Raw genomic sequence first — 288,358 nt, 5'->3', positions numbered from 1 at the left:
AAGCAGCTGGTCTCAAGACTTGTTTGATGAGAAAAGCCAGAAGCAAGATGGGGGTGTTCACTCTTCCCTAAGCTACGCTATCACTGGTGCTTATATATGCTTTTCTGCTGGAGAAAACCAGTCTGGCCCAAGGGCTCGCAGCCGCTTCCCACAGGGTCAGTCTGCTCCAGCTGCTCCGGACAGGCACTACCCGCTGCGGGACCACCCGGCGTGTCCAGAGAGCCTGACCTGCCGCGTTCCTTCCCAGAGCTACAGAGCGGCACAGCCAGCAGAATTAAATTCCTTCATTATTTTTATGCAACTATGCCAAACAGGTATTTGTTAGGAAACATTTCCCTTCTTGCCCTGAGCAGAGCGCTCTGTGGCGTTGCCCGGGCACAGGGCGCGCAGGGTGGCACCGTGGTCATCCAGCCTCTCCCCTGGATGGAACGCTCCAAGGAGTCTCCTGATTCTAGTCTGGATTAAGTCTGTCAAACAGAAAAGATTGTAGATTTACCCCGGTTGTAAATTACCCCGAGGGATGAAATCTGAAGCAGGTGTGAGCCCTTGGACAGACCTGAGGGTGTCCGAGTTACAGGCGGTAAGGGTCAGAGCCCCTCGAAGGGTGAAAAGCAAACAGGAGGCGACGCCGGGAGGTGACTGGGCACCCGAGGGCTGTAGGCTGAGGCGTGCGCTCGCTGACAGCACCGCCTGTAGCTGCTTTCAGCCGCTTTTGTCATGTTTCACACTGTATCTTTTGCCCAAGTATATTTTTCTTTTGGGAAAAGCTTTTTATACCTCTTCTAGCATACTTGGGGTATGTGTTTTATTAGTCCTGTCTCCAGCTGATTTAGTCAATCCCTTCCCCTGACTGCTCTCACTTCTGCTGGTCCACTCAGATGCTTCATCTCCCGTACAGTGGCTCTAAAATATTTGAATTTTTTTGAGTGTGCCCTGGAAACCTTGCTAAATCGGATCAGGCATTCAGTTCTACCCCGAAACTGGAAATATTCAACAACTTCCAGTGGGGTTTTTCTGCTATCGGGAATGTAGAAATACAGAACCCTGTGAAAATGACTGAAAACCCTTCCTTATGGAAAGCTGGTAGAGATTTGCTGCACATTCAGATTGTATCTGAAGCAAAGATTAACATGTAGATGAGGTTTTATTACTCTTCATCCCTCCTGCTCTTCCTTGTTTCCCTGTAATGGATTTTGATTTATTTGATGACGGGATCAGACTTCTCTCCTCCGTATCATCAGGAACCTCCACATGTTTTCCACTAAGGAAGGGGAGGGGATGGTAAGATTTGCATTATGTTTATTTGTGATCTTCCTTCCACTACAACTGAGATTTGAGAATCCCTGGTAAGAAGAACCTTTCTTTTTTTCTAGATACAGGTCTATAAACCAGTGAGAATATATAAATATGTATATATGTACAGATAAGAATTATATAATACGTTATGTAAGTAGCTGGAGGTAAAGCAAATTATTTTCTGTGTAAGAATATAAATGTGTGAGGCAAATTTTCCCAGCAGAGAAAGTTTCTGCTGTGTATTTTTGTCATTGTGTCATTCTTGTCAGAGAAACACTGCCAAGAATTTTAATGTACCCTGAATTCATTAGTGGTTAGTAATGAATCTATGATTCTACAAAATGCCTGCAAACCCATAATCTCTGTATACATTTGTCTATTTTAATGGTCTTTCTATAGATATCCCAGGTCAAATACATATTCATCACACATCTGCCCGTGCTTGCTGGCAAACTAAGCTAATAATACATGCACTAGTCTGTGCTGTACCAAGGCTTAGATGTGTGCAACTTGGTACATGTGTTTCCCGTTAAAAAGGGAGAAACACGCTTACAGTAGATGTCTTTCTGTTTAGCTTACTTCTTTTTTATTCTGCATGTATTTCATTATTATTAACAACCTTTTAGCAATGTTACCATAGAAATGGAGAATGCCAATTCCCAGAATCATGCCAAAACTCATTTTCTCTCCTGCCTCCTTACTTGCTGCATTACAAACAATGGCTGCTAGGTATCTGTGAGTAATTCAGAGCATCTACTTTATTTGGCCAGTTCGTTTCTGTGTGCAGTATCCTTGATTTGAGCAATACATTTCACACTTTTTTTTTTTTTTAATGACTCTTGTGAAAATATGCTGAATTTTAAAGACAAAAGCATCAATGAATTTCCGGGGGGGGGGGGGGGGGAATCCACAAAGGTAAAGAAAAGGAAGGACGGGGGCCTAAACTTATCTTCACACACTGAGTGTTTCTTTTCTCTTTGCAGGCCATTTCACACTCATCCGTAAGCTCTGTTCCTCCAAACAGTACACACGTGTCTGAATGGGGCTCAGTGATCCTTCGGCACAAGGCGTGTGCTGAAACGCTTCTTAATGTTTCTCCTGAGATCTCAGACTGTCAGTGGAACTTAAGGTGCTGCAGCCGTATCAGTTACAGCCATCCAGAACCTAGCTGAGCCATTTTACTGTAACATTACAATTAATTTTGAAATACTAATTAACCGAGGAAAAAGATTCTAGAACCATCTAATAACTACATGCGCAATTCAGTGCTTAGTTAGAAAATGAACTCTCCTAAAATAACATCTCAGTGTTCCATAATTAATATAGTTAGAGCACTCCACGATGAATCTTAAGAGTTTGGAAATAATAATTTCAAAATATTCCTACTGTAACAATTGAATCCAGTTAAAAATCCGCATGTTCTTTCTGCTCCATGCATCATCATCAGCTACTGCAAACTGCAAATGCCCTAAAATCAGAACTTACCAGGCAATTTTGTTAACATAGCAGAAGGTGGAAAAGAACACAATTTAGACTTTCACAGCAATATTGACTCTTGTGCTGACAGCCCTGCTTATGCTTTATGGCTCTGTGTAATGGGGAAGAGACAAACAAATCAAAGATGCACAGCAGACAGAGGTACGTGTGTTTGTACAGCCATCCTCTTGGTTGTTCTCCAGCCAACACGTAGGTGATGGCCGTGACAGAGGGAAGAGGAAGGGAGGAAGGAATGGTTACCCAAGTGCAGGATTCGGAATCTGTCCTCTAGCCCCGTGAGTAAGGGGATTGATTTCATAACGTCCATAGCACTTGGTGATTCCCCTGGTCTGTGTTTACTGATTTGCTTTTCTATTTTCTCTCCTGTGCCTGTTTCCTTAAAGACTGTTTAACTCGGAGGTGGTATCTCTTGTCTTTTGGCCTCGCTTGTTCCTTTTGTTTCCCTCTCTGGCCCGTGCCGTAAGCCGCAGCAGCTCCTAGGAGTTAAACGTCAGCACTGTATAGGTGGTAAATAACTGGTTCAGCTCCTACAATGAACTTCACAAGTGACAAGTTTCTCCAAGAGATAACTAAATCCTGCATTTTCACATAAACAGAATGTAAAACTCAATTTGTAACAGCACCATCTGGAGACACAGTGATGTTACAGCCTCTAAGTCTGCACCCACACGTTTGAGCACAGAACTGGCTACTTCAGCATCCAGCCTCGGATCTGTAGTGGCGAGCCGTGGTTAGGTCCAGATAACCGCACAGAGGCTGCGTATGCAAAACTATCCTTAATGTCTCTAATCACTTCTACCTCGGAACTCCACGCGCCCCTCTCAGCGTATTAACCTTTTTTTAAAAAAACTATCCATCCTACTAGAAGTTATGGCAGTGACAGTTAATCTTCAGACATTATGACTTGGAGTTTTTGCATCCTTTCAGTTTTTCAATCCTTGCAGTCTGTGGGAGTCTGTCTGTGCAAGTAAACTAGGACTGATGACTTCAATCCGCCCTGGTGCCAGTACTGCCCTTCTCCCACTGCAGACAGGAACATTTCACGTTTGTACAGCTACTGAGCCAGGGATCTGCACGGTAACCAGCCTTCAGCTGCCCCGAGCAGGTACTTACAGCTTTTATCATCAGGATTTTTCCGCTGTGGTTTGTCTCTCCACTTGAAAAAGTTTCGATAAAGAATGACTTTTAAACAAAATCCCACTGTTCAGTACATGTATTATTAATAAATCTTCATCTCTATTCAGGCTGTCTCTTCATTTGTCCTCCTTCAAAATAAAAAATGGGCAACTCAACCCCAAGTTTCAAATCCAAGCGATACTACTGGTGTTTGCAAAACTCCAGTAAGACTGTTTTAATGTATATCACTAATATTTTTAATGCCCCAGCTATGGTTGCACCATTCACAAAATGTTTAGAAAACGCCCATCGTGTCAATCACCGGGGATGTGTGATGTACACCGCAGATGTGAGGGCCTGTACAGCGCTGTGTATAAAATTCTTCCCTGAGGGAGCAGCGTGCCGTGGTAAGAGCGCTGTGCCGTGGGAGCCTGGCTGCACGTGGTGGGGCTTTAACCAGAATCTGCTTCCCCTGGCAGGTTCTGTCACATCCGAGAAAGATAACGGCAGAGCGGTGGGAGATTTACCTCTCCTTGCCGTGTTTGTCCGTGCAGTGATAGCTCTGTCCAGTGCGTGTCTTTGAACTCGGTTTCTAAGAAGCACGGTGTGGGCTGAAGATCTCTGTGTCACTGACTCTTTCTGATTAATCTCACTCCCCCGAGCCCTGTCTGTGTCTCACCGCCAGACACCTGCTCTCTGCTGCAGGCAGCCCCCTCTCCAGGTTTTTCACTCCTCTGCAATTTGTGGCGAGTAGCCCTGGCTCTCCTTTTCCCCTCCTGAACAGTTACTCTTGGTTTTCTCTCCTGCATATCTGCAGAGCAACACACTCCCATCCTCAGCGGCCTCCCCGCAGCAAGGGTTCCATCCCGCAGGATGAACCCGGCGGGTCGTGCCGAGAAGCCGTCCGCGCACCCCGGGCCGGCAGGGGTGCAGCCTGGGGCTCTAGACGGGGGCAGTAAGTTCTGGTGCACCTGGGGAGGGGGAACGGGGAAAACTGCTCTGTCTGCAGGAACGGACCACGAGGATATGGACACCTCGGGCTTTTATTTTTTTCCACAATAATGCCAGTTTTCAATCTCTATCTTTAGTGCTGTCTGTGAAGTGTTATCCTCTTGAAAGAGTGTGCATTTACTGGAATAATCAGACTTTCTCTTCCCCTCTGTCAGCTATTAATAGTTATAAATTTTAATTGCATATGTAAATAAAAACACTGTGTACTCATTAGTTTAAATATGTTTTTCATTAGGCAAATGAACTGCTCGTGTATATGGTGCAAAGCTAAAAGGAGAATGTTAATAGCACTGAGCAGTTTGGGAGGTATATTGACTTAATTTTTTAAAATAATTTTTAGGATTAAAAATAACCCATGTTTTAGTGGATTATTATGGGCAAATTCTGCAGTACAGGCATCTTGGGTTTGGAACTGGAAAAACCAAAATTGAGTGACAGAAGCATGGGTATGGTGTCAAGGCCGATGCATTTAAAACTTCTACTAAAACAGAGACAGCACATAAACTGGTATTACTATTTATAGCAGAGGCTATTTTGGAGATGGTAACTGCAAAGTGGGGAGCATTTTTCAGTTTCTATTTAGAAAAATCCTGACATGTCTCACATTTTGATAACTTGAAACATATTGGCCCCAAGTTACATCACTGCTTCATCATTAATTTTCAGACTCTTGGAACCCAACACTCCAAACACACTTTCTGCTATTTTTAGGGGCTGTGCAATTATAGTCAAGAGATCTAATTTTTCAGTTCACTAACCCGTACTTTCAAGCTTGGAGTATATTTCTCTACCTATTGGGTCATAATTTGTTTCCTGTCTATAAACAAAATACCCAGAATTTTATAATCAATTTACTTGTAAACTGTCTTTACCATTCCCTTTCACTGTTCTGCTCACTGGGAAATGATAAAAATCTTATCGCAGAGACAGTAATTCAGCATAATTTTATACAAAAGCCTGGCCTCTTAACACTTCAGTCAGTGAAAAGATGCTCTGTGGGTGTGACTTTCTGAAGTTGTTATGTCTCAGAACAGAATAACAATTTCTCTTTTGGCATTGGAAAAGATCACGTTGCTTGTGTGGTTATCCACTGAGGTCACTCATTTGTCATTATAGAGTCGGTACGGATGGTAATAGCCAAACACGTTTCCTGATTAATATGAGAATACAAAAATCTTTTCCTCCAAAACTTATACAAATACTCTTTCTTCTCAATTGCTTTACTAAGAGAGCCAAGATAAAAACCATTTTTATTTTATAAAGATAGGCTTGACTATCCTTGTCTCATCTGTGCTTCCTCCGTTCAAATTCTATCAAATTTTTATATCTGAGCACAGTAAAATATTTATATGCGAGATAGTGTGAAAAAAAGGCAAAGGCTGGCTAGAGGGCAGTCTCTTGGAATCAACACAGAGCCAAAGCCTCAGTAGGCAGTCAAAAAAAGGTAATATGTCAGTCTTCTAGATTCTTCATTTGCCAGACTTAATTGTAGCTACCAGGACCCGCTGCCAAGAGAACAAACGCAGACGGATTCCATTCTCTATGAAGAGCTACTGCACTTGACGTGGCTGGGAACAGATTCATGGGTTTTAAGACCAAAATAGACAACTATGATATCAAATCGGACTTCCTACATAAGAGAGGCCAGAGGTTTTCAGCTGCCAGTGCCCCAACCAATGAATTCTGGCTGAGTTGAAGCAAAGTTTTGAGGCCGATACTCGATTTGGTCTTGGTTGAAAGAGTGCCAAAGAATCCCTTTTTCATCTCCTTGCAGCAAATGGTTAACTGCTCTCACATTTAAAAAGCAGGGCTCTGTGTCTGATTTTTCCCTTGTCTGGAGCAATCTTCCAGTCGTTGCATCAAGTTTGACTTCAGCCTGCCAGCGGGCAATCTGGGGAGAGCAGGGGTCATGGGACTGGGGGAGAAAAGATACAGGCTGTGTCAAACATGACGGTTTCCTTTGGGCTCTTTGTTTCTAAGAGATTAAAGGAGGCTGTGATTTAATTCATGATGATATCACATAATATATAATAGGTCATGATCTTACTTTCGCCCTAGATGACCTCAAAATTCTGTTTTTTCCAGTCTGCTGTATTAAAGACAATAGGCAGCGTAATGTGTAAGCAGCATCCACTGGGTGTCCATGCTTACATGCAGCGAGAGCAACCTACCAGAACGCTGCGTCTGGATTCCAGCCCCTAATGAAGCCAGGGACTCATTTTCAAAGAATTTAAGCATTACAGCCCCACGTGCCCATTGTTTACAGGCTAGAGTGAATTAGTAAGTAGGTCCTGACCTTCATTATTGCTCTAAACGTTGTCTTTACTGCTCAGAACGGAAGTTCTTGTCCATCCGTAATCCAGGCAGTGTCTCTCCAAAGTGGTGGGTATTCACAGGTTAGCTTTTGTAAATGATTGCACCGAGCTCCAGACTGACTCCTTTGATTCTCATCCATCATCAGATCCTCTTCAGTGATTTCCCATGGGGTTCCCCTCCCTCTTGCCACCGAGTTTCTCTAGGCAGCAGCAGATGTACCTCAAAGACGCATTAAATCTTGTGCCGAGATATCTGTGCACACTGACACAACTCGCTGTAGTATCTGACAACTCCTCCTTCAGGTTCCTCGAGAAGCTTATGGCAGAGGTGAGACACTGGAGGCTATATGACACTTTAATCCGTAGTAAGATCTCAAGTATTTAAATTGTAGCTACATCTAGATTGAGCGTTTTTAATGGTAAACTGTAACGTTGCACAGATCGATGAGGAAATAAAATTTCTGTATAACTCATCTAAAACTACTTTATCACATTTTATCACTCAGACTTCTTACCTGAAACCTGGCTCAGTGGGAAATGGAACATGTCAGGGGGCCAATGGACACTATCAAGCTCCCTTGGTTTTCCTTGAGTGTCTGTGCTTTCGTGGCAGCCACTTCCAGTTCTGTTGTTACTCACAGTGGAAGTACTGATTGAGTTCCAGCATGGTTCTGATTTGTTGGTATCTTGAATACTCCCGGGACCTCTGAATTTGGATGAGATACGAAGCTCCTCACAGTGGAAAATTCATCCGCTAGTAGCAGTGAGGATCTGGATGGCTCCTTCTTTGTCCAGTCTGGATTACTTTATGCAAACTGTGAATCCTTTTAACCCAAAATGTTATCAAATTGTCCATTTTGCACAGTGCACGACATCACGGGAATGTGACTTTGAAGAACAGTCAGCTTTCCGAATTCAAATTTACAGTGAGACAACTGTAGAGCTAGAAGCGTAGCGGTAAACTGTAGGAGACACTAAGGATACGGACAGGAGGAGTGAGGGGGGTCTGTGAGCCATGTATTTGCCCCTTAAGATAACGACCAGTTATAAAAGAGCCACTGTCACACTGTAGCACATTAGAGAACGGAATTTTACCTCACTTCCACCGGTGGCCACACAACCTCCCTGCACGGCAATGCCATGGAGGCCCATGAGGTGGCTCTTAGGTGCAAAATGTAAACTCTGCACGAATTTTTTAAATGAATTGCCTTTCAGCAAAACCAGCAGCGACTCTCTGCTTTCGATTTGATCTTTTCCAAGATTCCCACTTACAATAACAGTGTCTCACAAGTGTGCTGATGTGGAAAAGATTTTTGCTTCTGTTGTTCCAGGATAAATCAAACAATTTCAGGATAATTTGCTAGGCTCCATTTTCTCTTCATGTAAGCGATTGTCTGTCATGCACCTGTTAGTATAAATTTCGAGTTATGAAGGGTCATTCACCAATAATACAGAGAGTTGTAGGAGGTAGGACGGGAAAAGAGAGTAAATTTCTGTCTTCAAACTGTTTCCTTAATGCAGTCCAAGACAAGCAACTAAAGATAGGGTGTGATTTAGGATCTGTTTTGTCTTATATAGTTAAAACAGTATCTTGCCACTATATTTGTTCTACTGACTTCCATCATTTTTGTCTTACTCTGTATCTATATTTCAATACCCCACAGCAGCAGCAGTTGCAGCTCACATCCCAAAATACTCAATCAATTCTCTGTGAAGTATCTATTTACCATCTATAGGAAACTAAGGAGTATGAAAATTACAATAGGGAACTAACTTGAAGTTGGTAGCGTTCACTGCAGAGGCTAACCATAAAAAAAACCCAACAACAAACAAAACCACCACCAAACCAAGCCAAACCCAACAGAAAGTCCATCACAGATCAGTTTTATCAGTTTTCACTCTCTTCCTTGTGCTTCTCCCCTGCTCATAACAGACAGAGGGGTTCACCACGCAAAACAGCGTGGAAGACAGGATTCCCCAGAGAGAGGAGCAACATCCTTTTGGGATGAATATCCTTAATGTTTTGGGAGCTACCGTTGCCTTGGAGGAAGGCTCTCCATGTGACCATAAAACCGCCCTTCCCGGTGAGCCCGGTGACCTATCTAGCCCAATACATATATCTGTGTATATAGTTGCTAGGGGTGTGAATATAAATCTATGCCTTTGAAAATATGAACAAGAAATTACCACACTTGTGCAAGATGCATAGTGATCCGATGTCAGTTTTATGAACTCAGTCTCGAGGTGATTTGAACCCCATCTGGAGTGAGCTCAGCAGAGCTGTGTAAGCAGAGCATATGGATAAAGGCATGCGGGTCATTATCACGAATTCTTGAAGAAATGCTGTACGATGTGCCTGACTGGTGAGCTCTGACAAACCACTGAAGTGCTTTGCTGTGCCCTTGTGCTGAGGCCTTGGTAAGCCCAAGCTGTGCACTGGCTCTGCCAGCCTCCGCCAGGGCTGCTGAGTGCAGTCACACCCGCTACAACACCGTGTAAATAACCCCACAGCGGCTGGAGGGCTCCACTTCATTGTTTCATGAGCCTCTCATTGCATGTAGATATTTTCACTTAGGAGGTAAAGGAGCTCCCTAAAGGACCCGAGGATTGTATTCCCAAAAAAAGTCAATTGTGAAATCAACCAGCAAAAGAAAAATATCACAGCTGTGGAGAGTAGAAGTGAGACAGAGCCGGTACAGAGTAAGTATCAAATGGAGAAGGACTTGACTCCTTTATATCTGGCTCTGGTCATTAACTTCCGAGCACATGGTAATGTACCTCAGTTGGTGATGCCTTTGGTGATGAGGGTAAATCATGGACACGCACACGTATACAGCACGTTATCATCATTTCAGTGTGTTGAAGTGCAAGCTCTGGCGTAAGGCAACGGATCTCGGTTTGCAGAACGGCTGTTCAAATACTAAAATTCTTGGGTGCTCAAAGGAAGATTTCAAGTAACCTTGAAGATGTCCAGTTTTAGGTACTGAACCAAATATTTACCATACCGGCCAGGGAACGCGATGTAAAAACCATCTCCAAGCAAATTACTTGCTGTGAAAACAAACTTTCTTTGCATCATGGCCCTGTTAGTGCCTCGATTTCTCACATGCTCAGACTTGGACTCAGCAAAGCTCTTAAGCACCTGGTAATGCCTGTTCCTAGTCATCAATTTTTAATATTTGATGATGATTTGGTTTCTGTGAGACCCATCATTAATGTTAAAAATGTTCTTAAACACTTGATTACCGAGGCTCTGCTCCAAAACCCATAGACCTTGGTGGGAAGAGTTCCAGGTTGCTTTGAAGGATCCTGAACGACAGATAGCATGCTTAAATGATAGCCAGGCATTTTTATTTTAAGAAGTTATAGTTTGCATCCCAGTACTTCCAAAAAATGCCTTGCAATTTAGGAAGGCATTTAAGCATATTTTAAAATCCATTTGGAATCTATGATCATGGACCATACGTCTGAACTGAAGCGTTTTGTGTAGGGAGGGACACACAGCCCAGGTCTGATAAGGGTCATTCTGAGTCTGTGCCTAAAGCATTTCATGGACCACAAATGCTTCTGTTCCCTCTAGAATAATTCATTTTCTAAATAGGTCGCCAGATGAAATAAAAGAGAAACTTGCTAGCGAGCCTGGTGTATATTAGCCATTCATAATTAAACTTAAGAGCAGAAAAGTCTTTGCAGTGCAGATGCTGGGCATCCATTGACAGACACAGAGCGTGAAGACTCCTGCAATAACGTCTTGGCTCATTTTGAGGGCAGAGGCATGCTGGAATTACATCGTGCATATGTATGTAGAATAAAAACTCTCTACTTTCAGAACTGTTCACCTAGTTGCTGTTATAAGCCTATCACATTAAATAGTCAAGATCTACTTCCACGGACATTAAATTTAACAGCAAATCTTGGGGGAAAAAACTGCCTCTCTGCACGCTTTCTGGAAGTGGCTCGCTTGCATTTTGTTAAACTTCTAACATCGACTTTCCTAAACTTTGGTGAAATATTTCAGGACTTGTCCTTGAACCTACAGCATAAGAAATCAGCATGAGATTTTATCCTAACCAATGGTATTTTACGACATAATCTACATGAAATTACTTAAGGTCTCTAGATAGCTTCTGCTGTTCAAAATCCTCTGAAATCTGACAAACAGAAGCTTTTAACAGCGACTTTCACTAATTAATGCACAACAAACCTGTCTTCAATCCCTCTTTATTAAACAGAGCAAATAATCTGTGTTGCGTGGTTTTATTGACTGTCGTAGCTGTTCAGTAGGGATCTCCAGAGAATTGTTGCCATGGAAAAAGATACCATTTCCTTTCCTAAGTTTCTCAACAGGAGCATTCTGTTGAAAAACCTTTATAATGGATTTTGTTTCCTTGAGCAGCTGTATGCTCAGTTCTTACCAAAACCCAGAAGTCAGAGTTTTAGAAGTGCAACACCAGCTTAAGGAAACGACCCTAGCGTTGTTCATTGTGGTTAGTTTGACCAGACTTTTCTTTCTTTCTTCTAAATCACTAGAGAACATAAAACAAATAAAGTGGCTGTAATGGCATCTACTGACGCATAATTAAATTATTTTTTTTAAGTATTTATTGAAAGAATATTATTAATTTGTAAATTATCAGCAAAGGATGCAGCCAAAGTTAGAGCTTGGATCCAACACTAAAGGTAACTGAATTCCACTGGGGTGAAGGTGGGGGATCCAGATGGAAATGCAGATAAGCCAACCAAAGGTAAAATCTAAAAAGCTTGCTAAGTCCAAGCATGTTGAGACGAGGGGAACTGTGCTTTGCCCTTACTAAAAGAATGAAATTCCTCAATGAATATGGACCAGATGAAAATTGGTCAATAAAAATAGATGAAGTATCTTAGGAGCAAGAAAAGTTTAAGAAATTTTAATGGGTAAAAGGTTTTACTATGAGATTTCTAAAGTGGGGTGGGTCTGCATTTTTATTTTTTTTTTTAAAGTCTAGTATTAGTATAAGGAGGAAGTGATTAGTGTATTGAAGGGTACAGAGTGCAATGTATGATTTTTCTTTATCTAGTAAATTGTTTAGCCTCCTTTTTCTTTTCTTTCCCAGAACCTTCGGAGGTTTATAAAAATGCTCATTACTGTTTGCATAGTACAGGGTTGGGGGTTTTTTAGTGTATGAATTGCTGTTTCTGACTTCTTAACAATTTCCTTTCCAGTAACGCTACCTGAAGTTCTTGTGGCAGTGTCCAGTTGAGAATTTGTTGCCTCAGAACTGGTCAGGGCAGCAGTGACAGGGCTCAGGACTCGGCCTGCCTTGGCGTCTTTCAAGTTCCAGTTTCCAAGGAGGTCTTGGGCTTTGCAGGAGGAGGTCTCTGTTTATACAAACAGGGTGTTTATGAACATATGCCTTTGGAAGCGAGCTTCTCTGTCCCTGTTACTGGGACAGAAGATACAGAGAGGTAAACATATGCTTGTCTCATCGTACAGTACGAAATGAAGTTAGGCAGAAGGCTTTGGGGCATTTGCTTAGTTTCGCTGGACTGTTTGTCTTTCCCTACTCATTTCTCTGTAAAGTGACACCCAGCCTCTTCTTAAGAGTTCATCAAATTTAGTGGAGAAGTAATATCTTCTATTAGATCAATTCATACAGGTGGAAAAACAAACAGGATTTTGGGCTCAGGCTGCCTTGCTGACCTCTTCCGCTTTCCTCGTGTCCTCGGACTGTGCCGCTGTTACAAAAACATAACAGGCTACAGGAAGAAATTTCTTTTTATCAGACACTTTCTGCCCATACGTGAGCTACATTATCAAATCAGAAGATAAAACCGGGCTTCATGGAATAGGTGAACTACTACACAGACTCAAAGAGGAGATTTCTTTTTGTTGTTTTTTTTTCCAATAGCAGACATGCAGACCAGCCTTGCCAACCCAGCAGCAATCCACAGGGTTACATGTGTAGAGAAAACCTGAGCTCTTACATTTAGTGAAAATCAGTAAAGCTGTAGCTCAGAAATGCCAGTGAAAATGTCATAACATAAAAGATTCATTATTTATAATAAGTATGGACATTATTTGAGTGAAAATAGTAAATCATATTATTAAATACCAAGATAACACGCTGAGAATAATTTTTAAAAAGCAAAGTCGCTCTCAACTATCTGCTAATACGATATGTAATGTCCTTGTAAAGAAATCAGCATATTTCTATATTATTTTCTTCAACATTTAGGGAACAGAACTCGAAATTTATTGAATAACTGCTTTTAATACAAATGTGCTTAAGGTAGGTGTAACAGTGGATCTGAGTCTCTGACGAAAAGTGTAATTATGTGGATTTAAGATGTGACAATTATAAGCACTGTGATATTCCAGTACATCTTTCATTGCCTTGTGCCTAGTTTTTATACTGGATGTGAACTTATTTCAGTGGTCAGTGCAGAGTAGAGGACAAACCCAAAACAAATATTTAATGTGAGTCCGTAAAACAAAACAATTATGTCTTTCTCATCAGAAAGATCAAGAACTTTACAATGGACCTCAGGATGCTTATAGACTCTGCCTTTCCGTTAATGTGATCCAAACACTGGACCCCACAAATTACACCTGACATCACAAAAAAAGACCATTAAAATCATCATGAAATATCAGCCACTTTTATATGTAATATTAAACGTAACCAGCGTCGGGGTGTGTTTTGGATAATGAGAATTAGCAGCCCAGTCTAGAAATCATGACAAAGCTTTGTTAGATATCATTTGGGGATTTGAGAACTGCAGAAGTAAGGGGAGGGGGGGGAAGGAAAAAAAATTGTTGTTTGACAGCAAATCATATATTGACTGAATCTGTCATGTCTAATAAGTCTAAATGCTTTCCTTGTAAAATGTAAATGTAGTATCAAAAATACCAAAGGAAAATACCTGTGCATTTGTCTAAAATCGACTATTTTAATTGAAGATACAAGCTAGTTTTTAACTGAGCGTTTTGCCTTTCAGCACCAGGCTCCAGCCTTAGGACACCTGGACTCCAACAGCTGGTTTCCTTTGTAACTGCCTCCAGTTACCACTTCTGAAAGCACACTCTTTTTTTCTGCTCACTACAGAAAAACCACAGCACTTTCTGCAAGAAATCAAAGGTACAGCTTTTTCTCCTTAGGTTCAGGGTGTAATTCATGGAGTTTTAAGATGTCTTCTCTCCAGGCAGAAGCAATGAATGTACAAAATTGTTTCATTTCCAGACACACACCTAAGGTTTACAATCCTTCTCTCTCTTTCTCTTCTGCGTCTCTACCGCTCACGTCACCCAAGAAACAAAGATGTATGCCAGGCAGACGTTATAACTATCTTTGCCAACATCTGTTACAGGCCATTTTCAACGCTATTGCTACTTCCTTTCTCGTTCTGTATGTATGAGCTGGTATTAATATCTCCGAGGAAAGTAAATGCATGAATCGATGTGTCTGAATTAAACAGGGCTGAACGACTGAAGCATGGGTATGAAAGAGCACAGGTTGTGTTTGTACATGCGGGTACCGTGCTGAGCATCACGGGTGCGTGGGACACGGGGTGGAGGCCATGTCCAGCTTGGCAGAGAAAGGCAGAGTGGAGAGAGGAAGATCTGGGGAGCCCCTCCATGCCGGGCACCACAGCCTTCCTTCAGGAGAGGGTGAGGAGGAGAGGAGAGGAGAGGAGAGGAGAGGAGAGGAGAGGAGAGGAGAGGAGAGGAGAGGAGAGGAGAGGAGAGGAGAGGAGAGGAGAGGAGAGGAGAGGAGAGGAGAGGAGAGGAGAGGAGAGGAGAGGAGAGGAGAGGAGAGGAGAGGAGAGGACTGCCAAAGTGCCACACAGCCCATCCCAGCCAGAGGCCACACCAGCAAAGCAGAAGGGAGGAGACAGAGGGTAGAGCATCGGAAGCCAGGGACAACAGGCCTGAAGGCTGTGAGGTTGGTGCCCAGGGTAAGGAGCTGTTCCCAAAGGAGGTTATCTTCGGAAAATGCAGTGTCCATCCTGGGAAGAGCACTGGGGCGAAGGGGTAAATACTTTCAGGAGCCATTTCTGAAAACTGCTGCTGCATAGACACTGTGTATGTTGCATCTGCCTTCCTAGCTGTTGGGGTCTGTCCTGCGAGCAGCCTTTGCTGTGGAGGTGACGCTTGGTGTAGTGCTGCCGGGAGCGGGGCCAGTTCCCTGCCGGCTGTCGTGTGGTCAGCTTGCTCAGAGCAGCCTCCAGCCCGGCATCTGGCTGTGCGTGCCTGCACCTGCTGAGGGACAGTGCTTCCCCTTCCAGCCTCGCCAGCCCAGTTCATCCCCTGACCAGTAAAGCAGCTCGCTGCTAGCCAGTGAGCAAGAGCCACAGGGCAGCATCGACTCTGCCCCCAGCCCCGGTGGCTCTCCCCGCTCTGCTCATCCATCTTCCCCAACAGGCAGGTCAGACCTTTCAGTCAGCCACCTCCAGCTGCCCCGTCCTAACAGGCACAGGCCGTCAGGAGAGTTTTAGTGAAGGAGAAGGAGGAGATAGAAACCAGTAGCTGGTTCGTAAGGGACAAGGGTGGTTTGCCTGGAACGTGTGCAGGGGATAAATAACTTCTGTACCGCCCAGATGTGCGCCTGGCTCTGTAGAGCATAGTGGTGGCTGCAAACTCTGTCCATTCCTCCATTCCAAGTGACTGTCCTGTCCTGCGCCGCGTGTGAGCAGTGGATGGCCCAGGAGCCGAGTCTACTTCACGTTATATAATGTTATATAATGTTCTGAAGACTGGCGTCACTGCTATTTTGCTTTCTGTGCTAGCAATAGGCATTTTTGCAAGAGAAAAATATGTACAGGAAGCTCTCCAAGGTCAACATAACAGTGTAAATAGCCAGATGCTATTTCCCTGTGAATTACAAGGTTGAGCAGCCAAACATCTCTTAGCCATGTAAATTATGAAAATTCTGAGAACTGAAGTGCAGACAAGAAATCTACGGCTGCTGAATCATTTTCTCTGTTTCCAAAATGACCATGTTTTTGTTCCAGATTTGATTTGCATTGAATGACTGTGTTTCTTCCTGTCAGACATAGGAACGGAGCTAACATCTTTGCTTTAGGATATTGTTCTTTTATTATCAAAAAAGGCGTTCAGCAGACTTGCAGAGATTCTTTTCAAGATGGAGAAAATAATCCAAAATCAGTATTGAGCTATTTCTCTTAAGCTATCTGCAGTTAAAGTGATTATTAAACCCCAGGACAGGTTTAAGGGTAATCCAGATGAATATTGTTTTCATCTAAGCAATAGTGAAGTCATCTGCTTTTTCCCTATTGCCTCAGGACCAACTTTAGAAAAGGCACATCATCAAGTGAAATTGGAATTATTTTGCTCCAATTCATTTAAAGTTCAATTTTTATCAGTTACTGCTTGTAGTTTTCTGATGTAAGAAAGACTATTTGCTTTCTGAGTAGTGCCACTGAGAGGTGGGGGCTTTTTTCCCATTTTCACTTGGGAAGTTAGAAATGCACTGTCTTTATAGCAAAAGAAACCTCACAAGATGAAAATGCATTCCTTTTTCTAGTAAATAGATAAGGTCCATGCACAGAACAAGTGGGATTGATTTGGAAGTCAGGTGACCAAAATACTGTGAATGCAGAACAGACACGGGAATAGCAGCACGTGCTAATGCTACGGACTTCAGTCTTGTCCGAGCAAGATGGATAAATGCTTGTCTTTTGTGGCTACTTCTGGTCCTTACTGGCTGTTGAGTGCAGTGGTCCGGGTGCTAGCTCCAATCCCAGGAGACCTGAGAGGCTGAAAGCAAACTGGCCACTGCTGCAACACAGGAGTGGGACTCTGCACACACTGGTTCCTTAAACTGGTTCTCAAAGCTGCTGGCTGCTCCTTGGAGGCACGGTGCTGCCCTGCAGAGCCTCCCCGCGAGGTGTGAGGTAACAGTCTCCCCTGAAGGTGTGTGGTAACAGCCTCCCCGCGAGGTGTGCGGTAACCACTGACTGTAGGAGCAGCACGGGAGGGAACTGGGAGGCTGGGACCGTGTCGCAGATGGAGCCATGCACCTCACTCCTGGGAGAGAAGTAGCAATATGCTTATTGATATAAACCAGCAAGTTAAGAAAGTTTGATAGTGAACGTGACAGTGGTTTAACAGGATCCAATGGCAAGGTTCACGCGATATTTACTGCGCAGGGGACAGGCTCAGGCAGAACTGTCAGGGAGACCCAACCCGTGGAGCCACGAGGTTCAGAAAGGATCCCCTCGCTTTCTGAACGCTCAGAGAAGTGTGGGTGCAGCTGGATCCACCCCTAGTCCCAGACTGGGTCAGTGGTCTAAAGGATTATAAATGTGGAATCAGTCCTTTGTGTCCCTTAGCTAAGTGATGAGGTAGATTTCACAGTCTGAGCTGGCTGTTAATCACTTACCGAGGAGCTCTTGCGGCGAGGACTCTCTCAGCCTGGAGGAGTAAGCTTGAGCGGTGCCCTGCTCGGGGGGACCCTGGTGTGCCCCCGCTGCTCCGCTGGAGAGCTCAGCGCGTCCGGGGCTCTCCACAGGTTTATGGGGTAAGATAACTGTGGGCATATTTACATACCAACTACAGATGGTAGTTTCTTCAAATTTGGCCGTTGAGCCGCACCATGGTCAGGTGGGCACATTCTCAGTTTAGCCCTCGGTTACTGTGTTGGCGTCTGTCTCCCCTGGATCCACCTTGAGTCAGATGCAGCCCCCGCTGGTGGTTGTCACTGGAATAGGGTTACGGGAAATACAGGTCAGCTTGGGGGGGTGAGCACACCCACAGGCAGCTACCCTGAGGATCCTGCAGGGTCAAATTAAGTTTTGGAGCTATTAAAGCTACTGGAGCACCTCAGCTGCTGCTCTTTGCCTTGGCAAGAACAAGAAAGCACGTTACAGTGAGGGGTTGTTCTTTGCTCGTTATGAGGCCCTGAAGTACTCCGTGGTAACCGGGCCATGCCCAGGAGAGGTAACTTAGAAAATCCAGGCACCTACAGCTATGAGCGACTCTGAGAAAACAATCCCCAGAAATAATTAAAAGATAAGCAGAGAACTGAGCATGAGTGGAGCGCAGCGGTTAGGACCAGCACTCGGGCTGTACACACAGGGTGACGGAACGCATGGCACGTTCCCCTACACTCTGCCCTCAGCAGAAGTCTCGGAAGGAAACAAAACAGCAGTATGGTCCTTGCAGAGATTTTCGGTCCAAGGACAATCCCCGTGCACCAGGTTGGATGCAGCTTCCACGGCTCGGATTTGGGCATTTGAGGGTTAAAGTTAATTGGTAGCAAAACCACCAGGAATGGGGGCTTGGGCATAATTTCAGCTTTAAGAATATGGCGATTATTTTTATTTACATCAGAAGCACTATCATTTCAGGAGCTCAGCTTCACCAAAGATAAAGTCAAATGACAGCACACAAAGTCATGGAGGAAAATATAGGGCGCAGCATTTCAGGAAGCGATTTAGAATATGAGGACTGATCATCTCACCACAAAGTGAGTGGAAAATGCACTTAAATTAGAATAATTAGGGCTAATATGCCCTTTGCATTGGCATGAATAATTATTTAATCCACAGGTCAGAATCAGCATCTTTGTGTTCCTCTGATATTTTTATATTTAATAGAGTGTAAGAGGATAATGGCAGAAGCAAACAGCACTGCATCCGGAGGAGGTTTGTGGTCCATATAAACTTGATCATTTAAGGCAATTCTACTCCGTTCACTGTTTCTTCACCTTGATCAGCCTATCTGTTTTCTTAGTGGAACCAGCATTCTTTTTTTTTTCCTGCTTTTTCTGTTAATAATCTTTCTCACTCTTACATGCCTTCTCTCAATGATGCTGTCAGCAAGGTGATGCCTAGTCCCAATTAGAAATTCAATCAATATTCGCATAATGAGGGTTCTAGCAAAACCATGTCATTTAGTTCAAAGTCATGGATATATTACTGTAGCTATTCAGGATTCAAGTAATTTAGGGCACCTCAGCAAAAAAAGATAAAATAAAGCTGAAAGGCTCTAGAGGTAGTTAATTGTTACTATGGCAACTTCCTAAATAAGCTTTAGATTCAAGTCATTATTCAGTTTATTTGGAGGCAGAACAGAATCATTAAAGATGAAACTTAGTTAAAGTTCAGAACAGTTCTGGGATCTTATAGTTTCCTGCTGGTCCTTATAGAGTTACTTGAAGTTTGTCCATTGCAGCTTTGAACTCTGTCCAAGAGCAAGATGCAACCTTCAGAGATTAAAAAATGGCAGCATGTTACATAGCAACGATCTAATTTTAATAACTTTGGCAATGACATTTTTACATTTTTATATCCCAGGGGAATTCTTTTAAATGTGTTGTGGGGGAAAGACATGGTCCTCGGTGAAAAATTCTCTCACCTGTCCATAAAACGAAGTGATTACGATCTGATTTTCAAAAACGGGCTCTTGACTCTGGGTGCACCTTTGTCATCTCTCGGTACAGGCTGCAGTCCCCTCAAACCTTCTGGGAAGTCAGCTCCTGTCAAATGCTGGCCCCCAACATCATGTCCCTGACGACCCTCACCGCAGAGTGCCGTCCAGCTGCCCGGGGCTCTCCCATGACACCCCCATGTGCGGAAGAGTGGGGGGACCTTTTAGCCTGATCCCTAGCCAGTACTGTGACAAATCAATAATTAGGAGCCAGGAGAAAGGTCGCCATATCCAAATCTTGCCATGCTGATCATGTCCATTCGTGTCCCTAACGTGAACTTGAGTGAATGTATTCCGCCCCTGTGGAGCTGCGTTACTGGGTGGATTTGAGGAGCCTTGCGGGCAGCCGTGGATGGAGCAGAGGAGACAAGGCAGCTGACGACCTCTCGGCCACTACACCTTAATCCGCTGAAGATCCACACCGGCCTAAACTTTTTGCGTGTTCTCAGCAGCTATAGATCCCTCCCTTAACTACTCCATAGCACATGATAAGTCAGCGGAGGCCATGAAATAAAATTGGGTCTCCGTAGGAGACACTCCATGGCTTCTCACAGATGTAACTGCCTGGCTCAGACCAGCCTTCCCTCTTCTGTAGGCTGGAATCTCTGAAGTCGCCGAGTCAGAACTACAAAGCTGTTAGGGAGTGATGCCTTCACTGGGAAGACACTTAGAAGATACCCCCGAAGGTGAACATATAAGCAGTATAGACTGAAGTACCGAGGTCTTCTCAAAAAAAAAAAAAGCAGGCCGGGTTAGCTGGCTGAGAGCTCCTAGGGGTGAAGGGCAGCTGGTACAGAGGGATCTCTAAAACACCCTCGAGTACCCTCAGGTGCAGGCCGGGGCAATTGCAGTAGGTAGGTGTCCCTCAGAACGGGTTAGGAGAGGACCAGAGGAGCAACAGACTGTTTTGTGTGTCCAGGAGTCAGTACGACGTTGTCATAAAATACCCCCGTACCCCCCGCACCTGCAAGCCTCTTCTGTCAGGAGCTGACGTTCCTGGAGCTGGGTGTCACCTGCCCAGGCACGTCTCCGTGTCTGACACCCTCGGATGAACTCCTCAGACTGACTTTCTCCAGAGTCAGCGTAGCCAGAGAGGCACCGCCGGGGCACAGTTCCTTCAGACCTCAGTATTAAACTGTAAAGGAGACCAGGGAATCACCCTGTTTCTCTTCCCAGATCTTGAATTATGAAACAGAGAAGTCTTAAAATACCGAGTCTTTTCATTCTTTTGCTAAATTAAAGGGTTCCATTAAATTTTTTTTGAAATGCCTTTGTCTTGAAATAGAGTTGAACATCAAAACTTCATGATATAGAACAGATATAATGGAAGTAAAGTGGTTCAGACTGGTTCCAGGATGCTTCAGCAGATGTAATTCTGTTGGTCTTTCTCGCTTTTTTGGTCCTCGGAGAATACTTCCAGGCTGTGCCTTTTTTTTTTTTTGCTTTTTTTTTTGCTTTTTTTTCTGATTTAGAACAGTGAAAATGCTCTTTCAAATTTCACATGATGAAAAAGAAATGTGCATCCAGCTGCAGCAGAAACTGTTTTTCTCTCCCATCTGAAAAGGCTGTACAATGTGCAGGACATCTGCATTGCCTATTACACCATTCCTTTTCTATGGAAATCCGGTTTCCAGTTATAGTTCAGGAAACTATAGCAGGGACTAACTTTGCTTAATTTGTAAGAAGGGGGGAAAAAAAACTGCTGAGGAAAAAACAAAGGAGAACATGGTGTGATTCCAAACAGTGCTGTTAAATCAGCCTGAGCATTATTTATTGTATTTTATTTTCTTCACTGTTAGACAACCAGAGCACCAGGCCGTTTGCTGTGTTGCAAGGGTGGTATTTTCAAGGTTAGCACAAAAGTGATCAAACACTCAATGGTGGTATGAATATTCATATCAAGACACATTATGAGAAAGTAGATAGAGGCAAATATGCAATTTAAATATAGACTATAGCAGGAAGTGGGACATGAAACAGTAATTAGTGGAAATTACATGTTATTTACATAGGTAAATACACTGCAGGGGTGATACATGTGATCTTTTTCATTAGCATTTTTTTGTTTGTGATTTAACCCTGATTTTAAAAGTCTGGGTTTTTAAAGCATAATAACGGGACGAAAGAACGCTTTCTTTGCACTAGGAAATCTGCGCTGCTCGCAGGATTCCCAGTTTGGGCTGTGAGCTGGGATCACAGCAGGCCTGTGCTGCAGGAACCAGGGGGCCAGTTCTCCCAAAGACAGGCTTTAAACCCAGCCTTGCTTACGCAACTCGCTCCTGTCGGCTGCTGGAAGCCGGCGGGCGCTGACAGCGAGTGCCTGAGCTCCTGTTGCCCAGGCCACGTGGAAATTGTACCACACTGCTGAATTTTGTGTGGAAAGCGCAGCCAGAAGGGACAAAAGCATTGTTTGCCCTTGGTCAGGGAACATGCGAATCTAGGTTAAGTTTCCTACTCTTCCTTTCAGAAACAGGGATGTGGCTCCAGCCTAGTTAGATCAGTGCTAGCGTGCGTCAGGAGCCTCCACAGGCATCGCGCCCAAGGCAGCAATACTAATTTTGTGTTCTGCTCTGAACCGCCTCATCTTGCTGGATTCCCTCCCCACATCTGCTCTTTTTTCACTTATCGTTTGTGTGTGCCCTTTTCCTTTAGCCAGGAGGAAGGTGACAGAAAAGGCTCGACTAATGCATCTCCTTCCCTCTCCAGCCAGCAGCATTCTCTCCTCACCGTGACCAGCTGCCACGGACATGGAGTTTGTTGCTACTTTGGGATTCCCAGAGAAAATGGGCAGTAGGGAATTAATGAGGGGAAGAGAGATGGAAACAAGATGTCACACTCGCAAAGGCTCATTTATTCCTTCGCCTTCTGTGTTGCTTTTGGTTGGGTACCTCTATTGTGCTTGAGTCTGCAAGCAAGAAAACCAACTCTGGAGTAGGTAACGTTTGTGTATGGGCGAATACACGCACGGAGAGGTAGGGCTGCCACGCCAGGGCCCTGCGAATGTTCTTGTGGCTCTGGATGAGTCTCTGCTGAACAGGCAGACATCAATCAGGTGAGGAAGGGTCTGCCTCCTGCTCCTTGGCATAGGCTGGTCTTTGCTCTTTCTGCTTTGCTGTCTTCCTATTCTTTGCTTTTCTTTCCCTCGGATTTTACACCTTTTCACGTCAGTATTTTTCATTTGAATATCTGAGCTCTAAGTAACTCCATCTCAGCAAACACTGTTGAGTCTGTTGTTTTGCTTTTCTGATCCTGCATGGCTTTAGCTCATGGGCTTTCTCACACCTTAACAGCATTTTTCTATGAAACTCTATCACGGTGACAATTGTGTTGTGCAAAACCCGGCTGGCGCTGGTAGACAGCTAAGTCCTCAGCCACAGGGCACGGAAGGTTTTATCTTCCAACTCAATTCACATTAGGTGCCCCAGTGACAGAAAGAATTGCAGCATAAAGCTCAAAGAAAAATTTGCAAGACAAGTGCGTGACACTGCAGTGCAGTAACATTTTCAGGAAATTTCTGTGTGTAGGCTCCTGAGCTGGCACGTAGCAAACGCCCAGAATCTGGACTGCAGGTCCTGTGCTCCTTAATCCAGATAAACGAAGGTGTTTGATAGGGACTGGGTGGTTTCCCCATGGGCAAGTGTCTCAAACTTGGTGTTCTGGGCCAACTCCAAGCTGGTCAGTCCCACTCTATTTTTAAAGTTCACTTGACATTACAAAATATGGGTTACTATCTGTTCTTTTAAAAATCCAATTAAGACTTCAGTTTAGAAATCAGGCTAATGCAACCTTTGTCCTTTTGTTATCTTTCATTTCCCATTTACTTTTCATCAGGAGACAAGTGCTTGTGGATATAAAGAAAAACCCTGAGAACTCTTCCAATCTTTTATGCATGCTTCAGTCTGCAAAGGTTCCGTGTGTGAGAGTGTGTATCTGTCCTCTGCAGAGTAGCTGCGTGTATCTAAGGATTTGCCACTTCTCCTTGTGGAGGTGGCAGCACATTGGTCCTTATTCTGTATAGAAAGTTTATTACTTTTTGTGAAGTACCTTGAGACTTTGTGAAATAAAAGAGTGTGCTGAGATAAAGATTATTTATTATTCATCACTCCAAATACATTTGTTCATACATTTTAAAGCCGGGAACAGTGTGTGATAAGAGACAGCTGCATAGCTAGGACTCTTACTGCAAGCATGCAAATTATTTTTCAGATCTGAAAAGAAGTGGTGGGCCCAAGTGTCTTTTTTTTCCCCAGCCATATCAGATGGGCTAATGAAAGCTATTACTTCTCCCCATAAAACATAATGTGGCGAGATCCCCAAAATGAACTAAATCTGTTGATAACAACCACACTGTAGATAACAGCACAAGCACACGAAAAAAGATGTAAAAATATAATAAAAATCACCTAGTCTCTGATTTGGATCTTCTGAAGGAGGAAGATGTCCTGCAGAGCCACTATTGAGTATCCCTTATCCCTGTGTGCCCAACTCCTCCAACAAAAATTGCTGAAGGCAGCAAGAGGCAAGTCAGCTGAAGAAACAAAAGCAAAACCAGTCCTCTTGCAGAAACTAGACATTTTGTAAAACCAAATGGAGCAGAGAGAAGAGTGGATGTCCAACGTCCACGACAAGACAATCTCTCCGTGTGTCAGACGGATAAAATAACAACAGACTTCTCTGTGGAAATCTGATTGAAACTCACTCATACCAGGGTTCTGGGTTTTCTCAGAGAATGGAAATTTAGACTGTAGTAACTTTCCTCCACCTGTTCAACCACGTTCCAGTTCTCCATTTTTGCTCATGATAGAGACAGGGAGGATTGAACATCTCCCATTGCTTTTGGATCCAGTTTGGAATTGCTGAATATTTCATAGGAAGCAATTTTTAGGGGGATAATGCCTCTAACTTGGGCTGAATTCGTATGAGCACCTGTGGCATTCAGACCCAGGGAAGGCGGAGTGCCACACAGCAAGCTGTATTTATTGCAGTCACTGCTGCAGACGTTGAAACGTAAGTATTGTAGTCCACCTTATTGTCTGGCAGATAAGAGGAGCCTCTGGGGAAGGGAAAGGCTAGTTTCTTTTTCTCCTGCTTACAGATTAGTAGTCAGTTCTGTTTAGATGAATCCCAAAGGATTATTTTCCTCCCTTTTGCACCATTCAGGATGAGGGAGCATTACAATGGTTGACCAGAAAGGCTTATTTTTATATTAAGGATAACGACAGATTTCAACAGCGGTTTGTCTCTGAAACCTGCAGGTGACTTTTTGAATCACAGACGCAAACAAGACAGAAAAGATCTTGTTCCGTCCCTTGCTGTGCTCAGCAGCATACAGTAGGTTGGTGGAGCCCATTTCCAGGGAATGACTCTTGGGTAGAAACAAACCCTCGGGTGTCATGTGCAGAAGACACTGCTGAATTTCGGGTTCTTCTGAACTGAGGAGCAGACACAGTCATGTACGTTGTGTGTGAGTGTGAAATGTTCCTCAGGTAACAGCATTATACCCTTTCAGAGTCAAATGTGCAGAGATCCAACCATCTGCCTCGCTCCACTGAAAATCAGCAATTTGTAAATGCCCTTGGCCGCCACCTTCATCTTCAAGCATCGGCCTTCTCTGACTCAATTCTCTCACCCTGCCTCCTCCTCTGTGCTAAACCCTAAGATATCTCTACAGAACAGTTCATAGGGAGAGGGTCTAATCCCAGGTGAGAAAATTAAGTACTACTGTAATTCATTATTTCTTGTCTCATTTTCTTTCATTTAAGACATTCCATTCTCTTTGTTTTCTGATTTTTAGCTCTCGGGAGTGACCAGCTATTTTTTAAGGTTTAACTACTTTGTTTCCAGCTTAGATTCCCTAAATGTATGGGTTTCCACTCCGCAAGACATCCTCACACAGTTGACATTCTTGCATAAAATCTTAAAACCTTTGGTTTGGGGAACAGATTTCACCATTTCTTTGCACGCTGCCCAAGCGAGGGGCAGTGACTGGCTGTGACTTCCAAATTCTGTTTCAGATTTGGAAACAATTAATTCATGCCTCACACTCAAGAACACAAAAAAACACCCCAATGTGATGAACTTCTGCATACAGAAAAACAATGTCTCTAGGTATTTTTGTTCATGATTTGATTTATATAAATGACATTTTGCCTGTAAATATACAGCCAGCCATCTCACTGCCTGCCAAGAGGCATTTGAGCTAAACACAGTGACGATCTTCTTAATCTAAAATGTCATGTACTCGTGTGCACCTACCACAAAGGTTATCACACACATCAGAAAGTAAACAAATTATTTGGTAAATAATTAGCCTCACCAAATTTGTGCTGCCTTCTTCCTGGTTAAAATAACTTCTGTCACAGAATATGACTCTCAGGTCTGGGTGCCTGACAAGACGATATGAAAATACTAATTGTCTTCCATTCACCCCAAGAAGAGTTGAGTCCCAGTTCCAGAGGGATTGAACAGATGTGCTCTGAAAATGCCAGTACCTGGGCTAAAGTCTTCCAGGCAGTCCTGCCTGTAAAGCTTCCCTGGAGTTTTATGACTAACCAGGGGCCTCACTCTCTGTCTGGCAACAGAGCTGGGGCAGGGTCTGGAGCACAGGTCTGCTGGGGAGCGGCTGGGGGAACTGGGGGGGTTCAGTCTGGAGCAGAGGAGGCTGAGGGGAGACCTCATCGCCCTCTGCAACTCCCTGCCAGGAGGGGGCAGAGAGGGGGGACGAGTCTCTGGAGCCAAGGCCCCAGCGCCAGGCCCCGAGGGAATGGCCTCAAGCTGCCCAGGGCAGGGTCAGGCTGGCTCTGAGGAAGGATTTCTGTGCAGAAGGGGCTGTTGGGCGTTGGAATGGGCTGCCCAGGGCAGGGGGGGAGTCCCCGGGATCCCTGGGGGGGTTGAAGAGTCGGGCTGAGCCAGCGCTGAGGGATCTGGGGGAGTTGGGAACGGTCAGGGGGAGGGTCATGGTTGAACTGGAGGAGCTGCAAGGGCTCCGATGATTCTGTGATTCTTGACTCTGGACTTCCACTCGGAGCCCTGCATAGGCAGATCATTTATAACAGATCGCTCTGGCTGAACGTCTCCTGAGATCTGTATTTCTTCAGGGAAGCACGAATGGCAAACATTACAGAGCATCTCTTTTCTCCTTCTGGAGCTCAAAAGGCTATCAGGCTTCTGTTCTGCAACTGGAAGATCTTATCTGCTACTTCATTCCGTATTTACAGAGTCTCTCTGATGTGTCCACTGTCGGCTCTACAACCACTGCCCATCCCAAGCCCCAGGCTGTTTCCCCAGTACTGAGGTTGCAGCAGTAGTACCTGAGGCACTCCTGAGGATACTCACTGATACCTACTGATTTGGCAAGTTACAGGTAGGGCTGGGAACAAGAGGAATCTGAAGGAGAAATTTGAGTCATGAGCCTCATCCTCCTTTAGCAGAAGGCTGCAGTCACTACCTCTGTTGCTGGGCAAACGTCTCCCCTGTTCTGCTATGGGTTATATAGATGCAGGCAATTCCCCAGATTTCAGTTAGCTTTTTCACTTTTTTTCCCCCTATATTCTTTTTAAGTAAGCAAAGGTTGAGTTATCGATCCCTCCTCTAGCAAAGCCACCCTCGGGCTGTGTTTTGTCACGGGTGTAGTTAAGGTGCTGTGGTGCAGTAGCTGTCCTGCCACAGCTCGGGACCCGCCCTGTTTCCCACCCGCGACTGTTGAATGGGAAGTCCAGGTGAGGCTTGCATCATTTTAGTGTCTCTAATGTCAGATACGTGGTGTATAAATTTTGTTCTGCCGTGTGAAAGATAAAGCAAAAAATTGCAGCTTTCCAATGACGTGCCCAAATTTTCAGTTGAGAGATCTCAGACAAGATTTCTTTTTCCTTTACACATGCTGTACACTTAATGAGGCAAAGAAAAAGAGAACTGCAGTTTGTCTGAGGAATCTTATTTTATTTTTCCCTTTAAAACCTAGCAGAAGAAGAGGACTAAAATGCGGGTCTTATTGCTTTTTTTCACTTTCCTGCATGTTGAACCTTTTATTAAAATAAATCATAAAAGAAGATATAAAAGAAACATAAAAAGGAAATGTTCTTTCATTTTCAATCACAACAAAATTGATGGTATGTTTCACTGCAAGCGCTAAATTCCTCCTACGTCAGACTGAAGGAAATTTTTCCAAAACCAAATGGCGCACATCTCTACCGTAAATTAAGAGAGTCTATAGAGGGTGCTATTGTTCAAACCGTGTTGCTTTATTTTTCCATGGAGGTGGCTAAGCATCATTCTTCTGCTGTCCTTTAGTCCTGCCTGTGAGCTGAGTACCAACAACAGTACTTTATTTTCCCTCAGATATTTTTCACTGCGGTAAGCTCCCGGTGCTATGAGGGGCAGCCTGAGTAGCAACTAAATGGAAAGAGTCTCAAGATTTGAGCATACAGGAACATGAACTAGTCTAATTGCTGAAAAGGCTGGAGGCTTGCTCCTGAGCATGGATCCAAACCTCCCAGGAGTACAAGGACTACATACATGTCCAGCAAAGTGCCCAGGAGGGTCTGCGTGTCCTGCATGGGAAGGGAGGGTGCACAGGTAGAGGCAAAGAGGGGTGGCAACTCTCAGCTCTTTTAGCCTGAAGGGTTGCCCCCACCTCTAACCCGCTCTGTGACGGATGCTGATGGGTGTCAGGTCTCACAGGCAGTGGACCTTCCCAGTAGCAACAAAGAGTCCTCTGATACTTTGATGAAAACCATCTTCCTTCTTGCCCCGGGAATGTCAGCAAAGAGACATTTGGGAATGAGGAAAGAACAGCTGCGGGGAGGGAGGGGGGGGGCACAGCTGTTTGGGTTTGGAAGGGCACGGAGGTATGGTCTGTAACAGAAGCCAAGTGTTCAAGCACAGGAAGAACCACTGGTCCTTTAACCAAAGTCCTGTTTTAAATCTGCATTTTACTCCCTTCCAACCCTTAATTCCTTTTGTTCCTGTTCTACCATCCCTGCAAAACTCAGTTTTATCTACAGAATTAAGAACTCTGGAACTGGCCCGGCTCTGTGGCTGTGCCTGGAGGTCAGAGTCGGTCTCCAGGCCTGAAACAGCAGGAGTGTGCAAAGCTTCTGCAGATACGTTAATGCTGCCCTTTTCAAGGCTTGCAGAAGTAGTGCTTCTTGTGCAAGAGCCAGCATCTCAGGAAGAGCTCACTCTGAGCCACGTCGCCGCTTGTACTTGTTACCCGGTGCATGGTAACCTCTGGCTTAAAACCAAGCTCATGGCACTTAACTGTAGAAGTGATGATGGGCTAAATTGCTTCCTGAGTGGCACCCACAAATAAATATTAAAGTTGATCAAACAAAACCCAAGACTCTGAAGTAACAGCAAAAACGGCAATTAGTTTAAATTTCTCATTGAAAACATAATTTTTTGGAAGCTGAAAATAGTTCAGTTACAGTACTTTGCTGAAAGCGAGAAGAGACTATGTAAGCTCTTTGCCAGGATCCGCCAAGGGAAAAGAAGATAAACCAGTTGAGATCACGGGACCAGCATTGTGCCCATTTTCACCCACCCCCCCCACCTCTGGCTTCGCCCTGGAGCCCCACACCCTCAGGACAGTGATAGCGCTTCGCCTCCTGACTGACACGGCCCGTGGAAGCGCTGGTGAGAGGCCATGTGCAGTCCAGGCCCAAACCCCCCCGAGGGGGACCCGCTCTTCAGCTTCAGCTTCATCCACAGTACCGGCCCTACCACAAGGGCTGAGAACAGGGACCAAAACTGCACTTGCAGACCAGTTTGACCGCCACCACTAGCAGTCTCTTTCTGTAGAACATGTGTTAAATGAGACTGGGGAGCCTCAACAAGCATGGCAAAAGCACAGAATGCTCCCCCATCTGTACAGGCAGCGTCTCCAGAGGTGACAGCACACTATAAACCATCATCTTTTAAGCTCCCATCCGCAGCGAGAACTAGAATTAACTTTTTCATGGATGTTATTGAGATCATTCATGTGAATTTGACATTCTTGTGCTAAAATTGACCTTTGGTTTGATGCATTTTCAAGTGTGCCGTGTGCTTGTGAGGCTGGGCCCCGGACTGGATTTTAAGCGCACGTCCTTTAAATTGCTACCTGGCACCGGGGCTCCTGAGCTAGTGCTTTCCAGTTCTTTTCTTGGATTTGTAGCTTTCCCCCGGTTATCCAGGGGACATTCAGATTACAGCCTGACATTAGGCTGCCTTCTCTTTCAAGGATCTCTATACAGCTGTTCACGTGTCCCTAAGGGAATACAGACACAACCCCACTGCCTGCCAATGCTTTCCAGCACCCGAGACCTTGGGAGTATTTCATCCCCCCAAACAAAATTGGAATTAAACTTTGCAATATTCAGTTATATTGCATCAATACATTTTCACAAGTGAAACATTCTCAGAATCACCTAGTAAGTCAAGCTACCTTTTATTTTAACATCATAGTTAGTGGTTTTCACATAATGTTTAGGTGTGAAATCATTACCGTGAATAATTCAACTGTGCTTTTTTATCTTTTTTTTTTTTTTTTCTATTCACACTCTCCATTAACAAAGAAAACCTGGTGAGTGGAATGCTGCAAGAACACAAAATTCATGCGTTAATAAAATAAAATATATATGCTGAAGTGTTTCTAGGAGGGATTTATTACTGCTGAAGTGCAGTATAATTACAGCATTTGTTGACTCTAACTTTGTTATTATACTGTCTTTGTCCCTTTTGATAAAAAGTGCTTGCAGCGAATGTGTTTCTTGTACAAAGCAAATCTGTGGAACTCCATCAGAAAATAGCACTGCTGACATTATTATGATAGAGCAAAGAAAATAATATGAAATTAATTTTCTAAGAAGTTAGGGAGGATCAAAATTATCACTTCATCCATTTAACTTATCAATTTGCTTTATTCTTCCACCAGATTCCTGCCTGGTTCCCTGCTCTTGGTTCACGCCCTGCACCCACTCTCTGGCCAGTGATTTAACATTTTTTACATCTTTCTCATTCATTGTGTGGCCTCGGTGCTTTATTTGCTGCGCCACTCTGACTCTCTGTAGATGGAAGATTTACTAATGCTCTCAGAGGCTTCTGTTTATGTTTTTTTTTACTATGGAATCTGAGCACTTAACATAAACTGATGCCTTATCTTCACAACACCTCTGCGAGATATTCTTCTTCCCGTTTTACACAGGAGGAACTGAAGAATAGGATGAATATGCAATACTAAAAGATGCAGAGGTAGGTTTGTTTTATATCAATTTCGAAGACATAAATTAGTTGTTAGCCATTTATACTAATGCATTTGCTTGCTGAACAGTTCTGATTAGCATCTTTTCAAGTAGCCCTTCTGCAAACCAGACCCAGATATCCCTTACACAAAGCATGAAATGCACTTTAATAAGCACCTCTGAAAAGTATTGGTTTTCATTAGTTGCCCAACGATACATGACAGGTTTTTTGACAGAGTTAAAATGCACTTCTCCAGAGCAGCCTCTATTCTTTCAAACTGTGAGACTGTCTTCTCTTTTCTTCAGCCCCTTGTCTCACTTTAAACACTACCATTTTGTGCAACAAATGCAGCATTAATGCTAGAGATGCCACCCCGACCACAATCCACAGCTGACATGAACCGAGCAGAAAGCACAGGACACAGGCCAGAAACCGAGGTGCTATTAGTCAAGTTTTCTGGTAGAAACAGCTCTCCAGTCCCGTGGGGGTGTCAGCCCCGCGCAGCGGGGGGAAATTCAGTACTGAGGAGCCAAATGGACGTCAGCGGGGCAGCTCTGCGCCGGAGAGCTCTGCTCAGGGGCAATCCTTGGGGAGCTTTGCGCTGGCCCGGGGAAGCGCTGGTCAGTCCTGAGCTGACTCGGGGAAGTGCTGGTCAGTCCTGTGCTGACTCGGGGAAGTGCTGGTCAGTCCTGCGCTGACTCGGGGAAGTGCTGGTCAGTCCTGTGCTGACTCGGGGAAGTGCTGGTCAGTCCTGCGCTGACTCGGGGAAGTGCTGGTCAGTCCTGCGCTGACTCGGGGAAGCACCAGCTCTGTGCTGGCCTGGAGAAGCAGCAGGGCTTTGAGTAGAAACAGGCCTTGGGAGAGAGGTAAGAAACTGCCCGGCTGTGCTAAGGTGGATGGGACTGTTTGTGGGAGAGAGGGTGATGGCTGTCCAGTTGCTGACTTGCTTATTATGAAGTAAGAGCTTGAATAAAAGTATGTGTTATTGTATCGGTATGTATTAATGTAAGAAGAAAAAAAGAATTTACAGGAAATAAACAGCCCCTGCCCTGCAGAAAGGAAGAAGAACATTGTGACATGTGAATTATTTTGGCCACTACAATTTAGTACAACTTATTAAGTTTAATACACGATCCCACAACAGGTCACAACTTTTGAAGCCCATTTGCCACACTACAGATGTATTTCCCAGTGCAGACGTAGTTTCCCAATTAAGCAGTTTTTAGATCCTTGTGTTACAGATCAACCTATGAGCTTTTTCCCCAGAATCTTTCTGGTAAATGACAGAATTTTTCTCAATGGATGTAAATCTTATGGGAAATATGATGCTAAGATGTGGCAGAGCCATAAGCTACTTGCTTCAGCAAACGAAGGGCGTTAACTGTTGTTTCATGATTGTGCTGGGAAGTAATGTCTGGTGAACCTTTAACAGCTTCTTGTCAGAGAAAGAGGTGTCTTCTTTTCAAGGCTTTTCGAAGTAGAGAGACCTTAAAAATGTACTTCTCTTTATCAGCTCACAGTGCTCACGCAAACAGAACCGAGACAAGGAAGAACAGAAAGGTCAAACTTGCATAAACACACTGTTGCCCATGTTAACTGCCGGGGGAAAGCGCAACATGCATCTGAGCTGAATGCATTATGCAGGGGAGACAGCAGATGCTGTTCTGGCAAAGTCAGATGGCTCTTTCATGCAAGCTCCCATGTGATAAAGCTTAGAAGTACTATTTCCTTTTAGTAATGTAAGAAGCATAAACTAAAATGGATTATTATGAATTTGACGTGATGTTTTTAACAACAAAGGCAGAAGGAGCTTTACATTTTCCTTGTTTTAAAGTTTGGAGGCATGAAACATATTTTTTTCTGCTTCTGTCAGCAAAAAGCCAACTTTCCCAGCGCTATCATTCTAATAAAGCACTACTTTCCAGGAATTGCACTTGCTGCTACAGACAGGACTCCACCAGAAACGGACCTCCTTATCTTGAATTTCATATGCAGCCAGTAGCTAATCTGACACTAAATTATTTTGGGAAGAAAATTCAAAGTCATCCCATTCCCTTTGAAAAGCCATTTGAAACGTTAGGGGGACAGATGCAGAAATGTAATTTAAAACTCCCATTTGCCCTCAAGTGATTGGATTCATTTCAATAAATCCAATGTTTCTAGGCATGGAAGCTCTCCTCCTCTCTTACCAAAAGCCCTGGACACTTTGGCCTTCTCTTTCATTCTGCTGCTTCCTGTACCAGTGCTCCCTCATTCCGCTCATGTAATTCACTCGGATTTGCTTCTACCTTCAAGCAAACGCCTCTTCAGTTACTCAGATCAAGCCTCTGTCCCCGCGGGAGAACAGCCTGGCTTTCCGTGGAGGCAGCGCAGCAGCAGGCGCAGCCCGGGCACTAGCTCTGTTCGAAGGGGCCGTTTGTGTCTGTAACGCAAAGCAGACACGATTTTAGAACCTGATCTCTTTGACATCAAAGGCTGCAGAAGATTAGAAATGCTTAATTTGCAGTTCATTAAAAATTTTATTGCTCCCTGTAAAAGAATTGGTTTTCTCAACTCATTTGCCTTGCTTCTCTCTTGAGTGTACATTTCCATTTGTGCCTTAGTGGATTCTGATAGTTCTATGAACGGTGTCTCTCTCTTTTTTTTTTTTTCCCTCCCCCCCAATTAGGTCCTCTGGGACTATTTTATTGAAGTCTTTTTGGCATTTACAATATGTAGATGATATCATTAATCTGATTAAAGTGTAGGTACAAGTCGACAATATGAAATGTAAAAAAAACAGTGCAAGGTACAATTGCTAATATGATTATTTTCATTATAAATACAATTACATTTTCAGTTGTTGCTTGCTTAACCTTTTTAATTTCTTCCCATCTCTGAGACAAATAAGCTTTTCATTAGCTCCAATCTGCTGTTGCAAGAGGCAGTTCTCTGCTTCTTTAGGAGGTATTAAGATATTGATGACTGAGGTGAACAGAATTATTAGCAGAGGGATACAAGTCTTTTATCTCTCCGTGACTGGTCTGAACTCAAGTAAGGACAGCTCACCGAGGAGAACTGTTAATTTTTCTAGGGAATGAGCAATTGGGGTCTCAGTTTACTTGCTAGTGGGCAACGGCGTTACTGAAAAATCATGACAATCCATAGGCTTGTGGGTAACGTCAGGAAAAAGAGCCATGAAATACCATTTTGTCTCTAGAAGTGTCCCAGGAACGACGTTAAAGACCCACTCTATCCTGCCTCACTGGCAGGCTACCACCAATGACATTTTATGCCTACGCTAGAGCAGCTCGTGCATCTGGGCATGACGGGCAGAGAAATAAGTGGATGCAAAGCAAAAATGGTAAAAATAATGAAGCGATTCAGGACAGGAATTCAGGGTAAAGAGGTTTAATTTTGATGGGAAAGAGAACAAGCTCCTGGAGTTTTTCATAGGCTAATTCTAGTGTGATACAGTTCTCTAGGGGAGTTACTGTGTTTGGAATTGAAATTGGGCTGTAATTGAACCCACTTCTTTTCTTGTCCACTCTAAGGCAATGATCGTGGAGAGACTGTGAGCTGGTGGAGTCTGAATAGAAGGAAAGTGATGGCTTTGAAGCCCACTAGTCCACAAGAGTTCCCACACCTACCCTACAGCTGGGACTAATGAGTAGAGGATGCTTTTTCTCTTGGTTTTCATGTTGTTTCCCAGACAGCCCTGACTTGAACTAATGCAAGCAGATACTTCCAAACCTAAACCTATATCCCTCAGGGTAGTAATTCAAAGTTGAACTTGTTGATGTAAACTAAGAAAGATTTAATTCAAAAGGCTTGTATCTGTACAATGAATCATAGGTATCTAACCCTGGGATTTCCTGATCTCTCGGTGAGAGGAGTGGGTCAGGAAACTAGAATTCTGTTCTTGCTAATGTTGTCTCAGTACAGTCTGTGTTGTGGGGTCATTTTCTTCCTGTGTATTTGGTTTGCTCATCTATCAAATGAATCTATAATAATAATTTAGATTTTCAGATGTACTTTTTTTTTTTTTTTTTTTTTTTAACATACCAGGTTCTACAAAATCCTTTAAAGTTTCCACATATTTGTGTTTGTGTGTGCATGCTTCCTTGTCTTGCTCTGGTAAAGAGTCTTCTAACTGCATGAGGCTGCAGCTAGTGAAATGCAGGGAAGGGGCTACATCATTTGAAATTAGGGTGAATTGAGCATTGTGCATGAAGCAAGCATTTCCTCACGGATTTGATCTCAATGTAAAGGAATAAAAAATATTTGTGCAGGACTTCTGACGGGAAGCAAGTGAATGAAAAATCAGAACCACTCTTAATCTGTATGACACTTTAAAGAAGCACACAGGAACCAGTTCTGTCTTTCAGCCACGATTAAGGGTTGCAAAGGTACCCTTAAATCTCCCTGAAGAACACCCAGTATGCAGCTGCCATTCAGAAACTCAGCCCTACAAGCTACCTGGTTGAAAGGCTGAGGCACAATACAGCGTTAGAGAAGCAGTGTGGAAGAACACAGCAAACAAGATCTGCAGGTGATGGCTAACGGGGTTTTTTTGCTAAATGAGCAGCGAAACCCCACTGTTGGAAAAGATGACCATACAGAATAGCAGATTAATGTACAGTTCTGAACCGTGAGTCCTGATCCAGGTTCAGTACTTAGCGTGTATGCTGGATAAAACCTCTGAGCCTGACTTTTCCAAAGATTATGAAAGATTGCATTAATTCCTCTAATGCCTAGGAAGCAACTCTCCCACTGATCCCAAAATAGTTGGCAGGATCTAAAGTTGAATCCTGATAAAACTAGAGTTAGGCCACGATTGGGAGTTTTAATCCCTTTTCTGGCACACAGGACAGTCCCTGGCCTCTGCTACTGCATGGGCTCCTTTGCATGCTGCCAGTGTTGTGCCCCTTGATTCCCTCCTCCTGAGCAAAAGGAGCATCTGCCGACATTCACACGCTTTCTGAGCCTGGCAGCTCCTTTAGCTGGTCCCAAGTACTACACAAAGTGCGTGGAGTGGCCACGGATATAATGCATCCAGAGTGAATTACCAGTCACTGGTAAACATCACTTCAGTTCTGTAACTTGAGAGGTGAAACGTGTCTAATTAGGAAGAAAAACACAAAACAGAAGGAAGAATGAAGAGATAACAATAATGAGGCAAGGAAGAAAAAAAGAAGCAGGTGTTTAGCGACTCCCACAAAGAATAGAAACATATGAAAGCAACTATTCAGGAACAGACAAACTCTAATTGAGTTTTTTTTTCAGTGCCACTACGCTATTGTAAACAGCTGAAGGGAAGGCTTTCTGAAAGAAACAAGCATGGATTACAAGAAAAGAGGAAGAAATATTCATGAAGCATTTAATAATAAAAATGATCAACAGGCTTCCTAATGCAACGCCTTATCCTAAATATTAGAAATGCTTTGAAGTCTGATGGCTGTTCTCTCTCTTCTTCCTCTCCAAAAATGTGGTTGTCTAAAGATAGCACGTTATTCAACAGAAGCATACTTCAAAAATCTTCAAATGTTGCCATAGAGAGTTTGTTTTCTTTCAAGTTACGTCAATTAGTTTTGCTCTTGTAATTCTACTAAAAGGGGTCTATAGGTCCAAAATCAGGTATTAGAAGATTTTGTTGTGGTACACAACGTGTCGTCCCTCAAACACGGAGGAGCAAGGAACAGAATTTATGTGAGATGACACTGGATATCAATCATCCTCTAGGAATACCAGGGAATTACAAGAAAGTAATCTCTGACTAATGGTTGCACCAGTGAAACATCTGCTGAACAATCTCATGTAATACACTGATCCATTCAGATGTCAGGCTGGTGGTTACTCCTTATTAGTCAAAGCTGCAGGAGCTGGATGTCTCTGTTTTGAGAATGTTGACCTAAACACAAGCTCAGTACACTGCAGTTTAAACACAAAGCTGCTGGAAGAACACACTGTTTCTAAATAAAGAAATTTTAAGAACTTTCAGCACAAACACTGATAAACTCCAGCTTTAGGAATTTTTTTTTACACTGTTTAGGGATATTTCAAAAACTCTTGAAACAACAGCCCTTTTTCTAGCTGAGAAATGTATATGAAATAATAAGTGTACCATGGAAAAGGCTGTCACCCCAGGCATTCCAGTCTAATTCCCTGGGTGCTTTCCTAAACCGTGGTCAGTCAAACCAGTAGAGTAGCAAACGCTTTGGCTAGGAGCACTCTTAGTGCTCACCAAAGTTCATAAGGCTGGTGCTTCTGTAAGGCCCCCGCGTGCTGGGATGCTGTAAGGGTCGGTCAGATCAGCCCCGTATCAACGTTGTCATCAGGGACGTGGACAGGAGGGTGCCTGACACCGGCCTCTTTGGAACACAGCTGCTGATCCCGGGAGTGGAACGTGGTGCCCGGGCTCCTGAGCGCAGCCGGAGCCCTTAGACAGAACCACAGAGCTGCTCTCAAAACAGAGGGATCACAACTGTTGCTGTGACATCGATGGAGAAATCATGAACTTTAGATGAACTTTGCTTCATTGTAATACCAAAACACACCTCCTGGTTGAAGGCTACCCGCCTCCAAGACTGACCATGCCTTGGACACTCCCCCCCCGCCCCTTCTGTGCTTGCTTGCGAAGGGCAGAGATATGATAGTTGAATTCTGAGACGGGCGGAGATCGCTGAGGCAGAGGAGGAGCAAGGTGTGTTACTAAGCATAAAAGATGACTTCTTGGCAACAAAAATTTGAAGCTTTCCCACCAAGAATCATGACGACCGACACCAGAGCGCTGTCTGGACCCGGGACTGTTAGAACGTCTTGAAGTCAGCGGCGGTAGCTATAACCTCTCTTTCTCTTCTTTCTAAACTTTAATTTTCCCCTTTCTTTCACCCATCTCTAACTGTCATGTGTCACTTCATAAGCAACACAATAAAGTTTCACCGTTTGATAGATGCAGTCCCCTTTGGTGTCGGTCGCTTTAATTTTGCACTTTCGAGATCGTAGTAAACGAACCATCAAGAATCCACCAAGCGGACCGTGACAGATGTGAGACTGGGATGTCTTTTGATCTGCACAGTGCTGGCTCCATGGCTCTTGCTGCATGCTTAGCACATCTATCACTTGCTCTCTGCACATGCAATCTGTAGGAGTAAAGAACGAGTCCAAAATCCAAGTACAGGTTACTACCTATTCATCCTTTTGTGGTAACAGGGGAGAATGAGGCTGGAGGGCCTCTCTCCTTTACTCTGAGGGGGGAGGCCTGGCTGGCTGTGCTGCTCTGCAGGCTGGACATCCCCAAAACTTTCAGAAACAGCAGGGCCCCAGAGATGGGCCTGATGTTTTTTGTATGTAGAGAGATGTCTTCTGGACAATTAAAAAATGGCATTTGAATCCAGCAGATGCATGCAATTAAAACGACTTAATTTAAAAGATAAATGTGTGGAAATGATAGTATAACAGAAGTGGGGCTACTAACTTTTTTTTTCATAAATGTTTCCCTCTTTAGGAAAATCTTTTCTACCTTACTCTGTCTCAGTAATGTTTAGTTTTGTGCTGTACTTGTATATCTGCCTAATTATGGCAGAAGGCTCAATCACACAGTTTATTTGCACTGTCTTTATACTGTATTAATCTCAGGCCTCCAGGTTTCTTCTGATGTACTCATGGGAGATCAGGAAGAATGTTTTTGATTTTGATATACTGTTTGGCTTTGGGGTATTATTTCTACTAACCTCTGCAGCATTGGGGTTTGGCTTCAGCTACAGGTAGGATTTTGGCAAGGTACACACAGTAATCTGCACTTGATGTATTGTGTTTTGCACATAAAATCTGAATTCTGTGGAGAACATGTGTTAGTAAGCTGACAGAAAGAGCAAAGAGCATGAAATTCAGATGTGTTTGGTTGGTGTTTTGCTAATCCACTTAGCATAAAGCCACGCACAGATATGGAGCCAGACGGGAATTTTCTCTGTATCACATCATGAGCAGGTATTAAGGTTTGTTTTCTGCCCTCTTCTACAGAGTGAATCATGGTCTTACAGCAGGCTCACCTGTGAGCTTTATTTAGGAAAGCCACTGCTCTTATAGGGATGTTATTAGCCCCACAACTCTATTAGTACTGCTCCACCTGTGTGAAATTGCAGCATGTTTGAGTAGGCCCTGTGAATGGGCACGAGGAAGCGCTGTGTCTCCTCAGCTGTGAGATGGTGCCTGGACCTGTCTACAAGAGACAGCGCTGGCATTTTTAATGAATAGTTTTGGAGCCAGGACCACACCGGTCAGGAAGGCCCTTTTAATTCTGTGCTTCTGAGCCAGCGCAGTTCGAGTACCGCTGAGTCTGCCCAGCAAACGGAACAGGCAGGCAAAAGCCTCTGTTATTAGCATTGGCAGAGATTTAAGTGTAACCCAGGCACCAGGCAGCTCTATGCTATCACACCCTGATGGCTAAGCGCGTGTAGAGCAGCAGAAGTTAAGAGCCTGTACAATTTTACATATGGAAACTTGAGCATCGACAAGGTCAGATGAGGGGTTTGTGGCAGCGAGGCCTAAACGCTGGGAAAAGGCCATAAAGGGGAACTCCTCTCGCACACAGCCCTAAGACTTGTCCTAATAACTACAAAATGCCATACGTTTCCATGGTGATTTCTACTTCAAGAGAAATAGCAGAGGAAGAAAGAACAAAAAGGCGAGGCAAGGCAGGGCCATGGTGTTGGCACCTTTGCTTCCGAGCGCGGCCCCGTGAAAGGAGAGCAGGCCCGCGGGCGGCAGGCTCTGGACTGGGCTGTTTCCCGCGTTACTACATAAAGCTGAATGGGTGAAGGCTCTTAACTTTTATGGTCAGATGCTTATTTGTAACAATTTCTGCTGGTTTTCAAGCCCTACTTAATCTCTGGGCTAGGCTTGGCAGTGAGACCCTCTTTGACTCCAGAGTGTTTATTGGAGCGGCTCGGGTTCCTCTCTTTTACAGGTGGTATTTTTGCTATTGTTCCGCCAGTCAGCCTTCTGCGTGCACTTTCTCTTTTGTCAGACTGCCCGCCCTGCCTTCAAACGCATCCGCAGGCCCTGCGGTTCACCTTGCTCGCACCCCCGAGAGCCGCCTCGCGCAGTGCCGTGCCGCCGCAGAACGGGGCTGTGCTGCGAGCGCACACTGAAACGCTGACAAAGCCCGAAGAGCCGAATTTCAGATCGCGCTGGAAGCGTAAACGTGTTTCGCTTGAAACCCGCTGTCTCTTCGGCGTTGCTGCCGCTCACGGGCGGAGGAATCCGAGCGGCCCGGCAGGCCCCGGGGAGCTTCCCGGTAGTTCCCGCGTGGGGCCGTGAGGCGGGCGGGGCTCGGTGGGCCTCTGCCTCAATGCCGCCGAGCAGCGGCTTAATCAGAGGCAGCAGGATGAACTTCTGGATCCATAACCCTGGCTTCATGGTGACTGGGAGTTTATAATGCCTTGGTAATGTTTGAGGTGTCGCCGAGGAATTGTCCTACGTGTACGGGCCGAATTAAACCACTTTGCTGTGGATTTTTTTTTCCTGTGGGCTATCTTGGCCGGGCCTTGGGTAAGAACTGCGCAGCAGGTTTGTTTACGGGTGCTCCCTGTAGCTGCCAGGCCGGGGCTCTGGTACAGCCCCTCGGCCTGCCCGCTTTGCTCCCCGGGCGGTGGTAACCGGGGCGTTCAGCCTTCTCTCTGTTTTGGGCTGTCGGGTGCCTTTGGTGGGCGTTGTGCAGACTGGCCATGGGGAAGAGTCTGGCTGACCATGTTGAGCAGGACCCGGTTGAGGGGGGGTGAAGGAAGAGCTGGGGCCTTGGGTACCCCCCAGGTGGTCCCTTGTCATCCTCTGTTTACTCGGTGTAATTCTCTCTGCAGTACCAACAGTCGTTTTGGATACTCAGTCTAACGAGTCTTCCATAACACATAATTTCATTGTAAGTGTTGCCTTGCATAAATTCCAGATAGGAACTTTTTTGTTTTGTCAAGTGGTGGAAGGGATTTTTCTTTGTTTTTCTTGGTTTATTCTATAAGCTTTTATCCTAATGTGTGGCTACTTCAAAAAAGTCTTCAAATTTTGAATATGAAAGTAACATCTGGTTTGTTTTCAATACTGTTTTGAGCAGCAAATGCAAATAGTGTTTTGTATTTTAACAAAGCACTCTTGGATTGTCATTCTGATAAAAGTTTTCTGCATCCCAATTATCCTCATGTCAGGGATTTGTGGGACCTTGCTTCAGCTGAAAAAGAAACTTGCTAAACATTTCAGTGCAAAACTTATCCCTCAGGATGACTTTCCCTTTTCCTAGCACTAGCTAATATGCTATTTGCAGTTTCTTCTACTTACCATGTTTTAAAGTCTCCAGATAATTTGTAAAAATCTCTTCATAGGTCTCCAGTGCAGATTGTATCAGGCATGGATTATTACTGATGACCAGACACCCAGCACTTTGCACAGACACAAGACTGCTCCGAGTAAAAACTGTATGGAAAGGACATGCTGACCTAGGAGTATTAGAAGTACCTTTAGCATTCCATAGGGGTGCATATTTGACTTGGAGAAGGTTCTTTTGAGGCCTACATAACAAATAATTGTACCAACATTTCTTCTTGGCTTTGCTGCTTGGATTTAATTTGTATGTCTGTAGTGGTTTGGTGTCAACTTTTTTTCTTGTAAGTCTCTGCTCTTTGTTGCATTTGCTCAATGACTAAAAATAAACAATGAAGTCTTTTCCCAGCTGTTCCATATCACTGATAAACCCGGTTCAGTGTCAGTCAGAAAATGATGAATATAGCATTATGGAAACTGATTTTTTTTACTGTCCCTTTATTGTAACTTTTTGACAAATAATAATAAGGTATTGCTAGGGTTGTGTTCCTTTATTTCTAGCCTTCATATTAAGCTGTAGCATCTCATCTAAAAATACCTGCTGAACTCAGTGAGCATGACTTAGAAACTGGTACCGAGAAATTAGTTCTAGAACATTAGTTTTGTGGGAAGAGCTGCTGTTTTCTGAAGCAGATATAGAACTTCCCAGAAGAGATTTACTTACTGTGTTGCTTTTTTCCAGAGTTTTTAACAAAAACCTAAAATACCTTAACATATAGGATAAGGTCTCTTTCACAAATAAGAGAAAATAAAATACGAAATACTTGAGTTTTGAGTGGGAAAACTGAAAAGCAAAACAGAATAGAGTATGACAGCAAGGCCAAAGAGAGCGCTTGCTTTAAAAGTTGAGAGGATATTTGCAGTTTGGTTGAAAGTGTTAATTGTTAAATTCATTTCTAAGGACTTTTCTTGAAATTTGACATTGGATTTTTTTTTTTTTCATTGGTTTTGTTTCATCAGTATCTGACTGTTGTGCAGATTACCTGACAGGAAAAAAAACCAATCAACCAGCCTTCACTGTAAAATTTTCATCTGTGTACTTAGATGTGTATATGAAATGTTTCCTTTGTCCATTGTAAAGACAAAGGATTTTGTTATTCAATGATCCAGTAATTTACTCCTCCCCCTTCGCAATCATTTCCATTTTGAATCCTCAGGAGAAGGATGGTAAAATAAGGTGAAGAGGGCAATGGTGCTGCCACAAATCAGACTTACTAAACCCAATTGTTTTTCTGGTGTGTCATAGCGTTGCAGTATTGCTTTAGCAAGCTTCAGAGAAGGAAATGTGATGACAGTAAGTGTTGGAGTACTCGTGGGTGGTGTTATAGATACACTTCCATCAACTTACTGTTTCTTTTTAATGATCACCTACTTGGCATTCTCTCATTTCTCTTCCCTGAATGAATTATTCTCCAAAAGAACTCAGAAAGAACTGTGAAAAGCATTTCTACTGAAAAACATTGAAGGGACGTACTCATGGGGTGCAGCTGGCACAGAAGCAGGGTGGAGCATCAATTTGATGGTTGTAGAAGTTCAGAGGGAGAATGAAATTCGCAGCCAGGTGTGTAATCTGAAATTTGGGGTTGTTTTTTTGTTACTAGACTTAATATTGTTCTATGTAATTCATGGCCGTAAGTTGAATTTTTTGCTGGAGAAGGATCATCTTTAACATCACACACCAAATTGAATAACCTGGAATTGGCAGATGATATCAAAACAGATGCTGTGCTCTTACTGAAAGCAAACAAGTTGTGTTGCTGACCTCTGGGATAATTGTATAGCTATTTTGAAGGACAAACAGAATTTTGGGTATGGAGTGGAATGACAGGTGTCACTGAGGTTTTCTTTCATTTAACACAAAATATAACGTTACCACCCACACAGCGGTCTCTGGAAACTTGATCTCCAAAGGTTCTAGATTGATACAGGTTTCGGGTGCTCAGAGTAAGCTGATGAGGTTTGAGATGTATACTTGGGAAGTTGTGGAAGAACTGACAGTGTTTGGTTTTCACCCAGTCTAAGTTATCTCGTATCTAGGGTTGTTCTGTGCATCCTCGTTCTTGTCTCCAGAGCTGTTCTTCTAGTTTTCCTCCTTTTGTGCAGCAGCCTTCGGCAGGAGTGATCATTTTCTTTGTTTACCTCCCTACCTTCACAGGGTGTTTTCTTCTTTCTGGTGATAAATGGCTTACATTGAGAACAAGCTCTGTGCCCCTAAGACATCCTCCCCTGTTTGCTGTGGTATGCCGAACAGATCTTGCCAAGACAGCCAGTTGCCTTTTACATTTCAGTATGAGTCTCTCTGATGTGTTGCATACATCCCCCATGTCTTTCAATTACATTTACCTATACACATAACAAGATCTGAGATCTGCCTAAAGGTGCACCTTAGGGGTACAAAATTCCTTAACTGGTGGTTGCTTTTTAAAAACTAATATTTCTGTGCTAGGTTCTGCATACCAGTGATGAGCCAAACTTGTCTGTTTCAGTTTTCCTGTTGTCCCTTCAAATTTATTTGAATTTGTCCTCAGCTTCTTTCTGTTCCTGTGAACAATGAAGACTGAAGTTCCTAATCTTCTGTTATGGGAATGCTACAGAAGAGAAAATCAGGGCATCCGTGGTCACAGCTGGTGGTGGAGATAACTGGAGTTAGTGGTTGTGGAAGCCTGAATATGGGACAGGAGTATCAAGCTCAAAGTCACTGGACTCCTTTTTGGTGACTCGAGATTCACAAATAGTAGAGCCCAACTTTAAAGCATGCTTTATAACATCGGGTTCAGAGGAAAAAAAAAAAAAAAACAAAACAAACCAAAAAAACCCCAACCAAACAAAACAACAAACAAAACCAGAACATCCTACATTGTAAACCCTTGTCGTAGTTGGCCTGCCTGTGGAGCTCCATCTGGAAGTGAAGCAGGTGGGAAACCGGGAACCCTGAATCAAGAAGCTGCAGCAAGCTGATTATTTTTGCATGGTACAGACAGAAAAAAATATAGCTAACAGCAGCTGCTTGCCTCTTGTAAATAGAGGCAAAAGATGAGATTAAAACAGGCCATCAATTCTAGTATAGAAATACTGAAGCATCTGTCAAATATTTGACACTTACGAAAGCAAACTTTGTTCAGTCTGGCACTGCTTGAAGAGCATCTGGTAAAAAAAAAGAGCAGAACCTGGAAAAACTTCAAACAAAGTCTTGCTTCAGGAAGAGTATTGCTATGGTAACTAAGTTATGTTAGCCTCACTCAGATCAATGTTCCTCTTCCCATTAGACTAGTCAAAAAGCATCAAATTGTCCCACAGGTAATACAGATTCATGAGTTTAGTATTCGTAGTAGTGAAGATATTTTGATAGTCTTTTTTCAGATAGCTTACAAATCCTTATTTTCTTAGAAATTATGTGTCTAATACTAGAATGACTAAGGAGCGAAGCTGAAAATGAAATGCAGTGTGGTGGTTTCCATGAAACTTGTCAGTTTGGGAGTGAATATTGTAATGAATTCTTTGGAAATCTTGGTGGTGGTTTATTTGTTCGGTGTAAAAAGCCAAAACATAGCCCAAGGGTTTCATCATGATGTGAAAGCGTAAAATGCTGAGCTAATCAATCTGTTCATTTTCCGGTTTATTTTTCTTGCAGATTCTACCTCTTTTAGCATAGTTGTATTATAAATCTTATGTTGAAAGCTTTGTGTTGTATTGGCAGAAGATGAAAGCGTGAGTATACTGTCATATTCATGACTTGCTAAGGTTTAATCTTGCTTCTAAATAATGTTTCATGGGAGTATCATTTAACTTCACAGCTGCAGTTCTCCTGTCTTTAAAATGGAGATAAAATTTCTTTCTCACAAAGTTGTTCTGAGAATTAATTGCTTAATGTGGTATGTATACACTGCTTTGAAAATTATGGCATATAGGTGATGAACATTATTGCCAGGTAATTATTATTAATATACTGAGTTCTAATTAATGCAGCTATTGGGAGATGAAGAAGGTGGTGTCTGATTCTCCATTTTGATGTCAAGAATGCTACACAGTCGTAAACCTGCCATAATGTGGTGAAGAAGCAGCTCTGGGAATAGCTGCTGCTTTTATGGGATCCCTTTCATCACTATAACCTAATGGCAAAATGAGTACATTTTGGCATTTACTCTATTAAGGGGAGTTATAACTAACTACTGCCAGACAGGCAGGGTTTAGCATAAACAGAAATGAAGGGTCCTGCACACCTCTGGGCAGGTGATTAGCGATCCCAGGCAGCATCTTGAGTTGTCTTTTGTGATCACAGAGGTAAATAAATGATGCTGAGTTGTGTAGCCTTTTTATCACAAGCAAAAATGTTTAACACGTGTTAAACTAAGGGAATTTACTAAAAAGAAGTATCCTGGCAACTGTGTATATGAATGTGAACAGGGAATTGTTTTAGGGGAGGAAAAGCTCTGCCTGCTGATCCAATGTTAAGAGCTCGGTATCCAGGCTGGCAATGGAGGCTGTGATTTATGAAAGGGGATGTTACGAGACCGAATGTCTGTGAGATCTGAGGAGTTCTGTGCGCTCACTGTCTCAGAGTTACACCACAGGAATTGCGCAGTTAAACTATCTGCTGTGGAGTGGATGATTGTTTAGTAATGTCCAACAGTGCAATTTTGTCTGAGACTGTGAATTAACAGCTTCTTCACCTTCAGTAGTGCTGCAATTAAGAAATAATGATCCCCAGTAAATACAGCGTCTCTTATCTAGTATGTACCTACCCACACAACACCTACTGAAGAGAATTTGTTAGATCCATATCTGTTTTTTTGGGGGAATGTAAAAAATCCAGACCCCACAAGATGGAGGATTTGGGGGATTGGTGCATTAAGCCTTGTTATTCACATCCAAAGCCACCCTATAATTGGGATGGTTGTCAGGATGCTGAGAAGGGAGTGATCAACTGTGTATTTCAAGTTTGTGCTGTACAGGAATCTGCAACTAAATGGTTAATGTTAAGTAAAAATCTTAGAACTGAATGTGTGTGATGTCTTGCTGCTGCAGAAAAGGATTGTAAAATACTGTCCCATGTTTCAGGGTAGCTCTAATTCATCATCGATGATGCATCATTATTTTGATGGTAAATTTGTTGGCTTTAATTCCTAGAGCTGAAATATTTTGTGAGCTCAGTGAAGTAATGACTATTAATTTATTGCACTAATTTTGGAATGATGTCTTAAGTGATCATGCTAACCTAACAGAGTGATTTGATTTTTTGGTAGGTTTTTCTGTTAGCCAGGTTATTTTGAAGCATAAAGTTTAATAAAGGAGCTAATATAACATGTATATTATTATATTTAATAACTTGATACATGCTAGTTTTCCTTCAAATAGCTCTGTTCTTTCATCTTACAGCTGTTTATAAAGGTCTAACATTAAGAACAATATTTGCAAAATTGTTTTTTAGGATAAGATTTACATGACATTCATACAGTCTAGCTATTTTGGCTGATTTCCATCTAGATCATTATACAAGTCCCTTTTCTGAGCTCATTTGCAAAATTCTTTTTTAATGGAAGTATTTTAATTCAGTTTAATTTTCATTTTTATTCCATACTTTCTGCAGTATTTAGTTTCTCAGCAATTTATTCCTTGGTCATTGGCAGTAGTCAACTGTATATTAGTCTAGACCACAAGCTGAGAAATCTGGAATTTGTTGGATAGTGCTTATCAAATTTGTCATGTTTTAGGGACATTTTGCTCTCTTTCTGCATGACAGGTTCGAAAATGGTTTGGAGATTTTGATTTTGATTTAGTTTTTCTAGCTTCTGATATCCAGGTTTTAAATGGTTTATGGAATGGGCTGCATTTCTAGGTCCAGGTTGTGTAAGAATGACTCTAAAGCAATCCTTGGTTTTACTGAGATTTATCATAGGCTTTATGTCTCCTTTCCTCTTGGTCTCTCAGACTGTGATAACATTTGGAGCATAGGCATACCTCAAAGGGCAATGATTCAAAAACTCCCTCTTCGCATAGTTCAGTATGGTACAAATATTGATGAAGATCTGCATTTTCCCTTTTCTAAGGCTGACTGTGGGAAGATGCTAATTTATGTTGTAACATTAAGTATATTTTAAAGCTAGTACTGAGTTGAGAGCCAGGTTAAGTTGTCTCCAATCACTGCATCTGAAGAAGGCAGATGCAGAAAGATCTGACACAAAAAAAAAAAAAAAAAAAGTTGTTAACTTTTTGCTCTGTTTTGCAAAGCTGTATCAGGCCTAAAGCAGGTTTTAAAACAAATGTAACAGGCTAAGAGAAGAGTTCTTACTTTTGCTTTCAATCTAAGGAACCAGTTTGATAATGGATTTCAATTTAAAAAGTTTCAAGAATTCAGGGAGACAAAAAGGTATGATTCAGCTTTGTCATTTCTGAGCGTTTTCGTTACCTACCACTTACGATACTTGGCAAGGAATCTTGAAAGGAGAATTTGACTCTGAAGTTTACTGATGTTTGAAGGCTTATTTCATACTGGCGTTCTTGGCATAGGTCTCTGCTCTTTTACTCTTCCTGCATGTTTCCTTTCTACAGTTTTACGTCTTTTATTCATTACTACATGCAAAGAAATAAATAGTCTTCAAAGAAATAAATAATCTTTTCATATTTTGATTCTACAGTGTGTTGTTTAGGAAAGAATCAGAAATGCTTTGTAGATTGAATGAAAATTACAAATAATCTTATAGCAACGTGTAGAGGTCCCAGACAAGAGATGGCATTTTACTCTGGCAAGTTTTGTATAAATAGATAGGATCTGGTGCTTAGTTGCACTAACTGAGCAAGGGGTATGACTCTATGTGCAATGACGGGGGAACTTGTTAACGTGTGGGTTGGTGAACAAAGTCCTGGCCAGTAGAGGATGAATAGCAATAATCTAGGAGAACTTCCCTCCCTTTCTGTGCTGTTCCCTTAAATTGAATCATAGCCGAAACAAAAAGGAATAAGGAAAAAGTGGCTTGCGGCTACCAGAGACCTTCCCAAAGTCTTAGGAGTTGGAAGTGACACATTCTTTTCTGTGGAGAGGCGATGTGGTAATGTGTAATTAATTAGAGATTTATGATGAGCATCTCTCAAAAGAAACTTAGTATATTTTCTCATGGATAAGACGGCTTTGAAATATCTATATTTGTGTCACAAAAAGCAAACAAACAAGAAAAGTGCAGAGTGAGTAAATGGCTTGCTGAAGATCCTTTGCAACTAAAACTGTGGAGACAGTGGGAACAGAACCAAGACCTAGTTCCAGTTTGGAGGGTTTTGACCAGAAGAGAATTCCTCCCTTGCTGGTAACTTGTTCTAAAAATAGCTCAGAATAAGGGCACTGTGAAACTTTCACTTAAGAAAGGAATGTGGCATTTTAAGTTAAGCTTCTACATTTTCTTGTATTTTTGGCGCAAGTCGAGCAATCAGAACTTAATTATTGTTAGACAACAAGAAAGGCATTTGATCACACAGATAGAAAAATTTCCAATTCGTTTTTGGTTGTGTCAGTCATCTGCAAAGTTGACACCTGTAGTGGTGTTAAAGGAGCTGGCAGGAGGAGAGAGGACAGATTTATCATGAATATCATGCAGATTGTGGGACATAAATTTACTGATTCACTGGTTCTGTTTTTAGTGGCAAACAGCCCAATACCAAAAATGTACGAATAAGAATTTTCCCTCTAATTCACTGAAAAAATCAGCAGTCTGAGGACATGCTGATTTATACTGTGTGCTTCTCTTCGTGGTTACTGCCATCTGCCAGTATGGGCTCCTCTCTCTGTCATGTTAGTCCTGTAGAACATGTGTGTACTGCTGGACTCTGAAGCAGATCCAGATTCGGTAATTTTGTAAAACTGTACTGAAAATCAGGTATATAATCAAATCATAATTCTTTGTGCTTTTAGGATATGTTTAAACAAAAAATTCTTTCAATTTTTTGCTATAAAGTTTTAGGCCTCCTTCAAAGGGATATTTTAATTATCTAGCTGCAGAAGGAAACTATTAAAATTACTTACTAGTGGCTTCATACTCTTAAATATCTTGCTTTCATCCTAGATAGTTATACCAACGCTGCATTATTATACCACTTCAAACTGACAGAACAGTATCAATCTCCTGCACGGGCCTGCAATCCGGAAGGGCCTTATTACACAACGTGTGCTAATTCTGAGTGAACCACTCAGATAATGAACAGTTAGTTTGTTGGTGCCTGTTCTCACAAAGTACCTTCTGCAGGTTTCCCTGAACTCTGAATTAGGTTACAACATAATTTCTCAGGCTGAGAGGTAGTAATAGTAGATGTAAATTCTATTGCTCTGCTGATTATCAGTTAGCAGTGGTAAAAAATCAAAAGCTAGTTAAGGCCTTGAATTTTCTTAGTTTAGTATTCATTTGAAATTGGCAAATCCCTTTTTGACTGAAAAAAATGGAGCCATTTTTTCACAGTTATGTTTAGGACAGTGTCTTTTGTTTTAATTAGCATTATGCTTGGTATTTCCCCGTGGGTTTCTTTGACAAGATCTAGACTATGTAGGGTTTTGAAAGATAGGGATCTGACTGTGTTGCTCTAAACTCTGTTTGAGAAGGTACCATCTGTCTCTAAGGGACTAATTATGAGCTTTGCTCTGTACATAGCCTAATAGTGTCATGGAGAGAGGGGGACATCCGTCAGGTAGGCTAGTGAAATTCCTCTGTTGTAAGTGTGCACTCGAGTTCCTTTGACCTTTGGTGGAAGACTAAATTGTTCCTGCACATGCTGTTGCCTATACAGCTTTCTGCCTGTTTTCCGTGGCTGTCACCCGTTCTGTACGGCACAATGCTGACAGCATGTTTTATAGCAGGAGGGCTGCGCACTTGTACAAAATCCCACAAAACAGGGAGTTGTTTGACCGTTCACATTGCCTTTGCTATTTATTTTTCACCCTCATTTGCCAGAGTAGTTTAAGAAAGGTGCACTGCTTCAACCTGAAATGGAGGTTTAGTTAAGAAAGGATCTAAACAGAGAGGGTTGCTCTCCTCTCCATAGCCCTTCCTGAAGGAATCTCTCACAGCATGCCTCTTAAATTGTCATGCAACTATTTTTTTGGATGCAGACAGAGGCGGGGAAGAATCCTTCTGAATCTGCCAGTAGTGTTTTTTGAACCTTGGCCAAAGATGTTTAAGGATCAAGCGACTGTTTCTTTTTTGTCTTTTCTGCAGCAGGAAGCCAGGATTTTCATGTTGGGGAAAGTCAAGACTAAATGAACTGTGAAAACAGACGTTGCATCTCTTCTTTTATTACAGGAGAGCAATTAAATATTATGGAAATAAGAATTGTATATGAGAACCTGTGTAAGGGCAAAAGGTGAAACCAGACCTTAACTGTGCTGAGAGAAGAGAGCAGACATTCCTTTTCTTTGTCTTAAGGTTTGCTTTTAAATACTGTGGCATGTGCAAGAATCCTTTAGTGATGAAATAGGAGGTGAAATGCAGATACATGATTCTTGAGCAGCTGGGGCCATACCTTGCAAGATGTTAAATCTGCAGAAGCAAGAAAATGATCTCTACTGACAAAATCTAGAAACTGTGATACTGCACTGACTAAATGTGATTCAGCAGAAGGATCACCGTGAGGACCCTGTAAGGAGTCCAGAGTTTCTCACTATGTAGTTCAGGCCTAGCAGTGCTAGGTCATGGAGCATGGGTCACTTTTCACAGCTGGAATCCAGCCATGGATATAGCTAAATACTGGAGAAATATTTCGGAAGCTTTAAATGTTTTGGAGAACTCAAAACATGAAACCTAGATGCTGTAGAAGAACGGAGTTCTCTGAAGCATTAATACAGAATTTGGAATAAAGTGGGTCCTGAATAACTGGATTTGACTATTCTAAGTCTAGCACTGAAGACTTATGGAACTGCTGTGCAGAAACAACATGGAACATATTTTCCCCTCTGATGTCTTCCTACACCTGCATATTACTGGTTTAGCACAAGACTGTTGACCTCTTGCTGTGTGCACTTTTAGTTTGCCAGTAATATTGTGTGTTCATCAGATGAATATATTTCACTGAGTTCTTATGAAGTGAGCGAATGACAGAGTAGCATTTAGCAAGGTTTGTTTGCTGAGCATATTGCTCAGACCCTCTATAAATTGCAGTTTTGTATTGGAAGGGGGGAAGAGTTGTTGAAATGTCAGCCGCTCAGCATGAAACTCCTGGGGGATAGGATTTATAGTCCTGACCTGAATCCCTGCAAACTCTGAATTCTGGAATGCCAAAATGGTGTGTTGTCAGTGTAAAATAGCACTCTGCTATCAGTATGCCAGCAGCAATAAAGATGTACTGCGTGTCTCATGAATACTAAATTCCCATGCAAATTTCAGATAGAAGGTTTCGCATGCATCAGTCATGTTTGCTCTTCTTGTAGCTATCTCCTGGTTCCATATGTAAACATTCCAAAATAAGCTTCTAATGTAGACTGTATAAAAGAGATGAACGTTGGAGACAAAGCTCCCAGAGAAGTTAATGTTCAGTGCAAACTCCTTTATTGATTGATTCCAAATGACATCGCCTAAGGATTCAATAATTAAAGACCCACTTAGCTATTTTATTCTAAATTACTCTTGTATTGCTCTCTCTCCCCTGACCCTCAGTAAATTCCAAAGTCATTTAAAATGGCAGAACTGGTAATTGATACTAGTGGACTTACTGGTTACATCTGTGTAGTTAAATTAAATGTGCTTTGGACCATTCTCAGGCAGTGAGGTCAGCTGGTGTGGAAAAACCCCTTTCTGTATTACGAAACTGTTCTACCCTCCAGCACAAGGGACGGGTGGGCAACATTCAAGCTGTCGTGTTTTTTCTGGGAATGATCCTTGTTATCTGCTGTCTCCAGAACAAGGGAATTGTTTAGAGGAGTGGAATTTGCTGCATGCTAAAATTGTTTGAGACTTAAAAACGTAACAGTGTAAACAGGTACACTACAGTGCCCTTACAGAGCGGTCTCTCTTTCCTGGCACTGCTTAATTTGCTAGCGTAAATGCACCTTTGGGTAGGGTTCATTTCACCTTAACTATTTTTAAAGCTAGGAATCTAGTCTAAGACACTGGGCAACAGCTGATAGAAAAATCACAAGATAATTCTTCCCGTCCCGAATTACCCCCTGAATATATAAACATACATAAGCAGAACTGTGCCCAAGTAGGTGACATTAACCCTTTTAATTACCTACACTGCCTTGGAGGAGATATCTGTACAGGAGGACAAAATATTAGTTTGAAAAAGAAAAGTGAGAAGTAGGTGAGAGAACTGTGAGGTGTGGGTTTAGAAATAGTGGTGAAAATTTTATGTATGTGAGGTCAGTTAGAGAAAAGCACAAAGGTAAAACAAAGTAAGGAGCATAGCTGTGGAGTGTTGCAGAAGGAGTCTAACGGAAAGAAAAGTGAGGGTGTGACAGATCCTGGAGGAGAAACAGCAAAGGAAAAACAAAATAGGGGATTGCAGTGGTTTGAAAGGAAGGTCAGAGTAAATAGAAGTGGACAGACCAGAGTTTTAAACAAGCAGAAAATCTTGAGCAGTCCGAAAGGTAGTTTAGTAAAATTTAGCCGTTTAAAAGGGTGAATCCCTCCAATTTAAAAATCGTGTATTTGAAGGATTTTGAAAAAATTCTTACCTGAGTCTCCACTATGTAGCAAGTCCCTTGTAATTAAATTCTAGTCTGCTGGATTCATATTCTGACAGATATTAGAATCTTTGCTTCATTGTATAATTAGACAGTAAAATAGAAATGTTCCTTTCTAATAGATATATAAAGCAATAAGGATATTTTAAAATTCCTGTCAAATCGCTTCATGTAAATTACCTAATCAGATACCATAGCTACATAATGTAACGTTAAAACCAGCAGAATTACACCATTACAGAAATCAGCTAGCCCTGTTCCAGATTACAGGGTTTCATAATTACAATGTTTCTTCATCAACCCACTCCACTTCATGCTGTCACATATCTTCGGAATTGTTATACATATTTATCTCTGCATATGTTTCCATCCTCTTAAAAATGCATGTTTTTCAAATAATTTTTTCTAAAAATCCTCTTTTGGTGAATGCTGATGCTGGCATGCTGGATATATACTAGTTAGTGTAATGGCAAAATGGAGGCTCTCTAGAGTACTGTTTATTCCGGAAAAATTGAGGAACCTCCTAACCCATCACCACTATATCTGCATCTGTATATCCGCAACAGTGGGCGCTGATGAAGTTTGTCCTGAAAGACAGACCATGAAAACCTGAATATTGAGAGCTCCTTCATCTTAGAGATGCTCTGAGGCCTTGACCTAACCTTCGCTGAATGATGTAAAACTGCCGTGGTTACACAAGATTTTAAAAGAAGTTAAATGAAATGTGCTGCTCACCAGCAAGTTACTCTTTAAATACTTAGGAATTTGTTAAACAAAATGCTACCGTGCATTTAGATCTGATATGAATCACATCGGAATCAGTAAGAAATGTATAGGAATACCTTGTCCCTAGTGTCTCGTCTCTTCTTTTGCAAGAAATAAATGACACAGATGAAAGATCTTTGTGAACGGAATAGAAGGGATGAGCAAGGCAGTTGTCTGGTACCGACTGGAAGGCAGGTCACACTCAAGTGAGTTTCTCTCAAAGATGCAAACATAGCAGTGTTATAATCAGACAAAGCCAATTTTTATAAAAATATGTAGTTTTATTTGGGTTCAATCGATTTAGGGTGGGAAGCAATAGGCAACGCAGCGCTGGGTGCGCAGAGAGCCGCAACTCCGCCACACGCACCCCGAGCTCCAAAAAGCAGCGTTTTTTAAAATTGGCTTTGTCTGATTATAACAGTTTGACTCCCCTTAGGCTGGGGTTCTGAAAACCACTTTTAAAAACTCAGGTCTTTTGGGTATGTTCATGGAAGAAGACCACCACGTGATGGGGGTTCTGCAGGAGGCTGTGCCGCAGCAGTACCATGGAAGCAGGTGCTTGTGTCGGCTCTGTGTAGCCCCACAAAACTAGAAACGTGGCGGAATGTGGTGTGAAAACATCCAGATTGATTCTGTCTGCTACAATACTGGAGACACTGTAACCTGATTAGCATGAAGGATTGTATGTACGTCCTTTAGCCTGGAGAAAAGGAGGCTCAGGGGAGACCTGATCCTGAAAGGAGGTGGTAGCGAGGTGGGAGTTGGTCTCTTCTCACAGGTCACTGTCCTGGTTCAGCTAGGATAGGGTTACGTTTCCCCAGCAGAGAGAGAGGAGGAAGGGATCTCCAGCTGGGTTGTTCATACCATACTGACGTCAGGTCCGACACGGGAACTTTTTTTTTTACATTTTCTTTACTTTTTCCTTGGTAGTTTTGGTGGCGGGGAGCTGTTCCATGGCCATTTGCGGTATTTCTCTGTATATTGTTTGACTTGCTTACTGTTATTGCCGTTTATTGTTGTTACCATTGCTACTGTTGTTCAGATTGTTTATCACACTGTTGTGTTAAATTTCTTCTTATTTTAGCCCAGGGTTTGCGCCTCACTGCCAGCCCGACCGTCTGAGGGTCGTGGGGGGGACAGCGGCAAAGTCAACGTGCTCTCCGGCCCCGGTAGGGCCTAAACCGCCACAGTCACAGCACTAGCACAAGAGGGAATGGCCTCAAGTTGTGCCAGGGCAGGTTTAGATTGGATGTTAGGGAATATTTCTTCACCAAAAGGGTGGTCAAGCACTGGAACAGGCTGCCCGGGAGGTGGCGGAGTCACCATCCCTGGAGGTGTGTAGATGTGGTGCACAGGAACACGGTTTAGTGGTGGACTTTGAAGTGCTAGGTTTACAGCTGGACTCGATCTGAAAGGTCTTTTCCAACCTAAATAATTCTGTGACTGTAAGCCTTACCTCATGGCACAGTTTGAAAATATAACAACATAGGCAGGCAGTAGGTGAGCAAGTTTTGCTTGTGACACTTTTTCAGATTCAGTATATTTGAAAGTGTCTCTGATAGTGGACTGGACATTCGAGGAAGGCAAGTATAGCTTAATTTAACTTGCATAATAAGATATTTAAATATAACATGATGGGCTTGTTTCTTATGGAAAAATGTACCATAAAATGAGAAGGTCTTTTATATTTGCTTCTTTAATTCTGAAACAGTAAATTTGATCAAATTTCTGTGAGATTTAACATTTTTAGAGTCAGGTTAGAAGTAGAGAACAAGTTTTTACATCATTGCAGCTTCTTTATAAAATACAGTTAGTTTTTCTTTGTCGGCTTCACATCCTTTTTCTCAAATACATGTGTTATTTGAGAGAAATCAACTAAATTTGTCCTTGCTTTACAGTTTTCTCCCGTGTTCAGTTTCATTAAAATCTTTTTTTAATAATACAAGCCTCTTTCTAGATGTGACAAGATCAAGTGTTTGTCTTGAAGTTTTTCTGTATATTAAATGCACAACAGAACTGAACTAATCCTGTTAATGATTTTAATCGAGGCAAAGATTTTAAACATCCCGAATCCTCCTTCCCTGCGATACCAAAGATGCGTGATAATGCAAGTGAAATACAGAAAAAGGACGGATAATTTTAACATACAGCAATTTCAGTTTACTATTAGTCAGATTCATCTTAAATAAATAGCAAAAGCAAGAATGTGGGTTTTTTTATAGTGGCTGAGTTGGGTTGGTCTTTTTGCAAGTATATGAAGTGTTGTTAAGACATATGTTCATTGAAATGTCTGGTGCCTTTCGTCCGGGGCTGGCAGGCAGGCAGCTCAGCCAGCATCTGTCACTGTCACTTGTGTATGAAGGCCTAATACTGAGAGGCGGTTAAAAGCCAAGCTGCGGATTGTTTCTCTGTCGTACTACTGTTCTTTTTTCTTCTAGCTTTCTTCTGTGGAAGTGAAAGTCAGGGGGGCCTTTCAGAGTCCCAGACTGTCTGACCAGGTTCTTTTTAGGTATTCCATGCAAGGATGCTTTAATGATTAATTATCAGGTTTACTTGTTTGATATATTTGCTCTTCCATGGGATTTTGATTTAGCACAGTGATACAGCGACACACTGAAATCGTAACACAAACATACTGTCACAAGACCAGACCTTATTGCTCACTGCCATGATGCTGGGTGTCCACGGTCACTGGGAAGGAATATGTGCGTTGAAGCCAGCTCATTGCTGTCTTCAAAGTTTGTTTTATCAGTTGTCACATTTTTGGGACAACTGTATTGGAATTGGGACAAGTTGTATTGGAGCAAGCTATGTATACGCTTCCCTGTCCCCACTGATTACCTCAGGAAAGGCTGTTGGTACAACCTGGTGACCCCCTGGTAGAGCAGTACGCCTGAAAACGAAGGTTACCCCTGGCCTCCTCGTGGTGGGAAAATGTCAGCTTGCTTTATGGTAACCGATGGTCATACTTTACATTATTCCCTGAGCTCATTTTTTCTTGCCAGTCTCCTCTGAGCTGCCTTCTATCATGGGGATGTCCTGGTGTGTCACATGCCACCCTTTGGCTCGGCCCAACATTGAACGATTCCTGGGGTGTTGCACAGTGAGCCCCATACATGCATCGTACGAGTGACCAGCCCTCTGACAGGGCCAAGGCCTGCAGGCTCAATAATTTCAGAGTTACTGGGTAGACTTCAGAGCAGTGCTCGACCTTTCATTATTTATGCTGATCTTCACAGTATCTTGGTGATATACCTAAATATTTCTTTGGCCAGGATGGGAGTGTTTAATGTTTCTGATTTGATACTGCTAGTATTTTTCTGTAGTGCCTTGCCTTCACTGAAGGCTAATGTAATACTTGAAAGCTCTGGTTACATTTCAAAGATTTTGGCAATCCTAAAGATTGAAGGTGTCTGGGGGAAAAAAAAAAAAAAAAAAAAAAGTCTGGAAACCCTTACAGTTACATCACGGACCTTTGGGGTTAACGAAACATTAAAGGCACATTTGAAAGCTTTATTTCTGTATTGCTTTATCATTTCTCCACTCTTCTGATTTACACTCTTGCTGAACAGGAATTGTTTTCAGTAACAAAACTGATTTTCTGAATAATCAGGGCTGCTCTTTGGCTCCCTCCCGCTCTCAGCATACGTTTCCACTGTTCATTCATAACTTTGCTTCCCTCTTGCCTAAAAAATCTTTACAGCTGTCATGAATCAGTTAATAGCAGCTCAGAAGACAAAGTAGTACTGGCCAGGAAAGGAATTAAATCAAAGACCTACTTCATTTTCAGCTAATTGGTTCTGGGTTTCTGCTGTGTTTTCTTTTGATACTTTCAAGTTCATACCCAACCAAGAGTAGAGTCTGGACAAGAACCCAAAAGAGTACCCGGGAAGGCTGGCAGAGAAGCTGTGAGCCTGGTTCTCTGGTGTTGTGAACATTACACCCAGGCTGAAAGGACAGTTTAATAACTCAATAAATATGCTCTCTTCTATGGAAAATGTGAGGGAGGAAGGGGATGTCTGGCTTACACAGCACGTGAATCTGTTTATACAATGCAGTGCAAGTTTCCTTATCTGAAGGTGACCTGGGGGAGAATCTGTGAAGAAGGGAAGAAGGATCTGTGGCTTAGCCTGAGTAAGGCTGATCAGGAAAATTCTCGTAAAACATTTTCTTCATAGGAATATGGGAAAGAAAGGGCCACCTCAGTCACAGTCCGTTCTTTCGAAGTGACAAATCACTGTGCGGCTTCATTGAAACTTACTGGTTTGCTGAAATCGGAACATTTTGCAGAGGCCACTTTCATTTCGGCAAAGCTGAGGCAGGGCTCTGACAGATACCTGCTGGTTTTCTCGCAGGGTCTCCTGCCTCAGCCTTTGGCAAGCTGCCTGGCGGGTTGACAAGCAATAGAGCGCTGACAAACGAGGGGTTCTGGCACTGTGCTCATCCCTCCTTGGTAGGTGAAACTTGCAGGCTTTTTAAGACTTATGATTCCAAAGCAGCTTGGTAGGTGGACTGCTCCAGACTGAGGGCTTGCTTTTCTTTTTAAACTGTGGCGTAAGAGCTTGAATGCTGATCACAGATTACAGGGGTTTTTTTAATAATTTTCTCCTGCCTGTCTTCTTGCAAAGCTAAGTCAAAAGTTTATAACGTGAAGGTGAAACCTTTGATGTGGAAAGTTTGTTTCTTGGTTTCAGAGGAAAATAAATATATGCTATTTTTATTGAATTAAAATATTTACTTGACATTGCTGTTGCTTAATAGCAAAACCCACAGTTAAAATTGCAGTATCTTACTACAGTAATAAGACTGTCTTAATGCAATGGCTGCTGTATGTTTTTGTCAGTAACTGAAAATTAGATATTCTAAATCTTGTTATCACTTATGAATTGGGAAATTCATATGTGAAGGAGATAAATTGAAATGTAGAAGGTTTGTTCTTTGGCGCTTGTCCTGTCTGATAGTTTTTATTACCAGGCTGTCCTGTTTTGGCTGAACATGTCAAAGGGGGGAAAAAAAGTCACAAACTGTGAAGGCTTGACAAACTACTTGGTAATAAAATGTTAGCCCGGCTTCTGAAACCAAACTGTGACATCCTCAACTTGTCCGTGGTTATAGATGAATCTAGAAGTGGCGAAGTATTAATTGGGCTCTACTAATGGGGGTTGTATCACCTAGTCTGATGTATACTAACATTCCTGGTATTGAACGGAGTTAATTCAGAATTAGATGTTGCCCTTTTGCAGTAAGACTAAATCTCATTTTTGAAAACACAACCCCCTCCCGCCTCACCTTTCTCCCCGTTCGTGCGTAGTTGCATTATTGTTCTGTGGTCTCACATGGCTTTGCCATTGGCATTTCCAGTGCCTGAGGTCCCGTCTCCCAATAAAGACTGACAGAACAGACAGAACGTGGATTTTTTTTTTTTCTTCAGAGCTAGAAACTCCCTGTAACTCTTCTCTCCTTTCTTGAGGTTGCACTGGGCTTGCTCGCTTTTGTTTCACTGGGTGATGTTTTGATTGAAATGTCAATGTATTCTAAGCACCCTTTTTCTAAAAGGGATCTGATTCAGACCTCTCCATTTTATATATGACTGAAATATTTGCTTTAAGAGAATTAAATAAATTTGTGGTGCTAACTTGTAAATATGTCTTCAAACACTTTTCATCACATCTTGACCAGCTCTACCTGCTAGTTTGCTAAGCACATGATTTCTGTTCATTTCTTAATGCCAAGCAGCAAGTGGCTGTGAACATGGTTTTACAGCATCTCATGAAAAATGTTTCCTTTCAATATCACTCTGCATTTTTTATCCTATCCAGGATGCACATCATACAAACCCTTCTTGATCACTGTTCTAACATTTTTCTTTCCTTTCCCTTCCTAAAGATTCCCAAGCCTGGCTTCTTATCTTGCCCTGGAGCTCTACTGCAATTTCCCATAATATTCCAGCCATGTATCTTTCGGCTCAGTACAAACTGGCAGTGGTGCTGCAGTCAGCATGCATATATCTTCCCTTTCTGCTGCCTTGGGCTGCTCCTCCTTCCAGAATGTATTTCTGCGCCCTTTTCTGTCTATAGGAATTCATCCTTTCTGTAGATTTCCGTCTGGAAGTTAAATAGTTCTGTCGGCTCCCTGATTAGACCAGGTCTTGCAGACTGCAATTTACTTCATGTTTCTTCTTAGATTCACATACTTGAGTTCCTCCTTTCTTGTTTATTATGTCTTTTGCATTCTCAGAGAAAGAATGGAAGGATCCCTCTGCGATGTGTCTCTGTCTGCTAAATGATCATTTCTAACCACATCTTTTTCACTTGCTAGCCATGGCCTCATTATTTCTTTCTGGTTCAATAACAGTTATCCATCAGTGGCTTTTTCCCCGAGTAATGCAGGTCTCCTTTTCATCCTTTTAAACCCTTCTGTTGTATTTCAGATCCAATGTGTATGGTATCTGCTGTGAATAGCTAATACATGTCCTCTTCCTTTATTGAAATAAGTAAATAGAAAGTTTAAAACAAAAACAAAAAAACACCAAAAAGCTGCTTTAGCTACATTTCCCTTAACCTGCATTTGTGATTATTCTCCTTATTCTACCAGCCATTTTTCCATCTAACAAAAATGGTAGTTTTTATAAAAATATATTTAATTGCCAGTTCCTGCCTCCTAGAATGTTAGCAGCATTTCTGCAGTGTTGCTACAGAAAACAATTTAATTTCTGTGTGAGAAACAAAATTTTTACTGTGCTTTGTGCTATTAAAAAGGATTTGAAATGCAGCAAAGGTCAACAGAGAACTTAGGTTTAGCTTGATCAAATGCAGAAGCAAATCGGTAAAACCAGCATGTGTGGTCGGGAACAACAGCTAACGTATGTCGTATGCTAACTTTAGGGGTCCTGCAGGAATAGGACAACTGTAGACAAAATGTGGTAGGTATATCTTTTACTCTAGGAACAGGGTGGAAGATTTTCTGCAGACATGTCCCCGTAAGAGTTCTAATTAGAACAGATGCGTCAAAGCCTCAAGCAGCGTAGGTAAAGTTTGCTGCTTTTATCTGCCTGCCAGTCCCTAACCCGGCTGTGCTGCCCGCTGGGCCCCGGCTGGGCTTTCAGTCGGTACCACCACGGCCAAGAGATCAGCACAAGGACTAGAACCTAGCCCTGTGCTGTATTGTTCTTGGATTAGCTACTGCTCAGTAATCTTCATCATTTTCTCTGTCCCCTTTGGACCTAATTTCCCCCGATAATTGTTCATTATCATTCTCCTGAAGGCCATGGAATCTACACAGTCGTTGTTTGATTCAATTATTTGTTTCTCTGGACAGGCATTAGCATCTTTCTCTTCATTCAGTCTCACCTGGTGTTAGTGTTGCCCTTCCTGCATAAGCTCAGCCTAGGCTATATCCAGTATCATCTATTCTGATCCTAACGCGTGCGGATGGTTTCACGAGGGGCTGGGAGATGATGCTTTGTGACGGTAGAGCTAGTACAACAGTTTCTCTGTGCTCTCTTGGAGTTATTCCTCTGCAAAGAGAACGTGTACTTTTTCTGTACCATCTTTTTGAGCTCCTGCTTCCCACCCATTCAGAGACAGGGAGAAATCTTGCAACAAAAATAATTGCAAACATATCCCATCTCTGCAGCGCAGAGATCAGTGAGGTTGTGAAGCTCCGTTTGACACACAGCAGTAGGACATGTGCTGACGTATAGCTAAAAGTCCTAGTCTGAAGTAATTTTTTTTTAGCCAATGGAAGTGTATGTGCATTTAATAAAATGTATTTCAAATCATAATGTGAGTGCTGTTGTGCTTTGTGGCAATTGCAACAGGAATCCATTGGTTCCTTAAGTTGACTTTTGCTGAAATGTTAGATAGAAGCAAAACTGCATAATCCATATAACTGCACGATGCCCTCTCATATGCATTCAGGTCTGATTAAAATAATCTCTTCTGCCATCCTATTTGTGTATTTGTAAAGGTCAAATGTGTTATTAGGCTTGACTATTCAGCTGCCGGATATAGGGGACTTTTTACAGCATCTGTAGTGTGATATACACGGAAGCCTTTCTGCTTACAAAATGACACCTACTGGTCTCCAGGGTCACAGACACATTTTTTTCTTGTCTACTTCGTTGCAAGCCATGGTGCCAAATCAGAGATAAAGTGTGAACTTGACTAGCAAGATGTGGTGTTGCCTTGGTGATGCTCAATATTGAAATACTGTAAGTCTTCAGTCAGTTATCTTTTTTGATCTCTACACTCGTGTTGCATTCAGCACACTTACTGCAATAGTTATTTATGGGGAGGTATATATAATTCCCTTCATCTTTCCCCTCTCTTTGAACAAGTAGAACATGGTTCGCAGTACATTAAGCACAGTATATTTGAATGCTGTAGCAGTTTTCTCTGGGCCTGTTGTCCAGCTACAGATGACTAGTACCCTGCCAGAGTAGCACTGGGACGTGTAAACCTGTCAATATTCACTGAAATGCCAGAACACGGTGTGAGGTGTGTTTTAAGTAATTTTGACAAATATCCTTTATGTTCTGAAGAAGTCAGAAGGACACATTTTTGTCTTTGAGAAGTGTAGTGACACATTCTGTGTATTTCATGTGGAGTTACACATCTAGATGTAAAAGAACTGTATATACAGTGGCCTTCTGACACCATGTAAGGTATTAAAAATTTGACTCTAAGCTACATCCTGTTTTAATAAGGAAACTGGAGAAAATGGAAGCGTGCAGTCCTGCAAAATACCAAACATGTGAAGCCACAGAGGTTTTTGATTCAGGGCTAGGCCTGAGGTAGTCTGAATTTCATTGCCAGATCTAGAACAGAATCCCGATGTTATTTTAAACAAACACTTTTGTTATTGAGTGACAGAGCACTGTCTGCCTGTAAAGAGGCAAACATTACTGCAGTGCTGCCTGCAGTTTTGTACAGTCTCCTCTGGTATCTGTTCATGCTTGTCTTTAAATCAGAAGCCCCCTTGCGCTGCCGCTCTTTGTGCCTTTTCATACCTTCTGGAAGGTGTGGTGGGAGCTTCCCAGATTAGGTCAGGGTTGATTGTTTCTTTAGAAAGGGTATGAAACACTTAAGCAGACTGACTTTTCTACTGCAGGTGAACTTCTAAGGGACTCTTCAACAACAGGAATCCAAGGGGGCCTGTAGATATGTTCTCAGTGGCTCTCGCATAACCTGAACTCCTTAGCAGATACCGGCAGCTGGATAATCTGTGTGAAATGAGTTGGTGTTTTCATCCTATTTTCTCTGTCTTGCAGTCACCTTCTCCTTTTAATCAATAATGTTGAGGCTATTAGCAGTCTCTAGAAAGGCCAAGAATACAGCAGTATTGAAAGCTTGTGGATGAGGTGATAAAGGCTGAATGATGGATTACACAGGTATTCCTAGGCAGGCACTGGTTGGCTTTACCTTCAGAAACCTCCTATTTTGGTTATTCTATGAATGAATACACACACTGAGTTTTAGGGTTTTTATTAGTAAAAAAAAATAAAAATAAAAATGCTCAGAATTCTGATCTTGGTTCAGTCAAAGTAAAACAGAATAGTTACACCAAATTACTATGATCCAAAGGACAGATCAGACCTTTTCCATTTCTTATTACTCTATCTGCTTGTAGTCAGAATCCTGTGGCCCTCTGGGGAAAAGAGTTCAGGCAGTGTGCAATAAATTCAATTTGGCAGTCACTTCTCCCATTTCCACATCCAAAACTCATTAGAACTAAACAGAATTCTTCAGAATGAAATAAACTTTCCTATTTGGACAGTGATTTGGATCCATTCCTCTCTTTATAGAGCGCCTTTACATCCTTCAGGTGTTACATCTTGGTTCTTTAAAAATTAATGAAATGGGAAGACTGTTCCCATTCTTTTCCATTGCTCAGGACAGGGACTGTCTAGCCCCTTGACAAACTGTCCATCGTTGATCATCAACTTTATGGGATTTGATCTTAGTGCAGCAAGCCATGTAAACACATTAAATCATTAACCTTTGCTTCCTAAAAGTTTGTGGGTTGTATTCCTTCTGTGGTTTTGGAGAGAAATTGCCATGGTCCTTTGTTCTGAAGCTCCCTCTCTTCTCATTTTTTTTCCCCTTGGGTTTGTTTTGGTTTTGTTTTCATTCTGTTTTTCTTTGAGCACGTGATACAGAGAAATGACCACTTCCCTTGCAAATTATTTACTTATAGCATCACATGATGATTTCAGAATGTTGCTTAAGAATCCTGCTTGCCCAGACTGTTCTGTGGATTCAGTGTAGCCTAGCAGACAGTCCAGGGATTACCTGGTATGATGAGAAGGAAACAGCTAACCTTGAGTTACAGAGCAAAGAGACAACACGGACATCTTGGAGACACTCCGTTATCGTTGGGAGAGCAACTCTCTGGTGGCGACTGGCACTGGGAGTTGGGGCCCTGCCAGCTCGGCATTCCATTCAAAAGGGGGATATTCCACGAGGAGGCAGACTGGGGCCTTCCTCCAGAAGCCCACCGCCAAGAGGCAATGCGAGGCGCAAGGATAACAGAAACTGCCGACACCAGCCTCTTGAACTAACCCCACCCGACTGATGCATAGGCATCTTGGTATGTGTAACCCTATGAGTATGTGTGGTTTAGGGTAATAAATGTCTGGCTACTTGCTGAGACGGTGTGCAAGCTTTGTGGAGAAATCCCCTTGCACCCTGGCCGGAGTAAACATCCCCGCTGGAGAACTCTATCAGAGTGTGGAGTTTGTTTCCGCGCATCACATGGAGGGAGGACTTGAGCTGTCCTAAAGAACTGACCTTTCCCTCTGCTCTTCTGCTACTTGGGAGCAGGTGATCCACGCTAACGTCAGTCCCAGTTCTGAATATTTACAGAGAACAGTGCCTAATCTTTCTCATCTCATGCCTGTTCAGGGTGTTACTGTAGTCTCCTTTGCTTTTCCGTTATCCGTTTATTGTCTCTGCTTCAGTACAATTCCCTCTTGCTACTCAGCTTTTATTAGGAAATAAATTATGTCTTTTCTTGTTTTTGAAAGGAACTTAACTGTCTAATGTTCTAGCTTTTTACATATTTATATATAAGTGCTGTAAGCAATTTGCTGACAAAAGCGAGGGCTTTTGTTTGTTTTCTTGAAAACACAAGGTTGAAAGCAAAAAGGAGCTTGATCCATGTAAACTTCAGCCCTTCTATGGATACGAATAGCAGTCCATAGAATGGGTTATTTTGGTTTTGGATAATAATTTCTGTAAAAAGTTGGATATTGCATGAGGTGATATCTCAGAAGTAGGTATTTATGTGTATGTGTATATATATATATGCAGTAGGTATTTTTATAAAAAAGAAAAAGTATTAAAGAGCACAAAAATCCAGAGTTGGCATTATATATAATGAAAAAAAGTAGAAGAGAACAAATTCTAGGGATGAATCATAGCACCTGCATATGTGATGCGGCAGTTTAGGCCTGGGGATGCTTCTGCAACCACTGTTTGAAGTAGAAGCCTCCCTTCAGCTAGGAAAAAAAAAATGGGTCACTGTTTTGAAAACATCTGAAACTTTGATGCAATACCTAGACTGATTCTGTTCTCATTAGCATAGCTTTTGAGCCCTCAACTTAATTGGTCTCAATTACTGTCATACAGTATCAATCTAGTGGCAGTTTAAGCCTGAGTAGTATAAATTAGTGAGAATAGATTTGCAAACTTAATTTTTATTTAAAAAAAAAAAAAAAACACAACCCATAAAATACATGGAGAGGTTTGCTTTAAAAAATAAAATAAAAAAAAAAGACAACTCTCTATAGCCCAAATGTTGAACTGCTACTAATTGAAAGGACAGAACCGGCTCAGAAATGTACATGGGAACAAAAGGTGATGATTCAAATGGCAAGGTTATGACAAGCCTCTTTTACTGTTTTCTTACAGATACTCTCCTCAGATGAGGAGTGCCTGATGTTTAACAGCTGATCAAAGTGGGCGTGCGGTCTCTGAACGAGATCCCACTGCTTCTGCAGGAGCTGGCTTCCAGAAATTGCTTCTAGAAGAGCAGTGACTACTTCCAGAGGGAAAATGTCCTGTGAGACAGTGTGTGCCTTCCCTGAAAAACTAACTATAGCAGGAGCCTGAGAGGTATTTGTCAGACTACAGAAACATCGCCCTCTTCTGGGAACAGAAATGCAGAGTAAGTGAAGGATGTTTTTTTCAAAAATGCAAAGGAGGTGTTTTAAACTTTTTTTTTTTTTTTTTTTTTTTTTTTTTATATTTATGACTGTATTACTCTAAGGCTGTTAAGAGTTTTAATTTGCTGGTTACCCCACCTGCTGTTTCATTTTTAAAACTGTAGGTCTGATTAATCAAAAATGTGTTCTATAGTCAGATCACACAAGTTCTATAAAATTTGTATGCGTGAGTACACTGTAGAAGCTGTTCATGACTGAAATAATTTTTAAAGTTTGTGATATGTGTTTAAGTGTCTTATGAGAAAGCAATATGGCAAAACAGGAAAGTTGCACCTAAAGTCAAAACGTGATGCTGCTGTGAGGAACTTCCCTTCCGTGTGTACTGAACACAGGCACACACGGTGTGCACACACTGCATGCAAAGGCGGAATTCATGCGACAAGTTATTTTCATGAACACTCAAAGATGGAATATACCAAAAAGGTATGGCTGACAAAATGGCAAAAAATAATGGAAAACCTTGGCAAATTCCATCCCCTTTATCGTGTAGTTTGATGCAAGCAGTTTCATGCCTCTGAGGGAAGCTGTCACTGAGCCACTTGTTTTAAAGCACAAACATTGTCTGAGGAGGGTACTAATGGATCCTCACACTTCACCGAGCTGAACTCTGACCTCAAGAGGTTTATTGATCTTTCACTGGCTCCCAGTTTTGCTGAATATTTTTCTCACAACAGAAAGCATGATGAGAACTTCTCCTGCAGTTCTTTTTTTTTTTCATGAAGATCTTAGTTTGATATCTGAATAGTGAAACCTTCACTCTTTCATGTAGTCTAGGGATAATTTAATTCTTCAATCTATGCATCGTTTTTGCTGTGGAAATTATTCTTCCCTGGCTTATTGTCCTGGGTTGCAGTGTATTCTATTCCCATCCTCATCAGCTGTTGAAATCAGGGGGCAGTGTTTCCTTGCCCCCCCCCCCCAGACTACCTTTCCGCTAACGGCCCACCAATGCCACGCAGCGTGACTCGTTATCCCACTGTGAGATGCTCCAGCAGAGGGAGAAAACCAGCATTCCATCCTGGATATAACCGGAGATTCTGAACACCAGAGACCTCTCTTTTCCACTGGATTTCCAGAGGACAGGAGCTACTTAGCCACCACTGGACTTTTCTGAGGAAGAGCAGATCTGTTTTTCTATGGGATCACCGCTTCGGGGGGACTGCAGCCACCATTCCACCAGACTGCTACCACCACCCTGATCAGCAGGGTGTCAGGTTGTATCCTGACTCTGTCAGTTTAACCCAGTGTTATCTGCCTTTATAATCTTTTTTTCCCTTATTAAATTGTTATTCTGACTTGGTGTCTCCCACTAGGTTGTTTTCAAACTAGCACACTTATGTTTGTACATAACCTAGCACCAGAATGTTGCTGTGTATTTGGACTTTTGTTCTTTACTGCAGTCTTTTGTACCTTGTGCTGGAGCCCAGGCAGGTAAGCTCTGCTGCTCCTATTGGGTTTTTTCCTGCACTGGTGCCACCACGTCCAGCAGGTATAATGAGGTAAGAAATGGGAGCAGCTCCGCAAAGCAAGTTTGAAGACAGTACCGTCCAGCGTTGGGAGGGACAGAAGGTGACAGCAGTGAGGCTCACACTGAGGACAGTATGTGTTTGTGTTACTTTTGCAATAGGAACAAGTATTAGCAGTAATAATACAGGTGGGTACATGTTTCACTGTAATGGTTTCAGTGCGGCTGAACACTGTAAATCACAGCTTTCCCTAGTCCATTAGATTCAGGACAGAATGAAAACAGCTTATCTAACGCCTGGAGCAACTCAGAAATAGTTAATATTAATTAATGAGGTATGTATTATAGGAGGTCTGTTAAGATTAAATTTACAAAGCATCATTTGCAGTGAGATGAGCTACCTTTTAAAGACATAAAAGAGGGCTTCTCCCAACTACTTCTTGGACAGCACTTTCTCAGGACATAGCAGTTTTCACAGCAGTCTGATCCAAGGTTACACAGCTGGTGTTACAGCAGAGGTGACCTTGGGCAGAGGTGGTTAAACCCCTTGGAGAGCTCCCCTCTTGGTGCCCTCGGGTTGCTGACATATGCTGACAGCTGGATTGGTCCTCCCTGAGTGAGGACAGGAGGAGGCTAGAACCCTTACTGAGGAACCTCTTAAGACTAACCTTGTACTTTGTACTTATGTAGGGAAATTAGCTGGGTAGAAGTTGGACAACTGGAGGAGTGTTGGACAAGATTCCCCTCCCCAGCAGTTCTGGTCTTGTAACCACTCTCATTTATGGGCTGCTTAGCTCAAAGAAAGTGAGTGTCATTTTCTGAATATGTTTGATCTAGCTAGTTAAAGGCTAATACCAAGCTCCTGGAACGAGTCATCCAGCTCCAGATGGCTAACCACATGTTCTGACAGTAGTGCCATCAGAGGAAGATGCAGTGTGACAACGTATCTGGCCTCTGACCACGTTTCATATCCCAGTGCTATCTTTGGCAGCAACTGTGGCTGTCTGGAAGTTAACTTTAGGTATCAGAAGCTCAGTGCAGAGTATCAGCAACATCATTTAGCATTTTCAGAGGAGACTAAAATGGACAGTAAACTCCTTGTTGGATTTTGTTGTACCAGTGAGTTATGTGCGTCTCACACTGTCTGCCTTTCTCTCCTTTGTCCTCACGAGATGGCCAGTCACTCTAGAGAAGTCTTACCGAAAGAAAATTGAATAAGGACTATTTTGGACTTTGAAACTCAAATTCTTGGCTTCCTTTCTTATATCCTGTGAATGTGGTGATATAAGAGGAGGTTGGATCTGAAGCTTGCAATACGAAGTTACTGAATGAGGGACCCTGGAGGGATTTGATCTTTTAAATAACATTAAAAAAATATTTTAACTAATGTAAAGGTGTACCAGATTGTTTTCGGGGGAGCGTGTCATGATACAGGTGTCGTACCTGACCTCTGCAGAAAAAATGTGTTGCAGTTTAGCGTGGATCATGGTAGGTTCAACATCCTGTGCTGAAACCAAAGGAACTATTGTTCAACTTGGCACTGGTCATTTCCATCATCTGCAAAGATCGGCTGTGAGACCAAGAACGAGACATGTTTTTAAGACTTCTGTTCTAGTACCTCATGTGGTGTTTAAGGCTCTGAGCTTTGCCTGAGCAACTCTGTGCATCAGAAAATGCAAAAGGTTGCTTTCAGTTAAACTCTTTTCAGAAAGATCACAGAAAATCTTTGCTATTCGTGATGCTCGGTGATTTTTTTTTTTTCTTCTCCAGTTGCAGGGACCGTAGACATCAGTAAGGTTTTCCCTCCCGTAGACACAGCTATTGTCCTTTAAAGGATCTCAAAAATAAGCAAGGTTATTTTATCATTTAGCTAACTTGAGGTATAAAAACCTGTTTCTACTCATATCTTTCTAAAAAGGGTTTAACACAGAGGTATATAAAAAAGAATGTTATGCTGATTTTGTGCTTATCCACAGAGTAAGCATTAGAGCTCTCAGTCTAAAAATCCCAACTAGACTGTGGATGATTTTGGGGTAGTGTAATTTTGTCCCCCTGGCTAAACATAACCTCCTGTGTTTGAACTCTCAAGAAATACAACTGTAGATAAGAGAAAATAAAAAACTGGTCTGGGAAATATGTTTTGAAGGGGCAGCCTGATTGTTAAGGCTCTTGTGGAGAGGGGATGGGTTTTCCTATTGTTTTTTCTGACCCCAGCTCACTTGTTGATGCTAATGAGTAAAGGAAAAGGAATGGAGGGATGTGTTAGACTTTTTAATTTGGAATACAAGTGGATCTTCATGTCAGGAAGACAGGAGGCTACCCTTGCTGGGCAGTTGATCAACAGCACATCTGCTGAATGGGGGCTTGAACGAGAATAAGATTCAAATCAAATTGTGCCTTCCGATCTCTCCTCATCTGGCCCTCAGAAGTCCCTCCTCTATGTCTTGCCTGTTAACTTCAGGTATCAAGTATAGTTAAATTGTTATTTCTTCTACTTTGAATTCAAAGCTAGAAACTGAAAATGCAAACTTTTAATACAGGCTTCCCTGTCTGACCAACTACTGCTAGAGTCTCATCTATGTTCAAGGACTGCACCACCATTAGTGCAAAGAGACTTTGCAAAGTCAAAGGAAGCCCAGATTTGCACATCTTCCCAGTGTCAGAACATTTCCAGTGATTGTAAGTTGTGTGGTGGTTGGTAATTTTTGTTATAAGTTGCTGGGAATTTGCATTTTCTCTGTATCGAAGTGGTAAGGAAACGGGTGACTATTCAGCTATGTTTTCACCATGTTTAGTTCCCATAAAGTCTTCTGCCACTGCCACTTCGAGTAATGTGCATAGCAGCGCAAAAATTTTCCATTTATCAGATCTCTCACATAATGATACACAACAGTGTGATGGGACAGGACTAGGAACTTATTCAAAGTCAGTATCATAATTTCCAATTGTTCTGTGTAGCAAAGAGAGACAGTTATTTTCTTCCAAAAGGGTTCAGTATGCTGTTGCACTGTCTTGCTCCTAGCAGCTATGCCATGCACAGAGTTCCTATAGATAAAACTCCTTGCTTCCCTTAAAACAATTCCCATCCAAAACCAAGTTGTGCATATATTTAGGATCAGTTTTTTCATCTGAATTGTTTGTTACAGTGTCGCTGATGTGTTATCTGAAGTAGTTCAGAAATACTAATCACACTTTACAACTGGAAATTAGGCTGTTTCTGGCCTCAGTTCTATTAGCTGGGGTAGATCACTTGAGTAAAATAAGTATATTAAATTTTTTAAAGTACATTTTGGCTGGAAGTTGGATGTGGGGAGCATTATGCATATGTATTAAAATTATTTGTATGTGAAATCTTGAGAAATAGTAATAGCAGGTGTGTGAGGATTGCATCTATGTCATTAAAATACACATACAAAGGTTGTGCCTGTTTCATCAGCTCTGTGCTGGAAAAATATTAGTATTTAAAATTCATTGACACTCTCTGTGATTTAGGATTAGATAGAAGTTTTTAGGAACCTGGACTGGGTTCAGGTCCTGCAGTGCTAGGTGGGATACGCACTGGATTCTGCTTTGCCTCTTCTGCTCTACCTGCTCATCAGTGCATCTCTCAGTGTGGAAGATGCTACAGCCTTGGGGAGATACCTCATCTGGCCATCCAGAGCACTTCCCTCTGCTTGAGGAAGCTAAGAGAATTTGGAGAATCGGCTATAAGCCTCTAGGAAGCCACTTCAGGCTTTATCTTAACACTAGGTTATCCTGAACTTCTTAGTCCCTGAAACGAGTGACACTTTCCCAGGTTTCCTTAGGGGAGGCTGCATACTTTTAAAGGAACCTTGAAGTTTACAATTCTGTTTGGCATATGGGTGAACCATCAAGTCCCTGCCAGACAGGCTCTGCCTGGGGATTTCTGTGTGTATAGTCGTATCTCTAATAACATAGTAAAGTATGCAAAACCTCCTGTCTCAATTTATGCAGAGGGCATGTGTTGGTCAGTTTTAAAGCTTGCCAGAAACTTTTAGTGGGTTTAAAATTCATCAGAACTTCAAAGAGACCTAGGTCCTTATCAGATCAGGAAGGAGGGCGCTGGGTGGGATTCAGTATGTGCAGCATCTTCAGGTCATTCTGTGATTAAATTCCCCCCTGCCCCGCTTCCTGACAAGTCGAGGGAAGTAGTTTGTAACTGAAGCTGTAGTGGAATCATTTACCCAGTTTATCCCGAAGTGCGGAACGATGCCAGCTTGAAACCCACAGATGTTCCTAGCGAAACTCAACTGGCATTCCCTATAAACCTGTACTTGGTCCTTTTAGGAGCCTGAGAAACCTTTCTGCCCGACCTTCTTGTCTTGCTTTGGTAGGTGAAATTTTTTATTCCAACAACTGTTGATCAGCTGTCTTCACCGTAGAAATAAGTCCCAAGCTTTTCCTGGTGTAAAATGGGGCAGATTTATTTATTGCCGTGGCATTAAACAAATTTATGCCATTTGAGGATTTTACAGATTATTGCATCTAAAGGTGTATATTAGAGTCCTTAAACATTTCGTGAATGGAAAATGATGCTAAACGGTATCAGAATTAATTGTTACATTAAAAATAATGCTCAATTCTTCAAATGAATTGGCTTATTTGTAACCACTGAGAACTTTGTAATGCTAGGGGGCAAAAAAAAAAAAAAAAAAGAAGAGAGATTTTTGCTAAAACCAGAAGAAAATCTATCAAGAAAAAGAAGAATGCAATCCAAAATAAAATACTTACCGTCAGTAAATCTGTGTTTTTAAGGTTTCTTTGTTTCCAAGGGCAGAAAATTCTGAAACAGAATAAAAATGAATACAAACAATCAAAAATTACTCAAGGAAAAAATCTGAGTCTGTGCTTCAGAGAGAACAAAAAGATGATGTTTGAGAAAATATAATGGTAGTATTGATAGTGAGAATGTTAAAGGAGGTAGAAAGGTCCAGAGTTGCGCTGTGTATACAAAAAGAACGAAGGGAGGTTTCACAGATCCCTCAAAGATTAAGGAAAGTGTCATAGTGATTTAGAAAATCTCTTTCAAGCCAGATTGCAAAGAGTAAAAAAAAAAAGTTTAACACTTCTAACTCAAAATGGAACTAGTCCAGTTAACATAAGGAACTTGACTAGCCGCGCATCCCTGTGAAGTCAGGGTGATAAACAACGGGCATTTGGAGGAGTTGCTGCCTGACTGGCATGGCGTCTGCCAGCACAGTTTGATCTTTTAATAAAAGTTCAGCGGGGGACACCTAGTTAGTTTTGACTCATTGCCTCAAAGAACCGGTCTCCTGATTCAGTGATATTCGGTGATTAGAATGGCTGGTCACTGCTTACTTGTCACCGGAGCTGACTCGGTTCGTTATTATTAATTACCGTGATGTCACAAAGCCTGGTTGTGCCAGACACAGCACAAAGGAGAACAGAGGGAAATGGTGCCTGTCCTGGAAGTTTACAATTGTACAGTCAGAGGCGAGGAATGGGTGACTTTAGGATCGGTAGCTTACCATGCTGAAGTCCTTAACGAATCACATGGATAAGCCTGTTTCTCCTCATTAACCCCGGAGGGATTCTGTAGTGTCGAGCTCTGCCGCAGGATCCACGCTGCTCCGAGTGAGGTGAGGTCACCGTGATACCACAATAGGATGGCACGGCATGGCTCACTGGTGCTTAAATCTTTGACAGCTTTATATATATGTCATGTGTACATGTGTTTGAGGGAAGGCAGTTGCAGGCAACATGACAGAGAATGGTTGGAGGGAGAACAATGAAGATATTTAAAGTAATATTCTGAAAAATGGAAGGTTGTCAAGTGTAAAGTGTCTAGGCTTTCTCTGAATAATTCTGAGCACTGAAATGAACTTGAGGCAAGCTCTGTCAGACTTCCTTGCACCAACCTTTGATCTCTGTGGTGCTGTAGCATACATTTACATGCATTACAGTTTATACAGTATACAGTTTATACGCTTGGGAGCTTTTTTGGATGTTTTCCTGCAAAGGAAGGATCTTGGCAGAAGAGGTTCTGTGACACAGTAAAAAATACAGCAAAAATAAAAATTAAGGCTTGTATGTTCCTTAAGTCTATTAGGGAACGGGTGACATCTCCCTTACTGGCAGGAACAGACTTCCTTATGATCAGGACAAGAAGCCTTGCTCATCTTGGCAAGTACAGGTCCCTGTGTGGCCCGACCCTGCTGAGGCAGTGAAATAGGTGAAGCCAGAGCAGAGGAGAAGAGACCAGGTCTGATCAGGTCACCAGAGGTAGGAGGATTCAACAACAGGTCTTCAACACAAACAGCCTTGGGACAGCGCAGCTTCCTAAAGCAAGTTGGGCTAAAATGGTGAGCCCTAACCCGTAGCAATTAAAGTTGTATGACTTCAAGATAAAAATATAGATATTTTAATGTACAAGCTGGCTTGGCTACTGACATTCTGGTTTTATGTTTGCTTTGCTTCCACAGTTTCACTGACAGGCCTGTTCACTGGATGAGTGCGTAAAGCTTTCTTGATGCATATGCATTAACATATCAATTAAGAGATAGACCAGAAGTGTCCTTCTCAGTGAGTTAACTGATTAGCTGAAAACCAGCAGTTTAGGATCTGATTGAATTGGGATCTCAACAAACAACTGGTCATGCCAAGAACTATAGAGAATTCATGAAGCAGTTTGGTACAAGTGGAGAGGGTGCTTGTTTCTTCAGGATCTGCTGTTCCTTACTTTCCTCTTGGGGGTGCCAAGCCCAGATGTTGCTCTCTTAGATCTGCAGAGGTCTCAAAGTGATCGGTGGAGGCAGGACAACTGCATGTGGGTCTTGTTGACTAAATCGGGCTCAGGCCTCTGGAGTAAAAGGAAGGTGTGTGGGAGAAAAAGATTTGGTTTGAGGTAGTGGAGGGGGTTACGCTTTCCTTTACACAACTCTGCAGAAAAAGAGCAAGACTACAGACATAGATTAATTTGTTCCGTTCACTTTTAACATAAAAGTTTAATGGAGTAGGGAACAGTCTTGATAAGGCCTAGAATAGAGGGTTCGTCTAGGGAAGAAATCTTGGTTTGCATGGAAAACCAGCTTACAGTCTAAACAAATAAAGGAAGGCAAAAAGATTGTACAGCATGGTGTAGTTACGGTGCAGCAGAGTGTGACCTGAAGAGTAGTGCTGCATTAATGCAGCCTAAAGCATTTGCATTTGTAGTTCTAGAAACCTGAATGACAAAGGGCTCTTAGGGTAACTGGCATAAAAGCTTGTAGTAGCTTTCTTCTCATAACTCCATTAATCCTCTAGAATGATACACACTGATCACATTCCTGCTGGTAAAATATTAACTATATCTTTCAGTCTTGGCTGAAAATCTGAAGCTTTGTATGGTATAGTTAAGCCAAGTGTGAAAGCAGACAAAAAGAATGCAAATCAAAGGGTGAATATCTATGCCTGGAAGAAATACAATGGGATAGCAAGAGAAAAGCCAGTAAAAGGGGTTCCCTTAACCATTTTTGTGCAGTGGAACAAATATACAAGACTCCCGGTAGCTTTCCAGAAGGGGAGCTGTGTGTGTCCTGTGTAGCTCGGGAATCGGAGGGCGGATGGAGTTGCTCTCTTTAATGGAGCACGGTGGGTGCTGTGTTCCCAGGCAGGTGCATCCTGCCACCTCCTCTTCTGCTCACCTGCTGCCACCCGGGGGAGGATTTTGGTGGTGACCCAAAGTCATGTGTCAGTTACTCTTTGTTGCCTGAGCTTCAGAACTACCAGAGCAGTTACCCTGCACTACCAGGACTGTGGGAAGGAGCGGAGCGCTAGAAATACAGGCAAGAAATGAATTTCCCGTATCCTTATCTGTATTCAGCATGTTGTTTCACAGTGGACTTCTACTGAATGAGTTGTTGCCTTAGCAATACTGATGTAGAGAATGAAGAAAACCTTTTAAGGAAGCAGTTGGCAGCAGTCTGGATTACACCTTCCACATGGAGGGTAAGTAGGCTGATTGAAGCTGTCTGTCAAAGTGGGGCTGGAACAGTTAGTTTCAGCTGGCTGATTCCACTACAAGTCAGTGTCATATTTTAATGTGAATTAGTTTTTAAAGCTGAAAGCTGGGAGGAAATTGCTTCTCTTCTATTTTCTGTACTGTACCTAGAGATAAATAGAAGGCAGTATTAGTCAGTGGTGGAAAGAGAAGGGTGGTGGGCCACGTAACAATGCCTTGCGTATTTATAGTATCTCTTAAGCAAGAAGGTTTTAGAGTGTACTCTGTATTGTAAATATAGAAATGAGTGTTATGTATTATGTTATAATGGTTCTTCACAGACACAAAAGTTTGTATTGGGTTCTATAGCAGAATACAATGAATATATTTAACACACTCATTAGACCATAAGCTTAATTATTTCAAGCACCATTTGTTATCTTGTACAACTGTGTTCGGTGGAGGCTGTGAAGTTGGCTAGTGATGGGTGTATCTGCAGTGCACTGGAAGATGAAGGGGAAGACAGGGTTGCTGCAGTTGAGTTTTGGCCACAGAAGACCCACTTGCTGGTACCTGATAGCGATAGCTGTAGTGAGTAGTTCTTGCTTTATCTGTTAATTGTGACGTAAGTTGCACTAACAGGCAACAAGACTTGCAGTCTCTTCAGATACCAGATTAATATTGCTAGCAGCTAATTTGATGAGCTAAAGCCCCTCTTTGGGGTTTTAATAATCTATTGGTAGAAAAAAGTGCTTGATTCAGGGTACTTGGAAAGCTGTTCTCCAGGTTTAATTGTTTTGAGGAACTTCAGAAACATTGGCCAAGGAAAGCTGATATTGCATTGTGTAATCTTGCTCGTATGAGGCATAGTCACTCTAACTCTACTCATGATTCAAAGAACAGACAGAAATGGATTGGAATTCTATTGTCAGTTGTATTTCTTAAAGAACCACTCAATGGAAGAGGAAAAATTTGCTTGTGTGCTGGATGCCCACTGAGATTTTCGCTAGAACAGATGTACCGTGAGCTGATACCTAGTAAGAGGGTTGTTGGATCCAAACTGGAAGTAGACCGGAGTACTTTGTCTAAATCTAGACCTAACTAAAGTTTGCACATCTCTCCTGGTTTACTGCTTTACTTATAAGAGTAGTGGTATTTTTAGTAAGTGAAATAAACCATGAAAGAACCAGGGATGTGGAAAACAGTAAAAATATTTTCCTCTCAAGATTAAAACTTTTTCTTAATGAAGCTTTTGAGTTAATTCACACTTGTACTAGAACATTATAGAAAAACTCTTAATAGAAGATGAAACAGATGATATTCAGCATTCTCTTACTCAAAAGAGCATAGTCTAAAAATAAATTGTTCCTCTTGCCATGGAAGTTTCTAAAATTTTGTTTAGTTTTTGACTGTCAGGTGATACTTTTTGTGATATGCACATAAGGGTTTCAAGGAAAGCCTTTCTAATGTCTGCTTGAAGCTAATACAATGATACCTTGGTCTGTCTGGTGCCCAGCAACATTAACAGAAATGCAAATCGAAAGTATAGTAATCGAGTCCCCAATCTTTCGGTTAACCAATAATACAGATTTGGGGTCATTTATCGGTTTAACTAGACATAAGAATCCACGCAGTATGGAACAGGATCTGGCTTGTTTCACTCTTTTCCTAAGGATGTTGTCAGGCAGCATTGATGAAATCAGCAACGTCGTTTCAGAGTCGGAGCTTTCATATTTCTGCCCTAGCTATGGTAGGATTATATAACTTAAAGATATGCGACAAGCCTAATAGTGTTTAGTTGCTCCCCCCACTGCTACCGGCATTCTGGTCGGGGGAGGTGATCCCTCCCTTCCACTTGGCACTGTCAGCACGCAGTGCCGGGTCCAGTTCTGGGCTCCTCAGTACACGAGAGACATGGACATCCTGGAGGGAGCACAAGGAAGGGCCACAAAGATTATTAAGGGACTGGAGCATCTCTCCTGTGAGGAAGGGCTGAGAGACCTGGGATTGTTCAGCCTGGAGAAGAGAAGGTTTGGAGGGAATCTCATCAGTGTATATAAATGCCTGAAAGGGAGGTGCAAAGAGTAGAGCCAGACTCTTTCCAGTGGTGCCCAGTGACAGGACCAGAGGTAATGGGCACAGGCTGAAACACAGGAGGCTTTGTCTGAGCATCAGGAAACACTTCACTGTGAGGATGAGCAAGCACTGGCACAGGTTGTCCAGAGGGGTGGTGGAGTCTCCATGGTTGAAAATATTCAAAAGCCATTTGAACATGGTCCTGTGCAGCCAGCTTTAGGCGGCCCTGCTTGTGTGGGATGTTGGACCAGATGACCTCCAGAGGTCCCTTCCAACCTCAACCAGTCTGCGATTCTGTGATTTATATTCAGTTTCTCTGAGTCTCTGACTGTTTTGCCAGTTATCAGGCCGAGCCTAAAGGACACAGCCAGCATCAAGATGATCCAATAACCAGATTGTATTTGACACAAAAGGGTCAGCACATGGGTGAGCGCTGGGGGTACGGACAAGTCAGTCAGGTTATACATAATGGACATCAATCCCACTGCCCCCAACAACGACACCGCAGGACCAGCAGTGGGTGGGGTAAATGGTGACATGCATCTCCCAGAGAAGGGACGGGAGACAACCGGGTCAACAAGCCCAACACATCAGACCAAGGCAGCCACACACTGAATCTCCGCACAGCCCGCGTTTACAGAAGCCAGACCTGCCTGGAGCCCAGCCCAGGGAGGCGGGAGGCCCTTCCCCAGCAGGGAACTCTGCCCAGGGCGTCCCCCTCACACACAGACACTGCCCCTCCTGCCAGGGGTCCCGGCTGTTCTCCCTGCGTGGGACACCTGACCTTGGGTTACTGACTGCGGGACCCCTGGGGCTCCTTTACCCCGTGGCTCTGTCTGCCAGGCCGCCCACCCTGGGGGGGAGCCTAAAGGGAACCTCACCCCCCTTGGGAAGGGCTGGGGGAGTCACCCCGATGTCAGCCTGAATTGGGGGCCTGGGGTTGAAACCCCGGCATTTCACAGACATTTGTTGAATAAAACCCAGTTACAGCAATGGGTTTCCTGCGGGAGTTTCAAGACTGTAGAATTCTTACACAGCTTTTGATTTTCACACACATGATGTAATTATTCCTAATTTTCGACCACTACAGTTGGATAAAAGAGGCAGGAAATGCACAAAATACTTTGATTCTCAGGGCCAAGAAGGATAAGCTAACCAGCCAAATAAAAATACTTGTACTATCTGTCACGGAAGGCAGAATAATACAGAAGAAATTTATGTTAATGAAGTTTCAGGATAGGCATAAGAATTATTCAGACACCAAAGGACTTGATAATAGACCAACATAAACAGAAGCATCTGCCTTTCTGAAGTGCTGGCTGATTAAGAAAATTACTGCATGTGTTTAACTAAGCTTTTATACTAACCTTAGGTTAGTGGTGAGGATTAGAGGCTTTGTAATTTTTTTTGATGGAGAATTTTTAATTTCATCTTTGTAGAAAGGCGCTTAAACACTTTCATTTACATGTTGGACTCCAATGTGATTTGTAGAACTGGAAGCTGAATTGTGTAAGTAGCAGTAACTAATGGGGAGAAACGAAAGTACAAGAACTGTTGGAGGGCTTCTTTGCCTCCTGCTGATCCACCTGCATAGAAAAGATTCTCTGAGCACCTAATTCATTGGGGTTTAGTGTCACTTGGCATTACTGGAGCCGCCATTGCATTGTGCAGAGGCCAATTTTTTTGAAGACAGACTTTTTTTCTGTAGCTCCCACTGTTTTCTAGAGCAAATACAGGTGTTTGGCAACTCTCCTGAAAGTGAACGAAGTCACTAGATTCTTGTAAGCTTTACCACAAAAAGGCATAAGCTCATCTAGTTTTTAGAAGCAAGTACAACAATAAAAGTTTTGGGGAGCTGCTGTAGTATCACGTGGACTCTAAAAATTCTTTTTGTGGCTGAACTGAATAAAGTGCTACGAGGGTGTAAGAAATAGCCCCTATCCCAAAATCCAGTTGCTGAGACTGGCTTGTAGCAGATGTTTCTGAAGACGTTCTGCGGCGTGTGCTGCCTTGTTGCTGAGAAACCCGCAGTTTGCCCGTGTACCACTGGGCGTTTACTTGGAGGGAAACACGTTTGCTTCACAGGTACTGCAGCGTGGCACAGGAGAGAAAAGGGCCCCAGAGAACCCGCGCAGTGGGTGTGCCGTAGAGCGAACGGAAGGAATGTCCCATTTCTGTTCTGTTCTTAGGTACTCCGGCAACTAACAGAGCAGAAAAGGGCTGGTTGAGTGAATTCCAAATTTAAGCAAGCTACTCTCTTGCCATGGAGTTCCCTGATGGCAGGTAGAGGGAAGGAAACAAACCTGCAGAGAAACGGCTATTAATGCTTCCAGAAAGTAATATGTAGAAAAGACCTTTTGAGTAATGTGATCATCTCCCTTAACACCGTTCTAGCCAGGAAATAGAGAATATGGCCTATCTGTGGAGCTGGAGCTCTGCAACATAACCTTGCCTTTCAGGTGTGCCATGAGAACTGGTTTTGCATTCCTTCTGCCTGCACCTGGATGCTTCCCACAAAATAATAGAGTTTCTGTAACAAGAAAGCTTAGTCCTCAGAGATTTAACTGAGCAAGCCTCCTTGAGAAATTCCTTTACCTTTTTTTTTAAAGTTTACAAACTATGGATTTTCTTTCCTCTACATTATGTTGAATAAATACAGATCCATTAGGGAAAATCAATTTGTAAATTCCACAAAGTGCATTTTCAGTACTGAGTATAACCCTGACAGGAGAGAAGAATATTTGCAAGCAAAGTGATTGAAGCCCAATAGCAATTAGGCCGAACCGGAGATCATTCCAAGGCCAATGTTTAGGAGATGAAGAAAGTTACATTTCTTGAAGGCTGTTAGAAGTCTTAGCATTGCCTCTTGTTTGTCGTTCCTCTCTAACAATTGCTATTTTGCTTTGACAACAGTCTTTTCTGTAGATTATTTTAATAGGCAAAAAAATGTGATTTGGAAGAAGCTCCAACTCAGTCCCGTCACCTCCTTAACTGCTTAATGAACCAGCACTTCCCTCCTGACGTCTAATGAGTTCTACTACAATGAAGCTCAGCCACATCAGCAGATAGAGCAATTACTGATAATTTCATCAAAGAAAGTTTTCAGTTCATTTTGTCAATTTGGTGGGATGTCCGTAAAGTTGAGACACATTTTTATTTTACAGATGTATTACTCATTTCGGTTTTTGTTTTATGGATGTACCTTCATGGGTAGGAGATACACGTAAAACCACTGTGTTCATTTCAGGCCAGGGTTATTCTGTAGTCCCTGGCCTAAACAGGGGGCAATAGCCAACCTTACCCTTTCCAAAGGAGCAGCATGGAGGAAAATTCCTTTATTTCAAACAAATTACCAGTTCCTTTAAGGGACCAGGAATTTACTGAAATCCTGGAGGAGGTACAGCTTTTTTTGTTTAGGGAAACCCATTAAAAGAAGGAATGACTTTTGCCTGACCTTATGAGTTGTGCAGAACACCAGAGTTCCTGGGCCCTGCATCTGCCACGCAGACACGGACTGACTTTTATAGTCTATGCAATGAATTTTTCATATGTCTACATGGTTGCTTGAGGCCAGAATATTGCCTTAAATTTCTATAGCCTAAAATTCCATTTTCCATTTGGGCAAACAGATAACAGTTTGGCTCATAGGTGAACAGCTGTTGTTAATAACTCTCAAAGTGAGAAAGTCAGCAAAGTACACTCTCAGAAATAATATTTCAGAAATTACTTATATGAGAAAAAGAAAAGAGGATCAAATTCTGTCAGCGAGAATTAGTTCAAACACATCAGTGAATACTGCAATGCCTTTTTAAAGAGAACATAAAAAATAGGCAATTTGAAAAAAAAAAAAAAAGAAAATCGGTGAAAAGGGGTCCTTTTGTGTCTTCCCTGTCCTGTTTGTCATCTGTGTGTATGTATAGATCTGTATGTGTTTGGATATTTATCACGTTCATGTACATATGTCCATAGATATACCCTTCCCTTTAAAGGTATGAACTTGTTTGCTGTGAAAACTCATACAACCGAAGCCATGGACTGACTTTATAGGGGAAATATCTTCCACTAAAGGGTCATAATTTGTGGGGAGACACCACTACTTGAACACTAGTAGTGATGTTTTCAGGTGGAGCGTGTACGGTTGCGTCACAACAGTGATATGCGCAGGTACGGCGCTAATGCGTATAAATCGGAATGACTCTATTAGCAACTTCACATTATTAGCTCAGACTAGTCATGTAGAGACTTCACACCAGTTGAAGGATTGTCGTCTTAGTAAGCAAAAGTCACAGGTTTTATCAAGCCCTTTCTGGGTGGTAGAATTCATTTATAAGTTTAAAGATCAATCTTCCCCAAGCATAAGCACAGATATTGTCATAGCAGCCTTTTCGGGGGTACTTCACTGCTTCCTGTTGCAGCGATCTTTTAATTATGAAATGAAATTATTTTTAAAATTTTTTTGATTTTTTTTTTTGTTTGTTTGTTTGCTTGAAGTGGCATTAACAGCTGTCACAAGCTTAAAGATTTTCTAATAGCTTGAGGTCCAGTTGTGTTTTTCATTTTGTCTGTCTGGAACTCTGAAGGCATAGTGGTACCTACCACCCAGAGAATGTATGACACTGACTGGTATCTTACTCCCTGTAATAAAGGCAGAGTAGAACACGGAATCCCCGTTAACCATTCAGAAAGGAAGAAGCATACAAGATTCGGTGAAAAAAACAGTTTGGTTTGGATTGTTTTACAGATTTGTAGTATGTTGAGAAAAAAGTTTTTGCTACTAAGCTAGGTACCTCAATTTATATGAATATGGATGCTTTCTCTGTGCCATGTTCAACATCTGGTAGAAACTCTTCCTCTGTTTCAGTTAGAAGTTAACAACTGGGTTGGCAATGGGTCAAGAACTAGTTCTGAATGTCTTGGTAATCGATGAAGATGCTGCTGCTTGTGAAGCACTGTGGTTTTGTTCCCTGTTTGTGTTCTATGGCCCAATTTAAGTGAATGCAGGGCTTGGCTAATTGCTTACAGGATGAGATTCTAATTTTACTGTTTTCAGTGTACTGTAGTTTGGGATTGAATATACAGACATCATGTCCCTTGCAGTTATATGTGACTAGAGTAAAGCAGTTAGCATGTACATGCTAGTGTATATAAATATACATTCTAATATACTATATAAAAGTAGATATATACACATATATTTATATTTTCACATATATATAAAGAAAAAGTACAGTCTCAACACGGTCATCATCCCAAGTTTTGTATGTCTTCTCACCTTGATTTTATGACCTTGAACTAGGACTGGTCTTTAGTTTGCAGACTTGTGTCTTCACTTGTAAGCCGCAGGTTTTTTGAGGATCCAGAGGCATTGCTTCCTTTCTGGAGCTCTGACTGGCTGGAGACACATACCACTACTCAAGGAGAGTTACACCCTGAGCACTGTACAGTGTGTGCAATTACGAAGATTGCTTAGACACTAAAGCTATGGAATGTGTTCTCTCTCACACTCTAATGAATTTCTAATGACTATCCATACTCATACAAAGAGATAATTTCCTTACCAAGATAATCTTCTTTTATGTCCTCACATTTTCTTTACATGAGCCATTATAGCGCTTTTCATGTCTCAACATGCTTCCACCTTTTAAAAAGGCCCCTTTAATTTTCCTCTTCCTTTTTCTTAATCTTATGTGACATTCTGTACCTGAGCACTTTTGGCAATTCTTGAGCAAGCTTTCCCTGTCTGCAGAGAGTCTGTTTTGGCTCATCCTACTTCCACAGTGCAGCTGGGCATGCTAGATTGAATTTTTCTCCTTCATACTTGCCAGCTGCCAGACCATAATCTCTTTCTAAACCCAAGAATTATCAAACTCCTCAACTTTTTCTCTCATTACTGTAGCTGAGGCCCATATGGCAGATTTACATAGGAAGATAAAACAAAGCAATTCTGCAATTATCCTCAAAGCAAAGGCTTCTGTGTTGAATCAGACCATTCCACTGCACAGATTTTGGTGGAGCAGCCTCGTGTGTCCTTCTGACAAAGTGGTAGACTAAACTGGGTGCTGACTGATTTTTAATCTGGATTTCCACACTGGCTGGCTATGTGTCCTGGGGGTAGTAATTTCGCCTTAAGGCACCCAGAATAAGGACTGACTTTTCATGTCTTGCTGTATTTGCACGATGCTGCTACCGTAGGCCCCAAAGCATCAGAGGTCAGCTTCAGTCACTGACATTGCATGCAATAGCCAGAAACAGGTGTAGCTGCTTCCACGTCTTAGAGGACCTCGCAGAGGTTTTCAGCTCAGCTCTTGAGTTTTCATTCATTCTGTTTTGCAGTGAAAAGATTAAGGATGAGAGTGCCTTCAAGCTGGAGTTGTATAATGATTATACTCTGTCCCCTAGAAGGAGTTCATACCCTTGGTCTGAGGTGAGGCTGCAGCAAACCAACAAGTTCTTCCCCCTCTAAGAGATGAGAGTTGACAGACGCCGCTTTAAATGCATATGCTGTTATTACGCTAGGCTGAGTTAAAGTGGCAAAGGGGACAAGTATAGAATGGTTGAATTTAATCTGGATTTCTGGGGAAACATATTAATTATAAAACTGTATTACTTCATCACTTCTTCGGCAGTACCCAAATGTTGAGCATGGCTTCTGAAGCAGCAGGAAATCAGAAATACGAAGGTGTAACTGATTTAGCACCGTTGATGCTAGTCTGATGGCCAAAAGTGCTTTTCTTACTAGCTGTCTCCCTGAAGCACTCTGGCAAAAATATTTTAATACTGTGACCCGATCAATTAATATAATGGGTAAGATTTTTTAATGGATCCTCCTCAGCTTTACTGTAAATCTGAACTTGACGTGAATCATATAGATACTACCAGTGGAAAAGCCAGCAGAAAATATTTGTCTTAGTGGAGCATATCTTTTACCATTTATATCTAACATTTGTCAGCGTATAGATGAGAGGCAAAAAAAAGAGTGAACTAAAAGTGAAATATACTTACAACATATCACTTTTCTTCAAATGCTTTGTTTTCCCTCTTACTTTACTATGGCATATGTCTTTGCTCTTTTGATTACTGAATTATATCCAAATATTTTTCTTTCAGAATCAGCAATACAGGCTATTAATCCTTAAACAAGATTGCTTCCTAGTCCTTTATGTCCGATCGTATATTTGTTTGTTAGGGCAACCCCTATTAAGCAAGGTGTTGACCCTTGTGAATTTGTGTGGGCAGGAGGGGGAAGTGAATAGTGATTCTTGCTGTCCTCTCTCTGTTGTTTCTGCTTTGTGGTTCTACCTTGGAAGCTGCTCAGCGGGCCCTTCCCAAATACTCAGTTGCTCATATAAGGTAAATAACGGGAAATAGTGTAACTAAATGACCCAATAGTACCTGGTGTTGAAATTGTAAAGTGATTCATATGGTGGGGTTTATATTGGCAAGCTGCCGTCGTTTCAGCAGTCAGTTGGATCCCCAAATGACTCCGAACGGGTGTATGTGTCATATTAGTGACAGAGTGTAACTTCCTACCTGCTGTGAAATTGCTTTCTGAGCCATTGTTTCAATTGGGTAGACGTCCCTACGACCAGCCTGCAGTGGTACAGAGCACACGTTCAATACACTGTGCCTTATGCAGCGTCATCTCACAAAGCTACTGAGTTAAAACCAGGCTCTCTACTCTCCCCATCCCACCAGACATGAGTTAGAAACAGAACGGTATTGGGGTGTGTGTGTGTGTGGAAATACCCGTACTACTTCCAGTATTTTATCTATAGGTGAACTGAGAAGCTGAGAGAATGACTTGGGTCCTCTTGCATTTGCCAATGGTACAAAATACAGTGGTTCTTCAGAAGATTTTGGGAAGTCTTTGGATACTGTTTTAGGTTTCTAGTCTGTGGAGTATTGTGTATTAGAGGGAAAGTGCTTAAAGTCTATCTAGGCTTGGCGCAGAAATTTGCAGAGCCGTGACATTAACAGCAAAGTATCGGAAATGATGGTCCTGTGGGGTGAAGAGTTGCACTGTTTTATCCAGCCACAATTTCATGTCTTATGCTGATGTAGGGTGACTGTCCAAAGGGCGCTTTCACTCACATGGTTCCTGCAGCAATACAGCTAAAGAGATGAGGAAGAGGCCATTAACTCTACTGGGCTCAAGGACAAAGGGGAAAAAATACAGTATAAATGAGAATTGTTGAAAATGTCGCTGCAAAGGTGGATTTTTCAGAAAACCATGAGAAAAGTCTTTTTAGCCAATCATTCTCATGTCCCTATCTAAATGAGAAGAGCAAAACTAAATACCTTACTGCCTTTTTATGTGTGTGTATTCAGGGGACAGAGGCAATTCTGCCAGCATGAAATCTAGCTAAGGTGGAGAACAGGCCTTTTATGAGGTGCAACTGCAGTAGCGTCAAGTTAGAAACTTAAAATGATGGAGAAAGATACAAATTAATAGCAGGAAAGAGATTGAGCGAGCGGGTGTGGGACTTCTGTGGTAAGTTGTTCAAGAGGTAACGATGAGGCCAGCCTAGGGAACGTCGCGCTTCGACTTAAGCCACGGAAAGAGTCAGCCCTGGCTGCAGGCTGCAGGAGGAGCTGGCACCCAGAGCTCCGGCAGTTCCTGGTCCTCTGCGGTCTTCCCGGGTGCCTGAAGACTTCTTGCTTGTTGAGCCTTAGGCTGTGCTGATATCCAGAGCAGTAGCGTAGTTTTGCAGAACTTACCTTGCTTGTCCACTAGTTGCCTACCTGTTTGTTCACTTCAGAAAGGTTTTGACGCATGCAAATTACTGTCCTTTGGAGAAACAAGAGTTAGAAGCTCCTGCCCAGCTGGGGCCTACAGCCCCCCGTGCCCACGGGGTCGGAAAGCTCTGGCCTAGGGACGGTGTCATGGCACAAGTCCTCCAGCTGGACTAAGCATTCCCGTGCCAGCAGGATGCTTCGGGGCCGTCACCAGCTCCCGTAACACCCTGAAGAGCTGCTTGTGCTACGGAAAGAGCTGAATGTACGTTCCTATTTACTATCCAGTACCAGCCCCGAGTTCTTTGTGATTCTGCTGCTTTTTGCCTCACCTGCTCTGGTCTGGTGCATTTTCTTTGTTTAAGCCTCAGATAGTGATTTCTGGCCCTATTACTGGGTGAACGAAAATTATCAGAATTAATGAGACTGATTTGAAAAACCCAAACTGACATTTTCTCTCTTTTCGGCTACACTCTGGTCATACTACCATTTTTTTTCCTCTGATTCTATTTTTTTCCTATTTTCCAGTAAAAGGTGATATGTCTATAGTTTCAGCACTCTTAAGCTGGTTGTTCTAAGAAAAAACAGGTTATCATGACATTCTGTATAAAATTCCTCATACTGGCAGTGCCATAACCATAATTTTGGTGCTTGTGGGGTCTTTTTGCATGTGCACTTAAGAAAAAAATATTAAAAAACCCCAAAAGTCTGTATTATCAGTGTCACATTGCTTCACCTCAGTCCAAATTTAACCTTCAGTTTATGTGAAGCAGCAGACACTGTGTCCTTGTTTGTGAGTTATACAAGTTTTATGTGAGCTGTACCATGACCTTACTAGCTAATAAAAATATGTATTTAAAAATAGACAGAAAAGTCAGAAAGGAGAAGGAACTTCAGAGTGGCGATGCTGTTTGACATCACATGTCTTTTTCTCCCCCGGTTCTCCTTGTTCCCTACCCATCTGGTTGATATATAATCTCTCTGTTGCTAGTCTCTTTTGTACGAAAAGGCTCATTTGTACCTACAGCTAAGGAAGGGTTTTATTTTTCTTATGATCCTGTCTCAGGAGTCCTTGAGGCATCTCCATATCCCTGTATTTCTATTATTCTGTGAAATGTTGGGTATAATCATCTTGTCTAGGACCTCAGGAGGCAAGTGAGCTCTTAGGGCATGTGGGAAGCAGCAGTCACTGTGGCAGACTGTTCCGACTGCCCGGACACTGTGGAGCAACAAAGAAATGTAGGTGAGAACGGCTGGGCTGCCACCTCTCTCCTTCCAGCGGCCTTGGAACACCCGGTGGATGCAGCCCTGCAGGGCACTTGTATATCACATCTCCCTGGTTTTTAAGCAAGGTGTAAAATAGCTTCTTACTCGGTTTAGAGACTGCATGTAGAGAACTTAAATGCTGAAGAGGAAACGTGGCAAGTTTTACACATCTGGAGAGTTAGAGAGTAGGACAGCTATTCTCTCAGTTAGGATTTTGCAACTAATGACACGTTCTGTCAAAGAAAATTGCTCGTGCCTGTTGCTGTTGGAGCATGTATTGGGGAAGGTCATCTTTAAAGCAGCAGACATACTTTAATAAAAATCAAAGGAATCACAGTGACGTGGTCCTGAACTGGCGCAGGAGCAGACAGGACATAAATAATGCCTATATAGGGTGTGCTGGTGAATAGCTGCTGTGTGTGGGCACTGCTTATTGCTAGGATTATACCTAACTCTTAGCCCCTTATCTGGCTGAGTTGTGACAATAGCAAGCAGTAAGGTGTTTCTTTAATTTAAGGGCATTGAAACACTCTAATAAAGAACCTGGCATAAAAATATTACTGCAGCAGTCTAGATAAGGTTCAGTACAGTGCCTGAAAATGTGTCTTCTGTTGCTTAAACCCTGTATCAATCACAGTATTTGATCCATTATGGAGGCTGGATGGTTTTTTTGGGTGGATCTGTTTGTTGACTTTATGACTAATGGCCAGTGTTCATACAGAGTGATAAACCAGTCTGTTCCTTCACCACTCAGAAACCCTCCTGACAGCACCAAAATGGCATCAGTTGCCAAACAAGAACAGATATCACTCTAATAAGCTAAGGGAGAGCTCCATAATTCACATCCAAGGTCTTATTGTAGCTTGCCTTCTTCTCTAACAAGGTGCAGGAGCCTGGCTACTGCTTCTGAATATCAAGTACAGCAAAACAGGGAGAAACTCTGGTCATATTCTTGTGTTGGACAAAAGACGTCCTCTTCTCCCTCATACATTTGCAAGCGATGCCAGTGGCAACGCGGGGTTGCCTGGTTGGTGGCAAATGCTGTGCATCTGGTGTACCTATTTGTCAGGAAAGAAACCTCACCGTAACAAATTACTGTGCTTGAAATGTAATTCCAGCCTAAATTGCTTTATATTAGCTCCTGTGTCAGCAGGCTCATGGAGAAATCATCCTGACGTAAGTTAAAAAAACTCAACAACAACAAAACCAACCAAACAAAACCCAACCAAACAAAACCAGCCCCCCTAATCATCAAAAACCTCACCAAAGCAAAAAAAAACAACCACCAAACAACGAAACCAGGGCTCCAGGATGACTGCACTAAAATGCCTGTAGAGCCAAATTGAGACAGACTCCCCCATTGTAAGATCTAGAGAATGACTTAAAAATTTTGCGGAAGACATGGTGTATCCTGTAGCAGCAGTCTGGCCCTTCCGTTGTGAGGATACTGCTTGGGCTTACAGCATGGAAAGGCTAAAAGAAGGGCATAACAGATGTTCCTAGTAGAAAAATCCCTGCTTGCTAGTCTGCAATAAAAAAGTTTTGTCTAGTTTGTTTTGAAGAGTAATGTCTTTAGATTAAAAGGATATTTATTTTTTTTGTAGCCTTTATATTGAAGATGAAGTATCCCAACTACAGCTGTTCAGGTAAACTGGATACAGGGGCATGTACCCACAGTATAAAAGACTGCACAGTAGAGCAGCCAGCGTGCTCATAGGCATAAAAAATGTAAAAAGAAATACAGAAAATAAACGTATGGAGGTATCTAAAATAAATTATACGGGTGTTTTTCATAGTTCAGGAGTGTTTTTCTCTATCTAGTTTGATAGTGACGCGTTCTTGAATCTGGATTTATTTTTATACTTATTTGTATGTATTGTGTTATAACTATTTTTTTATTATAATACTAGTTATAATAATAATTATATATAATAGTTATAATAATAAATATATAATAAATAAATAAAATATATGATAGTTATAATAATAATTAATAATAGTTTTATTATAACTATTATTATTTTAAGCTGATTTTTTTTTTTTCTTGCCACATTGTAAATATACACGGAGCTGTAAATGCCACATGTATATCTGTTTGTTTGACTGTCACCCGATTTGGAGTGGAAGATACCTTGGGTCTCTTGTAAGCTCAGTTTCCAGTAAAGAATAAATCAGTATCGTACCTGGTTTACAGATTTAGTTTTCGTGTTTGGAGCTGTTTATCCACAAGAGTTTTGTGGGCCTTTTTTTCTTCCAATTGACTGAGTTTAATCTTCATTCACAGATCATGCCTCAATTTCCTGAGAAGTCTCCGAGCCTTTCTTTAGTATCTTCTGAGAAGACAGTTTATGCTCCTTTGGTCTGTTTTAGCTCATACCATAATTCTTCTAGTGAGATTTTTGTGTCTTTTTTTTTAGGAGCTTAGGGTTTTTCTATTTGTTCCATCTCATTTCACAGGAGTACCATCTTATAACCTACCGCCTAGGACGTGCCAATAGCAATGCCCATCCAAGTTGTAGAAGATCTCAAGACTTTGCAGGTCAGCAAGCCGTTGGGTTACCAAGCTATAAAATCACTAAAATCTGCCTGTTTGCAACAGCTTTTTCAGAGCAACTGTCAACAAATGATCAACGATAAATGCTGCTCTCTAGACAGACCATATTAAGGTCTCATAAGACCATCCACTGACTCCTGACATTATGATATTTATACTGCAATGCAATTAAGACATCCATTTAAGAACTTTGTCTGTTGTAAGATCTCAGTTGTTTCACTCATTCACAAGGGGGAATACAACAGCCTCTCCTCAAAGGACAGGAGGTGAGATTGTACTGCTGGTTTAACCTAGTTTATGGGACTACAACCGCTCAAGGCCACTGGTGGTGTTCTTAAACATTTTTATTTCCCTTTCAGGTTATATCTTTAAGCAAAGCTATTTTTCTGTGCTGGAATTCCTCCGGCAGGTCTCAGAATGCAGTGCCAGGATTACCCCATACATACTCGGCTGCCTTGTGCCTGGGTTACGCTGCTACACATTGCATTCTGCTTTCCAGTGACATTTGGATGTCTTTCACCTGGCTTCCTTTTTTTTTTTTTTTTATTTTTTCTTTTCATCCTTTTTCATCATCGTCCTCTTTCCAAGGACATCTGACCTTTTGCTTGGCTCAGCCACTCTGGTTTTACATATTAATTGCCCTGTGTGGAAGTATAAGCTGAATCCAGCTCATTGTCTGCCTCTAAAGAGAAAGGTGTGATATTTCTGTAAGTTTCCTCTACATTTTATTTCTCCTCTGTGTCAAATATGATTTATTGACTGGTCAAGAGGCTATTTAAAGCACACAGAATACACATAATAGATGTTTGCACCAGAGGTTATTCTCACTGCTGTTGAGGTCATGGGCACAACAACAGGAAAAAGCAGAGTGCGGTTATGACTCTGGGGCTTTTGTGCATTTGATTCAGTGTATGGGTTATAATGACCCAAAGGAGGTGAACAAAGTCTTGGAAGTTGAACCAAGGTCTCCCAACCAGCAGAATATTGATGTGCAGTTGGAGGCTGGGCACCAATCAAACCGTTCCCCACATCTTGTTAAATGTCATAGTCATTAGAACAAATATACAGGATTAAGAGCAATATAATGAGGTCGGTGCATTTGTCTGCACTCTGAATAGCTCAGTGTGTGCCCCCGTCCCACCTGTAGCACTCACGTTCTCTGCACAGAACATATACTGTGAACTGAAGGGAAAAAATAGAGAGAATTAAGGTTGACATAGACTGCCCATATACAAAGTTACTAATGACGATGAAAAAGGCAGAACACAAGACCTGGCTGTGGGTGTAAGGTCAGCATTATTTACTTGATCTCAAAAGCAAAGAGGATTGCCCAGAGCAGGTCCCTGAAATGGAATTGGTCCTGTAGAAAGTACTGTGAAATGGTAAGTTAGAAGCATAATCTAGTTGGAAGGGGAGGGTTTGACCAGCCTCACAGAGTATGAAGGCATGCCCTGGAGGGGTGCGTAGCACCAGTGAGGGAATGTGCATGCTTGCTTTCATTCAGGAAGGGCTGGAAGGGAAGGCTGCTGTGAAGTTCTTCTTTGGTCACTATTCTTTCAGTCGTCTTCCCAGTTAGGCAATGGGATGAGGAGGCAGGACAGGGACTGTATCTGTTACTGAGGGACAGGCCCATAAAAGTCAGATTATCTCAAAATGAAAAGAATTAGAGGAGTTGAGGTAACTTTGAAAACAAAACAAAGCAATGCAATGCAATATTTTTGAATCTTTTCAGCATTGTGGGTGACCGATAGAAAAGTGGTTTGAGTTTCATGGTCAGGGAAAGAATAATTGAATGTGGCTCGTTAAACCATTCTCATTTTTCCTTTCTATTAGCTAGCAAATAATCTAAATGGCATTTAGATATTGTAATACACTGACTGTTTTAAATCAATGGATTTAGTTTTGATATTGTTTTAAAAATTGACATAATTTTTTAGGAATTTTTGACACTTTTATTTATTGGACAAGGCTTGCTACATACTAAACTTTTTTTTTTTTTTTTTTTAAGCAGTGGGTAAAATGCTATATAGATTTGGCAAGCATTTCTTTCAGCTGGCATATGTTAAGCAGAGGATGCCAAGGTACAAGTAGCCAGATTATTCAATGCTACATGCTGGAGGCTACTGGAAACATTCACTCTGCCTTTCATACAGCCATCCACTCGCTCCAGTCACCACAAGACGCTTGAACCTTTTCTTGCAAAGCAGAGAAGGATGTATAAACAGAAAAGTAAAGCAAGATTGTGCCCAGAGTTTTACTTTTAGCATCAGCTTTTGAGATGTTCTTGAGCGTATGAAGCCAATGAACGACCATATTGTCACTCAGGCTGACTTCAAAACAAGGCTTTGAAACTTTCCTGAGGAGGGGTCGGTGGCAAAGGTTCATGTTCAAGGTGTTGGAGGAATCTGTTTCAACAGCTACAGGGTTTTTGGTCTCCTGAAACTCAGTGCTGAGTTAATACTTGAATTGTTATTGGAATTTAATTCTATGTAGATGTTTTCCATAACAGGCTGCTATGAATTCATTATAATTTCTGTCTTTATTTACTTAAATGACATGGCCCAGGATGAGAATTTCGATGACGACAAGACAATCAGTAAAGTAGACTCTGCAGGGATTTTTCTCCACCATAAAACTCCAGTGGTGGCAGACTGCCACCCCTCAGTGTTTTGGTCTACAGCACAGTCACTTGCAGGTGTACAAAGCAATTACCCGGGACGAGGTTTGGTATTTTAATGTATGCAAATTTGGGGGTTTCTGATTGTCCCTCAATGCAAAAAAAGCCAAACCCGGACTAAAGCAAACCAACCAACCAACCAGAAAAACACCCAACTTATTTGAGAAACAAGTAATTCAACAACTAGATTTTCAGGTGATACTGAAGGCCATATTTTCACAGTAACCTCCAGTTTAAATTTTTACTGCTTGCAGCAGATTTTAGCAGTTTATTTTCCTGCAGATGATTCAGAAATATTCAACAATATTTCAACAACCTTTTTTTTTTTTTTTAATGTGCTATTAATTTTTCTTTTAATTACTTGAAAGAAAATGCTCAGGTTCAATGATCTTGGTATCAAAATAAATTTTTAAAGTAGTTCTTGTAAATGCTTTGCCAATTTATTTCTGCTCAAACTCTGAGCCATTTCAAGATGCTGTTTTGGTGCTCTCTGTGATCTGGTGCTTTGTCTAGTAAGATCAAGACTAAGATTTTTTTTCCATCCCTTTAATAAGGATTGCCATCACATAATGAGTTTTGGTCACAGCTATTTGGAGATTAAAGACTCTCCATCCAGCTTCTCAGCACTGAGTGAAACAGTTTGCTTCTAGACTTGTTTTTCCTTTTCTTCCCAGACTTCAATTGGTACTACAGCTAAAGATGTGCAGCGCCTGCGCTGCCTTTACTCCCAAGCTTACATGTAGTTATGCTTTAAATAGATGTGATGTGTTTATAAGTTTTCACTCCTTTATTTTGTGCCAGCATACTCTTCTGTATGCCACAATAAAAATTAGGCTCCTTTGTTTGAGACAAAATGAAAAGTTAATATCTTCCTCGAGGCGTTTTTCAAATTTGAGTTGCCAAAACCTCTCCTCACTGAATCTCAGTTAACCTCTATTGAGCCTTTTATTAGATTTGTCTTTGTGCATTTAAGAGAGCTATTAAATTTGGAGTTCAGTGGATTCACTTAGGGGATGTGCTCAGTCACGTGTTGTGTCTTATTGTCACTGCAGCCTGGCAGCTTTCTTGTGGGATACGTTCATGACAAGACACAGAGCAGGGGGAAACAGTTTCTGGTAGTGGAAGTTGAGGAACGCTCTGTCTCAGAGCATATTGCAGTCCTACAGCTTCGTGACTTAGCTCTTACAATGGAATCCACCCTGACTGCTCAAGAAATTAAATACTAGATTCAGATGTGGATCATTATGCTGGCTTCTGACATTGATACTTGCATGAGTGGATTGAAGCAATCTAAATTTGTTTTGTTGTTTTGAGCTTTTGGGATTGGGGGGGGGGGGGGGGCGGGGGGGGGGGGATTGAGCTGGGCTTTTGCTGGTTTTTCGGTTCATTTTTAAGAGGTCTGAAGAGCAGTCCTTACAGGCACTGTATGCTACCTTGAGGTCCATAGTAGATGATAAAATGGACCGCTCAGACCTTGCCTGCCCAGAGGCATTCTGCCTTCCTGACCCCTTCTTCGATTTTTTCTTTTTTTGTCTGGGTTAACATTTTTCCTCTTGGCACATTATCACATTGAACAAATGTGCAGATTTAGCACAAAAAGCCTGAGATTACAGATGACAATCTTTCTGTGGGCAATCAAGAATGAGAAGTAAGACTATTGCGATAACTTATGTTTTCCAACTTTCCTCCCCCTGCACCTCTAGTATTTATTTTAGACTGACTCTTCTAGATCGTGGTAAGTGAATACTGATCTCATAATAAATTTAGGAAGCGTTGAATCTTAGGAATTAGGATTATATGACTAATTCAGGATTTAGTTCTTTCTTACATAGATTCTGGTCAGTCACAATCTCTTATCTCCCTAAGCTTTTCCCCAACTGATTCTGTGATTTAAAATAACGTTATTGAGGAATGAGGCCCACAGGTGCCTAATTAGACTGTATGCTAAAGGAGTGTTCCATTGATAATTAAATATTTCAGCTTAATGCAGTAGGAGCTACTTAAACAAGTTAAGCCACTGGGAAGTCACATGAGCAGCCTATTGCAGAGGAAAGAAATGCAAAGAAATCTTTCTTAATGACCATTAAAATTCTTCATGAATGTTATTTCTGATTTGTAGGAAAATCTTTAAATTTAAAAATCCTTGTTCTTCCATCAAACATATATTCCTGTTTGCTACATCAGTAATCCTTGAGGTCAACAGCAGCGTGCCCTTTTGTTCCGGTTACCAGTTTAAGGTTTGCTGATGATCTCTTTCTGTAAGTTCATTCTCATTATATGACAAAGGACACAAATATCCAAACACAATGGACTTGGTGTTACCCTGGAGATACGGTCACATACAGCTTCCTGGCCTTCTCTCTAGGGGGGGGAAAAAAAAGTGCCGCAAATAACTAATGCATAGTAAAGTGGCCATAGCCCAGTACAGACCCAAAGTGAAATAACGTGTAATTTCCTTAAGGTAGGGAAATGCCAACATAAATCACATAAAGAACCGTATGTCATGGTTTCTAGAAGTTGCAACTAAACCCCTGTTTTATAGTTGTTGCACCAGTGTAGCAGTGTGGGAATGAGTTTCAGTTCTCTGCCTTACGTTTTGGCCTCGCACCTCAGTGTTCAAATGGGATTTGTGCTCAGTGAGACACCAACATGCTGAAATCCATGGAATTGCAAAATTGTGTGTCTTGGACAAGGCCCTCAGAGGGCTCAGCACAGGTCCCGTTGGAGCAGGTTGCTCAGGGCCTTTGTCTAGTCAAGTTTTGACTACCTCTGGGGATTTTTGGGTAGGTAATTCAGGTTTCTCCTCCCTAAAGGGGAAGAATTTCTCTGAACAATTAAAGCTGCAGTGGGAAGAGCTCTATAATCAGTGCCCCGTACCAAGTCTGCTCAGGTGTAACCCCTTAGGAAAGGAGTTTTTCTTTAGAAACGAGGCCGCAGTTACTACACTGTATTATACTCCTAAGCATCCAAGGTTGAGCAGTGGGAAAGTTGTTCCTCCAGGTTGTGTTTCTGGTGGCCAGAGCAAAAGAGCGACTGTTGGCTGAGGAATGAGAAGTTCTGTCACCACCCTGCCTGGGGGTCACAGCGGGACTGGCCAGCGCTCTGCTGGGCCCCGGTCACCTTGAACCCGTGCATGGAAACTGCCCGCCTTGCTGCCCTGCTTGTGCCCAAAGGCGTCGCATTCAGACCTCACCAAGTTTACCTCTTACATTCCGGTCGCGCTGCTGGCAGCACACCTGAGCTGACAAAAAGCTGTCCTGTATTACAGCAGATTTAATCGACGGTACAGCAAACGTTTGACCTAAATTGACAAAATTTGTGGCTTTCTTTTTTCCCCTGGTTTTGTTGGTGCATGGATATATGATTCTAGCTTCTTAAAAGTTTGTCTCAGTCTGCCTCTGATTTTCACCTCTTGAACCTACATTGCTTTCTATTTGTGACATGAAAATTAGTTGCTATGGAAATGACTGCCGGAGGAACAGAGGATCTCTTAAACAGGGACGAGAAAAAGATTGCATATATAAGCAGTTGGGTTTAGCAGTGGGCAAGGAAGAAAAAACACCTAACATCTAAGGTGTAAGGAGCAGGGGGGGTGTTTTAAAGAAGTCGCCTCTATTTTTATTTGTATACCAGCATTGCCTTAAACCCTTGCTGATTTCCTCTGTAGGTGTGATGGTGTTTACCCCACACCCTCATTTGTATGGAACCTTTGTTAATATGTGTGGGGGCCGAGTGCCAGCTTTAGTGGGATGCCTGGCAGAATGACCTGCACCTGGTGAGCAAAGGCCCCTCTGAACCAGGCGTAAGAAGAAAGGTTCAGGGGGCTCCTTTGCGGGTCCAGTGATGCAGCCCGTGTTCCCCAGATGCTGTGCAACGACAGCGCCTGTCTGACAGCCTGGGGGCTACAGCCGGGAGGGCTGGTTCTTCTTAGCTGTATTTGTAATTGTTTCCTCATCCTAATGAGGATCTGACCTGAGATATTTTAAGGCTAATTCTTTTGATTTGGATAAGAACAGAATAAAATTGTGGTGGGATTGTCAGGCTTACACTGGGATGGCTTTCAGTCACAGCACTGACACAAAGATTCTCTTAGATCTGCTGGGAAAATCAAATGCCATTTTCAATATGAAGGATTACAGTCTTTCTATCTACATATCTATATCCATAGTGATGGGAAGCTGACAGTCTCTTCACGCATGATGTCAGGGAATATGCTCCAGAGGCTCAGCTATGACGTGATAGGTGATAAGGAAATATTCAGGGCAAACTATATTTTGCATATGGTAGGGGACAATATTTAGGTCTGTAATTCTTTTTCCTAGGTAATAGTACAAGTCTGAAAATTTTAAAAGGGTATTTATAGATGCCCTTTTTTTTGGTCACTATTCGGAAAAAAAAAAAAAGGGAAATTGGATTTGTGTGTTTGCACAGTGATCATGTTGAAAGGCGCAGTCTAATAATCAGGACATCTAGTTCTCTGCAAGGTATTCGAAAGGATCACATGCTGTCTGCTCTGGAAAGACTCCACATGCTTCTCTGCTTAAATATGCAATTAGAGTATCACAGAAATCACAATATTCATGGTGACTTCATTGGTTTTATATTATTTATGCTCCTCCTAACTTCCCTTTGTGAACTGTAAAGCCTGGGCTTCCCAGGGGTGTCTGCACCCAGCAGCCAGGCCTCCAGGGCTGGTTTTGCAATGCTGTCTGTAATGTCTGAATCCCTCCAGCCGCGGGGTTATACTTCAGCATAAGAAAACTGAACTCGTGAGCATCCAGAGTGTAAATGAGGTTTGTGTTGCTGCATCACGATTGCATTCCTTCCTGGATGGGTGATTTGGGTGATAATCCTGAATGGTGCCCCTCAGCTTTTGCTGGCATCAGCTGAGCAAACAGACAGATTTTGGTAGCAAAACACTGTCTGTGTGACAAGGCTGAGACAAACGTGCGGTACCCGGCAGGATAAAGTACTAAATGTCTCTCAGCACTCAGCTGACTAGGGTTTGTGGTTTAGTGGGGGGTGTTCAGTACCTTCCATTTTGGAAAAGGACAGAAAGAGTTCTAGGCCTAAACGAAAGGGGATTTTTAGGCCTAAAACGGTAGAACGAAATCTCAACAACCACAAAGTGGATCTCACTATGGATGCTGGAGGCTATTTATTTTTTTGTTAAAAAAAAAAAAAAAGTCATAGACAATGTGGTTATCACAACATATGTTGTATATTCCTAGCTGCCTCTTCTCTTGCATGGCAGTAACGCCGTATCCTAAACAAGAGATCATATTGCAAGACAGCCTTTCGTAGGGGAAGGATTTTTGCAAACTAAATCGAACATTTCTGACTGAGATGAGACTGTTTTGTTCTACTTTCTTTCATGCAGCACATAGTCTTCGTGCTTACCTTGTTCACAGCAAATATGTTCCCCTCTGTCTTCATTAGAGAGCACACAAAAACGTGGCCGTGCGCTGCGTTCTGCCTGGCTGGCCGGGTCAGCGGGCGCCTGCCCAGCAGAGCCCGGCTGGAAAGGGTTTGAGCCTGACCTTTTCTCATTGATACCTGGGCTCCCTGGCAAACAAGATCTCTGAGCACTGTGAGCTTTTGGCTTTTGTTTTTATCCTTAAATATATTTGATCTAAATTATTTGAGGTACTTTTCTGGGCTTGCTTAGGCTAAAAACCCATTATTTCTACCATTTAGATTCCTTCCTATTTCCAGGGTTTCCCCAGGCTGAAACAACTGTCATTTCCTTCTGAATATTGGCTACAGCGAACTGTGGCCTGCAGTACATTCAGCCCTACGGGTTAGATATTTCTGGCATTGAAAGGTCCATTTACAGCAGCTGGTTGTGGGTACTGTAGATTTATTTTGAGATTCGGGTGCCGGTGAAGGAGAAGCTTTTTCTTCTGAAGCATTTTTAAGGGTCATAAACCTTCTGCCTATGTATAAGAAGAATGGAAACGTATTTTCTGTGATTTTCTAGATGCCCAAACAAGTAAGATGCAATAATATTCAGCTAAAAAGTTATTCATGCCTCTTGCTGGGGGGTGATTCCTGCCGTCTTACTAGAGGTCTGCAATTGATTTGCACACTGCTGCTTTTCGGCATTACCCGTTGTATTTTGGGAAGTGATGGTAAAAGTAATTGCTGTCTTGCATGACAGGGTTTTGCCCAGTCTGACTCCAAAGTGAAACTAGAAGGAAGGTCAGAAGGAACCCTAGAGAAGAAACTTCAGGCAGATGAGATGGAGGACAGGCTGCCATTTCATGACCCTTGTGTGCTGGATCATGAAGCATTTGTGGCTAGTGTAGCTGGACATTTCCCATCAGCAGACTTCCACTGTATTCCTGTGTTAGGCAGTTGCATTCAGTGAGGCTTATTCTTTTCTGTCTCACAGTTAAGCTTTCAGTGTTTAGCATCCCTCATGCAAACTTTCCTAGCTGTCACCAGCTGGCTTGGCTGCCCCTATTTGTCTTTGCGCTGGCATACACGCGCAGCACTTGCTATCACAATAGCTGGAAGGCATTTTAAGAAGTTCCCCGCTGTTTTCTGCGTTCATAGAATCCCAGACTGGTTTGGGTTGGAAGGGACCTTAAAGACCATCCAGTCCCAAACCCCTGCCCTGGGCAGGGCCACCTTCCCCCAGCCCAGGTTGCCCAAAGCCCCGTCCAACCTGGCCTTGAGCCCTGCCAGGGAGGGGGCAGCCACAGCTGCTCTGGGCAGCCTGTGCCAGGGCCTCACCCCCTCACAGGGAGGAACTTCTTCCTCATATCTACTCTACATCTCCCCTCTCTCAGTTGAAAACCATTCCCCCCATCCTATCCCTACACCCCTGATCAAGAGGGTGAGCCACACCAACTCCCTTAGCCCCTCCTCAAAGGAGAGGGCTTTCTGTTTCTGAGCTGAACACGTGCCCGGTTATATGCTAACTCGAACCCAATCCCAGGCAGTAATGATGTTTGCTAGGCTGAAGAACCGGATTTGGGGATTAAACATATATTAGGATCATGGCCTGAATGAGAAGCAGCAATGTTACCAAACTAAAAAACACTCAGTCCCTTGCAAACATAAAGTAAACCTGACAGACATCATGAAAATCAAGGTTAACACATGAAATCTTTTCAAGGACGTATGTGTTGGAGTGAGTTTGCATAAAACTGCAGCTGTTTTGTCAAAATGACACAGGAAGTTATTTTGTATTTTGATGGTATTGAGCAAGCGTTTTATAAAATGCCTTCACATCCAAGTTTTAAAAATTTAAAGAGAAAAAAATCCAAAGCTGAAGAGCTCAACAGAAAGCAGTAAGAGCTTCCTTACCGCTTAAGCAGAACTTTCTCAGCTGCTGAAAGTCGCTCACTTAAACCAGTAAAGCCCATCTCCATTATCACATGGCAAATATATAAAGTAGAACTGTGCTAAAAGGTGTTTCACAGCCCACAAGAATGTGATATAACTCTGATACTGTGCATTTCAAAGAGAAGTGAAAATGTAGACTAAAATCCCAAGAATTTTAATTCAGAATTTGGAAATTAGTATCAACTTGCTATTAAGTATTCTGAAAGTCTAAAAAGCAGTGTGTTAATATGAAATGGTTTTGCAAATTAAAAAAATATAGAGAGCTGCTTGTTATAACACCTTATTTCATTTGCTTCGTAAATCGTTTATATTTCATAAGCCTGCATGAGTTTCAGTGAGATTCAGGAATTGGGCTACTATATCACAAAAGTGATGTGAAAGTATGATTTTAAAAAAAAATCCTGTAAAAAATGGAAAGAGCTCTGTTCTTGAACTTGTTAAAAAACATTTGTGTCTGAGTGTTTCAGTCCTGCAAACTGAACTACGTAGTTTCCCTGCTTGTGAAATCTAGGGGTGTCTTTCCTGCTTCTAAACACGGTGGGATCAGGATGTCAGTCCGGGAGGTTCATGGGGCTGAACCTGCACTCGCTTCCTCACTGTAACAAAACCGGACCGTTTAAATAATGAATAACGAACAATAAAAGTGTTAAGGCTGACAGAATATTCCATCCTTAGGATTTTACAAGGTATGAAAAGAGGATTGGAATTTAAACTACACGTTTATCACCATTTACTCTAACTGGAGAGAAAGGGAGAGGGAAGGGAGAGCCGGCGGCTCAGCCATCAGCAGGAGCGAAGGGTCAGCGCGGGTGCTCGGGGATAGGAGCTGTGGTTTGGTTTTCATCACGGTGCTGCCGCAGTTGCAGGAGATAATGACTCCTACCGAGTTCCTGTTGGGAAACGGCGCTACGAGCACAGCTGCAGGAAGGGGTTATACTTCCACCATCCCACTCCCCATACCTCACCCAGTAGAACTCCACTTTGCCTTTTGGGTAACACGATTACAAGCAAGCCAGCAAGCTGGTGCTTTGGTTTTTTGTTTTGTTTTGTTTTGTTGTTTTGTTTTTTTCTTTTGAGGAGAGGAAAAGCATTCTGATTGCTTCCCTCTGTTTTTATGTTGTATATCCCTGCTGTCTCAGCCATGATAGTAACTCTGACCCTCAATCCACTCACAGAAGAAATGCTTCTCTGGGCCAGTCTCTCCCTCACCCTGTGAGAAATCTGTCTGCAGGGGTGAGAAAGCAATTCATTCTCTGTTCCTGTTCTGACTGGTCAAAGCTCTTGACGAGATGTCAGTGCCTGCTGTGATAGCAGTTCTTAGCCTTTTTGTGATTTAAATATCTTACTTGGAAAAGAGCCCTAAGCTTGTTGAAGTAACTTCACACAGACTCTGAAAGAGCCTTGAGATTTTAAGACCAATCAGCAGACTGCACTGGCTTTGAAATATGGCCTTTTATTGTTACCTCTAAGCGCAAGCTGTGGTGTCCTTGCATCTCTGCCACTGTTGAGCTGTATTTTGGGTTTGCTTTAGTGCTGTCACGGGGCAGATAGAGCTTTACCTCTGCCTGTGACAGTCAACAATAAATGTCCTTGAAGTTCAATAGCATGATATAAAAGGCATGGTGTAGCTACCGCTTCCTACAAATTTTTATAAAAACAAACAAACAAAGAAAAGAGTATGCTGTAGGACAAGCTCTTTGCTGAGCAAGCTGCTGAAGAGCGGGAGACGACAGCAATACATTCTGTGCTATGCAGAAGAGGAGTTATTAGATGTCTGCCTTCATACCTGTAGTCTGTACATTGTACAGCCACCAAGATTCTTTCCCCTTCTTCCATTTTACCCCTGCCAGACTGCAATAGTGAAACCTAACATTTTGAAGTTTCATCAGATTTCGGTGGCTCCGGGGAGTTTCTTCCTTTCTGCAGCAGTGGATTGCGTGGGAATGAGAAATCTGTGGCCAAGTAGCTGCTCTGCCAGGCTAGGATGGCAGCTGTGCAGTCTCCCCCTCCCTCTCCCTCTCCCTCCCTCGGCAGGTTTATTCTCATTGGGAATATTCTATGAGCGGAGGAGCGACACAGTTCAAAACGAATATAGCTATTTATAGTTTTGACTTTTCAGCCATCCTAGAAAAGTCCAAGAAGGGAGTAGAGTCGGGAGAACGTGCTGCAAACACATACGGTGCTTTAAAGGATGACAGTGATTTCATGGACCGCTTACTGTACCGGATGCATCTCTTGACACAGGGTTCCCCCTCAGCTTCTCAAAGTATCTTAAGTTGAATATATAGCCTCTAATTCTTATGCTATATAAACATAATGTGTCTTTGGGATATGGCAGTCAGCAACATGCTTCCTATATTCTTGAAGTGTAGCAGTGTGGGCCTTAGGGAGGATGTTGCAACAGCCTCAGCTCCTGCTATTGCTCAGCTGGGTTCCACAGCGCTGCTCGGCTGGAGTGCGCTGTGAGTAGATGAATTAAGGAAATTAAAAGAATCATTTTGTTTCTTCTCCTAATAATAAGACCACGTGAAAATCTCCCTCAGGAAAAAAAAGATTATTTTTTTTCCAAATGCTTTCCTGAGCATAACCTTATGAAGGCAACTCATTTTACATTCTCCATCATTTAGGGAGTCATGTAGGGCCTATTGGTGGTGTCTATTAAACAGCAGCAGAAATATTTTTCTTTCCTTGGTTAGGCACCCCAATAAGTTAAATTCTACACGCAGAAATGTCTTTTAGTCTAAATATTTTTTTTTGTTCCCAGTCCAAATGCATTATGCAAATAATTCACTTCATAAAAACATAACAAATGTTTGTGTAGATTTTTTTTTTTTAAAAAAAGCCTCAAACATGATAGTGCAGGAAGCTAGTGTAATTTTAAGAGCTTAAGAAGCAGCAGCTACAGTATAATAGGATCTGGGGTTTATGCAGATAAAACCATTATGCCCATTACTGGAGCATAACAAAGTAGAAAGACCTCTGCACTTATGGGTAATATGACAAGTGCTTTATTTATGATAACTTAGAATTTTCTGTTAGCATTTTCTTGCAGTATCATGTGGTGTCCAAAAGGCAGGGTTTTATGTTGCTGAAAAGAGCTCTCAATATATTAATAAGATGCTGAACAAATTACTTGTGCAAAACAAATGTTCTTCTGAGATTTTGTTTTGTTGCCTTTTAGCTCTCCAGCAGCTCAATATAGTCTTGGCATGATGAAGGATTGCACTTCAATATACATGGTTAATATAACATAAACATGGAAGAATTACATCTTTGACTGTATGATTAAACTGATCTTTACAAGTACAGTGTCTCTGAAGTCAGAAGCCCCAGCCTTGCCGGGGGTCAGACTGTGGAGACCCTCATTCATTCTCCTACTGCACAAGGCAGTGGACTGTATGGGGTTGCTAAAGTCTGTACAGGTGCCCCAATAACCTGAACACCTCAGTCTTCAAGTGTATTTGTCGTCTTGTCACTCAGGTTTTGGAATTCTGTAGGTGGCATCCCAAGGCATAGGAAAGCTGAGTGATTTCCTAAGTCTGCAGAAGAGCAGATGCGATCCTTAGCCCCGGAAAGCTGAGGGAGTATCTTGATCATCCTTCATTTCTAGGAAGTCTTCTAAGCTTGGGTGTGCAGTGACACCAGTAGGCAAACCTACTTTCTCTTTGTTTCCCACTCTTGACAGGTAAGTCCCACTCACTACGACCAGTAGTGGCAGGAGGAAGAGAAATTGTGAAATACTCTAGGAAAATGGGAGCAGAGAATGTGTTCCTGCACGTTTCCAGGTTATTATGGTGTGCCCTAGAAAAAAAGGAAAGGTCCAGCTGTGCTTCTGTCAGTCACAGAGGGAACATCAGTTTACATATGTTTGAACTCATCACAGTCATTTCTATTATGAATCTAATTAATCTTGGCTTACTTCAAGCAGTACAAGTCGAAGCTTATTCTCCTCTTCTCTAACAGGTTAGTGCTGGGGTTGCTATGCCGGTCATTTGTGCTTAAATGGAGCTATTTGCAAAAGGAGACAAACCTGCTTTTCAGAAATGGAAGTGACTCTTGGGACCGAGATGCTATAGCACGAAGCACCTGTTGGGTGCGACTTGCCCATCTGGAATAACCTCATTAACATTACCCAGCAGTTAAGATTGCAATACAATTTGCTTTAGGTTTTGTGTGCAATACATAAAAATGTGATGCCAGCTCCTTGAAGGCATCGTGCAGCTGCCAGCTGACCTGTTGTCTTGTCCTTATTTGCCAGTGGGAGGAATTTATCAGCAATATCCTCCATAAACAGCTTGGAAAATCCAATTCTCTCATGATTTTATTTATTTATGCTGACCTAAATACTGGGCAACTGTAGAAATTTATGGACAAAGCACTTCAAGGGACATTGTCAGCAAACTACCATCCTTTATGTGTATGGTAGGACATCCAATAACCAATGGGTCTCATCAAGTAGTCTTCATGCAAATGTGTGAATGCCACTAAATGGCCCTTGTGAGCTCAATATAGTTTCCCTCAGTGAGAAATGCTGTAAGCAGAAGTGCTTAGATTTACCTTTACTACTGCAGTAAGCAGAAACCCAGATACTGTGTACAATTAAATGGAGGTAGCTTGGTTTGTGAGATGTGCCGATGATGCACGCAAGTGTTCAGGATGTATAAGGTGGGTTCTGCTGCTCCATTGTCCTGGCAGGGCGAGGCAAACGTGTTGGGCTTCATAGAACCGCTTATGAAAAAGAAAAAAAACACCCTGTTTATAATCAAATTTATACAAATTTATTTTTGGAACTATCAGCTTTTAAGACAAACTCAAAACAGGTCAAGGCTTTTGTACTTAGCAAATTCAATCCAGAATGCCCAAAGTCTGCTTAATATTTGAACAAAATTGGTTTTTCACATGTTTCAGTAACTCGGTTTAATACTTCATTGACTCACATCTCAAAAGATTTGCGTCCAAGTCTTGGCATTGAAAAAGCTTTCCTGCACAAACAATGAACCATGGGACAGGAAATTTGTGTTTTGTCACCTGTTCATGCAGATGGTGGCATGTGATTGCCACCCGGAGGCTGTTTGACCTTTGTGAATTAAATGGTGCTTCCCTAGATTAGTAAACCGGGTCATAAACAGCAATGTCAGCTAAAAGCTACGTCCACTATAGAGAGAATAATCCATCTTTTTCTCTCCTGCTTACTCAGCCATTCCTGTGGTGACGTTAAGTCCTGCTGCTGGCCATCTTGAATCTGGGATGTATCTAAGAGGGGATTTCTCCATTGCTGTATTTCTAGTCGCAGCACTAGACTTCGAAGAAATGATTTTAGCACTTGAGTGGGATTGAACCCAGGGAATGGTGAAAAGAGTCTTAAAAAATGAACGGAGGAAGAACTCTAGCATCTGGTCCGCTTTGATTACATAGACTTGTTTTTACGGAGTCACGAGTGCTACTTGTTCTGTAATTTATGAACATTAAGACCAGTTTGTTTGGAGTTCTGTGTTGCTTTAGTTTCTTTAAAACATCATCCAACCGCTATAATGATCATGTAGTCTGGGAAAAGATACGGCAGAATTGCCATGGCATATCAACATGAGGTTTTTCCTTAAAACCGCTCCACGGGTATGGGGGAGATGCTTTCTGTTACTAACAGATGGGCTAAAATGAGGACAGGGGAAGGATCACAGAGAGATGCCTGATAGTAAGTGGAGTTTTAAAAAGAATGGAATTACAGAATTGGTAAAATCATTTTGATCATTTAGATGGTAAAGCATTGTAGGCTTTAAGACTGTGGATTTAGTTGTTTAAATTAACATAGGCAGAACCAGAACAGACTTATTAGCTCACATGAGTGTCTCGGTGAATCATGTATCCTGTTACTCACAGTGACCCGTGCTGGATTCCGCCGCAAGGCTGCGGTGGGCCCGGAGTAACCTGCGAGCAGACACGCCTGTCCCGAAGGAGATGGAGGGCCTGGCTCCTTGCAGAACTGACTTCTCACTCTTATTAACACAGCTGTGCAGATATCTGTTGAGGGGACTGCAGGGAAGGGAAGAAGTTAACGATTCAGAAGTTTAAAATTTGGGAGGGAGAAGTAATTAAATACTATAAATCGGATATTGTTCTAGCCCGGGATTTCAGAGAATGAACATAAAAGAAAAATCTCTTTATTTTTTTAATTAGTCTTTTATCCACCAACAGACCGTTGTAAATATACAAAGACACCCTCTATTCCTACTTATTATGAAAATACAGTATTATTTTTCTAGGAAAAATCTAGTTTAAGCCAGAACGTTATGCCTCTTCACAATGAAATATACTTTTCTTTCAATAGGAAAGGGAATCATTAATATAGATCATTAATACAGATGTAGTTTTGTGATGAAACTTTTCAAAACTATAAGGAAAGTATCAATTAAATTCAAAGCAGCCTCTTGACATTATTTGTTGCTGAGATATTTTACACTTAACAAGTTGGGCCTGGCATACTGTACCTTGGTGTCCTGCTGAACGTGCTGATGCTGTTTGCTGAAACCGAAGGGTCAGCTCTGACAAAATATGAATTCTTTCTGTCACCTACAATATATGTTTGGTTGTGAGTGAGAGACCATGGCGTTGAAATCGGAGGGTTTGGTCTGACTGAATCTCCAATTTGGGGAATTTGGAGAGAGCAGAGCGGGCTGCTGGCTTACCACCCAAAATACTGTGCTGCAGAGGCTGTTCCGCTTCGTCACCCTTGAGTTGCTGCAGCTATTTTTTTTCCATTTCTCATAGAGTACAAAAATATGAATATATGTTTATAAGTTCACAGGTGACTTGAGAAATTTCTGTTACCATCCTATTCAGACAAGACAGTTACTCTGTTCTGGTGGCTTTTCCTGGAGTATCTGTTCCATGCTCTTCCTCTACGACTTGAACTCACCAGTGCCTGCCATCCCATAGAGAAGAACTATCTTTTAAATCAGCATTAGCACTTTCACCTGAGAGACCCTAGACCAAATGTGTCAGGAGGAGATTTTGAAGGACCTGAAGAGCTGTACTAGTTGGATGTGCTTCTTTTCTTTTATTGTATTTTGCTGCTTTTCTCCCTTTCCTGCCTTACCTGCCTGACACTGTCATAGCTGGTAAGCTGTTCCGCAGCTTACAAAGTATTTGCCGCAGTCTTGACTGCTGCTAATGCACCACAGGTATATAAAGGGATAGAATCCCACTGGAACGTAACTGAGATTCAGTTAAAAGACATAATTAAAGTTAAACATCCATGTATTTTAGACTACTCACTGTTTGTGGAGACATGAAGGCCGAACACCCAGGTTGAGTCTGTGGGCCATGACCACGTCGTTTGCTTTGGCATGGCGAGCTGACTTGGTCCAATGCTGCCGCCATTGTGTGACCCGTCAAACCCTTGAATGTTTCTTTGATTTATCTGTATATATTCAGGCATGATAGCACCATAAATAGGTACCTGATGGATGTATGATACTTCACAGTAAGATCTCTATACGCTGTGGCTATGGATGGAAGAGGGGAGGGCTTTTCCCGTAAGAGAAGAATCCTAGACTTTTTGCATCCCTGCCACCCTTGACAGATATAAGTGGTGCCCAGTGAGTAGGGAAAGAGATTCCCCACAGCAGCAAACACGGAGCTTTCTCCCTATGTGCCTTTGCTTTGTTACCATCAAGTGTAACGTGGTTTGCATTTCATAAAACACAGGGATTTTGGGGCGGATTTTGAAGGTGGTGGTGTTTCTGGCACGTGAGCTCTGCCTATCTCCTTTGCTGGCTGAAAAGGAGTCTTCCTATGAGAAAAAGAAGAGCCTAGGGGGGCAAATTATGCGTGAACTGACACATCTGTATATTCTGCTCTGCTTTCATTTGGTATACAATACTCACTTCACATACAGCCATCAAAACACATGAAAGCCAGGAAAAAAAAAACCCAAACCCAAACCACTGAGCGCTGTATTTTTTTTCTCTTCTTCTGTTAGCCTGTACTTATCTCCACAAAACTTAAAAGCTATGTAATTATGTAATTTGAGAAGAAAATAATTAATCACCTTCGTAATTCCTGCCACCAAAAATAGCGGTGCTTTTAAAATAACACCTTCACAAAACCATTTTGTCAAAATACAGGTTTCATTATCTTTTTCAACCTTAATTCAAAACCGGGGGGTTGTGTCTGAAAAGCATTGCAGATGAAGGGCTTTTTGCAAAGAAATATACTTAACACTTAAGACGTGATTACAGATGTGAAATACAGCTTCAAGCCTACCCCAAGATATTTTAAAGGGTTGTTTTTATAGCATGTTGCTCTGTCCCAATAAACAAAGTACTTTTTAAAATGTCTTCAGGAGAGCCATGAAAATCACATGAGCTTTTAGAATTTTCTGCGTCTGTGACTGTAATAATTTAAATAATGTTCAGGATGTTCTCTATTAGAACTGTGCATTAGCATTGAAATCGTACTAAACAGCAGCCAAAGCTACATCGTCTCCTCCGATAAAATTATTTTCCAAGGACAGACTCTGTTAACCCTACTCATGTCAGGGAAGTTCATTGTCCTTGAGAAAATTCTGAGAAGGTAGAGCAGATCGTAGGCTCTGAATTAATTTCTAACTCAAATTCTGCCCAAGTCTCAACACGTTTATTTCCTCTACACAGTTCTGGGTTTCTACATAAAAACATAAATGTTCAGACATGATCCCTCAAGTCTGGACTGGGACTGCGCTTCGACATGCAGCTACTCTATGTTACAGCAACATTTCCAGAGAACAAACCTGGGGGAGAACGAATGCTGATCCCAGTGTACAATTCTGATCCTTCATAAGCCTCCATATGTGAGTTTTCTGTAATCTTTGCATTCTTCTAAACCAGTTTTAATTCTAAAACTGCTTTTCTCATGCAGTGTGAAAATTGTATGGCTGAAATCAAATGACTTGGCTCCTGATAAATAAATTGAATAGCTTAGGAGACAGTATGCACCACTGATGCCACCTATGTTTCTAGATAGGCTTTTCAAGCTCTGAGTGAAACCTTTTAATAGACTGATTTCAATTAAAAAGGAGTATGCTTTATTCCTAGTTTTGATATGATTGGAACATCTGCAAGACTTCAGTATGACTGTGAAGGTTTGATAAGCAAAACATTCACAATTCATCAAGTGATGTGGATTGTTTTAGCTGGATTTCTTGGGGTTTTTCTTTAGCTTAGGAAGAAAAATAGCCTGCAAAAGTAATGGAGAGTGAAAGAGTTACCTTGGGATTCGTGGAAGATGAGGTGGCTGGGATTAGCTTGCTGGTATGTACATCTGAAACTTGAAAATTAAGGTTCCAGCTGACTAGTTGAGTTACATGTAGTTAAATATTGGTCAACCACTGCAGTGAAAACTTCACAGATTGAAACTCGTTCTTTACTGCCACTGAAGCTGTAGAGAAATTGTAAGATAGTGAAGTTGCAATTTGTACTTTAATTAATAAAAAAGTCTGAGATTCAAGATTTCCCATTACTTCCTTGATGAGATTCTCTTTGGTGAACAGGTGAGAGGTTTCCATCCTTTATTGATGGGGCTTTCCCCATCGGAACTCTCAAAAGCACAGCACCTGGGGACTACTTTGGGAAGGCAAGTGTTGGTTGCAAAAGATAAGGCTAATGAGGTCCTCACGTCCTGGAGTCACGCTGCAGAATTTTCAGATCAGAGTTCTCTCTCGGCAGTGAAGAGGACCGCTCCTGTATTCAGGTGCTGTTTAGAGGGAAACCTCCGGGAAAGGTATCTTCTAGGGAACTCCCCTGCATGTTGATGGCGTTGTTCTAGGCGGAGGTCTTAGTACCATCGTGGAATTGAGGACAGACCATAAGGTGCAGACAAATGTCGCTGTGAGGAATGCCATTCCTGGCACCAGTTAACACCGGAGAGCTTTGGCTTTGCACTGTAGAATTGTCTGATTTCTTTCTGTATCCCAATGATGTGTTTAGATTCTGTGGACGGATTGGGAAGCACTCTTTCCATGCAGTCACCTAATGGCAGAGGTTTTAACTGGGGGACAGTGACAGGCAGGAAGTTCAGTACCAGTATTCTCAAATCTCACAACAAAGGCAATAGTACATAAAGCTGAGCGTTGGAAAGTCTTTCTAAAGTCAAGGGGAACTTGTGGATCTTGAAATGCAGAAACAGCACTTTGCTCCTTGAAAAGTAAGTTTTCAGCTTTCGATCTTTGACATCAACTAAGAAGATTTAAGAGAAATCGTGTTACCACCTATTTTGAATAATATCAGTATTTGGTGCAAACAAATACTGGTAATTGTTTAAAGCATTTTCACTTCAACTGCTAACACAAATGTGTGTATTCTGCTGACTACCATCACTGCTGAGTTCCCCATACTGAACTGATTTTTTTTTTTTTTTTATATTGTTTTACTAGACCTGAAATTTATTGGCTTAATTTTTCCTTCCCAGGACCCTAAATGTTAATTTGGCAGGCACTCTATCCAAAGCACGCGTGTGAGAAGGGAGATGACCAGCAGCAGCATTCCATTGCTTGAGAGGCTCCTTGGCTACACCCAGAAATGTCTCATTTTTATGTCAGTAGAAACCCTGTGCATTAACTCTGTTCTCCCTGAGGCATTCCTATTTCCATCACGTTGCTCATGCAGTTTTGTAGAACAGTCTGTGTGTTGGCTGAGATTTCAGCAGTGGTGTCTCTGCTGCTGTAGGGACAAGGTTCTAGGAGCCTGTTGTTGCTGTATTCCGTCACCTGCTGATTGTGTTAGTTAGACTCATTAAGCTTAAGCAAAGATGAGAGTTAGTTCACCGAGAGAGCGGATTAATGTTAACTTGGCTCCTTTTCCAGTTGTGCGTAGCGTTGTCTGGCACACAGAGATCTGTGCAGAGCATACAGTGCCCTTACTGACAATGAATCGGATCTGCTCCATGCGGCGCTGGGAGGAAGATGTGTCAGACCTGTTCTGGACTGACGCTTTCTGGAGGAATGTTCCATTTGTAATCGGTGATCTGCATTCGCTACAGTCCTGATTCTTGATCCTTATTTATTGTACTTGCACACTGGTACTTCATTCCCAGTCTTTCTCAAATTCAAACCTCGGAAAAGATTCTTTAGCTCTTTTTCAGTTTAAATGCGCGGTTACACCTGTTCTTGCCTTGCCACTGGTATTTCTCGTGCCCCTTTCTGTATCACCTTTGTTTCATTTGTCTGTGCTTTCTGCCTGCAGTTACACAGCCCCGTGCTCCCAGTTCATGCAAACCACAGTGTTCTTTAAGCAACCTATAAAGCTCTTCTTAATCCATTAAACACTCAGCCTACAATGGCAATATCCCACACTGCTTTTTTTTGTCTTTCATGCTTTTATTTAAGATGTGCAGCGACACAGCAGGTGCTGCTCTTTCATTACCTCTTGCTTATAGGAAAAACATTGTGAATGCTTACAATACAGTAGCAAAGAACTTGGGTTCCTTTGCTGAAATAGTCAAAGATCTGGATCTTCTATCAGTATTAACATCAGCATTTTTCCAATGGGAATTGGATTTAAGTAGTATGTACAGCTGGTTTTTTATTTCCTCCAAGTTATATGTGGACACAAGGACTCTTACAATCTCTTGGATACAATATTTTAGTGCCATGAAATTCTTCAGCTGAGTTGAACTTCTGGGAGGAAAGCAACAGACAATTAATTCCTGACCCTAAGTAGCAGTGTGTCTGGGAAAACTAAAGACTAATTGAGCTAAGCCACCACTTGACTGTTTATTTTCATAACCCCATTGTTCATCTCACAATGGCTGTAGGCAATGTGATTAATATAAGCTGTGAGAGCAATCAAGCTGAAAGAAGATGGTAATGGACTACATGAGGATGTTCTTGTTCTCCGTCCACTTGTTTTGCTGTGGTTTTGAAAAGCTCTTCAGCTGAGCTGTGAAATGTCGTGAAATTACTTTGGTATCCAGCAGGTATATCAGGGTCAATCTGTTGACAGGCATATTGCCATTGCCGGTAGTGTTTAAAGCAGTAAAATACCTAAATAGGTTTTGCTTTTTTGTTTGGTTCTTTCCTCTGTATCATCCTGTATCATCTCCAGACCTAAACAATGGATAAATAAACGCTCACTTGCCATTTGCAGGTCAGGTCTCATTCTTCAGGCAGGGACACTCCTTCCCAGAAGACTCTTTCTCTCTTGCTTGTTATTTCAGCTCTGTCATGTATCAACCACGCCATTCAAGATCCATTACTGATCCATTTTCCCCCTTTTCAAAAGGCATAAAAGCCCTTTGTCGTTGGCCTTATTTCCTGTATCTCTTTAAAGCAATGTGATGCTTTTCTGTGTATGAACAAGGTGCGGCTGATTGAATGAGAAATTCTTTCATGTACTTGCCTGCATTAGACTTTTAAATTGCAGGGCAGAATTAAACTAGATCTTATAAGATATTTAAAGTCCAGTTCTGCTGGCAGCTGGCCTAGACAGACACAGTATTAGATTGCTTCAGCAAACCGGAAAAGCATGACCTTGACATCTTTGCTTCTGTTAGTTTGAAATAAAAGTGGTACCAGTCACCTGCAAGCAGAAAAAATACATTGAAAGCTACAAGAGATTAACACAGGGTGAATTCTGGAGCCTAGATGTGCTTGTTTTGGAGCAGGTAGACCTAAAAATCTCCATAGGAAAAGGCATTTTCTTTGCTTGAGTTTCCTATTTGTGAGCATTGTATACTGACCAATCCTGCTTACAGTGAGCTGGAAGATTTTTCACACATGTATTTTTTAATTATTTTCTACCTAAAAATAAGCCAAAGGCTGCATAAATATATTTAGTATTGCTGCTCAAAATACAAAATGAATGTACAGTAACAAAGCTAGGCTCACTCATGTTAAGATAAATAGCCCACACGGAGGAGAAGAAGAAATCTGTATCATTGTTAGCTTATTTCATTTACACATATACAGTGACTGGGGGGGTCTCTGTTAAATCAGCTCAAGCCATATAAATCCATGCCTCTAAAGCCCTTCCTTCCTTCTAAAGCCTTTTCCCATACAGCTGAAATAGTAAGCTCCTCCTGGTGCAGCGGATAAATGCGACCCCACACTTGGTCTTCACATTCTAATAATAGCCTGAAGTAGAATCCTAAATGATGTGTGCACTGTTTGTATGCATTGTAGTTATTTTTCTGGGTTTACGGTTTCTGTGACACATGGACGCATACACCCAAAAGCATTGACTGAGGGTTACTTTTCATAATTTTGTGTTCTAGGTGATCACTTTGCCTCAGAGGGGCCTGCAATGCTTATTAATTGCATACACCATCAGGAAAGCAATGTCAAAGAAGATGCTATGAATTTTAGAGCAGCCAATAAATTAATTTCTACTGTTTCCTCCTCACAAAACAGTTCGTATGAGAAAGATCCAAATCCTTCACCCTTTACTCATGAAACTGTAGCAAGGTCCAATATTGCAGAATATCGTTTAATGAGCCAGAAGCAGAGGACATTGGTACAGATTACTCAAATAAATCAAAAGGTCTTGGCATTGGTACCCTCCAGTGCAATTCCTCCTGTGGCATCGGAAACGGAGAGCCTTGTTTAAGTAAGGTCCCAGTGGAGAGTATGAAATCACAGAGATCTGAACACCATCGCTGCGGGTCTGGAGAGGAAAGGCAATCCAGCCTATTCCCTAAAGCACAAGCTGATGCTTGAGAGCTTTTCCTGCATTTTTTAAAATGATGTCAAACAACATAATCATGTATTTTATTTACATGGTACCATTCATCCCAAGACTTCTCTGAATAGAGGGTCAAAACCCTTGGCTAGAACAGCCTGCACGCTGCACAGACTGGCCAGTTTCTTGAAGCTGATCGGCATCGTTCCCCATCCTGATTTCTTGTAAGTTTGCCCAGCAGAGAGACAGCATCAGAATGCCCAGACTTTGCTAGTGCCCAGGCAGCACCACCAGTGTTTGGAGTTACTGCAGAAGGGCCAATCTAGAGCCACCTTCAGGTGGTTCTGCTTTGTCCCGTGGCCCTGCTTCTGTGCTTTCTTTCATTTCAACCAAAGATGAGATGAAGTTAAATGTTTTCTTTTCCGTGAAGTTAACATAGGCGTGTCACAGCCAAAGAAAATCATGAATGTGAAGAAATAGAATCGTTCTGAGACACAAAATATTATACATTTACTACCAACAGCAAGAAAAATACTGGCAAATACTGGCTGCTCATCAACATTGGAAATGTGATTGGAGCAGCATTGTTCCTGCCCAAAGAACAAAAAAGTGGGAAAAAATGAGTTTTCTAATTTCTTGATTATTTTTTTATGTTAAAAAGATGCTTACTTGTAGGCAGTTAGGGTTTTAAGATCAAGAGCTGGTGGTAAGAACTTAATGAGAACGTGCTGGAAAAGAGGAACCTGAACAAATGTTGATTTGCCTTACACTGCTTTGGGGGCTTCACCTATGGAATCTCCATCATAGCGTAAAATACAGGCTAGTTCCTTCCCTACATCTGCAGCTGGATAGTAGATTAAATATTTCACAGCTGAATGGAAGAAGTCATTAGGTCCACACTATGTTTCTGTTCCTCTATATGTGCCACCAAGTTCTCTGTAATTAGTGGCCCTTGTACTCCAATTATCACTAAGGAACTAAACACACACGCGCTCACCTCTGCTATTAACTAGACATGTCTACATGTGCGTCGCGTCAGAAAAGCAAGTGAAATATGCTCCTATGGCAACACTCCAACGGCTCATCCCTGTTAGCTGACTTCTCTATAAACTGGGGCTTTGGTTTTAGGTATAAAACAGGCAGAAACAACAGGCTATTCCGCATGCAGTGTTAACCCTGTAAAAGCTTTCCTTCCTTTTAGTTGTGCAAAGGTTGAAAGAGCTCCTGTTGACAGAGAGCAAAGCCTAGTCACGAAGGCCTTAAGACCCATCCTTTATCTCCGTTTCTGCTGCCTCCTTCTGTTTGCAGTGACCCTCACGGAGTCACGGTCTTTTCTGTAAGTGTGGGCTGGGTTTTTTGTTTGTGTGGTGATTTGTTTGGGGTTTTTTTTATGAAGAGCTTTTCTGTAACACACACACACACATTTTTGCTGCCTCGTCACCTTATGAGAATTTTTATGCTCTACTGGAAAATCTCTTCTCTTCGAAGTCAGTAATTGAACAGTTCTCTGGCCCCGTCTGTCCTAGTCTGTCATAGTAAGTAGTAACTCTACAGCAAAGGTGTTTGAATTCCTTTGTGCACACCACATAAGCGCTGCTGCTGGTGGGGCAGTGAGAAAGATGGACAGGCATACATTTACATTTATTATTTCCCATTTTTTTAGACTGTTTTGGAATTTCCTTGATGTTTCTTTTGGTAATCAGCGAGTGGTGGCTTCATCTTTTTCAGTCTATCTGTTTTCGGTGTTACTACAAAGTAATGCCGTATGAATTATTTTGCAAGGTATAAAAGCTATAGATAGACGTGTAAATGTAAGAGACTAAGTGATTTGGGTTAACCATCCCTAAATATAGCTGGTCTGCATGTCAGGGTTTCAGAGCAGCTCCCCTAAAGAACTATTTCATATCAGTGCAGCGTTACATAGGTTTCTACACTATTGCAAAAGATTCTTTGCTAAGAAGTTAACAGCTGGCAAGATAACGAACAGGAAAGTCCCAGAGAAAGCCTGACAGGTTTTTTTTCTTTCTTTCTTTTTTTTTTTTTTTTTTTAAAGAAATCATTTAATTCCAAAATTGCAAGGTTGTTTCTTGAAGAGATCGCAGGGAAAATCCAAAATACAAAGAGGAAAATTATAGATGGGAGACTATAGGCTGTGTCTCGATAGCCTCCGCAGCCTGTGGGTCCCGGTGCGTGAGCCACGAGGCAGAGCCTGCCCTTGTTCCGTGCAGCCTGCGCGGGGGGGTGTCCCCTGCCGCACCGCTGTTCTGCCCTGGGTATCCTCAGCAAAGATCTGATCCCAGGTGCAGGAGCTGGCTGAAATGCTTGCTGTGTGGAGATCAGAGAATCAGGACTGGCAAAAAAATGGAGATTGAGCCTACTTCTTTATAACCACATGAGGAGTCCCAGCCATCTGTTTCCCATCGTCACAGTTCTAGGGCTTCTCAACAATTTTCAGGCAGAAGGAAGAGATGTAATGAGGAGGAAAGGTGAATAGAGGCAAGCATGCAAGGAAAAGCAAACCAAAGGAAAGATTAAACCATCAGACAGGACTTGGAGGCAGAATGACCCGGAATCTCTGGAACAGGGAGCAGGAGAGGATGACATATGGGGAGTTTATTGCCAGTATTGAAGGTACTTCAGTATAACATGCTTAACCCAAAGGAGTATCAAAATGGTCCACCCCAATACAAATATTAAAACTGTGGAGGTAGGCATCTTCAGCCTTTCTCTGTTATGAGTGGAAAAACACCCCCACTAAACACCAAAAAAAATGAGGAAAGGAGGAGAGGGCTTGGGTAAACACAAATGATCAAAAAAAAAAAAAAAAAAAAGGAAATAGGGCCACTCTGAGCAGTATAAAAGTATAAAATAGAAAGAAGAATTTTCCATGAGATTATTCTGAGTATCTCTTGAAAAAGCAGTCAATAACACAACCAAACGATTTCCTATTTTTACTTTCTTATTTGCCAGATTAAATGGTGCAGTCGTAGCTTTCAAAGGCAATCTGTTTATGGATTAATATGTATTTTCTCCTTTGCAATGAAGACATTTATTTGGGAAGGACCTTCCAGGGAATCTTTCCTCTGGTGGGGGAAGGCCTAACAGAAATGGTAATTACAAGCTGCTAGATCAGGGTCCAAGTCTGTTGGCAATAGTTCTTTTTGTTCAGGCTGTTTCCATAAATAACTGGGTTTGGAATTCTGAGCTGATAAATGTTTAGACATTTTGTGAAAGGAGCTGCCTTCATTTTTGTGAAGAGAAACACTACATTGTCCTAGAGAAAAACTGAACAAATGGAGGTCGTCCCTACCTGCCTTAACAGCCTGATTTTCTTGCCAGAGTAGCAGTTTCTCTGCCGGTTAATGGAGGGAGAACTATTTGTTTACTCAGGGAACGCAGTTAGCATCGCCCATCTAGAAAAAGAGCATCTCGTTTCAGTAGTCAGTGCCTCTTCAAAACTCTCTTTTAAGAAGCTCTTGACATTTATATGGGGATGATGCTAACCTTTGTTGCTACTGTTGTTTTTTATGCTTATAGGAAACAATTCTGATAATAATGTTGTACAAAGTCACTTTTAGGAGAAAGAAAAATCCCAAGGTATTTACTTCCTCTGTGGTATTTCTGCCACTTGGCCTACAGACAGTAGTCTGTTGCATTCGCGTCTGACAAAGTGTGACACTTTTTAATCTGATTCCTCTATCAAAAGAAAATCTGCAGCTTTCAGCTCTTCTGTCCCCTTTTACACGACCTCTGGCTAGAAGTTTGTAGAAGCAACAGGAATCTCACCTTCACTGAAAATGTGTTACTGCCTACCATTTCTGTATGAGATGATCTCAGACTGAGGTTGAGAAAAAATTTATACAACACGCATTTCCTCACCTGGAAGTCCCGGGGAATAACACCAGTGTTGTTTTAGGAAGTTTAAACTTTCTCACTAAAGGAGAAAGTTTAAATGTCACCAAAAAGACCCCCAGTGGTTATGACAGACTTTGGAACAGGCCTTTAATTACGTCCCAAGAAAATTAGGCTCTTGAGTGCAGAATAAAATGAACTACATTAAGACTGAAAACTTGGTTGTCTGTCATATAGATTATGGTGTAACGATGACTGGGACATCAGTGTCTGGAGGAACAGTTTGATGTGTTTTTCCTACAATTGTAGCTGTTGTGCGACACCCGCAGCCACCACAGAGGCTGTTCCATAGGTCCAAACCCCAGGTAAAACCAGGACCTTCCCTCCCTGCCAGGGATAGCTAGCAGGGTCTGTTCATAAATTAACGAACCTCTTCTGCGTTCACTGCTAATATGTAAAATTGGATCAGACACAATTTAGTCAAAAAGCATCTCTCAGAAAGAGCTGGTTTTATTTTTTATTTTTTTTTAGAACTCCTCCTTCCTTAGGCTGGTGTATAGATGCACTGTTGCCTTTCGTAGCTGCAGAGTCTTTCTGTTTTCACTATCAGTTGACCCTCATCCCCTTTAAAATGTGGAATGCTTGACCCAACACTTGTAAACAGACGGGGAACTGGAACAGCGGATGGAGGCTCAGAGGTCTCAGTGTAACAGTCTGACCTGGCAGCTCTTTAGTTCAGAATGAATATGGACACGTGTACATAAAGTTTTTTTGCTGAACCCGGTATATATTACAGCAGCCTACCTCTGAAAACTGTGGCTTATCTGAAACTGGTACCAAGTTTTTGTCTGTCCCGTTGAGGATTTGTTTCTGAGGAGCCCAAGCTGAACACCCCTTGGCTCACCCTTCAAGGCGAGAATCAGCCTGGCCTTAGCACGGGTCTTCTCCTCCCTGCTGAAGCACTGAGGCAGGCCAGCCGTGTGTCTTCAGGGTCTGTCGTTCTGGCAAGGCTTTGCTTTCCTGCAGCATGGCAGTAAACATCCTGAAAACAAACCTTAGAATTGTGGCTCTGAGAATTCTCACTGCAAGGTTGTGATTTCCAAGGCTCTCTTTGCATTTCAGCTGAGGAAATGAAATGGTGAAAAACAACAATGAAAAATACTTGTCAGAACTCCACATACCTGCCGTGATATTCTGTTACATTTTATTTATTAAAATGCACTGTATACAGATGAATGTTTTACCTCACTATTTATTGCTTCATCTGTGATAAAATGGGACTTGCACGCGCTTTGATAAATGGATAAGGAAGGTGCCTGGTTTGATTTCTCTGCTGATTGTTAAATATTATGTGTTTTGTTGAAATGCTGCATTGTAACTTGCAGTGACATCTTTCAGGAAATCAAAATGTCCTACATCGTCTGTAGAAGCAGCGCTTTTTGGAGGACTAATTGTCCTTGTTCCTCGATAATGGAAAAACACGTGCCAACACAAAATTGTGATAAAGTTCTGGTCCTTTGTCATCCTGAGAAATGCTGCGTTTGGGAAAATCTGTGTGCAATTTATTAATTTAAAGAGAACTCTTCAGGGAAGAGAGTTTCCTAAACATAGGGTCAGTGTTTTGGGGGTATACGAAATGCAGTGATGTTATTGCAATGGGTTGCAAATACATCAGTCAGAGTTGCAGGGCTTAGTGTAGCCCATGAAATGCCATAGCTGGGGGCCGTGTCAAATAAATCCCCAGCAGTGAGTCTCTTCTGCTTTGCATGATGCTATTGATGCCAGAACTCCTCTGCGCAGTGCAAGAGAACCACAGTTCTGCTCTAAGTGTAACTTTTCTTGGAATGAGTTGGGGCAATAGTTTTGCTCTTCTAATATATAAATCATTATATCATTATATAGATATAGAAATCTAATATAAAAATTATTATAATTTGATATTAGTTTGAAACTTTCCATTTCTATTGGAAGCCTTGGGATCAGAGTAAGCTAGGGTGCATTTTAGTGACGTTCCTACTTCGCTCTGTTGTTCAAGATTCATCCAGTACGTTACTAAGCAGAGACAGCAGAAACATGTAACACTAGCTTTTTGGAAAAGAAGAAAAAAAGATCTTATCCAGGCAACGTGCAGTTGGCTACTTTACATGATAACGATTCGGATGTCAGCTGGTTTGAATTAGAGATGTAAGGAAATTCATTTAGAGTGCCTGTAGCTCTTTTTGGTTAGGAAATGCATGATTAATTGCATGGAAACTATTTTCCCATCACCTTGTGCTGAACTTAATTATGACACTACAGCCCTCAGGACAGAAAGGAACCCAAAAATACCAGTTGTGTATTCAGCAGTTGGTGCAGAAACCACATTTCACAGTGCCTAATATTAGAGAGGTACATGCAGAAAGACTGGAAACGAAAGCAGATGCACTGACAGGTAATGACAGCAAATGCAAGAAGAAGAAAGGTCACTAATGTTTCATTCTAACTCCAGCATGCTTTTGTGGAAACATCTGTAGAAAAGCAAGTGAGCTGCGAAGCAGCTGTGCTAGGCAGCCGGGGCTGGAAGGCAGCCATTAGTTCTGGGGAAAATGATGATGCTCAAGTGTCATGTCCTTTGTTAGGCCAGGTCCCAGCAGGCAGTCGGAATCACATGAGCTGATTTTAGTGCTTACAGCTTCCTCCCCCTCCTGCCTGTGTCCACTAACCAGGGGTTGCCAGTGCAGGAGGGGGCTGAGCCGGTGTGGGGGTTCTGCGTTACTGCGGGTCAGGGGCCCAGAGCTGCAGCTGAGCTCAAGCCAGCGCCGGGCTTCCTGGCCTGGGGGTCTTAAGGTTTTACTCAGGTGCTGTTGAGCTGGGACCTGGTGGGGAGGAAACTGCTGGTTTGGGGGAGTTTATTCCACTCTCAGCAAGTCTTTCCTTGTGTCCCAAGCACTCTGCTGCTCTCCCTCCGCAGTGGAGGCGAGTGCAGGTTGTTCTGGCTCTGCTCGTGGCTGCGTACCTTAGGCAGCTGGGGTTTTTGTTCAGGTTTATGTGTTGCCTTGGTCCAAGCAATTGTGAGGAGAGTGGGATTGCGTAGGTGTCGTGTAGGTGCAGGGTGTAAAATTTATTCAATTTGACCAGAAGTGGCAGGAGTAGCAACCGCTAGCAGAGACAAATGTAGATGAACGATTTAGGAAAGAAGCTGAAAGCCGGGTCTTTGGGCGGTATAAAACACGCTGCTGCGTTGAAATCTGACTGGCCCTGCCTGAGAGAGAAACCTGCAAAGAAGTTCTGAGGAAATGAGAGAAGGTAATGTTCTTATACATGCCACACTGTCTGCCATTATCTCTTAGAGGAATGGAAAGAATTGTGTAAAGCCAAATGCAGTTCAACTTTTTTTCCTCTCTATCGAGTTCTGAGGGTTTGTTTTGGAAACCGCTGACCAATTTTACACGTTAAGTAGCAATCCTAGTGGTAAAGGTAAGGTGCAAAGGATGAAGAATATGTGGATGTATGTACTCAGCATTAGATTCCCAGTCCATCAAAGCAGAGGCTTTAAAAAAGGGTTTGTACAACAGGAGTTAATTCAGCTGTAACTCAGATGGCATATAACAACTTCCTTTAAGACTAGTCAGTGTGATGGTGCTGAGTACTTTATCAAGTCATTAAGACTCCTATTCCTAATCAGTACTGTAATTTTAATTTTAAAATTATCATATGTAGGCAACTTTCAACATACTGCCCTAGTTAAACATTTGAAAACTATAATTTAGATTTTAAAATTGGAAGAGAGAGGCCATGAACTAAATCCATTATCCAATTCTAGACATGTTTGAATTTGGCAATTTTGTCCCAGGCCTTGGTGTTGAGTTTGTTAATACTGTGACGTACCCTTAAATGCCTTCCCTTACCCTAGACCGGATAGCAGATGTTTAGAAAAAGCACTAAGGAAAAATGCTGTAACTGTTTGAAACTGAAGTACTATCCCAGTCCACTTAATCTTGTGGTATCTGCCGGGAACTGAATACAGAGGAAGGTACATTTTACTTTTTAATTAGAGTCTGACATCACAGAATGCTTCTCCTACTCAGTGAAGCCTGAACTGCATTTGGATACACAAACCATATGTGAAAGATCATGTTTATTATCCAGAATATTCTAAAATGTGTGAAGCTGCTGTTCCTGTTTGTCTCTAAAGCTATGGATTGAAATTGTTGGAAGCATCTTTGAATTGCAGCAGCTATTTAAACATTTATATAACAGTATTGCAAAATGTATGTCTACAGAGGCAGCCTCTTTAGCTTGGAGATATAATTAAATGGGCAGATGAGTACATGAATTCTTCAAGTGCTCATTTATGAGTTCTTAAAGGACTTACTCCAAAAGTGATAAACCAGTGCGAGTATTGGATACTCTTTAAGTTAGACTCTGAAGGAAGAGGTGTGCGAGTGCAGTGATCTTGTGCATAATGGGGAGACGTTTTAATTGTAGACTTGAGAAAGCACTGAAGTGCACTGAAACTATTTCTGAAAGTGCTGTGAAAGGCAGCACACGCTGCTCTGTGTGCTGGAACTCACGAGGGAGCAGGGCCGTTCGCTGGGGTTGGTGTACGGGAGAGTCCCTGCCCCAGCGGTTCAGAAATAAGCCCGGGGTAGGTTGACATTTCCTGCATTCATGCAGCATGATAATAAATGATAGTGAGTGATAGCAGCTGTAACAGAAGTTCATACTTTCTTGTTTTTCTTGGTCATTTAATGAAGCATTTGAAAGTCTTGAAGCATTTAGTATCATGGCATCTGTTCAGTACTATCAACAGCAAAGACCACTGAATCTAGATAAAGATTAGCATTGAAATTGGTTCTGTGTGAAAATTAGCAACAACATTTTAGGTTCCTGATATTTCAAGAAAACTTGCTGCCTCAGTAATCAGGTGAATTTTATAGGCAAAAAATATTAGCAAAGGAGTTTACCTAATCTTTGAATGTTTGCTTGTTTTCCACAATAAGAAGGATTTTAGGCTTCTCAAAAGTTAAAATAGAATTTAACAGAGTTTCAGAGGCCGATCACATTTAGAAGCAGGAAAGTGGGTTATGTCTGGGCCTGTCTGAGCACACTGAGGTCTGTAAGAGGGCACGTTGACTGGAATGGAAGACAGCAGTGTGTGCCATGAGGGTCTGGGGTTTATTTTCACTTCCTCCCAAGTCTGGGATGGCAGTTTAGCAAGGGACAAGCTGCAGAGAGTGTCCCCAGAACACCTGACTGTAAGCGGAACCTGGGAGCTCAGCAGTGTGCTCTGACATGGTGTCAGGGAGCATGAATCCTGGGGTCGTGGTGGAATTCTTGCATCATCAGTAGCGTTCCTGTAATGGTTTCAGTCAATTATATTCCCAGTTCCACAATATTTCATTAAAAAATACAATTCTTGGCTAACGTTCTGCTCTGTATCTCACTGAAGATTCCAAGAGCTGCTGAAGGTAAATTCACAGGTATCATATTTCATACCTTTATTGTCCGGGAGGTTAAGTTCGGGTGTGTTGGGGCCCTACATTCAGTGGCATCTTTTAGTCTTCCTTAGATTGGCTGTTTGGAAAGCTAAATTTAAAATTTCTGTTCTTTCACATATTACAAGTACAAATAAGGAAACAAAAAGCTAGTGATGATCTGGAGTGTGATGATATCTGGGCTGTGCTGCGTAATCACTTCATGCACCACCACCAAGCAAACATTTGACTGCTTGACTTTGAGGCCAGATCACGTTTAATGATGTCAGCCATCCTGACATCACAAACTGTGCTGGGCAAAACTGATAGGATGTGCACAAGCTTCTAATTGTTATCAGGTCTGAAACCGAGACCCCGTATAAAGGAATTAATGTAATTCAGTGTTTGCTTGCTCCCTGTAAATGAAGGTCAGTGTTGAGATACTGCTGTGGACATTTTACATAATGATGGCTTTGGATTTTTGGTCTGTGCATATAACAACTTTAATATGTGCTGAACTGATGCAAAATTCAGATTGAGCAGTGTAAATATTCATTAGCTGCGATGAAGTTAAAGCTCTGTTTTGATTCATTCCTGAAGGGACAAATGTGCTGGAGTGCTGCTGCTACCAGCCCTTGGTGTCACTTGTGTTGCGTCCCCCAGACCTGACACTGTGCGTCCTGGCTTCAGGAGGAGGGTGGCTCTGCTTTCACGGACGTTACCTGTTGGGGGAGGCAGCGGAGAAAACAGTTTGACCTTGACCAGCTTGTTACGTACCCCTGAGACGCTGGAAAAGTCCTGGAGGATGCTGTGTCAGCCTGAGAAAGGAACTGGAGATAAGAAGAAAGAAGAAAAATACTGTGTTTGTCAGATACCTGAAGAGTGGGGGATTTTAAGAGAATTAGCCAATAAAGTAGTAGACAAACAGCCATGTAACCAGTAAGACTGATGTATGGATAAAAGAATGAAGTATATAAGAGATGGGGGAACAATTAAGATGGCTATTGTGATGCAAAAAAGTTGTCGAGTCCGCTTCTACCGCGACAGTTACGCCAGGAATTTAGCAGAAGGACAAAATGGTGCGTTTCAGCCCTCATTTTTGCTGACAGCATAAGTACACTTCAAGCAGATCACCTTAACAATTTATTAATTTGAGTTTGTAATCTCGTAACCACTGAACACTTTTTCCAGACAACACGAAGTACGTTTCTGATGAACTAAGTAGAGCAGGCCCTGCAACTAGCAGTTGTTTTTTTTCTATCTAGTTCCACACTGATCCCAACAGACAAACCAAAGAAGGATTTCAGAGAAATGTAAATCCTCAGTCTGAAGTCCTTCCATTGATCGGGAACCCTCTACACGCTTTGGGCAGCAGTTCCATTTGGCACTTGCATTACCTCCAGGGCAAAAAAGAAATCCTCTTAGTTGGCTGTTACTAGCACTATCCCGCCATTGCATCTTGTTATCCTTTTCTGTTTGCTAGCTCCTAAAGTCGGATACCTTCTCCACACGTAAGTAACTAGAAAAAGTGAAAATTCATCGTCCTGTAACTTTTGATAAGGAGAAAAGACAAAACTCTCATAAAAAATATTTTACAGCTGTGATGTGTTTTGTAAGGTTCAATTTTTTTATCTACTTTGCAGAGGTGTAAATACAGAAAACTGGGGCTGGTCCTTCAGTACTGATAGTATATCCTTTTTAACTGTATTCCTGTATTTCTGCATTGGAAATTTTGTTGGTGAAACTCGGAATGGACCACGTAGGCTTTGCTGCAGTCCTGGGCATCTGGCAGATCCTCTGTGCTGGAAGCTGCTGAGTGCAAAGAGGATGTAGTGGGCAAAAGGGATTGTTTGCAGGTCTGTCAGCCAGCAGGTCCATGTTTTCTTTAGTTAAACATTTATTTTGCTCTTGTTGAATATTTCTGTTTGAGAGTTTTGTGTCACGAGGCAATTTCTCTCAGTTTGGTGTTCTGGGCAGGAGCCCCTTCATGTTTAGGACTGCCTCTCGTTTATTATTAAATTGAGTGAAGAGTTTGCAATGGCCATGAAAGAAAATACAACATGCCGTGTAGAGAATTAGTCATCGCTTGGACTTTCATGTATAATACATTTGAAGAAGCTCTGAGTAATGGCATTTGATGCTGTGTAGTAGCCCGTGTTTTGTCTATTGACAATAAACACCTGGCAAGGACAAAGGATGCCAAAAGGTGCCCTTGTTCAGAGGCCTGCTCTGTAGCCAGGGTAGGATGCTCCTTGCCAACCCGTAAGGCCTCTTTGACCAGGAGAGTTGGACTGGGGTCTGTATCCAGTCATAGGTTTTCTCTGTAATGATGGGCAAGTCTCTGAATATCTGCATCTCTGTGGTGCGTTGGCCCTGGCTGGGCACTGGGTGCTCACCAAAGCTGCTTTGGGACTCCCCGCCTCAGCTGGACAGGGGAGAGAAAACATGGTGGAAGTCTCATGGGTCGGGATGAGGACAGGAAGAGATTGTTCACCAATTACTGTCACGGGCAAAATGCACTTGACTTGGGGAAGTTAGTTTATTACCAATCAAATCAGAGTAGGATAACGAGAAATAAAAACTAAATATTGATAAATCTTGAAACAGCTTCCCCCCACCCTTCCCTTCTTCCCGGGCTCAGCTTCACTCCTGATTTCTCTCCCTCCTCCCCCCAGCAGCACAGGGGGCAGGGGATGGGGGTTTCGGTCAGTTCATCACACGCTGTCTCTGCTGCTCCTTCCTCTCGGGGGGAGCACTCCTCACACTCTTCCTCTGCTCCAGCGTGGGGTCCCTCCCACAGGAGACAGTCTTCAATGAACTTCTACCCATACTGGACAGCATTTCTTTTTCATGCTTATTTTAATGTTTCGCTTTAATGTTCCACAATAGCGATGAGAAGAAAGAGAATCAGGAAACTGTACAGACTTTGTTACTACCTACCCAAAATGTCTAGGGAGAAGAAAGATCCTGCCTTGTAAGCATACAATGGTTGGGGAGGAGATAATTTCCTATTTTCCTTCTATTTCTTTCCATCTCACTGACTGATGTTTGAGGGTTTGCTGTTCTCTTTTGAAAGTTACCTGTTATAGTTCCTGCTGAAATAAAACTGCCTTTCAGTTTAAAACCTCTGTTCTTTTGGGGGATATTGCAGTTAGTACAGTCTCAGGCCAAGTGAAGTTCCTGTCATACCATCCTTTGGTTGACCCGTGGTAGATTAAGTGGGTATAGTTACTCTCTCTTTCCTTGGGCATCTGGACACTGTAGGAGTTATAAATGACAGGGCAGATATCCCTCAACGCAAAACAGAGATTTCCAGCCTCTCTGAGTGTCTAGGCTTGTATAAATGCGTACAACTCCCGTCCAACAACAGAACCGAACACATTTGTGGATCCCTGAGAAATACACTTGTATATGGCCCTCTGTCAAATGCACGTGTACAAAATCCTCCGTATACTGAAGCTCAAATCATGAGAAATGTGACTATCAGGTGAATCCTTGAAATCATGGCAGATGGCTGTATCTAGCTTGATATAATTTAATCTTATCAGTGATTTCTGAATTATCTCAAATGTCATCATCTATGGTAAATTACATACTGCACCTGTTCTGCAGGAACAAGTGAGATCAGGACTGAAATTGTATTAAGGACTCTCCCATCTGCCCAAACCAAAGGGTGCCTTTGATGGGGTGTCTTTTCTTCTGCACTTCCATTGTACCAAATGGAACTGGGTGCGGCGTGGAAACTTTTTTCAGGAGATGATGCAAGTTTTAAACACCTGGGCAATAATTATGATTTTTTTTTTCAGTGCCTCTTGGAAAGAAAGACCAGAGAGTATGAAGCTTCTTTTCACAGAAGTTTTTGGAGTTTCTTTTGTTTCATTTTGTTTCACATTAATTTGCAATATAGAGTACTGCATGGGATTTCCATTACTTTCAGTTAGAGGGGAATCTGTAGGTCCAAACAGACTGGTTCAAAACAGAAAACTAAAAATATATAATGCTTCTTCTGACTTAGTAATATTGTATAGGATATTGTACATAGATCAATGAAACATCTCAGCATGTGTCCCCATAGTCCTGTGGACCAAGTTGTTTGTGGTATTGGTGTGTTCCCAAGGCCTTCATGGTTGCAGTCACTGCTGGTGGCTGGCTGGCTGTCCAGGAAAGTGACAGTAAATAGGTTTTTCTCAATTTCCCCCTCTCTAGCCACTTGTGAAAACAGGCTGCTACAGAACAGCATAAGAAGGAGCTTACTTGTTCTGGTCTGCTTTCCGTGGTAACTGGTGAGCGCGCCTCGCAGCACTGTCCATCATCCCAACCGGGAAGGCTGACGGCAGGGACAGGGTCTGTGACCGCTTGTGTTACAGCTTGGGACGTTCGTCATTCTCTTCGTCCTTCAGGGCAGCAACGGAGTTGGCAAAACCACTGGAGCGAAGAGTAGGGAGTTACTCAAGGAGCCTGTACCTGTTCTAGGGCCGTGCTGTCCGCCTGGGCAGGTGGAAGAAAAGCAGCTGCAAGGCAGCTCTGCCGGCCCCTCAGCCGCTCCAGAAAGCTATCGCAGGCTGGCCACTCCGTTTTAGAAGGTCTGCTTCACTGATGCTCCTGTGATACCCTGCTGCGCTCGCTCACGGACGGTCTGTTCCCGCCTGGTGCATCCCTGTCGGTAGCTGAAGCCGGCAGTTCCTGACTGCTGCCCTCTTGCTCCCCGTACAACGCGGTACGTGTGCCTCCAAAGTGCTTGTTCCTGTTCCCCTGGAAATCACCCCGGTGTCTGAGGGTATCAGCAAACCACTGACACTCGGAGGAATGTTTTGGAAGTTTTTGAAAGGTCATGCATATCAGTAACGCTACAGCACAAATATTATATAATTCATGAGTAGGAGAGTCTGGGGGCTGTCAGGTTTTTAAAAATTAATAACTTTTCGAAAATACTGTTGTTTTTTCCTACATTCGTTTTTTTCCCTTTTTCAAGTGATACTCTCTGAATAGGATTGTATTCTTCCTCCTATTTATCCTGACAAGAATAGAAGAGCAGGCTGAAATCCTGACTCTTAACCTGAGAAGAATTGGAGCGATTTTAGGGTGTAGAAGAGAGCCTATCCCTTCTGCATACTAAGACAAAAGAGTGCATCCAGGCCCTTAATTTTGATGAAAAGAGGATGGAAAATTTGAATGCATTAGTAGTTTTTTACATTTTGGTTTGTTTTTTGTTTTTTTTTTTTTTAATTTTAGAAGTCTAAACTAATATGAAACTGTATTTATTTGGAGGTCATTTTTCATTTAATTATTATAGGTGGAAGGTAGGCTAAATTTTGAATTTCGTTGTAGTCTGAAACACCTTATTCTCTAAAGCTGTCCTAAAAAGCATGAATAATTCAGGCCTGGAGTTACACTGTTTTCTGCCATAGGTGTGTTGTCTGCTGAATCTCAGAAATACAAGAGATTTTATATTTTCAGATTCTTTAAAGGCACACTTTTTTTCCCAGTGCTGTCAAATATTGTCAGTAGATGTCCCCTATCCAATTAAGTGCTCATTTAATCAATCTTCAGGCAGTAGTTTTTCATTTGAAAGGACTTTCTGGAGGGAAAGGCTAAGTGCTCCTTTAAGGCTGTGCGAGAGCTTTCCTTAGCGCTGCTCAGAGTCTTCTCACAGCAAAGGGTTGCATCCAGATTCCTAAACCTCCTGATAAAAATCAAGCACTTCAGTCTGCATTACGTATTCTCCTTCAGGAAGAATTTTTGTCTGGAAGTGAAGGAATTGCTCTGAACTCTTCACTTGGCCTAGTTTTGGACCAATGAGTAGAATGACTGATACTTTCTGTTCAGAACTGAGTTACTTGACATCTTGCTTTGAACTACAGCTCGGGGATTTTTTTTTTTTTATGGCAACTTGCATGGTTTATTGCTCTGGTGACATAAGGAAGGTTTTCAATGCAGCGTTTTTCTCCTTAATACCCAAATTGAGATGCACTGCCCACCCTGAGCCGGCCTGGCCCCCAGGGCTGGCTCCTGGTCCCACGCGCCCCAGGAGGTGGCATCTACACAGAGGGGAGCAGGAGGGGTGTGTGTAACCGCTCTGGTAGGATGGCGACAGCCCTCACACTGCGCGTGGCACAACTGCTGGAGCGGCCACGTCGCCCACCGCGTTCCTGGCACAAGTAACAGGGGTTTCGTCTGCACATATGTGGCCCGGGGCCGGACGGTCGGCTGACACAGGTGCTGGGTTGGCACCAGGTCTCGAGGCCCCCAGAGTAAACAGGGACTTCAAAGTGGTGCTCCCAGTACAACACGGCTTTCATAAAGGCAATCATAAGCTTCTGGAATATGCAGTGCTATTAGTATTTAGGGATGTTTTCCCAACGATGTTACTTGGGCCAGCTCCAGGCTCCAGTGGAGCATGTCAGAAGGGTACGATGGCTTCTAGAAAAGGCCTAAGCAGAACGGATCAGTGTTGAATTCAGGTGCCAATGCTGGGTATGCACGGACTCCTCCTAGTCAGGAGAGAGACCTGTGGCAGCACTTTGAAATGTCCAGGTGTCTGCCTTAACTCGAGCACCGTGCTAGACTCATGAGCAGCTGAGAGTTGAGGCTAATGCATTCTGAGTCTAGAGTCAGAGATTCCTAATAAAATAGGAATTGCATATGCAAAATAATCACCTCTTACTAAACAGGTTTTTTTTTCAGTCTTCCATCATGTTTCTTCACAGGGAAAGAATAGAGGCACAGTATGCTATGTAGCATTAATCTTGTATCTCCTGTAAACAATGCAGTGCATTCTTAATGCCGTCAGAAAATGAATGCTAGCAGTAGTGTTTATCATGTCACTCTATAGGAATCATAAATTTTGCAATTTATATAGGTAATAAAGGATTTCAGAAGTGTTAAATCTCCAGGAAGGATGTTAATCCCTGTACTATTTGATGAGTCTCAGCTCTAATAGTCTAACACTCATAAACATCCCTATAGATTGAGGGTGAGTCAGTTAAGCTGGAATTGTCATATATGCATAATAGACGAGCAACAGGATTGTGGTAAGGAGAAAGGAGAGAACTGTGTGTCCTCAATTGCCTAGAAAATCAGAATAATTTTGAGACTTAACTTCCCTTTCCTTTTTTTTTTTCTCTCCTTGATTTTAATTACAGTAGATTTGCTGCCTGTGAAAAGTGTCTGCCTTGAAAATTAAATCCATGCACACACATGCGCACTGATCTTGTGTCACAAGAACAAGCAGTGGAAGCTCCCTCGTTGTTTCATCCCTGTGCCTCCTCTCTTGAAAGGAATGGTGCAGTTATCCCCGCTTTCCATTTCCCCAAACAGGCATATTTAATGATAGACAAGTCCTGTGCTGTGACCTCTTCATTGTTCAGCTTTTAAAGAGAGTGCAGATGTATTCTGGATGATTTTGTGGACAACATCAGCCTCTAATATTTGTCAGTCAGAAGAATGACATCAGACATTTTGGATTAGTGGTCAGGGAGCACTTTCTGAATGATCTTAAGGGAAAGATCCGGCACCATAAATCCTGTGTTATTATGTATGAAAGAGTTCTCCCTGTGGAGTTAATAATTCAGAGGTGGAATCACATGCTGTGTAATTGAAGCAAGATTAATAATTATTTAAAAGCAATGGTCTTGCATCTGGAAGACTGACTCATTTGTGCTTTCCAGCAGCTGTTATGGGTTTTTGCTTTTGAAAGATTAAATTAGCTTTACACTATCCTGTGTTTCCATTATGTTTTCTAACTCTGTGACAGATGTTAGCTTACAGCATCAACATATACAGGTAGGAAGAGAAATGTTGTTTTGTATTTCCTTCTGCACCCTGAGTCTGGTACCGTTTTGTGTTTTTTGTTAGCGTCGTGGATAATGAAATAAAGAGTGCACTTAATACATCTGCAAATGGTAATAAGCTCTAGGGAAAGGCCCCGAGCACTCTGAAAGCATGCAAGATAATCTTGGCCAACTGGTGGAATCACCTGAAGTAAACAGGATTGAAAAAGGCTGAAGGCAAACTGCAGTACTTCAGTAAGGGTCTGTCTGCCCAGACACAAGGCAGGGATGGGCCGGGCAGAGGCTCCTGGGCAAGGAGATGGTGATTCTAAACTCAGTGCAAGGCGCTGGCCCCGTCTTGTTACCGAATGCATTGACCCCAGGTGTCACCGTGGGACTTAAAATTTTAGTTGTGCCTTATTAAAAGCAAGTCTGAGATATGCAAAGAAATCCTTTGCACGTCACTCAGTCCTAAGAGCTTTTCTGCCCGTGTACTCTGTCTGGTTTTGAGAAACCCCACTTAGAAAGTTCTGGGCCCAGCAGAGGAGAGCAGCGAGGACAGCCCAGTGTAGGTGAGCTCTGAGGAAAATTGTTAATGAGTTGGATATAATTAGTTACTTGAAGAAAACACTGAGGGATGCCATAATAAGGATCTTCAAAGGCCCAAAAGGTTACCCCAGAAGGGCAAGGGCTTTCTGGCAATAAGACAGTCAGCAACTGAACTGAAAAAAACCTCTTTAATGTGCACAGTGTCTACGGAGGTCGGGGAATTTCCGTCACTGTTGGTTTTGAAGACTGAGTTGGCAAATTATGTGCTAAACAAACTTTAGTGCCAGATGACTGATTTCCGTCCCAGCCCAACATTTCCATTGCGGAATGGTGGAATAGTGTTCATGTGGGCAGCAGAGCACTTCTAGAGGCAAAAGCAGACGCTGCACTTTAAGGTGGTGACTGCCTGGATTTGATACGGCTAAAGGTTGTCAGCATTGTAATTTTATATACAGATTGGAAATAATAATATTTGAATATATGAAGATTGCAGCCATCTGCTTCAATAATAATTTCTCAAGATGGTATTTGCGAGTATTTGCAGTGTTTGGGTGTGTCTTGTGACTTGTGGTTTGGTGTTTGTGGCGCACAATATTTTGATTTTAATCATCACCAGAACTGTTTTTTCAAAATTTGGTTTTTTTAGTAGTATGTAATATTAGGCATCAGTTATCAGGATAACAGTATCTGTTATCAGGTTAACAGTTACTAACAAGATTTAATAATAATTGTAGAGAACCTGTCTATCTGACTGGAATTTTCAGGAGTTCAATTCACACTCAAGTACCAAAATAAATAATTTTCTTTGTTTCTGTAATAATCTTGATGATGACTTTGTCTCTAAATCTGGCTTTCGTGGTTTGACATGTCCAGATCTATTGTGAAGGGGTTTTAGAAGTCTCCCACGTAGTGCCTTGCTGCCATGCAGTGCCTCCGTCTGCCTGCGATCCAGAGCGACATCTGGACTCTGTGTCTTGGGGTACCCGGCTGGGTCTTCATTCTCTGCAGATCTGATCCCAAAAAAACTAACAGCTTATCTTCACAATATTTAACACCAGTTTCCTTGCGTTTCAGACCTGCACAAGGATTATTACGCTGCTAGATTTTTTTTGTTTTGTAAATCAAAAGGAAATATTAGATTATACGGTTTGACCCGTACTGTGTGCCTTGCGGTTCTGCCCAGCTAATCTTGTAATGAGCCGAGTAATTTCCTGGGCGGTTACTGTGCTCCCCTTCGGGTGTCAATACACGGACAATTCACCACTTCCTCTTTTGATTTGTTCCACTGGTTATTTGTTTTACTTTAGTCTGTGCTTAGGTTGTTCTGTAGGTACTGTAGAATTTTACTCAGGAAGAAATCAGAGAAATCTCACCGGGGTTACTCTGTGCCTACGGAAATGCCCTTCCATAGCATCCCGGGGAATTTTGCCATTAGCTTACTTAGTGTTTTTCCACTTAAATCTGCAGAAACTAGGCGCTAATTCTGTTGAATACTCCCCTCAATTTCGTATGATTTTATGTTATTTCTGCAAATTGTGTCTATGCACCAATTTCAAAGAGAATTTCTCTGTTCCAAATTGATGGTAGTTACGATAATGTAGGTAAAGTGGCTCCGTTAAGGTCAGATGTTTACGAATAAGCATATGGGCTTATGAGAACGAAATAAAAGTAATCTGTTTGCCCTCTCACAACTCTCCTTCAAAAAGCAATAACTTCAGGTTGGTTTGGAGGTTCTTAGCTCATATTTTTATCAGTGTATTAGCAGGTTCAAATTTCACGTCTTCCAAGTACAGTGTAAAAACAAAGGGGAAGTTATTACCTGATTCCTTTTCATGTGGGAATTTGTAATGATCGTCGTTCAATACCTGGCATACAAAGAGGTAATGGATATGTATATTAAAGCATGAGAGATAACTTAAGATAAATGTTAATTACATTATTGCTCAGCCACTTTGCATAGTAAAACTTCATTACAAAGTGAGTTCCTGTTAACCATGAGAGAAGCACCCAGTAACTGTGATTTACAAAGCCATCAAAACTGTGAAAATGCTCACTTTAATCAAAACTGTAATTATAAGGAAATTTGCTGCAGGAAAATTGACGCACAGAATACGGATCTGAATGTTGTCTATCAAAGTACAACAATTAAATTCTCTTTCCAAGCCTGAGAGATCCTCGTGGAAGAAAAAAAAAAAAAAAAAGTAAAATTCTGTCTTTTGATTACAGTGGTGAAAATAAACTTGCAGCTGTTACTGTGGTTTCCTCAAGATAACAGTAGCGAGTGTCTGTGAACGGACACACACGCGTGCAGTGTCTGGATTTAATCCACTCTGAGGTTGGAATTGCCAGTCAGTATGGCTACCTGTAACGAACTCTCTCACATTAAATAATTCTCTTGGCTTCAACGTAACGAAATTTCTAAGCTGAAGAGGTGTTTTACTTATTCCCAGGGCTTCTGTATCCCCCGCAGCTGCCATGTGGGTACTTGTAATATTTGATGCACTTGTCTTTCCAACAATTGCTCTACAGCCGCCTCTTCCCATCCTCTCAACAGATAAAGCTGAGTCGTCACCCTGTTGGGAGCAACCTGACAGAGCTGCCTGCTCAGTGGGAGAGGGTAGGCTGTACAAAGGGATCTGAAACCTATTGAGAAAACTGACGATTTAAAAAAAAAATTATCTTAAATTGGAAGATTGACTTTTCAGATTTTGCAGTTTCCTGCCCAAGTTTTCCTCACTGCCTTATACTGGTCAAGAGTAACTGTGCATGTCAGTGTTCAAGGGGAACAGCTGGAACGTGGCAGTACCCTGTGTAAGCCAATTAGTACCTTACAGTCAGTAGTACTCTGACGGTTTAAACTTGCTTGATTGCTTTAATCCTGGAGTGTTACAAGGGTGCCACTGAGACAGGAGCTGAATATTACGCTGCTTGACTTTGAATCTGAATAGTTTGGGATAGATTTTTTTGGGGGAAGAAACAGATGTTTGTAAATTTTTTGTGGTGTTTAGAAGCCTGAAAAATAATAGTGAGTTTGGAGAAGATGTGATTAATAATTCAGTTATTGCAGTGGAATTATAATGCATTTTTTCTCATGACTGCAACTTATGACGTTTGCTGTCTGATGAATAGGTGTGTATGTTGTCCCAAGGCAGCTGCACCAACGTGATGTCGAAAGTCACTGAAAATGAACTAAGGAACTCTGTGTGTACCTCTGTGTGGTGCAGTGCAGCATTGTTAGATGTGAAGAAGGTGCAAAAACCTCCTTTCTCATAAGGTGTAGTATCAGACATACAACCAGTTCAGACTGACAAGACCCGTCGTTGCTGAACTGGATTGCATTAATGCTGGCTTCAGATGTCTGACCTGCGCTGCACTGGTAACCTCCCGCGTCCTCCCCACGCTCACCCTGGTTAGTCCTGAGCAGGACACGGTCCTTCTGCCCAGCACGGAGCCCGTGCCGTGGAGAGGGGTGACGATACGGAGGAATGCTGCAGTAGTTTTTCTCCTTTATTTACTGTGATAATAGGGAAAGAATAGGCCACCTTCAGCAAGTCAGAAGTCAGACCCAGGATCAGGAGACTCGACCCAGAAGTGTCACCAATTTACACTGTCAATAGGAAGAAAGAATGATCCTATGAGGCAAAACTCATCGTCTTTGGAACCTTTGGAAGCTGCGTTCCCACGTTTGCTGATGCAGCTGAATCACAAGGGCATGTGGAAATGGCACAATGCGGAATAGTCACCATGTTAGCTTGAGGCCTAGTCTGATCTAATTAACCCTGCTCAGAGGCAAGGTTAATGAGCCTGGGTACAGTCCGGCACAGGAGTTTTTTTTCAACTCGCTCAGAGCTGCCCTAAGGCTCTACTGTGCAGCACAGTCATGCAAGTTATTAAAATACAAACATGTAAAGTGACTGCAGCAGTCTTGTGTGGTTTAATACAACGCTACCTCGTACTGAAATGGCACTCTCTCTTCTGGGCAGAGTAATCATTTCAGAGCTGTAGCTGCGAGGAGTGACCCACTAGAGGGTGGGAGCAAGGAACACCCGTAGGGCAGGTGATCCTTAAAGGCGAAAGGAAAGCTCGAGTGGAGACCTCGACTGTGGAGGTTGGAGAGAGATGATCTGTCTTGCTGCCCCACCACAGGCTACGCCGGATGCTGATTTCACTGCAAAACTTCTGTACAAGTTGCTAATGGTAACAAGTGTCTCCTTTCCTGTCCTAATCCCAGTTTCGGACAGAAACCCAGCCATCCTGTGACAGCGTCCTCCAACGGGAAGAGCACGAGCTCCGTGACACAAGGGGCTCCTTTTGGCCTTTTCTGTGCAATCACAGACACTTGTATCATACCAGGAATCTAGAAACATCTGCACATCACACATTTCTGGACACAATCCACAAATTCCCTAAAAACAGGCAGCCTGTACAGACCTGAAGTGCAAATCGTACCGCTATGATGTACTAGTCCATGGACTGTCTCCTGCCAGCAAACCTTTCCTTCCTTCCCTCTTTCCCCACCGTCCAGCATTCCAAAGCCCCAGATATTAAGGAACAGTGTTACTACTTTTATTTCTAATACAAATAGTTAATGGAGCAAAACGTATCAAATAACTTTCTTTTTTCCCTGTATAGGTGTATTTAATAAAAATCACAGTAATTATGCAGACAACCTATAATTTCTAAATGAAATAATAGTAATTCTCCTATAAGTAGATCAAAATGGGTAGTTTTTCTTCTAAAATGATTTGGGACTCATCTCAGATGGCTTATTCAAAAGGGATGCAATTTATTTCACATTAATTGGAATATACAAGTAATTAACACAGGTATGGGAAATTAACTGTTTCCTCACGGAATACTAAGCTGTGGTGTTTCAGACCAGCAAAAAAATAAATGTCTTAACAGTTTAGCCATAAATAATTTCCAGTATTAATTCATATGAATAATTTCCAGTAAAGAATTCATATGAATAATTTCTGTCTCTTTGTGTGTGTGATTGGGTTCCCTGTGTGTGGATTTCCCATGATCAGTTTTCTCTATTACTGCATTTACACTGGAATGGTAAATAATTCATGGCCTCCTTTCTTTTCCAAACAAATGCCCTAGTGCTGACCATTTTTTCATACAGCATTACTTATCTGCATCTCATGATGCCAATTTCATAACTCTGGTTGGGTGTTTTACATGTTTCCTAAAATGGGATTATTTTTTTTTTTCATTTAATTATGCAACTTGATCATTTGAATGAATAGCTGCACATATGAATTTCAGATTCACGTTTCATACATATTTGAACTAGTAAAATGCAGTTATTGAAAAGTTTGCAGAAAGTAAATATAAAAATGGATACTGATTAGTCCAAATATAATTTCTAGTCTCTATATTTGCTATCAATTTGTTCCACCACATGCTCACATCTGTGTCATGTACTTAGATTAAATGTTTTAGCAAAAGTTGTCACAAATTGCGTTTGCTACTGAAATGTCACTTCGACCTCTTTTGTCTTAGTTATATTGGAAACTGAGAGTAGTGCTAAGAGTCAATGAAATGTCATCTGGAAAGCTAAGTGATCTGGAGGTGCTTGACAGAGAGAATAGTATCATTATTCTCGTTTGCTAGATGGGGGAAACTGAGGCCACAAAAGATGAAAAGACTTGCCCAAAGTTATTCAGGACTCTGGGAGTGCAGTCAGAATTACAATAAAGGACTTTCAGGTTCCGTGTCCAGCCTTGCCATTATTGGATCCTGTGTTTAGCCTGTGGAAAACATGCTATAGTTCCATGTGACCCTTTAATCAAGAGAAACAAATTATCATTATTAAAGCAGTATTTTCCATTAGTGAAAACAATCTTTTAGATTTATTAATTTTAGTTCTATTTTCCCAAGGCTTTGCTGCTTTCAGCTGTTCTTTTTCACAAATTCAATGTACCCCCTAAATATAATTTTAATGTCTAGATGAAAATAAAAGAAACAGAGGCAGAAAACCCAAAGTCCAAGGCTGCTGAATCAACAGATGGGAAATCGGAAAATCCTGTCAAAATTTGCTTGCGCAATATTTCTGTATAAATTCTCTAAAGTAGACCAAATCCAATTGAAAAGCATAAGGCTAACCTCGCTGACAAAAGGCAAGGCTGTTCTTACAGTGGCGTTTCCTTCTTTACTATTTTCCCAAAATACCAACGCGTGCAAAAGGCTTCATAACAAAATTGCCTTTTTTAATGAATGTGAATACTTGCTCGGAATCCAGCAAGTTATCAATAATATCAAATAACACTGTCAACCAAATTCCTATCAACCTCAGGTTTCTGATAGATATGCAATATCTATATTCCTCCGTGTGTTTTCCTCTTTAATGTTCTTCAGGCAGAGCAGTCTGCTCTTCCCTGACATCGCTCTGCGTGGTCAATTCGAGGAGCGAAGCTTCGCATTTCAGACTGACCGGCTGCAGCCGTCAGACGCGCCTCTGCAAGTCACAGCGTGGTTTGGGGTTGTGTTCTCCTTATTGCTGCTCTTGTACAACTTGCAGGTAACTTCAATATTGCCTGAATATTCAGAGGGACAGACAAATATCCTGCTTCATGAGGAGTTTTTGTGAGACTGACCACTTGTAGTATCATACAAATACGATCGCCTCTGGTGGACCGAGCGTAACCCCCAGCCAGGACATCTCGCTGCCCCGCTGTGTAAGAGCGTCCGTGGTGTGGAGCAGAGTGCATTCCTCTAAGCTGAGGGATTTCTCCCATTTATAATGTTAGATGCCTCCTTTTGATTCTCTTGCATGTTTTTTCCTCTCTAAAATGAGCAGTGCTTTCTGTAGGAAGCATTATTTCTTCTGTTGCTTTTAATTTCTTTCACGTCTTGATGCTCCTTGTCTTTTCTCAAATCAGTTTAAATTCTTTCATCCCAACAGTCAGTGAAGAGATCCTTCAGGTATAGATTGTTTTTTACTTAAATGGAGAAAACATTGTGTTGCTGTTTCCACAAGGGGGTAAAAGAAAAGTAGATCTGTTGCAACAGCATTTTTTTTTTTCTTTTTTTTCAAGTGTGTGTTTTCAAGTGTGTGGTTTGTAGTCTTTAAAACCACGGTGGAAGCTTTAGATGAAAGAGGTGCATGCATAAGTTCAAAGCCTTTCCTGTTTGATGAGCATTCCCACAAGAAACATGGGTGAGAAAAGGTGGATGGGGAGATCCTGGCTGGACTCGTCTCATCAGCTTGGCTAGAAGGAAATAATGGAGGAAAAAAAAAAAAGTTCTTTTATTTTTGTTTGTTTACTTGTTTTCATTTTTATTCCCCTCTGCTACAAAATAAGCAAACTGAGCTCTATTTAAAGCCAGAGCATGCTTTTGTTCCTGCACACTGTCTTTTCATAATCAGAATCTTGGTAATTTTGTGTCAGGCTTTTTCTATCAGCAATTTCAAGGATAAAAAAAATTCTGAAAGAGCACCTGGGGGAAAACTCTGTAGTGTCATGAAAGATCATTTTCTACCTGATTGCATAAATAAGAGCAAAAATTGATGTGTTGAACTCCTTGCATTTGTTAGTATTTAGGCCATGATTCAGGTACTTGTTTTTCCTTAGGGTCAGGCTTGTATCTGAGCTCTTCAAAGAACTTCATCCCTGTGTGTGCGTTCATTATATTATCATAAAGTGATATCCAAAAGGAATTGGAATAAACCGCTGTGGATTTCACCGGGGACTGTCAGGATTTAACAACATGAACTAGGTTATGTCCTTTGCAGTTTTCTTCAGCCAGTGAGGTTGCTTAATGAAGTTGTTGAAATTTGAAAGGCAGATGTTGTTTTCTTGTCCTTAAGGAGCTGGACAGTCTTTAGTTGAGATGTTGGGAAGAATCTGCGATCGCTTACCTCAGGCTTTCAGGACCTGACAGTGCTGATACCAGCCGGTCGGAGACACAGCAGTGGACTGACTGGGTTGGTTGCTGGCTTTTGAGTGGCACTGGTTGCTCTGATACTCTTAATTTCAGAATGTTTTCATAAAGAAATGTAAGTAGCAGTTTACAGGGCTGAAGAGCCCTGGGTGACTGGGTCTACCTACCACAGGAGCACACTTCACGCCATGACAACGCACAGCTTACAAAAGAAACCACGTCAGAAAATGGTTCAGTGCTTGTAAGAATTGCTGTACAATGAGCTTTTCATTGCTTGTTTATAGAGCTATAATCTAATTTGCTCAAATATAATTTCCCATCCATTTTCAGTACTACAAAGAATATGGTATCGTACTAGTTTTGTCATTTGCCAGTATTAAATCAGAGGTTTGTTAGCAGCTGTAAGTGAGAATTGATAATTGAGATTGATGAAGTGATTCAAATAAAACAGCAGTTTATAATTGAAAAATTGTCTGATGCACAAGCAGGTTTTTAACCGTATTTGGTCTTACTATTAGTTGAGCTTCATAGAATGAGGATGAGAATGAAGAGATCTCTCTCCCCTAGCAGTAGAACAGGTTACATAAAACGCACTTACTGACATTTGCCCATTGCTAGTTGACAGTATCTGCACGTCTCGTACTTTGTGAGAATCACCGTATCATTTTTGCCACCTGTTTTTGGAAGGATGAGAAATTACTAGTTGACTTTGCCAAACTGTGGGGCACAGATGGAATTGTGCATCCTGTGCCTATCAACAGCAGTAGCAAACAGCCGCTGGGTTCATTTAGTCTCTCAATAACCAGCCCTTTGGGGGAAAGTCCTGTCCTGTTCTGGCTTCTCTGGTTGGGGATCAGACGCCTGTAACCACTGCTAAGAATCCCCACCGGCAACATCTGCTTATTGGCTCAAAACTTCACTGCAGAGGAATTTCAGTTTGGAAATACACAGCCTACTAGTTACCTAGTATTCCCTGACACACCCCCTCGGGATTTCTGAAAGGATTCTCTCTCACAGCGTCGGGGGGACTTACACTGGCTGGATAAGAATTGAGATTACTGGTACAATTTGAATGGCATGTCATATTGTTAAAACCAAAATGGATAGTGAATATGTAAGAGGTGGGGGTTTTCGCTGGTGAAAGAGGGAGTGAGGGTCATGGTTATGCTGAAATTTCAGGTTCAGCTCTGCTGATGAACAGAGTTTCAATCCTCGAATCTGCTCCACTGCAGATCAGTGTTAGTTTGTTAGATCACGCGCACTCAAGCTCTCCTTTCTGAGTCGTTTAGCTCAGATTTCAGACTACAAATGGATGTTTTGACATGCTTTCCATTTAATGAAAAGTGTTTTAAAAAGTTGTCGTTTCAATTGCAAATAAAAGCAAATTTGAAGATTTTGAGACTTGCCAGGGAATGCGATTGTATCCCCCAACAATAATGTATGTTAAATTGCACTCAGGGCCCTTACTTTCCATATAAACTTTTGAGGCAGATCTCCCTTGCATGTTGATTTTATTTAGGCAATAAAGTCCAGGGGCTTTACATTTGAATGTCCCAGCTTATGAAACGGAGACCTGCATGGAGCAGCGCAGCACCGCCACGTGCCACCAGCCAAGTCTCCTCGAGGCAACCCCTGGGACTCGCTGAGCCCGGGAGCTGGCGCTGAGGGTGCACGGGGTGACCCTGCTGTGGGAGGGCCACAGGGTTTATGCTCAGCCTGGTTCGGTCGGAACTGAGCGTGTACCTGTCGTGCAGTTGCGTTGCTTCTTTACTGCCTGCTCCCTTCCATGGAATTGCTGGATTCTGCGCCCGCAGGTGAAAGATGGGCTGACCCCTTGCTGCACACAGGAAGCAGCAAGGAACGCCTTTCGCTCCGCGTCCATGGTTCCTACGATCTACCAAATTTTAACCTCCCTGCTGAGAATTTGACTGCGTTCAACTACTTTAAAAGCTTTCCTAGATAAGTGAAATGTGGTGTGATGTATAAAAAACAGTGGCAACTTCCCCAGTTCACACACACACACTCACACCCCTCAAACACAAGGAAAAGGGCTCTAGAAAAGACCCTTGGAGTGTGTGTGGGGGGAGTCCAGCATCGCTGACCTTTGAGACGTAAGATCAGAGATTGCTTTGTTGTGTTATCCCACTAACTTGTTGCAAACCAGATCTGGGAGGGTTGCCAGTGTTAGAGGAGAGGGTGCCTTACTCGTCAGCTCCTGGTTTTGTGTTCCTTTTTCTCCGGTTCTGTAGACTCTGTTGACTTTCAAGGAGATTGAGCCATCTAATGATCCTCCCACGGGGTGTTCTTCAGGACTGGAATCAAAGCGGTAATCTGAAAGGAAAACACTTTCCATGTTACAGCAAGTTCCAGAAATAACCCAATGTTCTCTTCTGGTTCTCTGCTGTCTTACTTGAATTGTCTTTTCATTTTGTGCAGTGAATTTATACTGTGGGATGGTGCTTCCACGGCCATATGGAAGCTGTTCTCCAGATAAACTTTGTGTCTGATGCAGCTGCAGCTGCTTTGTGTTCCTGGATGCCTAAGGCTTCAACAGTCTTTGTCTATACCGGAGTAAAACTGACGTATGGCTGTATGGGGGAGCTGTCAGACCACTGATTGTCTGAATCTCACTCTTCAGATGAAGAGCTGAAGACAACGCTGCTGCTTGTGGACAGAGTCCAGTCTATAAACTACATCACAGAAAATAAGCCAAATACAAGATCTCCTCCTGCTCTGCATGCTTTCTGCCTGCATCAGTGTGGTTGGACACACCTCAAGCAATGTCTGATATTAACTGCTGTCTAGTTTTATTATAAAAGGTAATTGGAAGTTGATAAAACTGGCAATTCAATTTTTTTCTATAGAAAGTCTCTCAAGACAGAGAGATTGCAAATAAGCATAATTGAAAAGCTTAAGGCTTGAGTGGTAGTTTCAGTTTTAAAGGATTTATTTCAAGTGGAGGTAGTGACAGACCCATCAAAAACTTGGGCTCACGTTATGTCCTCAGTTTTTAAGCAGAATTCTCTTTTGAAATCAATGGCATGATGTGACATGTGGGTTTTGATCAATGCAAAACAAGTTATTGCATTTAGAAGAAAATTCATGTTGGTAGCTGTCCTGCCATCCTCTCCAGAAGGAGCGATTCCTTTATAATTGTCACTCTGCATTCTTCGTCAAGCTGGACCAGGAGAGCTGTGGAGTGCAGTATGCGGAGACACTGGGGAGGGAGAACTAATTCAGACGCTGGCAAAAGGGAAGATGCTGTGGATGAAATCGCACGTGAGAGACACAAATCTGAGTGCTGCATTGTTCTGACCCGTGCAGACTTGCAGTCATTATTGTCAAAACAAACGTCTGTATCTCAAAGAAAAAAACAGAAATGAAGGACAGCTTCCATAAACGGAAAAGTAAACATCAAAGCCAAATATTTTGCCTCATTAGTCCTCATTAGGATTAGGGAGGCAGGTAATATGTCAATGGGACTGGATAATTATGGGATAATGAATCTTCTTGACAATATGTGTTTCCCAGTCAGGCAAGGGCCACCAGGAAGAGACAGGCTCAGCCTGCAGCTCAGCCTGCAACTGCGGAGCGTGGAGTGTGAACTAAAAGTTTAGGAAATGTTTGTAAATTGGGGGATTAAAGCGGGTGAAGTCTTTAGGAGGGAATAGGTTAACCCAGTACGGTATGTAAACAAAACAGAATAATGTTGCTGCATCCTTCCTTTCACTGCTTGCTCTGCATCCGTTGATCAGTGTATTTACTGGTCTTCTAATGCAGAAATGGCCACGGGTGTGAGTAACAGGCCCTAAGCAGTAACGACTGGTATTGAATTTAGTCCCTGGAATTTGCACACACGCCTGTCTGGGTCTGTAGCATCCCTGCATTTCTTAAACTAAGCTTATAACAGATCACTGTGCCACCCTGGATAGGAGTCTGTATGGCAGATGCCAATGAGGACTTGAGTTTTGCAAAAATCAGGATTTGAACTAACGTGTTTAACCTAATGTACCGGTGAGCTCTCTAGAGATCTGTGTGGCTTACAAGTGCTGTCATGCACGTGACCACGGCAGCACACGTTACGAGTTACATTAACGCTTGTTTCCGTAGAGCTGTACAGAAAACAGCAAGTGTAATTTTGCTCAAGTATTTTAGCAGTCCAGTTTACAGTCTTGTTCCAGAGTTTCATCAGAGAAGAGGCTTCCCAGCATATGTAGCATCCATGATTCTTTGCTGCTTTTTAGTAGTTTCTATAATTAGCCACTTAATTTTATTGACAAATAAGCCTTATTTGGAAGCTGTACTGCCTAACGTCCTTGCATTGTCTGGGAGAAGGAGAACATCTGGGTGTTCTGTAGGATGAGTGTGTGATGCTCATACACAAGGGGCGTCTGTCTGACTCTGGACCGTGGGAGCCATACAGGGGTAGGGCAGCACCTTCAGTGCCTGCTGAAGGGATGCAGTGACACTGCTAACAGATGTTGAGGTTTCTTTCTGCATGTTCCTAAGGAACAGTAGTACCTGATACGTAATGAAAGTCCTACTTTGCAGTGACTTTTTCCAGGCTGGTAACACCTCCGAGGCAAAGGATCCTCTTCTGTACAGTTTGTTTGTATGGTGACTTAATCTGAAAAAAACCCTAGAAATTAAAACTAGCCCATGGCAATGTGATGTTCTTCTAAAATAAGTCTGCATTCAGTACGTACTCTGGATGGAAAGACGTTCACATGGGTTTGATATCCTAATGGATCAGAGTCTCGTGCTGTTTTGGGATTCCCCTTTTCTTAACTGCGCTTATAGAAGTTCCTCAAGTAGAAGACAGATGAGGAACTATCTGATCCTACGTTTGAGTCCCATGAAATCATCTGTGTAATGGGATCATAAACTATGGCCATTCCTAACTACAGCCATAATGGTGGTAGCAGTTGGAAGAGCGTACCAGGTCACAAACTGGGACATAGGAACCAAAAGCCAGGAAATAAATGTGTGACGGAAGCCCCTGATCTCATAAGTGCAGACGTTTATTAGTCCTTGAAGTCTGTTGAGATCCACGATGAGGGAGTTTCCAAACTAGAAAAACTACCCTAAACTACCCTAGACTACCCTAGATTGTGACTAGGGCAGACGAAAGTCTGTTTAATGCATAAGTACCGATAAATGCATGCTCAGCACCACGTGTGCTCTGATACAGAACCCGGTTCAGTAAAGCACAAGAGTAATCTGACTTCTTTGTGCACAGAGATGACAGAAATATTTGTTTCTCTTATGCCTGTTATGACCACTTGGTAGTTTGCACAGGGGTTGGTATAAACCCAGTTTATACAGAGGAACAGTGAAAAATAATGTTATATAGGTAAATGCCTGGTGTTTGCCTATCACTTCTTCGAGGCAGTTGAAACCTGAAGAAAAACTATCAAAATCATTTAAGATTTGTAAACTTATGTGCTGCCATTATTGCCTGGAGCCAAAGAAGTTCTAGCGTAGGGAGTTAGCTGTTTGAACGACAAACTTGCCAGTTTCAGGAAAAGTAATTTTGGACCACTTCCAAATAACTACATGTCTGATGTTCCCTAGATAGAATTTTGTATTTCTTTCTTAGATGATTTTAACAGATTAAAAGATAAAATGGATACCCTGCATAGGCAATGAAAATCTTGCCTTTCTAAACATGTTGATGAAGCAAAAAGGACAGTTCAAGTCCATGTTCGTGACTGATGGCCCTTCTCCCAAACACAAAGGTATTTTCTTCGGGTGCAGTATAGTTATGCTTTTGATATTGTGTCAGTTTTGCATTATTAGAGGTTCCTGTTTAAAATTTAAATCATCTCAGTGATCATCAGGGCCTCATTTTCAATGTTGATGTGTTCTCTAGGATGAAAGCAGCCATAATCTAGTAAAATGCTAGGCTTGCCAAAATTTACACACACAACATATTTTTTTGTGTTCCAGAGAACCAACAAATTGTATTTTCCATCTTTGCAAGTATTTCCCTATGGCCTCATCAAATTGCTGGGTGGCCAGAGTAAGAGCATCCAGCTCCATAGGTTATTTGTCACACTGATCAGTGGGACAATGGAAGGACTGAGTTTAGACATTTATGGCCAAAGTAGGTATCTTCCATGAAGAGAATCTGAAGTTGCGTATAGTCCCCTCACGGGGGAAAACTGTGTCTTGGCACAACAGACAAGTTACTTCACCTGTGCATTGAGTAGGGGGTTTTTTTGAAGAAACTTGTCTGATTACATTTTGTGTGGAAAACTGCATCGAACTTCAGGGCAGGCACAGCACCACAGGTCAGGAACTGCTCAGAGGCAGCTGTGCAGGGCGTGAGGGATTTCTGCTGCCACCACTACGAGCAGAATAAAGTAATGTTTGGGAGGCTTTGTGTGGTCACAGACACGTTCAGCTCTAGTAAAAATGCTTCCTATAGAGGCTGGTGCTGGTTTTCACAGAGGGAGGGCAGTAATTTCTGGAAGCAGCCAATCTTCGCATAAACACTGGGAGTTTTCACAGTACTAATTGATGTATTAAGCTTGTTGTGCTGAACCATATGGAACAGATTAAGTTCACCTAAGGTTTTTCAAGCACACGTTACAAACAGCAAAGTATATGCAAGCATAGGTCTAGTGTGAAACTTGATTTAAGTTGATTATAAGCTTCACAATATCTTGCCACTGTGACAGCACCTCACTTTAGAGATGTGACAATTTGTACCAGAAATAACTACCAGTGACTCTCGCTTGGCAAACTCAGCTTGGTGAATAACACGTTCAGGGGCTCCTACCACATTTTCTGCTGTGGTCGGTGAATGAGCAGGCTTGGGATATAGACATTGCCTGAAGGATTTTTGGACATCTGCTTCTGTTACTTCTGTAGTCCTTGCCAATACCACTGCTGCTGTGCTGTATCTACTTGATATTTTTGGCTAACATGGCATGCTGGGGTTTTAAGTCAGGGTAGGAGTATCTTCTGTAGCTTTGCTCCAGCCCTACTGTACTACTGTAGATTGATATAATTTACTGCTGACTGAGAAAACCTCAGTTTCAAAGTGATGTAAAAGCTCCCCTGAAGGCTGGGGAGCTAAACAGAAGAATGCTGACATGTTGATTCTGGAATGCATGCTATTAATAAAGCAAGCTGCCCTGCTCCAGCAGCCACGTGGCTAACACAAAGTTTGCCTGGCATCACGTGGTAAATTTGCTCTGCCACCCTCAGCAGTTCTTAGTCTCCGAGGTACCCTTCCATCTCTGATGAAATTGCAATTCAGTGCCGTTGGAGTTGTTCTATGCCTGGAGAGGGCAGGCTGAGGGGAATGAATGTTATGGTTTCCTAACAGTGTGTTAAGAAAGGAAATTATCAGACTATGAAGCAGCAGTGGTACACCTCCTGGGTTTCTAAAATATTTGTTAAGTGGCTACCCATCACCTTCAACTAGGAATATGCCAGCGTAGCATGAAATCTCGGAGATAAAGCATGCTGGCCTAATGCGGTCCCTTGCGAAACACCGGATGACAGAGTCAAGTGATGTTTAAATTGTGAGGAAAACAAATAAGCCTCCAGTGCAAAGGGCAGTTTCTCGTAGGAAGTGTCGTGTAGTGAATGGACATCGCAGACACTAAGATTTTCCCAGAAAGCAAGGTACAAAAATCTGTCTACCCAAACAGCAGCTACATACCTGATGTCTTCAGAATGTGAGAGGTAAAATAGGATTTACCCCGTGGATATCTCCGCTGAGTAGCCAAATTAGTTCAGATTAATTAATCTGCTTTGAGTAATGACATACATCTATTTAGTTCCTAATGATCCCATTTTCTGGCTTACATTTTCACGCAACCATCTTTAAATGCTTGTTTGAAATAATTACAGATATGTTTTCGGGTTTTGTTAGTTTAGACACTGTTCTCAGATCTGGCCTGGCTATTTAATTTACCACACGCGTGTACGTGCCCGTGCTCCTTTTGCATTTGGAAGATACTGGAGGATCTGAACAAGCCAGGACTGGAAAATTAATGGCTGTGTTTATGCGGTGAAGGGGCCTAAAGGCTAAAGGCCCAGCTGGCTTCATGTTCTAACACTAGCTTAGTCTTACGAAGCAGCCTTCTGTCCTGGGGAAGTTTCTCTAGGAAGAGCTCTGCTGTCTCCCCAGCCTGGTCCCCACCTCGTACAAGCACAGTCCCGTACTGGGAGGGGAGCGGAGTAGAGATAAGGGCAGAGCTCCAGTAGAAATATTTGCAGAGGGATTTCCTGGCCTAAGGAGAATACGTGGTGAGGAAATGAAGGCAATTTTATGACCCCGTCGTGCCAATTATTTTCTGAATATATACATTGCTGAGCAATTTTATCTGTAACAGAACAATAGCAGATTATTAAAGGCAAAAGCTAACGAATGAGCCAAAATGTTTAGCTTTACACATACAATAGTGTGCATGTAAGATAGTGAGTTACATTTGCAATAGGAGTAAACACGGAGCGTAACTGATATGCAAGTTTAGTTAATTAAATTCGACCAGATAACGAGACCAAACACGAGACTGTGTTATATCCACCCAAAATTTTATTTTGGATTACATGATTAAGCCTAAAGGGCTCCTCTCCTCTGGATTATTTTGTCATTGATGTACCACCTTTGTGATTACTCTGAAGGCACCTATTGTTCGCTGTGTGGTTTAATTATGTTTTCCTGTACATTTGGCTTGTCTACTACAACTAATGCCAGGTTCGGTTTTTTTGCATTTGATGTAGAGTATTTCCTTTTTTGTCCTTTTATTTCTACAGCAGCCTGAAAGATACAGGGTACCTTCCTTTTCTTGTTAATTTATCAGTTCAGGTATGGACACAGAGGGGCGACTGTTTGTCTGATCTCTCCTATTGACATTTTATATGCTGCCTGCCTTTACGGAAGGCTACAGATTGCGTGTAAAGCACGTGAGGAAAGAAACGGTTCTGAGAGTTGTCAAGCAAACGTCCATCATCTGTTGCTTTCATTCTAAAGACTTAGAGAGTCTAAACATCATTGCCCAAGAGTTAATATTATCTGAGATAAAATTTCATCTCCGTGATTTGCAACATACTGTGGCTTTTGGGGAGAGCGTGTTTGGCAAAGTGAATTGTTGTTGAAAGTACCATTGTTGTAAAAAACCTCAACCAAACAAAATAAACCAAAACAAAAAAAATGATCAGAAAAACAAAACTTGGAGACACCCGTCTTTAAGGACTTTCTGCTGCTGGTGACTTTATAAAGCTTCAGGATGCTTGAGTATAATTCTTGAAACAATAGAGCCACTCTTGTACCGAGCAGCACCACTCATTTCAAGCACCCTCATTGATCATAGCGGGATTCATAGAGTCAGGGTCACAGAGTCTGTCCCATTTCTCTCCTTCATCCATCTCTCACTGTCTTGAAGCTAGGAGTGACATCTGATTTCCTCCCGTCCCGAGGAGCCCCCCCTGATCATCATGACCTTTCCAAGATAATTGAAAGTGTCCTTGTAACGGCAGCAGCCAGCGCCTTTAGCACTCGGGAACGCATCTCATCTGAAGTGTGTCCTAGCCTTTTCCTAATCTTACCTACAACCTACAGGTATCAGCAGTTATTTAAATAGATATCTGTATCAAATGGCAACAACTTTCGCAACCATCTTTTTCCTCTAAAGACCTTGATCTGCTCATCCACTGAGTTCTTGCCAAGTGGTATATTTTCAGGTGTACTGCTTAAAATCTTTGACAAACATGACAGGGAAAGTCAACTGTTTCTCTTACAGCAAGGAGGGAGGGGAGCATTGCATTTCTAATTTTATGGTCATAATTATCCTACCGTCATTATGCCTCAGCACAGATTTATAATGCTGATATCATATGCCTCCTAGGCTGGTGCTCTGAGAAGCAGATAAAATTCTGTCTTTTTACAAGCCTGCAGGGAAGAGCTAATTCAACCAGGTTAGTCATGATTTATGGGCATTTATCCTAATCAGTTTTTCTGACAAGCCTCTCATTAGGATACCACTAGATTCGGAAGCAGACACAAAAATCCAGTTTTGTTTCTCATTCTGAGATGTGCAGAACTTTTCAATCCAGAGACTGCTGTCTGAACACTCGGTAAACTGGCTGTAGCTGCTTCGGAAGGTAGGAACCTATTTCTAAGTTTACCAGGGCCACCAAGTGTAGTGTCAGCTCATCTGTGGCTAAAATTAGGGACACTAGTGAGCATTCAGGTGGTACTTCACATTTTTAGTGAATATTGACCTCTCTAATCTTTATTGTAATTCCAAATCCAGCCTTCTGGGGTAATTAACTCTTTGTAAATGTAAGGAAATGGAAGCAAACAAATAAAATGGTTTGATAACACGTTCACACCAGAGATTAACAAACTATTTGTGGCTGCCCAATCTTTTTCTTTTTTCCCATTTTCTTTCAAGCAAATAATTTTAAAAATAATGTAAGAAAATAATCCATCATTGGACAGTTGCTGACTTTGGGGATTTTTGGCAACGGAAGGAGAAGTACGTGAGGTGCTTCTGTGATGTTCTGGATATAATTTGCCATCTGCACCTAATGAGGGTTTTATTACCTCATGTCCATGACACTTTTTCCTGGTTACTCCCTCCAAGAGTGACATTTTGAAGGAAGTAAATGTTCATTAAAGGGAAGATGTACTTCTGATATGCTTGAGTACCTACATGCCTCCTGAGAGCACTGGACCTCCCTTGCTGGGGAGATTCACGAGGTACAGAGCAAGTTTAACAAACAGTCCTACCACTGTCTTCCCAAGTGAGTGTTACGTGTGATGGAGTCCAGCTTTCCTGGAGACGGCTGAGCACCTGCCTGCCGGTGGGAAACGGTGAACCAATTCCTTGTTGTACTTTGCTTGCCTGTATGGCTTTTGCTTTACCTGTTAAATTGTCTTTATCTCAGCCTGTGGGTTTTCTCACTTTTCTGATTCTGTCCCCGTCCCAACTGGGGTGTGAGTAAGCAGCTGGGTGGTGCTTAGCTGCCAGCTGGGGTTAAACCATGACACAGCCTATATACTTTTTTTTAGGATTCAACTTTTAATGCTTACTGTAGCAAGAAGCATTTTTTTAAAAACTGGAGGTAATTACAAAATTGAAATGTAAATCAGGAGGACGCAAGGAGGCACTTGTTACTTTGAATGAAGGGATCTGGTAAGGCTGAGGATTTTGGCAGTATGGTTTATATCATCAGTCAAACTACAGTTTTCCTCAGACGGAACTGGAATCTAACCTGTACAAGCCAAGCTCAACTTAAAGGATAATTAATTCATAATTTTCCTTTAGTTCTGAGTCTGCCATGTGCAAACCATGACATGTACGTGAACATGAAGCAGTGGTTCATCTCGGGTGCAAAGAGCTTTGTTAATATTCTGGAGAATGGTGGAGATTCTTCTGTGTCAGAGTTTTGGTGAACCTTGAAAATGAAGCACAGTCCCAGCTATTTTCCCTGTGTCTTGTGCTTCATAGTGGAAAAGCTGGAATCTTCCTCTCCAAGAAAGCATGAGGATTTTAGTTTTTCACACCTCTTTCCGGCTGTTGATGTCTTGAGCTTAAATACCAAGCAGGGTATCTGAAATGTAGCTGTGTGGGAAGAGGTCAACCAGTGGTTCTGAGCAGCAGAAGTGATCATCCCTTCAAACTTCTGTAGCTGATGCTTACAACTTCAGCTCTACCCTTTCCTTGAACCTGCATCTGAGAGCTTAGTCATTTAATAAAAGAAGAGATCTTAGTTAATTAATAAGGAGAAAGCTTTTACTAGCTGGAACAACTTTTAAAACAACAATAAATATCCACTTACTTACGAAGAAAATTGGAGGTGACTAAGCTCCTTCAGGGAAATTAATTGAAAGCAAAAAAACCCCACAAACCAACAAGCAAACCCCTGAAGTACAGGCATATTTGCAGAAAGCTGTGTAGAGCATAGATTCACTGGAAGCCACGTCCCTCATCTGGTTTGCATTGACAGAGGATTTGCTAGTACTGAGACCTCCCCTTTTTTATCTTTTCATTTTCAGTTCTTATCCTGTGATGACATTTAATTTGTTTTCCAAAAAGCATAATTGCTTCTTGGTGTTTGAGTATACGCTCTAAAAAAATGTCTCACGGAAGCTCATGACTCCTACTCGCTGCTCAGGCAAGGATGAAATATTTGGATTGGTATCTACTTTTTTAGTAAAACATGTATTTCTTTGGTTTCCTGGGTGCAGTGATAAAAACATTCCAAGTATTTGTAGCTTATGTGGGTAGAGAGTCTTACCTCTGAAAACTGCATTTAACAGAAAAAAAGAGAGAGAATTAGTGGGTAGGTTTATCCAAGCTAAGTCCACTTTCAGAGTGTGGACTTACTTCAATAACGGTTTTTGTATACGAACTGTTCATTTACATTTAAACTAGCTTCCACCCACCCCTGCTCATTGTCATACAAATAATTGGTGAATTATGAAAAATTAAGTATTTTTTTGCCCTGTAAGCCATATAAGCAAACATATTTTACTGGCAGAAGCTCGTGTTTGTCCCTAATGGAAAATCTTTTCCTCCACTGTTCGGAGCTTTCTTTCACTAACAGATAACAAAGCAGCGTGCCACAGTCCAAGGACTGCCCCACGGCAATCCAAATAGTCATTCATAGGAAGAAAGAAAAGAAATTAGACATTGGCAGGTATTCAGAATGTAGCTAATGCCCCAAAGCATAGATTTGCAGTTCAAGAAAAATTAGTGTCTCATATTATAAAAATATTGATGGAATTTTTAATATCCTGAAGTTCAGGGCTGTTCAGTGCCAGGCTGTGGTTCAGCTCATCAAAAAAAGAAATGAGTCATCTGGAAATTGTGGTGACAGAGTCGTGCTCAGAGCATTTATGCCACGGCTGTGATTGATACGTGAATGCAGACAGATCGGTTTGTAGATTTGCCGGTGCTGTTTCTCCGTCACTGGTTTTGGGTTTGTGCTCATTATTGTAGGGGCTGAGGTGTGAGGTGTGTTCCCAAGCATGGAGTGACATTCTGTTAGCAGATTTATCGGAGAAGTTGGCTACAAATTATTAGTGATCTTATCAACACCTCCTGTTCTCAGTTGGAGTAGTTGTTACAAAATGCGACGGGGGAAGCCTGCCTCCAGCTACCAAGGACTGAAGGCCTTGCAGGGCACAGGAGGGAGCGGTTCTGCATCTGCTCAGCGGAGCAGCCAGCTCATGCCACCCCAGACACGGCGCCGCAGGCAGCAGAGCGGTTCCTGGCGTGCTGCCACAGCGCCAGCTCCTCAGTCCAAAGCAGTCACGAGGTTCCGTGTCGGTAGGCGTGTGGTTACGTGCTTTGGATGAGATCCTGCTTTTGCTGAAGCCAGTGGCCCAGTTCCCACCGATCTCTCTGGAAAGCAGCAACCCTGCGTCATACCCCCAGCCCGGCTATTTCATGTGCGGAGAGCCTGCCCCGGGTTCTCCTAACGCTCCAGCTGTGCACACGCTCGGGATGACTGCAGTGGCCATTTTCAAGACTGTTGCGACAAGAGGGAGGCACTAAACAATTGTGCTTTTGAGTTTTGCTTGAGTCAATCTGATCAGGGTCCCACAATGGTTTTGCTTACAGGTGCGGAGCAGGCTCTCGTGGTTGCTTGACTCAAAGATCACTGAAGCCTTTTGATCTTCACATTAGCCCTTAATAACCCACTGATCCGATATTTTGTGCATCCCTCATCTTTACGAGTCTTCTCCAGCATGCAAATGAAATTATCTGTAAAACATGTTTGAGAAATACCATGTCAGGTCGTATGCAGGGGTCTTTTAATTATGAAATCGTATGCTGAAAGAAAAATAACCTAAGGGAACTTTCTCAGGTGTACATGGGAAATTGTTTATTGCTTGTTGCTGCAAATGCCTTGATCAAGGAATGTCTTAAGTTTAAAAACACAGTCCTAGAATCAGTTCTTTTTAAGAGTTTAAATTAATGTAGAGATGAAGATGTGTTTTTCCAGTATGAAGTAGAAACTATGCTACAGTTAACTCGTTCGCTTAGAAAATGTCTCTGAAACATTATTATTTCTTTTGACGACAGAAACACATTCAAGTAAACACCCTTTATGTGTTTGCAAGCAGAATTGTTCTGGACTTAGGTATAACAGAAAGAACTTACTTTCCACTCTCTAGAATGGAGTTAATGGTCCAAATAGAACAGAATATGTTTTAAAACAATATATTGTTGTTCAACATGGAAATTTCCTCGGGGTGTGACTTTTCCATGGTATCTCATCACTGTGAGCCACAGACCACACGGGGAAGGTGCCTTCGGTGAGGATTCAAGTGTGCTGGGCTGGTGTCACTGTTAATGGCATGAGGCCTTTGTTGTGTGTCACTACGATGGTGACGTAGCAGGAGTCTGGCTGAAACGTGGCAGTGACACGGAAGAGTGGCATTTGTCAAAACCTAACACAAAGCTTCACTGCGAGATGGGTTTTCCCCCCTGGTTTCTTCTACTGCTCAGACAGCAAAGTTGCTCTGAAAAGTGACCACCCGAGGTGGAGCCCTGTGTTTATAGCCTCTCAATAAATGCCAGGCCAGCTCTGCTTGTATGCTACAGGGCCTGAGGATTGAGCCTGGGGTCTGCCAGGTCAGGGGCCTTGGACTGACCTGGACAGTAACACCCATGAAGACTTTGGGGTCTGTCTGTGCTAGTATCGTATTTAAATTGATGTTCAAACTAGAATAGGCTCCAGGTTTGCTCACCATCACTGCTAGCACCAATTAAAGACATAGACGCTTTACCTGACCCACTTGAAAAATAGATTCAAAGGTTGTATAAGTTGGAAAGGAATTGAATTTTAGCTGCGTGGTTCCATGCTGATATTCAAGGGTAAGTGTCTCAACAAAGGACTGAAAGTCAGTGAGTTTACCAACACTTTAGCTTTACAGGGACCATCATTATCCCTGTTTATTTATATCGGCCAAGCCTTGAGCTGAATCGCTCCTCCATTCTTTAGAAAATGGCTCCTGTCCTGGAAGGAGACCTGCCCGTACAGACAATAGCCCCAAATGTAATTTCGTGGCCTTCTCTGGGTTTGTATCCTGGAGTGAGCCCACAGGGATGAGTTCCCTAGTATGATAGGCACAATAGGCAATAAAAGGAGTATACAGGGAGACACACAAAAATCTGTACAGCTTTATGAGACAGCTTCAAGAGCAATATTTATCTAACCCAGAGAAATGCGTTGAAGGCTATCAGGAGCACAGAAGGGTATTTGCAGTGGCAGCCAAACTGAGAAACACAAACAATCCAAGTGAGGCTTTCGATCTACCAGAAGAAAAAAATAATGTCTCATGAAGAACAGGTGAACAAAACATATTTTGTGCTTTCTTTCCTCTTAGTACTGAAAATACTGGAAAAAATTTATGGATGCCTGACAGATATTTTCTTTGTAAGGGAAAATGCCACAGAATACTTTTAATACTGGTTTAATTAAAGCACTACTCTTTTGCTTTATTTTATGATTTGGGCTGTGCTTATCTATTTCTTGAGTTTCCAGGATACCTTTTTTGGTTTGGTAGTGGTGGTTTTGTGTGTTTGTTTTTGGTTTTTTTTTGATTTTTGTTTTGTTTTGGTTTTTTTGTTTGTTGTTTGTTTGTTTTGTTTTTTTTTTCTCTACAGAAGGTAGACCTGTGTGAATTTAGCTGTGCATTAATTGTAACAATCAAAAATCAACAGTTGAACCGAAATGGTATGAAAATGTGTAATGGTATTCAGTAAATACACTAAGCAGGGAAGCTGTCCTTTTTCTGGAAGCCAACTGTGTCTGGTAGCTATAATGTTTATTTCCTAAGAAATGCCATGGATTGGGAGTTTCAGGGATAAACTTAAAAGCATCAGTGACTCAGCTCTAAGTTCTGGTATGATATTAGTGGTGATCCGTGAACAGACTTTCATTCAAAATTAGCACTGACTCTGAAAATAACATATAGTCTATAATCCAAAAATGTTAATGCTTAGTCTGGTGGAAAGTCTGGAATCGGTGCCACAGCAGTTCATAACAGCGTTGATCGTGTTTACTGCAGAGATGTTGTTTTGTTATCATCCTTCTTTAACAGTCCCGGCCTATGTCAGATTTAAAAAAAATTTAAGGAGAACAAATCTTAAAAAAAAGAGCCTCTGAAATGAAAGCTGCTATAAAAAATTAGAATACGAGAAGAGCAGCCATCCATCTTGTCTCTACTCTGCACCATACATTCCCTTTACACTTTTTCTTTTCTCTGGAGGAATATGGGGCATATTCTGGGTACTGGATAAACTTGCCTGACCTGCTAGTGGATGGGAATCCTGACCTGGACAGCTGTAAATGACCATACGGCTGGATTTTATTGGGGACTTTGGAAAGGTCAGTTGTTTTTTCATTTTATGATGCCACAGGACAATTTTATAATCATAATGAGACACCCCAGGCTGCACTTTCTTGCCTCATAATCCGTCTTTCTGCAGTTGAGGACTCATCTATCCACTTCGGGTCTCTTATTGCAGCCCAGATGTGTGATTATGACCAAACAACAAGCGTCCTGGTGTCCAGATCCTCCACTCCCTATTATACTTGTCCTCAAGCTTCTTTGGAAGCGCCTGCAAACTTTGCCAGTGTACAAAATCAAAGTCAAATTATAGTTGTCATACTGTTCTCACCAGTTTGTGTCCCAAAACAATTCAGGGTACTGATAGAAATGTAGACAGTTCAAATTGATAAAGGTTTAATCTGGGTGGTTTTTGAATTGCTTTCCCAGCAAACAAGACTGAAATAAGCCAAGACTCATTTCTTCCATCTGAATGAATACGATACTCCCTGTAGGATGGTTTTGATTTTTGAGGAGATCTATTCCTAATTTATATGTCATTCTCCAGAAACAAATGTTGGGCCAAAATTGACAATTGCCTTGGTTTTAAGCCGTCGCGTTTCTAGCAAGCAGCCAGCCTTGCTCGGCTGACTCCGTTAGCAGCCTTGCCAGCATCTCAGGCCCTAAGGATCAGAAGAGTCGGTTAAGATTCCTGCATGTACTGTAAAGCAGCATTTGCTGAATGCTCCCTAAAACCATGTCTTCATTTCCTTAGGTCTGCTTTATTTTTAATTCCTACGAAGTGAATTCACATTTCTTGTCAGAGGTGTCTGAGTTTAAGCCAGGTTGATGTGGAACTCAGACGCACTGATGGGTATCTGCCACAGAGTTAGAGTTTCAAACGCAAGGACAAGATCTGGTTGATCGCTGAGGTCTGTACTCGGTTGGGATTTCTCTGGAAGGGCGTACTGGTATCACAAAAATACAGGATGCCTTTGGTGCAAATCACACCTGACCCAGGACTGCTAAAACACACGGGCAGAAATTCCCATCCCATATTCTGCACAACCAGAGGGTGTCTTTTCTCTCAGTGAATTAGACAGAATGGCTAGTTTGAATAGATTCTAAAAAAAAAAATCCTCGTAATATTTGTTGTGTTCTGAAAGACGTTTTTGTTGACCCTGGAACTCCTCTAAGTCTAACCTGCCCTTCATGCTGACAAGGGGATTCAGTTTGAAAATCTGTTTTTATCATTCCAACTGTGGAAAATTGAATTAGTTCTTTCAGTCCAAGAAGCTCTGTCAGACTTGAGATGCTAAGTTAAATACCAGTTTTATCAATTTGCTTTGGGAAATGGAAACACTAATTATTTATGGGGTGGTGCAGTATTTCATGACATGCAATTTCATTTCCGACAGGTCACATAATTATATTACAGGGGATGGGATTTGCAAATCCAGGGTGCCAATCCAGGCCCTTTCATAACAAAAATCTTGGATGATCGATAAGGATAAACTCTGATTTTTCCTTTTATGATCACTTCTTGCACAAGTTTTGATCAATTATAGGTGTGTTCATGCATGTGCACAAGTGTGAGAGAGCGCATATTTTCTTCAGCCAATTTTGTTTAAATGACCTACAGTATGGATTCCTGAAGGGAATAAAACAGTTTCTGTAGATATACTGGAATGATGAGGTCTTTCTGGCTTAGGCCGCTTCTCCTTTCTCTGAGTAGAATACTTCAAACAACACTGAAAAATGAACCTGGACTGGAAGTTATTCTTCGTTTTATTTTTCTACTTTTTTTTTTTTCGTCTCAGGTATTTTGACCTCAGCTGGAGTTTCTGCCTTCCTTCTGACATCAGTCTTAATAATTGGAAAGGTGGTGCTGGTTAGTGCTGAAATCAGTGTGTCATCTAGTAATTAAAATCAGATCACCAGACAATGCTCTGCTGAACCTTGCAGAAACAATTTCATATGTTTTTTCTTACATAAGATTATAGCTGGCATGATTTAAATGACTCTATCCTTTCTTCCATTTGTATTGTGTGACCTGCCTTAACTTACGCAGTATCTTCTCCCAAGGTAAAAACAAACCAAAAAAAGAGAGCAAGAATGTTATCTTTCTGAAGGTCATGTCTCTTATGATTAATGTGTTGTTTTGAACACAAATATCACTTAGCAATTATAATGCGAATGCATCTACCAAATTTTTAGGAGAGAAAGGTCTTGCTTAGGTATTTGTTTAGAGTTATGCTGCCCACAGCAACTGGGAGAATGAATGTTTCCCGTAGGTATCCACACTTCATTCACAAATTGGACAAAAAAATTGTAAAGGCCATGAGTTCTTTTACCTTTTCATGCTGTAACCTGTGATTTCAACCTGACATTTCCAGTCTGCCTTAGATGAGTGGCTTCTGTGTTAGTTCTTATTCCATTGTTAAGTACATGGTTAATAATGTGGAGGGTGAAGGGTGAATGGAATATGGATGAAGGCAGAAGGAGCTTTGTGTCTTTGGTGATCGTAATTACTTTCTTTTTCTTTTTTCTTTTTTTTTTCCCCCTTTCCTTTCCAGCCTGAAAGTGCTGCACAGACTGTCCTGAAATGCCAACTGTCTGTCAGCGTCATCCGTCAAGGGTCGATCAAGGATTCACTCTGACAGACATTTATGGCTTAAAAGTAATGTAATCACGAATCAGTATTTTTTAAGTCATACATTTAAAAATCAGAGTAAGGAGACTTGGACTGGAAGGATGAATATGTTTCCTTTAATACTATAATTCTAGTACTTAGGACTGTACACTGCATTTTTTTCACAAAGGCTGGATATGAAATACCATTTGCTGACTTCTCATCTATATAATTAAACCAAGCCCATTTATCAGAAAGGTTCTCATGAGGCTTAGCTGCTGTCCTACATATTCACTGTTTGACACCCATTAAAAATTATCTTCTAATTTTACCTTGTGGAATAAATTTATAAAAAGTCTATAGAAATTATCCCGTTGTCAATTTATAGAGGGGAAAATAAGATGCATTTGATTTTTTTAAAATTTACTACCTATCCAAAAATCTATGGATTTTCTAATTAAATACAACCAAACATTCGTCACAACATCAGAGGTTGTGAAGCTATGCTTTTCCCTCTAGATTGTTTTGATCACATCACGATAATGGTCTCCTTCCTCAGGACCCTTAGCAAAGAAGCACGAGGGGCCCGCCCATGTACATCCACCTGCAGACTGAATTTCGAGATTGCTTTCTTAACTGACTGTGGAATCGGATTCTCCATTTATGGTGGGCCTTACATATTACACTGCTCTGCGTGGGCAAGAATGCAGTCCAAATTCATGCTGATATTGCTGAATAAACTGCCTCTGCATAACTTTGATGTCGGAGGTGTGGCTCTGCTTTTGTTTGCGCTGTCCTCTCTGAGAGCCAAGTGATGTAGGAAGTGTTAAATTTGTCAGTAAAAATTCTAACGCGTGCAAAGTAAATGAACAGAACTCTGGTAATGCGGTCAGCTTTCATACCCAAATGGATGGAAAAGGTTTCTCCTATTCTGAAAAACTTATCTTCTGTTTTCATGTGTTTATTTGCAAATACTCAGTATTGTCATGCTACCTTCTCAATCCAGAATGCCCAAGACGAGTTCTAAAGCAATCAGAAATACCAAGGATGACTTTCAGAGCACCGGGTGTGCTGGTGCAAGGTACTGGAGCATCCACTAAGCAAATGGCAGAGAAAGAGTTAACGCTCTCCTGTGCACTGAGGAGGACCTGGCTGGACCCACTGATGGCTGAGATTGTCAGCCCGGCAGCCCTGGGCACGTGGGCAATGTCTTCCCTGTTATGAGAAGGAACTCCTCAAATAGAAAGGTTTGCTGCCGTGTAAATGGGAATCTTTGGGGCTGATTAGAAGAAGTGAGAAAAACTTTCCCTGATGCTCTTTTATAGTTTATTTCAGAGGTGGTCTTAGCCTTTCTGAACTCTGGCTTTGCTACTTTGCTGAGGGGTGGCTGGCTGGTTTGATAAGACTCCTGGAAGTGCCAAAGCAGGGGAAGCTTTCAGCTGTGGGTATAATTCAGATGCTGTACAGGAAGTGTCTTGACGCTCCTTTAACTCTGTTTTAACTTCCTCAGACTGAAATTCCATGTAGCGGTAGAGAATGCAACCTCATATTCTCTGTTGTCCTCATATCTACACTGAAACTCTCCTGGCCTGGGAGGAAAAATGGAAGGAACTGGATTTTAGCCCAAAGAAAAGACAGCTGAGACATGCAGCAGGCTTTAAATACTTTGTAAAGTTTCTGCAGGGGGGAAGGGGAACAAAATTCTGTTTGAGTTGTGACACAAACCGTAATACTCTTGGTGATTTAGGAGGACCGTTGTATAACGAATGCTCTGATGACAAAGATCATTAAGGACTAGAATAGATGGTGTAAAGAGGCTGGGGAGCCTACTCACTGGAGGCTGGTAAAGAGTGGTTACAGAACCATCTGTCAGAAATGCTTCCGTTGGTTTGGGGCAGGTGGATGCACCAGATGATTCGTTTCCGTCTTCCTTACCCCTTTGTGGGATTTAGCAATAATCACCTCAAGAAAGGGGAAAGATTACACCAAGTATCCACAGCAGGGTGACATTCATATTCCAGTTCAAGACGGGGAGATTCACTTATCCAGTCTGGCTCCCATATCACGGTAGTAACAGAGGGCTCCGACAGTTCTTGGCGTAAGTAACGTGTGTGCGTCTGGTCAGCCACGTGCAGTCACGTGCTAAAGGTAAAGAAAACCCGCAGAGCATGGCCAGGACGGGACTGCAGGGATCTCAAATGCACACAGCAAGTCTTCTGACATAACACACCTGAGGAAAGCTCAGGGATGCGCTGGCACCTTCCCCTCGGGCACCTGCAGTGGATGGATGCTGATTGCTAGATCACTGACTTTAAAGCAACAAGGGTTTTTTTGGAGTATTTGTTGGAAAGGTTGCATGGTTTTGAATTACAGTAAAATATTGTCAGTTTGAAAAGGATTGAAATTATGTACGTTTATATTGAGGGATGGGATAGAAATTCTCATCTCGGATCATATGGATGCTTTTTATTCATATTTGATAACATTTGAGTAATAAAATTACCTGATGGTGTAGAGGGTGAATCTAGTTCTTCCTAGAAGTAGCAAAAAATTTTTAACTGGAGATGGAGGGGTTGGTTCGTCCATAGAATCAGCATAAGTCACACAGTGTTAATTTAAAAAGTTATTTTAGTTCATTTCACTAGCAAATACTCTGCTTCCAGGAGTTATCATTTCTGGGAAAACTGTTCTGGCTGTTTTCTATTGTCTATTAGCGTGATGGTTTGAGGATATTTTCTGTGGGAATGTTCAGATTTAGAGCTGTGCCCACCTGCAATGATATAACTAACAAAGCAAATTGCATTATCCTCTCAGTAAGCATTTTAGTTCTTTATTGTTTTAACCTGAGTTCCTGTAAATCAGCCAGAGTAATCAGTTTTAATGACTCCTTTAAGAGAAAAACAAACAATGGAAGAGCTGTTTTTTCAGTGTAATTCAGGGGGGGAAAAAAAAAAAAAACAAAAACCAAAAAACATTGCATTTTCTTTCATCAAACCCCCTGATACGTCACCAATTCTCATTGATTGCTCCGTGCTAGAGGGCAGGAGCTTCCTGAGCATGTGCCAGAGCTACGAGGTTGCTCATCAGTGTTCCTGTGAGCAGCAGTCATTCGGCAGTCTGCTCAAAGGGCTGCGCCAAGAGCAGACAACGAGGCAATGGGCATTACGTAGTTATCCCCAAATCAGTTTGCATCAGTAAAGGGCTCTTTATGGGCGCTGAAACCAGCGCGTGATTTCTCAGCTCAGTTCAACTGAGCCATCCTTTCTGTCAACCACCCTGACAAAAATAATTTTCTCTGAGATGCTTTGCTTTCAAAAAGGAGAGAAAACTTGGAAAGCGCTAAGGACTGAATATAAAAGCAAGATGGTTGACTGACTTCTCCTTTCTGATTGCCAGGCTTCTGCTTCTTCCAGTTACAGAGAATTCCCTCAGTCTGCTAAACCCCAGAAAGCGGCTGCGTTGGATTTAAACCAAACCTAAGAGCATTTATCCACCAAAACCACAGTAGCATCTTCATTTACAAGTGCTCTTATGTTTATTGTTTGGGTTTTATTTTAAAAGTTTGTCTTTCTGTTTGTACTTAGAAAAGAACTGGCTTTTGCTTTTGAAATCCTTTGTCACACTTCAGTGGGGTTCAGGATGATTCAGTGATGAGACTTTATGACTTCTGCAGGGTGGGCCATGCTGTGCACCTTCTCAGAGCTCTCTGTGGAAGTACTTTGTCAGTTCTCCAGAGTCAGTATTTTGCCATCCATGAAACCGGTCTTTCAGCTAGTGAGCTCTGCCTCTGCTGTCTGCATAGCAGCAGCTTCTGCTGCAGTGGTAAGCACAGCTCTAGGGAGATAAACCAAAGCATACTGCGGAGTTAAGGCATTCATTTTCTGTTTTCCCCACTGGTTGGGAGTCAGATTTTGCTCACCTTACGTAATGCTTGGAATTATCACCTTTTCCATAACACCCGTGCCATACTTCTGTGTCGCAGTAACGGAATCGGACCTTTTCTTCTTTAATCTGTTTGCTTCTTTTATCTTTACAACTTTTAAAGTCACTTTAGTGATGGAATAGTGGACAAGCTGCTTTTCAAACCATTCAGTTAGAACCAGTATACTGAGTTAAGAGCATGGGTTTCATACAAACACTTCTGTGATTTGCCCAGTTTTCAATATCTTCATATTTTTAAATGGGTGTCTGGGAAACTGTAATGCTTTGGGTATGGATGTATTAATTTACTAATGCCTTTGAGAGGGCTGATGCAGCCTCAGAAAGTTCATGTAGAAGAAATAGTTATCTCAGATGAGCAATAAATTCTGACCTACTTCAATAAAAGCTACTGCCCAAATACCGTAATTACAGCAAAGATGAGTAACTGGTGGTTAGTCATCTCCAAGTTATATTCTGTTTCATTTTAGAAGGTAGGAACCTGCTCTGTTCGACTGCCTTATTTTAAGAGTGCTTGATCAGCAAAATTATATAGCAAAATGCAAGTACAAACTATTGGAGGGGATTGAAAAGAAAACTTGTTTTTAAGAAATGGTTTTGTTTTTACTGTGCTGGAGCTCATTTAGCTTCAGTTTACACTCTGCTTCCTTCAGATTTTATGGAGCTTTTACTTTCATGACTATGAACAGCATCTCTGTCAAAATCCACATCACAGAATTAGACCTGTGGAGGCATTTTATGGTGCCTTCCCCTGGATAGCTGCAAAAAGAGGAGAGTGTCCAGAGTGTAACTTGAGCTCAGCTCGACAGCCTCCCATTATGAAAGCCATCGTGCCAATATGTGTAAAGGGATCCAATGTCTTCCTCAAAGCTCTGACTTTCTGAAGACTTCCCTGATCGTTCTATTGGATGTTCCCTATTTAAATGGCCTCAGGATAAAAGAAAATGTACTTCCATATGACTTCATGGACTTTTATTCTATTATTTGACTTGTAAAGGCATGCAAAAATTTCTAGCTCTAGCCTATTCCAGTCATAGTGGTTTTTTATAGGCAAAATACTTCTAATTGAGAAGATACTAACAGCGATACTCTTTCGCAGTGAGATAAACTTTAAGTAATTCCACTGGAATTCTCACCCGGACTGTAAAATATATATAATGTAAAATAAAATGTGGGATATGGCCAAATATAAGAAAATATTGTAATGGAAGCACAAAGTCTGGCAGCATCAAGACTGGCCAACAGAATTGATTATACTGTGTGCTGTATCTTGTTTGGGCTGAATGTTGTTCATGAACACGTCATTGAAGGGATAGCTCAGGCTCTGGTGTTTTGCAAATACACGACGTCAAACTAATGAGCAAAATTAAGTGAGCAAAAACACTTGAGTGCCTTCAGCGGTGTGAATATAACCACAGAATTTACTTGCTCACTGTCTCTGTTCTCTCATGTAGTCGCTACTACTTAAAATTTGAAGAGCTGCTACATTTAAATGGAAAAATCTTTCTTGTAAGAACTGTTTAACCTAGTCCTCAGGAGGACTAACAAAGACAAGAAGGCTACTCAGCATGAGTTTGAAGTTGATTATAACAGATATTGGCATTCTGTCTGAAAACGTGTTTGAAGTGAAACATTTTAACCGCAGCAGACTGAAATCTGTCATTGTTACCTGAGCCTGTGTAATAGTCTCCAGACAGCCTTTAGAGCAAAATGCTTTAGTTGCAGAAGGCACAGATTCCCGAAAGCCAGGGGTTTTTTACTGTAAAAGTCTGTGCAATCCAAGCAGTGGTGGAAAATGCAATACAGCCTCTCCTGGATTACTGAAGAGCAGTTTACAGCTAAGCAACAGTTCCGAATGGGAAACCAATTGGATTGCCTTGAAGGATTTACAGCTCTTGGTTCTCCTCCCTTTATTCAGTCCGTCTTGAATTAGCTGTTCATGGTTCTTAAGTATAGTGATCATGGTTCCTGAGTAGGGGTGGGTGGTAGTCACACCTAGGATGCGCTGGAAAAAATACTTTTCTCCTTTGAAACAGTCTAGCTGTGGGCAAGATGCTTCCAGGTCCATACTAGGGATCTGAGGACTTGGGAATGAGACCACCAGACACGGGGAATGCTTACGGAGGCACACCGGTAAGGGGCGTGCGGATGGAGAGCTCTAGGGGATGGGCACGACCGAACTTACCCTGGTGGCCTCCGGGGTACACGGTCAGTAATGCATGTTGGTGGCACAATGCCGGGGAGGCTCCGTCCCAGAGAGCGTACATGTGGTCTTGCTGCTCGCTGCCTCAGTAGATGGGAGTTTTGGTGGCATGCAAACTGGATGGACTTGGTAAATCTTGCCTGGGTCAGTACATCATCAGTGGTATTTCCAGCAAGATCACTTGTTTATTAGACCAGACCTCTTCTCAGGACTGTAGAACTAGAGAAGAATGATGGTTTTCTATTGGCAACCTGTTTGTAGGGACAAATGTAAATATTCTGCACATCTGTGTGGGATTTTTTTGGAAAAAAAGAATCAGAAAACATTGAGACAAGAAAGTTTTTCACTTTCTCTTAGTGTGACAAAACCATAATCTATTACTCTTTTTATTCTATCTTGCTATTTATAAAGCTAACACTTTTTCACTTTTTTTTTTCTTCCCAACAAATCGTCTGCAGTAGTTGTTAATTGTGAAGCGACTCAGAATGTTAATAAGCACAGCAGAGAGAGGGGGGTAGACTCAGGGCTCCTATTGCCAGCTCAGAACAGTGGCTGCTTTAAATATGTGTTGGGTTTAAATTTCTTCACAAATGATGGATTATGAGGAAAATACGAGACCAAAGAGATGATCCTTAAGAATTTTCTGTGCTGTGGAGGAGATCCGCATGCACCGCATGTGTCAGACTACTGATTTTTGTTTGCATTGCTGCTCTCAGGATTACTGTTATACAGTGGGAAGGTGCAGCTCACCAGAGGTGTTCAAAGGCCTCAACAAAGAATGAGTTTCTTACCCTGTGCCCTACACAAAAATACCTGTCTTCCCTTTACATCAGCTGTTCCATAGCTTTCTCTGGTAAAAGAAGGCCTCTGCTTCCTTTAGTGGACGATTCCTTTGGTCAGTGATTGTTTGCTGTGATGATCAGGGCCTAGGACTGAGGGGTGAGCCAACATCACAGTACGGGGTGTTACCTTCAAGTACAAAAGAATGGAAATGAAGAACATTTCCTGGTCCAGAAGTTGGACGTGTTGTGTCATTTCAGAGAAGGGCATGGCTCTAGGACATCGTTGTCCTATCACTCACAAAATAATTAATTGTATGCTACGTTTTACCTTTAGTAAGAGGTAAAATTTCTCTCGATTCTAGCAAATAGAGGGATGACTGTGTGGAACCCAGTGCTTGTTCCAGTGATGTGATTCATTTTGTCCTGTGTTGCAGGAAATAAAACCAAGCACATCATCACACTACCCGTCTGTTAACTCTGGGGCTCCAACCCTGCTCTGGCATCGAGGAAACTCTGGTGATCTGCTCAGATTGAAAGTTTGGACCCGTCTGCATCCAGTTTGCACTTTGTGACTTAAATCATGGATCCTGGAGTGCTCAGCACTGTTCTTGGTAAAAATTATTTCTTCATATGATTAACAGTTTCTGAGATAGTTCTAGCAGCATTGCCCATTGGCACCTATAGTTTGTGCCATTAACTTGGTTGGCATCAGTGTCATGGGACATGATGGTTTGCTTAAACATAATAGAATCACATTATTATGAAAGCTTAGGGAGCAACAGTCCCTAGGAAGGTGTGGTTGAGATTTATATCTGTAGTAGAAATAATCTCTCTTGGTTATGACTGCTCTTTAGTTATCTCACCTCATTTTGTTTATATGACCATAGAATACTGCCACTTTTTCCTCCATGAGTTATGTTTATTCTGATGAATGGTTTCAAAAGAAAGATGCACAGCATGATATGTCATCCACCTAGTCGGTATTTGTAAGTAGAGCTTTACTTCTCATTTAAAGAAATAAGGAAAATGCCCGTTTGTTAGATAAGATCTAGAACATTTTCTTGTCATCATGATAGTTACATGAAGACTGTTGATTTTTTTAGCTGTTAGAAAGTTATTTTTCTTACTTGCTATAAAATATTAAGGAAAGACAAAAAGGCAAAACTGCTTCCACCCAGCAGCTGTTGATGTTCTGAGTAGCTGTAGGTATGACCTGTCTTTGAATATGAGCAGATTGACAGCTGTAATTAAAGAAGGAATGGGAGAACTGAAAACTGCAGAAGAGCCAGGAAAGGGTGGTCTGTCGGGGTGTGTTGGGGACTGGGTGTATAGATCCCTGTGATCAAAGAGGCTACCAAGAACTCGTTGCAGTCTGATAGTTTTGACAATCACCAACTCTCCTTCCTGAGGCATTTCCAGATTTCCTCACTAGAGTGTCCCTGCTGTCCGAAGGCAGCATTCCTCTACACCTGCGGTACATTTGCATTTTCCAAGATTCCCCTCCCGTCCCTTTTTTTCCCTCCTCATCTAGAAATTCAGTACAGCTGTGATTTAACAGCCTGGCAGCAGCACATTACTCTCCTGTACAACCCCCGTGGTCTGCCCGGTCCTTCTGACACTATCAGGAAATCCTTCCAAGGGCTCAGCCCTGCATTTATCTGTGTCCCGTATTCCAAACCAGAACCTAATTCCCTGACCCCGCTGCCCTCCCGACTCTATTCCCCTTTGCTGAAAGACCCGATCTGTTTGCCCCATTTCTGCGCTCTGGTGTCACATTTCTTGCCCTCAGCATCTCGCAGAATTTGAACATTCACTCCCGGCTCCGGACAGAGAAGCGAGGGGAAGGGGACACTTGTGTGGGATCCCTGGTCTGGTCCTACACATACCATGGCAGCAGGGACTAGCCGGAGCCTTGGCAAGCCCACGCCTTCCGTGTCAGTTCTGCATCTCTCCATCAGGCCTCTCTCATGCTCCCATCCTTCCTGTGCACTTTCTGGTGAGAAAAAAGAAATGCAGAGAATGAAGGCAAAAAGGAGGTCGTAAAGCAGGGGTGCAACTAAAGCAAGGTGGGATTAAGGTAGAGGGGAAAAAACGGTGAAGACTCAAGAGTGGTTAATGTTTCATTCATGCTATAGGGCAAGGCATGGATCCGTCCGTGTATTATCCAAACTGATTTGTCTTCCTTTAACAGACAGCCCTTTTACAGAGGTAAGCTTGCTTAATCAGAACGTTCTTTGATGGAAATACAGCGAACTAAAGTGCTAGCTCAGCGAGCATTTCCTTAACAGTGCCATTGTTTGAAGAAATCTGTTTTGGTCTGTAGCAGAGAAAAGGCACAGTGCCCTGTGGAGATTCTCTGTGGAGCTCCGACCCTTTAGCATGCTGGGCAGTTGCTTATTTCTCCATTCACTGATCTCTCAGCTGCACCCCAGATTTACCTTAGAGAAATACCTGTAGCTTTGGGTTTATTCTTTATAGAAATATTCACAATACATGTAAATAAGTTTTTGGTTGTGAACAGGATTTGTTTGCTAGCTGTTGGTCACTCTTGTTCCTTACTGTTCTCTTTATGCTATTGTTTTCAAAATCAGTGTCATGTAAAGTTGGAAATGTTAAGTATTCTGAATGGATTCTTCACAATATGACACCACTTAAAGGTTGGATGTTGTCACAGGCAAATACTTAATCAGAGCTTAATCAACAAACTGGAAGAGTCAAAATTAGTTGATGATCAAAACAAGATACAAATGTATTCTCTAATTGATTAGAGTGGCTTGGGTGGTTCTGCAAATTAAAAGATTCTGCCCAGCTGGAATGAAAATCAACCTTTCTTCCTATTTTCCAGCCCGAAATAATGTCTAATAGCAGTTCAACGGTCCCTGCTCCTGAGGAAAAGTAGGAAGAAGATGAAAGGAATAAAAATGGCTTGTAGAAAATACCCGATAATAATGAGTGCTACTTTGAACTTGCCAATTTAATCAGGACCGGGGGAGAGGTGGGACAATGTGGTAAATCTTCCAATGAAACGTTTTTTCTCAGTGTATTTTCTTGCCTTCCACAGGAAAAAAAAAAATAAAAATCTGTTAACTGTTTTATACAACTGTATTTTTTTAAAAGGAGAAACAATAGTAGGGAAAAAAAAAAAAAAAAAAAACAAAACCAACAAACCCAGCTCTCTGCGTCAAGATGTGTTTTCCTTAGCCTAACGCGGACTCGCGTTCTGTCCCATGGGCAGGAGTTGTCACAGCCCGTCCCTTAACCCTGCGCCCTGTGCATGGCACGTGTCTGCTTCTGTGAGGGACACCAGCCGTCTGGGGACAGAACGCCTCTGGCAGGCCTGCAGTGTCTCACATGCAGCTTTTCCAAACCAAATATTTTGATTCTGGGCCAAACTATTTCAGATTTCATTCTACATTTTTCTATATCTGCAATTTGTCCAGCAAAGGGAGTTTTTCAGCAGACTGGGTTTAGGGCTACAAGTAAAAAGTATAAAGCAAATATGGAACAGGTCAGAGGTGCTGTATCTCAGACTGCTGATGCAGAGGGGATGTCACATATTGCATCAACACATCTGAAGTCTTTCTATTCCACTTATGTTCATCTGTCAGTTCATACGGGAGGAGAGGTATTGGCATATAAATTCTGCAGTGAGTGAATTGGAATTGACCTCCATATATAATATTATAAATAATATATATAAACAATCTTTTAATTATTTTTAAACTATTTTAAGCAACTTCGATTTCCCAGTTACGTCTGCCACCATAGGAAGCATGAGAAGTCCTCCAGAATGTTGATGCCTCAAAATCATCTCAGCTCAGGGAACTCAGAGGCCATTCCTAAATCATGAAGTTAAAATTATCCTCACCAAGACCTGCACCTACCCCCTTTAAGCGCAGTAAAGGTCTAGCCATCTGACTTTGTAGTCAGGTAAAAGTCACAGGGAAAGGACTCATGAAATACGTTGTCATCAGAGAATTAAGGAATGGTGTTTTCTCTGGGAAAATTAATTAAAGGCATATTTATAAATAACTTGTTTCCATACTTAGAAGGGTGGAGGGTATTGTTGGAGACCTTTCCCCTTCTGATTATATTTGACATAAAATAATTATTTTTCTTTTAAGAACACATCCAGTAAAATGAAATTAAAATGAAAAAGCTGTCAAGCATGCAATTGTAATAGTGCAGTGTGAAACACCGGGAAGTGAAAAAGATGGCATATTGAGAGAGACATCTAATTTCTGAGTCCTGAAGTTTAATTTTGGCTGCACGCTGCACTCTTAAAAATAATAGAAGAAAGGCGGCGGGAGGAAAATAAATCAGATAGAATTTGTTGAACAAAACTTCGTGCATCTCTGAAACGAGAAGCAAAAACTTAGCAGCATACATCCATGGAAACTGGCTTTTCTCCTCTAGCAGGAGGGCAGATTCTTACTCAGATTCTTAGTCTAGTCCTCTGCTTTCCCTATCTCGATGATGTCTGAGGAGTGATACACCTGTAATCCCACAGCCCAGTAAAAGCAGGCTGCAGTTTTTCAGAACTGTGTCGTTTTTCAAGGTGCAGGCAAGTGAATGATACACAGCAACAGCCGCGGGCACAGTGCAAAACACGGCACATTGCAGAAGAAATCAGGTAGCCTACTGCTTAAAAAATGCCGCGATCATTGCGGAGCAGAAAAATAAAAATTAGAGCAAATTGGATGCAAAAATATGACATGGAAAGAAATGAGAATTATATCTATTAAATGAGGGAAGAAAATCAACTACTGATTTTACATCAGAATACTGAGCAACTTTGGAATATTCTTGTTGGTTCAGCTGCCTCCAATTAAGTACGTACCATATGTGGTATTATAAAGAGCCTCAAAAATTCACTAGGCATAATTATTTTTTGGGAGAAAGACATAGTGTTAGGTATATTTTAGATTTTCTCCTTTCTCTTTGCCTCTACCCTCTTTGCTCTAAATGGTTTTCTTTTAAATAGCTAAATCTAGATTTCCTGGCAATACGGATGTTTTATAAATTATCTGCCTCTGCCTAGCAACTTAGCAACATTTCAGGGACAGTTAATGATTTACAAGTCAAATGTAGAGAAAAGCTCACAAGCCAGACTGGCTCTTGCACTGTCCTTGAGAGAACTCGCTTGGGGAGAAAGCCTTGCCACTGAGGCTCTTTTCTGAAAGTCAGGTCACCCTTTCTGTCGGCAGCCCAGTGTTCTGGCTTGGAAAAAGTGCAACACTTGACACCCCATCAGAGCTTTACTGGAGTTTCGGATTTGAGGTCTACAGCTATGATATTTGCAGATCAGTCACACAAAGAAAGTTTTTTTAAAAAATAAACTTGTATGCGGAGTTGTATGGCTGCCTTAACTCAGACAAATACATTTAGTTTTATTAATTTTAAAATGCCGTAGCAACCATCATGGGCTGATGGTTTTCCAAGCATATGGAAAGGAAGTAGACTTTGCCTAACGGTTTATCTCCCTCAACTGCAGAAGAGCAGTGCATGAGAAGGTACAAGTGGAGAATGAGTCAGGGCAGTGACAGGAACGTAGGTTGTAATGCATTCTGAAGCTGAACGTTGGGCATGTCTTTTCCCTTTTTATTTTGCCACGGCTAGTTCTATCCCTTCTGTCACATGTCTCTGTGTCCTGGCCCTCAGAGTGCCATGTAAGGACACAGCTCATTCCGAGGGTATCCAAATGAAACAGAAGCAGGTTGAGAGTGCATCTGAATTAAGATAATTTGAAATTAAGAAGCTCTTAGGCAAATAGATCTAATCAACATGTCTGGTTTGAGCAGAGGTTGGAATGCTGAACTATAGGAGTCAGAAACATTTACATTTTAATGACATCAAGCAGAACTGAGGGAAAGACCCTTGGATTTCTCTACTACAGTCTTTGTCTTCAGGATGGGAATGGCTTAAGGACATGGAGTTGTTCAGATCTACTGCTTATTGTGACTGTACCGTAGCAGTAGAGCATCAGTCAGGGACTAGAACACACCTGTGAGAGAAGCTGAGCAAATGCAGAAAACAAAACCAACAAACCCAAAGCCCAACATGAATACCACTGAGCTGACTCCAACCCGCGAATTCTCAAAGCTAACAGAGAGCAGTTGTATACCAGCATCCAGAGGATAATCAACAGTTAGACAATATCCCTCAGCATGATTGTCTCAAGAGCTTTGGGAAATCAAGCCTTTGAATTCTGACTAGCCAGCAGAAATGAAGAATTGTGATGAGTAAATTGGATAAGGCTGAGTGCAACAGAACCTTACAAAGACATATCCCCCACACGTTTGGCTATGACTGTTTTCATTACCGTGGCTTTTCTAGTTACACTAAACTCACCCACAGATGTTTAAAAAAAAATGTGGTTAGAGATTCTGTGCTAGGCAGAGAAAAGGAAAAAAGGAGCTGTATCAGCCTTGTCTTTCTCTTTTAGGTTTCAGGCAGCATTCATAGGGAAGCCTCTTGAAAAAGAATCAGAGTTCAGTGAAACTGCATTCTAAAAAAGCCTGTGATGAATCTTGAAGCTACCCTGTTGCTTTACACCAGCTAAAAATACGCGCTAGTACAAGGGAAGTACCATGATCATATTCTGATGGCATCTTCTTCCAAAAGGGTGCCATGTGTCTAAGAAAAGAGCTGCCCTCCCAACCAGCCAATAACTAAATAATTTGTCTAGGTTGGGCAGAAAGTCTGCGAGACAGTGGGATTTTCTCGTAGTGCTGTGCTTCAGAAACATCCTGAGAGTGAAGGGCAAGGGTTTAATAAGATTCCAGTTGGTAGTGCTTGAAAAATAGTCACAGTGCTTATGTGTTTATGAGTCATTTAAGTGAAGCCAGATGCAGGCTTACGGAGGGTGCAGGCTGGTGTCTCTCCAACAGCTTTTCTCTTGGTATGAGTTAAAGTCGATCCAGTGATGTTACTAGAGCTAGAATTGCCAAACTGCCTACACATGAAGTTGCAGAAAGGTTCAGAGAATAAACTACCCAGCTGTTTAAACCTGCAAACAATGTCTAATTTTAAGTTTATGGTTATAATTCAATTTGGTCCAAGCACAACATCTATTGCTGTAGAGATTTTCAGTAGTAATTTCTGCAGTCAAAGAGCGAGTACTTTACCAGGTCTCCCATCTGAGAACACTCCAAGTGAGAGGGAATCAGCTATAACGGGCAGTGCGGGACAGATCTCCCTGTCTGTGAGCAGGAATCTCTTCATGCTCTGGAATGCTTGTCTCAAATCTTCTATTCTACAGAATGACGGTACTGGGTTTATATTTCTTAGCTTGTCATCCTGGATGTGACTACCAGCTACATTATTAAGTCTTTCAAGGGAAAAAAAAAACCCCAACCTTCAGATTTTGAAACAATTCCATCTGTATTTGGCAGTAGCCAAACTTACTTCTTACAGCTCCCTTGGAGCTCGACAGTGTGTTCAAATAAATAAATAAATAAATAGAGTCCGTGTTTCCAAGAGAATTTAGAGCATGAGCAGAGGCAAATATTAAATAAATAAATTTAATAAAATAAAAAAGGAGTAAGAGTAGATGAATTTGGGAAGTTTAAGAGCTTAATAAAGGAGAGGTGGCATTTCTGTCAGCACTGTGAGCTTTGTGTATCGCTGTGGCGCGGTGCTGATGCTGGACAAGTAAGGAGCCTCAAGGCTCCTGGTTTGCGCTGCTCTCAGTGCCTCTTCTGGTCTCTCAAATGTTCTGAAAATAATAATTCAGGTAGTTACTGCATAGAAATTCTCCTTAGCTGGGGTGAAATTCGCCATGTGCAGGAGGCGTTTGCGCCCCTTCCCGTGGATGGCAGCGTCAGCGCTGCAGGGAGCGACGGTGCCGAGGGGGGCACTGGAAGGAGGTGGAGAGTCAGAGACACGATGGGTTTGTGTAGTGGCACATACCTGTTCTGTGAAGGGGAGGATTTTGTGAAAAGGAACTGCTCTTGCAAACTAGCAAGCATGGTTTGAGGTGTCCAAGTGTTAAAGCTGGCCAGGAGGGGAGAGAGTGCTACTGGTGTTAACCACCACCCGTTTCCTTCAGCGCACTTAACTGGCTGGAGTGCTCCGACTTCCCCATCCAGGGAGTCCTTTGTCAGCCTAATGCCCTTACTGATAAGGCAGGGCCAGATACAGCTCCCTTCTCCTCTTACTTATTAGGAAAAATAGGGCTGATAGAAGAGCAGTGGAGAGGATGACTCTGCCCTCATTACGCAGTGACACCTGGAAGAGAAAGACCAGTGAGGGGGCTGACTGAAGCTGAGAGATGGCTGCAAGATTTAGGACAACTTCAGTCTTTCATAGGGATTCTCTACAGTACGTAACTGTAAAACCTTGAGCAATTATTCTGTCTAGCATGGTGTTTTCACATCCTTCATAAATTTTGTTGTAAGTTGCAAAATAATTAGTGTTTGCTTATAGACTTATCTCCTGCACTTGAGTTACTAGTTTGGAATTTCAGCTTGCTTTGTCCTGGTGTTTTCTCAAGGTTCTAATGACAGGATGGCAGTGAAAGCGTTAAAAAAAAATATTTACAAAGGCTCAAAGTAGAATATAAGTAGAAGGAAGAAAAAGAAATATCCAGAGCATGAGCTTTTGTGAAAATGAGAAAACTAATTACATGATATTTTTAAAAAACTTTTCATAATATATATTTCAATAGATATTTGATAACTATACATGAATGCTACTATATTTCTCCTTTCCTACATCATGTTCTTAAGATCAGGTGCACATCTGCAGTGCAGTGAAACTTCTCGGTTTTATAAGAATTGCGTTGTGCATCGTGATGGTAAGAAGCACTAGAGAGTGGTGCATTTGACAACTATCCTTTAAGCATTCGAAACCACAATTAAAATCTTGGCTTGAATTTCAAATAAAAATAAGTAAATACTTCTTCATATTTAATCCTAAAGTTTTCACTGATGTCTATGGTGGAAGTATCTATCACAATAGTTGATGTAATTGTGTAGTTCTTCCCCTGTTGAGCTCCACAGACCCAAAATAGCAGCGTTATTGATGGTTAAGGAAGAAATGTGTTTCTCAAACTCAGTGCATAAAAACTTCTACAATAGCAGAGATTTGTTCGGAGCAGTGAGAAAAAAACGAGACACAGAGTCCCTGAAATGAGCTGCTGGAATTACTGTCACAGTCCCAGGTCCAGTTTGGCACCCACCATGGCTGCACCTGCTGATGCCGGTTTGTTGACAGGTACAAATCACCAAGTCAAGGAGAAAACCATGAAACGGGCAACAACTGGCTCTGGTTGTATGAAGCAGCCAGCTACCCCCCAGCCTCGGCAGGAGTACCTAAAAAGAAGCAGGTGGGCCACGAGGGAAGCCACTGTGCATGGGCGGGGGGTGTGTGTGTGTCCCAGTACAACAACAGCCCAACACTGCGGAGACATTTTGCGAAGCGCTTGCTACAGAGAACCTCCCAAGGGTGTGACAAGCCCATCGCTCTGTCCTTGTTTTACACACCCCTTTCAAACATCTACTCTCCTTCCCAGAGATTTTTACACTCGTAATTTGAAATTTAATGTGTTTTGCATCGTATGTGAATGTGCTGAATGTAAGCAGAGAACGATGGAGTTCTTGTGCTGAGGCCGTGTGAGCTTTAGTTTGGCAATTTGTCTAATTAGGTGTTTTTTTAGCGTGTGCTCTGTATGGGCTAATTAGAAGAGTCTGGCCTACAGCCAGGCTATTTCTTTCTTAAAGATGCGGTTGCTCTCCAGCATTGTTGGAACAGATTTGTCTTTCTGATTCAGACTGGGAATGACTAAATACCACAGGTGTCGGAATATGAGCACAGGGCGTTACCTGCCTTGTTGATAAAGACAGACTGTAAGTTCTAAATGGATGATATTGGCGCTTGTGAAAAGTCAGTGCTGTTCCTCACTGATTACCAGAGATATTTCAGGAAAACGTCCGGCAAAGCTGCAATCACAGTAATTGTGGAACGGTTGCAATCACAGACTCGTCTGGCCTTCCTGGGAGCAGAACAGCTCTTCCTTAGACAGCTGTGGGTGGGTTTGCAAATGCCCCGGCAGTGTCGGGTTTGTCAGTGAACTGCGTGTCTTGCTGAAACACTCTGGGGATCAGGAGGAACACACGGGCAGAGGCACAGGGGATCTCCTTTACCTGAGCCTCGTGTGGCACAGGGGCACCCAGACTAATCCCAGCACCCCGGAGGCAGAGAGGGAGCGAGGAAGTTTGCAAAACTCAAATCCTTTGAGCTTTGCTTTTCCTTGTTCCTGCTTTTACTCGTCATAGGTACATCATATTTATTATCTCCCTTCTATTCACTTCACTATAATACTTGATCAGAAATTTTAGGTTTTAATGCCATAGATGGGGACTATCATCACATACGTGCTACAGGGTAGTGTTCAAAAACGGCCAAACCTGAGACTACTCAGGTAAAAAGGCAGGATTTTCACCAACTATGCAAACTGTAAAATGGCCGGAGTAGAAGCCTGATGTCTCCTATAACTATTCCTCTGTTAGCAGGCATATTCTGCCCTTCTTTCAGACCCTTGATCGTGGTTTAGCACTTTTTCTCACTATTGCAATTGGTGATGGTTTTCTTTCTGCTCCATGTAGTCCCAGATGCTGACCATATGAACCCTAATCCTCAGACTAGAACAGGGAATTGGCTTGCTGGAACATGTACACGTATAAAGGCCAAATCCTGAGCTCCATTTGAGCAGCTGAATGGTGCTTATCAATCGCAGAGAGCCAGAAGACCTGACCCTGCGTCAGGCTGATAGGTTGTGGTCTGGAGGTGGTGAGGCTAAGCAGATGTTGGGCAAGGAAGGATACACGGTGATGCTACCAGGGTGCAGGTAGTAAAGAGCCCTTCAGTCACTTCAGAATTGGAACTGAGCTGCAGAGGAAGAAGGGAATTTGTACAGGTGAGCTCCTCAACCACCACCTGGATGTGAACTCCAGCTACCTGCTTCCCCTGAGGGGAACTGGGAGTGCTGCTCTTACCCCATCAGCAGGTGCCATCTCTCCTGCGCCTCTTGGCCCTCTCTTCAGGCGTACTGCCTGTTGCCTCCTTTCTATCCCTTTCCTTCCGTCCTATTCTACCTCTTTTTCTCATGTTTTGTGCTTATTGTCATTTGCACTCTCAGTTGGTTTTTGGCCCAATTTCTATTTCCCTCATTAGCCACGTTCCTCTTTGGAGATGCTCAATGTAAATCTGCAGGGCTCAGTCAAGTATGGGTTTGGCACTTACCTGAGGCTTGGAGCACAGCAGCCTTCTGGGCTGCAAGCCCTGCTCCACGTCTGCAGGGCTGTGTGTGCTTTTGGTCAGAGATGCTGTTAGAAGACGGGTGGGCAGAAGGAGTCAGCTGCTGCTTTTAATTACAGTCATGGGTGCACAGCTTGGAGCCTGTCCTGGTTTCGGCTGGGATAGAGCTAATATTTCTTCTTAATAGCTAGAAAAGCGCTGTGTTTTGGATTCAGTGTGGGATTTGGAATGAGAAGAATGCTGATAATACACTGATGGTTTTAGCTGTTGCTAAGACATCAAGGACTTTTCAGCTTCCCATGTCCTGCTAGTGTGCAGGTGCACGAGAAGCTGGGTGGAGCACAGCCAGAGCAACGGACCCAAATAGCCCAGTGGAATATTCCATATCATACAACGTCATGCTCAGCGTATAAATGAGGGTTGGCTGGAAAGCTGGGACTCCATCTCTTCTGGGATTGAGGGCTTGGGAATTTTTATCCTGTGGGATCCCTAGCTGGGAATGGGCTGGGCGTCGGTCAGTGAGTGCTGAGAAATCACATTGTGCATTGCTCATTTGTATATTCTATTGTTACTATCATTATTTTAATTATTATTTTAATTCAATTATTAACATGTTTTATGTCAACCTACGAGTCTCCTTACCTTTACCCCTCCGATTCCCTCCCCCATTCCCTGGGCGGGGGGAGGATGAGCGAGCAGCTGCCTGGTGTTTGGCTGCCGGCCGGGTTTAAACCATGACAAGGTCCAGAGTGACGTTGCTTTCTTCTCTTTGATATTTTTTCTCTGAAATTTTACCCCACTTGAGCAGTACTAGAATCGTCTCTTGCATCAGTTGCCCTGGGAAAACCTGTCCCAAAGCCTGAAGTGCCTTCTCAACCTGAAAAAAATCATATCTTGCAGACGGGAAGCCTAGAAAGAGTTTGGGTCACTGTCCCCCTTTTGGTCCTCTGTGACTCGAGGAGGAGCACGTGTGATTGTGGCAGTGAGGATTGTCTCAGTGGGCTTCCAGCCTTCCCCTCTGTACCTCTGTGCTGGCTTCGAAGGGACAGAGCTGCAGGAGGACACAATTCCCTCTGTACGCCGAGCCAGCAGGGACACACTGCCACGTAAAGGGGCAAGGAGACCTGAGGCTGCGTTTCTGTCCCTGAAGAAGGGGAAGGACGAGGCAGCCACGGAACTGTCACGTGGGCACCTTTGAATTAGAGGGAATTCTCTTCCTCAGAATGTGGAAAAATGAGGGAAAAGAGGGAAAGTCTACGCGTTCTGAAGAATGCAGGCCCTCAGCAGTTAGCTCATGGCTTTCCATAAGCCTGTGGTGTTCTCCATCTTGCCCAGGGAGCTACGTGATTGCCCACGGGTGCGAGGCGGTCCTTGTGTTCCCACGAGGGAATCTTGACACAGAGGTGTCTTCTTTATGTTATTTTCGGCTCCAGGTCAAGGGTCTGACACTCTTGGATGCAGTTGGGGATTGACGGTGGTTTCTCAAGTCACTTTCTGATACCAGAAGGATCAAGAAGGTGATTTGTTGTATTTGGGGGGAAAATACGTGGTTCCTCAGCCTGCTTTGCTTTGGGCAGGCATCAGTATTCGGCATTTTGGGAGGGACAAAATGCCATATGTTCTGTTCCCAGGGAACTTCAAGACAGCTTCTACAGCTCATTATATTTTTCACATTATCGCAAATTAAGGTATTTTTCAACAACTGATGCTTGGCCTTTTGATCAGCTAATCTTACGAAGGAAGCAGAATGAATTTAAATCTCTGAATAAGTAAAATAAGCTATATTTCATCTCTTGCCGTTGTACTAATAATGTCTGCAATGAGTTTGGGAGTCCAAATCTTAATTTTTAACCCTAAAGAATGAAAAGCCCTTAAGCCACAAGAAGAGAGTAGACGCAAGGATATGTGGAATTAAAAAAAACAAGCCTCAGAGGATAAACTGCACAGTGAATTATGATTCATGCTGCAACACAGATTGGAGCTTGTCTCGCACAAGGAATCATCAGGAAGCAACAAGCAGTTAAGGATGAATCCAGAGCATGCCTGCAATTTTAATGGCAGGCGCCAATCCTCCATAGGCATGTGTGTGTTACCCCAAGCCCCGTGAGTTGGGGCAGAGGCTGCTGCCTGGAGAGCATTGTTCTCCTCTCTGGCTCTAGCATAAGCATGTAAGATGGTGATCTTGAGTGAGGCTTAATATTTCAGACAGTGTGTATCCTATTTGGAGTAACATTAGCAGAACATTTTGGCACACGCAGGCACACTAACAGATTGTAAAGCCACACAGAACTCCAAGGAAAAGAAGCTGTTCCTTCAGATGGCTCTCCATCCGTTGATGTAAGCCAGCCAGCTCTTCCCCCTTGCAATTCATCCCGAGATCTGTCTGGGTTTCTTGGTCTGCCTCCTACATACAGGCTGGGCGATGGAGTGCTGCTGGGCACAAGGATTTTTCCAGAATCAGACCCAGCTGCTCGTTCATTCTGAGGACTTCATTGTCAATTCCCAGCTGTAGAGTTTAGCCAGAGAAGGCAAGTCCTGCTGCTTTTCTCCTGCTAGTTTTGCCTAGTTGCCTTGGTCACGTTACTCCTGTACTGCCATTTGCTGAGACCAAGAGCAAGTAATGGTCCAAATGATGGAAACTTTAGTGTGTCCCCAGTCCCGTGATCAGCCCTGCAAAGCCCTGTCACCATTGCTGTGACCTTGCTCATCACACACCCTGAAGTTCCCACAGTGCCTAATCTGGTTTGCCGCAGGAGGTGTGAGTGTCCCAGAACCGTGTTCTTATACTGATGGGATTTTCCAGAGAAGAGGTCACGTCGTTCTTCGTTGTCTCCGATGTAAAGCCTTGGCAGGTTGACTGGCATTAATGATCTAGGGGAGAAGGTTCCCCACATCCCTTTTCATTAACAGAGAAGTTCCTGCTCTTTGTAAAAATGCATTTCATTGGTTTTGGAAATTCTGCAGTTTAATGAGGCAAATGTTCTTCTTCAGAATGACAGTTTTGCTAGTGGTGCTGTTTATTTTTATAATGCTTTATGTCCTTGAGGTTTCATAGGTTGGAATAAACTAGGCAAAGTAGAAAGCCAAAAAGCAAATAGTGTTTAACATCTGTCAAGCGTTCAGCTGAATGTGAATGATAGTGAAAAGGGAATGTGGAGTTATTACTTTTTTTTTTAAATTGAAGGTTAGCCCAAGTGAAAATCTCAGTTACATGAAAACTGGCTTCAGTGATTTAGCTCTTTGGTTTTTGTGGGTTTTTTTGTGATTCCTTCCTCCCTGCCCCAAATACTCTAGGGCTTTCCGATGACAATAAGCAGGTAAAAATTAAGAAAGGACTTACCCTTTCAGTGCCTTTAGGACTTGCTACAAAATAGAGCCCCCATCTATCACCCTGTGGTGAGTTAAGGCCGTAGAGCCCCCCATCCCATGGGTAAGGTGGGAGGGGAACGGAGTTGGGAGTGTGACTAGGGCACTGCGCCGGCCACGGCGGATAGGGGAGATGCCCCCTGGGACAGGGGAAAGCCAGTGCTCGGTGATGGATGTCTCTGGTCCCTGTCACTGTAAGCACTGCACTGTACCCGGGCAGTGTGTGCCGTGGTAGGGACGGCAAGAGCCCTAACCCTCTTCATCCTTCCAGCCGTGTCTGATTGCAGGGTGGAGGCAAAGCTCCCATAACTCTCCATGGATACGTTAGCATTAAGAATGGCTTCATTTAGTAATCTTTACTTTTCTCTTACAAGCAATTTTTTTGTTATATTGGCCGGAATAACAAAACAACAAAGGCCAGGAGCTGTGCTAGTGAGGGATGACAGACTCCAGCTGGAGTGAACAGTCGCTGCCTGCTGGCAGCACCCGCGTGGCCTGTGCAGAGCCTGGGAAGGGTTAAACACCTGATAATGGCACCCAAAAAATATCTTCCTTTTGAGCTAGCCTGCAGGGAAATGTCACTGATACTGAGAGGGGTATCCTCAGCACCACTGCTGTTGGGACTCACCAGCTCCCGGGCACCTTCTGCCCCTGAGCTCCCTCCTGGAGGCGCCTGTGTCCCTTCCACCCTCCTTGTCCCTCCGAAATGGGTGACGGGAGGGGAGGGCACAGCTGGGGAGGTGAGTGCCCCCCTGCTCACCCACCTGGGTACCACCAGCCCCTTTCGTCCTGGTGAGGCCGAGGTCCCTAAGACACCAAACACCCTCTGCACTACGTGGTTTTCACGGAGGAGCCGTAATACCAAACGAGGACTTCAGTACTGAGGAGACAACCATTTCCTGCTGTGTTTTTTCTCTCCTGTGAGCGGGGTCAGTGGTCGTTGTGTGTATTCTCGGCAGAGCACAGTTCTGCCAGGATGCTTGGTGAGCTCACAGGCTCCTGGCCGTTTGCTGGCCACGTGTAAAATATGGCTTGGGCCGCTCTGTATGCCTCGTTGACCAAGGCTGTTAGCTATTACTGTGACAGATAGGATAGCTGAAAAGAATATGAATGAACAGCACTGGAGAAGTAGCATTATTTCAGAAAAAGATTCATATTGAGCAATTTGACAATGGGGAGTGCTTTCTCTATACAGAAAATTCCAGTAACAGGGAGAACTTGGTTTTACTCGGTGATTTTTTTCTCTGTCTTTGTGTCAGAGCTCATTTATTTCCTACTCATTAAAAGAAAAAGCTTTGAAACCAGCAGAAATGATTTACAGTTTAGATCTTTAGAATAGGAAAATCAATCAAAATATTTTAAAAATAGAAGATAATAACTGGAGCTGCTTATCAAGATTCAGGACTTACTGCGGGCTTGATTGAGGACTCTAAAATTAGCTTTTATTTTATTTGTCATGTAGGCATGTGCAAAGCACAACACAATAATTATCAAGCTGAACTGTCGCTGAAAAATGACTTAACTAGAGATCTCTGTAGTAGATTAAAACAGAATGTTTTTTCCTGCTGTAAATCTCTTCAGCAAACAATCACTATCTCAGGGCTTGTAGCTCCTTGTTTGAGGCTGTGTTTTCCACTTCAGTTATTTTTCAGGGCACAAGCCACGTACGTACTTCTGTTTCAGTAGGAATACTCTGATTTACACCGGATGATGAAGTGGTTCTACATTTATTCTTTGTTAGCCCATTTACATTTCTCCGTGGATTTAAAGCCTATTGAAAACGGCTGTGATCAAGCAGTAGTCTTAGTGCTGTCCTGAACTGCTAATTCTCGTCGTCTTCCTTGAAGTCTTTATTGCTTGTGAGCAAGGGTGGAGCCACCTGAGACACGGAACTTAAATGTATTTGCCTGCCTTAATTTTTTCCGCACTTCTTTCTGCGGCTCTCAAAGAGTTCATGGTTAGAAAACCAGCAAAGATTCTCTCTGTGGGCAGTATGGTTTGCACCCCGTTACTATCCCAGAAGACCCCAGTTTAGTTAACGATACAAAGGACAAAGAAGCTGTGATTATAAGAAACTAATCCCCCAGCAGTGCGGTTTGCTTTTGAATCTAAAACATGCGGCATCGCTCCCAAATTGCAATAAAAATGGGAGTCTTTGTGCATCATGATAAATGAGAACAGGTGATTTCTAAGGTAAGTAAGTTTTGTGCAGAATGCACAAATAAGGCAGCAGAAGGGTACTCAAGAGACCGGGTCCCTATTGCAGTTACTCATAATGCTGGGCTGTAATGAAGTCACTTAGCTCTCAGCTGCTCTATTGCAAAACGGAAAATACAGGAATAGATCATCTAAATGCTGCATCTGGGCATCTGTTCCAAATGGAGTTGGTCCCCTTCCTCCCCTCCTGCAAAATGGTGGCACTTCTTTATTCAGATTACCTTCTTTTGTACAGTGCAATGGTGGTATTATGGGAAGAATGCGGAAGTTAATTGATAAAATAAAAGTAGAAGTGTGTTTCACAACGTGGTGAATCGATAGGGATTTGTGTAGGACCCGAATTGGCACTCTCATTTTGCTGGCTTCAAATGAATATTAAATAATACATAAAATAAAATAAATAAACTATATAATAAATAAATAAATAAATAATAAAATAAATACATAAAATAAATAAAATATATAAAATAAAATAAAAAAATAAACCTCTCAGAGTGAGTTAAACATTTTCTGCAGATTAAATAATTGCTAAATTTAAACTAAAATTTCTGTTACCTGCAAGGCAAGAAATGCTTTAAAATAGAAAAATAATTAAACGTCTCATTTTAGAGACATCAAACCAAATGTCTTCATTTTGAAGTGTTTTTTTTCCAGGAGAATTTTCTCCAGAAACAATCTGATCAAACATTAGCAAAACTTTTCAGGCAATTCAAATACCTAGTCATGGTTGGTTGGTTGGTTTTTTTCATAGATAAAAACAGTCTGAAAATGTTTTCCCAGTTCACATAGTTGAACCCGAGCTTTGTTACCCTCCACGTCCTGGATGGTTCTGTCTCCTTTTCATTTAGGTCTGAGCTGCTTCTAAGTAGAAACTGCCAAACCTAGGGCTGTTTCCTGAACCATAAAGTGCATTAGCCATCAAAGGGAATGGAAAGTTGCCTCCATTTACTGAAGAATTAATAAGCAAAGTGCAGGGACGGTTACAATTTGAGAGGCAGAAGCGCAGCCCTGGTTGCCTGGAAACAGGCGGAAGCCTTTGGAAAGCTGCACCACAGAAGAGTGGCCTCTTACACAACCTGGTGCCCATCTAGTCCCTTTTTAAAAACATGCCTTTTCTCATTGTTTTTTACCAAGACTTTAATGCGTTCTGAAATTCATTTGGCCTTTATCCTATATTTCAGCGTGAGGATGTATCACCCGGTATACACAAATTAGGGATGAACCTGAAGGGTCCCACACCCAAACTTTGAAGAAGCGGGCCAGGATTCAGATTTCATAACTGCTCTTTTTCTCGTACTGTTGATCAAACTGCTCAGGAGTGTCAAACCTGGGGCAACCCACATAACTATAGTGAGCAGATCTCACCAGAAGTCATTTACGAAGCTGGGCTCAGTTTAAAACCTGTCTTTCATCTTAACCAAGCTGATTTAAAGCAGTGTGCATAAAATAAGTCATGTTACATGTCTGTAGGAAAACTAATATCAAATCCTGACCTGTTGTGGGAAAACCAAAATTAATAATTTTATTAATGTTGCCCATGCATTTAATTTTCATGCATGCTGTCCATGCAGCTTCAGCAGCAGAAGTATATCAATAATAGCCCTGCGGTAAAAGGACCTTGGGAACCCAGGTATATACAAACTAATGAGTATGACATTATCATTAAACCAGAGCTGTAAGGGGCTGGGTTACTAGGAAGATCACAAGGTTTTATAAACAAACTGGTCAGCCTGGGACTGTGATCTGGGCTGGTCCAGCACCACTCCATCCAGCCCAGCTCCCAGCGCCAGAGGAACCAAGCTGACCTCCACTGTTCCACCAGCTTTCACCTGTGACCTTTTGTGGGCAATGCTGAGCTCTGGGACAGAAACCTCCACCGCCATAGGCAGAGGAGAAATCAGGTAATTTCTCTGAAATGACACTCTGGGGCTCAGCTGTCAGCTGAGTAGGGAGTGAGACCCATGCAGGCGCTGAAGCACTGGGGTCGCTCCAGAGCCTTCGGGCTGTGAGGACCATGCGAGAAGGAAATGCAGATATCCCAGATTTCCGAATCATGGGTGAATGTGATGCCTAACTTGAAGAAGGTATCCAGAATTTTACGTAACGTTTGGGCAAGAAACCCAAAATCCAGCAGTTTGCTAAAACGTGTCTGCCTTCAACCAACATTTGTGCAGAGTGCAAAGGGGAGTGGGAAACACCTTGCCTTCCAAGTCGGTGTTTGCAGAATACTCAGTGTTCCCAGCCTCTGAGTAGCAAAAGTAAGTAGACATGGGAAGAACAAACTTTGTCAGAGTCCCCAGGCATGGAAGGAGTTACTTTGTTCAAAAATGAATAAAAAAATAATGACTGCTTTAAAGGGCAGAAGAGGATAGCTTCAAGACACCAGCCTTATTCACTCACTATTTGATTGCTTGAACCTTTCATTACCAGAGTTCCCCCCTGTGTTAAGGTGGAGATAATGCATTTTTCCTAGGCCTATTGTGACAGGTAGTGCTTTGCCAATTGCTTTGATGTCTTTGAAGGAAAAAAAATACTCTATCTGCCTAAATTTAGACTGACAGAATGTTGTGAATCAGGTGCAGGTGGCTTTGACCAGATTCCTGTAGAGGCCTTTATTGCATGAGGTATGGTTGTTTTATCAAATACAGCTTTCCTTCTTCCGTAGCCTCCCAAAGCACCATGATGTCCCCCAAGATGTGACACTTCTGCTAAGAATTGTTTGTCCTTGCATAACTCCTGTATGTGCTGAGAAATAGGAATATTTCATGAGAGTCTTTGTGCCTGGTAATTTTATCAGCTCTTATCAGGTTGCAGAGAAAGAATTGGCAGTAAATTGGATGTCTTACCTTGAAAAAGCTTTCAAAAAGGGAACGTGACACGGTGAATAGATGCCTGGAGGGTAAGTTTTTTTTTTCTTCTTGGGTTACAGGAACACAGACAGGTCAATATGACAGAGAGTTATGTTAGTATTCATGAGCCAACTTTCCCTTTGCCTTGAGAGTTTGCTGTAATGGCTTGAGAAACATGCTCCACTGTGGTGGCTAAATGGCAGATTTTATCCAGCGTCAGAAGCTGGGGAATGGTGACAGGTCCTGAATACCAATCGAGCAGCAGCTGGTGATCGCTGCAATTTGCCAGGGCTGTGAAGTGCATGAGACAGACAGCAAAGCCTTCCCTTTTACTTCTTGTGCGTGTGTTTATCACAGCGCACAGAGGATGCTGCATGGCAGCTCAGACATGTAACTTCCTCATGGCACCAGGCCTCGTGGCAAACCCCTCTAATTACAGCAAAAATGTCCTGGAACCTTGAAATGGTTCTTCTCAAATAAATGAATCAAACTCTGTGTTATCGACCCAAAGGAGGAAGGGGAGGTGGGGTGAGGGGGAATCCCTTGAGTATAGCCGGTTCTCAAAAATGATCTATTTGGGTAAAATCTACATGTTAAAATCGGGCGAACAGCCAGCTGTACTTGGATTAAATCCTTTTCCTTATTCGAAAAAAAAAAAAAAAATACTAGGTTAAATGCCTCCATTTCATTATTTTTCCTAGTTCTTTTCAGTACTGTGGGCCAATACTCCAGCTGGCATAAATCAACATCATTAGGCATGTAACAGCAGCTGAGGCCCAAGAGCTTGGTAGGGATGGGTTGATTTACGTTTACACTTACGTTACGTTCGTGGTTGCTTCTCCCGTGTTGTTTCTGCGCTGTCTGTAAGCGAGATCTCTTCCTCAGTGCCAAAGAAATAAGTGTGTCACATCTAATACGAACAGACTGCTTACCGTTTCTGTAGCTCCTTATATTTGAGGCACTCACAGCAAATTTTATGCTGCCAGAACTTGGCACGTTATGGCTCCCGTGCCATTGCTTCCTCTCGCTGAGGCAGCATCCCCACTCAGCGCTGGCAGCGAGCAGCTACGAGGGCAGCATCGATCTCAGCAGGCTCTATGCACTCCCTGCGCCCAGAGCAAACCTTCCAGCCTGCAGGGAGGCAGGTCTTACTGTTCTTAATTGACATATCAGGAAACAAAAGGCCGAGAAGAGCTTGATCTAGCCTGCCTGATCTTGTTGGCAGCCTAACCATGGATACATACCCACCTTCATGAGCTCTCCTTTCTGCTGGTTTGCTGATGAAATACTCAGTGACTAGCACAGCCAAAAAGGAGGCAGATAACTCTGAACAAGAGCAGGCACATACACACTAGTGTACATGTACAAACTGTGGATTAAGCAACTACAGCTTTGTCTGATTTAGAGGGAGTACAGTTGGAGATCTTGGAGAAGTCAATGGATTCAGAATCTTGTCATTCTTCTGCTGTAGGGTGAGGCACAGGGGGACTGCCCAGAGCAGCTCTCCTTAGCAAACAGGGGATGGGGACCATACCCTGGCTGGCACATGGGGTGCCCTCCTGGCCATAAGCACCCTACAGGCACTGAGTCCCAGTTAAATGGGTTGTCATGGCACGTAGTTTGTAGACAGATGATTAAAGCTTTTTTGTTAATTATTATTATTAGGCTGTACAGAGAGTGGTGTGAGGGGCCCTTGTTGCTCCAAGCCTAGAGGTAGTTACTGAAGGTAGACTTCATAAAGCAAAACCCATTGTCTGCCCCCAGCTCCTCTGTAACGCCTCCACCCGTGTCACAGCTGGGGCTGCGCACGGGAAAGTGCCAGGGAGCACCCAGGGCTGCCTGTCTCTAGAGGGGGTGGGTACCTGTATCACCGGGACACGTGCTGGGGGAAACCTCGGTGACAGCTGGAGGGGGTCAGCCGGTTGGGCTGGACCTCGATTACGTTTTGAAATGCAACTAAACTCTCGTTTTCTTTCCTTGGTTTATTGTACTGCTCCGCATCCGTGTTAGATTTCCCAGGCATCAGCACATAGCAGCAGATGATGAAAAGTCCTCTTTGATTTACATTATAACACAGATGACTGACCACGTAACACACTATAGCGCTTGTCAAAATGCTGCTTCTGTAGGAGAGTCTCTTGATCCTGCTCCTCCTGAGCAGAGTCCCGGCTTCGTCCTTGGGGAGGTCTGGCGCTGCACCGTCCCCTCTGGCCAGAATGTCACCTGGAGCTGACGGTGCTGCAAAGCCTTGAGGAAAGGGGCCATGCCTTGTGCTCTGTCCCACACAGAGCAGCGTATCTCTCCCTGCATGCTGACTGGAGACAGTCAGATAAAACTGTTAGAAGCAACATCCCATCTCCTTCTCTAGTCCCCAGGGGCAACAAGCCCCCTTGGAAGCAAAGGGAGGGGACAGACCTTATTCCTCGGGGTCAGCTGTCAGCAAGCCCCGTGCCTGTCACACAGACACCTCCTGCGTGTGGTGGGCATTTCTATCCTTGTGTTGTGGAGCTGTAGAGGTACTAATTGTTAGTACTGGCTTTAAGAGATTTACTGCTTAAGCATTTAGGAATAGTGAGTCAATCACTTTAAATCGCATATCTTATAAAGAAATTTTATTCTGAATTCTAAAGTGGTGTGGAAGTACCCTTAGGAGCAGTATCGTTTGGGATTGCTAAGGACGTAAAGTAAGATTATTTTTTAATCTTGCCCCCTAAGCAAACACCTTTAAATCACTCTCCTGCAGCTGTGGTAGTGTGTTGGTAATTGTGCAACTGATGATACTAAGCCATCATCTCTCTGGGCCTCTCGTGAGCAGTAGGGTGAATGAGGACAGTCATCACGTTTTCAGTTCTTTCCATACAGGTCAGTTTGCTAATCATCAAATTCCATCCCCACCTACTTGAGTCGTTTCCGATTGATCAAAGAGTGGTGCTCTATAATTGATTTTTAGCTCCCAAACATTACTACTTTTTTCTGTAGTACATTCATTCTGTAGCATTAAATAAATATTCAAATATGCAGATTATCTAAGTATGCAAATACAGTGGTGTCTGATTTTGAGATGGGGGTAGATAATATATCTGTCTCATAATCCTGCAGCATTTGTAGTCACAACCGTAGGTGACACAAGCATTTTCACTACTCTTTCAAAACTGGTTTCCAAGTGTTTTAGAATAGAAAATAATATTTCTGCTGACAGATACGTGCAATGATCATCCAGCCCAACTGCATGACCAGTTCCGAACAGAAGTTAAAACGTGTTAGGGGCATTGTCCACCTGCCTCTTAAACACTGAGGCTTGGGGCGTCAATCGCCTCTTCAGGAAGCCTGTTCCAGTGTTTGAAGACCCTCTCCGTAAATAAATGCTTCCTGATGTTCAGTCTAAACCTCTCCCGGCACAACTTTGACCCATTTCTATGCATCCTGTTATGGATACCCGAGAGAAGAGATCCACTCCCCCTCCTTGGGAAGCTGCAGAGAGCAGCGAGGTTGCCCCTCAGCCTCCTTTTCTACAGGCCAGACAGCCCCGAAGTCCTCAGTCACTCCTCACAGGACGTGTCTTGCAGGCCTTGCACCAGCTTTGCTGTCCTCCTCTGGACACGTCCCAGGACCCTCACATCCTTCTGAAGTTGTGAGGCCTAGAACTACACAGAGTATCCGAAGTGAGGCTGCACCAACACTGCATACATTGGCCAACCCCCTCTCTCGGCTGGTTGTGCTGTGGCTGATGACCTCGGGGTGCAGGTTGCCCTCTGGCTGCCAGGACACGCTGCTGGCTCACGCCGAGCCTGCTGCCAGCAGCACCCTTTCTGCAGGGCTGCTCTCCAGCTATTCCTCTCCTAAGTTATACCGGTACCCAGTGTTACTCCATCCTAGGGGCAGAATCTGACATTCCCGCTTTTTTAATTTCATCCCCTCAGTCATTGCCCAATGCTTCGATCTATCTAGAGCCCTCTGCGAGGCACCTTGAGACTACTAATGCAGCATTTTCAAAAACAAGCATGAGATTCTGCAAACTAGTGCTCTTAATGCCACTGCCCAGAAGGCAGCCGAGATGTGATGTCTCATACTGTGATGCAAGAGTTAGAAATGCGGGGCTTGTGGTGATGGGACTCCCACACCAGGAGCCTGGCACTGTCTCGGTCAGGTTTCAGTCTCAGTGGAGGAAGCTGATGTGCCCGGGAAAACACAAAGGCATTTGCTGCCTGCTGAAGGGGAACCTGGTGAAGCTCAGCTGCTTCCCTGCCATTCAGTATCACCGCAGGGCTGACAGCTGAGGGCCACGGCACCGTGCTGTGACAAGAAGCAGATGTAGATCCGTGCCTGTGAATGCACATCTATGAAATGGGGGTAGAATCCAGCTTGTACGGACTGCCGTGAGGTCTCCATTCTCCTCCTGCAGTACCCTTCACCCACACTGTAGATGGAGGGCAGAGAGGCCATCTGTACCACTGAGTTCTGCAAACACTCTCGGTGTTCAGGTGATGACTATCAATCACTGTGACTTGGATTAGCTCTCACGTCCAAGCAAAGACAAATATCTCCTGTCTTCTTCCTTGTCACACTATTGATGGGCAGCAGTCAGAAGTTTCGCTTTCTTTGATAGTGGCATTCTGGACATTTATTTCAAGCTTCCGCGATGCGGCACCTCTCATGGAAAGTGACAGGAGGACGGTGTGATGCTGAACTGGAATTCTGGAAGCAAATGTTTTGCAGACTACTTTCGCAGTACTCTCAGAATCAAAATAGGTAGAACTGGAGCCTATGATGAACCAATATTTGGTGCCAAAGTAATATACCTGTTTATTATTTACATATTCAGCACAGAAAGCTGTCTGCCTTTGGCATCGTTGCTAAAGACAGCAGCGTGTTCAGCAGTTGAAGTCGTATTGGCAAGCAGGTACCAGGCAGAAGGGCTCAGCGCCATAGCTAGCTCACTGGGCATAACCTCAGGTCTCTAATGGGCAAAATTCCACTGTTTTTGTGAATAAGCAGATTCGGGTAGCAGAGAGACTGCGGAGCTCACGACTGGCATCAATTCAGTGGCTTGTGGCTCTCCTGGTACACCAGCACCACCATTACCAGTGTGTGCAGCAATGTGCACAGTGGATCTAGGGCTGCTTCTGTGGGCACTCGTGACAAGAACCTCCGGCACAAGGAATTTCACAGACCTATTGCTCCTCTGGAGAGCTAGAGCATACTCTTACAAAATGTCCGATTATTTCATGCAGTGTTTGCACCGGATTTCTCCATCCAGCATCATTTCCAACATGCTGTGTGGACACACAATGGTAGCAAATGTTTCCCTGTGTATTTGGAGCCTGATGGCCATGTGTCTGCAGTACTGTAATTTTCCACAGGCTGCACTTTAACCCCCCGCCTAGAAGGGCTGCACAGCTTGAGCAAGGCTTGCTGTCCCCTGACTGAGCATTTCAGTCTGCCACTGCTGAGTCAGCTGGCTAGCCATGGCTCTAACCGCTGTGGAGTTCAGCCCGATTCAGGCAGTGGACCTCTCTAACGTGAAGTCTTTTAATTGTTTTAACCTGTAAACTGATCTCAAGTAACTTTGTCTGCCATGTTTCCAGACCCACGTGTGACAATCAGCTGTCACGGGACGACAGTGCAACCTTCTGCTTGTTTCCCGTAGTCCCTTTCCAAGCTGGCAAAATCTGTGGTGTTATCTACAGCCCTTGCTTCGAGTACACACAAACGTCATTATTCCAGGGGTACAATATCACATTTATCATCGTCCTGAGAAAGTGTATATACTATGCACTTGCCTTTGGCTCCACTTAGGTTCGTGCTTTCCTCAGGAAAGTCCCTTTCACTGATCGTGAACATGCAGTGTCCCAACATGCTTGGTCAAGCAACAGAAAGGTTAATAGTCTCGTTCGCATTTTGCAGGAGTGCAGTGGGTTTACTAGGGAGTGCAGCAAAGTACAGATGGGAAGTGGAGACTGAGAAGTCTATTCAGGGACAAAAGAGCAACAGAAGTAAAGGCTAGGCATGCCTGTGGATGGCAGTAATATATGCAAATGCACACGGAGAAATTAGCCCAAGAGGAAGACAGGGTCACAGATATTTTTCTTTATCTCAGAAGAGTTGAGCAGAGGAGATGCTACACTTCACCAATCAACCTTAAGCACAGAGAAGCTGAAAACCATCAAAGTGACCCAAAGCTGTTAAGAGGAGGGACAATGGCAGGCCATTCCTTTGAACTTTGTATGCGTTGGCTCGTGGTGGCTTTGGGCAGAGAAGGAGCATGGCTGGGAGCAGGATCAACTCAGTGCCACCCTTCTGCAAACTGGGTGAACTAAAATTCCCTTCTGTGGGATGAGCTGAGTTGCTGAGCGAGGTCAGCCCTGCCGAGATGGAGCCCCTGAGCCCTCCATCTGCAGAGAAGTGCTTTTACTGATGACACAAAAAATATGTCCAGATGCTCTTCTTGTTTTGCATTTTCAGGCTGCTGCCAAGCCAACTGGGAAGCCATATTGTACAGATGAGTCAAGTCATCTTGTGTATAAATTTGTCTGCAATTCATACCCCGTGCCTTTATTTTCCAGCAAACTTTCTTTTAAAGGTCAGTCCAGGAATCTGGGAAGGTATTTTGTCTCTCTGAGGGACAAAATTCAGCCTCATCTCAGTTATGGCACCCAGTTGCCTACACAGAATGTTAAGCTGGATCCTACTGGAGAAGAAATGTTCAGCAGGAGAGAGTTTAAATGTAATTAGTAACCGGGGAGGTAAAAAGGTAGCTGTAGTACAAGTAGAAAGTAGTGCATAATAATGATTAGCTGGAGAGATAATATGTAAGTGGAGAAAAGAACAGTTAATTTATCAAGATAAACAATAAGATAGTTAAAATTATGGGGAATAGAGGAAAAGATAATTAAAATCCAGTATTGTTAAGTACAAAACCACACTTTGCAGTAGCTAGGTATTTATTTTTTAATAGAGCCCAACTGAGCAGTTGAAGGGGATGTAAGGTATTGGCAAAGAGCTCCTATAAGAACAGTGAAGCACCGATGTAAAGGTATCCTTCAGGACACATTTCCTCCACATAAAGAAAACTGTTTTGCTTCTATTTTACCATCAGCATAGAAAATTGTTGTATGTCTGCATCTGTCTGCATCTTTGTCAGCTTCAACAGGAAGCAAACTGAGGGTAAGAATGTGATGCTGGTGTAAGGGATTTTTACTGCATTCAGTCTTAGTGGTGTGAAACTCCTACCAGTGTACAGTATGAGTGATATGTCCAAGGTATATAAAATGAGGTAGAGCAAAGCAAGAAACATGCTATGAGAAGGCAGCAAAGGAGCTGGGAGGTAGAGAGGACGTGGAAAATTAAACCAGGTCCTTTCTCCTGGATCACAGATTTGCTTTTTTTTTTTTTTTTTAAGCATTTTACTGTTAAACAGAACTAGTTTACTAATAACATACAGTGTGGGTCAAAATCTCGGTGAGGTAGAAAGCAAGCAGATTTGGGCTTCCTTTCTACCCTGATTCTTAGCAGCAGCTCATTTGTGACTATAAATGTTGCTGGGACATGAGTTTGGAGCCAGATGCAATCTCCAGAGGTGCAATATGTATCCCTACAGTTACCTGGGGATCAGTATTCCTGTGATTTTTAGATGTCCGAGTATATTTTAAGTGATTGTACTTACAGTCTTGGCATGGCTATGTATTGTACATAAGTTTTAAGGACTACTTTGTTTCCGCACAGTGTGATTAGTAGAGTCACAAACAGTAAGAGCCAGTAGGAGGAGACATTAAGACTCATCGTTTTAGCTGCTGGGGAAAACCTGTGCTCTATCATTGCCTATAACTTGCACAGCGTGGGAAGAGATATTTGGAGGTGAGGAAGAATCCGTGATAATTCACTTTCCCTGACAGAGGGCCACGTTTTCGGCAGATGTAGACTCGTATATCTCCCTTAGCATGAAGGCTGTTAAGCTATTATCTCCCTTGAAGGAAATCTGTGATCAATGCAGTACTGAGGATGAGAGAAAAGCAAACATGGCCACAGAGATACATCTGCAGCAGGGAAGTGGCTTGACTAGAAATGCTCTGCTCGCAGGCCGTGCTCTGAACATGGGGGTCGAGAGAGAGAGGTGCTTGGAGGGCTGGAAATTCCTCAGCACGTGCGAGCTAACGGCTACCGAAGTGATGAGCGTGCCCTTGCCGCGCAGCGGGGGCACTGGCTCTGCTACCGTCCTGCCGGGGGTGAGCCCTTCTTCTGCTCTGCCTTCCTTCTTCCTCTGAGGTGGCTTCTTTTGCAGCCTGCTCCTTCAAGAAAGCAGCCTGTGTACTGGGTGCTGCCCCTCTTGGGCAGCTAAATGTCTGGGAGGGGGAAGGAGGTACTGCTTTGCCATCTGGAACAAAGAATTCTTCAGCAACAGATTTTTACCTCGTTTCTGGATCTAGAGGGGCAGATGTTGCTGCCTGCTACTGCTCGTTCGGAGACTCCTGATGCCTGAAAGGGTCATGCTGTTGTGCACCAGCATCGTGTGTCTGGCCATCCCTCTTCAGAGGGCTGGAGGCAGAACTCGTCCATATTTTAGGATCTTTTTAAAGTGGTTAATTAAAAAAAAAAAAAAAGTATAAAAATTAAAAGATGCGAGGAGAATAAAGCACCAAACAAATTAAGTCATTAGCTAAAGGAACGGAGACAGGGTTACTGTGAGGTACTTGAGTCCCTTTCCCATTTGTGTAGATGTGCAGACTGGTCCTATAAGGAAGGAGGTTGGGCTTGAGTGTCTGCTTGTACACTTGTTTTCATCTTTTTAGAGATTTGGTTACAGACTGATGTTTTCAACAGTTCTCAGATCATAAAGAAGAGCAAGGTACTTCACCAAAAGATCAGAATAGCGTGTGTTGGATTTGATTCGCATCAATCGCCCTCACTTCAGTCCACAGCGAATACCAGAGTGCTGTGACAGGGCTGCTGGTTCCTTTTGCCAGTTTGTTTAATGGCTGATAATTACTGATACTGAATACCGAATTCTGGTCCTTTTCCTTTTTATCCAGCCACGCCAGTTGGACAGGGGTTGAATAATGTGTGTCATACAGCAACATCTGGTTCCCTGTTCAGGTGTTTGCCCATCTCAGGCACCTTGTGTGAGGTCTCAGATAGAAGGAGAACTCCAGCAACCAAAATATCTTGCTGTTCCCAGGCACATCTACCCCCAGGACACTTGGGATGTTGGCGTTTTTCATTAGAGTCAGAAACACTTTAAGTTCCAACTTAGTTACTTCCTGCATTACAACGAGCTTTTTATGCCAAAGATGCTTTGTGGCTTGTGTTTCATTGACTCAAGGTTTTCAATTGTTGGTGTAGGAACTATTTTGCATTTACAGTGAGACGATCTTTAATCTTACACTCTCAAAATGGGCTGAAAAATACAGGAACTACCACCTTCATTTCATGGCCTAAGAAAGATGGCTTAAGTGAAATTAAGCAGTTTACCCAGGATTACTCTGCCAGCCACTGGCACAATGGCAGTTTTATTTTCTGTCCTACCCTCGATGTCGTGCTGTGATGACAGGCAATGGGATTTCAAATATTTGTTGTAGTCTCACAGATGCCATCCTTCTGCCTCTCTTGGGAATGTGTGATCGGGTTTCAGGTTTGCCCCCAAATATCGGATATTGCCCATTGCAAGAGAGTGAGCTGGGTGAGGAAGATGGGCGAAGAGGACCCACGCGCATCACAGCAAACCTCTAGCCATGCAAATAGCTGATTTTCTGTAGGGTGTGGCTGATTTTCTATAGGGTGTTCTTTTGAAGTGATCAAGAAATTTGGAAGGGGAAAAAATCATCTACAAATGAGGCCCAAGATCAGGGGGGTCTCAGAGGTGTATCTGCGTGACAATGTTCATGGCTAACTAGAGAAGGAGAGAGGGCAAGATGATTTAGAACAAAAAGAGAACTCCCCAGTGTCTGCTTCATTGTTTGTTTAAGTGCCAGCAGCCACGCATCATTTGACTGCAACCACTTTCTAAAGGGAAGAGACATAAAAAATTGTGTCCTTCCTAACAGTATATCTCCTCTCTTTGTATCTGGCAGCCTGCCCTAGTAATGCTTCCAAGGCAGAACTTTAATGGGAAGCTGAAAACTATCCAGAATTTGGTTTATGTACATTTCTAACATTTAGCATTCAATAAAATAGATCGGAGGGCATATGCTGCTATAATTTGTTTTAATGCTGTGGATCCCACTGAAAGGAAAATAATTTTTCCCTGGGTGACAAATTTTTTCCAAACCCTGTTTCACTGCAGCAGGCATTGCCATAATGGGACTGGAACTGATTAAGATCTATAGCAGGTGTCAGGTTTGAGAAGGAATAGTGTTTCCATTATTTAAAAATTAATAATGGAGGGCTTTTCTGCTTTAGATGCTAATATGTGTCAGCAGCAAGGTAAAAGATGTCTTGGAAAGTGCTTTTTCCATAGCTGAAATGTATTGTAAGAAAACATGTTTTCCCATGTTGCAAGAGTAGTGAAAGACAGGCACTGCAACACCGTTTACATTTCTATATTACCTTTCCTTCCAAAAGAGGAGCAGCTGATGACAGGCTACCCTGGGTAGGGAAATCACTCCACCCACCCCCGAGAGAGGGATGTAGCAGGTGTTTAACAGCGAGCAGCACAATAGTGTGAACAAACCATCACTGCCAGATGGAACATGCTAGGAAATTATATGCAGGCAAGGATGTTGTGTGCAGGCTAAAACTAAGCCTGGAGGTTGAATTAAAGAAAAAGAAGATCCAGAGCGTGCTCGCCCTTTTCAGCCTCTGACTAAACATGGACATGGTTAAATGCACAGCTGGGATCATTGACTTTTTTTTTTTTTTTTAAACTGTCATTCACTTCTTTCTGTGCGCCACATAGTGTTTCCCCTCACAAAGGAGAAGCATCCAGGCTCTAAAGGTGAGAGCACAACAGACCCAGATCCTAAAAGTGGAGCAGTGGAGATCAAGAACTGATGAGGGACCGTGTCCCTGGAAAGGCGACCCACCTGCTACTCTTGTATATGTATTATGTATAATACATGTAATAAATACATACCTAATAAATATGTATTTCTTTTCGCTTATTCTCTTCTCTTTTTCACTTCCCATTATATCTCCTCCTTAAATGGCTTCTTACCCCATTTCATGAAGAGATGGCAGAGGTTCTTTTTCTAGCACTGAGTCACCTAAATGGGATGTCTGAGTATCTTCCTCAGGTAGGATACTCCGAGCCAGGTGAGCATCATGGAAAAGATCTGGGCCCTGGTCCCCAGAAGCTTCACAACAAATGTTTTGAGCATTCATTGTGCTGGGTTGCTTAGGTGGAAATTTTGCAGGGCATGTTTTCTGTTGCTCAGGACATCAATATGTAGTTCTGATGCTCCTTCAGTAAGGATAAGGCACGAGATATTTGGAACAGAATGTAGATTTCAGCTGGAAGTAACAGATGTTTCTACAATAAAGCATCTGAGATGGTTTAGAATTATTTATGTAAATATTGCTTGGTATATTCCAAGCAATCACATAAAAATTCTGCAATTGTAAAATGCCTGGCTAATTGCGAAGGCAATTTTATGGTTACGTGGCCTCAGCTCACCTCTGGCAAGTGGGCAGCAGGTTTTGGCTGTACCCTTCTTTGCCCCCAGTGCTGAGGACTGCGGGCGCCTGACACAGTGACTTGTTGCTCCTGCTTTTTATCCACAGAGAAGACATCACTGTTCTGCCACATGCTGGAGCACTGAAAACCAGATGAACAAGCTGCGTCTCCGGGAAGGTCTGTCCCGAAAAGCACTGCACTCTAATGGCAATGGTGTGCTCATCTTGGCATCTTCCTCTTTTTCTGAAATCAATGTCTGTATCTCCTACGTTAGTTCCCAGTTCAAGTAATGACAAACTAATTTGTACTGATGTCCGAACTTCGGGGATCTTCAAGTGTGCACACACTGAAATTCTTAGCAAAAACCCATGCTGTAAATGACTTTTAAAAAGTCATATAGGGAATCAATGGTGCAATCAAGAACAGACAGAAACCCTGACTCATTTGTTACTTTCCTGGTGTGCTCTCAGCGGACGGATACCTGCAGCCTCGATAACCCCTTCCCCGTCCTAACTGTTGTGTGCTTCCTTCAGGCAGCTGCATATTTAGTCTCTCTTAACTCCACTTTAGTGCACATAAAATGTAATCACAATCGAGCTAATATCTATTAGGAAAGAATGAAATGAAAATTACAGCCTTGGTTCTCAATTTACAGTAATTTGTGATGTTACCGCTGTGCTTACTGTCTTCCAGTATGGGACCCTTGCTCCAAGAAACTGAAAACTTGCTTTGTTATTTTTCATTTTAACTCTAGTAGGAATAAATACATCACCTGGAGGTAAGGAGTTTTCAAATAGTTCAATAATTATGGGTTTTTTTAAATCTGGTAGAATGCATGCAGCAAACAGGTAGAAGTGTTAAAGCTCCCTCCAAAAGTTCTCACCTTTCTTTAACTGCAGTTGTATGTTTCTTTGCTTTGGCATAACTATGACAAATGATCCATAAAATGTCTGTTCGTTCACCTTATTCACATCACTACCTGCACTGAAAATTACCTGTGGGGAGGGAGGGAGAAGGAGGGAAAGGAGTCACAGCTTTCTTCAGCAGCAGGCGCAGCACTGGCCATGGTGTGGCTGTCACCACCACGAGTGATGAGCTAGAGAAATGCAAGGGCAAAATTCCTTTCTCCCCCCTGCCCAGGAATTCTGGGCTCAGTCATAATGACAAGATATCCACTCTGAACAGGAAAGGTTTTTGATTTTCATGACAAACTGTGCCAAAATGTTGACAGCTTAACGTTTTCCCCAGTGGTATCTGGGAGATACTTCCGTGCTTTCGGTGACGAACTGGTGTAATGCAGCTCACACCATGCAGTAGCTCCAACCTGGACTGGGAAGTCTTTGCTACTTCTTAATATTTAGCACATTTCAGTAGTTGCCCCAGTGCCTGTGGACAGGAGATGCCGAAGGGGACCAAAAGCCCTGAATTCTTGCCAGCTGAGAGTTACTAGCAGCAGGATGCCCGTGCTGTAGAAGAAGAAAAAAACCGAACAAAGTTATTAGGTGAGGAGTTGTTTTCCTTTTGCCGGCTTAGCAATGCCTTAAGACATTTTGGTAAGGTACAGCAGCCAGACCAGGTGTCCAGCGTGCCGTCTCGGAATATCACTCTGCTCTAGGGCAGCCTGTGAGGAGAGGAAAAGCCTTTGTGAGCTCCCTGCGCATGGAGCTCTGTAGCAGTACACACAGATGGTGTTAATGGGCGTGATTGCTTAGTAAATGCTACAGGTACACTAAAGAGCTTGCAAATAGTCTAATTCTCCACAATAAGCAGAGTGCTTGAGGTGTACCTGAAACCCCAGTAATTCTCTGCAGATAACTTCCAGGACACAGACATTGCCAGGGCCTGGGGTCCTTCAGTAATTGAGTTGAATTTCACTGCTAAGTTGAAAGATTCGACTTCTCCCACTGGGCCAGGGGTGATAGAGAGGCCTCCTCGTTTTTGCTCTGTGGCAAAATCTTTTCTCTTTTATTACTCCTTCTCTCATGAGATGTGATTCTGATTGTGCTGCTCTGATGAATATAAAGCTTCTTCAGACACAGAGCAAATCTTTTTCATACAAAGTTCCTCCCTCTCTCCTTTTCTTACTTATTGGTCCTGTTTATCCCTCCTCCCTCAGGATTCTGGGGCAGAGCAGAAGAGGCTTGTGAGCTGGGTTTTCTCTGTGTGTGCCTAGGAGCTGAATTTCACCTCCCTTCTGCAAATACATCAGTGAGATTATTTACAACCCCATTTGGCTGCTTCAGTTCCTTTTAACCTCTTGGGAAAGCTTCTGTGGTGTTTTACCTATTCTCAATAATTCTTTTGGCTCTAGAGGCAAAATCTCTCACGCAGTGTGTTTTCTCTTGATCATTTATGTATAAAGTCTTTTGATTTTTCTTAATCTTCCCTCCACATAGCTGTTGTTATCAGGTACTTAGGTACAGCGTAAAATCTTTTCTTTTCAAATGAATTTAATGCTACTCACAGATAGATACTGGACTGGTAATACACAGAGCAGTGACTAACCTCTGCTCACAAAATGCGACCATGAACCTGGCGTGGTGGCAAACTGAATTGCTGTGAAGTAGCTTGAGGTGGCTGGAGCGGCCAAACCACTGACGGCCAGGAACTGGTCTCAAGACATATTCAGTCTTTTGGTTGCTCTTGGCCAATAGCAGCAAAGCAGTTGTTGCTTTTGGTTTTGGTTTGGTTTTGCGCTGTTCTAATGAAAAAATGTTAATGTTGGAACGGGGAAGCTACTTTGATAGCTGATCCAGTCATTGCCTACAGGCTCCAGCTCTGTGAGGAGAAATGGGGACGGGTTATCGTCTTCTAACGCTGACCAAGGAATCTTGCTGCAAAATGTATTTCTCTGTAGTCCGCCTGCCATTGGTGGCACACTTGAATAAAAACGCTCCATCTTCTCCATTTGGATTGTCAACGCTTAGTTTTTCTTTTCTGGCATTTTTCGTTGCACCCAGTGTATGCTGAAGCCAACACGGAAGATCCTGAGATGTTCTGTGATTCCCCAAAGCAGGGAGAACTTCCACCAGTTTGCAGAGTATGTGCTTGCTTCTTGCCTGGACCACATACAAGTCATCTTTACGCTTGCACAGCACTTACCAGAGGTCGACCCCAAGCTGAAGAAGCTTAAGCAAGCCCACAGCCAGCAGGGAGGAGGTGGAAAGGGTAGGAATAGCCTGCAGACAGCAGGAGTGCAGTCGGCTCTTGCACTCAGAACTGTCTTTTCATCTTTGGTTTCCTGCAGGTGGAACTTGTCAGAACACGTGAAAAATGGACTAGACTTGAGTGTAGCAAATTGTGGGGGTTTTAATTTGTGAGGAAGAGAATGAGAGAAGGATCACGATTTTTCTCACTGCAGGGACAGTACCACAGTGCTAAAGCTGTGGATTGGCTCTAGGGAAAGGGGAGAGAGCTCACCGTGGGCAGGATCCACCAGTAAACGTTGGCCTAGCATCACTGCACACTTGTAACCTGTAATCACATGCTCAGCAGGGTATTAGATACGTTAGCTTTCATGATGCACTACTTTTCTTGGGCAATGTACTATTTCTCAGTTGTGTGACTTTGTCTCCAAAGCAGATAAAACTGGAGATTTACACAGTGATTCTGTAGAGGGGAGTAAATCAAAGAGGGAGAAGAGCAACTCAAGATTTCTCTGGCAGCTTGATGAAATGCATGTTAAGACTAAAACTAAGCTTAAAAATATCTCACTGCCCCCACTTGGTCCACGGGCGCCACCACAGTGTAACCTCTTTCCTCTTCCCTCGTTTCTCTTAGCTCAGGTTTTGCTGACAGTTCCCTCATTTCTGTTTGCTTGGTTTGTGTCACCGAAGCACTGCTTTATGTAGGCAGTAAAATAATTAGCAATGGTTGCGGCTCAAAACGTGAAATCCGTCCTTGCAACGGTATTTTTACAGTTAAATTTCACTTCAGTTAACTCTGCAAATATATTAGTGCTTCAAAATCTGATGTCCATCTTATCAATATCTTATAGAGAGCCCTGAGGGATCCTGGTGGAGTTCAGGATAGAATTGGCCTCATTCTTTTACCTGAGCAATTAATAATTCATTTGGTGGTACTTGCTGTGTGTTCCCTCTGCTCTCAAGATAGGAATCAACATTTCTTTAACTCAGAAAAATGTGCTGGCTTCAGGCTGGCTTTCAAAATACATGCTGCCATGGTAATGGAGCCCTGTTACGTAGGTCCTGGCTCCAGTGGCAGGATTTTTTTCTCGTTGAAGGGGACGGGAGATGAGCAGTGGCCCCCCAAGGCAGGTCTGGAGCAGGAGGTGAGCTGGCTGCCCCAGAGGGGGACGTGTGGGCACGGGCAGAGCATTCGCAGCACAGCACAAAGCTGCAAACCCACAGCCTCCTCCCGAGCTGAAAGCTGGCTGCTTTTGGCAGAGAATATCACTAATTTGCACCTTGGATTTTCATTTTTTGCAGCACATTTCTGATCTATTTTCTGAAGGAGAAATAAAGGTAGTTAAGTAAGGTTGGTGGGGTCCAGTCTATTTTTTCAACCTATATGAGAGACCACGATTCTTAAATCACAGAAGTCGTTTACTTTTTTCAGACAAAATGATTTCAGAACAGAGCCTCGGTGCTGTCCGGGCTGCAGCGTAACGCCCAGCGACACCCACGCCCGGTCGGGGTGACGCTCCCCTCTAAAACACGGGTCTCAGACTAGTTGTGGAAGCATCCAGCTCGGTGAAGGGCTGCCAGGGGGAAGGCGGGGCAGAAGGGCTGCCATCCCGAGCCACTGGCGAGCAACTAAGGTCCAGAGAGAGGAGTTTAAAACTCACAGTGAAAACGCATTGTAGTGCTGTATTACATGACTAATAAAGGAGGCAAACATCATCAGCCACCCACACTACATTTACAGGCTTTATTTTAAGTTTTGTAAAGTGAATTAGAGACATTTGTATTCATTAAGGAGATAAAAACCTTTTCACTGGAACTCAAGTGTTTTATTTAAGAAGTCTGAGTTTTATAGGTGGTGAAAGAGCCATAAACAGAGCAATGAAATGGTCAGAAAGCAATGTCAGTTGTGTAAACTGCTTTAAAAAGAGTAAGAACATTTCTTTTCCTTCAATCCCTATTTAATGGGAGATAATTGATATACATGGATGGGAAAAAGCCCCAAGACTAGGAGTTCCCTCTTGTCTTTCTCTCCTACTTACTGTAATTTGTCTCCCATTAGCGTTTAGAGGCACGGACTGAGATTGAGGCCTCTAAGCGCTGTAAAGAGCCCCAGCCCAGAGCAGCATCACTTGAAGAAGTGTTAAGTGAGGGTGGGAAAAAGGGAATAGGGCTCCTATTTAAAAATCGGCACGATGGTCCCAGGCATGACTGATGTGGAGTTGCAGAACTGGCAGCACCCCTTTTTATTTTGATGGCTAGTACGGGCAGGGCTACTAGGAATAACCTCATCGTCTTATTATTTACTCCCTTTCCAGGTCATGTTTCCTCTCTCCTTTCCAGTTTCCTCCACCGTATCCCTCTCTTGCTCTGCAGTTTCTCTCTGTCTCCTTCTCCTTCCCTCCTCTCTCCTCAGTTTCCTGCCTGGAGCACTCAACTCCCTGCACTTGCCGTTCAGAAGTTGTCAGCCTTTTCCTATTCCACTATCTCCTCGCCATCCGCCCACTCCTGCGGCATTTTTTTATTAGTATTATTTGGCAGTTTTGAAAAAGGGCTTACGAAATAAATGACATTTATAACCTGAGCATGTGAGTAATTTGCTGAAGATCTTAATTACCTGACAAAAATAAGCTAATCAGGAAGATTCCATAGGGATTAATTGTGTTGGGAAACCTGGGAATTTTTTTTTTTTCCATTTTCTGCACTTTGTTGGACCTTCCAAATGAGCTAGTAGGTGCCTTTCCAGCAGGCATGGGAAACTGTAGTTTAAAATAGATTGGCGTTAGAAACAGGCTACTGCTGTCTCTTCTTTCCAGATGAGGGCAAGAGGTACGTGACTACAGGCAAGTGACTGCTTGGAGAAGGGTTTGTTATAACAGTTGCAGAACTTGTTGCAGCAGGGTTAGACCACGCAGTGGTTTTTAGCAGTGCACCCGTGGGTGCACAGGTACCATATATTTATGGTATATATGTCCCATATATCTGCATACGTACCACACCAAGATTTCCTTCCCCGTGAATCAAGTCTCTGAGCAACTGCCTTGCTTAGAAGCTACTTCTGGGGAGCAGAGGTGACGTAGGACGCAGATGACGTTCTGGGGCTTTACTGGAGCCCGCAGCCCTGCGCGTGTAGCTCTGAGCAGCCTCACAAAAGGCAGCTCCGAGGTAACTCTGCAACTGCACCCCACCAGCCCTCCTTGGTACAGGATTTCATGGTCATTTCAGCCTTGGAACCGTTTCCATTCACCTGTGTGTTAAAAAATAGATGGAAGCCACGATATTTTGCAGGTGCCCTTGAAAAGCAATTTTTAAATTTTTAACAGGAAGATATTATTAATCATGGAGAAAGAGAGGATGAGCATGAGATTTCTAGAGTATTTTCCTGCTCCATAGCACAGGCTCCCCCTGAACAAATCACTGCATCTCAGTCCCTGAATTAACCATCCTTCAAACCAGGGATGAAGAATTGCCTTTTCCCTTTTCTGTGCCTTGTGTACATAAGTTGTAAACTTGTTGAAAAACAGTCTAGCTCTTGTCACTCCCTCATCTTGTGCCTCACTTCCGCAGTGAAAGGGGGAAACAGTATTAGAGGAAGGAACATCATAGCCCTCTGAATGTTATTCTTTCTTCGCTTCACTTTTAATTTTCATGTTAAAATGGTCTCCAGCCTTTCCCCCCGATGGCTACACATTTAAAAGAAAAGCACAGATTCGCACAGCTCTCTCCAGTAAGGAGGAAAGACTCTGGGCCAAGTCTACCCTGGAATTAAACCAGGGATATGCCTGTTCATCCTGCTGCTTTTGCAAAGTAGGTTTCTTTTTGCCGGGGTTTTTTTTTTTTTTTTTTTTTGCAATTATTCCCAGGGATCTTCTATTGTGGGTCACAAACATATGCCAGCTCAATGGCCCTTCAGTTTATTTTTGTCTTCCTGCAAGGTAACCATTCATCCATGGAGTAATTTCTTTAAATGAGGCATTTCAATCCAAATTGCTAGTTAATACCTGCAGGGCCAGCTTCCCTCCTGATCAGCTCTGGAAATTAAAGGAAGCTTTGAATGCTGCTCTAAAGTTTTGCTTGCAGAAATTCTGAAGGACTTTTGAAACTCGGAGCAAAATTGGTAGGGCAAGCTCTGAAGGTCTGGACAAAATGGAAAACTGTAGAGGGGGGAAAAAAGCAAAGTGTCAGATGAAGTTTGTGTTCGGGTCTGGGGCTGTGTGGGTCTGGATTCTGAAGGGCGCAGCGGGGCTCTCGCCACACTGCGTTGTGCATTCCTGTAGAAGGACCGGTGTTACCCGTTGTGCCCCCTCCTCTCAAACCGCTGTTATCTGTGGGACAGTAAAACTGAATGATCATCCACTTCCTCTAATTTGCGTGTTTGTAAAGGCAGCTGCTGTAGTTTCCAGGTGAGTTTGAAGGGAAAAGGGCAAGGATCTGTCAAATTAGAGCTGTGCAAGTGTATTTCCTTTGAAAACCCAAGCCAGACATTCAGGCCACCACCTGAAGAGCCTTCCCTATCAGAGCACATGTGGGACTGGAGGGGAAACTTCCCTCTGTGTATTTATGTGGCTTTGGCTTATCTGTAAATACTAATAGATCCCAAGTGCACCAAAAAAACCCCTCTTAACTTAAATGTATTACAAAGAAAAATCATACAAGTCTTTTATTATATCTTCCACTGGAGCTGCAACTGAATCAACAGGATCCTCTTTGAAAATTAGAAAGGCATCCTTTAGAGCCCAGTGGCATGATTCTTCTCAGTGGTGGTGGTTGTCCCTGTGCAATACCGAAGGAGAAGGAAAGCACATGGATACAAGCCAAGTTCAAATGAAAAAAACCCAGATAAATCCACGTCCTGTTGCTCTGTTGGATCTTATGGCTTCTGCAGTCTGTAAGGAGGAGGGAAAGCTCCTGAACTTTATTGGAAGCATTTTTAAGGTTTTAAGCTTGCAGTCCTACTGCAAAAAACCTGTGTCTCCATTCCCTCTGCTCCTTCCCAGCCTGTACAGCCTCTTCCATCTGCCAGCAGATGCAGCTTAGAGGTCAGCTAGACTGAGGAATTAATACTGAGAGGAATTAAACAAGAAAAGCAACACCTGTGTTTAAAAAGGCTGTAAGTTACCAGCCAATGCTGTACAATTAAAAATGTCAGCAATTGTCATTGTTCTTCAGTCACTCATTCACGGCTTGTTCCTTTTAGCTTTATTACAAAAAGAAAAATATAACTAGCTATTGATAACCACTGCATAGTCTAAGGACTTTGCACACCATTAAATAGGAGTGGCTTAAAGCTGTTTATATTTTTTTATAAATAAGCACAAATCATGTCATAATACCATTCCATTTATTGGACTCAACCTTTAAGCAATCTGTCCATAATTGCAATAGAAAATGTTCAGAGCAATTTGTCAGGCACCTGTCTGGGGCAGTAAGTATCCTGATAAAATATGATTGTTGTGCTCTGAGTACCAATAATAAGCAGAACGCTGAGTGTTCTTGCTTTTAAAGCAAAATATAATTTTTCCTGGAATATGTGCATTTGAAAAAAATCCTCTGGGTGCTTTAACTGATTATAATTTATTATTATGTTTTGACTTTGGAATAATGCAATTACATAATGCAACCATGAGGAAGAGATGGGTTAAAGGGAGATTGTAATTACACTCAAAATTGAAAAAAAAAAATCTCATCATATGTTTTCTGTCATCGCAATTAATTTAGCTGTGACTGTACAAATTTTGCCTGCTAAAATGGCATTTTAGCTCATGATGGTGAAGAGATTATTGCAGTTTTGCTTAGAGTTTTGCACAGTATGGAGGTGCTGCTAAACCCATCCACATTTTCACAGACATTTCAGCAGGTTCTGACTTTGAGTCACTCTTTTCCCCCCTCTACAAATATAAATTCAGTTCCAGTACCCGTGCAGATGACTGAGACTGACCACTGTGATGTGTTTCATTCAGTCCAAATTAAAACCTACCAACCCTTGTGGGTGTCTTAGCTATCAGCTCTAGCTGCAATGGCTAACAGAGAGCTCTTAATCTTCTCCTTTTAAGCCTTCCTTACTACCCTATTTTACTCTAAAAAATACTGATGTCCTGCCTTTTATTTAAATGTTAATTAGACTATTTTATACTGGATATTTCTAGAACCTGCAGGTATTTATTTCAAAAATCTTTAAGATATGGCCCACTGTGTACATCCTAACAACTGAAATACTTTCTTCTAAGTTCTGTCACTCTCTTTGTATCTTTGATTGCTGCAATGCTATTTTCTTTGTTCTCCACAAACATCATCATTCCCCAGACTGCTGCTGCTGCAAACGTTTTTTGTCCAATCCATCATTTGACCGTGTTATATTTTTCTTTGCATCCTGGTTCCGTCCTCCCTACCCTGTAATTCAGACTTGGCTCTGAGATCCTCTCTGCACCCGTCCAGTGCTTGAGTCCAGTTCCCGTTTCAGACCAGTCACGAGTAACTCTGTCCACATACCAGATTTCCAAACAGGAATATTCACACCTCCTGCCATCAGCAGGCCTTGAGAGGAATCCCCGATAAACTTCCACCCGTTTACCGCATTCTTTGCCTTCAGGTGCCTCTTTCAGCCCCGTCACTCTCTAGATTGGAAATGGCAAGATCCATTTTCAGCTGGGGACAAGCTAGACGTTTACCTGTAGAGGAGGCACGTGCACGGGTAGTTCCCATGGTTCAGTTAATGTGCTGGAAATCTTCCCCCCAGCTTTTGCTCAGGGTAACTCGCTCATATAGTCACAGCACCAGGCTTCACCTGTCAGCGTTACGCTTGCTCTGAGCTCGGCTCATTTCTCTGGTTCCCCCTCAGTTCACACACTGCACTGGAATATTTCAGCTGAAAGGAGCTCTCTGTGCAGTTAATTATTTCACCATAATGTTTCTTCTCATTTTTTATCATAATACTTTTGCCTCCAAATAGAACCTTAAAGGGAAAGGGTACAAAGCAAAACCAAATGCCTTCAACTGCTGAAGCAAGGAGTCTGCAGCGAAGCTTCTGCTTAACAAAATGGAAAACAAGAAAGCATGTTTTATGCTATCATATATTAAAATTAAGGGAATGAGAGCCTCATTTTCTTAAATGTATTCACCTGGCAGCAAGCAGCCTTAATCTCACATCATTAATGAAAACAGAAGCTCATTAAATAGTAATTCTTTTTAATAGCAACAGGAGCCTGGGTTTGAGCAGCACTGCTCTAAGCTCCCCCGTAAATTGTTCGTGACCATCCCCAACAGCTGAATTTCTTGTACCTCTCCCCACTCCTTAGAGCTTTCACTCCATGTGTAATCACTTACAAATGCCAGAAAGGGAAAGAACCTTGCAAATACATGAGAGAGATTTCACCATCAGATTTCTGATGTTAGAAAATGGGAAAGAAGCTTCTGGATACAGAGCAGGGGAAGTAAGTCGATCCTGAACAGGGGAGAAGTGTTCATGAGAGCTTTGGGGGCCAGTGGGTGTTCTTAGCTTTTGCCCAACATTGTAGTGGTCTTGAAACAGCATGAGGCGTGTGGAATCCTCTGCTTTGGCAGCTGCTGCTTGGCCTCTCATCAACAGCGATTCCAAGCCAGATGCTGCCGATTGAATCCCTCTGGCCACTGCTGCGCCCTCCCTCCCTCCCTCCCTCCCGATGACTTGGTCATGAGCTCCACCTTGGTGCTCTGCGGGCTGGCTGTCAGGGCCACCCGACCATCCCCGCGTTAAAAGCCTAAAGCAATGGGCAGGGTGCTCTTACACTCGTTTCGAATCCGCAGCTGAAGTTCCCATTCCATTTCAAATGTTACATATGAAACGTTCTTTGCTCCCGTTAGAGTCCTCGTCTGTTCCACTGCTTTGCGTGGCACAAAGCACTGCCCTCATTTCATGCAGCTGACTTGCTTGTGGCTCTTCTGATGAACAACTTCAGGCCGTGTGACCCTACTTCTCATTTAACATTATTCTGTTTTCTCCTGCACCATTTTCTCCGTTACAGATGCTGTTGTACAGGCATTGTTTATCTCAGGTATGCACATGGGACGATTGCCTAGTGCTACTCCTTAGATACGCTTCATTCAATTACTGCCAGATTTTCTAGGCCTCTTGATATTGCTATGTATAGTTCTTTAGTAATAATATTATCAATTATTTAAATTTTAATTAGTGCTTGCATTAATTACCCGATTCTTTACTGCAGGGGAAAGAGATCTCCGTTTCCACAGTTCTATGACCGTGGTTTGTCCTTAGAGGCCGAAGTTTTATTTAGCTCTGAATGGCATCACTGCCGGTCCCCGTGGAGTAGCCGTCATCCTGCGGGTGTGCTCCCTGAGGACACGGCTCCCCTGGGAAGTTAGGGAAGGTTTGTGTCACTGACCCGCCTCCAGTGGATGGGGGGAACACCCTCCCAAACCCTGCCAGGACAGGTGTGCGCTCCCTCCTGCCGACCCCAACACAGGCGCTACTGGGATCCCCAGCAGCAGCTCTGGTGGGTGTTCGTGCTGCAACAAGCATGAGGAGCTCTCGGGCTCCTGCCCGCTCCCCGTGCCCGGACTGCTGGCAGGGCTGGGCGGGGAGGCCCTGGGGAGGTCCTGGGGCTCCTGTGGGAAGGTCTGAGCTCACGGCACTGGAAGCAGGAGCTGGGTGCTGGTTTAGCCTGCCAGGTGAGGCAGCTGCCTAATAGCAGACCTGGCCGAGACAGCTTTGTGAGAAGAGTTAGCGTGACATCCCAGTAATGACCCTCGTTAGCTCTTCTGCTCTTCACTCCGTTGCAGATTGCAAATAACTTTTTACAGTTAAGACTTGCATCAGTATTCATACTTCTGCTGTGTTATTAGCTATTGCAGTCACTTTGGGTGAGAAAATCTGCTGAGCAGCCGCTGTTACAAGAGATGCATTAGTAAGTCCATTCTCATGTGCAGCAGACAGTGCTGTGGCCAAATGCAGTGTGTACATTTTCACTGAGTGTACTCCGAGCGTTCCTGCACTGCACAAAACCCGGGTTTGTTCGAGCCTGCCCGCTGGGGGCATTGCTTTCGGTGATTGTATGAAGCCAGTGGGGTTTGTTTGGTGAGGTTTGGGTTTTTTTCCAGCAATCAGTGTTAGGGTTTTCTGGTCAAAAGGGGGTGTAATGAAGATTTTGATTTCTTCATTTCATTCTGCTCCCACATTCTTCACTAACTCCAAGTGTTTTGATGCTCACTGCTTTTTTCTTTTGTGTGCTGCTCTGCAGTTTGAAAATGGAGTCTGCCTGTAGATAAAGCAGCAGAGAGAATTAATGTCACTTCATATTTTCTCCGCATGGAGAGTAAAATGTTACCCATAGAGGGCTAAATTCTGCTAAAAGGAGTTTGTCCCTTCAGTCCAGAGAAGTGGAGAAATTCATTGTACCCTGGCTGCCTTCTTGCCTGCAGTGCACTATTTCACTGTAGCCAGCACCTGTCAGTACTCAAGACTGAGAACAGCTTTTGGCGTAACTGAACTATGGTGACAAATTAAAAATAATTTCAATTACAGCTACTCTGTTGGTTTGGGGAATAATATGAAGGGTGGATTTACGGCGACAAGGGTAAAGGAGCTGTAGCTCTTCCCTTCTATTCCTTGTCACTCCTCACCCCAGCACCTCACCCTGCCCAGCCACGTGGTACAGGCAGAGGTTGTGGGCAGCCTCTTGTCAGCGTTGCCCGTGCATCCCCCACGGGACGGACCCTCGCCGTGTCCCCTCCCTGGGGTGCTCTGTAGCGGCACGCCTCGCCCAGGGAGCTCTGCATTTCCATGGCCCGGGTACCAACACTAGAAGGAAATAAAAGCTAAGTCTCTTTATTTCGTGATGACAGTCATAGGGCATCTTTCCTGGAAGTCACAACCAAATTGTTCTTGCTACAAATATATGTGTAATTTTTATGGCTAAAACCAGCAAAACACAAAACAAAGAAAAACCACAGATATAGGGGAAGATACATCATCAGTAGGACTATATTCTGACACAGTGCCCTGTAGAAAGGAATGAAATGCGTCCAAGATGTATATGGGGTTTTTTATCTATATAGTAACAAAAAAAAAAAAGGGGGGGGGGATTTTCAGAGGTTTTTGCGCATATTAACAGAATTTTGTACTTTAATTTCCCTGGATAAATCTGCTACCTTGGTTTGGTCAGAGAGCAACAACAAAAATTAGAAGGTGTCTGGCTGAAAAAAATATGGTTTGGGCAAAATAGCTTTCATTGGAAATCTAAACTTTCCGTGGAAACGCACGCTTTTCTGTACAATAAAATGAAGAATTTAGTCAAAGTCCCACCTTTCCTCCAAAAGTGGTTCCAATAGAAGATGTTGAACAAATCCTGTTTTGGCTGCCCAGAGCTCATGATGACCATAATCACAAAGGGAATAGGAACATGAAGAGATAATCACGGTGTCATAAAATTGCTTTTGGAGAGATTTTTTTCTCCTACACCCCTGAATTTCCTGATTCCGCTAATACCTGAGGTCAGTGACTGAATTCCTACTACTGGGAATGGGAAGCACAGCCTACACCTCGTTTGTAATCAAAGTGTAGCCGTAACACAGTTGTGGTCGTCGCCCCCTTGCTTGTGAGCTGCCAAGGGAGGTGTTGTGACCCATTACAAGTCCTGTCTTGGTGTGTAAGGTTTAAGCAAAAGGTCAAGCAATGACCTACCAGTCTGGGGGTGGTGACTTCACGGCACTCACGTGGATTTCAGCTGCACCAAACGTTTCAGGGGGGTTGCAGCACTCTCTGCCTCAGCCTGGCTGCAGTAGTGCCTGTTACACAGGGTTCATGTTTACAGGCAATAAAAACGTGCGCATCACAAGCGTGGCATTAGATCCTTCCTGTGGTCAGGGTTTACTTTATTCTTGCAGAAATATGTGAGACTTGAGAATTGCACAGAAGTTTTTCTTCTCTCTACAGAAAAAGCAGTTGTCCTTCTCCAGGCAGTCTAGGCTGGCACGTCTTACAGGGAGCAGGAGACAGGGCTGTGACTCCACGTCCCACCCACCCCACTTTTCTCTGCGGGCCACCGGTTCTTTCCCAGGACACCCGGGGCTCCGGGCTCGGTGCCTCCTGCTGCGGGAGCCCTTCTGAACCACTGTCACTCCTGGGTCTTTGCTTTTCTCACACCGACTTGCTTTAGGTTTTATAGCAGGGGAGCAGTCACTGATGTGTTTCTTAAACTTAGGAGACACAAAGCAGACATTTACAGCCTTGACTCAGAGACCCATGGAGAGACCATTTCCATAATGATTCCTCTTCGCATCTGCCAACTGGCCTCATCGTTGTTTGTTCCTCGTATGCCTGATCTAGAATTCCTTACTCATCTCTTCAGCACAAAAGCACAAGTTCTCTGCCTGATGCCATCTTTACTGCCTTCATCAGAGGATCTTTTTGATACGAATCTATAATTGTCTATACCTGCGTCTGTCTTCAGGAACACATCTGGTTTATCACGGTTCTTCTGTGGATGCTGTTTTGTGACAAACAAAGCTCTCTTTCCTCCAAATGTCAACTGCAGTCACAAATACAGACGGCCTATCTTTATTGTGGCTTCATAACGCCTGTCGTTTAGGCTGTAGTGGGAAGGCTAGAGTACTGATATCTAACAGAACAAACTGCTGTGATCTGTGAAACTTAGGATTTTTGGAAAGTTACAGAAATCTGTGCTAATTGATCTCCTACTTGATATTGGGAAAGCTGAAGGCACAGCAAACACTGACAAGTACAGTTGCTTCTCCGAAGGTCCTACTGTAGGATTTAATGTCCCTAAGACACTAACAGAACTGGTTTCTAAAAACCCCGATGAAATCAGCATTCCTCCCTGGGTATAAATAAGTGTGAGGGCTGTTGATGCACAGGTACAGGAGTGAGATGGGAAGAAAATGGTGTGAAACGTGGGGAGGAGGAAACTTGTGGCTCCCAACTCCTCCGGCCTCTCGGCGAGGGACAGGCCAAGGCAAGTGTCTGACCTCCCTCGGGGACAGCCCTGGAGCTCCCCGTCCTCCCTACGGCCCGGGCTGAGCGGGAGCAGCTCTGCTCAGCGCCCCAAGGCCTGCAGAGGGGCAGAAGAGAAGATCCCACCTCTGCAAAGGCATCGCCCCCGCCAGCATGTCTGGCGCTCGCTCCGTGCTGGGCTGCGCGGGGTGCCTGGGTCAGAGCTGCGTCCGGCTAAGAGGTCAGGCTGGCTGTAGCTAACTCAGGCATTTATTTTGCTGCTCTAAAGAAGGAGCCTGCACGCCTGGCACCACGCTGACCCGCCGGCTCCGGGGGTGTGAGGGGCTGCTGGGGACACGGAGCTGCTTGTGGCAGCAGCCGCTTGCCCGGCGCCGGAGGGGACGTTCGTGGCACCTGAGGGCTAAACCTCTGCCTTCTCCTGCCCCGGCCCTGGCACAGGGGCGGCAGCAAACGCCCCCTCTGCTCTTCAGACTGTGCGGAGAGGTCGGTGCTGTCACAGGTGTTGAAAACAGGCGAAGCCGAGGGAGGTTCAGTGTCCTTACACAGCCTTGCACTAATCACTCCTGCACTTTCGGTGTAAATCCCCATCCCGCAAACCGAGAGGAAGTGTCTGCATGTGGAAAAGCCATGAAGAAAAGGCGAAGCAGGTCAGAGATAAGTGATATGTGGATTTTGCCGTCCCAGCAAACTGGGTTTTCCAGGGAACTAAAAATCATCATCGGAACAGCTGGGTTATTTACTCTGCATGCAGAGAAGCAAAAGAGGCCGCTCAAGGGATGGCTGCCACGCTGCCACACCTGTGCTTTGTGCCTGTTCGGTGCCTAAAACTCACATTTGTTTAATGACCGGGGGGAGAGCTGGGGGAGATAATGGCAAACCCACATTTGATTTCCCTTTTTTTAACGGAGCCTGGGCAGGCAGAGATGGACCCCTCTGCTCCTGGTTGTGGAGCAGACACAGAGGAGCATGGAGCACTTTGGCATCTCCTCCGTCCGCTGCCTGCCTGAATTTACAAGCAAATGAAATCTGTAAGAGCACCACAAGGAATTCTGAGCGGATCCTGTTCCTCTGCTCTAAGGACATTATGCAGCACAAAATGAGGCGGCCTCAGCTTACAGCTGATGTCGCCAGCACACATGAGCCCTAAATATAGCACAGGCTGGAGGAAATTCCCCTGTTATTTTCCAGATTGTCCGTGGGAGTAAAACAACAACAACAAAAAGGTAATAAAATATACAGCTCGGAGAGCACAGACTGGCTTGCAAACAGAGCTTGTCGCTGCAGTATAGAAGCCCCTGCTGAACAGAAAGGCCTGTCATCTCTCCATGTTCTGCTGCCCCGAGCCTGGCGGGCAGGCAGGCGGTGCTGGGGGGTGCTGGGGGTGCTGTAGCTGTCCTGCAGAAGAGGGGACACGCGCCAGCACCTCCCTGCACCACAGACCGATGGCACCTTATAGTGGCATTTGGCTCTAAGTGGGGTGGGAAGAAAGCCTGGCTGCCTGTTGGGGTGGCTTAAAATGTGCTGATGAAGAGAGTGGGCAGGAAAGAGTCTCTAGAGATCTGGATAAAGGGAAAGATGTCACCCACTGGGGTTCGGAGAGCAGGGAGCGGCAGGAATTAACTCCTCCTGTAATGAGCTCTCCTTAAGCTGTGAACTCTGACTACGTGGGTTTCGCTGCGAGATCAGAGCAGAAATTACAAGCTTTAGGCAGTAATTCAGATTGATTATCACGTTCTTGCTTCTTCACACCGGCATCTTGGTTTTGACATCGCTGCCGCAGAGCTGCTGGGGGGCAGTAAATGCCCAGACCTTTGCACGAGCTCTCAGTGGAAAAGGAATTAGGCCACATCCTAAGTGGGTGCTTTAATTGTCCTCGTTTTAATTACAGATACTCACCTGTTCTAAAATGAGGCCACCAGAGAGCACCTGAAGCCTGGCATTCTTCAGGGAGCTTCAGCTGCAGCAAAGCCAGCTCCTGGCAGCAGCTCTCGCTTGTGGGACCGAGTGCCCAGCAGCGGGGCTTCAGGCTCTGCCCTGCGCAAGGCGCGCGGCTCGGGCGCCCCTGGGGAAGAGCCCTCAGCACCGAGCTGCCACCAAAAGGCACAAGATCGCTTCAGTGCCGCGGTAAGAGTGAAAGCTGGTGTGTGGTACTGCCATTTTTTCTCTTTTTTTGAAACAGAACACTGTAAAAATGGAAAGCAACATGCAAACACTATTTCTAAAGGAATAATTTATTTTAAATCCCTTAAGGAAGTTTCTTCTTCCACTAGCGGAAACAATTCACTTGACTATCTCTGCTTTCAGATATAATTCCTATTTGTCTCCTATGTCCTCAACAATGTTTTAGAGTAAAGTTTGCAATTTCTTTTGGTAGAAAAAAAATTGTCCAGCTCCTCCCTTCAGTCATGTTTTCTTTATTTACTAACTTGTGCTCTGGGAGCATTCAAGTTCACTCGAGGCTACCTAAATCTGAGAAAATTCATTGTGTATCTGTCTGAATAATAGATGCTCTCTCAGAAAACATCAAGAAATGTTTTCAAACCTTTTCCGCGTGAAAAATGTTTCAATATTTTTCATTGAAACAAAAAGCCAAACTTTTTTTCAGCCTGCAACACAGTATGTCTCTATAGGGCGTGTTTTAATGGTGTTTATTTTATTTCAAATGAAGTTGATACAAATTTTGAAGAAGTTAGAAGATCAGTAGGTTTCACTTGGAAAAGATCTTTTCCTGTGTTCATTACGCTTGCTAATGGTGTTGAATGTATTTTTTTCATCAATGAAATGTTCAGAGGAACTATTTTATTAAGCCTTGTATCTTAAAACTTTTTAAACTTTGTAGCTGATTTTTCTTAGTAGATGGAGCCATAGATCAGAAACTCCTTTAGGCAGAGATTCATTTCACTTTTGCATCTGGATTGAGTTGGTTGTTCCGATTAAAATGGGAAGCAAACTGGCAAAATGCTTTTATCAGTTTCCTTTAGATGCTCATAACCACCTGGAAGGAACATCCTCATCAAAAACATGTTCTTTGGCAATAGTTTAATCTCTTCTTTCAAAAATTTCTTCAGCAATTAACAGTCATGAAATCAATAATTCTGTCCATGCACAAAGTTTTAAAAATCATATTAGGACGTTATTTCTTTTTCATGATTGTACATCTCCCAGGAAAAAAAAAAAAATCAGGAATAACAAAATGATAGGATTTATTAACCATCTAGATTTGAATTATTCTGTTGCTTATTCACAGAGATGCTGATGAATGTTTCACACACAACCTCTAACAAAATCATACTGTTTTGACTCAAAGTATTGATGTGAAAATTCCGTTCTCAAAAATTTTCAGCTTTGCATTAGAAAAAAAATAATATTGGAGGGAATAGCTGCTGTAATGCTTTTATTTCAGAAGCATTACTCCTATGCTGTAGTTGGTCTGTAAGAGCATGCCCACACATTAAAGGTGTGGAAGATTTAATGATACATAAAAGCTGAGGTGGGATGATAAGGACAGAAAGATTGATAACCACAATTGTTGCTCCTTTGAATGGTTGGGCTTAACAGACTTTATTTTTTTGAACAATGGATGGCAGGCAAATAATAAAAGACAGTGATAGAATATCCAAACAGTTCCCCTGTACTGGCCAGATAAGCTAGAAACGCTGGTAATGCGATCTGTGGGGTTTTTAATTGACTTTTCATGAATAAAAAAGCAATTAGAAAAGGGAACAGAGAATTTTTAAAGAATAATGACTGTCAGGACTTCAAAGAGCTACCACACTTTTCAACTTTGAAGGAAAGTAACATCTTACAACAAAAAGCAGAAAATAAGGGAATTTAATGCTTGTTCTGGTTTAATGATGTTTTGTGGTTCCTAAACTCTTTTAATAGTTGTGTCATGCTTACCGTCTTGTGTTAGGCTGAGCTATGAATGTTAACAGTGGTTTAACCCTCCCGGAGTGCCAGTCACTGGCACCTTCATGTGACCTGGGCACTTGCACTTGGTTTGGGGAAACGGGGAAGCATCTCTCTTGGAAGCACAACCTGTGGGGATCTGTGTGAACAGAGCACGTGGCTTGTGCTTTCAAGGGCTTCAGCGAACACATCTCATCCAACGGGATCTGGCTTTCTAACCTAGTTGGACAGTTATGCATGTGAAGGAAAACAGGAGAAATGCATATGTTCTCAAATTTCAGCATGTGGAGGCTTTTTTTTTTTTTTTTTTTTTTTAAGGCAGGAAAAACAGGGAATTCCTGATCTTCAGAACAGACGGACCTTGAGAAGTCAGAGCGCTGATGTGTGAGCTTGCCAGGGGCTAGCACGGGCTCTGTGCTCTCTGAGGAGCCCCTTCCTTTACAAGGGGAGTGGAGTTGTCTGTGCTTGTGTTTTCCCCTTTTGAGGGGCAGGAGGAGGAGAGAGGCGAGTTGATGGCGCAGGTGGTGGCTGAGCTCTGATGAGGTGAGGCTTTCAGGAGCACCAGTGAAAGTTCAGTGTCATTGTGATGTCACATCAGTGAGGCTACACGCTGTGATGTTCTGACAACATAGCATTGAATAAAGAAGCTGCTAAACTGTCTTTTTCCAGTATATCCCCATATAAATATCATCCGACATCAGAGCAAGTTTTGTTTCTGTTGGTTTTGTCTACCACTTATCTAAAAACTTGAGCTGCAGCACAGTCATGAGAGGTACAAACCAGGAAAAACCCACCTCGGGCCTCTAACAGCTGACTGCTGGAGAAGAGGAGCAGCAGCTCTAAGAACGAAAGGTGCCTGGGGAAGGAGAAAGAGAACACGGGGTGTTTGGGGAGCGTGATGAAAGGGGGACTCGGGGGTGCCAGGGTCAGCGGTCAGGGTCGTGGCATGACCTCTCCTCCAGAGACCCAGGGGCTCCCGTGCTCTTGTGTGAAGGCAGAAGGGTTGAGGAGAGCAGGTTGGCACCAACCTAAAAACGTCCCCAGTGTCACTGCAGTTAGAGGAGCCCCAGGCAAAGGTGGCACTTGTGACTGCTCACGGAGGCTGCTCCTGTGCAACAGCGATGGTCTGCACCCACAGCCTGCCTGATGACCACGGGAAATAATACCTCCTTAGCGGGGGATATTTTCAGCTGTGTACGTTTTATCAGTGCAGAATTTATTTCCTGACTCTACTTGTGAGGATAAACCGAGATTACAATGTGAATCAAGAATGTCATCGATCGTTCCTTCTCATATGCAAAATATAACAGGAAGACATTTTTATCTTAATATCTTTAGGGACTGGTAGTTTTGAAGTAACATAGATATTCTTTTACACACAGATGCTAGAAGGTTATTTTTCTCTTCTGTTTTTGTTTTTGTTTTTTTTTTTTTACTTCCAAAACTTGTCAGGTCACCTCCTTTTTTTCTTTTCCACTTCTAAATTAATTTGTTGCCCATGAAAACTGTCAGATAAATAGTGCATATCAGAGCACAACCTGGGCAGCACGTAAGCTTTCTGCACCTTGCATGAGTTTTTTTGTGCCACCGTATTTCTGGCAGAACGGGGGGAATTATTCACAATGAATCATTTATCTGACAATTCTTGCCTTTTTCCTGTTGGTCCAGAAATTGCCCAAGTAATGTTGAAGCTCTTGGAAGCTAATGCAAGTTATTTTTTAAGCTATCCACTGAATGAGATATGTGAATAGCACTTTGTCTGAAGATTGAACTTGATAGTCAAGATCGGAGATTCATAGTTTAAATAGTGTAAGTCTAATAGTTTAGACTTAAAATGATCTAAAAATGACACACCTACTTGGGTGTATTAACGTTCATGGCTTTGGGTGCTAAAATGCAAAAATGTCTGAAGCAGAACTTGAAAAACTAAGGCACAGAATGATGCTTCTTTACTGTTTCACTCTGAATTACTGCAAAACCAAACTCTGTTCTGTTCTTTAAAGGTGAACTGTAGCGTTTTAAGGGGTTGGCGTTTGTTGGGCTTTTTGCATATTTTGATTTGTTCAGTTAACACTGCTCAGACGAGGACCCTTCTGTCCATTTTCCACGAGTGCTGCTGGTGACCACCCCAAATCCTGGAGCTGCCGAAGACGCTGTGATTGAAACCAGTGTCAGGCTTTCCCAAGGGCTCGCGGAGACCTTCCTTGGGCCCCTCCAGTGCAGCGCAGGCCGTGGCCTCAGACCCCCAGCACGCGGCCACGGTTCCTTCTGGACCCGTCGCACCCTCCCTGGTCAGGTCGGGTCGTGTTAAGCGGGGTGATTCCCTGAAGGTGAGCAGTAACGGGACTGTCAGTCCTGTCAGTCACCCTTCGGCGGTGCCCGGGCTCGCAGGACAGCCCGCGTGTGCCTCCAGCACCTACTGCAGGTAGAAGTACCTGGCAAGTGCCAAACTGAATGCAGCTGGTGTGACTTTATATCACACTTCATAATTACACACCTCCTTAAGCTCTTATATCTTTATGTCTTCAAAGTGCTGTGTGAATAACTAAATGAATTAATCATTAATCTGTCTGATATAAAGAGCAAATGATTGCTTAAAGTGATAGGGCATTTCCTAGTTGTTCTTTCATTATGGGGGAGGAGGAGAAGACTAAATGGAGAGATGCGTAATTAGCAGGACCTTTGCTTGCTTGGCTGAAGGCAAGCCCTAGTGTTTTAAGACGTTTCAGGGCCTATAAAGACATTTTCTCAGCATTGCCTTGCAAAATGGAGTCATCTGTCATGTTCCTGCAAGGCAGCCAAGTCTGAAATGCTTGGTGGGGGGCACGGCTGCTGGACCTCTTCCAGCAGGCAGAGAGGGGAATTGGAAACTGCACGTTAAACAGCTTTCTTAGCCTCGTATTGGTTTCTCGGGTTCTTTTGCCTTTGCTTGATTTGTGCTTCGTAGTTCCAGGTTTCCGCAGAAGCTTGGGAAAATCTGTAGACCAGCTTGTTGCAGTCTGGACACGTCGTATGCTGTTTGTATCCAATAAATGAGTGCAAAAGGGAGGATATCTGCAGATGGAAAAATGTAAATGTACAGTTTCGTGTGGCACTAGGCAGAGCTGCACATAGCTTTTATCAAATGTATGAAGTTGCTTTTCTTTAAATTTCATCTATTTGTCATCGAGGGCCTGACATGTTGTACCTGTGTTTCATATCCCCCTTTTGATTCAGCTACCAGGCTCTGAATCTCCTGCCAGCTGGAGTTACCATATGTGAAAACCTCAGCTACTTTGCAGTAAGAGCACAGGATTCTTACTGGCACATGTTACCTAGAAGCCATGACTAAAGCACAACACTTAAGGTTAGCGGGTCCAGTGTAAAATTTTTCCACTCTTTGTCTCTGAATCTATATCTAATCCTATGCCTGGTTTTGGTAGTGTTTTTTTTACTTTTATTTGTGTGTATATGTACGCTTGCAAGCGCACACACACATTCAATTACTCTTTTTTTTTTTTTTTTTTTTTCCCCCTATGGCATCATTATATCAGTAGGAGTGATCTTGGACTAACAAAGGTGTGTAAGTAGTTCGTAGAGAGGAAAGGAGATTAAAATAGCACACCATGGCTGAGAAGATGGTTACCCCAACTGGTAACCCTAGTTGTCAGTGATGTTACTTACATAGAGAAAGAATCTAGTCTGAAACGGGAAAGATAATTTCCATTATGTGCTTACTAAGAGCTGTGATAAACAACGGAGCAAAGGGAGGAGGATTTCAGATGCCTTGACAGTGTCTAGCTAAATCCTTAAGCTCTCTAGAGATGCAGTACCCAAATGTGTAAGAATCCTTTTGTTAGTTAAATGTTCCAGTAAAGGTGGGGGGGTATTTCTAAAAATGGCTTAAAAAAATTTTACACTTTTAATGAGAAAAGAGCTGTCAAACTTACGTGAAATGATCCTGAGGCAGGACAAGGAACTTGGTGGTGGCGACAGGGGGGCTGAGGTGGGTACGGGCTCCTTCTGCGCTTCCCTCCCCTGCTCTTGGCACAGCAGAACCTTGGCTTGAAGCCTGGGAGGCTGCAAAGGCTGGGGAGGGCCAGGGCCAGCGTGGCCACTGGGGAGAGGCAGCAGCAGGGCTCAGGGATTGCTGAAGTTTCTAACAGCCAGCCTAGGAATGGCTTGTGGTTTTGACAGGCACTTCTACTGAATTAACTAAGCTAACACAAACCTGAATTAACTGTTTTCTTTTTAAATCCATAAACACGAATGCAACTATGTCCGGGATAAGACAGAGAAGTAACTACACAATGAGACTAGTACTGTGTGGTGGCCCCTGACAAAGAAAAATGCTGTCATCTAAGACAACAACACACAGAATGTTTAAGAAAGGCAATGAATAGTTAAATAACCGTATTTTCATTTTGCTGGATGCCTCGGACATCTGACTTGTGAAGATCTCTGAGCTGCCCAAATTGATGTGCTGCTCCCTAAATGGCTGGTGGCTCGGTTAAATGACACGTTGGAGAATATGAGTCTCCCCTTCCTGAATACAGAAGCGAATTGCTGCACCATGCGGAGCGCTGCCTGATGGAGCTGAGCAGGAAGGCGGGGGGACAGGTGACGTATTGGCAGTGAAGGGCTGGTCCAGATGAGTGACGGAGTCAGCGTGTTTGAGAGACACGCTCCTATAGAGTCTTTTGAATGCAAAACCCCTAGAAAGTTATACTTCACTCGCTCTGATTTCCTTTTCCCTGGCATTTTGCTCTTACTTCATTTTACTTTTGCTGTTGTTCTGACCTGCCACCTGCAGATTTTCTGAACCTTGAACAGTAGCTGTGACTTTGCTGCGAGAACTCTGAAACTCATTAACAGAAGGACTTGTATTTAAGCAAATGTCACATCACATTAGTGTAATTCTCGGGCACTAGCTGGCTCTTAGCTCGGCCCATTCATTTGGGCAGAGCTTATAATACCTCACTGCTGCATCATAGAGATGTTATGATGATGCTGATTACTTTTGCCTGCATCTGTTTTGATTGATAACTCGGGCAATTATTAACATTCTGCATTCAGCAGGAGCTTTTCTCAGCTCTTGTCAGCGCAAGCGGACGGTGGTGAGGAGGAAGGGAATTTGTAAGCAGTATCCCAGGGAAAAGAACCTACAGGCTCTGAAAGTATTAACGAGAAGAGCTCCTATAATGAGATGCTGTGCATGTGTATGGCACATACATATTGCATTGTGCTCTTCTTGGGGTGCAGCACGGGGAGCCTGCAGTAATCAAGATGAAGATATCTAAGGTACACCAGCAGCCTTCCGCTAGCATCTGCCTTTACACGTTGAAAGGAAAGGTAAAACTGAGCTTTGGCATCCTCATATATAGCTGCTGAATCCTTTGCAGTGGCCCTTCCTGGGCTAACTGTTAATGCATCATTTATTACAAGGACTGCAGAAATTGCGGAGAACATTAGCTTGCAGCGTTCTGTAGCACAAGGGTATATCTTAAAATGCTGGGGCTGTTGAGATCTGACCTACCCAGCGCACCAGCAGGCACATTGGTCCAACATTGTCTGATGTGCTTTGTAGCCTGTGTGTCTGCCCACACAGCCTCCTCCTTCCTCCTCCTCCTCCCAATTCACACTGGAGGATGTACCCAGCCCTGATGCCAACACTGGGGCAAATGTCTGTTCAATCCCTGTGTCAAAGGACTATTAAAGTCATCGTGGCAGAAAACTGAAAAGCAAAGAAACCTTATTGTGGTTGATGGATGACTCTAAGAGTCTGAATTTCAAAGCATGCATTTTCAGTCTGTCAATAATCTAGATGCTTATTTTCTGCCGGGAGCGCTACTGAAAGTGTCCCCAAGTTCCTAGCACACAGGAACAACTGAGGAAAAATTAAAAAGCTGCGTGAATACGTAAATAGGGAGATGGAAGATGTAGCTCTTGATCCTGAACTGCAAGCAGTGGATTAAATAGTGAGTGTGTTTTCTTGGCTATGGCAGGCATGCACGGTAAGCAGGTAGGAAATGAAGCAGCAGGGTGAGCTTTTCTGGGGATTTGAGCACCTGCAGAATAATGAGGTTATTCCTAAAAGAAAGCTTAGTTTTACGCTAAGATTTTCTTGCCTGCCTGGACTGAGGACTGCTGCTTTTTATGAAAATTATGGTCCTGCTTGTGTCACTGAAGGCACACGGTCATCTGAGGATCGAGGGGAGGCAGTTCCCCCTGCTAACGGACTGGTGGTGTCACGGAGACAAGGTGCCAGTTGCTCAGGCGGGGAGCGCAAACCCTGATCTCCTGAGTGTGGCAAACGGTGGAGAAGGTGGAAGTCTAGTCACCAGTGAGAATGAGGAGAGGAGATGTGTCTCCTGGAGGCTGCCCAGCCCAGCAGCTCCAGAGGGAGCCCAGCAGATCAGCATGTGTAATTCTCACGGCTCCCGGGCCTCGCATCCAGGCTCTGCCTGCTTTTAGGTTTCACAGTTTCCTTAAGGCAAAACTGGGCTTGAGGATTACACAAGGGCTCAGCCTGGAACACAGACTGGCTCTGGTTTGCCATGAGAAGTAAATCACTGCGACTGGAGTTCATGTTCCTTATTAACTCAAACCCCGTCAGCTCTGGCAAACACAGATCTCATTGGTGATCTCATCTGAACACGTGAAGCTCACTGACAACAGTACTGCTAAAGGCACTATCTGGTTTCATGGACTGCGACAGGATTTACATCTGCAAACAGTTTGGCCCACGACGGGGCTGATTTGTTCAGTTACATTTGGAAATCCCTTGACCAAATGTCACGGATACAAAACAAAGAGAGCAGATCCTTTCCTCTTAGCTTATGTAGCAAACGTGGTAGAAATTATTTTTTCCTACATCTTTTTTTTTTTTCAGCTTTCTTACATATAACTGCACAAATCCCGCTGGCATTAGCGATAGTGATGAAGAGGCTTAACGCTGTCATTTCCCTGTGTGAAATGCAGGACTTGTGTTCAGGGGGATGAGAAGGGTGTGACCGAATGGAGGGTGACATCGACAATACTGATGTGCTGCTGCTGTTACTGACTGGGTCACACCTGCTGGGCTGTCAGCCCGCAGTTACTGGAAGGTCAGTCATCACAAACCAGCTTACCTGGGGGAGGGAAGAGAGCATTTGCCACTGGTCTGGATCTTAGGGGTCTCAGGTGACGATTGGAGCGAGTCATCCACGCGCTGTCACGCTAGGGAAATCCATGCAGTCCATTACCGATTTCCCCCTGACGTTCACAACCCTCACAGGATTTCTGGTGTCAGTTATTCATTACCAGGCAAAAAGAATTTGATTTTCGTACTTCTTAAGTGAGACAAAGTTGGGGAAACAAAGGAGACAAACAAGGTCATCTCCTATGCACGGGTTTGTTAGTTAGATTCCATTTCACTCACACACAAAAAAAATATAGGAAAATATTTATAAGCAAAAGCCTCCCTTCAGGTGGGATATTGCACTTCATGAGGTTTTTTTGACAACCTTAAGTTTGTGCTCCACTAGTTTGGATGAAGATGTACAGATGAGACTTCTACAGGAGCTTATGTGTTCATTTCGAACTTCTAATTTTTCTTCTATCAAGCTCTGTTTGCCAAGCAGGGTTTAAATAAGAATTCAGAACATCAAATAATAGATGGCAAACACTACGATATTAAAACCAAAAAGCCCAATTGCATTTCAGTTCATATTTCCTTGGAGAATCTTTAATTTTCCTGTTCAGTAAGACGTTACCTGACCCATCCCTTGTACAGATCCATGAGGTGTAATCAAAGCAAGGCTTACCTTGGCATCTCCAGTTGTTCTCTGACTGTGCTGAGATGCTCGTTCATATTGGAACAGTCTCTCTCAGTCAAAAAATAATCTTTGCTCTCCCCACCCTGGAAAAAGACCAGTAGTTTTCAGGACCAATGGCTCACAAAGCCAGAAGAGGAATTGTTTCTGTGCGTTCTGTTATGTCTCTTCTGTAGCTGGCACAGCCTGGATGATACCTGGGATAGTGAACAGTGGGATTTCAGTGACAGCGCTCTCCGGAGAAACGCAAAGTGGCACGTGGAGAAGTTGGATTTGGTACTCCAGCTCCTCAGGCTGACTTTTCACTTGCCACTACTAGGAAACTCTCTTCGGTCTTCCAGATAAGCAAATTACTTTGATCTGAAAAGTGCCAGATAGTATTAGGCTTTGCTTAGGAATTAATCTAGATAAAGGGAAGAGTGCCCATCTAGTCAAGGAAGTTTTGTGTCTCTTAACTACTGCTCCTCATTCCGTGTGGAGCACTAGAAAGTTAATATATTGCTGATAGCTTTATGTTTTCATTTGCCTACACAGCAGTTACATTCCAGTGACTTCCCCAAATTGGATATTAATGATTCACAGTCTGTAATTTGTGTATCCATGAAGTGGAGCTGCATTATCTGAAAAACCAAAGACCATACCTAGGCACTCCCAAGACGTCCCTCCTGATTTACTGGTGGGTCCTCAGTTCAGCCTGGTTTAACGTCAGTCAGTTTATAAAGCAAGCTCTGTTTAATGTCGGCCCGAGGGAGCTGTCTGCCAAGAGCCCTGGAGCAGCAGTGGTGGAGGAGCAAGTGGAGCTTCGTGTCTTGAGGCTCCAGAAAGCATGAACCCTTTCTGTAGCACCCTGTGGTGGGAAGCAGGAGCCACGGAGTGCTGGGGAGAGCCGGGAGCCGTGACACGAGGACAAGGCTGTCCCTGTGCTGGCCGAGCTCCAGCAGTTCTTTGTGCACGGCAGCTCTCTGGTGGCTGCAGCACTGCAGAAGCAATGGGATGGGGCTTTAACTCTTAGTCCCATCCCCTCGTTCCCTTGGGAAATGTTACCCGTAGCACATTTCTGCTGGCGTGGCCTGTGGTCTTCTCATTACTTCCCTGCCTGGTTGGACAGGGACACTTACCCCATCCACCCTCTTGAGGTTTACAACACCCTGTTGTCGTCACTGGAGCCGTTGTCTCAATGCTGGTAAGAATTCCCTGCTCTCAGATGACTCCCCGGAGCAACGGAGCAGCTTTCTGCTTTTCCTGAAGAAGTGTAAGTCGTGCCCGTAAACCCTGTGATAGAAACGCTGCTGCTGTCTGACGGACAGGAGAGATCTGATTCGGAGATCTGTTTTTTCTGGTCAGTCAACTAGAGCGAGGCAGCAGTTCTCTTACAGGGCCTCTGTTTGTTGTAGTGAACTGGTTTTGATTAAATATTTAATTGGGAAGGACACAAGGAATGCACAGAAGGTACTTTGCTAGCCCAGGCTTTTCTGTTCTCCTGCGTGCTTTCATCCATTTTCTGGGGTAACCAGTCCACAGACCAGCACCTGTTTCGGTGTGTGTCTCCCTGCTGCTCCTTTCTGCCTGGTGCTCCCCTGGGGACTGACCCTGGTGCTATGGGGGGCTCGGGAAGGTGGGCAGAGCGCCGAGCAAGGCCTGGGCCCTGGGCTGTTGGTCCTTTTCTGTGGGTGAGAAATCTTTCCCTGGCCAGTGCAGCAGCCGACTAACGAGACCTTGCATCCAAATGACTTGCTCTGTAGCCTCCACTAAAGTTGGCATAACCTGATCTTTCTGCTGAGGAGCAACGATAGATCCTTCAGTTGGAGCAAAAAAGCCAAAGTGCTTCATGCCTTCCGCCCCCCCCCCAAAAAAAAAAAAAAGCCAGGTGTCCTCTGTGTGAGATCACTGGTGAGAACCACTTGTGTTCTCTGTGTTCTGGAAAGCGAGCGACAGAGCTGCTGGGAATGAGTGGAGCAAATATCAAAAAATGTATTTGCCTTTCTTCCCAGCATGGTTAATGACTTTGCTGGTGCTGAAATTACAAGAGATTTGTGGGAAGCACCCGCCTCCTGTGCCCGCTTCAGATGTGCTGCTGATCAGAGAGGAACCTCCTCCCTGTCGGGGAGTCCCTTTCCTTCTGCTGCCTTCCTGTGAACCCTCTAGACTTGCCTTCCCTGCCATCAGTGTTAAACTGTTTTCATGTGCCATTCTCCAAGTGGAAAGCTTATCTCCTCTTGGTTTTAAGCAATGTGCAAAATACTGCTTTTACGTGTTTTTTGTTTTGTTTTTTTTTTTTAACAGGTTCTAACTGCAGCAGGTCATTTCCCCTCTTGGCTCGAACGAGCTCTATTTTCTGCTGCTAGGTGTCTGTGCTTTCAAGGCAGCCACTGCTAACTAAAAAGCCTCCCTCCCAACACTGATTCAGCTCTTGCCTAGGAGGGCAGTGTTTGAATTGAGAAAGATAATTATACACTGCTGTATTCCCTCGCCTTATTCCACATGCCACAAGAAATCAGGCACGGAGATGAAGCAGCAGCCATGAACTGCTGATATTACCATTACTTACGCAGCCGTGAAAACAAACAGCCCTGGCAGATCGCTGGGCGCGTGGTCACCCTGGGCCTGGGCTCGTGTCTCTGTTCCTCACCAGCCCCGCAGCCCCCTGTGCCTCCCCGTGGCTCAGCACCATGCCAAGTGAGACGGAAATTATCTCTGTGCTTGCACAGCTTGTGCTGAGTCCTCAGTGCAGGAGGATCCAGATCATCGCTGGAACAAAATACAAGCCGATAATAATCCCTGCTATTAGCCCATTTAAAATGGGTCAGAAAGACCACCTAATTGCCATAATTGCCTTCTGGCATTGCCGTGCAACAAGCCTTTTGGCTGCATGTGTAGGCATGTGCTCAGCAGTAGGCATTCCTGTCCCTAATAACTGAGCTCAAAGATTGGTACTTGCATTTCACAGAGCTGCCATCTGCTGCAGACACTGTCCGGTCACCAAAAAATCTTGATCACTGATCCTACAGACAGCACCAGTGTTTTCTCTCTGCTTTTTCATACTACCTTGCTGGGGTGACTTGTGACTCAGCCTGAATAAACCAAAATGCTCACACAGTATAGGAGGTGACCATAGACGTTAACTAGTTCATTCAGACACTGCCTCGAGGCAGGATAAAGTAAAAAGCTAAATAGTCTTCGTATGATATGTTCACCCACGGAATGGATGTGTGAGTAAGTACAAGCTCTGAATACTGGCACTCATCAGAGTGTTTTGGGCTTGATGCTGTCACCGGCAGCCGTTGTGTGTCTGACTCTGCTGTAGCACCACTGAGATGGGTGAGGCCATCCTTTCCCTTCTTCCCTCGCCGTCCTGGCATTTGTGAGGAGAAGACAGGATGGTGGTGTTTGAGCTGAGCCCAGAAGAGTTCAGACCACATTTAGCACTTGCTCATGCCTGGTTTTGTTTGTACTACTGCTTGGGTGTGGGGAGAGACATGCCAGTATGTATCCCGCTGTGGGAATTCTGGGCTGCTCCCACCTCCAGCCGAGCTGAAATGCAGCTTTTAGGAGACTGCCATAAATTACATATTGTCATTTTAATTACTGCTTGGGGACATTTCAACTCAGAATCCTTGTGGGCATGAAGGCAGCCTCCCATCAGTCCTACGCCCCAACACCAGGAGCGCCCTGGCTGCCCTCTGGGGCTAGTGCTGGACTTGGGGACTTGCAGAAGTGACACACGGAGACCTTGCAGCACGGACCAGGTCGGGGAGGAGGTGGCTCTGGGCTGGGATCTTTGAAATGGGTTTGGTGATCTGAACCACCCAACGCTCTGGACTAAGCGTTTTGAGTGGCAGTTAGGTACTCGGTATACTAATCTCTGAGAGCCAGATGGATTTAACGTTGGGAGGCATTTTCCAGGGATCAAAGCAGTTTATAGAAATAATTTATTTTTACCTTTAAATGAAAAGAAATATGATAAATGTTAAAATTGCCCTTAATTCATGAGCTTCATATTCCTGGGGTATGATTAGCACAAGATAACTGGCTGTCCCTGCTGTGCCCTGTTGCTTAGTTACACTACACAAGTACACCGGGCTTTCATTTTCTGTCTCATGTGAGCAGAAGCAGCATGATATAAAAGTTAAAAAAAGTGAAAGACTCTGAGAGTACTCTCAGCTGTATTCCAAATCGCTTGGACTCCAGCGATGCCACATGCACCGTGCTTGATGGGGATGGAAAGAAGCTCGTTCTGATCATGGGTGTAAATCAGCTGCAGGAATAAAGCAGTGCAAACAAGATCAGAATCATGCCCCAAAGATTGATCCTTCAGGGAACTAATTTACTTTCATTAAGAGAGTAAGAGAGATTAGCATCGCAGTGGTATGATAAACTTAAAAGGCCCTGGAAGAGCTATTGTGGCTCTTGAGTAAATATTGATTCCTAAAAAAAAATATATAAATTAGCAGATTACATATTTATCTCCTAAACCAGAACTGCCTCGCAGAGCTGAACACCTGGGGAGTGCACCGCGTCTTTCTCTTCACCCGCCCCGTTGATGCGGATTTGGTTGTGTCGTGGGGACGCAGAGCTGGCCCACGCTGGGTCTCCCAGAGCCGCTGGGTCTGGCGTAGCTCCGAGACCTGCAGGAAGCTCTGCACGGAAAACCGGGGGGCTGCGGCGGAGAGAGGCCGTGCGTGAGCCAGGAGTGGGCATGTTTCCTGAGCGTGCCCCTTGCAGGGTAAGGCTCCTGTTCGCTTGGGAGATCTGCTGCTGACTGTAGCAAGGAGTAGTACACGTCCTTCACAGCTCGCTCTTACTGTCAAAATACTTATCTTTCTACTTTATTTGTCCTGCTAATGGATTGTTAAATACAGACATGGAAAGGTCTCATAGGAATGAAGAGAAAACAAGTTATGCTTGGAAAAATTCATCTGGCAATTCAAATGGAATTGTAGAAATTCTGGAACACAGACTCCAGATACACGGCTGCATGATGAGAGCAGTTTCCTTGGGAGACCACTAATACTTTTTTTGCCCACAGTGGCTACAAAGCCTGTAACACCAGCTTCTATCAGTCTGATTCCTGGCTGGGTCTTCAATTGAACAAAAATTAAAGGAGACGGGGAGGGTAACAAATACGTTAGTTAATTCCCTCAGACGAGATGGGTCAAAGATCTCCAGATTCTTCTCTTGCATTATTTTGGTTAGTTGCTGACTTTGACTTTGTGGGGGTTTTTTGAAGAGAACCTGGGGAAAAGATGCCTCAAATAATATTTGCAGCAGTAATCTTTCATGGTGATCAAAAAAGTGTGTGTGAGAGCTTCGTTTCCCCCTTCCAGCGGGGGTGAGGGAATTGCTGGTATAGGAAGGCAGAGAACTGGCAAAAGGGGGGACACTCATGAATGGTTTGTACCAATGCTACATCTTGGGTGCTGAACAAAAGATGCAGTTTTCTGGCAAAGAGGAGCTCACCTGCATGCTCTCATTCCTCATTAGTTCCTCAGGGCTTTGCCGCCTGGCAATCGTTTCCCTCAGGGCCCTGAGTACCCCAGTGCTGCGGTCCTTGCGTGAACTGGGTGGGAATCTTTCCTCTTGCAAAGTCCAGAGTGAGCAAATTCAGGGAATCTTGAGGTGGACGATTATTATCATTCTCCTTCAACTGACCTTTGATAGATGGCAGATCCAAAGTGGTAATTCCGAAGCAGCAGGTTTGCAACCTTTATCCCTTCTGTTTTCCAGTATTTCTGTGTGAAGATAGAAACACTCCTACCTCAGGTATGTTCTGCTTAGTCACAGCAACATTTTACACTGTGACCCCTGCTTTTAGCATCCCTGTACTTAGGCAAGCTGCCAGCCTTCCTGTATCAGCAGATACCTGTGGAAGTTACTGAGAAAACAGTTCCTTTCCTGCTTAATAATATGAAAGAAAATTCACTTTAGTCCTAGGGAGCCAGCCATTCCTCCCCTGTTACCTATCATAGTTAAGGTATTGCATATTTAGCCAGGAATGCACAAGGACAGGAGGTCTCATTCTCACTTAAACATCTCCAAGGCTCCCATCAGCAGGTTCCTGGGTTGAGAGCTTTTGCCTGGTTTTCAGCTGACAAGCTGATAAACATGCAGATATGTGGGAATGCAGTGGGCTGACTTAGTCCAAGTGTTTTTTACATATTCATCACAGTAAGTGGGGACAAAGGAGTCTTCCTTTTTTAGATTTTTTTTTCCTATGTCCTATGATACATTCAGCCAGCACAGTAATGACCAACCATGTATAACCATCAAATGAAGGGAGAAAGGGAAAATGCATGCCAATACATATTTTTAATTTTTTTTTTCCCCCTGAAGTGTAAATCTATATATTTCTTTCTTACTACTTTATTACACTTTAGCACAGTGACTTCCTGCTTAATGTGGTAGAAAGTCTGGCTGCTGGAGCATTCAGTGTATCATTAAAAAGCATAACAAATAAACAGCTCATAATAAATAAAAAACTTACACGGGGGTTAAAGACGAATCTTTCTGAACTAGATACATTGGAATGAGGGCTCTGTGCCTTCCCCCCTGGCTACAGAGAGCTTGGGGATGTACTTGGAGCACGTGGAGCCCTGGGAGAGGCAGCCCCCGCTGCTGCCTGCCCAGCTGCCGTCGGGTGGGCACCCAGGGGTGAAGGGCCACGCTCTGCTTCTGCTTAGAGAAGCACCAGAGCCCATGGAAGAGAGTTCCACCAGCTCAGGGCTCCTGCACTGAAGGCTTGCGGCAGCCCCCAGCTCCTTCAGCCACATACCGTCCCTACACATAATATCAAAAGAAAAAAAAAAAAAAGAGGGGTGATTAAACTAACATCTTACTACAACTGTAATTACTACCCTAGAGATCTGATCAGGCCTCATTTTGAAGCTAAATATCCCCTGGGATAATCTGTGTGCTGTCCAGCAGTCCTTCGGTTCGCTTTCCTGGAGAAAAGTCCTTCAGAGGGAAAACCTGCCCAGGCAGAAGTGCCTGCGCGGTGTGAGCCTGCTTACCCCAGGAGGGATCACTCCTGCCTCATTTTTTCTGAGTAACATCAATGCAATTTGAGATAGTTTTAAATCAATATGGATGATAATTAAATATTCTGTTTTAAAAATTAAAAATTGATTTTCACCGGGAGGATATTTCAGTAAGGTCAGTAGGGGGGTGGCGATGGATAAATCGGCTTTTGTTCACAGTTTACAAAATCTCTATCACAATAACCGAGATTTGTAAGCATTTGTAAATCTACTTCCCCCGAGGGAAAAGTGGTATTCAGGACCTTCTCCCAGAGAGAGGAGGTTGGCTCTGCTGCTTATATTAAAAAGCCCTGATGGACTTGAAAGGAGCTCTGCTGCTCTACGCCTGCCGGCAGCCTGTCCCGGGAGCTCACGGGGAGGCGCCTCCAGCCCAACCCCAAGTCAGTGTCTGCTCTGCTCCGCACAGATAGCAAAGACCCTGTGGTGCCTTTGCCAAGCGAAAAGCTGTGCCCGGTGGTCCTTGGCTAAAGCCAGCCCTCTGCTTTGCTGGCCTTCGGCTGTCACAGCACTGCCCCGGCGCCGCTTACGCCCTGAGCGGAGAGCAGCGGGCAGGGGGTGCCCAACCCTGAGCCCAGGTGTGAGTCGGGTGTAGTTTACTGCCTAGAAGACTCTGCTTGTCGTTTTTCAACTTTCTGACCCATCCGAGCGTGAAAAGTGCCATAAAGCACAGACCCGGTGGGATGAGGTGGGGAGGTATGAAGAACTGTACCTGGCTCAGGTTCCTGCCCGATTTCGGGGGCTCCAGTGAAGAGCAATCTCTTACTGCACCTGGGCAGCAAGGCCACGCGCCTGATGGGGAACCCGGCTGGGAAGGTGCCAGAGGGCTCTCTTCTCGGGGTGATTCCTAAGCCGTTTCCTTCTGAGGGGCTGGGCTCTTGGGAGGAGCCCATCCCCCTTTAGAGACCCTCAGCACTGCTTAAGGCTCAGAGACCACCCGAGCCACTTCTTGCTGTCGGTAACAGGATGCTGAGAGCTCTTTGTTGCCCCGTTTGCTATCCTGAGGCTGAGATTAGTGGAGTGTATTGCGTTTCTTACATGTACAAATCGGGACCTAAATTTTGGTAACTCATACAGCAATGAAAATGACTTACACAAACCTAACAGCCATGGGATGCGCAAGGTCTGTGTTCATCCAGCTGAGCTTACAAATCAGTGAGGATAAGGTGAAAAGATCCAGGTCCAGATTTTCATGAGTAAGCCTAAGCCCTGCCTTTCCTGGCCCACCCAGTTCCCATTTTATCACAGAACTCACTGCGTTTGTTTTATGTTTTCCTAAAAACTGTCTTACTGCTGTCACAGTCTAAGTGAATTTCAGATTTCATGAACTTCCTCTCACCTAATTAGACAGAAGCAGTTCTAGAAAGAGAGATTTCTTTTTATCCTGGAAGATTTAAGAAACTGAGGATCAGTAATAAGAAAGTTGTAGGTGTTGGCTTCAGAGAATACTCTGATTTTTTTGAAGAAATCTGAGTGGAGCTAATTGATTTGGAAATGCTGAGGATTAGCAGTGTCATAGTCATGCTATCTCTGTACCCATTTTGCAAGCGGGGATGGCAGTGGTGGTGAAGTCAGCATATTTTTTCCTCTAGAAGGTTTGATAGGAGAAAATTCTAAATGAAACATGTCTAAAACTGCAGTGATTGGAACACGGGGAATGCAGATCAAGGAGGAAGGGTTGTGCCCACTTAGCTTTTTTAGCTGGCTTGAACCTGCTGATGGTAGGAGATGAGTATAAATAAATAAATCTGGCATAAACAGGGAAGCCAAGGAGGAACTGCCTCTGAAGGAAGAGCTCGGCAGAAGTCCCAGCCAGAGACTATTTGAACTGATTGTGCAGCTCAAACCCGAATTAACACTAATAATGAACAATAGATGAGAAAGTTGTTCTCAGGGACAGCGCTGACTAACCTGAATTTTAAACCTACAGTGCTCTGCTGCAAAGCCTTCTGTCCTCATTGGCCTGATAACTTCTTCCTCACCTAACATGCCCTGAAAAATGTTTCACCTTCACTCCCCAAACACACGGACACACGCACTTGAAGAGGGAAAAGGCCCTCTTGGAGTGTTCTCCCAAACTAGATGTGGTGTTCAGCTTTCTGAAGCGCTTGGTGGCCCCTTGAAAATTTAAGCTCTTACCTGTGGAAGGGGATTTTCAGCTCTGCCAGCCGTCAGCGTGTCGGGGATGTGGGCAGAGGTATTTGCACCCTCGTCAGCGGGCGCATCCGCCCCAGGCTGAGGAAGAGTTGTCCAAGGCAACCTCTCGGTGGCACGGGCACTCATGTGATTTCAGCGGTTGTTCACAGGCAACAAAACCAAGTGTGGCTCCTGGCGAATTCTGTTGACTGCAGTAGATTTACTCTGGTGTAAATCAGGAGCCAAGTGACAGAAGAAGCCCATATGTTCTCCTGGAGTGCTGATTACAGGGGAAAGGAGCTGGATCAGAAGAAAATGATTGCACCCAGATTGTTTTCAGTGTGTTAATGACTAGCTTAAGGCAGCAAATAAAAACAGAATCAGAGGTGATTTATATTTATGCTGAAATCTAAACAGGTTTGGCCCTAGGCATTTGCATTTGTCTCTGTCTAACATTGTGGCTGACTTCAGACCTCTTGAACTGCAAGGAATTGCTGGAGGAGTGAAGTGGAAGGTGACTTGTATAAGACAGTGTCAAGGCTCTTGGATACGCCATAGAGGGGAGGATGGGGTATACGCATGGGAAGAATTAGGGGGCAGAGGAGGAATGTTGTATTTGCATGGAAGGTACTGCTGTTTGTGGGAAATGTGACCTTTTTTGCTAGATCTGGGCCCAGTTCCCCGATTAGCAGTAGCTCCTCTGGCAGATCTGTCTTGCTGAAGTCAAGAATTATTGGGCCATTCCCGCAGGACTCAGGTCTCTTGTGTTGTATCCGCTCTGTAAAGCTCCGCTCTGGAGCTTTAGCTGGATGAGAGGGGAAGAAAGGCTAAGACTGCATTACAAATAAATGACATTTTGCATCCTGTCCTGAGCTTTTAAGGTTTTTTCCCAGCTCAAAGTCCTCCCCCAAGCAGAAGGGCTGGTTCCAGAGTAAAAGCAGCATCAGGGCAGTTGGCTCTACACGTAGCCAAACCCAACCATCTTCCTGGGCAACACGGTGTTAAGTGGAAGGGAAAAGACCATGACCCCAAGGCCCATAAAGTAAGGCTAGCTGCAGCTATCAAGGGAGAAGCTGAGAGAGCAGCCACCAGTAAATATTAATAGGAGAGAAGAGCTCACTTTCTTTTCATAAGCAGGGCTTCCCGTTACACTCCTTCTTTCTCTGGGGGCAAGGGCAGTCTACCAGACTCTGTGGCTGTTTCTGGCTCTATCCCAGCTTTGTCGCTCCAAAGTTGAGTTTGTTGCTGAAAAGCCTTTGTCTGGGTCTGCTGAGGAGCGCAGGCACCACGGCTGTTACATCAGCAGGCCGGGTCGCAGCTCACCCTGCGTGAGGATATCAGCATCCTCCAGGACACGCTGAGTAGCCAGGCCCCTGAGCTGAAGCCCTTTCTCATACAGGCAGCGATGCTGTCGCAAAATCAGCATATTAAGTGGATCTATGCTTTATACATGGTATAGACCCTCCTCTGTTCAAATTCACATCAAAGCAAGAGTAAAGTGGGTTCCGCTCCTCCTCGCCCCCCCAGCGATGGGTGTGGGTGTTTCAGTGACACACCGAGCCCATCGCGCCGTTTTACAGCCTCTTGTTAATGCATGCTGCAGCAGGAATCTCATTCATGGATGGCGCTGATCTTATCACAGATATTGATTCATCAGCCTAAGCTCGGAGCATTAATAATGAGTCTTCCCTACACAGCTCTTTGATGACTCTGATGTATGACAGCACAGGAATAAGCTGGCCGGGGTTGATGTGAGGCGGGTGGTCTCAGCGGAGGGTTTTTTTGACTGAGGCTTCTCTGTGGGTCTGTGAGGACTTGATGTGTGGGTCTGGAGTAGGTACTCTGCATCAAAGGGATTCTTAATTTCTTTTTCCAGCAGTTTCCACTGAAATCCAAGTGTCTCTATTATGAAACAGCATATCAAAATGGGAGGGAGGGGAAAAGGGCGAGATGAAGGGTTGGGCTTTGCTCGTTCCAATTTGAATGGCTCTTCCAAACAAAATCTGTCACTTAATTCCATTTTCAAATTGGAGTTTGGGGTGTATTGAAACAGCACTGGGGACAGGAATGTCAGCTGGTGGAAAGCTTTGTGGTTCTGTGTTCGTTATTCTGTTTTCATTCTCTTCAGGGAATGCAGGGGGAAGCAAGGGCTGGAATTCCCGGTGAACTGGGAAATTCATAGTAACCATGTGAGGCATTTTAGATGCTTAAGCTTTGTGATCTCCAGACTTCCAAGGTCCAGTTAGAAAACTAAAGGCTGTTTCAGAGAAGGATGACAATTCTCTCATTGTACAAGTCAAACCTGGCCGAGCACGGGCCATGGGCACTCACTAGCCTTCATGAATCCTGTTTCCCAGGATTCTTTGTCATCTGATAATTTCCCCATGTCAACAGACTGCTAACCATCCTCAGGCTTTTGCAGAACTCGGTTCTTGATGCGTTTCTGTTCATTTGCGTACTTCTTTCAACTTTAGTGTATTGTCATCTTTGTGACCGGGTGAGCAATGTCCTGTGGCAGCAGTTTGTTGTCCTCAGTATTGTTAAAAAAAATAATTAGCCATGCAGCAGCCCCTGTCAGAAATCTGGAGGACACAGACTCCGAGAGAGATGTAAGAGACAAGGTGCTGTAAGGGACAGCACCATCTGCTTTGTTGACAGTCACTTGTGCAGAAAGGACAAGGCACTGATTAATTTGTCAGAGACTCGTCTTAAGAGCTGTGAAAAGAAGGCAGAGAGGTGTATTCACAATGCACAAGGTGGGGAGGCGATGAGAGGGTTGTCAAGGCAAGAGAGAAGGGAGATCTGAGCTTTTAAAATGGGGATTCGGACATCTCATTTGGAGAGTGGGACAAAGGCACTGAGTGACACAGCATTGCCACCAGACAGTGATGAGAGCTGGGAGCTGTTGCTGAGCAGCAGAACATAAGCACAGGTCGTATTTATGGTGCACAATAAGATATGAAAAAGAAATTGTAGCCTGGCTGCTAACTCTTGGTTGCTTATTTGGGTTTTTTTTTCTTTCTTTTACTGAAACCTGTGAGGAAAGGGGGCTGTGGTAATCGCCACTAATTGGCAGTGCTGCTGCCAGGCTCGCTGTACAAAGGACTGAAAGAGCAGGAAGGATGAGTGACTGCCAGGGAGATGCAACGCGGAGATGAGACGTACCAGTGGTCAGCAGGAGACAGCTGCAGGCCACCCTGGGCTTTTTCCTTGGGCTCTGTGTTCTCCTCAAGCCATGGTAGGCAAGCCATGTAATTAAGCAAATGAAAACCAGTCTAGAGGCATTTTGGACTGTCAGCCTGGCTAAACGACAAAGACAGACAGTGCTTCTCTCAGAGGAAAGCTGCTGAAATGGACAGTGTCTTATTTGCCAAAAAGGAGAATTTTCTGCTGACAGTTGGTGCCAGTACTTTTGATCAAAAGAGAATGGTGACCAGACATGGGTGGGAAAGATTCCAAAATTTAGGGAGACTTTTTGGAGGGAAGAGAATTTAAAGCAGATTATAAATGATCTCATCCTTTACCAATAGTCTAGAAATGGCCTCTAAGAGAGACCTGAGAGGTAACGACTGGTGTTACCTGTTGGGCAGTTCCAAGCTGCCCGTTTATGGTGTCAGTTCTCTGTGAATCCACAAAAACTGACAGATGAAGATCCCTGGCTCCCAGCAGCTTCGTTCTGGGCAGCTCAGGCCTTCCAGTTTATGCTTGACATAAGTCTCATCTGGCTTGTCATAATGGAGTCCTCTAGAGAAGCTTCTCTACAGGGGCACAGAAGGATGGATGGAGGGATGCTCTCCCATCCTCAGCACGGCGTACTTGGCAGTGAGGAGAGTAATACCGCAAATGCTACTCCAGCCTCCTGGAAACACGTGTGTGCAAAAAATCAAGAGGAAATGTGTACGTATAACTCCGTTTCTCAGAACTCCAGATAAAGGCTGAGAGTACAGAGCTCTCAAGACAGGGTGCTTTGAACTGGATGTGCACGTTTCTCAGGTTTAATCCAGTTCAGTAGTAGTAAGTGTGAAGAAGATAAGGAAGGGAAGAAGTATTTGATGATCTACTGCTCTGGAATGCTCACACGTTCATTGCCAGCCTCCGTTGGCAGAGTCGATAGTGAGCAGAGACATTAATCACAGAACAGGCATAAATTAAAGGAAACTTCCAATTTTGCTGCACGTTGTAAGGGCACTGGCTGCCTAAGGAAATGGAGAATTCTGTTTTGAAGTTGTTGCGAGCAACCCAACCCAACAATACAGTCTGCTCTTGCCTGGACAGGCGAAGAGGGCCCGAGGCACAGCTCCCTTTCAGCTCCCCACAGAGACCTCACTCACCTTTCAGTGACAGTAAGGTTTGTCTTGGTCATAAACTCCCAGTCTGCTGAAATATCACCCAGCAGCAGGCCCGACGTGGAGACAAACCTCTGCCAAAGTATAATTGCAGGACTGGGGACTTCGGGTAATAAGAAGTCTGCTCCCAAACCTGTAGAAACCATGGGAAGACTCCCAGCGGTTTCCGGGGCTTTGCCCTTCATCTGTGCCGTTCAGCCAACACGCAGCAGAGATTTTTAGCTGCCCCGCTTGGTAGATTGTAAAATATTAGTGTCCACCTCCTTGAGGCTATAGCTGGATGAATGTCCCTTGAGAAAACATCATTTCATAATTACTGTGAGTCCCAGATATAAAAAAGATCCATTTTATGATAGACTTACTTTTGTCTGCTGATTTTTCATTTGCACGGTCGTTCACAGCCCTGCAAAACCATTGTGAGAATCCCTTTCTAGTGCCACGTACATTAATTCCTTGCCTCCTCTGAACTGCTGCAAGCGAGGGACAAGGCGGAGGCTCTGGAAGACTTGGAGCCACGGAAACACAGAACAGTCGTTTTCAAACCTCACCCTGGCCTGGGTGCTCTGCGGACAGAGGATTCTGCCTGAGTAATGGCTGCAGAAAGGCCCCCTCTGGTACAGAGTATTTTTTTTATTCTGAATTTCAGTTGCTGGTTTGTATTCACTTCCCCTCTACTCTTAAGCATGAGCTAATAGCCTGAAGGGAGCTAATTTCACGAGCATTACTTATGAAAATATTTTATCACCTACTTCTTCATTGTCACCTTCCCCCTTACTGCTCAGTTGGGAAGGTCTCCCCTTCAGATGGCATAAGCACAAGTGAGGTTGGTTTCTTCAACCCCTTTTTCCTTCCCCTCTCCATATTCCCCACAGCTCATGCTTTTCCTTCCACTGTGCCTTTTCTTTTAATCAATGATGTAAAAAAAAAAAAAAAAAAGTATTTTGTGGAGGAGACAGAGAGCACCCGTATGCTGGGACAGCTACTTAAAAAGAACGCTGCTCACCTGGGAAGCACAGTAGTGAGGAGCAAACCGGTGCAGGTGTTTCTGTAGTGGCTCAGCTCTAGGCAGAGTCTGCATTTTCGGTGGAGGAAAAAAAAAAAATTGTTATCTCTGGGGACCCAGAGGAGGAGTCATACTGCAGAGCCGTGCCAGCAGAGGTACAGCACCGTCCTGCCAGCGCTCTGGCAGGCACGAGTGGTCCCCGGGGCTCTCACCAGCTCTCTGAAATAGTACTCTCTGTTTTCCCTTCCTCAGCAGAAGTATGTCAGAAAACTCCATGTGTTTTCCTAGACCCTGGGGAGTCAAGGAATACCCCCCCGTCCTTCACAAAGTGCTCCAAGCACGTCCAGCGCCTGCTGCAGGCGAAGTGTCCTTAAGCTACGCAGCAGGGGGAAAAAGCGCTGTTACTGGGCAATATTTTAGAGGTATTTTAAAATAATCTGCGGAGAGTGGATTTCATTCTAGGCTGATTTCTCTGGACTGTTTGATTTTGGTTGGGGTTTTTTTTTTTGGTTTGGGGTGGTGGTTTTTTTGTGGTTGGTTTTTCGTATTATTTTTCTTTCTCATGCTCAATGAAATTCTGGCTGGTAAAATGCCTCATGAGACATCCCAGACAATTCACTCGGTGCTTTATGTGCTATTAAAATATATGGATCCAGCCTGTGCAGCTGCTTGCTGTCAGGTCCATTACATCCTGAGCATCCGTGCCCCCAAGTGATTTTTGCTGAGGCCTCTTCTCATTCATTGTTGGGGATGACAGATACTGGAGAGAGAGCAGCTGATCCTCCTGGAGGTGGGAGTGGAGCTGCCTGATGGATTGTCCACAGAGGACAGGTAGGCACTGAGCTGCTCTGCAGTGAAGCTGTGCCTAGGAGGATGCAACAGGCAGCTGGGCTTTGTGCCTCTCTGGAGCATTTTGTTCACATTTCTGGATAACGTGTGCTTTGTTTTGCCTTTGTACCAGATAATACACTAACAATGGCTAGGGATTTTTTAAATTTTTCTTTTTTCTTTGTGTCTCATGTTCCTAGAAATTAGAGAGGAAAATGACACATTGGGTTGCACACTCTGTGTTCTTCAGACAAAGCCAGTTTGTCCTCTGTGAAAAAGCTTGGTGTGCTTTACTGCATCCAGTGTTAAACCACCCAGCAGCGCCATCACAGTGATACCTTGGTGCTTTCTGTCAGCTCAAGCAGCAAGTGAGAGGGTAGGCTTTCGGGGCACGCTTCTCCTAAATGCATTGGCATAACTGCACAGGTTCAGGGAATTCCTGCTCATGGCCAACAGCCACTGCAAGGCTCCAGTCGGGGAGCGAGCTGACGGTGCGAATGGCCCCCCCGCCTCACCTCCGCACGCTGCTGCTCAGCCTCCTGCCCCAGAGTGCCCGGGGCACCCCTGCAGCCCAGGGCACCCTAACCAGGCAGGGTCACTGGTCAGCGTGATGTACTTTGCACTGGAAAAGGCTGGCAGGAGCTGCTACAAAGTTCTGTGCCTGCACTCAATCTACCCAGCTTCCCCCAGCAGGGAGAAACGTTGACATGGCTGCAACAGGTAGTGCCTTGCTCTGGACATGGAAGCTCTTCCCTTAGACATGCAGCGGGAGACAGAAAGGCCATCAGTGGCGGCACCCTTATCCTCACAGTGCCCGCGGAGTGTAGAGGCCAGCAGGACCAGCAGTGACCCCGTGGGGAGGAGAACCGGGGGGGGAAGGAGGGGGCCTGGGTCTGGGCTAGCACTGCGAGGGCTTTGGCTTGTGTCACCTCTACGTGAGGCTGATTTAAGCTTGCCTGGAGCAACATGTGGTGTAACTTGACTTTTAGTGCTGGTATTAAAGTCAACTCTGTCCATGTGGCAGGATTTTCAAATGACAGGTGTGTGTACTTCTGTGAAAACATCGCCTTATTTCCCTAAGCCTTGGCTAAGTGGAGCTTGTCAGGTGAACAGTCAAAAAGGCAAGAGAGGAACTGCTGACAAACAGCTACCACTTACAAAGCATGTCTGGATTTGTACGCAGTTCATCAGGGCACCTGATGATTTAGGATCATTGTGCAATCTAAAATAACAGAATTCGGACAAAGTTTACTAAGAGTCTGGTACCTGCAGATGGGGATGGACAGATGTGAATTCAGGCTCTCACATTAAGGAAAAGAAATAGTGTTTAGCTCAAGTGAGCACTAGGGTCAAGTATTTCCCTGTCTCCCACTTCATGACAGCATTAAGGTTTTTGGGTGCAGTGCCCACAGCTGCCCTGTCACAGCGGGTACCGTGAATGCTGCCGTTGTTAGGAGCCCAAGTTACGTGGCAGACCCACAGTAGCACAGACAGACCCTCCGCAAGGACTCGAGCTGGCGGCAGCTGTGTTTGTCAGCTCAGAAGTGCCCTCCTCGCAAAAGAACCACATGTAAAAGAAAGAGCAAATAACTCACAGAGCAGATCACTGAATCCTTCCCTCCCGTGGAAGGGCCTCGTGAACTGGCAGAGTAACTCCCATCCTCACGCAGGCTCTGGCAGAGGGCGGCTGCCCAGTTAAAAGCGTTTCAGCTGCAGCGTGCATTTACTCCCGCCTGGGCTGCCAAGGCTGCTCAGCCCCACGTGCAGTCGGGGGCAGTTCAGACCCTCTACAGTAGAAACCTAGAAGTTCCCTCTCCTGCCCTGGTGCTGCAGGCAGCTCCTCAGATGGCTGCGGTTGGAAGCGTGTTAGGCCAGACCCAGTTCTGCCCCTGCACCTTCTCTGCAACAAATCTATGAGCCCGGCTCATTGTTTTGGTAGCTGGGGTCTTCTGCGTTTGAAGGGGTTTTTCTGTTTTGTGGGGTTTTTTGGGTGTGTTTCGGTTTGGTTTCTTTCCCCTTGGGTCCCCTGACACCTGCGTTTTTTCTCTGTAGTTCTTCCTCCTGTCTAAATGCGTTTCAGTCGATCTGTTGGTCCCCCTTGGCAGCTTCAGGCGATCTGCCTCCCTCACTCCTCAAAATGGGAACCGAGTTTGAAAAGAAAGTTCATATTGTTTCCTTTCCTTTATAGCTCCCCATTGCAGCTACCTTGTCATCCAGTAATATCCCTTCTGCTTACATCGAGGTTAGTGACAGCTCTTAGCTTGAATACTTAGACCCCCTCTAATGCAGTAACAAATTGCTGATTATCGAAGGAGTGGTAGTACACGCTTAGACTCCCCCACACACTGAATCTAGATTAAAGTATGTGAGAAAGAAAATGAAGGCAAGAGGATGGTCGGCTCCTTAATCAGTATGCTATTAAACAACAGAATACAACCCACCCAGTGCCCATTATTGGGAAAAAAAAAAAAAAAAAAGTGGGGGGGACGGGACGTAATTGAATATTTACTCTGTGATGAAATGGACATCTGGAAAAAAGCTAATGTTAGAGCCTATCACCTTCTCAAATAATCAGAGGATGAGTGAAGAGTGTGTTTCTCTTAATGGTTTTACAAAGGGCTGACAAGTTGTCTTGTGTTTCTGACACTTGTCCTTTAACAGCGCCCGTGACGGTGACCGTGCCCAGCGGTACCCTGACTCTGGCAACACTCACCTCCCTTCCACACCAGCTCAGACCAAACAGTCTATAGACTACTTGGGATTTATTTTTCTTTCCGCATGAAGAATAATGTTGCCTTTTTAGTTCTATATCCCAAGTCTTTCCTTGAGGATGTCTTAAATTGGAGTTCGTATTTAAGAAGTGATTCTGCTTTCAGATCTCCAAGTTCATCTCTGATAATGACCATTCTAAAGCAGTGATTCTGTTCCTGTGATTCTATTCCATGTCTTCAATTTTTTTTTGTTAAATTTTATTCTTGGAGTTAAGGAATCACATGAGGATCTTTGTTATTATAAAACCACACATTTTTAGTCTCATACAGAACATCTGAAGAACATAACTGCAGTGGATATAGATGGTAGGAAACCAAAAAGAAACCTGCAAAATAAACCTTGTGGTCTGATGGTTGATGTGGGGATCAGGAAAAAGGATAATTTATGTTCTTTGAATGATTAGTTTAAGAATGAGTTTTAGAGTTTTATCTGGAATTGGGTCTGGAGGCACTTCTTTTTGCTTCTAACTTGCCACAGAACAGTACTAATTCTTATTTCTGGTTTTTTGGGTTTTTTTTTTTCTGTCTGAAAGAGCAGCATGAGGCACTTCTATTTATTTATAATCTCCTAAACTGAGATACACAGCCTGGTGTTCTTGGTGGGTTGCATAAAAGACCCATACATGAAGCAATAAAGAAATGCTCCCAGATTGATTAGGTTTAGGCAGAGGAGGGCTGGCCCAAATCCATTTTAAGTTCGGTACAGGTCGGAGTTATGCTTCACCTCTCCCTGCCTTTTCCTGCCTGCAGCTGCAGTCCATTGGAGCTGTTGTCTAGGATACAGGCAGGCTCAGTCTATTCAGCTCATGTTTTAAATGCAGAAAGGAAGGACGGGCTTGGGGCTAAAGCACGAGTGTAACGCAGACCTCCTGTGTGGAATTTAACAAGTCACTTATTGTTATCAGACCTGCCTTTATCTTACAGGTGGGAGGGTGCACATAGTTAGGAGGCACATCAAAAATACAGTGATACGAGAGGTGAGAGAGACACAACATACTGATGCCGGCATCCTGCAACTGCGTCCTTGTTCGTGTCGCGTGTCCGTGTCACAGGGCTGAGAGTGGGGATAAAATCTTCCAATCAATTTGCCGACTTGGTTCAGGTTGAAAACTTGCTTTTCAAGCTTCCCTTCCTGCCCTCCTGAGTAGTCCTGGGACCAGAGAAGCTGTGGGCAGTGTCCGTGCAGTCCTGGGCCACAGGACACAAGGCTGTAGGTCTGTGGCTGTCCATCATGAATGGGTGAGAACTAGAAAATCCCCGTGGCCCTACACGCGGTGTCATCACCGAGCAGCTCTCCCCAGCCAGCGTGCTGGGAATAGGAAGGTCCCCGTTCTTCTGTCCTCCTCGACAGGAGCCCATCATCTCCTGCTTGCTCCTGTCGAGGAGCATCATGGCGGTTCTGCGAAGGCAGCTTCTATCAGGAGACCCTTCACCTAAGGAAACGGCATCTCCTGTGTTGCAGAACCTCATAAAATTACGTGGAAAGTGCTACTGCAGGTGACTGATTTCCTGTGACAGCAAAGATGGAGACATGAGATATTTCCCCAAAACTTGTGTGTTCAGGCTGGATACGTGGGGGGGTGTAAGTCAGCCTCTCCCTCCCTTTTGATGCAGCCGTTTTCTGTGGAATGCAAAATAAACCTCAGAGCACAGCAGTTAGCCAGTGTCTCTGGGAAGCGGTGCCCTGCCTGTCAAGAATGGGCATACAGGAAGGAGCTGGTAAGACTTCCTGAGCTACAGGGCTTTAATCAACATCCCGCACAGGGGAAACTCTGGGAAAATGCTTTTTTGTTTTATTTTGCTCCATTGCTTCAAAGAGTAGGAGGGAAAAAAAAAAAAAAAAAAACCAACAAAAAACCAAAAAGCCCCCAACCAAAATCCACAAAAAACAAATCCCCAATAATCACAGCTCATAAATTCTTCATCGTGTGAATGGCCCTTAGGTAGATACATCCACCCAGGGAGGTATGTGACAGCTTCTAGGCACAAACTGCTGCCCTCTGTGCAGCCCACAAATGGCTGTGTACACTATCTGGTCCTTCGCTGATGGGCAGGGCTGGTTAACAGGAGAGAGCTCTCGGCTGAGAGCAGGCCATTTTTCTCCTTCAGAGCAGATCTATTTTCTCATCACCATGTTTTGTAGTAATTCAGCAATACACAGTTTGCCACATGAGCATCATTTTCCCTAGCTGTTTAATAACCATGCTCTGAACCAGAGCTGCAGAGTATCTCATTATTCTGCTCCAAAGGTAGAAGAGGGGTGGATGTGAAGAAAAATATCATAAGTAAGGTTATACTGCCAACTGCAGCCAGCATCCCTGCAGCAGCTTCAGGAGAGGAATGAAATGAGGGAAGAAAAATCAAGATGGGAAAACATCACTGACTCTTTCTGCAGCGGTGAGTTTAACATCATTAGAATTCAAAATATTCAGGAGCTGCTGCTTGCTGATCCATTTGCAGAGCGGGGTGAAAGCTCCTGTCTGTTATCGCTGGAGTGTGTGCAAAGTCGGAAGGAGTTAATGCTGGAAACGTCTCTGCTGATGTTCCCTGTGCCTCAGAAAGGAGCTGGGTTGGCTCACATGCCCACGGAGGAAGCCAGACCATTCTGACACGTTATGGAAGCAGCATCCGAGGGGAGCTGCGCTGCTGCGGATGGAACGCCCTTCCCCACAGCGCGGGCACCTCGCGCTTGGGGGAGAAAATTGCAGGGAAAAACATGTTGGAAAAACACGGGAGCTGTGGATCAGCGGTCTTAGTTACTACAAAATCTGTAAGTTTGGGGTTTGTTCACGGTGCTGTTGGCTGGCTGCTGTGATCTGCTCCCCCAGGTCCAGGCCTGCAGAGGCCTTGGGGTGAGGCTGAGGGGACAGCACTGACGTCTCTGCCTCTGCCGAGGTCCCGCGGGCAGGGACCAGCCAGCCCCGAGGCACAGAAAATCAACAGGCACTGCTCACTGCTGAAATGTTTGACTTTTGCTTTTTTTTGTCTCCTGTTTCTCATAGTTTTCTCAGGGGTACAGGTCTGGCCTTAACCTGCTCCCTGTGCAAATGCAGTGAAGAGCTTGGATACAACAGTGGGTCTTTCCAGCCTCTCTACGTACATCACATTTAATCTAAAATAAATTTCTAATGGGAATATTTGACATAACATTTTTCAGTTGGCAGAGCATTACCCCCCACATGCTGTGTCTTGCTTTCTGTAAGCTAGTACCACACAAGAGCCTGAAAATGACTTTCCTGCAATGGCACTGCCTTCTCTTCAATAAGTTTGCATTGATTTTTCTATCATTTTCAGCAGTGAGTTAGAGGACATTTCACTCCTACCACGCGGCGTCTGAGAGGGTAAAGCAGTCTGCTTTGCTATTGTGGTGACTATTTCAGTGTGGCTAGAGTGAGCCGAAAACAAAGTATTTCAAAGGTGCTCTAAGGATGACTTTGTCTTTCAGCTGCCTCCTTAAAAACGTTTTTAAAGTATAATAAATTATTAAAAAATTATAAAACCAAGACTAAGGAAAATATGAGTCCTTTACAAAGTAACCAGGAGACCTAGTTACCTGGGATATGGAGAAGGCTGAGGTACTCCATGACTTTTTTGCCTCAGCCTCCACCAGCAGGTGCTCCAGCCACACCGCCCGTTTCCCCAAGGGACTTGGGAGAATGAAGAACCCCCCACCACAGAAGGTCGGGTCCAAGACCATCAAAGGAAGCTGAAGGGGCACAAGTCCATGGGACCTGATGAGATGCCTCCGTGGGAACTGGCAGATGAAGTGGCTCAGCCACTAGCCATTATATTTCAGAAGTTGTGGCAGTCCAGTGAAGTTCCCACTCACTGGAAAAGGGGAAGCATAACCCCCGTTTTTAAAAAGGGAAAAAAAGAAGACGCAGGGAACCACAGGCCAGTCAGTCTCACCTCTGTGCCCAGCAAGATCATGGAGCAGATTCTCCTGGAATCTGTGCTAGGGCACGTGGGAAATCAGGAGGTGACTGGTGACAGCCAGCAGGGCTTCACCACGGGCAAATCCTGCCTGACCAATCTGGTGGCCTCCTGTGATGGGGTTACAGAGCTGGTGGGCAAGGGAAGAGCAACCGATGTCACCTACCTGGACTTGTGCAGAGCGTCTGCCACTGTCCTGCACAACATCCTTGTCTCTAAACTGCAGAGACCTGGAGTGGATGGATGGAGCACTCGGCGGAGGAGGGATGGGCTGGACGGTCACACCCGGAGAGTTGGGGTCAGGGACTCGGTGTCCAAGCAGAGCGCAGGGACGAGTGGTGTCCTCAGGGGCGGGTGCTGGGACCAGCACTGGTGAACAACTTCGCTGGAGACAGGGACAGTGGGATCGAGGGGGACCGACACCGAGCTGGGGGCAGGGACGGGCCATCCAGAGGGACCGGGACAGGCTGGAGAGGGGGCACCTGCAAACCTCGTGGAGTGCAACAGGGCCAAGGGCAAGGTCCTGCCCATGGGTCGGGGCGATCCCCAGAACAAACCCGGGCTGGGCGAGGAGGGGCTGGAGAGCAGCCCCCAGGAACAGGGCTTGGGGGTTGTAGTGGATGGAAAACTGACCGTGGCAGGGGGTTTGGGACTAGATGGTCTTTAAGGTCCCTTCCAACCCAAACCAGTCTGTGTTTCTACGCTGAACACCCAATGCTCTCCAGCCATGGAGCTGTGAGCACAAAAGCAGTGCTGTGATGACAGAACAACCCCATCCAAAACCCACAGGCTTGGGGGAAAACCTGGTATTATTCTGCATAAGTCTGAGAAAACCTTGTGTCAGGAGGTGCATTATATTTTGGCTGCTAACTTTTTCTTTTTAAACACAACCAAATCGATTCAGGGTGAGCAGAAGTGAAACTAATGGGTGTTTTAACCAGGTAACGAGTACAAAAGTACCTTATGTAACTGGTCATGAGGGAAGGAGCCCTGCATTTTTGGATCACTTGTTCAGCCTCTGCCAAGAGTAGCAGTTACCCTGGGTTAGCTACTTCCTCTTTACTTATTCCTGTGCATCTCACAGGGAGGGAGGAGGGGATTTTTCTCGGTGCCTTTTTCCTTTCTCCTGGAGGCAGACTGTCAGGAGCCCACGGATCTGGCTAGGGCTGGCCATTACTTTCACTGCTGATGTGGATGTGGATAGATACGTTGCTCCTACACCACAGTCTGCTTACCTGAGTCCCCTCACAGCTGGTTCTCCTCAGTTCATTTACTTTCTTTAACAGCAATAACATGGGAGTTACTTTCTCTTGCTAAGTCAGGAAGAAGCTCTGTATTTGCTCAGCGTAGCTGAGGGATTCAGAGGAAGGGTGCTTTTCGTAAAATGTTATTCAGCAGGTCCAGAACATCAGTGCTTTCGTAACACCTGTTAGTATTTAAGATGGAAAGTCTTGCATCAAATGAGATGAGCCTCTTACAAAAGGCCTCTCTTTGTTTTTTAAAGCTTTCGGAAGACTCCTGAGACACCAGCCCAGAAGTCTGCCCCTTTAATAAATGAGAGACCAAATTTTGTTTAATATTGCCTGTTTCAGAGATGATGCTCCTGGCAGATGCTGTTTATGGAAAATAAAGCTTGATGGCTTTTGCTAATGATGGTGTATCCTAGAAAATATTTATGTTCTGGGAATACTCTGAATTGTGATCTTTCGGTATGAGTTTTTATTGATGGAGTCTAGTACCCTGTTACGGCAAATTTATTCTTTCTTTTGAGTTTTATATATTAAACCTTTTCTCTGTCATTAGTTTTCCTGTCTTCAAAATGAGAATTAGCATTGCGGGATATTATGGTATGGGTGAAAGATGAATTGTTACTCTTTAGAAAGGTAATTAACCTCCAAAGGCAGCTGCCAGAGAGCTGCCACTACAACATCAGCTGTACTCTGTTTCAGTTTTCGTTGTCTGCTGCCCTCCTCCAGCTCTGGGGTGTTGTTTATCAGCGCAGCTCAGGGAAGGCAGGAAGACAGATCCCTTCATCACGGCGCCTGCAAGAAGCAGAGTTTCCAGTCTCTGCCTCTCACCCGAGTAATGCCCTGTGGGGACGTGCGGCAGGGCCGTGGCCCTGGCGGTGCGCCCTGGCAGGTGCTGGCAGCCTCTGGGGATGCTGAGGAATCGTGCTTGCTCCGTGCGGGGCGAGCGGCTCGTTGACTCCAGGCTGCGTGAAGGGAATGGCAGAGCCTTGGGACAGGGTCCTTCGAGAAGACCTGCTGGTCCGGGGCAGCTCACAGAAGGCACGTTGGGTTTGGGGGAGAGAGAAGGGAGAACAAGCATCTCTCTTGCTGGCAGTTCAGGTCTGACTCTCTGCTATGAGTGTACTGTAGCACTGATATAGAAATATTTAGCCTGTCTACAGGCAGTTGTTTGCTAGTAAACAAGAAACATTGTTCCGAACAGAGATGATTAACAGTGACAGAAAAATTTAGGAACTGGGTAGAAAGCTTTATTCTGCCTTGATCACAACTACCCATTATGTCAGTAGGTTCCGATTTTTTCAGACTAATGGTAGGTGTACACTCATACAAGCATGCAGCTGTGCACTGATCCTGCCCTCAAGGGACTGTGGATTTATCTCTAATGCTGTCAGATTTATTTACAAAAGATAGAGTACATTTACGAATGCTCCATTGTGCTCTGTTGTTTGGAACAGAGTGAAACCTGGTCCCGATGGATACGGCAAAATGGGAAGGAGGTTTTTCAGGCTTTGCCCCCCCAAGTCAAGTGGCTGTTAATTGAAACCTCTGATTAGTTTCTATTGGCATACATAGAAAAAGGAAAACACAGTGAGGACTTAAACCAGAATCCTCTGTAAAGAACGGAGGTGTTGTTGCAGTGGAGCGCCCAGCCAGCCCTGCGGGATAGCCCCAGCCCCACAGCGGCTCTACGGCATGCAGAGGGATGACGCTGTGGGCCGCTGGCATCCTGCAGTGACCAAACTGTCGCTTAGTTAGCTGAGCTGTTCCTCTAAAAAACTAGAAAGATGATAGAGATGATTGAGACATCTCAAATAGGAAAGACCCTGCCACGCCTTCTGGATGTCAAACTGGCAATCAGTAAATGCTTCTGAATTGTTCCTAGCTATTTCTTTGTGCCATTGCCTAGCTAGGTTTGCAGATACAGTTGCTAACTCTGGAGAGAATGCTCTGGCCAGTTCAGTGCAGACTTCCGGAAAGTCTGAGGGCTCTTCTCGCTCCTCTTACGTGTCTGTTGCAGCATGTGTATCCAGATACGGCACTTCAGCTGTACATCCCTTTGCCTTCCCCATCCATAACGTGGTGGGATCTTTGTTCACCCGGGCACGTGAGTCTCTGTCTGCAGAAAAAGCAAGACTTCTTTTACAAAAATTTCTGCTTATATAAGAGGGACATTGTCCTCAGCGGATAGCGAGCTCTCTAGAACCGGGAGCTTCGGTAAGATATCCAAAAGCCACCCTGAAAGAATTAAATTAACATGAGTATACAGACACTGGGAATGTGCCTAAAGAGCACTTGAAGCTTTCGGGTATGGGCAATTGCTGTTGCGTGAAAGCAATTGTTTCTAAAAGTAGAATTAATTTACTCTGTTAGTGCTTTTTATTTGACTGTTTCTATTGCGTTAAAACACTGAACGATGCATCGCTTGCAGTGTGATGGTCATTTGGATCCGTGGGTTAGAGCCTCCCGCAGGCGGGGGAGCCCCTGGGCCGCTCTGCCAGGCTCTGGGCAGAGGGCACTGGCTTTGTCTGCAGAAGGGGAGCAGGCTGCACCCCTCCTCTGGCATCGAGAGCCAAACTCACGCAGACATTCTCCTCGGGTTCTTGTTCCACCCCAGCTAGGCAGAGGATTTCACAGGGACGGAAGGATGTGTACACATGCAATCCTTGCCTGGTAGTAATGCTTTATAAACAACCTGGATTTGCCAGAGCAGTGGTTTCCTGAAGTTTTGACTGTGAGTGTTTTTGCAGGGGAAGTGTTTCCTCCCAACAATCGGTATTTTATCTCCTGACAAATGACTCTGGTAAAGAATTGTGAATTTGTGTGGGTTTGTTTCTCTCTGCTACCTTTGCTACTTGAAGTATTTTCAGGAAGGTCAACTGACCTTTATCGAGCCCTGGCCGTCGGCAAGATGATATCCATAACGAATGTGCTTCGAGCAGGCAGTGCTCCAGCACGAGTGTTTTAACATCTGACCCCATCACTGCAAACAGTGTAAGACAGAGAAGATACTTGACTTCTTTTCCTGGAGGAGCACAGCTTCCAACTAGCATAGCAGATAGGGTGTAAAATATATTATATAGCTGGTAAACACCAAGAGAACAATGGATCCAGCCCTTGGTTTGGTTGAACGCACAGCAGGTCTTGCTGCTTGTTTTGTTTTTTCACTGTACGTGTGACCTGTATTGTCTGGGCAGATGCAAAGGTAACTAATCTCCTGCTGTTGTCCGGGTTTATCATCTCACTTGCCCTAGCCTTGAAACGAAATACCTCAATTAAATCGTAAAGGTATGGAATAGTAGAATGAAGGCCAATATCAGGATTCAGGCGTGTAACACATAATTTTTACTTCCTGAGACGCTGGACGTGACCGTGTGCTCTGCGCTGACCAGAGTTTTAACAGCAGTCACCTTGTGATTCTTCTGTACCCTGATGGAAGTGTTTTCCCAGTGAAGTGCTGATGAAATATCTAAGGCAGCATATCCTTAATACAGCCTGTGATGAGAACTGGCTGAAAGGTGGCAACGTGCTAGGCTGGGCCTTGAGTGAACAGTGAGGCTTAGGGGAGGTGAAGTGCTTTGCCTTTACACTTATATTTTATAATCTGTTCCTTTTTTCCTCAAGCTGAAGAAAATGGCCCATACTAAGCCAAGTATAATACAAACATGCATATGATTGAAGGAACCCTTTGCCTGTCTTAGGGGTTTTGTCACATGAGCTGTCAGGCCAGCCCGGCACACCGGGCTCCACAGGCAAGCACTGGTGGGAAATCCCCGTTCTTCGCTGTGTGCGAGGGAACAAAAATGGGGAGATCCCCTCTGGAGGGGAAGAGCTCACACAACAGCCCAGTGACTTATCGTTTTTAAGTTTGCACAATACATTAAGTGTGGCATTTCACTGTAATAACGGCTTTCTGCTCATTATGAGGGGTGTTTATGGCACTCTCCTTGAGGACTGATGTTTGATTGTCTCCTTGGGGGAGAAATGCTCGAAGTTTTGAGATGAACTAGGTTTCTGGTTTAGTGTTGTCTAAAATCTTTTAAAGGAATTACCTCTTTCTCTTTGAACACTCAAACTTTGATCTTATGATGTATCATTTATATAGAGAGAGACCAGCCATACCCACTTAAGTATCTCTGTTTTCCCATTTGTACAATACTTCCAAATGTACTCCTGTTTCATGGTATATTCATAACTGACCTAAATGAACGTGAGCTTTCACTGGTGCACATCGTTAACGGAGTTTAACGGCAGAAAGAGTCATCTGCATTGATTGTTTGGGGTTAGAGCCCTCCGAGTCCCCCTCCCTCTCCCTGGTTCAGCACTTTGTGGCTCTCTGTGACACTGGATGTCATGGGAGGTGGCTGCTCTGGACATCTTGGGTGAATTAAAATCACTCCGTGTGGGATTTTCACTTTTTTTGAAAACTAAAGCAGTATTGCCTCCTCTGTGCAGAATGTGTTGTCAAGCGATATAATTTTTTTTATAAGACGATTAGGTCTGTAACGACAGTCTTGGGTTTTTCTCCCAGCCCGCTGTGCAGACGTCACACTGTGGAGTGCTCTGAGCGAAGGCAGGGACCAAGGCAGCCCCTGAGGGGATGCGGCTGGTCCCTGGGAAAAGAGAAGGGGGAACGTTCAGTGCCCTCGACTGGAGGCTGAAGAAGTGAGTTTCCTCACCCAGGGTACTCCTCAGATTTTACCGAAGCCTTTGCTCTGCAAATAAACCAAAGTTAAATGCTTTAGGCAAGGGATGGAAATAAATACGAGGTTAAAAACTTCCTAGGGGACCAGCACTTCTTTGGCTAGAGGCTTATTTTCAAATAAAGATATTACCAGCATCACAAATACGTGACTATTTATACGCTTTCTGGAGGGCAGCCATTTTGTCAAACGCAGGAGGGAGCATGAAGTCAGACAAATTGTGCAGTAACAGCTGCAACTAATCAAAGAAATGGGGAATGTAGAATTCAATGCAGAAAAAAGTCACAATGAATGTGTCTGGAAAGGACCTACAGCAGTCACCTGGTGGTGTTCCTGCCCTGACGATTACACGTGTATCTTATCTAGCCGACTCGCTTGCTAGAGGAGACTTCCATTTCAAAATCCTGCTCAAATTCCCTGTACTTTAGGATGGTTTGGATCCAAACCAAATGTGCCAAGTGTTGTTTACGTTTAGATAGGCCGGGTTAAGGTCTAAAACTCAAACACTGCAGATTTCAAAGGCGTGTTCGTGCCTGGGCCGTTTGTTTCTCGTCTGCTTTAAGCTGTTTGATTTCCGATTGATGTGAGTGGGCTTGACCCGTGCTCTGAGCCACTTGGTAGCTGTGCCGTCGGATCAGCAGAACACCAAATTTAAAATTACGTGTCCAGCTGAGTCTCCACAGAGCTTCCAGTGAGTTGGAAGAGCTTGCATGAGTTCACCTGGAGAGGGCTAGTGAACCCCCTCTGCTCTCCTTTGAACGACAGTCGCAGTACCGGAGATCCCTGTCTCCATTAGAGCACGAGGCACTGCCCGTCCCGCCGCGCCGCATCCTGGGGGCAGAGCTTTCAGGTCCAGGGAACTTCATCCTCTGCTAGATGTTCTTCTCACTCTCGGCAGCATTGCTGGGATTCTGATCTGTTATGGCATGGTGGGGCTGAATGTCTTCTGGGAGGCCTCAGATTTTCTTTCTATGTAGGAGTCAGATGGCTACTGAGGGCACAATAACCCTTCTGGGAGTGATCTTCCACTGACATTTGGTCATTACTGCAGGTGGACTTACTCTTCTGTATCATTTTAAGGACAGGTAGGCTTCCAGATAACTCCCTTTGAGGAACAGAGGATACACCAGAAAAGTAACAGCGATGTGATCATTTCAAATACCTTCTTATACTCAGAAAATTATGAGCATTTATTCCTTGGTCTCTAATTCAGTGCTCATCCTGACAGAGATTTGAACTATACTTGTAAAGATATATTACGAACTGCTGAATTATAAAGCCCACTTTTTCTTCTGTATCTCAGATCTAGATAAACACAAAATCAGAAGTTACTTGAACTCATTTGAGATTAAATGAAAGAAAGATGAGAGAGAAACTTGAGGATATGGAAGTATTTCAGGGTGTTATCACATATTGCCTGAGCACTTAGATTCCAAGGTGATACATGCCTAAAAATGCCAAAGACAGATGTATCTGACATTATCTCACCCTCTAAATGCTTGGTAAAATTACAAGAAAACCGAAACAATAGAGGAAAGGGGTTTTTTCTTCTTTTTATACCTCCACCTGTGACAGTTACCCTTAAGATAGCCTGTCACATCTTTTGATAAAAGGTCCATCTTCAGTTTTAAATGGAGCTATCTATGCTGAAGCATACATTCAAAAGCACTTTCTATAAACAGTCTCTCAGGAGCCTTTAGCTCCGTGCTAATATAACACAAAAAAAAAAAAAAAAAAAAAGTCAGCTCCTGAGTCAAGCTGTCCTTGTGGAAGGAGGCAGGGAGGAAGCCTGGCAGAGCTGCAGTTCAGCGCGCGTGGCTCTGAGCCCAGCTCCGTGCTGCTCTGGCCCCTGGCAAGTCGCTCCCGTTTATCCCGTGTGGGAGCAGGTGGATGGTGTCCTTTACACACGGGGAGACTTCACGGCCGTTCTGCACAGGCAGAAACTGTTCAACCCAGTGAGGAGTCGGGCACTGATTCCTCTCTTTTCCTTTTTAAAAACTGGGGCACCTCTGTGGAAGTAAATGAAGCTGTACTCTGCTCTCGCAAGCAGTTCTAGGGATATGTCCAAATTCATGTGGCCCAGAAGACAAAGACTTAGGGCGGCCCCTCGGCAGGTGCAGCGCGGGGCAGAGCCTCCCCGTGCCCGGGAACTGCGCCCGTCTACTCCACGTGAGGCTCTGTCCCCAGGTCTGCTGGGAGCACACAGGCATCTGTTCCCTGACCTTCTGCAGCAGCGGCTCCAGGATTTTAGATGAGAGAGAAGCCTGTAATGAGCCCAAGACTGTCTTCCCCCTCCCCTCAGCCCCTCCCTTTAGCATTGAGTGTTGTCAAGAATAGTTGCTTGCAGAAAATGCATTTTGTTCGGTGGTGAAAATCCCCCGAGTTCTGCTGAAGGACACTGTTTTTCTCTACCACATATGCACTGTGTCCAGCAGAGATTGATTTAAAAAAAAAAAAAAAAAAATTCAAGTGCCATCTAGGGTGAATTTATGAAATCATTCAACCAGGAGGGAATGAAAAAGTCTGCATCGTGCTGGTTGCTTTTGTGCACGGCAGGATCCCAGCGGTGTACAGCTCAGCAGAGGCAGAGATGGACAGGGGCGGGGGGGACCAGGGTCTGGGGGGGTACAGGGGTACGGGAGTGGGGGGGAGCCAGGATCTTGGGGCAGGGGGGGTGTTGGCGGCGTGATACGGGGAGAAGCAGTGAGTAGCAAGAACCTCTGCTCTGAGACAGACAGACAGGCTTTGAAACATTTTTCTGAAAGGGGATGCCTAGTATAGACTGAGGGGGGGGGGACGACGACACCACACACACACACACACACACACACACACACACACACATTACAACATGTAGCCTGCTGCAATGGTGAACTCAATACTGCCACCCAGAGTGCATTTTTGCATAATATATGATGCTCTGTGTGGATCTGGAGACTATAAAGATTAAAGCAGATGATCTTTCTGCATGTAAAGCAGCCAGGGACAGCATGATGGATCATTACTGAATACATTTCTGGCCATGCATAATTGTGTTCTGATCTTCCTTGTTGAAGCACCATCACCATCTCTCTGCCAGACTATATTACTTAACTCATAAGAGCCAAAAATATTCTTTACTTCTCTGTATTTTGTCCAGAGCTACCTCTGGGGTCACTCGCGTTAGAAGCATGCAACTGCCAACTATAGTAAAAGATTAAAATGGCATCAAAGCATCCTACAGGGGACCAGCAAGGTGAATCGGATAACTGGCTGCGTGTAGGGCCTGTGGAGATGTTTGAGAGGCGTGTGGCTTGTTTATCTTTAACCCTCTGTGGTTATTTCTGCCTCCTCTGATGCAGTGGTGAATGCTAGTGCAAAACAACAGGGAGGGGCAGATCCTTGTGTTAGGTAGCTTCCCATTTCTATTTTATATTTCATCAGCCAAATATCAAAAGGATATGGTGCGGTGTATTGACTGAATGGGGGTTAAATAATCCTTAACACGTAGTGTGCGGCTGCGTAAGACAAAGATCGTGAGGGATACAGAAGAAGGAAAAAAAAAAAATCTCCCGCTTACAAATGACAATCAAAATGAAAGGGGCTGTGTGACGTTGTGCAGTGACGACAGCGCGGGGAGTTGCAGCACTCCTAGGATCCAGTGCTGAGGCGGCGGCAGGGAGTCCTTGGCCTGCCCCGCGGCCGCAGGTCTCCCGGGGCCCCGGCTCGGTGCAGCTGCCCCCGCCGGGGTTGGAAGGGCTCAGGTGTGGGGCGCAGTGTGGGTCCCTCCTGCCCTCGCATCCCCGGGTGTCAGCTACCTCCTTCAGCTCACCCCTGAACTAAACAAGCCTTCGTCGCACGTGGTACCCGTGGTCATCCAGGTGCCTTTCACTTAACTAAACACAGGGGAGAAACTTCCAGAACATGTCTCTTCCTCCTTCCTTTCCCTCCCCCGGCTCAGTAAAGAAAAACTGGAAATCTGAGGAAAGATTTAAATCAAACTTTTACATTCAGATTATTTTTTTTCCTCAGAATTAAACAGTGAAAGAGATTTTGAAGCAAGGCTTAAAATGGTGATATTACTGCTTCACTAAAATCCCAGATGCATTTCAACAGAGTCTCTATTTCAACAATTAACCATACTGGCAATTACTCTTGAGATATATATATATATAAGTACAGATATACCCACAAACACAGCCTTCAATTTATATTCAGCATTACTGTTGGTCTTTAATATTGTGTTGTCTAATTAAGTTGTAATGAACAAACACACACACATCATATTTGCCTTCCAAGCTTTTTCCTCCAGAAATGTGAGGGGTTGTTATCTACATTATGACATTAATTCTCTATTTACATACTGTTACTGAGCCCTTTGGATATAACCTTCAAGAATATTGATGCTTTCTATTTTCAACATTTTAATTTCTATCCTTAAAAAGAGATGTCAATGGGCAAAAAGTGCACTTTAATGCCTTATTATGCAGCTCAGCTCCATCTCTAATACTAAGAATATTTGTCATTTATTCAGAACTAAAGAATTCGTGCCATAAATATACCTCACGGTACTTTTTTATGTGATAAATAAATGATACAAATAATACATCTTTCACTCTCAAAGCTATAAATATGGTTTAGTTTGGATTAGCACATAGCTAGTACAGGTATATCATTTTTTTCAATGCTTCCATTTTTTTCTTCAGGATATCTGGAATTATCTCATTCCAATTTGCACGGGACTCAGTACAAAATGATATGTTAGTAAAAAGCAACCGGTTGCCTCGAGGCAGCAAGAGATCAGCTTTTCCTGACCTCAAAATATTTGCTTGTCATATGAGTCGCAGAGAAGGGAACTGTTTGGTTTGGGTGTTGTTTCGGCTCCATTTCTCTGAGCTGCTCAGCCAGGCACACAGGGCTCCCCGCTGTCCCCCAGTGGCACCGCAGTATGCTCCGAGCTGCTGGGAATTCCATGGCACAGGCCGCTGACGCGCCGAGCGGTGGCCTGGCCGTGTGGCCTTGGCTTTACCCACCTTGAAAGTGGAGCCCTGAAGAGTAACAGCCGGCGGTTTCCATGGGACAGGGTTTCCACAGTCGCTCTGCAGCCTGTGCCTGTGGCAGTGCCAGGGCATTGCGTGTCGGGAGAGGCCAAGCTCGGGTCCTGCACTGCCGCTGCACGGTTCGAACCGCCAGTGAGCGGGCACCTCCCTGCCGAGAAGCGTCAGCCAGGCCAGCCCAGCTAGGCAAAAGGCAGTCTGCCAGCACAGCAGGGTTAGCTGTGTCAGCGAAATGAAGCACTTGTGGCGGTCGTTCCTTTGGAACCCAATTCTCATCCTTAAAAGGATTCCGAGACGCAGTTCCTTGCTGAGCGGTCCCCCGCTCCCACTCGCAGCCCGACTCACAAGGACCAGCACCCGAAGCAGCTCCGCGCTCCGCAGCCTGAAGCCCGCCTGTACCCGACCCTGTTAGTACACGAGTGTACAGCGCTCCTCTGGGGTTGTGAACGTTTCCCTGCCTCCGGGTGACAAGTGGTGAAGGGCAGCTTCCCCTCCAGTTCTGCTGGCTGCTCCTGTAGCTGAACAAAGCTGGGGAGGGGTGGCAGCAAGATGTATCCGAGCTCACATCAGGCCCCCAAGTACAGCAGGAGCTTGGGAAGCCTGAGAGGAGCTCAGCCCCACGTCTGTGTTGGGAGGGCAGAAGGAGCACGAGGACAGAGTGCGCGTTTCCATCTGAGAGGGCCCAGGACAGGTGGGTGACTTGGCGGCTCTTTGTGCCTCTTCCCATCCCCTGCAAGGTGCACGTTCCCCTGCACTGCGCTAGAGCAGCATGAACCGCAGATGGAAGCAGGAACTTCGGACGTGGGTATAAAACCAGAAATGTGCTATTTAGAAGAGTCTGCACTTCCTCCGGCCACACCGTCTTTTTGCTTTTTTCTGATGGCAACAGCCCACTGCTGCCTCTCTGGGCTGTTTAAGTGGCTGAGAGCAGTCCTGGATGCGGGCCCTGGTGGATTCCGTGCAGACAGTACCCTGAAACGCCACAACTCACTGGTCTCTCAGTGCAGTTGTGCTCAGGCAGGTTGTTCCATTTTTTAGAGATGCAGGTGGGGTTTGCCGCAGGTGACCCAAAGCTGCTCTTTGATGCCTTTTAGATTTCAAAGGTTAACACAGTGGCTGAGGATTGCACAGGACATCTGTGAAAGCCTGCAGAGAACTGTCCAGAGCTCTTCACACAGGAATGGAGGAAGAAATGTGCAGGACTCTAAACCAAGCTCAAAGTAGCAATGAAGCCCTCTGCACCCCTCAGTTGGCATTCGGAGGTTTGATCTCGGAGCGTTCTCTGTGCCAGCATGTGTTCTCTGAAGTTGTCCGTTAGCCACATCTATAGCTAAATTGAGATTTCTGTCTAGTTTTTACACTGGAGGGATTTCTGGGAAAATTACCGGTTTAATGCCAGAGAATGACAATAGAGCTACATTAGAGTTTTTAACTAAGGGTTATGGATTGCCCAGATTGCTGTTTCCCTCAGAAATGATGGCGTCTACAAGAGACAGCAGCCTGCCACATCTTTTAGATGACTGACTCCTATGTTTAATGGAAGCCAACAGTAAGACTCCTCTTGTTGCAGAAGTGTTCACCTGTAATTATTATAGATAAGTCATAAGAAAGTATTTCCGGCAGCATATAAATCTCAGTCGGATGGTAATAAATGGTAGTTACCTAAAAGCCAGGCTCAATTTCGAGTTTCAGTGAAACTGGAACATTTTCAACTAAACTTCTCTGTGGAGAGGTTTTCATGCCCCTAAAATGTTTCCCTTTGTGGTTTGTGTGTTTTTCATTGTTTCTCTTTTTCCTCTTTTCTGTCAGCCACCTCTTAGGCATAGTCCATTTTTCCCTCTAGAGATTTTTTTTTAAAAAAACCAATGCACTGAGGAATCAGTTCATGCAAGTCATCCCTGAGCACAACCAGAAAGCCTTGAAAGTGATGAAATGGGTTTGTGTCATCTGTGAATGCATTGATATTTATCCCTATTATCCTTCACATTTTCAATTCAAGCAGAACATAATTTATCTGCTCTGTTGTCAAATGCTGCATGTAATTGTGTTTAGTAGAAAGCTTGGTGGGAGGGTGGGCAGGAGCACGGAAGGGCAGATAACCACTCACTTCTTCCCTGGAGAAGCGCAGAGCAGCACTTGGTTTGTATTTAGTGGCCATCTATTCTTTTCAAGTGGTCCCACGGCACCATGTGGTAGGAGTGGAGCAGCATATCAAATGTGAGGATGTAGTTCAGCAGGGGCAACACAGGTAATGTCTTACTGGAACAATGCAGAGCATAAGGCTGGAGACATTTTGAGTGCCAAGCCGAACAGTTCCATGGCAACCCCCCTGCTCACTGCCATCACTCCGAGAGTGAAGTCACTCGGGTACAGGGTGCCCGTGCACTGCTGTGTTCTCCTTCCAGTGTCAGTCTCCTTTTGAAACAGTTTAGTCCTTTTAGCCTCCTTCAAGGGATCGTGGATGTGACACGTTAACAGAGGGTGGCAACCCCTAGACAGGGCATGTCAGCTGCAAACGATGCCGGGAAAAAGCCACCGACGTGCTTTAACTTCTGTAGAACATGGGTCTGTCTGTGTTCCCTGGCTGTGCTGCAGCCAGCAGCCGTGGGGTCACGGCAGAAGAATCGGGTCCCTTAATGTGTTAATAAGTCACACAGCTGCTACGTGCTCAGGGAAAACACCTATGAAGTGTGGCTGTCAAGGTAAGGAAATACAAAGGAGACAACCTGTGGCTGGATAAGGGGCTCCATTTCATTCCCCAGGTCAGGGCTATTGCAGTCTGCGCTGGTTCTTCTGTGGCTTCTCCCTTTCCCACCATGACCTGTTGTGTGTTGACTCCTACTGACAGAACACTCCTCTGGCAAGTTTTCTTGCCTATGTCCTGAACAAAGACCTTCTGGGTGGATTCTCATCCAGCTCTTTTGCATCTCTCAGGCCTGGAAAATGGCATTGAAAACATCTAGATCTTCCTGCTGGCTGTGACCTCACACTCTGGAGGAGCTGCCACGCGGGGAGCATGTTAAGAAGTGACACTTTGGCATATTGCACTGTCTGGTAAAGCTGGTTGGGAGACAGCACTTTTGTAACTCCTTTTTGCCTGTTTAATTAGAACAGCACTGAAGAAGTACACAGTGAACACTGTGACCTGCGACCTCAGCACCTTGTGATCGCTCTAGTCTGTCAGTGGGACGTGTTTAAAGGGAGTTTACTTTGGTTCGGTTTGGTTTCCCCATGGAAAGGAGGACGGTCCTTCTACACGGAGAGGTGCTGCGGTATCACTCCATTGGCAGAAACTTGTTGGGCTTTGCCTTTTCTTCCCGTTGAATGTTCAGTCTGTGCGGTGAACCTTCGATGAGGTTGCCTGCTTGAACGGGACAAGACACGGCAACTACCAGGTTGGTCCTAGGTGTAGGAAGGCTGGGCAAGAGAGCCCCATCAAGGTAAATCTGGCAATAGCCACCAGCTCCTACCAGCTGCGTGCCTCTGCCGCGCCTGCTCTCATCCAGCTTGGGAGGGAAAACTGCTCCCGCTGCGATGAGAGCCTGCCCCGTGCACACGCGGGCTGCAGAGGACAAGCCCTGTGCTGTAGCTCCAAGCTTGAGACAGAAAAGAGGGCAATAGGACTGCTCCACTCCGGTGTGTCAGCCACTTGGGACCGGTCAGAGGGAGGAGCGCCTGTTTTATGAAGAACCAGGGATGTGAGCGATTCGAGCAAAAAGGGCTGCCAGACTGGTGGTTTGATGTGAGCCCTCGCTGTGCCAGAAGAGCAGCTTGTCCCCTGATAATAGATGAGCAAAAATTTTTATGCCTCTCAAGCATATTAGCAGTTTGCCTCTGTTTCGTTACATAAATAGATTAAGCTTTAGCTGTGCTCCTATCAGACAGATTTCCTTTTTTTTTTTTCCTTTTAAATAATCATCAGACATTCTCATCAGTTTTGTCCTACAAGCAAGGCTTTGAAAAAAACCCCAAAGAGCTGACTGAACAGTTGCTTTTCTTTCAGCATCTGTAGCTGTTTAATATTTTGCCTGTCTGTCTCTTCAGATGCACAGGGGAGCCAGAGCTGCTCTCTCCAGTCGGTATCAAGACAAGCAGAACTTGAGCAACTGGGGAGAGAGGACGAACTGCCACAGCAATGCCAACATTTCTGGTTTACGTTCCTGAGCTCTGCTGTTTGTGTGTCAGAAATTGAGAGTGTAACTGGGTGAATAAACCTCAGCCCATAAAATTCATAACTGTTTGGGTTTCAGCCAGCTCTTCGCTGGGGATTTTGCAGGTCCAGTTTTAATTCTTCCTTCCATTTGATGGGATTGTGTAATTCAAGCACTCCTGGAAGCGTGGAACCAGGCAGCTCTTTTTAATATTGCTATTTTGTAAAGGGCTGTACTGACCCTACTGACAGGATCAGAATTTTACAAATTAAAGCAAACTGACGTGTGAAGGAACTTGCTATATATTTCTGGAGGCTTCACGCTTACTCCCTGCAAGCTAAAGGGTCTTATCATTTGTTAAAACAAAACCCCGATGTTGTCTGTTGCAATCCAAACGCCTGCTGTGGTGAGGTCGAACACCGGTGACCTCAGTGACAGTTTTCTTTAAGCAATTTTGCAAATCATGACTGTTTCTTTCATGACAAATTGCTTTTTGTGTTAATTTTCTGTTTAGGAACCTCATCTAAAGTCAGATTCCTACAGTGCCACTACACTACTTGCCTCACGGCTGAATCCTGTGTGGAATTTAGTATCTGCTGTTGCTTTTAGCCTAATACTTACCTCTTCGTGAACTCTTCAGGCATAGACACTAATGGATCCAAGAGATATTTCATGCCTGAGTCAGGAACTGATTTATCTCACTGTGGATCCCTCGAATGGAAAGATGGCGAAGGAAGCTGTAGTACAGGGTACTGACAGCACATCTTGCTGGTATGCACTGAGAATGATATTGAAACTACATCCCTAACTGTTGGCACATCTGAACCCTCTGCCAGAACTTGTTCTTCGATTTGCTCAAAATATAGCTGTCCTTCTGCAGTGAAACTGTATCAGGATGATAATGAATCTTCCTTGGCCAGTGGTGAAAGGAGTTATCTGGGCCTGGAATTTTAGATTATTTTTTTGACCCTGACTTGCATACCTGAATTGAGGTCATGGTGCCACCACAGGCTTTTTGTGTGTGGTGTTGCACAAATATATTAAAATTCATGACTTACCAGTAGCACGTCATTAATGTAAGTTTGCTCTCCCACATTCTGCTTAGAGTGTGAACACACAGAAAACTCTCAGTATTTCTTCAGGGCCAGTGTCCTGGATTTAGCCTTTCAGAAGTTGCTGTGACACATGGTGATAAAGCGCACGAATGGTATCTGGCTGTGGTCATCTCAAGTACAAAAGCATTATCAGCTCTTGAAGCCTGAGCTGCAAGTTATCTCCATCTGAAGGGGAAAGTGCTGCCTACTTTTATTTCTCTTTGTATAGAAAGGAGTAATAGTAAGGACAAAGGACTAAGGGTACGAGGTGAAAAAATTTCCTGGAAATTTTTTTTGTGTTAATCAGGTGACTTCAATGCAGTAATCAGATGTTGCTCGGTTACTTCTTTTTTTTTTTTTTTTAATTACAAAAGTGTTGTGGTTTGGGGTTTGGTTTTGGTTTTGAATTACAGCTGTCAACCCTACTTCTACTCCACCTTCCCCCGGCAGTGGGTCAGCATTTGCTGTAGTGCATCCTGATAGCTTTAGTGCCTTGTCCTTTAAATAAGTTCTGTGGATAAGCACAGACTTTGAAAAAGATGACAGACTCCAAAGCGGATGAAAAATCAGCCCAGTTTTCCCTAGGGAAGTGTCTCTAATATCCTTGATATAGAGGCCATGTTACTTAGTTTTACTCTTGTGTTATTTTTGTGCTCTTGTTTTCCCCTTCTCAAAAAGACACAAGGATCTTGCCAGGCACAATATCAGTACACGAACCACAAAGGACTCTAAAATGCATCCCCCTATCTGCCAGGACGGCAGAGTAAAATACTGCAGCGTTCTGTAAGAGTCAGTTTTGTAACACTGGATTACAAAAAAGTGTCGCATATAAAATTTACTCTTATTTTCTGACCTAGAAAGACAGATAAATAATGTAAGATTGCCATAAAAAAAGAAAACTACCTCAAGATTTATTCTTTAAAAGAAACAAATGCTATTAATTCCTTGCTCTCATTCTAGTTCCTCCTCCTTGCCCAGCTCCCTAGCAATCACTTCTAAATTTTAAATTTGCATTTCTGCCAACTTGGCACACTATATAGAAACAAAGCTTTTCAATAATATATGTGCTGTGCCTGCTCTGAAAGCACATTTTGGCAAGGGCTTTTCTAACTCAAACTGGTATCCACTTTCAGAGATTACTTTTTTATTACTATTTAATTTCAGCACAGCCTGAGAGAAGCTGCCGTCCAAGGGCCTGGAGAGCAGTGTTACGCAGGCAACTGCTTCCTGCAAGAATTGAGGGCCCACCAAGGAACCAAAGCAGCAGCTCTGGAAATCCAAATCCTGCGTGCAAAGAGCAAAGCTCTTCTCTTGACTGTACTCCCCGTGAGGTTCCGTGCTGGTGCTCCTCAGGGAGTTCTCCGGGGGATTCATGAACTCATTCCGTCCCCTGCCTCGCTCGGTGCTTATCGTCTCTACTGATGCTAATTGCCACTAAGGGCAGGTTTTGACATTGAGGGCTGTGGGGAGCTAGATCGAGAGCATTTCATTCCATGTGGAGTGATTTTTAAGAGACAACAGGTTCCTACTGACTTCTGCCAAGCCAAAAGCAGAGTGTGGGCCAAACCCCTTGGTAGCTAACAATTCTGTAACTAGAGCATCCTCGCTGCGTTTTTACAAGGGGCATGTTCAGAGATACAGGTCCTGGGAGGGAGGTTCTTAATATTTTCTCTGATCTACTGAAACACAGAAGATGGATATGACACAGTTTTCTTGGGTTTAAGTGAACTGGAAGTATTACGCAATTACGAGTTCCAGCTGGAATGAATACAAAATGTCCCTGAATTTAGCCCATCCTTAAAAGCTGCCGCCCCATGTTCATAACCTATCTTGGATCGGTCTGAAGGCTGCTTGCCTAGGAAGACACTCGGAAAGTGCTCGAGTACCCAGCTTTTGTTATCTGGCAAGGAGGCTTTGTTGCTTATAGGTCGCAGTGTTGGTGTGTGTGTTTCAGGGTGTTTTTAAAGATGCAAAGTCTCCCTTTCTCTTCTAACACATCTCAAGTTTACAGCAAAATCTGTATTTCACCAGGCGTGCAGAGCAGTGCCCATCCAATCTCTGTCAGACTGTGTGGATGCTGTTAACGTTGTTTATACGGTACCAGACATGGGCTGGAAGCAACGAGATAACAGCTGCACTTTATGAGTTCTCCCAGAAGCACAACCCTCAGTTGCATAATTACCTGTGGCCTCTGCTGGGAGGTGTGTGTTATGAAACGGTGTGAGCTGTTAATTTGCGTACACCTAATTTGCGTACACCTATTACTCTCTCTTCCCCCTTTTGTCAACTGACCGTGGCATGTTAGAGAGCGTCTTCCTCCCCTAGAGAAGGATGTGAACTCTGCTTTCATCTGAATCAGGGCACCCAGTAAGCAGCATGTGTTGGGCCAGGACAGGGAGCAGGTGGAGGGGTCCCACGGGTTGTGACTCCATGTGCGTGTGCGTGAGGATGCACGGGGAAAACACGGACAGTGGGATCGAGGGGGACTGACACCGAGCTGAGGGCAGGGACGGGCCATCCAGAGGGACCTGGACAGGCTGGAGAGGGGGCACCTGCAAACCTCGTGGAGTGCAACAGGGCCAAGGGCAAGGTCCTGCCCATGGGCCGGGGCGATCCCCAGCACAAACCCGGGCTGGGCGAGGAGGGGCTGGAGAGCAGCCCCCAGGAGAAGGGCTTGGGGGTTGTAGTGGATGGAAAACTGACTGTGAGCCACCAACGTGCACTCACAGCCCAGAAACCACCCGTGTGCTGGGCTGCACCCAGAGCAGGGTGGGCACAGGGCCAGGGGGGGATTCTCCCCCTCTGCTCCGCTCTGGGAGACCCCCCTGCAGGGCTGGGTCCAGCTTGGGGGCACCAACAGCAGAAGGACACGGACCTGCTCGAGCCTTATAGCATCCTTTCAGCACTTAAAGGTGGCCTGAAGAAAACGTGGGCATGGACTCTTTATCAGGGAGTATAGCGACAGGACAAGGGGTAATGGTTTTCAACTGAAAGGGCATAGGTTTAGATCAGAAATTCTCCCCTGTGAGGGGGTGAGGCCCTGGCACAGGCTGCCCAGAGCAGCTGTGGCTGCCCCCTCCCTGGCAGGGCTCAAGGCCAGGTTGGACGGGGCTTTGGGCAACCTGGGCTGGGGGAAGGTGGCCCTGCCCGAGGCAGGGGGTTGGCAATGGATGATCTTTAAGGTCCCTTCCAACCCAAACAATTCTACAATAAGAGAGAGCCTGTACAACAACTCTGAGTATTTGTCAGAGTATCGGGAGAGAGGGCAGGCCAGGCTGGCTGCTCGCTGCAGACGTGTTGTCTCCTGCAGTATCAGGAAGAGTCGCACCTGTTCATGGAGCGTGTAACTCTAAGGTTAAGCAAGGGCATCCCGCTTCATGGGGTTTCCCTGCTGCCCCTGCAGGATGTTACTTATGCTCCTCATCAAATCTCCCTTCATTTACTCTACAAAATATCACTCACTAGTAACTACTTTTTTTTGCCTGATACTTCAGCTGACCGACCTCCCTCCCTTCCTCCCTTCCTCCCTTTCCTTCCTTCCTTCCTTCCTTCCTTCCTTCCTTCCTTCCTTCCTTCCTTCCTTCCTTCCTTCCTCCCTCCCTCCCTCCCTCCCTCCCTCCCGCACACAGCACATACATCCTCATTTTGGCAGCAGACGGAGAACAAGATTCAGGTCAGAGAGGTGGAAATGCTTTTCGACAGTGAGGATGCTGAGACAGACTTCTTTGAGAACAGTTTAGATCAATTTTCATCACAAGTGCTACAAGGTGTGGTTGAGTCTGGTTTGGACAGGAACTTAAGCCTGGTGATCTTTCAAGATCCTTTGCATCATCGTTGTTGTTCAGTTCTAGCACTGTAAGTGCTGCGGGTTCAACGCAGCAGCTGCCTGCCACTGCCTCCACTTAGGACTTTTTGGGTGGGTCGGTGAGTAAATATCAAAGGAATTAATAAAGCTGGCGAATTTTGTAGTAGACCTGTTGGTACCTCAGCCAGCAGATAAGGAGCAGCTGTACCTTAGCTTGAGACCCTCCCTCTGCTTCCGTGAGAGCCCCTCACTGATCGGGGTCCTCACCGTGTGAGCTCCTCGCGACCCCTGTCAAGGACCTGCGTCCCTGTGCCTTGGCAGTGGGAGTGCCAGGACGCAGAATGAGGCACAAAGCTCTCATACAACCTTACCTGCCCTTCAGGGAAAGGATTGAGGCCCCGAGTGTTCCTCCCGTGCCCCAGAAATAATAAAAGATGTCGAGTGTGCTAAGGCGTGTTGATCACACCCCAGTCCTCCTGCTGCAGGAGCAGGCTCGGGCTCTGTCCCTTGGGGCTGCCTGCAGCACACGCGGCAGGCACGCCGCACTCCCAGCAGATGAAGGTATCACACAATAAGCAACTGTGATACGCTCCCCATGTCAAATTGCAACTCAGATAATTAAAGTCTTTCCACCTTCATTCCCCTTCCCATTTCGACTGAGAGGTATCTTCCAATTACTTTTCTAACGATTTATGTAGGGTTAAAGGGGAGCTATTAAATGTTTCTTGCAGCCCATTCCTCAGCTGGTTAGGGCTGAGCAGTGAGAGTGTGAGCCATCTGCATAACTTCATTTGAATGGCAAAGTGCTTTGAGATCTTTGGGAGATGGAAAACATTTCATAGCAAATCACACCCTCCAAGTGTTTCATTAACTTCTTCTAAAATAATGTCTGCTCTTAATCTTAGTGACAGAACTTAGAGGTCTCCATTATACACTATAGGGCTGAAGCAAGAGAAGATGCAGGTACTACAAGGTGAGCCTGGGTCATCAAGCCCAGCATCTGATCAAAGCTTGTGAAATGCCTGTTCCTCTCCAGGTTCACATTTTTGCTTTTGTTTGTTTCTGGATAATTTTTAATTGAATTGGAGGTTTTTCCTGAGTTTCTTCCAACCTGTTTCTGAAGCCACTGCTGTTATGAATGAGCAGAAAACACTTTTTTTGTACTCACTTTTCTCTCTATATATATTTCACTTTTTTAAAAAAATGGGCCCGAGTATCTGCAAGGGGAGTAGCAGTCAAAAATTAACCCTCACATCTAAAGGAATTATGAGCGAGGAAATTTGTAGGATTCTAGTATAAAATAAGGCCTTCAAAATGGTGGTGTCTCATTTTTAACGTCCTGCTTTATAAAGAACCAAAGCACGTAAGTAAGGGAAGAATGTAAGCAGGTTTGATTTAGTGGAGAGCAGTTAGCTGGGATGCCAGCAGCTCTGCCCCTGCAGCCCGCACCACTTGGCACTCGGGGGGACACGGGGTGACTGCAGGGACAGGCTGCTGGCTTCCCTGTGCCTGCAGCACCTCTCTGCCACTGGCTGCTCCGGGCTTCGGTGTCTGCTTAAAACTCCGCTCAATGCTTCAGTTTTTCCCTGGCTGTTGAAGTCTCAGGGTAAGTGCTGGAGAGTTTCTAGGTTTGAATAGACAGTTGCTATTGCTGCTTTCTGCCAAGACTTCAACCTTTTTTAAAGCAGTTAATGAGTCTCTGCAAATAGAAATCTGTATTAAACTGGCACTGGAGTTTGTGCCCTGGAGTTTGTTCAGACACTAAACACAGCTGAAGGGAAACTGAGTTTTATGCTAAAATGTGAAGTACCCAGAGCATCCTCTCTTCTTCAGCAGGTGTCCCAGCAAGCCGTCCCTCCTAAACGACCCTGTTAGTTTGAGTTAGAGGTGTTTAGTGTTACGACTCAGCCATTACAAGCTGTATCTTGATAATTCCTATCTCATTTTCCCTCCCATCCTGAGGCCAGCTGATGGATGCGGCGATGGGCTCAGTGAAATGCTGAAAGGAGCTCTCAGCATGCCATGGCTCTGCAGGAGCCAGCCCTTTATCTACCAGGGCTGTGAGCTAAACTAAGTCATGGGCATATTGACTGCAGCGTACACACACGTCACGTGGATAAACTTGTCACGTTCAGTATCCCAGTCTTTACGGTACCTGTGAGAACAGGCTCAACACTGAGCAAGGTGCCTAACATGATGCTTCCCTTCAAGCATTCCTCACAGGAAAGGAATAACCACTTACACCTTAAGTCTTGAACAGCATTCAAGCCTTTCTGGTCATGTCATCTGATTATAGCTCTGTTTACTTCACAGCCAGAATATGCAAATACTCGGGACGTGTCTTTACAATAACATGAGAAATTACCAGAATTTTATTGCTGTTTTTCTCCTAGACAAAATCCACCCTCAAATCATTTCTCTCATCTGGTTGGTATCAGCTGGGCTGACAAAGTAAAACCATCGAGATCAGAAATAATTATGAAAGCTTAAGGAAATCAGAAATGTGCATGTTCTCTGGAAGAAAGACAAAACACATTTTCCAGATCACTGACACAAGTGCGCATATTCCATATAGGTTTTGTGAAAAGATATATTTAAGAAAAGGAACCCTTCATCTTGTCAATTTGATGGAAGGAATCAGAAGGATTCAAGTCAAAGTGGGGCACAAGACAGGGATGTGGATTATTAAATGCAGAACAATTTAAAAGACTTTGCAGGATGGAAAAACAAAATGTGACAGGCCTGGTCCTCTGTCGCCCTCAAGGCTTCTGAAGACACTGGTGCTTGTGTGGAAGGTGCCACACCAGAGTCCTGAGGGGACAGGTTCTGTGGGCAAAGTGGGCTGGGGTAAATGTTTCCAAGGGCAGAGGGAGGCATGGGTCTTCCAACCACAGTGTAGTGGAGGAGGAATGACCTGCTTCTGCTTCCACGGACCTGTTGGGCCTGTTCAGTGCTGCCTCCATGCACGCTGGGGTCTCCCTGGCGGGAAGCTGCCAGCTCTTGGCTCCTCTCTCCTTCGCTAGGAAGATGAAGGGGAGGGAACGTGACTGGGAGGAGAGGTGCTGGAGAGTCAGGACTCCACCGCTCTGCGTTGTGCCAGCGGGGACTAGACCTGCTGGAGATGGACCCAGCACGTTGGCCGTCAGTCTTGGGACTTCTCGGGCTACACGTCTGAGACGCATGTAGCAGGTGGTCTTCCTCAGGAACTGGCACATAGAGCACACCTGGCAGAGAAGGTCCCAGGCTGTGAGGGGGGCTGGAGAGCAGTGTGGCCTTTGGAGCACCATTTCTGACTGCTGAGAGGGCCCCTGAATGAGCCAGAGGTGTGGGGGCGCCTCTGGCTTCTCCTGCTAGTCGGGCTGGGCCTAAGCGGAGTAGCAGCTTTGTCCTGTGTCTTCTGTGAAGGTCTGCATGTGCACCCCATGGAGAGGGCAGTGGCACACCAACAGGTTCGAGTGTTTGCTGAGTGTGTCCGCGTCACTGGTTGGGTGAAGAGCAACTGTGGCCTTCACCTCTTCCAATGACATGGACACCTGTGAGTTGTGGGAACACAGGATCATAAAACCATCAGTGCAAAACAGGGCAGTTTAATTTTCTGAAATGCAACTAGATTGGTGGAGAGATTAAATTGTGGTCCATTTATTCTCTCACCACCTAAATCTCAGTATTTTAAAATATCTCTAGGTGGCATAAAAGTAGGTCTATGCTTTCAATAAAATACTGATACAATTTTTCATTCCATGCTGTTTCAAGTTTTCCACATCAACAGGTTGGGTTGTTTTTTTGTAGTGTATGCAGACTAAAGCAGAGGTTGGATTTGTTACCTAAGACTTATTCCAAGTGAAGAGGATTTGGCAGTGGTATATGTTTGAACTTACTTGTTTTTCAAAGATTTTTTTACTTTCCACTTCCTCTGAGGTTAAGCTGCCAAACAGCATCGTCTGGGCTCCTTCAGTGGTTCTAGAAAAGACAGGGAAAAGTTTCCCCTGAAGACTGTTAGCAGTTAGATCTCTTCCCCCCGATTCTGACTTGCTGAAATCCACTGGTACAGAAGGCAGGAGCTTTACCACACTTGGCCAACTGGTATTTCCATTAACAGCTCAAAACAAGCAGTTATCTGACCACACTGATAAATGACTCTTTCTGGGGAGGGGGTGTGTATTATTTAAGAGGCATCACCTGAACTGAATTCTAAGGTGGGTAAGAACACTCCTCCTTTCATATGAGTGGAATAGAAGGGCACGCTGCTGCTAAGTTTGCTGTATGGGATTTATACTGCCAAGGACTCCACTATAGCGTGGTACAATAATCACAGGAATATTTCCACGCCTCTTGCAAACTGTCGTAAGGGGTACGCATGGGAAGGGGAAAAGGATACACATTTTATCATCTGTTTAGTATTTTGTATATTTAGAAGTATGATTTTTTTAGAAGCTCAGTGAAGAAGACTGTCCCAGGAGAAACTGCAAACAGAACTGCATTTTGGTACTTTCTCAAAGTAATCATCACTCCAGTCCCAGGTTTACGTTTTGCTTCAGTGTGATGTTGGCATAGGGTCACATCTGAGTCCAAATACAGGTCTGGAACTTCCCCAAAGCTCAGAGACAGATCTCAAATGTGCTTTTCATCACTCCTCACTGTTTACATCAGAGCTATACTTGCCAAAAGGCCATGGCTAGTGGAGAGGCAGGATGGACCACTGCTCCGACTCCATGCGGCGGTTGCTAGATCGGAGCATAAAAAGCACTAACATTTAAAATTAACTCTGAAATTTGTCCTCTCCTGATATCAGACATTGATCAAAACCAAAATTCTAGACTCTGGTGGAATTCAGATCTACATCTCCATTGTGTGATGAGACAGGCTACGCGGTCAGGTTTAGACTGCTCTTACACTTGCAGCATGTTCTAGATACAGATTTTTGATGAGATCACGACTTGGCAACCAGTGCTACCTGACATTCTATACGAGAATGGGATTGAAAGCTTTTTCATTATTTATATGTTTAAAAGAGCAGTTATTCTTCATCAATAAAATAAAAGGTTCTATATTGCTTCTGGCTTTTCCTGTACAAACACGGAGACCCAGCAGGTCTGTAAAAGGCTCTGGGGGAAGGTGGCGTTATTTAATTTCGTGGTGGCACATTACGGAGCTCTCTGAGGTCACTGGGGATGACGTATAAAAACGAGTCTGTCAGAACATCAGTGACTCTTTCTCCGACTCTAATGTCTCTTTTGTATTGTGGGGTTTTTCTGGCTTTGCTAAAGAATTAGTCACCCAGTCGAGAAGTCCATTTCAAATCTCAGACCTTCTCAGCAGAGTATTCACCTCAGATGCACAAAATCCTGCTTCTGCCATTAAATATCCTGGGATATTATCAGCCAGAGTAGGATGATGGTCCTTGTGGTCTGGACAAAATCCAGATCCGACATCCAAAATTCCTCAAGGGATTCAAAGAGTTAACAGAGTTTCTATTTTTACTTTGCCCTACAGAGAGTTTTGTTATCAGCAGAGACAAACATAATTCTTGCGCAGTGCTAGTCCCTGATTCTGCAAGGGCTCACGCATATGATTACATTTCAGTGGAGCAGCTCGTGTATAAATTTAAACAAGAATTTGTTACAGGACTGGAACTACTGTGAATAAGATGCATAGTACCCCTGGGATCTTTTGATGAAAGGTGTTGTTATCTGTATCACTCATATCAGATACATTGCTTTTACATGAATGCTGTGGTTGTAGTCAATTCATTTTCTAATGTTTAGGAAAAAAGATAAAGCGCTGGATGGCCTGAAAAGAGGATCAACACATTTACAGGCACTGCATGTAGATTCCTCCCTAGCACAGCTGGCTGACAGGTATTTCATGGAGTGAAGGGTCATACATTCTTTTGTGCATCAGGCTGCAGTGTGCACATAAATCAGATATCTCTGACGTTTATATTCACACACACCGCTTAAAAGTTCTTCTCGCTGCCTATGACAGAGCTCAGAATTAGCTGCCTAGCTAAAATCACACGACCTGATTTTTCTTTTGTGCTGCCCACCACCACTGGCTGAGATTCCGACAGAATTTTCCAAATGTTGATAAGCAGCAACTGAGATGTGGCCAGAGCAGGAACACTGTGAAATGGGTAGGCTTGAACAATGGAGTCTAAATGAAAAAGCATCTACTGCTATCCTTGGGAAGTAGTGCAGAAATAACGATTTGGTTTCTCTCTGTGCGTTACAGAGATGGAAGGAAGAGCTGCTTGCAGCTCTTTTCTCACTGGAACATTCAAACTCATCATCCTTCTGAGAGCCCAAGACTAAGTCCAGCCCTGGGATAGCCCCTTTGTCTCAACCCGTGATCCCTGTTATATTCCGGGAGCTGAACATCACAGTCAATAAGCTCATCAAGATGGGCTTAAGCTTCTTAACATTCCTTGAAAAGCGTCCCAGAGCTGTTTTCTTTATGGTAATTGTATTAGAAATGTGCCATTTCTTAAGACAAAGGCCGAAGTCCTGGGCCTGCTCAGGACTGCACGTTTTGCATTTGATTTCAGCTGAATCAGGATTTCACTCCAACTGGTCTACACACGTGGTCTCTTTGTACATCATGTTCCCAGCAAACTAACTGAAGTACCTCCTACCTGCGTGGTGTAAGGTGTGTCTTCGCTTTGGAACATGTGTTGCATTTTGTACAGATTTGTCTGGTTTCCTCCTCATTTGTCCTCAGATACCACCTACTTGCCTTCATACTCAGTAGTTTTATACAGGGCTAAAGAGAAGCTGCACTGCATGAGCTAGAAGGAACAGTGGCTGGGTGCCACCAATTCCCAGGTGATGAAGAACTCAGCTAGAGGCTGAGGGGTGGATGCATCTCTGGGAGCTAGTGGTCTACGTTCTCCCATAGTCAAAGGATAAAAGCAGCTATTTGGACAGCATCGCCCCTCTGTGCTTGTTCAACTTCTACACCTTAGGAGGAGCTAAATCTAGAAACATTTATTTCTCTCCTTGACTGAAAAGGAAGCCTAGCCAAAGAGTTCAGGTAGGGATACTTGTTTTGTAGACCTCTAGTCTGGATAGACAAATCCCAACTCGCGTGTGCTGAGCAGAAATAAAGCCCCTTCTCTCAGTCAGCTTTGAAAATGCTCTTGACTTCTTCCCCTCTTGCATTCATGCTAGAGTATCACAACGTCTCAGTATTGGGCCACAGTGACACGCAGGATAAGCAGTGTAAAATCTCACGACCCTACAAGCTTGAACAATGCTATGGACAGAACATCTACAGTTCCTACTGCACGTGCTAATGACCTAGTTTTTCTCAATTTACCCTCTAGTACAACTGCGTATAGATAACAGAAACAGTAAATGCTAGGAACCTTATCTGTGATTTCAGTATAGGAAATGTCAGTCTGGTGCTATGAACTCAGAGCACTTGTCATACATCTCAAGGAAAGCCAATAAAATATCTTTTGGATCTAAGTTAGGGGAAAAAAAAAAAAAAAAAAGTGTCTTTGTAGTGCAATGAGCTCTGTCTGTAAAAGTGTGTTGGGATAGTTTTGATTGCAACAATGAGATTTCAAAAAAACCATTCTGGAGTAAAAAACAACTTCCTACCCCCACACACTGTATTTTAAGGGTCAAAAGTGAACTTTTAGAGCAGCAGAAGTCTGCCTTTGTGCTGCACCTCAATTGGTGTATGTCCTCATTAGAAGGAAAAGTGATCCACCTGGGGTAGGATGTCAACTTCACAACTTTCCTCTTTCCCACATACTTTTCTTTGAAGAGAGAAGGGGTTTTTTTCTATTGTCAAAGTCCCTCAGGATAATAGGTTATGAGAAACTTCATGCAAGATTAAAAGCTATTTGAGTCTTTTCTTGTGATGATACTTACACAAAGCGGGTTTCTTCAATTATTTAATCTCCACTTTCTACCAGCAATGATGGGCTTTGGTTTTTCTTCAGCTGATTGATTTTGTTGCCCCTCCAAAACCCTGGTATTGCAGGGTTGTGGGTTTTTTCTGAGGGTCACACTAAGGATAGCTCAGCAATTTGAAAACACAACGTACTTAGCAGCTTGCCTTCCCCCTCAGACACTGAATGAATAAAAGCAAATCTATAAAGACATTCGATTCTGCCCCCTTATGTCATGCCAGAACCAGACACACACTACACACCTGGTAAAGAACAGCCACGATCAGGGGAAAGGGATGGGTCTCAAGAAATTAAGGTCCCTTTAATGTTCTAGTTGCAGAACATCACAAAATAATAATAGGGACGAGTAAAGAAACAGTCTCATTTTTATCAGGAAAATGAAAACTGAGTTCATTGCACAGTCACATGACTCCCATTGAGGGCTTAATAAAGACTCCCTTTAGTTGGATCTTGCTACAAATAAGCAGATGGTGGTGACTTTGGGTCCAAATTGTTGTTTTTACATGCAAAATGTCTTTGGATAGCAGGAGGAAAGGTTGACTAGCTTTAAACAATAGAAGCGTGCTGTATTTTAAAATGGAAAAAAAAAAAAGATGGAAGCAAGAGCAACAATATTATCGGTATGGAAAGCCTTGAAGCCTGAAGTTCTGGAAATGTTTTAAAGCCAGGTGAGATAATACATAGTTAAGATTACTCAAATACAGTAAATTGGAAAATCGGTGGAGTCTTGCTGATTTATAGCAATAGAGTTTTGATCCCATGATTTTATTTTCAAGTTAAGACTTCAAATACTTTTTTTTTTTTTTTTTTTTTAATATAATAAGATCTAGCCATAGGCCTATTTTGGGTAGCTCTGGTTACACAGCTTGCACTTTAAGTTTTATATTTTTAATATTTACTGTTAGCCTACTTTTTCATCAAGCTGATGGAGACCTGCCTGCCTTGACTTACAGCCCCAGAAGGATTCATGCCAAAAGATCACTAGTGCTTTGTATTGTACCACAATCCCTTTCCCCCCCCTCTCTCTTACAGCACCTAAAAGCAAGTACAACTGGAAAAGCTTGTGACAGTGATGTCAGTTGATTTCCTTCAGTCCTGAGCAGCAATGTCTGCATTAGAAGGGCTTCATGCCAACGAAAAATCATGTTAGATTTAAGCCTTTTCCTTCTCTGGATTAACAGTGTCTAGTGTAGATGTCTCCTAGATGCTTTTACTTTCAGATACTGCATTTTCTAGCAGCATTCCATATACAGTATTTGAGAGGAGTGTAGGCAGTAGCACATGGAGCATTTGCCCTGGAGCTCTAACTAGTCCTCTTACCATGAGTGTAAACCTAACGGATGTGCCGTGAGCACTCAGTGCCTCTCTCAAAGCTTTTCAAGAAGGACTTGGACTCTCCCCACTCCATGTGGCACCAAAAGCAGACTGGTTCTCCTGGTTCCAGGAGGCTCCAATCCAGAGCCTTTACCGGGCAACTGCCAGGCTTTCTTACCCACTCTTGAGTCAGTAATACTATGACATATATAAATGCTCTTGGTGGGAGATGCCCACAGCAACGCATGGCATGTCTGGCCCCTGCTGCTCTGGGGTCACTCAGGCAAAGGGCCACAGCTCCTGCGTTGTAGGCAAGGTCCCCTGTCAGCATTCGTGGGAGCTGCAGGTCCAGCTCTCTGGAGCTGGCAGAGGTCGCATTACACTGCTTGTTACCAGGAGCTCTTTCAGCTCCTTCCTCTTCCAGGATTCCCACTGCACCAGCCCGAGCTACCTGTTACATCCTAAGAGCCACTGCTCCTCTCAGCACTGCGTTTGTACCTTCTGGGAGTCACAACACTGAACTCCAGCGTGTTGAGTTAGGTACAATTAAGACCATCAGGAAAGTCACTTTGTAAATTAAATCCAGAAATGAGCTAGTGTTAGCTTCAATTCTAGCCACATGTACAGCCTGTTTGAGTTTGCCTGTTGGAGGGGTGGCCCTCTGTGCATTAGGTGAACACTGAGGGCTGAGCAGGAGCTAGCTCATGGACCAGCTGCCCTGGAAGGACAAACTGACCCTCCAAGAGACAAGAGAGAGGGAGGGCAGCTGCCCAGCTGGGACAGGGCAGCCCTGCCCCAACGTCCCTCTGCAGCCTATGGCTAAATATCACATCTTGTGGTAGAGGAAGGCTGCTTGTAGCAGCTTATATTCTCCAAAGGAGGACAAAACTACTTTGCCTGCTGCAGAAGTCTTCCTAAGCACGAGCCTTGTGACCTCTTGAGAAGGGACAGTGTTCCCCACAGCTGCTGCTTTCATTTGGGTAGTCAAATTCCAACTGAAAGTAAAATACTGGAGGGGAGCAGAAAAGCTGGAGTTTGTCCAGGTAGATATTGGCATGTAATAATTGCAAGTGAGCTTGTGTTTCCTTCTCTGGGAACAGTTCACCAATTTCATGCGCAGGCTTTGCCTTACCCACAGCTTAAATGCACCTGTCCCAGGGGAAATATGGAGGTTATTTAATAGTGCCCAGCAATGACACAAAACAACTCAGGGCAGGAAGAGAAGAGGAGCACCATATTAAATTAAAACTGCACAAAGCAAAATTTAGGGAGACAGAATGTAATTATCCAACTTGAACTGTGGCCAAGGCAACTGATGCTAACACCTTTATTATTAAAAAAAAAAAAAAAGGGGGGGGGATACCACAGGAGCCATCAAAATCACAAAAAATGAGACCATGCTTTCAGCCTCTCTTTTGAAAGATGGCACCTCAGGCAGCACAGTGCCCATTAGCACTATGCCAGGGTATTGATTCAGTGCCTACTAAAAAGGAAGAAGGCCACCTACTAAAGAATATGCATAATTAAAGCTAAAAAATGAGCTGCTTTCATTGTGGAATAGAATGATCATAGCAGTGTTTCTCCAGGAATAAACCATCAGAAAAAAATAGTTTGCACTTCACCTCCAAGAAATCTCGCAAAGGTCAACCACCAGAGCCAGCTGAATGCATTATTTAGTGACTTGACCATTTTACTACTGAATATTTCATTGGGTTTGTTTTTACAATCAACTCTTTCTGTTCAGGAGAAAAGGAAGTATCCCTAAATCCCTGGTTTTACTGTGGCAGACAGCAAGACAGAGGCAGCCAAAAGGAGCAGATATATAACCAGTTGTCCTTGAGTTTTAGCAGCTTCTAACCCCTTTGGGTTCCTTTGGTAACTTCCACTCCCCAGTGAGGTTCTCAGTGTTACTCTAGAAAACTGTAATAGAAATCAGGATCCTTGTTGCTGCTCAAATAAAATGCGGTAGCTTTCTGCAGAATTACTCCATATTACACCGTGAGGGCCTGAAGATGCAGCATCAAGTATTGACAGGGTTTCTGGGGCATACAGGAATAAGGAAAGAGAACTTGAGTTGAAGGCAGAGGTGCTTTGGTGGGACTGTGGGTTTTGCATCGAGCTAGAGACACACAGACTAGAAGTGACCCGAACGTTCTTCACAGTGATGATTTTAGCCACAGATCAGATTTCAGCCTTGATGTAGTCTTCTACCCTCTACAGAATGGGTGTCTTCCTAAAGGAAAAACCTGAGATTTCGCCTGGATCCGAAGTTCCACAGTTGACGCTGAAACCACGGGAGACCTTTAGGGCCTGTGTTGTGCACAAGTTCTTTCCATGCTAAAATTCTGTAAACGTGTTTAATGATGGTTACCCAAATATGCTGTTGACCTTTGCCAGTCTATTAAGGCATTTTCCTGAAAGGGTAATCAAGAATTCTAGGAAAAGAGATTTATTGTATAAAACAAATGCAGAAGGGATAGATAGCTTATGTAAAAATTGCACGTTGGCATTTACTTATGTTCAAAAATACGGGCCCTATGGATCTCACTTTTTCGCACACTTATTTTTCGCTCGGATATCTCCACTTTCCTGGGTGCATGCTAAATGATTTGTATGATACAGACCGCAGAGCAGAGCTTACCTTTTATGAATAAATACTATTAAGCACTTGTAAAATTATCTAGTTATGTTAAGTCCTAACATAAAGAAACATGCCAAAATCTAACCCTTAAAGAGAACACTTTTTCATCTCTTTACTATTTACTTACCCTCACCATTCTCATCACCACCCCAGGATTACCAAGGTTACCCCCAAAATAACCCCAAGTCAGCTAAAATCCTCGCTCTTATAAAGAGGAAAACACTAGCTTTGATCTGAGGCTTGGGATTTTGCTCTTACTATTGATTTAATACATCACATATTCAGATACTGTGGTGACAAGAAAAAGCAACAAAGAGGCTAGATATTAGGTAGTATCCGGTCCCGTATTTTATCTGATTGTTTTCCAGTCTGTTGTAAGAGTGATACAGCAAGGTAACAGCACTGACCTCAGCTCAACCCCCTCTAATGGTGTGGAGAATTAGAGCCAGTAGCCTTCTCATGGAAGTTTTATCAGCTGCACAAAGTTCTCCAGTAATCACAAGAAGAAATCCCTTCTAGTCTACTTTTTGAAATCTTTTTTTCTTTTTATAATCAGCAAAAATGTCAAGGGCTTCGGTCATCTTATTTCCCTGAAATAAATTATTCTAAAGAAAACTTCAATTTACTGCTTACTCTTTACCTAGATGTTATTCCCAAGTGCTGTGTAATCATTAAGTGAGCTTTAATTTAACAAGCATGCTGCTCTTAGCATGTTTTTACTTATGTAGTAGTAAATTAACTATAACAGATTATAACTGTTCTCCATCATTTAGCAATAAGTGAGACTTCCCACAAATACCTTAAACCTAAGCCAAGGTGGTTTTATGGCACTTGCTCACCACTCATTCTCATTTGTGATCACAGGTGAAACAATATCCATTTCAAAGAAACGAAGATTATTTTTCATGCTGAGATTCAAGATTCCAGTTCATTTGCTTTCGAGTTACTGGGAAGGAAACTGCACCACCTGAGCTACGTCTCACCTGGCCACCTCTGGTAGATGAGCGATGCTTTGATCACGGGGATGGGAACACTTCAGCAGCCTAAGTGAATTTGCTGGATCAATGAGGCATCGCTGCATTTTCAAAGTGATTTCCTTCCGTGTCTCATAGTTTCACGCATTTATATCACAGATTTTGCTTTGGTAATAATCAGCAGCTGCTTTCTGAATGACTACAATGCTAAAGGCCAAACCCCCAAAATACAGGAATCAAACCCAGAGCCTGACATTTAGAGGAGCTCTCACCTTCTTTATCTGCAGCCTGCTGAGTTCTTACGCTAACCCAGGCCTCTGTGCTCGTGTCTAAAGGGGAGACACTCCAAGATGACTGTCCTCACGTGACATTTTTTTTCTGTGCCTCCTGTCTATACAGAGAGGGAATGGCCATAATTAGAATAGCTACAAAAGTGATTTCTCAAGAACAATGGTGGTACTTTTAACTTGAATATTGTTTTCTCCAGGGCTTTACCCTGATCCTTTAAGATCGTGCACTTCTGGCACTTACATTTATGCCAGGCTGGTGTTGGTTTGCCACCAAAGACGCATCACACAGGGAACAGCTGAGGGAGCTCCGTTAGCAAACCTCGGTGCTATAGCCTTGTGAGAAATGGCTGCAGTGGTGACACGGGATATCTCTGTCCACTTCATCCTTTAAGTCAGAGAAATGCAATCCCAAGTTAAGTTAAATCAGAGCTTTCTCACAGACACACATGACCCTTCAGAATCAAATTGATGCCATCAGCTTGTTTCACATTTAACAGCCTGAAGCAAAGTCTTACAGAATGAAAATTTTGGTTATAAAAAGCTTAGTCTGCCCTCATCCTCTTATTGCCCACGGCGTATCACAGACCTCTTCTTCCTCTGAAGTTTTCTATGTTGTTGGGTTTTGCAGGGTTTCTTAAGGGCAAAAATAAACATGACATGGAAGATAGCAGGTATTCTCCTGCCCTCAGCAAAAACCCCTGGTGCTTGCATTTTCATATAGTTAAATTTGCATTTGAAAACGGTTTAACCATAACGGCCCCTTGTCAGTATTCTCATTCAGAAAGGTTCTGATTCATTGGCAGCTCTTTCCCAGCTCATGGGGATTTTGGTCTCCAGCAGAAACCAGCAGCTAACTAAAAGAGGCTAGTAGGATTTGAATTGCATAGGGATGTTAAATTAATTACGTATAAAGTGTCTAGCCTTTTTTTCCAATAAGTCCATATGGTTTTTTTGAATATACAGAATGATGGCATTCGATAGGTAATAATCCTTGATTTCTCTCAGTAGCCTTAACTGAACGGTGAGATAGAATTGCTCCTCTGGAAGCAAACTGCCCGTTTTAGCTCGGCAAAAGGAAACACGTGCGTCCAGTCAGGCAACTGCAGGAGCAGGACAGAACAGGAATTCGACCAGTATTTTCAAACATGCTATTTTTTAAGATGTAGAAACTTCTCTCTTCCTTTATACACATCATCAAAACAATGCCTCTAATTCAGAATTTTGAAATTTTTTTTTAAGGGAGGGACTTCTGGAAGTGGCTCGCTGTGACTAGAAAATACAATAATTATTGCTGTATGTAGAAACTGGATTTTTGTCTGGGTGATTAGTACATATAACAGTTCTACTGTGTCCAGTCTTCTTGAGTATTTATTTTTGTCAATTCATGTTATTTAGATTTTTACTATTTCAGTTCTTATGCAATTCTGAAAACTGAAATATCTGCCGTGCATCTTATTTCTTCAAGTTTAAATGTTTTTTATTTGTAAACAGTACTCCTTAGAGTCTATAGAGAAAGACATATGTGAGCAAGTCTAATAGAAGTTATTTTATTCCTTCATATCCATAATCTAATCTTGTTCTCAGTTCAGGTGATGTCCCTGTTCAGTGTCTTGCCCAGTGCATTAAGCTATGACCAGACTTTCAGCGTAGGCACCTCAAGGAAATGCGTATTGGTCAACAGAGGCTTGATCTGTGTGTATTATATCTGTGTGGCTGTGCTTAAAGTTAAAAAAGGGCAAATTCTTTAAGCCAGGATAATGCCCACGTTAGCGTAGTGATCACTACTCAGTAGTGATGCTTGTTTTACAATATTTTGAGAACACGTTTCATCGCTAGCCAGATGTCAGGGAGTGCTGGAAGCAGATAGCCAAAAGTAATTACAGGTATCCTGGTGGTAGCCTCTGTTACGACTCTGATGGTAAAAATATTTTAAATTTTCATCAGATATGTAACATTAAAAGCATGCCAGATAAATTATGAAAAAGAAAAATGGAAAGTGGCTGAGTTGTTTAACACCTTAAACAGAAGAAGAAAAAATAAGTGCATCAAAGAAGCCTAAAAAGCAAATCTGTTTGCTGTTTTTTCATCAAATATTAACTGGATTCTGAGAGGTTTTCGTTATTCCGATGAAAACACTGGGCTTACTTACCAGAGTGCAGAAGCTTACATTGAAATGATAGTCTTGTATGCAACCATCCTGGAATGGTACACATCAGGGACACGGGAACCGATGCCAGCCTTGCATTTGGCTGTGATCCTAGAAGCCCTGGTAGCATGTGTTCAACCTCTCACACTGCTCCTGCAGCACTTCACTGGGAACAGGACCTCTGACTGCAAACTCACTTGCCAGGGTCTTTGTTTGATTCCTTGTCTGTACCATGTGGATGCTATCAGTGTACAAAGGGCAAAAAAATAAAATTGGTTTATGAACTGTTAATTGTTATAAGTGAGTTCTGCTATTAGCTAGGTCTAAATGTTTTCATACATTCCACACCCCTGTTGCCCTTTGAGATTTTTAACTGTTGTTTTCTTGTACATTAATAATTTCCTTGTGTAATTGTTCCCAAGAGAATGAGCTGAAAGAATTATGAATTAATTTGCATCTTTTAATGTACTACTAAACTTCCCAAGAAGAAAATTTTACTCCATCCAGGTGGAAACCAATCACTTTAAATTAACACTTACTGAATTTCAAAGAGGGTGGGTTTTTTCCAAGAAGTTGCAGAAGAACAGCACCCTGCATGTTAAAAGTAATAAGAAAGCACAAGCAGCAATTTTAGGAAAAGCCATGGGTCATTTTTTGCCGCAGTATAGAGTTCACAAGCATTTAGAAAAATGAGTATTTGTTGTATTTAAACGAAATGAATCGCCGTTTCCTGGAGGTTGAGAGGTCTCATGCTGTAAATGCAGATTTCACCCTTTCATTGAAAAATATTTTTAAACTGTTTCAGCTTTTATCCTCTGATATAAATAAATAATTCATGCTATAGACTCTAAACATGGATCAAGAAATGTCCTTTTATGTATAATTTATTCAAATGGAATCTTCAGTGAACAAAACGTTCCATTTTATGTCTTTATTTGTAAGCGTACAATGTCAGGTCCTTGCTCACCAAAGCACTCTTCTTCATGCATCTCTGAATAACGAAAGCACTGCTGCTGAGTAACTAAAGCGACAGTTCTGAGCGTGTGCTTTAAGTTTAATATATTAGATGATCCTTGTTCCAAGTAGTAGTTACTCACAAGCTTAAGCGATTTACTGAACTGGTGATTTGACATCAAAGTTTATAGATCTTGATGTATTTTAACCCTGGTTAAATTTGGGAATAGAAATGAATGCTCTAGCCCTCATTTTCCAAAGAAGATTTAAAATACATAATAGAAAATATTACTTCATATGAAACTTCTGAATTTTGAAGTTTATTTTAGCAGTTGATAAAGTTTAGCATTACCTTTTGGCAGGGCAAAAAGATTTGTTTAAGTGGCTACAGACTGCCTGGGTCAGAATGAATCCCACAGTATGTTTAGAAAGAAAATGCTCTTTAGTATCAAAACTCCTGTTTAATATCGGGAAAAAGTAAGCAGATGACTTGTTAAGAAAATGAGGGGAAGGACTGCAACTGCTTTTAACCCAGAGTTGATTACATTTCACAGCTGGTATGGGAGAAGGAACAGAAGGGGGAAGCTACCGATGAAGGTCGGGGAGAAAGAAGGGATAAACCAGCAGGTTTGGAAGCACACAAAGAGGGTCGGAATTGTACCAAGGGGAAGGCCGGGGGAACGTCAGAAGCAGGGAGAAGAGGCCTGGGCACCTGCAGTGACCAGGGGCCGGTAAGTAAGAGGGCATGGCGGTGTAGGGCAAACAAGGAAGAAGGCTGTAGCAAGGGCAGCTGCACCTCTGCCCGAAGGAAACAGATGCAGAGACAAGAGTTCATCGGGATTATTGGCCTGGCCATAGGGAATCCAACCTACAAAAAATGTTGAATACAACCTGGGTGACACGTTGGTATAAATTAATTTTTAAAACTTCTACAGTAGCTACAGAAGGCTGTTTTTGACGTGCTCAAACCACGCACAAAAAGTCAGCCATCTCTTAACCCAGAAGACATTACACCAGAGGTGCCTGCCACAATGCATTCATTTTACTTAAGCAAGATAGGTAAAACATGTGAAATCCCCTAGAGCTGATGGTTGTTATGATAGAGCATAGGAGATTTCCTCGTAAACACACACAAACTTCTTCTCCAATTCCAGATACAGTATTACTCCATCGAAGTTACTATTGCTTAATGAAAATTTACATGCATGTCCTCAGAATACACAAGCTGCAGTCCGAATTTCAGTGCAATGCTTTTGAAAACTAATGAGGTGCAAACTTTCTAGCAGAAATGAGTGAAGACACTAACCTCAGTGCCAGCACAGTTCAGTACCACTGTAATGAAGCAAATGCCTGTTAGAAATGTTTAGAGATCTGGCTGAATAAACCAAGACCCCCCCAAATTCTCACCCCTGTAGAAAATATTGACACTGCTTCACTTTTGGCACATCCCAGCCTGTTCTTGCTGCTCACATTCCTGCATGAAAGAAGCTATATCCAAATACTTTATTTTTCCACTGTAAAGTAATATTCTTTTTAATGGCAATTTTTTTCTTGACAGGCTTTGAGAAAGACATCAGTACTCTCTCCCCAAACTCCCTCCACACTGCACAGTTTTATGATATCTAATCTAAAATAAGAACATAATGCTTAATGAATATGCATTTGTCACATGAATAGCAGGAACAGATTAAGTCCAAGAGTCCCGTGTAATCTGCTGGGAGAGATATCTAGAGTGTTAGTCAGCACAGCCAGAAAACCTTCAAAATATTTTTCTTCAGCTATAATTTGAAAAACTTCAATGGCAGTTTACCCTAAGGAGAAATTGTGCTAACCACAGATTTATTTATTTTCTGCTGATGAACACAGCCATGTGAACAACTGTCTTTTTCTGCAGGAGGATGGCAGAGCAGCGGAGTTAAAAGTTTAAGATTCAAAATTGACGCTGACCATATTTGTTAACACAATAATGGGCTTCTTGTGGCTCATGTGGCTTTCCAGGATTGCACTAGGCTGAACATAAGAGTTTTTACTGTCCCATTTCAGGTGGCTGGCGAGGCAGAGCACATGGCCGAAAACGTGTCACGTGGGATCTCCTGGAAGATGACTGCATTGCTCACAGTCCTTGCTTTCATGGTAAGACAACAAAATCCATCAAGAAACCATTTATCTGCAAGAACAGACTGATTTTACTGTTTGAAAATATATGATGTTTTTCATACAAGAGAGGAATTTGGACTAGTTTCTTTGGGAGTCAGGCTGGCAGATCGGCTTTCCCCCTTGGGCATGGCAGCGGGAGCCACCACCCCTCTCGCCCTGGTATCAGCCCTTTATGGGACATTTTGCTGCTGGGAAGGAGCCGGGCCAGGACGGGGCAAGGGCCGCTCCGTCGCCCGGCTCCAGCCCGGCAGAAGGGCAGGGCTTGGAGCAACTTCACATGTCCCTTTGGGACACTCAGGTCCCTTCACACTAGTGTTTTCTGATCTTGCAAAATTTCTAATTGGATATTAACCCTTTAATATCAAAATGTACTTGATCCTGCCTAAAGAACTGTAACATTTCCAGCAAATGCAGAACATGTTGTAGGTGAAAACATGGCCTACTGAAATTAAAGTTGTAGGAAATTTTTGTCAGTACAAGTTTTCCTGTTTATACTTCTGATTTTTAAGGAACTGTTCACCTGTTTTCAAAAAACATTATTTTTGTGCTTTTGCTTTTTTGGTATGTTTCTTTGGAAATATTTTTTTTTAAGTACCGCCTGGAGAAAATGTTTACTCTTTTCCAAACACCTCTTAATGATGCTTATCAATTCTGAAAGACCAAAAGTGCTTCAGATCCTTCAGGAATCATCATTATGTTTGTACTTCACGTTCAACTAGTGTCCACCAGCACCCCATGGGCTTTTTCTGCCAATCTGCCTTCCCGTGGGGTGGCCTCGGCCTGTGCTGGTGGATGGGGTTGTTCCTCCCCAGGTGCAGGGCTCTGCACTCGTTTTTGCTGAACTGCATGACATTCCTGTTTGCCCAGTTCTCCAGCCAACTAACATTCCTCCGGATGGCACCACAACCATCTGGTGTATCACCCACCCCTCCCGGTTTGTATCATCTGCAAACCTGAGGATACGCTCTGTCCCATCATCCAGGTCATTAACGAAGATGCTAAACAGCACTGGACCCAGAGCCAGGCATTGGACACACACTGCATTTGAACACAACCCCGTGAAGGAACTGCATCAGAGTTAAAAAGCAAATTTCTGTGCGTGCATTTGGCTGCCACCTCACTGACGAGCCTCACTCATGCTGTTATCCATGCTTTTGTCAGCGTGAGCGTGAACTACTGCAAAAGCACAGCCAGCTGCTTTGAAGCTCTGCAGTAATACCAGGTGGCACAGTGACTGAAGCGATTGCCTTCCTGTTGGAGAGAAATGGTCACGTTGCAGTGGTTCCAACAGATAGGATCTAACCTGCTGATCTTAACTGAAAAACTCTTAGATGGTTTGGGACTTGCTTACATAAGAGGCCACTGTTTTCCCACTCGTGAACCAATTTCACTGGCTGGAGCATTCACATATGTTGACTATCTAGTAGAAAAGGAGTATCTGCTAGCAGGCAGGTTTCTCAGAAAAAGCCTCAACATCTGAATTTGCTGCAGTGTGGGACCTGTGTGGATTTGGGTTGCTTCTGGCAAAACTATCTATTTAAGAAACAATTTGGGACAGAGCTGGATTGAAGATCTTATTTGAAAGTCCCAGGAGATTTTTCACATGATTACATGCTGCAGTAAAAGAGATAAGTTTGATTCCTTGCATAAATTATGACTATTAATAACTGAATTATAAATTTAAATATTAATTATTATAATGAATCCTTTAGTACCTAACAATTATAGAGTGTTACAAACTCTGAAATAAACACTAGAAGGCTCTAAATAAACAACATATTTGTGGCCTGAAACTGGCATTTTTTTCTTCCATAGTAGGAGACCTCAGGGCAATAGACTTCAAAGCTCTGGATTTTCATTACTCCAAAGGAAAGTAAACAAGCACCAAAGTAAGTAAGAATCAGACCCTGAATCCCATTAGATTTGGCCCCCTCTGATGGACTTTCCACCCTTTTGTCATGCATTCTGCTGCTTCGTTCTCATTCAAATTCTTCTTAAAGATCATATGTGCTGGGGCACTTTTAGTCCTCTCCCACATCTGATTTTTCTTAACTGACTTTCATTTTGTGAACTAGCAGTTCACTGTCTTTCCTTTCTCATAGTTTAAGCAAGGAGGCTCCAAGTTACAGAAGGGCTCATCTCACAGTCCTTAAAAGTGTATCCATACTCCTATTCTATTTCTGTATTTAATTCTACATTCAACACCTTTTTTTTTTTTTTTTATTTGTCTTTGATCCTGCTCAAGGCTCTCACAGTCTGTTGTACTTGGCTGTGAAGAACCATGCCCACATGTAGCATCAAGGCTGAAAGAAACCACAGAGCTGTAGCTAAAGTGGGTCTGGAAAGAGCCTGCCAAAGCAAACATAGGGCTGCCAGAAGAGTTCTCCTCTGAAGAATACTGTGTTTCTCAATAGTGCCTGTCTCACAGCTCAAACTAGGGTTAGGATTAGCACTAGCACTAGGAGAACAAGAAAGCCTGATATGCAGCTGGGATGGGGCTGGCAAAGGAGAAATGGGACTGCCAAAAGAATTCTTCCAGTAATATTAAGGTTCTGGGCAGAATCATGTCATAAGCCTTTGTATCAGCCTAGGCTTAGAGTTAGGGCTGGTGGAAAGGAAAAGCCCAAAGCTCCAGTTGGAGCTGAGCTGCCAAAGAAAATGAAGGGCTGCAAAAAGAATTTCCCCCTGAGGAACTGATAGTCCAGGGAGGTGCTGCAGTGTCTTTCCTAGGGCTCAGTTTAAGGTTAGGGTTAAGCTTGAAAAAAAAGCCCAGAGCTCCAGCTGAAGCATGGCTGGAAAGAAGCTGCCACTAGAGAATTAGTTTTGCCAAAAAGGAGATGTTTAGCCCCTGAAAGGGCTAGAGTGCCCAGGGCAAGGCTAGGAAGCATCCATTTCTGCAATTTATGTGCACAATACCGTTGTTCATCTGGCATGCAGGCACCTGCCTTAAAGCAGGTGTAATATATCCACAGGGATTAAGTCCAAGGGTAAGTTAATAAAGAGGGAGGTTTACCTCCCAGTTCAAACTAGAATGCTCTGCCCAAAGGGAAGAAAATTGTAAAGGTCTTCAACTTCCTGACCCCTTAAAATTCACATGCTGCAAGTGGCCAAGGCACTGTCAGCAGTCTGGCACGCCTCCAGCCACGGCCGGTGGTCCGCTGCGGCCGAGCCGCTGTGGCCACCAGAGCTCGCTGAGGCGCGCCGGCTGCCAAAGCTCTCCTCCCTGCCAGTGTAAACTCTGCGTCAGCCATCAGAGCGGCTGACAAAATGGACGGGGGAAAGCGCAGAGAGGAAGATGGATTGTTACACACTCCTTGGAGGTAAAGTTAACTGTGGAGGCCTGGCTCGGGCATTTCCACACAGCTCATGCCACCTGCTGGCTGGCCGGCGGGCAGACAGGCCGCAGGCAGGCAGGCGGCAGGCAGGAGGCAGGCAGGCCCGCCCAGGTCAGCCCCGCCGCCCCCGGGCAGGACACACAGTCCGCCCTGGCCGGCCCAGAAGCCGGGCACCGCCGTGTCTGTGTGTGTGCGCCGAGAGCGCCGCGGTTACAACCTCCAGGGTTAATGGGGCTTCGAGACCGCTACCTGCAGCGGCCAGGCGCGGGGGGCGGCCTCCCCTGCCCGAGGGGCGCGGGCAGCACCGGGTGTGCGACCCAGGCGCCCGGCAGCGCCCCCGCCCGAAATGGCGCCGCGGGGGGTGAAATGGCCGTTGGCCAGCGCTGTTCGCCTCCGCCTCCCGGCGGGAGCGGCCGCTGCACCGCGGGCAGCGCCTGATGTACGGGCAGCGCCAGGCACAGCCGAGCGCGGCTTCCAGAAGCTTCTCGGCCCGTATCAAAGATGGCCGCAGGGCGTCCCCTCAGCCGGCCTTCCCCAGCCAATGGCGCCTGCAGGCTCTGAGTCACGTGGGGCGAGCGAGCCAGTCCCCGCGCGCGCGGCGCCGCCTGACGTCAGTGCGCTGCGGCGGCACGTCCGGGGTGAGGCCGCGGAGGGGCGCGGAGGGGCCGCGAGCGGGCGCAGGTGCGCGGGGACGGGCGGGGGGCGGCGGCGGGACGGGACCGCGGGCGGGACCGGCGGGGGGCGGCGGCGGGACCGGCGGGGGCCGGGAGCGGGCTCTAGGCCCGGGCCGAAGGTGAGTGAGGGCCCGCGGCCCGGGCCAGGCCCGAGGCGGGCGCAGGCCGCCCCCCTGCCCCCTCGGGGCCCCCGCCCGGGCTGGGATCGGCTGCGTGATGCCTCGGTGCGGCGGCCACTTCGCGGTGGTTTCTTACCGCTGTGTTTTCTAGTTACTGTGCTGGAATATTGATGGTGTTTCGTTTTCTTCTTAGTACTGCTGTCGTTCAGCTTTGATCTGAATCTAATGCTTAAAGTTGTCTTGCTTCAAATACCAGTTTCAGAAAAAAAAAATCAAAATCAGTTGTCACTGCAAGTTTCTGCAAACGGCGTCACCCCAGTGGAAGAGTTGGATTCAGTGGCAGAAAGGGTGTGTCTGGAAGTACTTCACTTGTAAAAGCAAGATTTCATAACGGAGCGTCAAAGCAAAGTCATTTCTTCTAGCAGCCGGGTTATATTCTCACTTTCGCTTCTTTGTGGTTACTGCCAGCTGCCCGGTGCTGCGGGTGCCTGTTGTTCAGGCGTCTTTAAATTTACCTTGATTTAGAATGCTCTTAAGTTATATTTGACTCTGTACACATAAGCTATGAACAGCTTGAAGAAGCGTATTGGTAGTTGGGGTGTGGTGATGTCAGAGGCTGTATAACGTATGTGAAACCCCTTGAGGGGGTT

At 43.6% G+C, this 288,358-nt stretch overlaps 1 protein-coding gene across 3 annotated transcripts in view; it reads left to right on the top strand.

Moving 5' to 3' along the window:
* The first annotated feature begins 287,481 nt into the window (after positions 1–287,481).
* Positions 287,482–288,358, top strand: part of GHITM (growth hormone inducible transmembrane protein) — a 10,606-nt gene continuing 9,729 nt past the window's right edge. Inside the window, exon 1 of one of the 3 annotated variants that reach the window (XM_074924342.1) lies at positions 287,482–287,596. The gene's annotated coding sequence lies outside the window, so the exon portion shown is untranslated. Of the gene's footprint in view, positions 287,597–287,661; positions 287,709–287,892; positions 288,057–288,358 lie in introns of those variants that run through there. The other 2 variants (XM_074924343.1, XM_074924344.1) reach the window with 2 other exon arrangements.

This window comes from Athene noctua, chromosome 21, assembly GCF_965140245.1.
Source record: "Athene noctua chromosome 21, bAthNoc1.hap1.1, whole genome shotgun sequence".
NCBI lineage: Eukaryota > Metazoa > Chordata > Aves > Strigiformes > Strigidae > Athene > Athene noctua.
The sequence above is the reverse complement of the archived record's forward strand: the minus strand, read 5'-3'. Positions and strand labels throughout refer to the sequence as shown.